Genomic DNA, 288,358 nt, shown 5'->3' on the forward strand with positions numbered 1-288,358 from the left:
AAGGCCGGCCTGTGGGCAAAATCAAGGCCCATCATCCTGATGTCGCATGCTCTGACTGTGCCCCTGGGGCATCATGATGTGCACCTCTGGCACTGCATCCAGATAATGCAGCAGCGAAGAGGCACCATACAACCATACTGCCGTGGCTATGGTATCCTTTGAAGGGTCCAAAAAGGAATTGCTTTTTGTGGCCCCTTTTTGCACTCTCCAAAGGCCAGATTGGGGCCATGGCATGAGGTTGCTGTGGCCCCCGATTAATGGATTGTTGTAGAAGGATTAAATGCCCTCAAGTTGACTTTGACTTTGACGTGGGCCCAAAACAGATGGGCCAAAAGGACCACAATTAGGCTGCATTGGGGGCATGGCATTTACATGATGCACAACCCGAGTGCAGCCAAAAGCTGCCCCAATGCAACGGAAAAGAGTCAGCCTGAAAAAAAGCAGAAATAAACTGCTCCTTTTCAGTGGTTGGTTTAAAACAGCAGCGATGAGCTGGATTGGGACCGCATGCATGTGGTTGCTACTGTCAATGGGTGGGTTTTTTTTCACCCCATGGTGACCTTGTGGATGAGGAACCTCCAAGACCCCCTTTCCTGTACCTCTCTGCTCAGGTCCTGCAAACCCAGGTCCACATCCTCCCTGACTGAGGCCTGTTACAGACTGCCAAAATAAAGCTGCTTCGGGTCTCTTTAGAGGTATGCTATTTAAATGATGCATGGGTCCTAAGAGTCCGGAGGTTGCCCCAAAGCCACACTCCATTCCTAAGCACTGGAGTGCAGCTTTGGTGCAGCTTCCGGATTCTTAGGATGCATGCATCATTTAAATAGCATACCTCCAAAGAGACCTGAACCAGCTTTATTTTGGCAGTCTGTAACAGAGTCTAACCATCCAGCATATGGTTTTCTTTTTCCACTGCCTTCCCCCTTTCCTAGCATCATTGACTTTTCTAATGATTCGTGCTTTCTCATGTTGTGGCCAAAATACAACAGCCTTAACTTAGTCATTTTGGCTTCCAGAAAGAGTTCAGACTTGATCTGTTCTAGAACCCATTTGTTTGTTGACTTGTCCATCCATGGTATCCTCAGCACTTTTCTTCAGCACCACATCTCAAATGAGTTTATTTTTGTCCTATCAGCTGTTTTTACTGCCCAGCTCTCACATTTGTACATGGTGATGGAGAATACAATGGCTTGGACAATCTTCACTTTAGTTTTCAATATCTTTACATTTTCTGATCTTGTCCAGTTGCTTCATAGCTGCCCTTCCCATTCCTAGTCTTCTTTGATTTCTTGAATGCAGTCTGTTCTGATCACTATTTAAAGCAATGTATAGGAACTTTTTGAATATTTCAATGTTCTCATTGTATAGGATGAATTCTTGTAGATCTTTTGTGCTCATTATTATTATTATTATTTTATGATTCAGCATCAATTCAACTTTGGCACTTTCTTTCTTGACCTTCTTCAGTAATTGATCTGGGTCTTTGTTTGTGTAACATTGTGTAATCTGCATATCTTAGGTTGTTAATGTTTTCTGATGTTATATCCAATTTAGGAAACTGTGATTCAGTTATATTCTCAAGGCTGGCCTTTACAACATACAAAAACAAATTATCTTTCAGTAGCAAGCTTATCACACAGGCAGGCTCCCACCCAGGTTTTGAACTGAAGATGTTTAATACTCTTATAACAAGATAAGCATCATTCATTTTTGTTCTTTTTTCATAATCTCTTTCCACCTTGTCTGTATGGGTTATCAGCCATTGCCTTCACATAATACCACACCTTCAGTATGTTTAGTTCACTTCAGTTACATCCTATGATGTTTACTTAGATATAAGTTCCATTTAGGTCAATGGTGGTTGCTGCCACATAAGCATGCATAGAATTGCAGCATCTCAGTAAAACTAGATGTGACATTAACTGCATGAATTCAGTGAACATGATTGGTTTTAAGTGGAAACCACTGGGAAGCCTGAGTAGTCTTGTAACCATAGGAGTGGGTAGGTAGCAATGGGAAATTCAGCTACTTCATACCTGTCCTGATAAAACAAATCTCTCTAGAGTTCTTACTTGGATAGCAGTGGAATTTTCCACTGTCTCCAGTGTAGTTCTAGTAAACAATGAACAGCCATTTCTGAAGCTATTTTTGTTAAGGCCCTGAAAGGAACAGAAAAAGTGAAGCATTCCTTTCACTGTCCATTGCCATGGTAAAATATACATGCTGCCTCCATTCACACATTTAATGTTGCACAAGCTATGGCAATTTTCCTGTAATGTCCTACTAAGTTGATTTTAAAAATACTTTTTGCAGCCTGGGATGAAAAAACATTCCCCACACATGAGCCAACTGAATTGGCCATTGTAGCTTACTTCAATACTGGTGACAGGATAATGTCCTCCATCAGATCTGAGGGCAGCAAGTTAAGTGAAGGGAGCACAGAGCATGCTGTGTGGTGATGACATAACTGTCCCTCAACAGAAAGGAATGGATGGAGAGGCTTCAGGAGGAATAGGTGACACTATTTACGCCTCACAGCTCACTGTAATGGCAGGGCCAGCACTGTAGAGAAGGCAAAAACATATAATACCTACCAATGAATGGTACCGGATGGTTTTCATCCTCCTCTTGTGTCATTAGGTACAGATGTTAAATTATAACTGGACTGTCTTGAGTGTCAAATATTTCCCAAGGGAGTTGTCTCCCCAGAGAACTCCCCAATACTATCCTAATCCATTATCACTCCATTTATCATTGACTGATGCCAGATTACCAGGTGAGACCAAGTAAACAGCACTGAGAATAGTTTACCACTGAATTTAGACTGTCTTGAAGATTACAGCATGGGACTGATTTTTTTGCAGCTAAATTTTGGACCACTTCAAAGAAGTACTGGATGGCACTGAACTATCTACAATATCTCCCAAAGGTAAATGTCAGTGGCATGTGGAATTAGCACTCATAGACTTAAAGGCTTGGACGGAGGTGATATTATAGTCTAGGCTGGTTTTTGATAAGCCTACACACACACACAAGTGGTATCACTTGCAGCTGGCAGCTGCTAGTTGTGCTCTCCCAAAATAGTACAGAAGAAGTAATTCTTTAATTTGAAATGTGGGAAGTGGTGATTAACAGATGTGATTCTCTCCTCCCCCCCAACACACACATACACATTTTATGTATTTGAAGAGGTTGGCCCTGAATGTCAAAGGCGAATCTGGAAATTTCATTAAAGCTGTGCATGCTTATTTGAAAGTAAGCCCCACTGAAATCAGTGAAATGTCTGAGAAAACATACCCAGGATTGAACAATTCATCACTAACATATTTTGTAAGAAAAAAGCAAAAGCCTTTGATAGGATGCTTTACATTCAAAAGATCTTTTAAATAAAGTGTACATTTGGGGCAGGGACATGTTTGGAAGCTCATGTTGGCTCTATATCAGTGCAAATTAAAAAGAAAATCAAAAGTACACAGAGATTTAGAAGATCACCAAACCCAGCAAACCTGACCAACAGATTAACATTTTAGGGTGGAATCAATCCCAGTCCTTCTGTGAGAATGTCACAATACAATAGCAATAGGAAGTACACTTCTATACTGCTTATCAGTGAACTGGCACTCCCTAATTACAATGTGTAAGTCAATTGCTCCCAACAAGCTGGGTACTCATTTTACCCACCTACAAAAAGATGGAAGGCTGAGTGCACCTTGGAGTCCTTCTCTAGGATCAAATTTCCAGCGTTGTGGTTGCAGTACAGGCATTTCATCTCTGCCACCAGGGCTCCATACATGTAGAACAGAACTACAGATTATGAATTTATGGAGGAAAAGTGGTAGGAAAAGGTCTGTTTAAAGGCAGCTAATTTAACCCATTTGGTAACCATTGAAAAGAAAGCAAAATATGACAACATTTCAGCTTGTTGTTCAGCATAAACTATAGGATTTATGTCACATTTCCATTTAATTCTCCACAACAATAATTCCCACAAAGTCCCACAAAGATTTTGGACATTAAATTTCAGAAAAATCAGCCAGCATAGTAACACATTTGGAAAGGTGATATTCAAATATCTAAAGTGCCTAAAGTTGCAAGCCACTGTAGGAAGAAATGTTTCGCCCATGCTGGGACCTCAGAGCCACATGCCATTGTAGGACAACTGGTGGCATGCACTTGTCCCCATATTTTCATATATACACACACATTCACATACACATCATTCACAGACACATATATTCCATTTGCACATACACCTACTTACCACCACCACACACATATGAAGCACACTCTCACCATTCATAAACATATGTGCATGCACATATGTACATAGTCAAACATACCCTTCCCATCCCCAATTGATTTATGAAGATCAGTTGAGTGAGTGAAGAGACATTTTCCTCTGCCCAGCACTTACAGAGGCTCCCTTTCTAAGCACTCATTAAAAAGACTTGGCTTTCTCCCATGTTTACCTTTAATCTCAAATTATTCCTTCAATTAATAAAGATATTTATTAAAATTCAAATAAAAGATGAATAGAACAAAATTCTTAGCTGCCTACACTGGCCCAATATAGTTAAGTACATCTTTCCCTGTATGGCCATGGCCATGTTTAATTGCTATGTAGCTGTTAAAGATGAGGAGCCTCTTAGAAAGAGAGAGGTGGCAACGGTCCTAATTCAGCATTACAGCAATGGGACACACAGTGACCCAAAGGCTTTTAAGAGCTAAGCATTCAAAGTCCCCAATCTAAACAGAAAAACTCTACTAGTTGTGCTTTCTCCCACATTTAAATGTTTTAGACATCAGCTTCTATTAAATTTACAAATAAGTGTGTACATTTTGGAAAGTTCTTATCAAAAAATGAACCAAACTAAATTTTCTAATTGGTATGAACATGCTTTCTCGTTCTCCCTCACATTTTATTGCAATATATGAACAGTACCATGTGATATCTGTATTGGTGCTCTGATATGTTTTCAGGTGTAAACAGTGAAACTGCAATGCTGCACTGACCCACAGTGGACTAGTGGAGTAAATAAATTCTTCAGTTTGAAAGGCTTGGGTCAGATTAAGAACTGACCTGTGAAAAATACTGTGTTTCTGCAAAATAAACATGTCTACACTTTAAATACTGACACACAAGAGACAGGAAGGATTCTCCTTTATCTATTGGCAGAAACTATATCCAGCTGGGAAATAACCAAGACCACTCACTATTGGCATATCAATCTAAGATCATTTCCAGGCATCAAGAGCTGGCATAGTTTGATACTTGTCAAGAACCACATCCTTGAAGTGCACTCACCACCGTCGATCCTGCTATTCATCCTCCTTGCTAAGTTTTCACCTGCCCTGCCTAAAAAAAGAATGAGAAGATGGCAACAAAAGAAGAGAAATCGTGAAATACTCATTGTTTTATATGTTTTACTTTGCAGAGAAAACCTAATGGAAGTCACACAAAAAAAGAAAATAGCAAAAAATAGTTATACAATTAAGATATACTGTCAATATTAATATCCAAGGTAAAAGGTACTTTGAAAAAACTATGTAGAATGGTTGACATATTTTGGTAAAAGGCATGGATATTATGTCAATAATATGTATAATGAATTCTGAAAATAAAAAATAATGAGATGAAGAAGATGAAGCAGCAGGTTTTCTTTTCTTTGTCTCTCCTTCCTGGCAGTTGGGGGGATTGGGCCCAGGGGGAGAGGACAACTGAGTGGTCAGCAGTTGTAGTGGTGAAGAGGAAAGAAGCATACTTGAGAGGGGAGCGAGAGGGAGGGCATTTTAATTGGGTGACTACATGATTTATTTTTCAAATATCAGTCCTTTGTTCAAAAGACTATGAAAGGACAGTCTGTTGGCTCTCCTCTGTGTCCAAAAGAAACGAAAAACTAGGTCCAAACAGAGGTGCCAATGTTCAGCACTGTCTGAGGTGCTTGATCTCAACAGTAGCTCACAGCAGTATGCAGAAGCCCGACCCAGTATACAGTATTTGGCAATAAAGCACTGATCAACCTGAAGTAAGGCACAGATACAATTGACTTCTTCAAAAGTCTTTAGAGGCTTTTATCTTCTGTTGCAAAATATATACAAAGTATTTACAATAGAAACTCTGACTTCTGTCAACATATAGTGTCTGCTACAATCCACTTCTCCAACAAACACACTCTATAAACCCTCCAAAACACCCCACTAACTCCTTTCTTCAACTGACACCTGTCCTGGGTTCCAGAGCCCTTATATGCAATGGTGATACCATTAGAGTTGACACCTAGTGTTTCTTAACATTTACAGCCATCTAAAATATTTTACCACTTCTTAAAGGGTCATTTTACCCAACACAGTCTTCTTCTTGAAGGTGCTCTTGTTACTCCAAGGTCTAGCCTCCCTGCACCCCTCCTCTTTTTCAATGTCAAATTGATATCAAAAGAGATATTTTAGGTATGTAGCCAAGAAGGTACCCCCAATGTAGAAAACTAGCCATGCCATATAAGGGCATCCATAGCCATATAAGAAGATCTGACTGGCTCAGCATGTGGGAAGCTCAAGAGCACATGGCCAGGATAGATCAGTCAAGGTCTGCATAATCCCTTCACTGATAAGAGTGATGATGGGATATAGACTGGGTGTTTGCAAAAGAACGAAAGTCTGAGTGTACTTCTCTCTGGAGGAGATACTCCATTGTCCAGAGACATTTTCCCTCATTGTCCAGTCATTTACAAGTTTCCTTCTCATTCTTCTCTCCTGGAAACTTCATTTTAATACCCAAATCTTCCCTGGTATACATTTTGCCTTATAAATATGCCTGCCAGGGCACCTCCAGTTTGGTCTCACATGAGATTCAGACACTCTCTCAATATCTTGCTTAGCTCCTCATGGCAGCTGCTGAGCCATTTCACTTCACAGAATTACTGATTGGAACCTCTGTCTGTGGAAGTGGTACAGTATTACCCTCTGCAATCCCTGAAGTTGCTACCACCTTTTATATCATTAATTCTTGTGAGTGTGTGTGTGATCATGCTTTTATGTCAGGGGTTTACCGCATTGCTAAAAAAACCCCTGCCACGCTGAAGTCTCTTTCAGGATATAGTTGGGTATTATCATATGCAAAATGCCGCCAATGCCACCAGCTGAGTGAAGCCCAGCTAACGTCCATCTAGAAGCTGTGCTCAGCCAGCCTTTTTTCAAAACTGGGAAGCTCCCGACTTTGCAAATTGGCCGGCTGAGCATCGCTTCTAGCCGGAAGTTAGCCCAGCTGCACTCAGCCAGTGGCATCAGCGGCATTTTGTGTATGATAATACCTGACTTCATTCCAAAAGAGACTTCAGTGCGGCAGGGGTAAGTTGGGTTTTTCAAGCAATGCGGTAAACTAAATGGTGATTCCCTTTTACCAATAAAACAACATTTGGACTTTGCATTCTGGAGTTCTGTTTCTCAGAACCAGTATACACAGGCCTGATCTCTGCTTTCAGTTGCCCTCTCAGCTGCTGCAACTGAGCTAATATAATTCTCCTATTAAATATTGATTGTGGGTCCCTACTGATACCCTTGCAATTTGGGTGACACCTTCCATTTGAAGGGCTGTCAAATTCAAATCCACCCTAAAGGTCAAGATAAGCAGAAGACAGAGCAGAAGCCCTGAAGTTGGCTGTCAAGGGTTAATTTCATGGCAGCAGCCTGAACCAACACATAGGTTCCTGGTTCACAGTGATTCCCACTATAGTAAGAGCTACTGCATTTCTATTTAATATCAAGCTATTTCCCCCTAAATTTACATACCTACATATCAATTAGCTTGTGCAAATCTGTCCTTTAGGTAACTCTTTACAGGCATCATTTTGGTTCCATCTTTTTGGTATTGCATCTTTTCTTTTATGAGCAGCAATGCATAAATGATAACCTTACCTTTTGTAGCACACACTCCATACCATGGTGCCAGAATTGATGGTTCTAATCCAGGCACTTGATGGTCTTTGGTATGAATCTGGAGGTGTATCAAATACCTCCATTTTGGGATAGGGTGCCTTTCCTGATCAGCTGTCCCTTAATTCAGGAGTGGGGAGAATTTGCCATCCACATATTATGTCCTGTATTTTTCTCCAGCTCCATTCAGAATGGTCAATAGTGAGAGACTGTGGGAACTGTAGGTGAAAACATCTGAAAGGGCAAAGCTTCTCCACCCTTGCTCTGTTCTGCTTACATTGGCCACGTTAGTTTAGATAATGCTGGTGCATGTTAAATCTACATAAGCCTGCATTCCCAACCTAACACTAAGCCTGTTTCTTATGTTATGAAAGAATGAATATCATGTATATAAATGCATGGTATTTATTCCCGTCCATCAAATAGTTACAATAAGAACAACTCTCCCCTGTTCACCACATCTTTTAGTGCAGCTTCCTCCAACTCTGTGCCCTCCAGATGTGCAGGCTATAGTGCCCACCATTCCCAGCCAGCACTGCCTCATAGTTCAACACAAGTGGTCACTTGATTAGAAAAGACTGCACATTTTATTTTCACTATGAGAAACCTACAACTCTGGCTATTGTCATGGTTATGTTATGGCTACAGGGATCTGATAACAGAAAACAAAGCAAATTCCATGTTCTATTAAGTAGCATGCTGAAAATATCACATTTTCTGCACAGCGTTTTTATTTTTAAATAACTTGGGTTGGAACCATTTTGGTTTTTGTAAATCTGTGCCACTGGCATGATACAAATCCCCTGGAATTCTGAGATTTACTTCTGAGCAACAAATATAGAATCAGTTGGCTTCTGAGTTTCCAGTTGTGGTGTTATTAAAATAGGACTGAATTTTCCCAAACCTGCTTGGAAAAGAAAGATAATAGGTCTTTGATTGCATCAGTACTGAAGCTCTTTGCACTTACATTCATATTTCATGAATGGTACTGACTGCAATGGAAGTAAGTGAATGGTGAATCAGAGTGTGCAGGATGTATTATGAATATATTGGCTAACCCTTCTGTTGATGCAAACCATGTTATTGTTCAAAGTAATTACAACGTATTTAATGCAGTTCAAGTGTAAAGTATTTCATGCTATTTCTCCATTTTATTTGCAAAGTAGAGCTGGCCACCAACTCAGAAGTGACAAGGTGTTTTAGGACAGAGCGTGTGGGCCATGTAGCTTGACCTGAGCTCCAGAACATAACTTTCTGTATACAGGTATCATAGAGGATGTTGTCCAGTATACATCAGTAAGAATCAGGTAGCTTTTTTATTAAATGGAGAAGAGTACCACTACCTTGTTTGCCAAGCAAAATGTCTGAGTTAGTTCTAAGTAGGTTTGAGCTCTTTCACTGAGAATTCTAAATAACCCTCCCTAAACTGCCAATCCTAGGATTCCTAAGATGGAACCATGTTGTTGATGCTGCTGCTGCTATGTGCCTTCAAGTTGTTTCTGACTTATGGTGACACTAAGTCTAATCTATCATGGGGTTTTCTTGGCACGTTTCTTGAGAGGGGGTTTCCCACTGCCATCCTCTGAGGCTGAGAGTGTGTGACATGCCCAAGGTCACCAAGTGGGTTTACATGGCCAAGCTGGAATTTGAACCCTGGTCTCCAGAGTTCCTGATGTTTATCACACTATACTCTTATAGTGCTACTATTCCACTTTGACTGCTCTAGCTGCCTCCTGTTGCATTCTGGGATTGGTAGTTTTAAGGAGGGGTATTTAGAATTCTCAGGCAGAGAATTCTCTGCCTGAGAATTCTAAATACCCCTCCTTAAAACTGCCAATCCCAGAATGCAACAGGAGGCAGCTAGAGCAGTCAAAGTGGAATAGTAGCACTATAAGAGTATAGTGTGATAAACATCCTAGTCCAAAGCTCTTACTGGATAGTTCTATCATTCTGTAGTGGGAATGGGCCCCAAGTTAATATTGCCTTTTCATGACAACATCCTCGAAACAACAGTCTTCTAGCATAGATGAATAGGAGCTGGAGTGGATTACTTATGATGGAAAGACACTTGTTGGAATCCTGTATTATCTTTTACTCAATGTAACTTTGTGTATACTTAGCTAAGTAGCAGAAGAACTACAAAACCCTATTAGTAATTTGTGAAGATGCATATCATGGCACCAACAAGAGTATCTGATTGCATTGGGATTGATGTACATTGGTGTGTGATACACTTTGCTTCATGATGTTCATTGTGCACTTTGCTGACTGTGCTATGTAGTAATGTAACAACAATTCTCAATTGGTTACAGGCATTATGAAACTGACTAATTCTAATTCCCACATATGTAAATGCACTTACAAAAACATAGCTCCCATATAAGCTTCTGGCCACTATAAATATCCACAGTTACACATTCCTTCATAGCATCCATCCGAGATAGCATCTATCTGGGACAGCAGGCATATAAAAGTGTTTGCCAAAGGGCTGGCACGCAGCTCAAATGGTGTGTTGTCTCAGCCATCCTCACTGAGCATTCAGCCTGCCTGGATAAGACAGGCAGCCAATACTCATCAGCTACTGGAGGCAATGTTTATCACTTACTGTGGAAAGACATCAAGTCAGCTTCGAGACTCTGCCCTGCTTTCTAGACCTCTGACTGTTTTGTTTGCATCTCCCTAAGACCTATCTTGGTATTCCTGGCTACTGACAGATTACTCAACTTCTTGATATTTGGATTGCTAATGGTCCACGTGACTCTTCTTCCTCTCCCAGTGGATTACAACACATTATCTGTTCTTTATCAAAACCCTATTATCATAAGTTGGGAACAACTTGAAGGCACTGGCGTCACTAGGCTTGGCATCACCCGGCGAGGTAATTCATGGTGCTATCCTCCCTTGACCTCCTCCAATACTACACCATACAGAATCCTTAGCAATGCTTTTTGTACTAATGTTACCCATAAATTGTAATTCCCATATATCACAGAACATAATGGCAATAGTTGTGACATAACAACTAGCAAAATTAAAATTATATCTTTAAAATACATATGCACAGCCTGAATGTATTTGTCTGTACATAGTTTCATGTGGTTAGCCTGGGGTCTCTCCTTTCTCTTCCCATTGAGCCTTGCCCCACTCACACCATCTCTTCAGCATTTTAAAGGGATGCAGGCAAATGTCACAGTCCATTTTTGTCAAAAAGCAGACATTTGGTGATCAATGGTGTCAGCTGGTATGATTCACACACCCCACACCCCATAGTGACAACCTTGCTTGAAGGCAAACAACAACAACAACAACAACAACAACAACCCTTTAAGCATACATGACATAATTCAGGAACTATTCCTCACTTTAAAAAACAACAAAAATGGCTGGACTACTGTTAGTATTTTATACTTCTGTAAGCTCCCCTACAGAAGCTTTGGACATTTTCCTCCTAAACTGAACATCCCTATTCAGTTCAAGTTTGTGGCAGTAGATTTGCCCATGTGGTGCCATTGGAGATGATCACACTGAGGGTAAGGGCAGGAGGATTGCTCCTGCCCTTATCCTGTCCCATTCGTGTGATCGGGGCAAAAATTATCACACCCCACACGCTTCTCCCAATCTTCTCCCATCAGTGAAGTGTAATGGATTCATCATTTGGTATCAATAGAAACTCCCGTTAATACCAAATGATGGGCCCATTACACTTCAGCGACAGGAGGAGAATGGGAAAAGCATGCGAGGTGTGATAAGCTTTGCCCCGATCACGTGAATGGGACGGGATAAGAACGGGAGCAATCTGCTTTACTCCAGTCCTTACCCTCAGTGTGATAATCTCCATTGTGTGAGCACATGCACTAATGGGTTCAGCAACATATGATTCACATATGCAGTGAACATGCACATTCAGTTGGGCATTTAGTCATACAATTCTACAATTCAGTTTAAGGATTGAGTCACACAGTCAATGCACAATTAAAAGTAAGCATGCAAAGATTTACACTAAGCACCTCTCACATAGGATCTTGACCTTTCATTTTCAAAGGCAAAACCCAGTGCATGTGCTCAGCCTATAGTAAAGAAGCACTCATTGTAAACCTTACATTTTTGGCTGGTTCCAGAATGCATTGCTGTATTTTTCTAGCTATGTTCTGCTACCAGTCACCTGGATCCAGGATTTATTTCTCTGAAAATACACCACACAGGTAGTTTGCTTATTACTTATCTCTTTAATAAGAAGGAAAGGGATCAGATAGCAAAGCAATGTGCTGTTATCATCAGATCATTTCAGGCAGGAAATTCTAACAGAGAATGAAAACAGTCCTTGTTGTTATCTTGTGCATTTTTATAAAAAGCAATCTAAGCAAAATTCACTGGCTGCCTTCCATAAAGTAGCTATGCAGATGTCCCTGCATTTCAGATGATACAGTTGCACAGACAACCACACTTTCTATATTAGGATTCCAGGATCTTTAATAATTGATTACTATGGGCCTGAACAGACAGGCCAAAATAAAGCTGCTTTGGGTCTCTTTGGAGGTATGCTGTTTAAATGATGCATGTGTCCTAAGAGGCCGGAAGCCGCGCTAAAGCCATGCTCCAGTCCTAAGAACTGGAACACAGCTTTGGCGTAGCTTCTGGCCTCTTAAGATGAGTATGTCATTAAAACAGCATACCTCCAGAGAGACTTGAAGCAGCTTTATTTTGGCCTGTCTGTTCAGGTCCTTAGTTTATTTTTCCAAGGAGTCAAGCTTAGCTCTCTGCTGTCTTAACCCCACAACAGCCCCGTGATGTGAACCCTTTGAGAGACAGTTACTGTATGTTATGATCTGGGTCTACATTTCCCAGGTCTGATGCTGACTAGGAATTATCTGAATAGATTTCAACAAATACAGCCTTTCAAAATTCCTCCTTCTATGCAATATTTATGGTATAGGCAACAGACTAGTAGGGTGTGGTGAGTTTGGTGTTGCCCTAGGACTCTAGAAGACCAGGGTTTAAATCCCTGTTCAGCCATTGAAACCCACCAGGTGACCTTGGATTTCAGCCAAGAAAACCCTATGATGGGGTCTCCATAAGCTGCATCAATAGAACTATAGTGTTTAGATCAAGGAAAGTAATAGTGCCACTCTATTCTGCTTTGGTCAGGCCCCACCTGGAATATTGTGTCCAGTTCTGGGTGCCACAATTTAAAAAAGACATTGAGAAACTGGAGCATATCTAAAGGAGGGCGACTAAAATGGTGAAGGGTCTGGAAACCATGCCCTATGAGGAATGACTTAGGGAGCTCGGGATGTTGTCTGGAGAAGAGAAGGTTAAGAGGTGATATGATATCCCTGTTTAAATATTTGAAGGGATGTCATACTGAGGAGGGAGGAAGCTTGTTTTCTGCTGCTCCAGAGACTAGGACCCGGAGCAATGGACACAAGCTACAAGAAATAAGATTCCACCTCAACATTAGGAGGAACCTCCTGACAGTAAGGGCAGTTCGACAGTGGAACAAACTCCCTCGGAGAGTAGTGGTGTCTCCTTCCTTAGAAGTCTTTAAACAGAGGCTAGATGGCCATCTGTTGGGGATGCTTTGATTTAGATTTCCTGCATGGCAGGGGGTTGGACTGAATGGCCCTTGTGGTCTCTTCCAACTCTATGATTGTATGATTCTATGATAAGACAGAGTCAAATAGAATGTAGTCCAAAGTTGTAGTCCATTGCTCAAACTACTGCACCACACTGGCTCTCTGTTTCATCCATGCTGATTCATATACATACTTCTTTGGAACATTTTCAAACCATGTATGCTTGAATCCGTGTATAACAAATCCGTGTATAAGAAGGGCTGACTGTATATTGTTTTGCCTTGTAGATTGTTGACCTCATATGATGGGTGTTTCCACAGCAAATATTACACATCATACTTTACAAAGTAGTTTAAAGGAGCATACCTTTCTGTTTAGCCTCTGAGGACCTACACATGTAAAAAGAATATATTTGTCAATGTTTGCATTTAGTTGGAATTGACACAGTATCCGTTGCTGCTATTAGCCACAGCAATCAAGTTTAGCTGTTCCCATAATGCTTGAAATACTTCCAATGGATAGCTACCAAACTTATGGGCACACACACATCTTTATTATCAGTCAGAGGGGAATTGTACTCCAATATATTTTTATTGCACATAAAAGCAAAGAAATGAAAACCGCAAACTGGACAATATACCATTCTGTACCTAAACTGTCAGTGGTGAGACCACATACAAGCATTTGTGCACTGTAAAAACTTGCCCAGAACAATAACAGTTGTGTACCTCCTGTAACAAGAGACCACTCTCTGGATAGCAGACCATTATATCCTCTTAATCCCCCTCCCCTTCCAATCTGTAATGCCCAACTTCCCCATTCCAATTGTCACTATTAGAAACAGACAGTCTCAGATGTTTCTTACCACTGTGTTGTCATTATTGCATTAGCTAGTACCTTGTCCATTGGGAAGAAGACATGACACAAAAGGAGAAGGGAATGGTGGTGGTGGGGGGGGAATCAAGTCCAGTCGTTCACCCACGACCATAATTAAAACTGGACTTGCCACTTCATTTCCATACACAAAGGATTTTGAATTTGAATTGACATTCCCACATACCAATGGCATATATACGCCTGTCCCTGGTTTTCACTCCACCAAATGCATCTGAGGAAGTAGACTTAAATCTATGAAAGCTCATGCAGCCAATTTCTTTCATTCATTTACTCTCAAAGGTGCTATAAGATCTCTCTACATACCAAATCAGAACAGCTAGAGGATATGTGGAGGGGATGCATAAAAAGTATTTATTGAGGGAATTGCTGGATTTGTCATAAACATAAAGGTGAGCAGTGAAAAAAATTTCTTTATGGCAAAATATTTGCTGAGGCCTTATTATAGTGCAAAATAAATGCATGTCTTTTCCTATCTCTATGCTCTTCTTTACATCAAAATTTGTTGCATTCTTGAATTTATGTTTAATTTTTTAAAAAATGTAAGTCACTGTGATAGCCTTTTGGCTGAAGTATGTATGTATGTATGTATGTATGTATGTATAAATAAATAAATAAATAAATAAATAAATAAATAAAATGCCAATAAATCCATTAACATGTTTAGTCCAGAAACTATGGATGTCACATTATTAGAGTTTATATGATGAACGAAATTATAAAATTATAACATCCATGGACTTTCTTTCTGAGACCCAAGAAAGAAAGAAAAAAGGATAAAGATGCAAAACATCCCAGCCAATTGAAAAGTATGCATTGTTCAGACTTGTACTTCCAATTGATAACACTGTAGACCAGGGTCTGCAATAAAGGAGAAGAGAGATAGACTATAAATTAAGTATATTATAGCTTGGAGAAAGTATGAGTAGGGCAAGAGGAAAATCCATTGGCTGAATGGTAAGTCGTGTTTTTCTTTTAACCTCTGTTACTTTACAGTTTTTATGAGTTGGGATAATGAGGCCCTGATCTGCTGGTGCTGTTTAAAGAAAGTTTTATGAGAAATATAGCAATCATTTCCTGTTATGTAATTCAAAATAAGATGGTATAAAATAACCTGAACTTTTCTGGGAGTAAGCTCTGGTTAACTGGCTGTCTGAGTCAATGTACATAGGACTGTGTTGTCAAATCACATTTGGGGGGGGAGGACAAATCACATTTTGGGGGGCAAATACCTAATGAAACTGCCTGGAAATGGCGATGAAGTAGAAATGAATGCTGAGAAAACTGACCCCATATTACTTAAATAATGTTGTCTTGGAGGAGCCATGAGAAGAGCTGCCAGACTGAAAATTGAACAGGGCTCCTGTACCTCTAATGGTTGTGTAGAAGAGGGAATTTAGAAGGTGTTGCTTGTTCATCTGGTTGCATGACAAGCAACACCTGCTGGAATTCCCTCTTTTACACCACTGTTAAAGGCACAGGAGGCTTCCCCAGTTATCCATCTGGCAAACCCTGTCCTGAGACTCTTCCCTGTTACACATACACACCAGATAATTGAACATATATAAGTAATATGTCTTCCAGACTCATAATACCAACAAGCTGCCTGGAAGATTCAGCTGAGTTGTTTTTCTGGCAAAGTGTGATTCAGTTGGAAAGAATATGTTGAATAATTCACCCTTTATTGGGGCCAAGTAATTGTTTTCTGTCAGACAATATACAGACTCTAAATGTTTAAATGTTTTAAAGTAAATTGATTTATTAGCTTTTAGAAAAGATTCTCACCATTCACATTTTAACAGTCCTTGCTCCAAAGGGAAACTATTTCTCATGACAGTCATTTACAAGAGTCTCATCTTGAATAAATGGAAGACATGTTGATTTCCCAATTCCAATGCTGTATTGCTTCATTATCCATCTACATATCAATTATGATTTAACCAGTTAGTGAAACCCTGTATTACAATTCCATGAATGTTAGTCCCACTGAATACAATGCCATTTATTTTGGAGTAGACCAGCATAGGAATACATTTGAAGACCATTTCTGTGGTCACTAAATGTTCATAAATTATCTATCTTTATTATTAATACAATAAGTTATATGGCATATGTAATCTAAAATTCCTAGCTTTGTATTATGAATGTTATATGTAAAATTTTCCACAAATATTTTAATATGTTTATAATTCAGCATCAAGGAGTCAAACACGGGGAGGCATTACAAACCTCCGCTTTGCGGCGGTCTCCCGGCGCTGCTGTTTGCGCGGCTCCCTTACGGAGCAAAAAAGAAGCTCCAAAATGGAGCTTCTTCTGGTGTCGCTCTCATGACGCCGCGAGGCGCCAATGGCGCACTCGTGGCATCATTAGCGCTGCGCGATGTGCGGACGCACAGCGTCCATTACATCAAGATGACGGTGGTTGTGTGGAACGGCTGCCACCATTTGTTACGGACAGAGTCCGTAACAGGAAGAGGGGCGTCTGGAAGAGATGCCCCTTTTTTAAACTGGGACGTCCTGAGGACGTCCCAAGTGGTGATTTGTAACCCGCCAATGTCTCCTTGTCAAATCTGTCAAGTCTTACTGAGGTCAAATACTAGCTTCCCTTAACTTTAAACATAAAGGTGGGGAAATGGAATCAGATTTTTCTTTAAAATACATTTCAATAAAATATTTCATTCCAACTCTATTGGCACTCTTTCATCTGTGAGAAAGGACAGATGGTCTCCAGGAGGAAAATTTCTGAATCATAACATTCTCTGTAATAGAGAATGCAGCTGGTAAGTGTCAGCAGAATTGTAGCCAAGGGGGGTTCACTTGAAAACCAAAAAAGAGAGAGATGTCAGCAAATCTGAAGGAACCTCAAGCTTTTGCAGAAGTCCAGAAACCTTTTAGTGGAAACCCAACAAGGATTAGCCAATGCCTCAATAAGTACTGAGCACGTTCACTCGCTACAGAATCCTTAGGGAGTGGGTGGGAAAACCAAGAGAAAATAGAGTATACAAGCTCTAATCTGCACTGCAGAAATAATGGAGTTTAATACCACTTTAACTGCCATGGCTCAGTGCTATGGAATCCTGAAATTTGTAGTATTATCTGATCCAAATCTTGTTTAAAGATAAAGAAATATAAGAAGGGAAAGCAAGTGCCTTAAAGTTGCTCATCTCCTTTACTGAACAGACCCTCAGGTTATTTGGTCACAATCTCTCCCACTATAGCAAGATGTACTATATATATATTTTTCTCCTATACCAGTTATTTACACCAAGAAACCTAAGGAATTTTGTTTGCCCACATTATCATTGTTATGGGTCAGAAACCCCAGAAGTTGAAGTGTATGGAACATGTATGCATATATATTTTAGATGAAGCTCATAGGTCTACTAAAATTGCTACTGTGGATACAACTGGATCCACCCCCTGGTATTTCAAATGCTTTATTGTATACACTATTTTCATACTACTCGTGATTTATATTTATGACTTTAGTTATGGTTTTATAACCAAGAGTATACGATAAGATAACATGTTATTTTTCTCAACTGGAATTGCTTGAAGCAATCAATCTTTAATTAACATTGCTAAGAACCTTTTACCTTTCTGGTAAATGGGGCAAGTGAAAAGAAAATACATTTTTTTCATTGCTTGAAAAGAACATAACCCACACAAACTTCAAAAACCACATGCTTGCCTTTAAAATATGGATAGGCTTATTAAAGATGTAGAGATGGATAGAGGGAAGAAAGAGGCACAGAGGTATAAGTTGGTCCCCAGCTAGTGTGGTCTGAGTATAATATACTGTGTGTACACTGAATATGTGTGTGTTTCATTATATTTAAAAACTGAACACTTCAAATGGAAAAAATACCTATTTACCTATTACATTTTGTTCAGTAAGATACTTTACCATCCAAGGCTTAGCATGGTTTGCACCTCTAAAAATAGTTTCGCTTGTACATGATTCACTTGTACATGAAGATCATTTTAATATGCCAGCATGGCTTCCAAATAGAGTCACGAAGTCTTTGGTTCTAAGCCAGTGCATAATCAAATTGGCCTTTTTCTAGCCCATCAAGTCCATCAGCCCAAGTGGAAGTTGGCATACTCCTGTAGGGGTCTAGAAGGATGCGGAAACATCGGACAATGAGAATGCCAAGGAAAATTATTAATAAAATCACAAATACAAAGGTTGTTTTCTGTTCCAGGGTAATGCCAGTTTCTGCGGGAATACCCCCGGAAGAGAAGAGGTTGGACGTGAAGGGCTCCCCATCCATTCTCCAGGATTGTTGAAAAAAGTAATTCCACAGTCTTCTTTTTTTCATCATCAGTGCATGAACGTCATAATAGGCATCACTTCGAAGTTAATTGTTACCTGAAATGGAAATGGTGAAAAATAGATGTTATAGGTGGGAACACCCAAAACATTTGTGGTATGGCATGCTTATATCTTCTATTTTGCACACACAGACCCCAGTCTATATTCTATTATCATTATTACATTGTTGTTGTTTAAATAATGTTGTGGTCTGATGATAAATTGGGATTTGTTTGTTTTTGCTTTTTCTTTTTGTAAACTAGGTCTGCTGAACAACATTTTCCCATGATGTGTACTAAAGCCTGCCAAGTGTTTCAGGAAATCTAAAACAGGGGTGGCATTATCGAGTTTTACTTTATACCCCCACTCTTCAGCCATAAAGGCAGACAGAGTATTTTACAGATTGCTAATTTGACAGTTTCCTGCCCTTAGGTTTACAATCTAAAATGAATGACACAAAAGGAGAAAGGAATGGCAGTGGGGAAAGGAGATCAGGTCCAGCAAATACTGCCAGTTCTTCTCTCCCTCCATGGCCAGGGTGGTGGCAGTTGGAATGGAAGGAAGCTCCTCCATCTGCTTCCTTTTGAGTAAAGTCTTTGCTATTTTATGGCATGGTACTGACCGCCCCAAAGGGTTGGCCTGCACCCACCCCTTTTATCGCTGGATTGGGCCCAAAATGCCACTTCTCCGTGGTCTGCAAAAGGGGTGTCCTTGAGGCTTCATGCCCCCAGACACCCCAGGAGCCACAGCCATGGGAAAAAGGGGCCACCCGGCCCCTTTATCCTCGGCATTGTTCCCATGGCCGTTTGGTTGCCACGGGAATGATGCATGCGATGAAAAAGAGCGCTGTTTCAGAGCTCCTTCCCACACTGCAGCCAGGCCGCCATAGCGGCCTAGAGCGGCGCAGAGATGTCACGCAAATGCCGCACCATTTGGACATGGCATGTTTGTTACGTCATCATCACATAATGACAGCGCCGTCCACACGAACTAGGGTTATGGAGCTTGCAGTTGGTGGGCACTCCCTAAACCTGGAATTGGCACGAGTACATCACTTTAAGGTGGTCTGTACCTCGCCATAATCAGACAAATGTGGTTTTGCCCCACATCTTAACAGAAAGTTGTGTATGAGGCATTACAGTGGGTTCCAGTCATTTGCCTATTAGTGTCTGTTGTCCCCATTAATGATTATGAACTCATGCCACACTTACAAGGTGAGCTATTTCTCAGCTTTGCACAGCAGAACAGCATGGCTCACATCTCTGTCTAATGTAATGAAGTGACTTATTTATACTTCATCTTATTAATATTACAAGATGCTTGAAAGGAGGACAGCAAAGGTAAATCAGCTGATGTAACAAATGTTTTGGAAAGGGCAAGTGGAAATTGAGAAAAGTGAAATTCAGCATACTGACAGATACAATACTGATTAATACTAATCTTGAAAAATGATTAGAGGCAAAATGTATATCCATTATATTCCCTGCTTTGAACTTTGAGTTTAAAGCCAAACTCTTCTTTGGCCATCACTCCAGAGAATCCCTTGAAGAGAATTGTGGAGACCACTAGGAACTGTCTGCCACATATTTGTCACTGTGCAGTTAGACAGAAAATGTACAGTTGGAGAACTGATAGCATAGGTTTGGAAAAATGAGAGAGAAATTAGTCACATTAGGTTTCAGTCCTTATTAAGAATTTAAATAGCAGGTTGTGCACACAGAAATTAGCACTCAACTTCAAAACAAAATGCCCAAACCAAATTAAAAAAAACCTTCTTCTTTTTGGAAAGAGCTTTCTCCTTTTAGCCTTCAGTACTGGCTGACCAATCAACCAGAGTGCAATGGAGTAGTTTTAAGATATCAGTTGAGTTATGCCATTGAGCAATCTGGGAGGAGCCCAGTACCAATTTCAGCAGCACAAAGCTGATGAAGCAGCCACTGCATCGGTGTGAGTGTCACTGAGCTGTAACCTGCATCAGAGCAAAAAACACTGGATTGTCCAGTTAATGAACTAAGGCCATATCTGCACTACAGAAATAATCCAGTTTTAAAACACTCTGAATGCTTTGGCTTAATGCTATGGATTTCTGAGAATTGTAGTTTTGTGAAACATTTAGCTTTCTCTGTCAGATAGTTTTGGTGCCACAATAAACTACAGTTACCAGAATTCCACAGCAGTAAGTCATGGCAGTTTAAGTGATGTCAGACCGGATTATTTCTGCAGTGTGGATGCAGCCAAAGGCAGATTTGTCATTGCTGTATATAGGAAAGAACTAATGACTCCTATGGAGAATTTGTGGGCCCCTTTACACTATACAGTTAGAGTGCTTTCATTCTACTTTAACTGCCATGGCTGTATCCTTTGGGATCTTGATGTTTGTTTTCTGTTCAGGACCTAGAGTTGTTTGGCTAAAAATTCCAGTTTTATTGTTCTGTGCCTTCAAATCATTTCTGACGTATAGTGACCCAATCACGGGGTTTTCTGGCTGAATTTTTCAGAAGGGGTTTGCCTTGGGTCTTCCTCTGAAGTTGAAATAGCTTGACTTGCCCAAGGTCACCCAGTGTTTTTCCGTAGCCAAATGAGAATTCGAACCTAGTTCAACACTCAAACCATGACACCCCTCCCTAAACTGTAAATCCTAGGATTCCATAAGATTTAATGGAAGACATTGCCATAGCAGTTAAAATATAATCATAACGTTATAACTGTGGACGTTATTGCACACGGAGGCTTCCATCCTCCTCCCACGATTAATTTGAATGTAAAGTGTCCAAATAGCGCAATCAGGGTTCACACCCTCACACTTTTTTCCTGTCCTCCTTCCATCAGTAAATTGCAACAAGCAAACTTGTCCCATCAGTAAAGCGTCATGGAGCTGCAATTTGGCAATAATGGAAGATCCAGATTAGACACGTGCGCTGGTAAGGAGATTATCACATGGGGAGGCTGACAGGAGAAACGTGTGGGGGTGTGAACCCCAATTTGGACGCTTTACATTCAAATTAATCATGGGAGGAAGATGGAAGCCTCCCCATGTGATAACATTTTGTGTACTGTGAATGGGCCTTGGCACCGATACATGATGTAAGCAAGGATCAGGGAAACTTTTGTGTTTATTTTTATTTTATTTATTTTTCTACTGTGAGATGTGCAGTGGGGAATTTGTGTCACTGGAATATTTGCTTTCCAAAAAACATTTGTATGTGCTTTTCACTTTAAAAACTCCAAAGTGAAATGGCTACCTGAGAGTGCACAGACCTGTGAAGTGTAGGCACAGGTTATCTGAGAGACTGGGGTGAAGAAAGAGAAAATAGTATACTACACAATGTATAGAAAGTATAGTAAATGTAGGGAGATAAAAGCAGCATGCAGTAGAAAAAATATGAGTACAGAAAATGATTGTTGTTGTTAGTGAATTCAAGTCAACTCTATGATGGCTTATGGTGATTTTGTGTTAAGTTTTTCTTTGCAAGATTATTGAGAGGAAGTTTGCCATTGCCCTTCTCTGAGGCCAAGAGAGTATAACTTCACCAAGGCCACCCAATGGGTATCCATGGCCAAGTTGGGATTTGAACCCTGGCTTCCAGAGTCATAGTCCAACACTCAAACCACTACACCATGGTTTGTAAAACAGTTTTTTGAGTTAATAAAAAATGTAAAAACAAAATAGAGTCCTCCGTTATTACAACTATACACTCTTGTATTGCTCTTTGCTGTGTGTAAGCATTTAGATTTGTAACCCACCCTTTTAAAAAAATGCTCCCATACAATTACTTACAATGAGAAATCCTTCAAGCACTGTATTTTACCATGCAGTAAAACTGAACTGCCAATTGAAAAAAGATTAATATATTTTGAGGTCCTTCGCTCCAATGATGTGGTACAAACTTAAAAAGTCCCATAATTTAGATTTACCATATGCATTACATCATACCATTACAGCCATAAAGAGGGTAACAAACTGAACTGAAATTTGGCTCTTTTTCTTTTATACTTCTAACTGAAATTAAAAATGTATATTTTGTAAGAGACCTCTTATTTTCTGTTTAAAAGAACTAAGCCAAAGTACTATGGTAACAGAATAATATTCTGAGCCACAGGGTGCATTAAACATCATTCTAAACTTAGTGGTTGGATTAGTTTGTGGATGTTCTGAAGTCTTCTGGGTGACTTTGGCCAACCCCCCTCCCTCTCTCTCTAAATACAACCTGCTTCTCAGGTTTGTTGTGCAAATAATTGGACATCAATAAAACAGCTCCATGTGAGAAGTCCAGCTGCCACTGCCACAACTAAAGTCATTAGCGGGGAAGCAAAAGCCCCTCCATTCTGTTCGAATCAATGTCCATGGACCCCCTGAATACAGACCAGAAGGGATTTGGAGAAATGCTACACAAAATGTGGTCTGCAGACTGGTGTCCATTCACAAGTAATTGGTTGCCAAACTGAATCATGTGAATACATTAATAAACATGGCACAAATATGGTACTGATCCCTGGCATTTTTGTGGGAAAATGCCAATCCACCACATGAGATAGTCTGATAAGCATTTCTTTTAAAGAATGGAAAGTAAAGCAAGCCTTAACCTGAGCAGCAATCCATATGGTTTTATGTACGAGTAGGCTCAATATACAAGATGTAGAACTTCGAAATAGCTGGGGAAATCATAAAGAGAGTGAGCAAGTCCTGTGTAGGTAAACTGCATGAAACACATTTTGGAAAAGTAATACAGTCAACCCTCCATATCCATAGATTCTGCACCCACAGATTCAACTATCCATGAGTTGAAAATATGCTCTCCCCCAATTTATTTATTGCAAAATAAATAAATGAAAAAGCAAACCTTGATTATATAAGAGACATCTTTTTACTGCCTTATTGTACATAATGGGATTTGAGCATCCACGGATTTTAGTATCCATCGTGATTCTAGAACGAAAGCCAAACAGATACTACTGGCCCACTTTATATGCAAATTTTAATGTGCTGCTGTCACTAATAGCACCATTGTGATAAATATATTATTTGATTAGCTGCTATATGCTTTCTTGAGTATGTGAAAACAGTGGTCATTATAAAAGGTAATAAATGAATAAAATTTTCTAATATGACACTCCATCTGTTGATCTACATTCAGTTGTATTTGTAATAAGGCCACTGAAACCATTGGGATTTAAATTAATGCTGAATAAGACAGGAGACTTCAGGAACTTAGTTCTTAAGAAGAATTAATATAATGATGTTGAAATCATCCATAAATAGGTAGAGCATCATCCTAGAACTGATCACTTGAGACTGGCTTTCAGTATGCCCCTGTATGCATTCTTCTTAAAAGTAACTTTCCCAAGTTCTGTACAAGGGGGTTTCTCTCAGCATGACTAAATCTGGATCCAATCAACTATGTAACTTCACATAACAAAGTCCAGGTTTGTCACTCCAGTCAGTTGGGAAAGAAGTAAATTTTGTTTGTGTGTAGGCATCTTCAAGTTGCCTGTTGACTTACGGTGACCCCATAAATTTCATAGGGTTTTCTTAGACAATGAATACTCAGAGGTGGTTTTCCCAGTTTCTTCCTCTGAAATATAGCTTTCAGCACCTGGTACTCTTTGGTGGTCTTCCACCCAAGTACAAACCAGGGCTGACCCTGCTTAGGGGATAGGAGCAGGCACCTTTTGGGTATTTAAGCTCTTCAACACAAATCAACTGTATAATACCATAAACAAACCATGAAGCTTGGTCAGCCTCTCCTGTTGCAAGTAAAAAGAGATTGGGAACCATGTACCCTGCATGTCCATAACAAGGGAAGCTTCCTGGCTTTTTACACCAAGCAAATTCACACCCACATCAATTTTGGGGGTCTGAGTCTGATCAAGAACACCTGTAACCATTTGCACACTTTTTTGCTGTCATGCTTGGTTAATTCCTATGCTTGTTAATTCTTAAAGGACAATTTATTCGCTTTTATTTTGTTGAGGGTTAACTGCAACCAACATGAAATGATACATTAGCGTCATTCTTATCACATCAAAAAAGCACTCTGAAAAACAAATCCCTTAGTTTAATTTTTCATTTCAGCACTTGGTTCTATGTATTCTAACAGGTAAACTACATAGTGTGTAACACTCTTTAGCCTAATGGCACAGTTCTGCCCTGTGAGTATAGACATCTGTCAAGACAAAATAGAGGAACCCAAAGTCACCATATACCAGTGAAGATAACATCCCCACATACATAAACAACAATCAGTGCAAAAACAACAAGCCATTTCTGCCTCTAAGTATTAACTATATCCATGGTGGCATTTATACATGACCCAGGGGCTTTGCATGAAGAAAAATAAGCTTAAAACTCTGTACCTGAGCTTTTAGGTAAAGATGTCTGAACACCGGACTACAACTCTGGGTTCGACTCCCCGCTTGGCCATAGAAACCTACTGGATGACCTTGGGCGATTCACACAATCTCAGCTTCAGAAAACCCTGTGGCAGGTTTTCCTTAGGGTCCCCATAAATTGGAAATCACTTGAAGGCAGACAACCACCACCACCACCACCTGAGCTCTCAGAGTTAGGCTCTGTAAAACAAACCCGTAAATTGTACCATTTACCTTTGTGATTCTAAAAAATTAATCTCAAATCTCATCCAATTAGTCCTAGAGTAGTAAATGTGGAATTTGTTATACGTATCTATACACTTTTTTCTTTTCAACTCCTGTTTATAAAGCACAGGGAATCAAACCTAGAGAACCTGAGATCAGTAATGTGGGTAATAACATTTAAAATAAATAAGTGTGGATACTCCTCATGAAAGCATGCTTGTGAACAAAAGTTAGCAAAATCTCATTAGTAAAATCAGGACTTTTTTTTTTTACCTAGGATTAAAAGATGGTAAAGATTTTTAGGAAATAAATAATAATCCCAATATGATACTCAACTTTTTAAGAAATATCTTACAAAGCACTTTGTTTTTCTGTATCATGCAATTAGTTGTTACTGTAATACATTCCAGAAGGAGTGTACTTCAACTATATTTTTGTCAAAAGATGTTCCATTACATTTCAAAGTCAACTGTTTTATTAAGCTAAGCAAGTGTATTATATGATTTTATACAAGCAGCATGCAATTTGATTTTTATCTTCCACCTGTTACATATTGTATGTTTACTCAGATGTAAGTTTCTTCACAAATAAACATACTTCAGCTTGCAGCCACAGTTTCACTAACATAATGAACATCAGAGCTTCTGAAGTGAGACAACTTTTTCTAAGGGTTGATTTTCCTGACACTAATGGATTACATAAAGACAAACAAGAACCATAAAGGCGACAACCCTGCACCTTTTCAAACTTTGTATATAACCAATAGCTTGAAAATATACTTTAAAATCTCACTTCATCATATTAGGTTCAATATAGATTTGTTTTCAATAAATCTGATCTGCTGATTTTTTTAAAAAAATAATCCCTCTCTCTAATACTTAGCAAATCCAGACACTATTAATTCAAATATATACATATAGGTGACCAAATGTAAATTATACACATATGTGAAAGAAGTAACAGGGAAGCTCAGTGATTAGCATGAAAATACCTGCATCTGGTCCAGAGAAAACTTTGCCCACATCCTACTGCAGCAGTTACAGGTAGTTTAATTTCCGTTGTTTGGAACATCACATTTCCATGTCACACAGAAAGTAGGCAAAACCCCTCAAGCTCTGTAGTAAGCATCAAGTCTTTACAGGAATTTTGTTTGTGTTTTTCAGGGCATGAGAGGCATCTTGCTGCTTGTTCTTTTAAGGCAATTAGCTGAAAACTCTTGTCATTCCTTTTGAGTTAAACCATTTCAGTTCTGCCTCAGCAACTCCTCAGCAGCTTCTGCTTCAGTGAGTAGTAGCAACCCAGCTAGCAGCCTACAGCGACCATCCTCACAAATCATTAACATTCAAAAGGAGTACCAAAAAAGAAAGAAAGAAAAAGGGGAAAAAGGGAGGAAAATCACAGGGCATTCCCTGTATATCTTTGTAAAAGAATCAAAGCAATACATTTTGCAATGTTATTCCCTTTATGCTATATTGATTGTTGTCAGTAATCTGCCTTTTTGATGCCAATTAGTATTTTTGCATTTGCCAATTGCAATTTTCATTATAGTCAGTGACCTTCAGGCTACACCCATTCATTAGAGGACTTGTATGGACAAAAAACATAAAGGCTAATAATTCAGGGATATGGCTAATAGAAAATAAATAATCCTGGTGACAAAAACTGGCACGTTACTCACCAATTTTCTCATTCCCCACACATGCACCTTTCCATCCTAGGCACTTTCTTTGGCTGTATTTTTGCTGCTTGTTCCACAAGGGAAAACCACATTGGCTATGCACCCACCCAGTTTTCATCAGTCCAGTGATATCATGTTGAGGCAGCTTTAGTTTGGAGACATTCATGGGACTGACCATAGTGTTCCAGACGAGACTGATCTGTATATTCTATAGAACAAGTGAGACTTGTAACAAAATTCTGCTGTACATTGTGCTCCTTTTCACAGATGCAGCCAGCCATGATCTCTTTCAGAAGACTCCATTCCTGATCCTCCGTATTTTTCCATTTTACTTCACTTATAGCCAGTCTGTATTCTGTGACCACTGTACACCCACTGTCCTCACTTAAGGAGGTTTTTCCTCTGCCCCCAGGAGACATTGGCGGGATATAAACCGCCATATAGTACGTATTGTATACGTACTAGGGTTAGGAAGGGGCGGTGCTTCCGCACCCCCCTAACCCTAGTACGTATACAATACGTACAAGATGGCGGCGCCCCTTCCACATGGGCGCTGCCATCTTTACGTACTGGACGCATAGCGTCCAGACGTGTCGCGGCGCCTATGACGTCGCGAATGCACCAGCGGCGCCTCGCGACATCATCAGTGCGCCGCAAAAAGAAGCTCCGAAATGGAGCTTCTTTTTTGCTCCGCGCGGGAGCCGCGCGGTTTGGCTGCTGCAGCTCCCGCGCGGAGCAAATGGTGCCGGCGGGGGAACGCCGCAAAGCGGCGGTTTGTATCCCGCCCTTGTCAGATATTAGGATCTGACAGCGTTTCCCTCCCCTAAAGTTATCCTGTGTGTCTGTAAACCTGATACTATATGGTTTTTATATAGCTCCACGCTCAGAGAATACATTATTAAACTGGAAAGAGGAAGCTGCATAGAGAGAAAGAAATAGTTATACAACTGTTTAACTGTTTTATTATTTACAACAAATTGTTGCTGCCTTCAAGGGCAGTGATTTTGCTTAAAATGGGGTTTGGAACTCATCTAGGGGCCTTTCACAATGCACAGTTTTAACACTATGATTTCACTTTAGCTGCCATGGTTCCTTCTTTTGGAATCTTGAGATCTGTAGTTTGGTTAGGCACACTAGAGGAGTGCTCTGGCTGAGAAATTCCTCTTCCTAAACTGGAAACTCCAAGATTCCACACAGTAACAGTAGTGTCCTTTCCTAATGTGTCACCTGGAGCAAGGAGGTGGGGCTTCCTGAGGGTGGGGTTTCTGGGAGTGGGGCCAAAGGGGTGCTCCCCCTTACTGCCACAGCATGTAGAATGGCACCACAGCAGCAAGGTGAGGGTGCGTTCAGCCCTCTCAGCACCCCTTCCATGGCCTTCTGAGGAGATTATCACATTAGAAATGGGGCATCATTGTCCCATCCCTATCCCATCCTTCCCACACGATCACAGGAAAGACTTTCACACATGGCCTGGCATTGACCTGTCAGAGAAGTGGGAGTGAAAGTGACTGTGCAAATTATTTTCACTCACAAGCATGCTGAACCTGTCATTCAGCCACCATTCACCTTCACATTAAAGTGGGCTCAAAAGCGCTTTCAGCTGTTAGCTGAAAGCACTTTCTACTGTCATTTCCAGTCTTTTATAACAGAAGAACCCATTATTACCATAATGACTGAAAGCGCTTTTCAGCCCACTTTCATGAGAAAGTGATTTACTCTATCACTTTCACTTGGGTCACAGACAGGATAACGATGGGGGAGCGATCCCATCCCTATCCTGCCCCTGTGTGAAAATCTCCTGGGTTCCATGTGGCCATGGCCACGCAGGACCCAGAAGGTACCTGCCCACTCCCCCTGGGGTTTATTATCCCACTGGATGGCACCCTCCTCTGGAATGTCACCCAGTGCAGTCTGTACCACTGCACCCCCCTAGTGATGCCACTGATTCCATAGGTTCTTAAAGTTAAGGCAGTTAAAGTAAAATTGTGGTGCTATAATTGTATGGTGTGAAAGTGTCTTCGGGGTTTTTTTTTTTTTTGTAAAATCTAAAGTGGACCTTTGGTCATTTCTGGATTTGCTTTGGGGAATTGGTTTTGGAAGAGGGAGGGTAATAATGCCAAAAGAGACTTAAAAGTCCTCAGAATTCTCCCTGCATTACAGACTGTTAAATCACTTCCTGGATTGTAGACTGTTAGGAACTTATCGCTTCACTTAAATAACCCAGTTTACCTCATCTGAATTCAAGACTAAATCAGGAGCCAGCCAGGTCCTACCACAAGGTAGCTGCTTTTTGCAGCTCCTTTTTATGCCCCCAAAAGACCGGATCAGGGATGTGGCATGAGGTTGTCTCCTTCTTTGGAGCTTTCTAAAAAGAGGCTGGATGGCCATAGGCTTTCTCTGTGATTTAGTCATGTTCCCTACATAGCCGCTAGTAGGGGCTACATAGGGACCATGAATAACCTCCACACTGGCTGCCATTCTCATCCCACCCCTACTGCCCATACAAGTGAAGTCCAGTGTGAGGGAGATTTGTGTCAGGGACCCTGCTTTTGCCTGTCACAATGGAGATTGCTCATGGGAACATCAGCCAGCCTCTTCCTGAGAGACAGAGGAATGGGCCCCCATCAGTTGCAGTGGCGACTGCCCAGTAAGTAGGGATTGGGGGTTGGGCCAGGATTCACTGCACAGCACTATAACTACAATGCTTACTCATCTGTGTTTCTCATACAGGATTCAGACTAGTAATGATAGTCTAGGTTATTGAACAATGAATCAAATGAAATATAATAGTTCCAGTACATAGGCAGAGAAGCGTGCAAAAAGAGAATGTTTAAAGTTCATTTTGGTGTTGCAGTTCAGAGACTACATTTACATATATTTCCCTTACCAATTAATGCATGTTCAGCTTGTTTTCTAATGTTTGTTTACCCCATCACTATATTAAAATAAATGTGTCAAGAGAAACATTTCAGAACTGTCACGGTCCTCTTTTCATTTCCCCCTTCATTCTTCACTTTCACTGCAACCAAGGAAGAAAGTCTTAAAGAAGATGACAAGATTGCAAAACAGATGACATCTGCTGAAAGAAATCAGGGATGATGGAGGATAAACAGTACAAAATCCTTTTCTCCCTTCACCCACAAGTTACTCACACAAATGTTTTAAGATTATTTTGAAAGCAGTAAGACAGCAACTTATTCATGCAAGTTCTTGCAGCTGTAAATAGGACAGACAATCCATAACAATCAGTTGTAGAAGGAAAAACAACCACTTAGGGTTGCAGATCAAGCAGGCTCATTAGAATAAAAGCTAAGGTTAACTTTTGTTTTTTGTCAATTAATTTCACATGCTGATGAATTCATAATGTTCCAACCAACCCTCTTTGGCTAGAAAATGAATACCTTCACAAAGATGTGTTTTGAAAAAATTCTGCAGAGTGGAAAGATATAGTTGAAATAATGCAATTCAGCTACTAAACCATACTGTTCTCTTCTCAGGACAAAATGAAATAGTATGAATGCAAGTGCATAAAATATATATTATACAACTGGAAACCCACATGAAATATTACCTGCATTCCTCTTTCCTACAAAACCCTAGCCTAGAGGCTTCTGTCCTATCCACAGGACTTTGCCAGCAACAGAAGAGAATTTACTAGTTAGTAAGTTGGGCAATCTGTTTCACCAGTTCCTAATTTCATGCAGGTTGCCATTAACTTTTAAAGGGCACTTCAAGAGATTCATTCAAATTGTTTCCTAGAAGAAAACAAGAGTGAAAAAGACAAAAAGAACAGAGAAAGACGAAAGAGAAGGTTGTGTGCAAGAAATAGCATAGACAATGGCAAAAAAAAAAAAAAAATAGAGGAAAAGTGCATGTTCCACTTTTTACTCTGGCCCTGCCACCACTGGCTTTGGTTCCAGATAGTCCCACATAAAGCCTCCACCATATTACCAGATATGATTGCTGGCTTCCCTGTCAATGACTGGTGAATACACTCAATGCGGGGGGGGGGGGGGGGGGAGGAGGTTAAACTTTAAAAGGAAATATCTAAGATTTGTTTGGAGAATAGGGCTCTGCACTAAGACAGCTTCTTTAGTGTTCAGATTAGTATAAAGTGCATCCACCATCTACCAGATATGGAAGCCATAAATTGCGCTCCATATTGCCTCCAAGGGACAGTGGTCCTTAACACAGAAAAGATTCCCTTACCCTTGCTTTAGCCAAAATGAGATTCCCCTTCTGGAATGTTAGCTGAAATGAAATCCAGATGTTACACAGAAATTAAAAATTTTAATATGCAGGTCTCACCATTGCACCACCATGATGGTGGGATTGCATGCTCAAATGAGGCAAGAAGTTATGATGCTGGTAGCAGTGATGCTGGTAGGATTTCCCATATCATACAGGCTTTTGCTGGGGAGACAAACAGCCACAGGGCAACAGCAGTAATAGTAGGGGGTGACAGTGGTGGAGGATCCCTTGTTAGTACTGCTCAAAAGGGGGCACTGATAAACAACACTTGAATGTATTTTACCATGAAAACTCTATGATGAGACAATACAAAAAGAAATAAGAGATTGTGCCAGAAGATGGGACTTTCAAGTCAGAAGGCACTACTGGGAAGAGCAGAAGACAAATACGAGTAGCTCTGTGCCCAGTGACACAACCAGACTCAAGCTGAAAGATATTCAGCTACATATGTGACACAACATTGTAGCCATTCTTCAAATATACAAGATTTGGGGTTTTCTCAATGCTTGGAGACTTCATTTGAACTGTGCTGCTGAAGAAGAGATCTGCAGGTACCATGAACTGCCAGAAAAATAAACCCAAATAAAATAAAATAAGTCCAACAAATGAACTCTTCCTAGAAGCCAAGATGACTAAACTGAGACTGTCATACTTTGGACATGTCATGCGAAGACATGCCTCACTAAAAAGACAATAATGTTTGGTAAGTAGAAGGCAGTAGGAGAAGATGAAGACAGTGTCACCGGTGGATAGATTGAATTAAGGCAGCCAAAACCCTGAGTCTGAAACAGCAGGGCTGTTGATAACAGAGCAACTTGATTGTCCCTCATTCATACATAAATTGAAATTGACTCAGTGACAATTAACAATAGTAACCATATGGAGGTCAGTCATACATTTGAATCCCCACATCAGCCAAAGTATGGAAGCCAGATGTCATTTCAAATTTCATCTTGTTAGCATACACAGGTTGTCATTTCCATTTGATAGTGGTTGATACAAGAAAGGCTTTTCTCCTTCAGTTTAAAACATTAGTTTTTTGCAATGAGTTCATGAGAAATGCAATAAGGTACAGAGTCAACTTACTGACACAAACCAAGTCAGCTTATTGACACAGAGTTTAATCCATAGTTGCTTTATAATTTAAAGAACTGTTAACATTAAACCCAGATGTCTCCCTGAGACTTTTTCTTCCATTGTAATTGGAATGAATTAAAGAGAAGGCAAAATCATGCAGCAGTTTAAAAATGTTTAACTTTCAATAAGAATAATTTGAGATAATATGTCAGATTTGTGAAAATGACTACTGTACTTTTTAATGAAGTGCTGTTTGTTTAATCTTAAAAATCATTTTTGTCTAATTATCTGCAAAATGAGTGAGAGCGAACAACCTTTACCAAAATCGCTCAGAAAAGATACATAATTTATTCATGATATTTGAGCAAAGTAATATAATATTGTAAACACATGATTTATGATCAATCTTGTGCTCTTTAGGATTTAGTTTCTTGAGCTTTACAAAATGTTGCCCAGAATCTAGTTAGGTGGTTAGGAATGTGAAAGCACCATAGTTATGGTGCCACACAATGACTCCTAACCCAAACCTCCCAATCAACAGAGGGACAGACCCTTATTGATCATAGCAACTGCTGCCCAATGAATTGAGATTGGGGGACTTTCCCTATGTACCCCCTAAACTCGGGGTTATGTAGGAACCGTGACTACAAAACAGTCACAAGTGCATAATTCTAGGTTATGAACTAGTAACTGCTCAAAAGGATTCCAGACGTTAACATTAGCTAAACAGACTGATACACATTAATAATCTTATGAAGGCAGAATCCCGTATTATTAATTAGTTTCTATAAGGTTAAAGGGCAACAATAGTATTTGTAGTTAAATACCTGATTGACAGCAGAATCAAATCATCTAAGAAAATTTCAGTATGAATTTATCCATATTTACTCAAAAGCAAGATCTCCCTCACTTCACTGGTATTTATTACCTAACAGATATGCCATGAAAATTACCATTATCTCATCTGAACTTGTGTGTGTGTGTATTTAATGTTTCTTGTAGTATTGGAAATATGGCCTCATTCCCACTACCTTTAAAACTGGATTGCAATTTGGTTTGAACAAGTTCAAACGACCCTGGTCCCACTTAAATCGATTCGCTGAAGCATTTCAGTGAGGGCGGCCATGCACCAGACCCATTTAATCCATGGGAACCACGCTCTGATGTTGAATTGATCCATCGATTCTGATTGCACACCAATTTATCTGTTCGTAGGAGTGAGGCTGCAGACATCACTGAAAATGGGACATATAAACAGTGACACAGGATCTTTATCTATTTACAGTAATTTGATTTGTAATTAAGTTGAATACAACTATCACGGAGCACCCAGTACCCTAAGGCACAATTATTGAAACTTCTTGGAAATGACCATTCAAATGAAAAGGGTTATCTGGGACTTTTGAGACTCAGCCGTAGAGTTTCAAAGTAAATCATCCATCATTAACCCAAGTATACCTAAATATTTATAGTTGTATCACACTGAACTGCCAGCATGAAACCTTTTGTTTCATAAACATTTCTATTTTGAGTCATCTGAGCACTCATTTCTGGACAGGACCCATGTTTCTACTCCCTTAATCCTAGAGAATTTAAATTCCATCTTAGTCTGTGTCTGTTTTTACCACATCACACATATGGCAAAACACAATCAGAATTTTAAAAAACTTAATCCTGTTCAGTTTGCAAAAGCAGCAACTGAGGAAATGTTGGTTTAAACTCTCACAATGACCGTTTAGAACCTTCCCATATAATCCATACCTTCCCACATTTTACAGATGAAAATAGGGATGTGTGGCCAAGCAATATTAGAGTGTGCTCAATGGCAAAATTTATTCATGAGGAAGAGCACAGGCTTAGAGAAGCTATAGCAGTTTGCTTTTGCCTGAACCTATCGAGAAGGGCCAGATTCTGGAGAGTATCACACAGTTCTTAAATAGTAGGATAGAGGTAGAGATGTGAAGGCCTGTGGGAAAAAAAAGGGGGGGGGAACCATTTTTTTTCACGTTGTTCCTGAATCATGCTAAAATAAAATATTCCACAATTGATTTTCTTCCTTTCCCCCCCATTTTTTCTGGGGTTTTTTTCCTGGAAAAAATGGGGGGAAACTGGAAAAAACCAAGACAAATTGGAAAAAAGGAGGAAAATTAATTATGGAATATTTTATTTTAGCATGAATCTGGAAAAGCATGAACAAAAATGGTTGTTTGTTTTTTTCCATTTTTTTCCACTGGCCTTCAGATCTCTAGATAGAAGCGAAATTGAAATTGTAACTGTAGGATTTTATTGCACCACATCATGGCTAGGCAGTAGGCATCCTGTAGTCAATCCATGCTTCTGTTGCTGCTTTTAATGAACGGGAAAATCCCATGAACCGTCAATCCCACAGTTAGCCGTTATTGAAGTATGTGCCATAGGTCATTCAAGAGTAATTCGAGAAGGGGATTTAAACTGGTTTCACTGCATCCCTTCCCAGTCCTAATGAAGGCAGGACTTCTTACTGCTGAGGAGACAATCTGTTTAGAGCAGAAGAAAGGAGGGTTTAAAGGGGTTTCACTGCACCCCATCCCCATTCCAAATGAAAGCAAGGCTTCTTAGTGCTGAGGAGGCAACCATTTCATCTGGGACAGGAAAAATGGGGTTTAAAGAGATTTCAATGCACACACACTACTACCAATGAAAGCAAGACTTTTTACTTATTAATCTCAGATAGCTGATGAGTAAACAGAATGGTAGTGTGATAAAATACATGGGTAACCTGTTATCATTTCACAGTTGAGTGGTAATGTGAAAAGAATAGTTGCTGTTTCAGGTGTTTAAAAAACTGCAAGGAAGGGAAGCTTCCTGTGATAATCTCCTCTGTTTCTTCTCTCCTCCATGCTTAGTTAACTAATTAATTTAGAGAAAACTACCTTTTCACTTTGAAATTAGTTTACAACAATTAAAGTAAGATTAGAAGAAAGTGGGGAAATGGGAGAAGGAGAGAGAAAATGAGAGATTTTGAAGCAGCTGAAAAAGTGATACAACACAGAATTAACCTGGACTTTTGCTGCCACATCAGGACAATTGTGTGTGTGTGTGTGTGCGCGCACGCGTGCGCACGCCTATTAATTTATGACAACCCCATGAATTTCATAGTGTATTCTTATACAAGGAATACTAAGAGAGGAGTTGCCAGATCTTTCCCCTGAAATAAAGTCTACAGATATTCAAAGGAGAAACCCAGTTTAAAAAAAACAAACCAAATTTCACTTTTAAAAAAAACATTTTTAAAACAATTTTAAATTTTTGAAAAATATTTAAGTGTTTATTCATTTGAAATTTTCTTTAAAAACACCACATCTTACCAAATGTTTACTTTAACCACATGGAACTATGTATATGTAAATACACTTTGGCTGTGCATATGAAACTGTAATTTAAAGGTATAATTTTAATTTACTAGTTGTTTATGTCACAACTACAACAACCACACTCAGTAATTTATGGGAATTACAATTTATGAGAAACATTAGGACAAAAACATAACTGAAGATACTGTATGGTCTGGTACAGAAGCAGGTGAATGCAGGGTGTGTGTGTGTTACACCATGAGCTACTGCACCTGGTGACAGCACTGGCCTACAGTACCCAGTATTCATTGATGGTATCTCATCCAAGTACTAACCAGGGCTGACCCTAGCTTCCACGTTTGGACTGATGATATGCTGACACAAGTGTCATATTGGAGATCAGGAAAGGATCTTTCACACAAACCTTGCTATCCCTGCCCATCTCCATTTCAGATTGCATACCTCTGGAAAACTGAATGGACATTTCTGGGAGTCATAGTAAGTGACAGTTCTCAAGAACAAGAATGAAGCAGAGTGCTCAGACATGCTGCCCCAGATCTTCCAATTAGACGTGAGAGTTGCTACAGGACAAACTGGAAAGAGCTAGCTTCAGATTTCATAATAAGCAAACCATCAACTAAAGATTCATATAGACACCCTACTTGGAGCAAACTCTGGCCTACCATGATCTGTAAAGCCATCCAAAGAGTAGTATTTGATGCATGCGGTTCAATCATCTATATTCACCAACTGCACAAACACATTTGTGTCAAAAAAAGGGTGATTATTACATAATAGCAGCACTGGTGGTTTTCCTATAGGTGTTGAGACACATTAAAAAGTAATGTAAACAAATCAGTTCATAATGTACTGACTAATTAATTTGTTGGGTTTACAATATAATAGGTCTTGAAAACCTGTTGAGAATTCCTCATACTGGCCCTCCCTTGGATCCCCAAAGCAAAGTCATAGCTGATTTTGAATCACAGAAAGTGCATGTGGAAGAACAGAGCTCAGAAAAGTTGGTTTGGGGAGTACAATTCCAAGAATTCCTCAGTTGGTACCACTGGTGAAAGAACAGGAGGGAGACTTGCCTAGGGATCCTTGGACTCTTTCACACTACACAATTATAGAACTATGATTCTACTTTAACTGCCATGGCTGCATCCTATGGATTCCGGGGTTTATAATTTGGTGAGAACAACAGAGCTCTCTGGTTGAGAATTCTACAGATCTTTCCCTAAACTGCAAATTCCAGAGGAAGGAATCATGATAAAAAAGTAGAATCATAGTGCAATAATTACTTAGTGTGAAAGGGTCACCAGTCTGGTTTTTGGAATCTCAGAGGGTGCCTTTTTGTTCAGTGGCTGCCATTACACTGTTTTGACATGTGCCTTTTCTTCTAATCTAGAAATATAATCTCAGTGTATAATCAGTTTTAGAGCAATTAGGTATAATCCTAACTACACAAGGAAACTAAGAATATGTTATCTTGCTAGCTTGCAATTTAGATTGCTTTAGTGTGAATCTTCACTCCTAGGTAAACTGCAAAAATAACTTGGGTATCTTCGGCAGTGTACAGACCTCCCCTTTGACGTGGCCTGCACCCGCCCCTTTCCCTGACGGATCAGGGCCTCAGCTGCCACAGCGGCAGCCCTGAGGCCGCAATCCGCTGTTTTTCCAGGCCGCTTCCCCACGACCTGGAAAGGGGTGTCCTTTGGGCTTCGTGCCCCAAGGACACCCCGACAGCGGCGGGGAACAAGAGAAAGGGGCCGCTCGGGCCCTTTCTCCTTTGTGTCGCTGGCGCAGCCGTGTAAAGGCTGCACCAGCAACACAAACAAAGGAAGGAGCTCCGTTTTGGAGCTCCTTCTGGCGCCGCTGTAAGGGCGCCATAAGCGCCCTTCAGCATCACCAAAACATCACATCCACGCCGCCCCATTTAAAGATGGCATGGCCATGATGTCGTAATGGCGGCGCCATCTAGAAAGGGCACCGTCATTACAACGTAGTAGGGTTGCGGGGCATCTAGAAAGGACGCCCCGAGGCAACTTTAGTACGTGTGCAGGCCGGCACAAAGCGCCAGTCTGTACAGCGCCTTCCTCTTTACTTCACTGCAGAATTATTTATTGCTTTTGTGTAAAAGCATGATCGTTGGCAAGAGATGGCTGAATCCTTTTGCCTAAGTACTTCCCAGCAGCCTGTTTACTAACTGTTTTACAAAACATTCCATTTCATCTTACGTATTACTTCTAATAAGATTAAGAGAAACCACAGTCACTGCCTTTTATAACTAATTCTACCATTTTAAGCTCAAAGAGCCAATACTCAAGCAATCTATTTTATGTAACCAAATTAATAAAACATATTGTATTCCTACTGTTCTTGTTTGTGCTTTAACTTCAAACTTCAAACATAAGAGCAAAGTCACTATGATTATTTACAAAAAATTGCATCTGGAAATCTCTGTTAAACAAATATTTTTTGTAATGAAATTCTTGGCACAATTTCCAGTTACTGTTGCCCTTATAAATGTATGATAAGATTACATGTCTAGGGCCCAGTACAAACGGGTGGGAAGCACCATCCTGGTACTGATTCTAGGGTTCAGGAGCGTGCAGCATCCGCAAGCTCTCAAACCCTAGTACGCAGCAGCAGCGCCATCATGGCGGCCTCTGGTCCATAGGGGAGCCACCATGATGACGGAAGCGCGGCGCAGCATCCACACGTCATGGCTCCATGCTTGCATCATCAACATGTCACAGTGCACCAATGGCACATTCATGGCGGTAGCCATACGCCACAAAAAGAACCTGCTTTCAACAGATTATTTTTGCAGTGGAGGGAGCCTGTGCTGTTGGACTGCTGCGGGCTCCCTGAGGAGCAAAAACGGGCGGCTCCAGCCCACCCTTTTAGGGTGGTCTGTCAAGCCACTAGTAATGTTATCACACAGGAGGAATGTCTCTCAATTTTGAAAGAAAAAAAGTAGGGCCAATTTGAAAATGAACACAAGTATGTGAATGGTTATCACACCACAGAAGAACACAGTGCCCATCCAAAAGCCAAAGTAGTGTGAATGCAAAAGAAATTATCATATGAGTACGTACCCTTCATAGTCTAGAATTTGAATTAGCATCCCTGCACATGCGCAGTGAGGGCAGAATTGGATCATGACCTTTTTACACTTCCAGCGGGGCTTGCCTCTGGTTCCCATGGTTTTGCTTTGTTTCACATTATTTGTTCATTCATTACCCTTTATTTCATGTTATTTAGGCAATTCACATTATTTGTTCATTCATTACCCTCTATTTCACATTATTTATGAAATTCATTTTATTTGTGCATTCATTACCCCTTATTTCACGTTATTTAGGCAATTCACCGATTCAAAACCCGTCCAAAGCAACCTTGCACTTGGTTTGAGCATTGGACTATGACTCTAGAAGGCAGGGATCGAATCCCACTGGGTGACCTGGTGCAAGTCACACGCTCTCAGCCTCCTCAGAAAATGACAATGGCAAACCCCATTTGAATAAACCTGCCATGAAAACCCTGTGACAAGTTTGCAAGAGAAAAAGAGAGAGTCAATCCCATCCCTCCAGTTGGAGAGGATGATTTTGCAAAGGGAAAGAGCCAGAAAGGGCTAAGAGGAGGGAGGCAGTGTGTGTGTCTCTGTGAAGAGGGCTGCTTGGGGGATGCCCCAAACAAGTCCAGAAGTACTCCGAGAGGAGAGAAAAACCCCTCACACCGGGAGGGAGGGAGGGAGGGAGGGAGGGAGGGAGGGAGGAAAAAAATGCTGCTAGCAAAGGAGCTTGGGAATTGTTGTCTGATTCGAAGGCATTCCAAGGGTGACCAAGACATGCGTTCTATACCTGCCAAATTCAAATTGAATGCAACTTTGGAATGGAACAGGATTTGTAAATTATGGCCGGTTATAGACCGCCATTTCGGACGTCCTCAGGACGTCCCATTTTAAAAAGGGGGCGTCTCTTCTAGATGCCCCTTTCCCTATCACGGACTCAGTCTGTGACAAATGGTAGCGGCCGTTCCACATGGCCGCCGCCATGTTTACGTCTTGGACGCATAGCGTCCAGACAGGTCACGGCAGTTATGACGTCGCGGGTGCACCATGGGCGCCTCGCGACGTCATAACGGCGCCTCAGGAAGAAGCTCCATTTTGGAGCTTCTTTTTTGCTCAGCGAGGGAGTCGCGCGGTTTGTATGCTGCGACTCCCTCGCGGAGCAAAGAGCAGCGCCGGCAGACCTCCGCAAAGCGGCAGTTTGTAACACCTCTATGTATTTCCCTGAATGTGCACACCTCTTGGTTGACCCTGGATTGAGTTTGAACTGACCTAGCATTGACTTCGATTATGTGTGATAACCTCTCCCACTATAACAGGAATCTTCATGATTGCATCTGGGATCACACTGCATTGACCTTCCAATTTCCCCCGTGTGATAACGACCTAGGTTACCCATGAAAGCCCCTCCAGGGAATAACATGAATTTGTCAGTATGCGCTAAGTTCAGTGCTATTACCATTTTTGTTCATTTGTTTAGATCTCCAAAGCATTTTAGCCCTGCCCCAAAGTAACAAGAACAATGCATAAACTTCACCAGTTATATTAAAAATAACATATTAGTATGAAGTTACTTCCAAAGTCTGCTTTCCTCATGCCTGAATTTCAGGAAGGGGTACAGAATTGTTGCTTGTATTTGCTGTGTTGCAAAGATTCCTGTACCACTTAGTAAAATGACACTGAAGGCTTAGCTGACCTGAAACAATTTGATTATCTTGACCATCTCTCTCTCTCTCTCTCTCTCTCTCTCTCTCTCTCTCTCTCTCTCTAGTTCAGCATGTCCTAAAAGTGATCAGAACCTGTTTTGAAGATATATGGTGACCCCTTTACTTTGAAGCTTGTCCTTTAAACCATTTGATAACAAATTCATGAAAGGGCAATTCCACTGTAAACTGTCAAAAGGAATAGACCTCAGTTATATCTTAAAATTGGATGAGATGGCAACTCAGCACACACTGAAAATGCTGTGTTGGGCAAGGACTTCAGAGAGCCAGTTTTGAACAAAGGACATTTGAGCAAAGGATATGTAGCACATCTTTATTCTGGCTTTCACTGGAGAAAGAACACCGGTGAGCTGTTCATCATAGCAAAACTCAGGAAAGCATTTAAAGAAAGCTCTACAAAGTAAGTGGTTAAATGCAACACCACTTTCTCATCCTCATTTGATGGGAACGATGGAGATAGCCTTCTTGGTGGCTGGTTCCAGACTTTGGAACTTCCTCATTAGGGAGAACAGGATGGCCCCTCCTTGTTTTTCTTCCATCACCAAATCAAAACATTTTCATGCCATTAAGCTTTTAAAAACTGACTGGGGTGGGGGTTTAATACTGTGTGGTTCTGTTTTTAAGGTTTGTATATCGTTTTTAATGAATTTTAATGTTTTTAATGTTTAATGTTTTAACTTTATAAATTGTTCAATATCTAAAGTAACTCTTATATTTATATTTTATTAATGTCTTTAGTTTTAATCTGTATTGTTTTTAAATATGTTCTTAGGAGCCTTGAGTCCCATTATTGGGAGAAAGGCAATATACAATGGGACCACAGTATATGCAAAGGATCTGTTCTGCACTCCCCCGCAGATACCAAAATCTGCGGATGCTCAAGTCTTGATGCCCCCAATGGTGGTGCATGCACCTGGCCATGCCACCATTAGGGACAGCTCCCGTTGTCCCCAGTGGTGGCACGTGCACACAACCATGCAGTTATTAGGGACAACGAGACTTCAGCTAAGGTTCTGCTGTCCCCAATGGCAATGTGTGCATGTAGCTATGCCACCACTGGGGACAACAGGAGTTCAGGTAAACCCCTCTCCCATTGGCCCTAATGGTGGTGCAGCTGTGTGCACGCACCAGCATTGGTGACAATGTGGGCTTGCTGTCTATGGATGCTCAGATCCATGGATGGCAAGTCCACAGATACTGAATAAAGTTAACAAAGAAATAATGTCTTCTTGTCACTTGGAGAACCGTACTCTTTGGAATCACAATGGAATTTAGGTCTAAGAATGAATTAAATGAAGAGCCAGTGTGGTTTGAGTGCTGGACTAGGACTCTGGAGACCAGGGTGCAATTTTCAGCTCAGCTATGAAACCCACTGAGTGACCTTGGCCAAGTTACATGCTCTCAGCCTCAGGGAAAAGCAATGGCAAACCTCATCTGAATAAATCTTGCCATGAAAACCCCTTGATAGTTTTGCCTTAAAGCCACTGTAAGTTGAAAGCAACTTGAAGGCACATAACAATATAAGTTAAACATCCTCCGTTTGAAAGTCCTTAAAAATCTCACTACTTGTTATTTGGAATTAGCTGCATCTAATATCTGGAAGGAAACAATGAGGATTGTGATTATTGGGGTATCAGCATTTCTGAAAGCTGTGTGTTTTAATTTCAGGTCTCAGAATCCCCCAGCCAACATCATAATGTCCAACATTTCACAAATGAAAATGGATGCATATGGCCAAGCAAGTGTCTGGTCATGATGGCAAAAGGTATTGATGAGGAAGAACACACACGCTAGGAGGTGTTGCAGCAGTTTGCTTTTGTCTGAGCCTACTGGGAAGGGCAAGATTCTTCCCTCTTTCCCCCTCCCCCCCACTGCTGAGTTAACTGATTGCAAATTGCTTTTGCACTTTGAACTCAGTGTGCCACGGGGGGGGGGGGGGTGTAAGCGGAAGACAAAGGAGGAAAATGGCAGGACAAGAAAGCAATTGGGATATTTTACAATCAGCTGAAAAAGTGGGTGGACAGAGGATTCACTGGGACTGCCCCTATCCAATTGGGACATTTGGAGAGATATTCAACATGGCAAGTTGAATAGCTGGGTGATTTTGAAAAATACAGTCCAAAAAGTATTGTTAGCTGGGTGATTCTGAAAAATACAGTCCAAAAAGTAATGTTACCAAACTCTGAATGGTCTTATGCAATTTGGAACCATTTCAAAAGAATTTATTCAAGGAAGGTTAATTGTATGTAAAACAATCTGTTCTGCCTTTTGATTAAAAAAACCCCTACCTTTTGCTAAAGGGTTTCGCCTCCATTGTCAAACACTAGGCTGTTGCTATTCCCAGTGCAAATCAGAACCTTTTAATTAGATCAATAATTCACAGGTGTAACTCAAAGTAGGTCACAACAATGGAGAAATAGCATTTTTATATATGCTATGCCAAACACAAAGCCCTCACAATAAAATCTAGTTGTACTTTATATTGACAGCTAAGTTCAGTACAATAAGATAATAAACCTTGGCATTTCAGCTGTAAATTATGGGCTGGGAGAGAAGGTGTTTTTCAGGCTGGAATTATGAAATTGCACTTCTTAGCAATTCACTTGTACCTCAATTGGAGAGTGTCTGAGAGCAGAAACATTTCTCCTCCAGCATTAGGCCATATGTATTTGGTTTACTTTCTGTGGACTTATTATTCAGTTATTCAGCAAACAAAAATTAGTAACAGTAATGTATTAGTAACAGTGATGACTAGCTTATGTGATAGAAATCAGGAAATGAGTTTAGATCCCTTGCTGTGCTCTCATCTTTAAAAACCAATTGGTGCTTGCTTTCCTTCCTCTGTTACTAGGCAATTAGCCCCCTGTTTTGAGAAGTGAGCAACACAGAAAGGTTTTTTAAAAAGTATCTGTGATATAGTGGCTTATTGGCTTTAAGAGGAATGCATTGTTAAATTTCATTTGAAAAAAAGTTTATTTTAATCATTTTATAACTGTATGTATATAGCTATTCAGTGGTTCACATGCAAACACTGCATTGGCTCACAAGCAAATACAACAATGGCAATACAGTAAAAAATGTTTTAAAACTATTAAAAACTAGAATCCACAAGATATGGAATTCTATACCAAGAGAACTATGTTAAGAAAAGTAAAAGTCCTGGATGAATAAAAAGCCCTTTATTTGCTGAGAAAACAAATACAGAGTTGACACAAGATGAGACCATTTAATCACCAGAATGACACTCAAAGAAATCTTCTTTCTGGTAGTAGCATTACTTACATCAGTGCTTCCCAATCTCTCTGATAGGAAGGACCAGCAATATTTTTCCCCAGTGTGCTAGGGACCATATTTGTGCCTATTGGCCCGTTACAGACGGGCCTTAAAGTACGTGCTGAGCACGTACAGTGGAGCCTCGGGTTACGAAAATAATTCGTTCCGCGGCCGCTTTCGTAACCCGAACGGCTTTCGCAAGCCGAATCCCCATAGCCGCTAATGGGGAAAAGCCGCGATTTGGTGTAAAATCGCGGCAAAAAGCACCAAAAGTTTTTTCAGGACCCGAAAAAACGTTCGTAACCCGGAACAATTATTTCCAATTGGATTTTTTCGGGTCCCGAAAAATTCGTAACCCGGGTATTTCGTATCCCGAGGTTCCACTGTACTAGGGTTAGAAAGCGGCAGCACTTCCGCACCCCCCCCAACCCTAGTACGTGCTCAGCACGTACAAAATGGTGGTGGCCATTCCACATGGCCGCCACCATGGCTACGTCACGACCGCACCACCTCCAAACGAGGCGGTGCGGTTGTGACGTAGTGGGGCCGCGTGAGGGCACATAGAGCGCCCTTTCTGAGGCCCCGGAAGGAGCTCCGTTTCGGAGCTCCTTCCAGGTTTGCGTCGCTGGGCACAGCCTTTAGATGGCTGCGCCCAGCGACGCAGAGGAGAAATAATAATAATAATAGTTTATTCTTATATACCGCTATTCCTTATACAAGATCATAGCGGTGTACAGTTAAAAACAACATTACAACAAGAAGAATAACGATAAAAAGATCAATATCAACATCTAAGACCATATAAAAACATCAATTCCCGCAAAATACTAAATCAATAAAACAACAGAATAATACAACTCAAGCTCATTGGGGGAAAGCTTGGCGGAAGAGGAAAGTTTTTAACATCCTCTTAAATCCCTCAAGGGAGGTGACGGTGCGGAGCTCGACGGGCAGGGTATTCCATAGTCTAGGGGCTGAGGTAGAAAATGCCCTCTGTGTTTCACTATAATGTGCACTTGGAATAGACAGAAGATGTTTCCCGCCCGACCTGAGAGTGCAGGGCAGATTATATGGGGAGAGGTGGTCCTCCAAGTACCCTGGGCCCAAGCCATTTAGGGCTTTATAGGTAATAACCAACACCTTGTATTGCGCTCGGTAGCGAATGGGCAGCCAATGGAGGTCTTTCAACACAGGTGTTATATGACTGGCCCTGGGGCATCCAGTGACCAGTCTAGCAGCCATATTCTGCACCAATTGTAGCTTCCGAGTTTGGTACAAGGGTTGCCCCATGTAGAGCGCATTACAGAAATCCAAATGAGAGGTTACCAGAGCATGTACCACGGTTTCAAGGTCAGCCCGGCCCAGGTAGGGACGCAGCTGGTGTATCAGCCAAAGCTGATAACAGGAGCTCCTGACCGTCGCGTCCAAGCAGCCCCTTTCTCCTCCTCCCCGCCGCCGCCAGGTGTCCTTGGTGAAGCCCCAAGGACACCCCTTTCCAGGCCGCAGGGAATTGGCCTTTTGCTGCTTACCCGCAGCCTGAAAAGCGGCGGATCGGGGCCTCGGAGACTGCCGGTCTGGCAGCTGAGGCCCCGATACACCGGGGAAAGGAGCGCCTACAGGCCGCCCCAAAGGGGCGGTCTGTAACACGCCCCTGTCTACAACTGTTTCTTTCCTTCTTGGAAACTCACCAGGCATTCATCAGTCCTGTAGCTAGGCCTTTAGAGGCCCTGGGACAGAAAGTTGGGCTCAGTAGGGTGGAGCGCTCACATGCTCCCGAGTCCTTCTGCGTGCCATGGGCGCCATCTTGGGCACTGCCCTGGTTGCCCCAACCTAGCTACAGGCCTAGCATTCATCCAGGAACTTTGAACAGTATTGCCTTGCCTCACTTACAAGTTTGCCTGGTGTGTTTTAAGCTTTGGAGTAAAGAATTTTGGATTTTAGATCTGGCTTGTGGGTTTTAGGTTGTATTTTGCTGCATGGCCAACACAGCTATCCCTGAATGTGTTCCATTTGATTAGGGAGCCCAGATCAAGGCCTTTGATGAAAGTTCAAGGCAGGCACATATGGAGCAAGGCTGCCTTTCAGATAATCTAGTTTAGTCAGTCAGTCAAGAGAGAGTATCATAACCTTTCTATCATTTTACTGGGACATACAATGGATTATACAGTGTAATGTTATTTGGGAGAACATGTTTTTGTTTCTCTCATTTTTCAAACAACATACTAATATAAAATTGCTGGACAGTCTGAGAAGCTACACCCACGCGTGTTGGCTTTATCTTGGCCTAATGTCAAAAGCTGTCAGTTTAGGCTCCTGAGAAGAACATCCTATCCCTTCCTTAGCAGTTTGCTGGATGTTGAAGAAGAGAGAGAAAAAGAGAGAAGATGGCCGAGAGAGAGAAAAAAAGTGGATAAAAAAGTTAGATTGATTTAAAGAAAGAAGAAGATAGCAGTAAGATACAATTTTAGCTTTGATGCTATTCACCACCACCGGGTTCAGGCAGTGGTCCCATATTATCCAGCATTTCATACTGAAAAACCAGAATATATGAGGCCAAGTGGCATCATAGTCTGGTCAAGATGACTAAACTTATTAATGATGAAGAAAGGACAAGTTAGGAGAGGCTGCAGCAGTTTGTTTTTGCCTGAACCTATTTGGAAGAGTTTCCTTCTCTCCTTCCTGCTGAGTTAATTGAGTACAAAATTCAGTAGTCCCTTCCCTTACACAGGGGATCCCTTTCTGACCCCGCCGAATAACGAAAATACCACATAAGCTCAAGCCCCATTAAAGCCAATATTTCTGGTGCACACTGCCATTTCGTCCAGCGTGGCTTCCAGCATATGCTGGAAACCACATAAGGCACACCCACATATAACACGGGCGTACTGTACAGTGCTCCTGCATCATACGTGGACACGATATACACGGCTCTCAGCATATGCTGAAAGCTGTGCCGGAAGAAGCTTTGGCGTGCCCACAAGCATATATGGAATTCCCCTTATGTGGGGGGGGGGGGTCCAAAATGGATCCCCCTGCATAAAAAAAGGGTCCACTGTACTTTTGAACTCAGTTTGGAAGCAATTGAAGTAAGCCAAGGAAAAAGAGGGAAAGAGGAGAGAGAAACTGGGGGGCAATTGGGAGCTGCCCTTTCCTGCCCTGAGTCGGTGCTGCAGAAGCCACTCCATAGATATCACCATGGCATGAGCTGTGTGGGCAGGACATATAGATGGGTGCGCGCCATGATGGCGGTGGGGTGGTGAAACTAGGACTGGGGGCATGTGGACACACAGCCCTAGCTCGCATACATACTGACACCAAATTAGGAGGGATAGCTAATACTCCAGAGGACAGGATCTGTCAAGAAATGCAACATGGGATATGCAGTTATAGAAATAAAATATGTATGTGAGAAGCAAAATGACTAAGCATGTATAGACAGAGAAATCACACAGGTGTAAAAGGTGATCTAATTTGGAAGTCTTGGGAGCCAAGGTCAAATTTTGGAATGAATATTGGCAACACCTGAGACTTGTTTGATGGACAAGATAATCAGATCATATTCATGGGTTGGACTTGAGTCTGGGGTGAACAAAGTCAACCAATCATGTGAACGTACACACCCAGTGGGTGGCACCTAACAATAGCTATAATAATTGCCAGTTTTGTTAATGTGATGCTGGTTGTTGTGGATTGTTGTGGTTGATTGGTAGAATTGTGGTAGGATAGTTGGGCATATTCTGAGAGCAAGAATTGTAACTGTTTATAGTGTATAGTAGAATAAAATAGTACTTTTGTTTAAGACTACAAAGTCGTTTGGTGTCTTGAGTGAAAACAACAAGAGTCAGCAAATCCTGATGGTGTTGAAGACATCAGAGGAAGAAGAGTGAGAAAGCCTGAAGAGGTTTGTCAGGTTCTTCAGCTTATTCTCAGAAACTCTGCTGCTTTGGAAGAAAGCAATAACCACTGGCCAAAACTGGTCAGCTCAGCTTCATTAACTTGGTGGTGAGTTACAGCCTGAGGTGAAGTGCAACAACTCCCATCATCCCTGACAGGATCAACATTCAAAATGATCTGAATAGACTAGAAAGCTGGGCCAAAGCTAACAAAATGAAATTCAACACAGAGAAATGTAAGGTACTGCACTTAGGGCAGAAAAATGAAATGCACAGATATAGGATGGGGGACACCTGGCTGAATGAAACTACATGTGAAAGGGATCTGGGAGTCCAAGTAGACCACAAGTTGAACATGAGTGAACAGTGTGATGCGGCAGCTAAAAAGGCCAATGCAATTTTAGGCTGCATCAATAAAAGTATAGTGTCTAGATCAAGAGAAGTAATAGTGCCACTGTATTCTGCTTTGGTCAGGCCCCCACCTGGAATATTGTGTCCAGTTCTGGGCACCACAATTCAAAAAGGACATTGTGAAACTGGAGCGTGTCCAGAGGAGGGCGACTAAAATGGTGAAAGGTCTGGAAACCTTGCCCTATGAGGAACGACTCAGGAAGCTGGGGATGTTTAGTCTGGAGAAGAGAAGGTTAAGAGGTGATATGATAGCCCTGTTTAAATATTTGAAGGGATGTCATGTTGAGGAGGGAGCAAGCTTGTTTTTTGCTGCTCCAGAGAACAGGACCCAGAACAATGGATGCAACCTACAGGAAAAGAGATTCCACCTCAACTTTAGGAAGAACTTCCTGACAGTAAGGGCTGTTCGCCAGTGGAACACACTCCCTCGGAGTGTAGTGGAGTCTCCTTCCTTGGAGGTCTTTAAGCAGAGGCTAGATGGCCATCTATTGAGGATGCTTTGATTGGATTTCCTGCATGGCAGGGGGTTGGACTGGATGGCCCGTGCAGTCTCTTCCAACTCTCTGGTTCTATGATTCTATGATAAACTGCCGGTCTGTACTGCCTCTGGAGAAGCTTAAAAACAGCAGAAAAGTTGGATGAAAGAGAATTAATCATTACTGTCCCTGACAAATCAGCAAAGTTGAAGAACATATGGTCTGTCTCTGATCAGTCTAGTTATTATGCTCCTCAACAGAAAAATTGCTAGCCACCCCTATGATGGAATAATGTTTTGGGATAACTGCCCCTGCTACATATCATATTAAACCAGCAGAGTAATAAATCAAATAGATGAATATTTGGTGTCTTTTCATGGAGATTTATACACACGGGAGCCCAGCCAGTGCCTTTAAAATATGGTCATTTACATTGAGAATGTTTAGAGGCAGGGAATGACATTCTTATGTTTATTTATTATTTATTTATTTAGGTATTTATATCCTGCCCTTCAGCCCTAATGGCTCTAGGATGGGATGGAATGGGATGGGATGAGTAAAATGTTGATGTGGTTACAATTACATCAATTTTAATTATAGCTTAGGAAAGTTACTTATTTAAACCAAATTCTCACAAGCCACCATTGCCAGTTGTAGTTGGTGGTGTATCTTTTTTGAAATGATGTATTCAGGTCTTTTACTCCAAGTATCAAGTCAAGTCTTTAGTCCCTACCTTCAAGTCTCAAGTCCTTGCAAGTTACTTTCAAGTTGAATCTCAAGTCTGGAAGTCAACTTTAACAGAAATTTAGGTAAATAACTGAACATCCTGGTTGATTATTGGGGAGTCAGGTGGGGAAAGCCTTGGAGATCCAAGAAGGCAACTGGTGAAGAATCAGCAAGGCAAAAGAAAGGATGAAGATACTTCCATAAGGTTGCAGACTTGCTACAGAGACATTAACTTGAGCAGCATATTCCTAGCATATCAGGATAAGAGAAGGGGTGAGAAGGCTGTCATGGAATTGTGGTTGTTTGTGTTTGCATGCACACATGTTTCTGATAGAGGTGAGGGAAGGAAAGAAGGGATTCAGGTTGTTGAAGTAGATCAGCAGCATTGAGGGGACTAGAGGGGCACAATAGTGTGTGACTATTTAATCTGGCTTGGGTCCACACAGAAGGGACATGAGAGCAAATGGAAAAACTAGAGACTGGGTGGGGGTTTAGGTCTGCTTAGCAGCCTGTGAGAAATGCTTCCCATGCATTGGGGACAAGTCTTGCTGCTGCTTAGGATAAGCTTTATCCTTCCACCTCAAGCCTATTGCCAAACTCATTTGCTGTGTTCCTCTCTAAGAAAAGCTTTGCACACTCTCAGGGGTGAGTCTTGCCTGTTGCTAGGAATTGTTTTAAAAGACTCCTTCTCTTTGATGGCCACCAAGTCAGTAGCTAAAAATTTGCAAGTCTTAAGTCAAGTCAGCACACCATGCCCCTCTCCCAGCTGGTACCCTCACCTGCCTGTGCCTCCAGTGCCTGGCAAAGTCTCCATCGGCCTGGGACTGCCTGCGGGTCCTTGTCCTCCTTCTCTCACAGCTCCTCCCAGGGGTACGACCACAAATTGAGTCCCTAATGGTACTGTGCACACACCACCATTAATTATAATTACTAACAGGGAGCTTGCTATCCACAGATGTTGGAATCCATGGATGACAAGCCCACAGATAAGGAGGGCCCACTATATACTAGTCTTTCTAATGCAATGGAACCTTTCTTTGTCAACTGAACTTTCTATCTGTAGGATGGAGGCCCCCATCCTTCCAAATCACCCCTTAACAATTTTGAGCAAGTAACAGAGATACTATTCTGAAATATATTTTTTTCTTTTAAAAATAGCCATTTTGAGTTGCTGATGTAAGGGCCATCCCCATTTATATAATCTGGGCTGTGCACTTTTCCAACTTTGATTGTCTACTAAAAGCCCTCACTTTGTCCAATATGAAATGTGGCTTTCAGTTGTTGTGTGCTTTGCCATCTATGGCAAATGATTACCCACTTCCATCCAGTATAAGCAAAAATAATCCTGTTAAGGTGGAGAGCATTGAATAGATGTCAGACCGTGTTGCATTACTCACCTTGATGCATTGGTGACTTTATGCTACAAATAATGTGTTTTTACATTCAGATTCATGAGAGATAGGGAAGCTACTGTAGACAGTGTGTCTTTCCCCAGCCTCTGAAGAAATCAAGAAAACAATATCCTGTTGGCTCAAATGCACTGCTTCTCCTGATATTTGAGTTTTATATTGAAAAAAAAATCTTCAAAAATGATGGATGCAGTTATATCTGCCCTTATTGCAATGCAGCACTATTTGGATAACTTTGCATGAAGATAAATTCAAAATGCAAACATTTAGCATTTACTGAATTTCTCAGTCATATAACACCTTAGATTCTTTTTCTCTGGACAAACCAACTATTCCCAAGAAAGAGAATTCTAAGTGCACAGACTCATACTGAGAGCCTGAGTGGCATAATAGTTTGAACATTGGACTATGACTCAAGACCAGGGTACAAATCCCGACTCAGCCTCTTCTATTCCACGTACAGAGGTCTACTGAATCAGCAGCTGAATCTTAGGCCTGATACAGACAGCCAAAATAAAGCTGCTTCGAGTCACTTTGGAGGTATGGTGTTTCAATGATACATGTATCCTAAGAGTCCAGAAGCCACACCAAAGCCATGCTCTAGTCCTAAGGAGTGGAGTGCAGCTTTGGTGCAGCTTCCACACTCTTAGGACACATGCATCATTGAAATACCATACCTCCAAAGTGACTCGAAGCAGCTTTATTTTGGCTGTCTGTATAGGGTCTCACTTCAACCCTGACAATTAGGTAACATCCTGCAGACTAATTTAAAGGCTCAAGCTTGGCTGTGTAGCACACACAGCTCTGTTTTCCAAGGAAAAAATGGCTATCAGGGTAAGGTGGAACACTCAGAGGACTACCACCATTACTCCCTTACCATCTGGCACATGAGGTAGTTGATTCACTCTGGGTTTTGGGAGGATCAGCTCTGGAAGTTAGCAACCAAAGTATTGGTTGTTTGTATACATTTGGTTGTTGTTAGACTGAAAGTCCCACCACCAGTCATTGGTGGTTATGTTGGCTAGGGCTTAACAGCATTGCAGTCCAACACCATGGGAGCCACAAGTTAGTTACACCTACTTTTACATGAATATGTGAAATTCACCTTCTTCCCTATGCATAAAGCATCTTGCCTTAATTGGCAACAATTAAAAAAACTGGGGGCACGTTCTTCTTTTTAAAAAATTCTTAGAACTATACTGTTATAATGCAAAAGTGTCATTTCACTGATGCATTGATGCTCTACAGCTCTAAGAGCTGAGGAAATTAAAAATAAAGTAGAAGAGACGGAGACTTTGGGCCCGAACAGACAGGCCAAAATAAAACTGCTTCAGGTCACTTTGAAGGTATGCTGTTTAAATGATGCATGCATCTTAAGAGGCCGGAAGCCGCGCCAAAGCCATGCTGCAGTACTAAGGACTGGAGCGCAGCTTTGGCATGGCTTCTGGCCTCTTAAGATGCACGTGTCATTTAAACAGCATACCTCCAAAGTGACCCGAAGCAGTTTTATTTTGGCCTGTCTTTCAGGCCCTATGTCTTATAACATCTCAGATTTAAAAAGAAACTCCCTCAAGTGTGAAATAAAATGTTGCAGTTAGTGCCAGGTACTGCAATAAAATACTCCAGGAGAATAGAAACATAATTTTGATATTTTGTTTAAAAAAAACCCAAAAAACTAAAACAAAACTTAGAGTTGCAGCAACAAATACTACAACCTTCCAACACATTTTCTAGCCTGTAAAATGATAGTGCATGGACATCCCAACCAATTAAATAGGGTTATATATAGTAAAATGGACTATAAAGGGACTGTGCAACAGACCATGATACACACACACACAAACAAATTAATACAGCCAAATCAGGATGCATTTGTATTTCTTTACTGAACTAGCTGAGTGTAATTCCACTTCTACACATTTTAAACCAAATGTATGATAGGGTAAAGGTGGTGCTTGAGACCTGGTGAGTGTAATAGAAGTTGGGGAAACTATGTTAAAAAAATAGTCAAAGATCAACCAGGTGAGATGAGTAAACCGAGCCTTTACTGTATGGAACCAAAATACTTGGGCTGTATTTGGCAGGCAGAGTCAAAAGCTTGTGGAAAAAATGGATGAAAGAAATGGGGTGATGGGTTTAGGTCTGGTATGGATGAGTGCAAAGTGGCAGACCAGTGGAGAGAAGGAGAGAGAAAGTGCAGATAAGTTGCCAAAAATGAGAGCAGAGAAAGGGCTTCACAGTCTCAGCCTGGACTGAAGGAGGGGAAGTTGTGACAAGAAAGCAGAGCCTTAAAAGAGACATGGAAGGACAATGGAAGGAGAGCACACTTTGCCTCAGCATGACAACATGTGTTATCCAAACACAAAAACACAGTCATAAAGAAAGCATGCTTACGTGGTCCAAATGTGACAAGTCACCTCTACAAGAAAGAGCGAAGAAACAGGAGGAGGAGATCAAGGCATATTGTTCAGTAGACTTGATCCTGGTGTAGTGGCCTTCTTGAAGTTCCAGCCTATCTGAGGTCCTCCTTATATTTGCTGCAGCTCCTCTAACATCATTAGTTTGGTTAATCAATCAATTGCAGCCAGGATGTTCTGGTTTCTTTGCTCTTGTGGCTCAGGAAATGAATTCCAAGTGCTTACCTGAGTCCTAAGTTACTGTTCAGCACACTCTCTCTGAAGAGTGTTTGAGACACATGACAGTTTTGGAATAGGGGTCTTTGGAGATGAAAATCTGTTAATAATTGTCTTTCATAGTAGTCAACTTTTTTCTCCTTTAGATTGGCTACATCTGTCTCTCTGGGCCTCCAGGCCATCCATCCATTTCTCACGTATTGACACATACCCTCATTCAATCCCAGAGATCTAAATCAGCATTTCAAAGACATTGTTTCACCCTTAACCTTCTGCTAATTCAAGCAGCTTACCTGTTGTTAGAACACTGGCCTATATCATAAGGCATGAGCTAGCTTCAAAAATACCACAACACATCACAAGTAAAAATATTGAAATCAAGGACCAGAATCACAGAAGTATAGCACAGTACATTCCTACTAATATACAGTACAATGTCTGTTTCTTTGGGGGGAAAGAAGCCACAAGAGATCAGTGTTGTCAGGTTGCACAGTTCAAATTTCAGGAGAACTCCAAGAAAGTCGCAAAGATTTCAGGGATTTTTAATAAGTAAATATTATGAATATAGTGGAAAGCAAATGAGAATGGTCCTCCCACCTCCCTCCTGGCAATCATGTTTATGGTCCATTGGTCGATGTTAATTGCAGTTTACCTGATGTCACTTTTTGGGATCTTGTTCTCAAGAATATACTGCCAGCTCACCTGATTTAAATCCAACTAGGCTGATGGCCTAATCATTTGAGCAATACTATCCCCACCCCCATACCACCAGTATTATCAACCAAAAATGTTTGTCTGTTCACAATCAATTTCAAAATGGCCAACCTATTACAACTGGCAACATGCAACTTGCAACTATCTTACTTTTAAACAAGCACCCATGAAACAGATCTTTTTTCTCACACTTCTCATTATATTTCTGCACATATTTAGGTTCTGTCCCCCTCCTTCTTGGATCTAATCCACATTGCAGAAATAACACTGCTTTAACTGCCATAGCTCAATACTATGGAATTCTGGGATTTGTAGTTTTGTGACATAATTAGCCTTTTCTGTTAGAGAACTTTGGTGTCACAACAAGCTACAAATTCCAGAATTCCAAAGCATTAGCTCTGGCCATTAAAGTGGTGTCAAACTGCATTATTTCTACAGTGCAGAATACACCTTGGAGGTGTGCTCATGCCATCTTCTTTCTAACCCTGTATCACACACACATGCACATACTCACATGCTTTGTATGTATGAAGGAGGGGGATAGTTTGGGGCAAGAATTGTGCAGCCCTCCAAGTGTTGGTAGACTGCAACTTTCAGCAATCAGCATAGCCGTTGGTAAGGGATAATTGGAACTGTAGTTCAGCAATAACCAGAGGGCCACATAAAATCCTAAAGTCATTAGACAAGACCACAAGGGGCATCCAGTCTAACCACCTGTCATGTAGCAATACACAGCCAGTACTTGGGCTGCAGTCTTCCAGGGCCTTGGGTTACCATTAAGCAGAGTGAGGCAATTGCTTCATTTACTAGATTGTGAAGAAAGAGTAATAATATTCTCCTGACTGTTTCACGTGACCTGGCTAGTAGTTTCCTTCTCTTGTAAAAGAAAGCTGTGTGCCATGTTACTCAGCCTGCAACCATTATTGCAGCATGCAACCCGTATGCAACCCAGATTTCTCCGGGCTTGTCCCACATAATTTCAAGAATGAGAAAATCTCATTCTTGAAAAGCTGCGAGATAAGCCCAGGTTGCATATGGGCTGCATGATGTCCGGCAATTGATGAATGTGTTAAGATCCACATTAAGAGAGTTACATCCTGGGTCTATCCTGGTACCAAAGCTAATGCAATAATCTCCCTAGTCTGCTTCTCTTACAGAGCACCACCCCATTGCCAGTGCTAAAGTAAAATTAAACTGCCAGTCCAATTGACTTCTGTATCAGTTTCTCTTTGACTCAAACAGCAAAATGTGTTGGACCTGCACTACAGTCTTCTAGTATTTATTTCAAATTGATCTTTTCACCACAACCTTGTTGATGTTGCTATTGTTTGGTGGTGGTGATTCCACATTGGATTTACCACTGTTCCTCGTATGGAATTTAGTAGGAGCTTTGCCAGTTCCAGATTTTAGTTCAGCATTGCTAGAGTTCCTGGTCAACTCAGAACAGATCATTCAACTCAGGCCAGTTCATTGGCTGCCCCTGCCTGATGGGAATTTGAATCCAGTATTTGAAGAGCCACAGGTTTCCCATCTTTGTTCTAGAGAGACAACTTTTGCCAACTTGGGTTCCAATCTCACATACTACAGCCTTACAAATGTCACTTCCCTTCAAGCACAAATTAGCTCCTCTTGTCCTTAGTCCCCATGGCAGGACTTCTTTTATGTGAGGACTAGTCAACAAATATTAGTTATAGCTGGACAAACTACTATGTAGAGAGACCTTGTAGTATCTTTGAGACTAACTGAAAGAAAGAAGTTGGCAGCATGAGATTTTGTTGACTTCAGTCTATTTCCTCAGATGCATTCCTGGACTAACTAAGGGTCTAAACAGACCAGTGTTTGTTGGTCAGAGTGGGGGCATGGCATCTGCATGCCACCCGCCTTGATGCTGATGTCATGCTGCACACCTGATTGCATGGTAGGGATATCATGGCACTCCTTTGGCACTGTGTTTAGGCATGCTGTGCCAAAGGAGCACCAAAAAGCCACCACTGTGGTGGCAAGGGCACCTTTTTGCTGGTGCTAAAAGGAGTGTCATGTTGCTGTTCTTTTTAGCACCAGCAAAGTGCCAGATCGGGGCTGTGACATGTGGTTGCTGTGGCACCAATCCAGCGCAGAAAGGGGTGGTGGGAAACTGCTTCTTTGGGGCTTCTGTTAAACTTAGCTGTTATTGAAATCAATGGCAAAAATCAGTCATAAGTGAAGCTGCACTGCTTTCAAAGAGAACAAAGTTCAACTCATGTAGCCAAGATCCAGCTGCCTGCAGCTCATTATTCACTCAGGCCTCTCTCTTTCATCTCACAGAACCAATCTGCACTGCAGAAATAATGCAGTTTGACACTGCTTTAACTAGCCTGGCTCAATACTATGGAATTCTGGGATATGTAGTTTTATGATATATTTATCCTTCTGTGTCAGAGAGCTCTGGTACTACAAAAACTTCAAATCCCAGATATCCATAGCAATGAGCTATGGGAGTGAAAATGGTGTCAAACTGCATTATTTCTGCAGTGCAGATGCAACCACAGACTATTTTGTCCTGCTTCATTTTGCCAGTCTTATCTTTTGACAACACACAGTGCCTCTTGACCTTATGCACACTGAAGTTTCTTGAAAGCCCATTTTGCCCCCTCTTCCCTTCTTCTGCTCTTTTCCTCAAATTTCCTTAATCTGTCCTCTCATCAAGTACTTTTTATCAGTTTATAACCTATTTGACACTTTTAATTCAATCATGTTTAGCTCTTGCACTCAGCATTCACTGTATTCTGCCCAGTCCTGAGCCTGCCTTCTCCTCAAACAATTCCTCACCCTCAAGGCTTGTAAAAGTTCCATTGCTGATATACCAATAGTTTCTTTATCTCACGCTGTTGGACTGAAAACTTTCTGATAGCTTTGTTTCCTGAACAACTGGATGTTTGTAAATAGTCCTGGCTACCACACCAGCCTTCATAGAAATGCAGTACAATACAGATTGTGAAACTGATAGTCAGTCTTAAGGAAATCAATCTTTGATGATATTCAAAACAGTTAAAAATATGGAAGAAAATATTAAGAGACCATGGATAGATATTCAGTTATCTGCAATTCTTTATTCTTAAAAAGAAGGCTGCTTATTTTTAAAATAAAATAAAGAAACATTTAATATTTATATTAAAGGTATATGAAGCAGAAATATATTGTGCTTACCAGAAGCAAATGAGTTATTAAATTCAGAGTCCCAGAGCTTTCTCTCCTAGAAGTAGGTGCAATGAGCCATTCTTGAAGCACTACTTCCCTTGTGTTTCAACTCCTCCACTAGAATCCTGATGTCTCATTCAGTGCACTCATACATTAAAATTCCCACCCACTGCATGCACTTGGCATCCTATCCTTCTTGGCAACTATGGTAGCATGGGCACCTTCTGTTTAATTTGGAGGTTTCCTTCTCTGTGTCTGTCTTCACTTTCATCCTTCTCATAGTAATATCTTCATCCTCTGTGGAAATAAAAAGAAAACCCACACCAGAAACTTGCCAAAAGAAGGAATCTTTTCCCCCTTTTTTTAAAATGTTAATCAGGATTGGTCCAAGATACTTTGTTGCCTGAGGCAGAGCAGTACATGAGACACCCAGCATCCCTCAAGCCAATATGCATCATATCCCAAATCAGCCAAGATATTTTGTCACCTTCAAGAAGAAAGTCTCATATCTTCCACTTTCTTTAATATTCAACAATAACATTATATCACATAACTTACAAATTCACTGCCCTTTTATGACACTCCCTATCAGTTGGTTGAGAGCCAGCGTGGCATAGTGGTTTGAGTGTTGGACTAGGACTCTGGAGACCAGGTTCAATTCCCAGTTCAGCCATGAAAATCCAGTGGGTGACCTGGGGCATGTCACATGCACTCAGCTTTAGGGAAGGCAATGACAAATCTTCTCTGAACAAATCCTGCCAAGAAAATCCAGTAAGGCATTTGACGGGGTTCCCCATGACATTCTTGCAAACAAGCTTGTAAAATGTGGGCTAGACAAGGCAACTGTTACGTGGATTTGTAATTGGTTGACCGGCTGAACCCAAAGGGTGCTCCACAATGGCACCATTTCATCCTGGAGAGAAGTAACCAGTGGTGTTCCACAGGGCTCTGTCCTGGGCCCAGTACTGTTCAACATCTTTATCAATGACTTGGAGGAAAAAAATGGGGGAATACTTATCAAATTTGCAGATGACACCAAATTAGGAGGAATAGCTAATACTCCAGTGGACAGGATCAAAATTCAAAATGACCTGAATAGACTAGAAAGCTGGGCCACAGCTAACAAAATGAACTTCAACAGGGAGAAATGTAAGGTACTGCACTTAGGGCGAAAAAATGAAATGCACAGATATAGGATGGGGACACCTGGCTTAAGGAGACAACATGTGAAAGGGATCTAGGAGTCCAAGTAGACCACAAGTTGAACATGAGTCAACAGTGCGATGCGGCAGCTAACAAGGCCAATGCGATTTTAGGCTGCATCAATAGAAGTATAGTGTCTAGATCAAGGGAAGTAATAGTGCCACTCTATTCTGCTCTGGTCAGGCTCCACCTGGAATATTGTGTCCAGTTCTGGGCGCCACAATTCAAAAAGGACATTGAGAAACTGGAGCGTGTCCAAAGGAGGGCGACTAAAATGGTGAAGGGTCTGGAAACCTTGCCCTATGAGGAACGCCTTAGGGAGCTGGATGTTTAGCCTGGAGAAGAGAAGGTTAAGAGGTGATATGATAGCTCTGTTTAAATATTTGAAGGGATGTCATATTGAGGAGGGAGCAAGCTTGTTTTCTACTGCTCCAGAGACTAGGACCCGGAGCAATGGATGCAAGCTGCAGGAAAAGAGATTCCACCTCAACATTAGGAGGAACTTCCTGACAGTAAGGGCTGTTCGACAGTGGAACACACTCCCTCGGAGTGTAGTGGAGTCTCCTTCCTTGGAGGTCTTCAAACGGAGGCTGGATGACCATCTGTCGGGGATGCTTTGATTTGGATTTCCTGCATGGCAGGGGGTTGGACTGGATGGCCCTTGTGGTCTCTTCCAACTCTATGATTCTATGATCTATGGAGGAGGGGGGAGGCACACAACAACAACAACAAGTCAGTTGGTTGAGATGACTGTCTTATTCCACCTAGATGTAGGTAAGTGAAGGGTGTTCTTAGTGTGTGTGTGTTGAGTCTCTTTTCATATGGAGAAGCTGGGATTAGCCTGGAGCAGCAAGGATAATAGGCCTGTCCTCCTCCATGAAAACAGAGAGAGAGAACACAAGGCAGAGGCCAGAAACAAAAGGGCCACCCTCAGGTTACTTCATTTGGTACAATAAAGGGCAATGATTTGAGTAATCCTGGCTGAACCACATGGTGTATTCTGCCCATAATGGGATAGGTGGCGCTCAGAGGAAGCAAGCAGGCAGAAAAGGAAAGGAAAGGTCAAGGGCCTGATCTTTCTCTATCTAAGCCATTTTATCCCTAGTGGATAAAAGAATAGTAAGAAAAGGTACAGAAGTTTCTGTATCTTCCAACATTCATATGGCTGGCTGGATAGCACTTAAGTCTTTCACTAGAAACCTTACCTGCTGAAGAATAGGGCATTGCTTAGGCTTAACATTAAGTATTATTATTATTTTCAACCCTCAAGTGGCATTATAGTGGATGGCTGTTGCCTGCCATTTGAACTACATAGTACTTGAACTGTATAGCAACACACACCAGGTACAACTGAGTTCCATCAAAACCATTTGTGCATTGCTATTCATTTCAATTCACTCCTCTTTCAGTTATGCTGATGGTGTTTTTACACAATTATCATGGTTTTATATTGCAGACACATTGGTAGAAGAGAACAACATGTCAATCACAGTAATCAGGTAGAGTTTGCCTTCCTACGCAAATCTTTTGATAACTAATGCATATACAATTGCTCATTTTTGACTAATATAATTATCCTTCTCTTTGAAATATTGCAGAGGAAAATTGGAATCAAGTTAGAATCAGGCAGTAAATTAAGTGGGAATTGTTTCTCCATCAACAGGGCAATGTTGTATGCATGAATTACACAGTCCCCCCAGAAATGTACTTATTTAAGATATGAAGCCCACCCTATGCTGAAGACTTGGCTTTGGGAATACTTTTTCTCAAATGCAAAATTCAGCCTTGGAACATTTTAATATGGAGCAGGCAGAAAGATTATACTTTCCTCTGACCATGTGTAGAGATTTTATCTTCTTTTCAATTAAATAACTATTCCCTGTCCATCAAACATCTTTAGAAAGTGTATGGTTCTAGTAAAATTGGTGATTAGAATTAATAACATCATAAAACCTCAGAAATTCATAACTCCATAAAATGTATGAAATACACCATGTCACAAAAACATCCTGGTTTCTGTTCCTACAACAGGTTACAGTGAAACCCATATCATTCTACTTAGCACTTCTAACAAATGCCTGGGTCAAAGCCAATGTCAGGTCAGTATCATCAAGCATCTTCCAAGGCCACAGCCTCTAAAGAGGGTGGTTACCAAATTCTAGAGCTTATTCTTCCTCATCCATCTCTGGCTGGCTGTTCACTTTCCCTCCCAGAGTGAGCAAATAGGGGAAGGAGTGAGGAAAAGAAACAGGAGATGCAGATTTGCCCATGAAAGAGGCTAGGGAATATACAAACACAAGAATGGAGAGGCAGAGGAGGAGGAGGACTAGGAACAGTCAGGGATATATCCTCTGGATTTTCAAAGATCAAACCAGAACATGTATAGTGAAACAGCATCAAAGTGTGGTCAAGTTGGCAAAGGGTATTAATGAGCAAAAACACATGGACTAGGACAAACTGCATTATTTATTTATTCATTTATGGGAAAATCCTGTCTATGAAAATCTGCCAGAAAAGCCCAAGTTGTATATGGGCTTCATATGGGCTGCATATGTCCAGCCATGGCTGAATGTGATAAGACCCATCTTTGACACTTAATCATGCATCCATCCCTTCGGAAAAAAGGTGGGATACATCGTGTGTGATAATCTCCAGAGTTGGGAGTCATCCATATAAGGATGACACTGTTCCCCAAAACTCACCAGAGGTATACAGTTCCTTGATGCTGTGGCACTGTCCACAAGATTGCTTCTACAGGTGCTCTTACCCTATCAATATAGATGGCATATGGGGGCAAGAGTTTACAAACAACAATAAGACATAGAAAAAGAGGACGCCTAAACTATGACACTGTGTACACCTTTTTAAACAATAGAGATGAAAATGACTCCAGAAACAAAAACAAACCATCAGGTATTTCAAACTGTACTAGCAGTGCTCTGGTCAGTTAATGAATCAAATCTTGATACTTATCAGTCAGCCTGATTTGATACTCAAGTGTTTTGAACAACTCTGCTAATTCAGTGATGATAACAAAATTCTCACTTCCCAAAATCACTAAGGGCAAAATCTCTAATGCTCACATTATGAGGTAACTACAGCAGGTGGGGTTTTTACAATAGTAACATGTGATGACAGTTATTATCTCTCAGCTGGTGTTCTTGTGAAGTCACTTTTTTTAAATAAAAAGGTGCCATAAAACTGACAAGTGAAGGGATTTTGCTGAAAGCATTTTGCTGTTTGTGGAGGGGATGGATTATGCAACCACATTTTAGTCTGGGTTCAGGTATGGTGTGGTATCAAAACAGTCTTAGCTGTCCTGATTGATAACCTACTCTAGATAAGAGACAGGGGAAATGCTACCCTGATGATCTTCCTGGATCTCTCAGCAGCTTTAGATACATGGTGCCTGGAATTGGCTCTGTCAGATGGGAGTGTGGCACACTTTGTTATGGTATTTCTACCCCTATATACAGGGGAAGTTGCAGAGGGTGGCATTGACAGACTCCTGTTCAATCCTATAGCCATTAAGTTGTGGGATACCCTAGGGGGCTATCTTGTTTACCGTGTTGTTCAATACCTACACGAAACTAGATATTGGGAGAGGTCACTAGTTGTTTTGAGTTGGGTGCCATTAGTATACTGATGACATTCAGTTCCATGTCTCTTAGTCATTAGGGCTAGTTGAGGCCTGGATGCTATAATGGGCAGGATGAATGCCAATAAACTGAAGTTGAATCCCAGTATGATAGAGACTCTGTCTGGGAATTGGTAAATCACCTGCCCTGGATGGGGTTTCACTCCCCCTGAGGGAGCAGGTGCATAACTCAGTAATACTCTGAGATCCATCTTTGTTACTGGAGGAGGTCTGGGGGGAGGGGGAGTTTTGACAGGTTCACCAGCTACCATCTTTCCTGGACCTATATAACTTGCACTGATAACTTCCCGGTTAGATTATTATAGTGTTCTCTATGTGGGGCTGCCTTTAAAGATGTTGTGAAAGCTACAGCTGATGCAAAATGTAGCAGCTGGATCAGAATTACTGACCAAAACATCATGCCAAAACCACATAACACCAGTTTTATAGAAGCTCTATTGACTGCCAGTATGCTTCTGGTCTGAACTGAAGGTGGTGGTAATACATTTAAAGCCCTAAACAGATTGAGACCTTGATACCTGAAGGAATATCAAACAAACAAAACAAACAAGCTTCCTTTATATACCACTTCATACCGCCTAAGCAGTGTCTAAGCGGTTTACAACTGTAAGCTAATTTGTCCCCAACTCATTTTAGCGACCTCGGAAGGATGCAAGCCTGAGTCAAGCTTGAGCCCTTTTGCTGGTCTTGAACTTGCAACCTTATGGTTTTGAGTGAGTGGCTGCAGTACAGGCATTTAACCACTGCACCACCAGGGTTCCTTATCAGGCTGCCCAACAATGGAGGGCAGTTGGGGAATGGGGCTTCCTCTGTGTCCCAATAAATTGTAGGAGGGGAGAGAGGGCCTTCCCTTACTATCACACTCCAGTTATGGACTACTCTCTCCTTAGAGACTGAATTAGTGCCAACACTGCTGTCATTGTGGCATGAAGTGCAAATAAGGCTATTTAATAAAGCTTTGGGACACAACGTATTTTCCTCCCAAGTTTGCACATGGAGATGGTTTTAAATTGCTTTAAACTGTGCAAATTGATTTTATTTCACACTGCCCTAAGGTTCTTCGATACAAAGTAGGCTATAGATATTTTAGTAAATAATAAAGAAATAAATACTACAAAAACAAATATTATAACATACTCTGAACTACAATCATATTTAGCATTCATATTTATCAACCATTTATCATTATAATACATGTTTCATATATACAAAATGTGTGTATCTGCTTAGGCCACATTAATCTCCATTACAGTCAATATTCTTCCCTTTTCTTTATGATTCTGCACTCAAACAAAATATGCATATACAGTAAAATACAGATTGGAGCAAATTTACACTACAGCTTAATATGCCTTGTGTGTATGTGTCTTTAAGTTGCCTGTCAGCTTATGGAGACTCCATGTATTTCATAGGATTTTCTAAGGCAAGAAACACTCAGAGGCGGTTTTGCCAGCTCCTTCCTCTGAAACATAGCCTAGTAGTCATTGGCAGTTTCCCATACAAGTATAACCAGAGCTGACCCGGATTAGGTTCCAAGATCAGGTATGTTATGGCGCCTTTAAACTATTTAGGCAGTTGCCCTATAATTGAACATATTCAGAATCAACTCTCATAGATATGCTTCCTGAGAAGAAAATTATTCTATCTCACTGCTGCACAATATAACTTAATCCTAAAATTGTTCTAATTGAGGGTTAAAAACACATTGAAACTAAGAACCTTATCGCACACATTATTTTCCCCATTATGGGAATGGGAAGGGGACTCTCAGGGCTGTGTGCGATCAGGAAAAAACGGATTTTACCGCACAGCAAATCATCCACAAAATTACCCCATTCTGTTCCCCGGCTCCAAGCCATCGCCATTCAGTGCTGAGGGGTGCCATTTTGCTTGGTCAGAAAACTTCCAACCTGAACATGCAATGCTCCTCAGCACTGAATGGGGACAGCTTGGTGCTGGAAAACATAGATGGCTGAATGGAGAATACTTTTTAAACAGAAGCAGCAGATAGTTTGGTCTGTCCTGGAGTCTGTTTTCTCAGCTCAAAACCTCTACATGTTCAATATTTGGCGTTTGTGTGTGTAGAGGATCCTACTTATGAGCAAGCGTAGGAGGAAAGAATGTGGGTGTAAATGGATTCACATGTGCAAAGGAAGGGAGAGATCAAGAATAAAGTTGCTTGGTGGTTCTCTTTATTCAGAGAGAGAGGCGCGTTACCGACCGCCCAAAACGGACGGTCTCGCGCCGCTGCTGGTTGCTCCGCGAGGGAGCCGCAGCAGCCAAACCGCACAGCTCCCTCGCAGAGCAAAAAGAAGGCATAAATGGCGCTTCTTTCCGCGGCATGGATATGATGCTGCAAGGTGCCAATGGCACTCTCGCAGCATCATATGCGCCGCGTGATGTGCGGACACAGCCATCCATTACGTAAAAATGGCGCCCCCATGTGGAATGGGAGCCACCATTTTGTGCGCGCTCTGCGCGTATTAGGGTTAGGGGCGTCAGGAAGTGATGCCCCTTTCTAACCCTAGTATGCGCAGAGCGCATACTTTATGCCAGTGTGTAACAGGCCAGAGCCCCCAAAGAGGAGAAGAAACAGGGTTAGTGCAAGGAATAGGAATGCAAAATGTAAGCCACTATCTTGTCATAGAACTTGTGTCTCCACTATTCAGGTTCTAACTGCAACCAAAACTGGAAAGATGGCCAGTTTGGTGAAGCATAATGCTCTACCAATCTACCTGGTTTATTAGTTATACTTATATTTCACATTTTTTCCCCAAAGAGCTCAAGACAGTGTGCATTGTCCTCTTTTCCTCCATTTTATCTTAGCATCAACCCTGTTAAGTGGCCATTGTATGGAGTTAATCAAACGGGAGGAATTTCTCTTAAATTTGAATGAAAAGAAAGTGGGGCCAGAACACATTCACTTAAAGTCCCTAGTTTAGCACAATCACGTGAATGTGCATTGCGTTCAAACTGGCTTCTCATTGCCCAAAAATAGCAAGCCATTGCCTGAATTTGCGTGTGGCAGTCTGTCACACAATAACATGAAACCACATGATTGCGTTCAGACTGACTTCCCATTGCCCAAATTTGCGTGTAGTGGGTTATCACGCAATAATGTTAAACCCCTTGTTTGCATTCAGATTGCCATTGGATTATACAATTTCCCTTGTCTGATAAACTCCTATGAGAGAATAACAGCTCCAGAGTCACTTCATAAATTTCATGGTTCAGTGGGGATTTGGACCGGGATATCCCAACTCTTCAGTTTAACACTAAACATAAATACTTTTAGCCACATTCGGGTTGTCAAATCTCAGGGCCTCATTCTCAGGATCTGGATCATCTCCTCCAGTCCACTGAGCAAGGAGGAGGTATTCCGCAGTGAGAACACATACCCTCTAATGGTCCACACTTGAAAACTGGGACATACATGGCCAGGTAACATCAGAGTGTGGTTAAGATGGCAAAAGTTATTAATGAGGTAGAAGATGCAAGCTAGGAGAGGCTGCAGCAGTTTGCTTTTTCCTGTGGCTACTGGGAAGGGCTGTTCCACTTCCTCTCCTCCCCCTGCTGAGTTAATTGAGTACAAATTACTTTTGCAATTAGATCTCAGTTTGCAGCAATTGACGTAAGTGGAAGACAAAAGGGGAAAGGGAGAAGAGGAGAGAGAAACGGGGGTATTCTAAAAGGAGTTGAAAAGGTGGGATAATAGAAGATTTATTGGGTCCATCTCTACCAAATGGTGACAGCTGGTGGGTATTTGAAAACTGCTTTGAAAACTGTGTGCCCCCTTTAAAATCCTCATTTATTAGATCTGGTGTTTTGTTTTGTTTTGTTTTATATAGATAGGACAGTGTTTGATGTTTAAGAAACTATACTTAATGACATTGGCAAGGGCTGACCCTTTTAACAGCCACTTTATAAAACCATCAGACACCACTCCCTATGACATCGCAAGGAGTCATTCCTGTGCCTCAGGTTTTGATACCAAAATTTCAGGGTCCAGAATAGTTCTAATCCAGTGATACTTGACTACATGGCTCTCAGTTCCTGAAATCTTTAGCATTACTATTATTTTTGTTTCTCATACAGCAGATATGAAAAATAGCAAATTGATTGAGATTGCCAAAATTTCCTTCATATTCTCAATTAAACTGAAAAGTATCCTAAAGAAAGATCATTTCTGCAATGGATATATTTGCATTTAGCAATGTTTATTGCAATAATACTGCCCTCTTGTGGATCAAAGAACCGATGGCAGAGACCTACTTAATTCAACTGGTGCTGAAACCAGTTGCGTGCACATATGATTTTGGGAAATTGGGATTTTGGGATTATGCTGGGCGTACATATGATTTTGGGGAAATTGCGAACTGTTGAAAGAATTTCTGTAAAGCAATTCCACTTTTGTTCAAGTCATTCCAAAGAGTATGGGAATTAATTCTACTTGGTGGATTTTCATCGTTCCGGTGAATTATGTTCTGCTCACCAAAAGTAAAAATATGGCTGTAAAGAAAGTGTCAAGAAACCACTGGGAGGAGAGAGTTGTTTTCATCCTGAATTGAAAGTGAATGCTTTTGGACATTTTAATGCTGTGAGTATCAATCAAGGGCTGGATCCGTAGCCTACATTTTTCCTTCTCTTGGTGAGGCCCATATGTTGTGTCTGAAAGGAGCTTTGTTTCCAAGAAATGGTAACAATTACTGAGCTCATGGAACACAGTCCTTTGAAGAACATGCTTTTGTATGCTGGCTCTTCTCTTTTTCTAAGAGTGAAAAATGGGCTTTTGTGCGCCTACAGTGAAAGACTGAGCATGAATGAGTAACTGGTATTTTAAAGGTGGGAATATGTTAATCTAACACTTTCATACACTGGCCACAATCTGAACTTTTGTAAGGATTTTCAGATGAATGTTTGTTTTTAAAAGTTTAAGATGAGTTCAGAAGTACAAAATCTAGATTTGAATGCAAGATCTTTTTGTTATTTTTCAAAACAAAGAGTATTAAAGCTAACAGATTTATTGCGGCATAAATTTTCACAGTTCAGAGTTCACTTCATTAAAGATGGAGCACTACTCTGCCAAATTACTATGCCAAATCTGGATTGTTATTTTTAGGGTGGAAGATGGTCGCTTTTCATAAATGTGTTTGTAACTCTCTGTACACACCTCATTTCATTTCTCTCTCAGTTCAGTGTTTCCATAGAGCAGGGGTGAAGTATGCTTTATATATGAAAGTGCATTTCACTTCAGATTTACCAAGAAAGATGTACTATCAGACTGAAAAATCTTCAAAGTGGAAGCATAACTGTACTATTGGAGACCTAACAGAACCAGTGTGGTGTAGTGGTTTGAGTGTTAGACTACAACTCTGGAGTCCAGGGTTCAATTCCATGCTTGATCATGAAATCTACTGGCTGACCTTGGACAAGACACATACTCTCAGCCTAAGGCAAATCTCCTCTGAACAAATCCTGCCTAAAAAACCCCATGATAGGTTCGCCTGAGGGTTGTCATAGATCAGAAATGACTTGAAAGTATGCCACAACAACAAACTGGAAACCTCAAGAAGTACAATACTTTAAAACAACATATACAACCCCCCCCCCCCCCCGTAACTTCCCAAAAAAGGTTTCTAGGAATTATCAGTAGCTTTCAAGGCAACTTCCATGTGGGGAGGTGGCCTGTAGCAGGTTCCAGCCAGCCCCTAGATCCATTGAACATGCCCAGTTTGCCTCTCCAGCTTTTAGAATGCCACAAATGACCACCCAAAAGGAGCACTGGTAAATGTAAGAAAGAAATCTACTTTCTTTCTTTCTTTCTTTTTTTACTAAAGGGAATCACAGAGCAAGGAAGAGACCCCATCCAACATAAATTTTGGACCCATTTTTATTTCATTTATTAAAATAAGCATAGTCTGCACACACTACATACATGCTATCACTGAATGAATATGCTTGACAACCACCACTCTTCTACACACCCAAAAGATACCCTCCATCTGTTCTGATTTGCCAGGGACAATCCCAAATAATCCTCTGTCATTCCACTCTTTCAGATGCTTTTACAGCATCCCACTTTCTCTCTCATCTTTCCACTTTGAACTCAGTTTGCACCAATGGAAATAAACTGAGGACAAAGGGCCAAAGTAGTTTGTACTCAGTATACTGAGTCAGCAGGGAAGAGGGGAGAGAAGGAGTGGAATCTTGCCCTTCCCTGTAGACTCAAGCAAAAGCAAACTGATGATGCTTCTCCTAACTTGCCTCTTCTTCCTCATTAGTAACTTTTGCTGTGTTGTTCAAACTCTGATGTTGCTTGGCCACATGTGTCCCAGTTTTCATCTATGAAATTTTGGAACTACACTAAAAGCCTCTGTCTCAACTAGAGGACTGTTTGTCTCTGGAATACTGTTGGTATCAGTTGTGGGTAGTATCAATAAATATATCAGGGTGCATACAATAATGTTAGTTCAATCATTTTAAAACAACATAAAACAGTAATAATTAATTTAAACAAATTAAAATTATAACAAATAAATTGATAGGTTAAAACAAGGTCTAATCTGCATTGCAGAAATAATGCAGTTTGACACAACTTTAACTGCCATGGCTCCATCCTCCTGGATCCTTAGATTTATAGTCTATTGTGGAACCAGAACTCTTTGGCAGAGGAGGCTAATCATCACAGAAAACTACAGGTCCATGAACTTCAAAGCATTGAGCCATGGTAGTTAGCGTGGTGTCAAAGTACATAATTTCTGCAGTGCATTTTAAAACCAAAACAGCTTAAAATGAATTAAAACTAATATAAAAATAGATTAACTCCAGTATCAGAGGAGATATTCCTATGCACACCAGTAACTCTGAAATATGGGCACACTGTACAATTATAGCACTCTGAAATGGGGTTTTCCATTTGCATCTGCTTGATCACTGTGGAAACAGAATGCCCAGTTAGAAAGGGCTTTCATCCAACTAGACTTCTGCTTTTATGACACTTACAATATGTGGTTTTCTTGAGCTTTGTAGACCCGGACTTAACATTTGACCAACCATCTTCAAAAGATAAAAGGAAATTAAGATGAACATGTTCACAATGGCTATAAATCAACACAATGATCCTGACGTCAGCTCAGTAATGCGATCTCAAAAACAAGATAGATATTAGGAAGAAAAATGGATGGGTATTTTTCAGATACCTTTTAAAAAATGACAAATGGTTTGCCCTCCTACATAATTCCACATTAAAAAAAATTCAGATGGGCTTAAAAGGATCATGGGGAAGGCTGTGAGGGAAAACAACATAAAAATATACTCTAGAGAATATAAAAAGGCCACTTTAGAATTGTAGTTTTAAAAGTCTGTCTATCCATTCTCAGAAAGTATTAATATAAAACAAACAAAAACTTTTGTGATAGAAAAGGCTTGGGTTAACTCCTTATACCTGACAATAAATTAAGACACTTAAACCTTGTAGAATAAATCCTACTGCTACTCTCTACTAGAAGAGACCCATTGGATCAATAGGATTTACCCATGTATTGATTCATCACTCAACACGGGATTCAATGGAGCTATTCTAGGTGGGATTAACCAATCGAATTTAGATCACATTCTTTCCTTGCAGTGGGTAAATACAGCTAGGAAACAATGTCTCCACAAGCAGTGTGGACTTCTTCCATTTCATTGACAAATAGCAATCCGACTGTTGGACATATGAAGTCATAGCTACTAAGAATAACTTGGTTCCAAATTCAGATGCCCTTTCACACTACAGAATTATTTATTTTATCATTTATTTATCAAAATATTTATACCCTTACCTACATCAGAAGATTTCAGGGCAGCTTATAAATGTCATAATATAATCAATTAAAAAAACAGATTTAAAGATTTAAAAGGTTTTAAAACTATGTACCTGTATACCAGTATTTATTCCAAGATCCTGGCAATAACACTTAAAGCTCTAAACAGCTTGGGACCTTGATACTTGAGGGAGTGCTTTTCTATATATAAGCCTGAGGAAGAATTGAGGTCTATTAGAGGGGCCCTCCTTTGTATCCCATCAGTGCATTGTGGAAGAACATGAGACAGGGACCTTTCTGCAGTGGCACCCTGGTTGTGGAATTCCATCCCCACTGAGGTCTGATTGGCACCAGTGTTGGAATCATTTCAGCTTTTTATTAAAGCTTTTAGACCAAATTGATTTTATCCAGGCTGCACGTGTTTTACAGCTATATTATTCAAGACTGTTTTAACTAATCTTTAACTGGTCTGTTTTTAATTAAGACACTGTTTAATATCATTTTTATTATTTTAAACTCTTGCAATTATTTATTGTTTTATTGTAAGCTTCTTGAGGTCTTCGGATAAAGGATTTGATGTAAATATTTAAATAACAGGAAAAGAGGAAGACTACGTTCCAGATGGATAGATTGCGAATGATAGGGTGACTTGGATATCTCTCATTTATAAGGTTGCCATAGGTCAAAGTCAACTTGATGGTGGTTAACAGCAACATTTTGAATTCTCAGCCACAAAATTCTAGTGGCCTGATCAAACTATGAAGCTCTGAATTGTATAAGATGTAGGCATGAGAGTTAAAGTGGAATCATAGCATTAATCTTGTGTACTGTGACTGGACCTAGATCTTTGTATTGATTGAACTTTATTCTGCAGCTGGATTGCATATTGCTGTGCAATAGATGTAGAGCTGATCTGAGCACAGTAGGAATAAAGTTTGTCTTTTCACACAACTGCAGGAAGGGAAATAGCCAGAGTGTATAGAGAAGAAGATCTACAATATCCTCCTATCTCTGGCATGCTGTCCTAAGTGTTTTCATTCTTTATGTGAAGATAGACAATTACCGCAGTTTCGATGTGATCAGTCCAAAAGCTCTAGATTATTTGACTAGAGACACCAGAGTGTCTGTTGTTAAAGAACTGTGTTTTGCATTTCAGGGATAATTTAACCCCTTCTCTCTCTCATTCAAAAAAATTATATTTTCTTTCTCTGCCATCAGAACTCCAATGGAGGAGAGTTCAAAAGGGTGGAACAATGAAATATTATTTCAACGAATTAGAAAAGAAGAAAAGATAGAAAATGAGGAAACAAGGAAAAAAGGGTAAAAATAGAAGAGAAAAATTACTCTAAAGGGCAAGAAGATGTGTGGCATCAAAACAAAAACTACCAAGTAACTGCAATTGGGCAATGAAATGCTCCCCAACCCCATGTAGAATGCTGTACAATATCAACATTGTATGAGCCCTGTGGATGCAATACAGAATGGACCTTTATTCTGAGCAATACATTAAAGTGTCTTGCTTCATAGGAAGCAATCTTGTAATAAAATTTTCAACAGAACAGCAGGCTGTTTCTTGTGCATTGTAACTGTCCCTTACAAGCTGTTATTCCTTTCCTGGAGTCCCTAAATGACAATGAACGAATTGGTCAATAGGGAACTGTTAGGAACAGCATAGCACCCAAATGCTGAATTGCTTAAGCAGACCCCCCTTCTCTCTCTCTCACACACACAAAAGAATTAAATAAAATCAATAATTTGAAACAGAGCAACAAAAAACATTCAGGTTTTTTTTCTTGTTATGTATTGTCAAACCAGCTTCAACTTATGGTGACCCCATGAATGACAGACATCAAAGAATCCCTGTCCACCAACAGCTCAGGTGTGGGTCATGACTTCCTTGATTGAGTCAGTTCACCTGCAATGTGGTCTTCCTTTTTTCATTAACCATCTTTTCCCATGTGTCATATCATTTCATGAAATATTCCGCTTTCTCTCCCCAAAAATCCAAACTTGATTTTGCCATTTTATATAAGGAACATCATTTTACTGTGCCATTAAGTATAATGGGACTTGAGCATACATGGATTTTGGTTCTGGGACCAAAGAGGGATCCAGGAACTGAGCCACAGTGGATACCAAGGAGTCATTGTACAATAGTCCATATGGTGTGTTTGTGTCTGTGTACATGCACTGTGTTTTCATGAAGCAAGATGACCCACAAATACATGCAAGGAAATGGATGAACCAAAATAAATGCACTAAGTCCTATCTGTTGGAATTCGTCTTTCCGATCTTTCTGAAAGGATCTTTCAGAAGTTTAAGATAGCAATAGCAAGTACATTTCTATACCGCTTATCAGTGCACTTAAGCACTCCCTAAGCGGTTTACAAAGTGTAAGCTAATTGACCCCAACAATCTGGGTACTGATTTTAGAAGGATGCAAGCCTGAGTTGAGCTTCAGACATTTTGCTGGTATTGAACTTGCAACCTTTATGGTTTGTGAATGAGTCGCTACAGTACAGGCATTTAACAACTGCACCCCCAGGGCTCCTAGATACACAACTAGAAGCCCATTTTGTTATGAACTCTGTAACAACAAAACATGCCCTATTACAAGCCAAAAGGATGGTGCAGATGCAATGCCTGAAGTGGTTGAACACCGGGTGTAAATAAGTGCTCAGTTTTAGGCTTGGCTGAGAACCTGTTCAACAGTGGTACAATTGGAAGCAGTGACAGTGTTCCAGTTCTGAGTGGGTTCATTTGTTTCTGAATCTGGCTGTGGACTATGCTTGTGCATTTTGTAACGTTTAAGCCTGTACATTGCACAATAGGGAAAAGGGGAACTGCTTGCACAAGGGGGTACTGTTTACACAAGGGTGTACCTCCTTACGTAAGCATGTTTAAAAATGCAATTGTCTAGTGGCCCAACAGGGCCCAACAGGATTTTTGCCTTGAAAAGATATATGGTTGAGGCAAAATTAGAACAAAAATTGCATGATACATTCTAAAGATGTGCCTAGTATAGAAAAATAATACTGAAACCCACACATGTGTATTGGGAGGGGGTTGTGTATAGTGGGCGTAAGTGGAATTGTTGTAGACAGGCTTTTCTGGGTTGTACTTTATGTAAGTAATGTAAGTCTAATGATGCATCTACACAGTAGAAATACAGTCGCCCATCCTAACTCATGGATCTGAGATCCCGAGTGTCTCCATAAACCAGTTTCAATATTTTTCGGTAGTGTGTATGTTCTTCTTTACAGTTTATAGTAATCACTCCTCCAGTCAGAGTCAACCACTTTAAAACAAACTAACTTTTATTGAGAAACATACAGGAAAAAAGTGTTTTGTGTGAGTTAACTTCAAGCTTATTTTGGTTACATTAACATCAAACATTTGGCAGGCTTTTAATCACTCTATACCCTACTTTTTCTCTCTCTAAGTAGAACCACCAATGAGATCTGACTAAACTAGACTAGACCAACTGAATTAATGGACAAAACTGACTCTGTTTCTTTTAAATTCCCCCTCTTGCCAGGAGGCCTTTCCCACCAAACACATCTGGGCTGGGTTTTGCTTCTCCTATGCTGTTCATTATGCTATCAAGCTGCTCTTCACTGACCAAACTTTAGCCAGCTTATAAATGTACTTTGTCACAGAGGTCTTTCACACAAATCCAGGAGTCCACAAATGTGTAGATACACAGCTTATCGAGTGGTGCGTTAACTAGCTGATGGCTCTCTTGCCGATGGAATGGTGACTCTATTCCATGCGCCATTCTGAACTTTCAGGAGCTCTCCAAGGTGCTGAAACTGCTTTGAGATGCACAGCTCTTTGATTTTCATAAATGTTCCTGGCCATTTTATTTTCACAAATGGTACCTCAGCACCAGCATCATTACGGGGGGGGGGGGGGGGGGGTATAGAAACAGAAAGAGAAGAAAAAGGCAACACAATACAGTGGGCCCTTGGTATTGCCTGGAGTTTGGTCCCATTCTCCCCTGTGGATACCAAAATCTGTTGATGCTCAAGTCCTGTTAAATATCATGATGTAGTAAAATGGTGTCCTTTATGTAAAATGGAAAATCAAGGTTTGTTTTTTGGAATATATATATATATATATATATATATATATATATATATATATATTCAAATTGTGGATGGTTGAATCTGTGGATAATGAATCTGTGGATATGGAGGGCCAAGTGTATAATAGAATGAAACTGCTGCAGGAGAACATCTCGACAAAGACCTGTGTGGGGTTCAAGCCAGTTCTTAAACACCAGAACTAGAGCTGGCGAATGGATCATTTTTGTTGCCAAAACTGGGATTATGCCAGGAGGAACATGGAAAAGCAGCAACATAATGCAAAGAGGCTCCCTACTTGCCAGTGCTAACTGATATCTGTTTTGAGAAAATGACTGAGGTATCTAAGATCTTCAGTGAAATGCATATGCTCTTTAACTGAACAAAATCCTGTTTTGACGCTAGGAATAGAGCTAGCATTTCTGAACTGATAATACAGGTATACTTCAATCAGGGCATTACTTCTTTAAAAGAAAATTTGGTAGCAGAGGAAGAAATAACATGGAAAGAATATGGATGTTCTTGTTGTTGTTGTTTCCCACTTTCCCATCCAAAATTGGGACTCAAAATAGCTTACAATTTAAAAGAAGAATACAATTTAAAACATATAAAAGTGAACATTAAAATAGAATCAAACTAATTACCTTATTAAAACTCTTCCTACACTACAAAAAAGAAGAGCTATTGAATATGTTCCAGCAAACTGTTTATTCAGAACTAACAATCTGCATAAGTGAGATGAAACAACCAGATCAGATGAGGTGTCTTTAAGTGTACAAAGATATTTTGAAACTTGTGGAGACCACTTGAAGGCTTCTTCCAGAATACATTCAGAGATTACCTTTCCCCTCACCATCCTCTATTTTTCTTGTGATTTCCTTTTCAAACTATAGACCCACTTTAAAAAATATTCTGAGGGCAGCTAGTGGGGCTGGTTAATATGCTTTCCTCCCTGTTTTGCTGTTTGTAAGGGTTTCTGGAGGCAGCTGGTGTGTAGCTTGCTTGTTGTAGGCAGGCATACCCGGTTACAAAATAATTGGAAGAAGCCTTCAAGCAGTCCCCACAAGTTTCAAAACAGAGTACAATCCCATTCTTTCCCAGTTCAATCTATGTTGCATTGTCTTTTACAATACTAACACACTGCTGTAAATCAGTGCTTAAAGTCTTTTTAAAAAGCTGGCTATTTCAACCAAATAATAGCAATGCAATTGAGATCGTGAAATATGGTATGGACATGTTCTTATCTAGATGTGTTACAATATACTAATTTTGTATTCAATTTTTTTTGTATTTATTGATTTTTTTTAATTACATTTCTGTGATGTGGAAATTAACGTTTTTCGGTGGTGCTTGCCTTTAAGTTATTTTATAGCTGCTCTGATAGCCTTTTGGCTGAAGAGTGGGGTATAAATAAATAAATATTATGAATATTATATTATATATTGCACTTGCTTTTACTGTTGCAAAAAACTTATACTCCCAAGTTGTAATGATAAACATTCACCATCCACTGTTCAATAGTGAAACAATCTTATGCTTAGCTATACATGGATGTATATTTTACAGGCCCAAATTTCAAGAAAATCTATTTTTGGAAATATGGTCAGCTTATATTAACATATATGCCTAGCCTTTGTTCATATCCTATAATTTTCCCATCCTCTCTTTTTTCTTTTTTCTGTTTTTTGTGGGAGGGTATGCCTACTTTAAAAATCTAGTAATTTTTTTAAATGTTTACTTACTTGGAAGTAGGCCACACATATGTGAATGGGGCTCCCTTCTGAGTAGACATGTATAGAATTGTACTGTCCTGTTTAGAGTAGACCTGTTGAAATCAATGGGATAAACTAGTCATGATGACATAAATCCAATTTATTTTAATATGTTTACCCAAAGCATAATTAAGTCTGGATCCAAATCAGGGAGTGTTAATTAATTTGTAACTTACATGACACATTTTCTACAGAACCTCATATTATATGCACTGCATGCAATAATTCAAGAGATTTCTAGCAGCAAACACAAACATGTTTTTTGGGGGGGAACTAATATTTGGATTTTCTTCTGTAGCCTTCATTACGTTAATGTGCAAATGTATTTGGTGATACATGAGATTATGACAGGTAATACAATCTCGGGTAGTATTTTGATGTTAAAAAAGAAATCTGCTCATCTATAGTGAAATGCAAAAGGTCTTTGAGGAATTAAGTATGTCAGTCACACAACTTACACACTTGCCTCAAATTGATTTAAAAACTATTTTGGGCACTTCCACATATATGTTTAAATGAACTGTATTAATATTAAATTATTTATGTGAATCATCACCCGGAGCAGTGGCATCACTAGGAGGGTAGGTTGTGCAGTCTGCACCAGATGACATCCCGGAAGAGGGGGTGATCAGGCCATCCTCCCTCGGGAGGAAAGGGGTGAGCATGTCTGGCCCTGCTTCTCCATGGAGGCAGCAATGATTTCCTCACAGGAGGCTACTGCCACCATGAGGAAGAAGGCTGAGTGCACCTGGCCCCAGTCCCCTACAGTGGGGTTGATTTCCTCATGAGGAAGCTGCTGCCACTGTGAGAAGGGAGAATGCTGAGCACATCCAGCCCTGATTTCCAGAGGTGATGGCAGTTTCCTCACGAGGAGGCCGCAGCCACGAGAAGAAGGCTGAGTGCACCCAGCTGTGGTTCACCACAGCGGTAGCAGTTTCCTCATGAGGAGGCCCCAATCCGACCTTCCGAGGGTGCCACAGTTGTGGCAACATGGCTATATGGTGCCCCTTCAGCACTGCATCATATGGACACAGCGACAGTGGTGCATCAGGATGATGCACACTGTCTGGATGCTACGCCCCAACTCTGCCCCCAGACCAGCCCTTCAGGCCAATCTGTACAGGGCCTAAGATTCTGGAGAACAGATTTCAAATCTCCACTCAGCCATGGAAACCAACTGGGTGACCTTGGGCAGGTCACATTCTCTCAACCTTGGAAGAAAGCAAAGGCAAACCCACAAATCTTACAAAATAACCCTGTGATAGGTTTGCCTTAAGCTTGCCATAATTCAGAAACAACTTGAAGGCACACAACAATAACAACAAATCCAAAGGAGGACACTAAGCTGGGAAGGCGAGGTTATATAATATGCAATTTACATGGCTTTTCAGCTCAGAGGATTCAGTGAGCCGGCATTTCTGCTGACTTTGCTGGTGTATTATGTCTATCCTTCATAATAGTTTCCACCCCATTCATTCTTTGGTATACTCAATTTTAAAAAGAGAGAAGAGCGGGTAATGTCATAGGTCAGTTGCTAATCCTAAGTAAACCCTTTGAAACAATTAAAGAGAGATATGTATTGAGTCACCATTCACCAAATCATTAAGTGGGCCAAATGTAGTTGGGACAAGGGAGTACTAGGTGGCTTCTTGTGATGTGTATTATACTATATTTCTGTATCAAATATTCTTTTTTCCTTTGGACTGAGTTGAACTAAGGTGTTTACAAGCATATTTAGAAAGTCTTCAACAAAGTGATGCTCTCCACACAAGCCAATTCTTATATACTGAAAGGAAATTACTACTGTAATCACAATTCCAAAAAAAGATAGGCTTTATTTGTGAGTTGTATCACACATAATACAAAAGAGTGAAAAGCTATTCCAAACACCATAGCAAAACTATTCTATGGCAAGGTATCTGTGCTGCTTAACACCCCAAACTCCATGGGTTTTTTTTTTTTTACTTTTCTGTTTTTATGTACCAAGAATACAGAGTCTTTAGCATATAAAAGGCTAAAAGATGCAAAGGGCTGATTCAAACTATGGGAATGTTTTTGAATGAAAAATGGCATAAAAGACACAGAATAAAACAAAGCAGGCCATATTTTTAATCCAGTCCCAGTGTCCTAGTCTCAAGTACCTCAATGAGTTTATTTTCCACCATTATCAGCAGCTGTTTTCAACTCCACTTGATGCATCATAGTCACAATACTTCAAATGTAAGAGCCCTAGCTAATGGAAAACATGTATCCTGGGTTTATACTGGAGTTTGGAGTGTAATCATACGAAACAATAACTGTAGAAAGGTTCAGCATGGCAATAGAGCATTTTGGTAACATGCTCAACTGTGATAGTCTCTTGACTTACCAGTTTTAAGATTTGTATGTAACATGAAAGTTAAATGGGAGATGGCAAACTAAAAAGAACGTAATAATTATACATAATAAATTGTTTAAGGAATGTGATGTTACTCTTAGGGCAAGAAATAATCTAATAATGGATAAATTGTTTAGAACAATTCTACACTGAGAGATGGATTACTTGCCAATCTTTATCTTTTATATAATTATTCAACTATAAATTAACTCATTAGAACACACAGAAAATGTCTTTGGAACAGAGAGATGACACTTCTAGATTAAAAAAAGGTTGAAGCTAATCATCAGATTTATTTTCTATTTAATAGTTTTTCTTGTCTCTTTCTGCCTTTGTCTTTTGTATGACCATTAAACCAGGGCCTGTGTGTTTTAATTGACTAATTCTGTCAATTTATATGCATTAAGGATCATAGACTCATAGAGTTGGAAGAGATCACAAGGGCCACCCAGTCCAACCCCCTGCCATGCAGGATGATCTTTCTAGCCTATCTCTCAGGGGAAATTTTACATTATCTAAATATTCATTTTTCATTTTAAAAAACAATGCTCTTATATCAGACAAAACTGAGGGGTGCAGGGAGCTGGCAAAAATACAGGGGACATAAAATATAATATTTCTGCACTGTTACCCTAAAGCACTAAAACATAGCTACATTATTTTCAAAATAGAAATACAAGTTAATGAAATGCGGAATATATGAGCCAGGTTAGCAATGCAAAAGACCAGCTTAAGCATATTTTTCCTAAATCAATTATAAAAAGAAAATGTGGATTTTTTTTGTAAAGCAAGTATGTACAAAAATTGATCAGTTGATTCCAGACAAAGAGTAAATCAAAAATGTTCCATTCTTATGTCATCTTACAATAACAGTACTACTTGCTTATAAAACTTATACCTTTTCTTGTATTTAAAATGTACAGCATACACTGTTTGTCCTTTTTTACTCACTCATTCAAACCATTTTGACAAAAATAAACCACTTAACTTGCATGTTTATGAAACAATTACTGATATGTTACGAACTATTACTTGCATTTAGCAAATACCGTAATCAGAATTACTAACTGTGAGCCTCAGTTGTGTCCATAGCTTGGTGAAAACCATTGCTGATTCCCATTTCACAAAACCCCTCTTCAGACATATTCTTACAAGGTTCTGTTGATTTCAAAACAACTCTCATAGTGTGTATCCATTACCAGCAATGGAGTAAGTATCTTGGCTTGGCTTTCTCAGCTCAATCAAGCACTGTAGATCATTATGCTCCAACAGACTGTATTTCCTTACATTTCTTGGCCAATGGAGTATATAACAACATGAAAAAAATAATAGATTGGTTTCTCTCCCCTCCCCAAAGTAACTACTAATTTGGATGGCTTTGTTAATGTTGTATTTGGTAGGTTGTATAGAGTCTTGGCACCATGTCAACTATGCAAGCTGAGCTAGTGACAAAATAGCCATCCATCATAAGTAACAGCTATACAGCTGGCACAAGAACTGTTCTGCAAGGTCATACTTCTGAACCAACACATTACAGTGTAAAAGTCTGGCATTTGTTTCTCTGAAAAAAACTGAATTGCAATGGAAATCTGTCAGTCTTCCAAGCTTGGCATCTCTTCATCTGCCATGAGTGTGTTCAAACTGTTGTTTGTTTCTCCTGGTAAATGTGCAGCAAATGTTTACTGAGATAGCAAAACAAAGGAGGAGAAATATCCTGGGTCTCCATGAAGTAAGCTCCATTATGCTCCAGAATCCTCAATGAGATGTCATTCACTGTTGTCATCCTTCTCTGAAGATGGAGGGCTATCCCGAACAGGCAGCAGGTCATAATGGCAGGGGATGTGGCTGTTTTTTGGTAGATCATAAAGATCTTGGCTGAAAGGTCCATTATTATTCAGGTTTCCTTGAATAACACTAACTGTAGGCTCTGAAATTACAAATATACATATACTGGTGACCCATTACTGGCAAATGGAAAAGAATCACAACAGTTAATAAACTAGTTAACAAACTTGTACTGGGGTCCTTTCACAGTAAACAATGGTAGCACTAAGGTTCCACTTTCACTGTCATGGCTCTATCCTAGGGAATCCTGGGATTTGCAAGTATTTAGAATTCTCAGCCAAAAAGCCCTAGCGTCTCATTAAACTACAAACCATAGTACTCTATAGGATACAGCCATGGTACTTAAGGTGGGAACAAAGTACTATAATTTTGTAGTGTGAAAGAGTCCCTGCTCTGGTCTCCTGTGCTTTAAAATCAAGGCTTTCCTCTCACCACAGGTAGTCCTGATATGGTACAGTATTGTAAAAATCTGCAGTTATGTTAAAGCAGGCAGATTACACCATTAATATTGCTAAATATATATTCATAGTGACCCAGAGTGGTGTAGTGGTTTGAGTGTTGATCAGTGACCCTGGAGATCAGGGCTTGAATCCCAAATCAGTCATGGGTGACCATGAGCTGGTGACACTCTCTCAGCCTCAAGGGTAACCCCCCTCCTGAACACGTCTTGCCAAGAAACTCCTGTAATAGGTTTGCCTTAGTGTTGCCATAAGATGAAAACTCGAAGACACAGAACAACAACAACAACAACAACAGACTTATAAGAGTGCAAGATAATGACATAGTAAAGCAAAACTGGAAGTCTTTTCACTGTGATAACAAGGGGTGCTTGGCTTGAGGAAAGTAAATATCATGACAATGGTCACAAATATTTAAATGACTTCAATCATGCTTTCTATTAACACCTGGAGGGTAGCTGTGCTTTAAACTGATTCTTTCTTAATCCCTTTCCTTCCATGTAGGGAAAAAAGCACAGTGATCAATCCAAGGGTTCCTCCTACAGCTAATGATCCCAGTAAATGTCAAGCTATTCTGTCCCTTGATTGTATGCCTCATAGTGGTTGTCCCCACTTCTGCATCCAGATATTATTTAAATATACTAGGGTTTCATCCGTCTTCTACTTATGGTGTGGTGTGGACAGGCTTTCCTTTCCTCCCTGTCCTCCCCCATGACATATGTCACCATAGGGACTCACCTGACCACCCAGAAATACAGAAGGAACCAAAACAATGGAAACTGATATGGGAAATTAACCACTGTCTGAGTAACTCCCAGGCCAGGAAAAACAAAACAAAACAAAAACCTTGCCCTGGTTGGAAAAGCAGTGACTGATGCTAGAAATTATTGGGGAATAAACTGGAACAGGAGCTGCATTGTTTGGATACTGTTTGTTTGTTTTTTAAATGTTCAAATCTGGTACAACACATTTCAAATCCCAAGACTTTTTGCCAGTCTGGATGAGCCTTACAATGGCACATCCCAAAAGGTACAGGGCATGTCTACATGGGCCAAATGAAGTGGTTTCCCTCATCCTCACCACAACCTGTCTTCATCATGCAGGACCAAACACCGATTCAAGTTCAGACTGTGTTTACGACATAATGTCAGTTCCACACTGAATCCACTCTTTCTTTCCCTTAAACTGGCTTAGAATATTTTACCTTCTGCTCCAGATTTTTCAGGAAAATCCAGAACACTGGACTGCATACATCACTCCCTCTGACACTATAATGAGGTGCCCAGCCATGTGGTCAACACTGGGCACTTTGTTTCTGGCCTCAGAGGAAACAACATGTGCCACTAGCAGCAATTCTGGGTACCACAGCAGGGATGCATGGGTAGATAACCACCCAGTGTATCTATGAGGTGCAAAAGTAACAGGGGGAACCTGGGACAGCTCTGGGACCAAAATATTCCGGAACATAATTATTCTGAAAGTCTCTAGCTGCAGCAATGATTTACTTATACTGATTTTTCCACACTTATGCATCCTAGGTTTTTGTTGGGTATTCAGTTCAGCCTCCCTTATGAATACTTTTTAAGCTTGAGAGTGTGTGTTCAGGTGCATAATGTGGTGGATATGAATGGACAGGTGAAGTGAAAGTAAAACAACAGCAACACATTTCCAGAGCAGTCTTGGAAGCTGTGCCCAAGATCTCTGACATACATGAGGTAAAGCACTAATCTGAGACTTACCAACTTCATATACATTCTTGTTGGTTGAAGCAGAGTTACTAATTTCTGCATAAGCAGAGTCCCTGCGTGCTGGTGACTTCATTTCAACGTATCCACATTCTGAATTTTTTGGTGTGAGTGCTGGTGGATCTTTAATAGTAGCATATGGATTTTCAGTACTACTTAGGGAACAGTTACTTAAATTGCATTCAGAATTCTTTACTAGATCTGTGAGAACACATAAAATGATATTTTAATGACCTTTCCTATATTACAACAATCATCTACAATTAATACTACTTTAATCTAAAAATAGAGAAACAGAAGGAAAAAGTATCAAAAAAGAGGAAAACAAAACAAAACAAAAAACCCATGAAACTCCAATTGCATTTTGTACTTAATCACTTCTGTCCACTAAATTTTCCTTGTGAATTATTTCTACTCTTTTTAAGTTTCCTATAATTTTGAACAGTTCAAAATTTAACCTATAAAATAGTATACTTGTTTAGTGAAACAACAAACAATATTTACAACTCTGCTATCATTAATATCTTCTATATCTGTACCATAACGTCCTGAAAATGGTTGAACACTTAATACACAGAAACACATGCACATCTTTTCATAGTCCTTTTAATAGAACAAATCATTCAAATGTGGCTTTTACTGCAGCTCTGTTTTCTGTTGATGTTGTCACCACAAAAAAATATTTATATTTCATTATGATTTCTGTTACATTTTCCAGAATAACATGATTGAAAATGATGAAATGAAACATAAATCCAACCACATGGGGGAAGCTTCACAAATTAAATTGACTTCAGGAGAGTTGAGAACATAGAAAAATTATGTACATGGTGATTTCTTTTTCCTGTCAAACACTATCATGACCTAAACTCCAATTTAATCCAGTGGTACTTATGTTTCTTAGCAATGGCACGCTACAGACAGGCGGTGCCATTTGTGCCGCTGGCAAGCCGCAGCGGATATACTACACGGCTTGGCAGCAGCAAGAAAAAGAAGCCACAAAAAGCGGCTTCTTTTTGTGGTGCACAAGTGATGCCGCAGTGCGCCATTGGCGCACTTGCAATGTCACCTGGGCACCACTACGTGCGGACACTAGGCGCCTGTTATGTCAAAATGGCGGTGTCCATGTGAACAGGGTGCCACCATTTTGTACGTACTCCGTATGTACTAGGGTTGCAGGCGTCTAAAAGAGACACCCCCAGGCAACCCTAGTACGTATGGAGTACGTACAAAATGGCCCGTCTGGAGAGGGCCCTTGTTTCTTGCAGACACATGACTTGATGGTGGAATGCAATGCACATATAATGTGCTTGAGTATTTTACAGGGAAATTCATTTTCCTTTCAATATGTGAAATTGTCCAGTAATTTCCCTCTCTTTGAAACTACTAACAGAGGTGCTAGACTACTATTATCCACAAGGAATCCAGAACTACTAATTCAGAGCAGTTATTAAGTGAAGCAAAAAAGGCATCATCTTTGTCCTCCTGTTCTGCTAGGTCAGTGATACAATGGAGAGCAAAAGTGATTTGTAGACAGAACATATTTGAACTGTAATTTAATCTGATGTATACATTTCTTTTAATTCATTCTGTCACAGGGTTTCTACTCCTGTGGAAGCGATCAGACTTTCCCCTGATTAAATTCAGTAGGCTACACAATCAACTGCTCCAAGATAAACCACCCAGCTCCAATATGTTTACATTTGTGAGCAAAAAGAAACTCACCTTTTAGAGATTTCCCCATGCAACCTCTATCAATTCCAAAAGCCCCTGTAAAAATGGAGAGAAACAAAATAATTAAATCCAGAATTTGGAACATTCCTTTTTATAAAATAATTAATTACAGTTGTAATTGCAAGACCAAAAGTAATTACTTTTGTTATAGTTATAGTTGCATTTTTTTTTAAAAAGTAACTCTATTTTTGGTTTGTTCAAAATTAACTAAAACCTTTTAGTTATGCTTTTATAAACTTATCAAAATACTATAAACCTGTTGTACAAAGCACACCTAGGTAGTGATGTCACATACTTTGTAATTGTGAAAATAACTAGAAAGTATTATACTGCAAAAGAAGTGACATTATCCATCTTTATGTTAAACTCACAGTGTAATTTAATTACGCCTTAGTTATTGAAAAAGGGAATTGCAAGGAACTTGTCATTTGTAACAAGTTATTTCCAGGCTCTAAAAAATCCTTAGAACAGCAATTTTAACAATTTATTAACTACATGTATATAACTGGCTAGATACTCTAAAAGCACCAGATCTTGTCTGATCTTGGAAGCTTAGCAAAGGCGGCCCTGGTTAGTACTTAAATGGGGGACTGCTAATGAATATCAGGTGCTTCAGGCTATATTTCAAAGAAGGAACTGTCAAAACCACCTCTGAGTATTCCCTGCCTAAGAAAACCCTATGAAATTTATGGGGTCACCATACGTCAAGACAACTTGAAGGTGTGTGTATATACACACATATGTACATTCACACATACAGTAGCAGCAAAAACCCACAAAAACCCCCCTAAGTTAATATTAAATAAAGTGTCCCATTTTGCAACCCAGCTCCTTGTGTCTGTCTCTTTATTTCCCAAACAGGACATCAAACACACACATACATTTTAACACCATGTCTGCATTTACTGCTGATTTTAACCACACTGATGTATAACTACACAAATGAAAAAAATGTGTCCTTTAAATCAGATTCTCAGAATCTATATTCTTGGGAGAAAGCAGAGAAAGAGCACCGTTCCTCTGGTAAAGAAGGTGGGACACATGTCTCTCTTCCCTAAAATCTACAATATCATATTCAAAACTAGTAATTTTTAGCTCTATACCAAGCTCATTGAGATAGCCTCCATGCTTCCAGTCTGCAGGCAACGTTCCTGTGTAATCCATGACGGGGCCTCGCTTAGCAGGATCACCATTCTTAAGATTCACAAAATGCTGGTTGTTGTTCATCTGTTTCAAATAAAGACAAGATGACACTCAATAAAGCTAGTAATGGAGCAACATTATTTGTCAAAGAGAATAACTGTATAGCAGATATAGAAAATGTGATACACTTGCAAAATACAAAAAAAGAGAGCAAAAACAGGAAATGTAATGTATATCAAATAAATATTATTTTTAAAAAATTAACCTTTGCTAGAGTCATCCTGTCTGTGTTGTTTGCACACTGTGTAAGAGTGTGATAGCTTGGGTTTGAGAAGTAGTGACTATTAGCATTTCCACCATTACTGTGAGGAATGGTTTCTGGGGATGAAAAAAGAGAATGAAAAGTAAGTGCTATATCATTAATCATCCTTATACTGTTTCACTGACCTAAAATTAAAAAAATAGCCAGGATCTCCACCAACACACACACACACGGAGGGAGGGAGGGAGGGAGGGAGGGAGAGAGAGAGAGAGAAGGACTTTCTGTTTCTAAAATGCATCTCTTTATTCTGGTCTCCTTCTCTATGAAATAGAAACACATTGTCTTTCTTTTTAAAACTGCCTAATTCTACCGCAGTTCATCTTTTAATAGAGATTATTCTTTTTCTTCCTTCATTTCTGTATCTTCTTTTGTCAAAGTGGGGAACATGTGATCCTCTAGATTTTGTTGGACTACATTTTTCATCATGTGGGTTGGGGTCTGGCTATGTGGGTTGGGGCCAATGGGTGTTGGAGACCAACTACATTTGGACATCTCTGCGCCTTCGGTTTCTCATTCAATTTTATTAGTATTATTCGTAGTCAGTCTCACAGCATTTCTTTTTGGATGTGCCATCAACATCTTCAACTCAGTATAGGCAGAGACAGATATATTCTGTTCTCTCCTCAAACTTTTTCTGTGGGACAAACCAGGTATAACACTGGTTCCATTCTAACCTTATAATTTCCCCCATAATTAGCAAATTGGGACATCCCCTCCTTTAGCACATTTCTCCCTCCTCCTTCAACAATCCTGAAGTTATGCAGGGGTAGCTGTGTTGGCCATTTAACAAATGCAAACACAAATCCATCAGTGATACCTTTATTGGCCAACTGAAATGCACAATATACTTGTTGCGAGCTTTCGAAGCTCCATGGATGAAGAAGCCCATGGAGTTTTGAAAGCTTGCAACAAGTATATTGTGCATTTCAGTTGGCCAATAAAGGTATCACTGTTGGATTTTTGTTTGCAATCCTGAAGATGTTTATAGATAGGAATATCAATTGTGGCTGGGCTAACCTGGGCTTGTCTTACACGAGAATCTAAAATAGCAGTCTGAAGTGAGCCTCTGTAAGTCATCCTGATAACTGTATTTGCTTAAATATTCACATTAGATGGCTGCTATGGGAAAAGTCAATGATCCATAAGTATAGTCTGTTGCTCGTGGAGAGATTTTAGCTACAAAATGCTATATTGGAGAACAGGGCAGATAGTAAGTCCAATTTTTTTTTATCTTCAAAAGCCACTCTGTCACCTGATAAATCTAACAGAGAATAAATAGCTGTAAAAGTCAGAGAAAGCAAAATGTGCATTTTACAAAATGTGCATTTAACTTTAGCATTGTGCTAAAGTTGTTTGCAAAAGGCTGCACACCACTGTGTACCTACCCGTAATGCTGTAATCTGCATTGGTGACCCTCCAGGCAGGGGTATAGGTAACTGCTGGCATATTTGTTTCTTTGCCCTTCTGTTTTTGTCTATAAATGATGAATAGTGCTAGCAGGAAGAGGACAACAAGGACAAGAATAATGATACCAGCAATGGCCCCAATCTGGTAGGAATCAGCAGGGATGGCAGCACTGGTACGGCTTAAGCTGTTCAAATTTCCCACTATAATTACCCCAGCTGGAAAACAAGAAAGATGAAAATCCAGTCCATGGATGCACATAAAAATATATTATGCATGTAAGACACAGTTTGAAGAACAGTTTTCAAAACTTGGATATAGGTGTCAATTTGTGTACAGTTCAGATTCATTTGAAAGACATACAAGAAGAACAGATAACAGACACTCTGAAGTTCTTGAAATCTATGCTTTAAAATATCAATTAGAATAAATTATACCAGTGAGTATATTTGATGTGTGAATAAGTGTATAAGTTATATTTGCATTAAATTGTTTTAAGCTGAAGGGTTTTTAACCACTTGTAATGCTTTCTAATAATATGAAATTACAGATCTTTCATTTGGAGAGTTTTCCTAGAAGATGATTTTGGAGTTTTTTTCATGTTTTGATGCAGCACTGGGAAGTAAAACATGAAGACATATTTTTCCATACAAGTGACCAACAACCTGCTTTTAAAATAAATATTCAGATGAGTTCTTAGCTGTCTTGACTTCTTAAAATGATATCAGCACTCCCACCATCTTTGCCATACAGTGTTTCAAAATCAGTACCATAGATATAGTATTATTCCTTTAAATATTAAATATTTATTATTATTTCTTTAAAAGTACTATTCCTTTTAGAAATGTAAAATATGTTGTAAAACTGAATGTTATCTTTTCTGCAAAAATTGATGTGAAATAAATATTTTCAAACAATTAATGACAAATGTTATGATGGAGAACATTAGGCAAAATATAGAGTACTGGATGGGGTACTGGAGACTTAAGAATCATGTCTTTCCCCCTAAATGAAGCTCCCAGAACCCATAATGCCACCTCTATCCAAGATGACAATGAGACCTAGCATTTAGTTCAAGGATACTCAGGGCAACTGAAGACAGGTACACAGGAGCCAGCAAGTAAGGAGAGATTAGCATTAGGTTACTTTTGAATGAACACACATATGATTGCACTGTTACACTAATCATATTTAGAAAGACAATGAACACAATGTCAATTATCTCAGAGAAAGCATACATAGGATTGCACTGTAAAATCACTAATGGCTGTTCCCAGCATCCCATATGAGCATGTACCCGATTAGAGGACTGCAGATGCAAAGATATTCTATTTGGATTTGTGGTCTTCTGCATTTGTTTCTGATTTCAGTTATATTGGACATCTTTTTCTTTCATCCTCTGCTTTGGGATGCTTGCTATGTCACTGTCTCTATATCCAGCATTTGAACAGACCATTTGAGAAGAAAATATTACCTTGGTCACACCTTGCCCCTTTCCAGCCAGGGCTGCAATAACAGGTTCCAGTGATGTGATCACAAGTTGAGTTATTCAGACAGTCACATATTTGCCGGCAGCCATAGCCATATGTACCTGCAGGGCACTCTGTACAAAATGACAAATATGAGCTGCAAATTTTGCCTTTTAACCTAGTCAGGTTTGTATGCCTTTTTATATGCATTCTCACTGATGGTGATCATAATCTAGTAAATCAGCAGTGTGTGCAGCTGGGACTGTCAAACTGTCATCTATGGGAAATGAAGACATACCACACCATATGGTTACATAGCCTTTTGGTTCCATACCTAACAGTGGGAGTTCCAAGTGCTCTGTAGTCTTTTGAATCAAAGCCAAAGAATAAGATTTTTGGTGTTCTCATGTTAGAGTGAAATACAGATATGGAGTCTGGCAGCACAACCCATTACAAACAACTTTGAGATTAATAATATGTAGAGGGGTGTGTGTGTGTGTGTGTGTGTGTGTGTGTGTGTGTGTGTGCTGGGTATTAAAAATTCTATAATTTGCCATAATTGAATCTTGCACACTGCAAGTTTTATTTGTCACCACCAGGTGGCAATGTTTAATCATTGCAGGTCTACAAGAAATCAGCCAAAATCTGATATATTTAATATGGACAAATCAAGTATGATTTAAATATAAAGGCTTGCTGCAATGTGGAGAGACAATACTCTTCTCAGAAAATTCTAAAACTGAGGATGCTAGCTGGTTAGAAAACTACATGTAGGATTGATAGTAAACTCATACAGCAATGACATACTAACCTCATGCTTCAACCATGTGAGAGTGTAAATAAATAATAATAAATAATAATTAATCAAAACTTTTATTTGAATCCCGCTTTTCTGTGACGAGACAATCAAAGCGGCTCACAACACATTAAAATCCACATTTACAACATCGTGTCCCAAATTCCTCCCCTTAAAACAGGATTAAACATGTTACAATTAAAATATCTATTAAAACAGAAATATATATATATATATATATAAAAAAAAAACAAGGACAGAGCGGTGGGCTAATACATGATGTGGGGGGCAGTCATTCTGTGGTCGGGCACTTTTTATTCAGGAAAGGCCTGCCGGAAAAGATCTATCTTTTCTTCCAGCTTCTTCCAGACTTTTTTAAAGCTGTCTAAGCTGGCAATTTGACGGATCTTGTCCGGCAGGCCGTTCCATAGTTTGGGAGCAAGAGAAGGCCCTCTGGGAGGTAGCAGTTAGTCTGGTTTTTAAAGGCTGCAATAGATTCCTCCCAGAGGACCTGAGGGTGTGGGGCAGATTATGTGGGAGCAGGCAATCCCTCAAATAGGTTGGGGCTATGTGTGTGTGTAGACTTACCATTCATTAAAGTTAAACTAGTTGAGACTACAAACTACACTTAGGCTCTAGTCTTTAATCATAAACACAATTACAATGTATTCATTTCCCCTGAATTCAGTATGCACAGGACTGAGCTGAACATATATTCAATGGCTCAGAGAAAACCCACTCACTGAAATATGGAACTCAACTTTTATAAGTACGAAAAACAGCTTGTTGTTTTTAATTGCTGTCAAATCAGCTTTTATTTATGACAACTCTAAGAATGAGATCCTTTAAAGACATGCTATTATTAATAGCCTCACTAAACTATGTTAACGCAAAGCTGTAGCTTCCTTGAGTCCATCCACCTGTAATGCACTCTTTCTCTTTTCCTACTGCCTTCAACTTTAACAAGGATGCTGAATCATGTTGTCTCATGATATACTCAAAGTATGATAGGCTCATTTTAGTCATTTTAGTCATACTGATTCGCTATTCAACCCTTTTAGTTGTCTTTTTAGAAGTTCGTAGTATCTATTGAATTCTCCTCCTGCATGACATTTCAAATGAGTTGATTCTCCTGGTAGCTTTCTTTCTTGTTCAGCTTCCACAACCATACATAGAAATCATAAATATTATGGCATGGATTATCCTGACTTTGGTATTCAAAACATATTAGGAAGATACAATCCACATAATTGTATCTGAGAAACTAGTTTTCATTCCCAACTTACTCTGTTCACAATGCTTCCCCATGAACCCTGTGCGGCATGTACACTGCCCTGAGATGTGATCACAGTCAGCTCCATTCTGACACTGGCAGATTAATGCACAGTCTTTTCCATAAAATCCCAAAGGACATCCTACAAGGGAAGAAAACAAAGCAAACAAGGTTGTTTCTAATAACGTACTGAATGTTAATAGAAATAAAGAATGTATATTTTTCACTATACAAATTTTTTAATCCACCCAAGATATGAAACGTGGTATTATTTGAAGCTGATTATGTGGAGAATATAAATCACATTGTTTAGCAAGTCTAATGTAAGCAGTGGTATCTACAGTACAATCCCATGCATATTTATTCAGAAAATGGTATTTAATGGTTTACAAAGCAGAAGTTATGTTAACAATGCACTTTCTGTGTTAATTGGCTTCCCTAGTGCCAGGATGTTTGGTTATCAGCAATTATTTTGTGACTGGCTAGTCATCATCATCATCATCAACAACAACAACAACTATTATTGTTGTTGTTGTTGTTTCTTATCTGCCTCTCCCCAAAGCTCAAATGCAAGTGTCATCATAATTACTTTCTGTATTTTATTTTTCTCTGATCCCACTATCATCCTAGCAACAAACGTGTAAGCTGTTTATATTTTTTGAATTTTGGATAATGCTCTATGCATCCAATGAAACAGGTTGATGTCCAGTAAAAGTTTCATTGTAATAAATTTGTTAATCTTTGCAGTTCTTCCTAATATTGTGAAACAGGACAGTTATTTCTGTTATTCTAACAATGGATGAAGGGCTAACATCATTCAGAAGATAAGAAAACCTGCAGAACATTTTCATTCTCAGTGCTTCATAGTGTCTTTTCTATAACCAATAGTTGGCACAAAGGCAACACAGCTCTTCCTGAGAGATTGAGAGTGAGTGTATACATTACTTGCTGTCTTGTCCTCCTGTTCTTGTTCCCTAAGGAATGCACGAGACACACCAAAAACTAAGGCAGTTATAACTTTCCACACAGTGGAGGGCACTAGCTTGGGGAAGACTGGCCTATACTATTTACTGATAAATATTGGGAATAACTCACTTTGTGTACAGTAGAGACCTGTCCACCCTGGTGTGCATTTACACTCCCCATCATAGGCACTACAGCGAGCTCCATTATGGCAATTGCAGGTATGGATGCAGTTTGGACCCCAGTGAGAAGGAGGACAAGCTGAAACAATCCAAATAAGTCAGTTAGTCTTTTTGACAAAAACAGTGGTGCTCCCAGTTGGACAGTATGATGGCATGGGCTTAGTTACAGCATGGAGATTAGTAAGAGAAATTGATGGTCTAGTGACAAGAGTCATGATTAAGAGTCAGTCAGGTTTAGGAATAAACAAGTAGTATTTCAAGCATGGCAGCAAGCATGATATATTGGTTTCAATGCTGGACTAGGACTTTGAAGATCAGAGTTCAAATCCCTGCTTGGCCATGGAAACTCGCTGGTTGATTCTGGGCAAATCACACTCTCTCAGCTTCAGAGGAAGGCAAAGACAAAACTCCCTCTCAACAAATCTTGCCAAGAAAACCCCATAATAGGTTCATTTTAGGATCGCCTAAGTTGGAAAAAAAACTTCAGAAGAAGAAAACATGGAAGATCACAAAGGAAGATGATGGTGCCTGGATCCCTGACCCAGTAATATTCTCTGTTTGAGCCAAGATAACTGCACAGTAAAACACTTGTTTGGCAGCACCAATGGTCACTCCAAAGTTTGCAAAATGTCATCATATGAATAAAAACATAAAATATTATTTCTGAGTTAAACAGGGATTTGAGTTATCTTACAATATCCATGCATCAGCTTCTTGTGTAGATTTTGGTAATGGGACAGTCTGGAGAAGAGGAAATGGGCATACACCACCACTGCTGCTCTCATTTGGCCATTGGTCAAGTAAATAAAAGGAAATGGAGCATGTGTATTTTGAAAAGCTGATGGACAAAGGTGTATATGCATATCATCCACAGATGCCTGGGAAATGAGCCCAGTTCTTTCTGAAAGAACTCAATATATATCTAACTCAGACTGAGAAAAGAAAGGAAAGGGTTGCCCATATCGAGGTGGAGGACCAATGCAGATTAAACAGAGAGGATGTGTGAACTTCAGCTGTCAAACACACACAGGATACACAGCCAGTCCCTGAAAAACTGTCCAAACCAGCTTCCTCTAGGATAAATACTGGGGTGAATGTAGAATCATTTTTCACTGTTCTGCAGTGTAGGACAATCCGAAACACATTTTAAAATTCCCAGACAGTGTGGACTGTGATCATTTTCCAAACTCAATTATCTACAGTGGCTCACTGGACAGTACACTCTGTGGTCACCATACTGTCTAAAGCCATGGTGATTGTTATGACCATGGAAACCACTGTGCACTGGACCATGTGAGACAAATTATACTAAGTTTTATGACACAAAACTGTAGACACTGCAACACCATGTGCAAGAGTTTTTTTATCTGAAACTTCAATTACACTAAATCATTCTACCAAGATACATTTTCAGTAAACAGAATAGCCTTCATTAGAATTTGCTAATAAGGTTAGGATTACAGATCTTGCCTGAGGACTAATTTTTGTTTTGATCACTCTACTAATCAATAACTCTTTCCATGTCATATTGCATTATTTGTAGCACAATAAAGTAACTAACCCATGCTTTCAGATTTGTTTGGGGCTACTGAAAAATGTATTAATTTGGGTTTGATATTTCCCCTTTAATTATTCATTTTCAGTTATTCAGTTATTAAGATTATAAGGTACTGGATGGAGGCATTTACAAATAAGGATTGTGAAGTCATAAACACAGAAATCCTTTCGGAGTCTTCATGAGCATTACACTGAAGTAATTTTAAAGTAAAGTGATCACTAATTTCTACAATAACAAAGGCCTCTGCAAAAGTAAATCTCCTCTTTTTTGATCTAAAGGTCAAGTTTAGTAGGCATCCCCTTTCATTCTACTGTCATTTTTATTTCACAATGCAATGGAGTCTTACTGTTTGCAGATGCTGAATCCGTGGATGGCAAGCCCATGGATATAGAGAGTCCACTGTAATTTCATTTTATATGGGTAGTTTCAAATAAATAAATAACCCCAAAAAATCTTACATTGCTAAGGTGATACATAAATATTATTAATAAATATAATTGATAGTTCCAGTAGAATCAATGTGACTTATTTACAGTAAGTATTGTTTTACCAAGCTCCCATTAATTCAGTGAGTCTATTCTAGCTGGGTCTAAACATAGATTCTTGTCTTATATATCATCTACAGCCTCTAACTATAATGAAACAGCCAAAATGCAACATGTAAAGCTTCAAGATGAATTTAAAACCTATCAAATTTAAAGTTTACTGAACGCACCAGATGTTGCACAACAGTAGGACACAGTCATTCAGTCTGTGTTAATCAAACAGAACCATGATGTGAACCAATGAGGCACATTAGAAGGAGTGCCTCTGCTTTTCTGCACTTTTTGTTCTTACATACCACTGACACTCATGCAATTTTTGCTTAAATTGTTCATGTAAAACCTAATACAGACTGAACTATCAAAAGCTTGTAGGTTCTGCTATACATAATATTTGTCAACTACTTATTTAATTTCTTGGGTACTGATTCAAGCAGAGTTAATTAAACCACAGTTGGAAGTCCATACTCATTGTGCAATGATTGTGTACAGAGCACAGCCATATTGCCATTTAATTTCTTCCATGAAGCAAGTCTGGAATCTTTTACATAACCTTTCTCATAATAATGAAGCAGAATGGAAAGAAGACAAGAGAGAACCAGAAGAATGTATTAACAAAAGAGAGAGCTTGAAAAAGCTACAATCTGCAACTTCAAAAAGCAGCCATTCTGGTTGGAGAATTTTGAAAATTATAGTTCAAAAAAGTAACTTCTGCAAGTCCTTTTAAAAGCATTATTCTCACCCTGAAAGAAGTCTATGACACCATTTTCATCAAGATAACTGGAGCCATTAAGCCTACCTGTTTCAGTAGTTTCCACATCACCACCTTTCTGAGAATAGACTGATACATGCAGCCAGTTGGACTAAGATTCCACATTGCACATATTCAGTAGACAGTGAAGCTATTTAGCATAACCAAAATGTATATTAAAACTGTAATGGCCAGTGCAAACATATTTTGCGTGGATTGTTTTTAATGCAAACTGATGTAAAAAAAAAAAAAAAGACAAAATCAATTTAAAATTGGGGAAAATGGGAAGCAGAGAGAAACCAAAACTGACAGGTTCATCTACTCTTCCCTCAGAAGTTCTTCACTTGACATAACTAAGGTGGATCATTAGTTACTGCAAGTGTTGAAGTGATCATGTATACTTTTAAATTATGTAGAATAGTTTCAGGATAAACATTAACAAAGTTTTTTTTTTGCTCTCTCTCTTTTTCTCTAGCTCTATCTATAGAGAAAGACAACTGATGACCATCTATGAAATAATGAGACCAGACACAGAGAACTGGGTTAAAACAAGAGCCATTTTATTTGATCTAGAACCTGTTATTCTGCATTGAACCTAGAAAGGAGCAAGAAGGGGGAGCAATCTGATGCATGTTCAGCTGAGACCATGTGTCACCCCTTGACCATCTCCCCAGCTTTCCTTTGGGTGAAACATTTAAGTCCCAAGGGCAATTCAGTAATTGGATTGTTCCCTTCCCAGCCAACTACTGGAAGGTAGACCCGAGGGATTCCTCCTCAAGTCACAGGACAAGGCAGTTCCAGAGCCCTACCCTTCACCAAAAGGGTGCCATGGTGTACACCAAAACTCCTGTATTCTCCCCTCACTACCTGCCAAGGGACAGCTTAATAATACCTAGAGCCAATCGTCACAAAAAAGGCCCCAACAATCCCGCTACTGGCCTAACCTGCCTTTTTCCACGGCACAATGGGAATAGCTCAACAGGCTGCCAATCCAAGACTCAGGGGCATGCAGACACTGGACCACCCTGCCAAGACCTCAAGACATCCTGAACAAGTTAAACTCCTTAACAACCCCACCACTACCAAAGGCCTAATTCTCCCAGGGAGTGAGAAACCCAACAGAGAATGAGTACAAAGGAAAGCTCTCCACTCAACCCTCTGTCCAGTCTCCTACCCCCACTAACAAACCAAATCCAACACCATTCTCATTGTTGGCACTACCAGCCGCTGCTTGGTCAATGCTGCCACTGCTCAGAGAGAACAACTGTGCTCTCCGAAATCACAAACAAATGAGGCTGCAGAAGAGGGTGGTAAGGTCCTGAACAGCCTCTGGTCTTTCCCTCCTGTGCACCGCATCATGGCACCTTGTGCCAGACACCATTATTCTTGGCTATCTGCCATGGAGGCCATCAAAGTTGCTCCTTCCCTACAGCACTGTTTGCCATATGGGTGTGGGGCTGTAATACTCCTACTGCAGATAACTGTGGATTTGATGAAGCAAGCTTTAATTTTTAGAAGTATATGACACTATCAATCTGTTACACAAGCTTTTTGTACCATAAGTACAGTCAGCCCTCCTTATCCACAGATTTTTTAGCTACAGATTCAAGCATCCACAGTTTGAAAATGTTTAAAAAATATATAAATTCCAGAAAGCAAACTTTGATTTTGCCATTTTAAATATTTTCTATGGCACTGTACTGAATGGGACTTGAGTATCCACAGATTTTGTTATCTACAGGGGATCCTAGAACGGATAACAAGGGCCAACTGTAACTCTTCATAAAATTTAGTAAAACATATAATTGTCTATACATCCAAAACGATTAATGCTGATAATTCAATATTCTGTTTACAGAAACTACAGGTAAGACTACATTTAAAAGTGAATTGGCTCTCTCTCTCTCAGTCTCTCTGTATGTGTATGTTTGTGTGCCTCTTCAAAGTGACCTGTCAAATTTACAGTATGCTGACTCCATGAATTTCATAGTTTTCTTAGGCAAGGAATATTCAGAAGCAGTTTTGCCAATTTCTTCCTCTGAAATATAGCCTGCAGCACCTGGTACTCTTGGCAGTCTCCCATCCAAGTGCTAATCAGAGCTGACCCTGCTTAGCTTCCAAGATCAGATAGGATCTGGTACCTTTAGAGTATTTAGGCTATGTAAATCCATAATTGAAATATTCTGAAACATGTTACCTATGTACTCCTGGGTACTTTTCCAATAGTTAAAAAGTGGTCTCCTGTATCTATAAGAAAATTAAACAGAACCAAACTGTTATCTATTATTTGAACAAAACCTATGAATGAAGAGAATACTTTTACTTACGCTGCGAACAGTCACTACCAATCCAGCCAGGGTAGCACTGACAAGATCTGTCGATTGGATTACAAGTCCCATTGTTGGTACATGTGCAAACTCCTGCACAGTTCTTCCCAAACCTCCCACTGGGACACACTGGAAAGAAACAATTGCAGAATTCAAGAAAAATCTACACACTTACAGCTTGTTTTGCTCCTTCTTATTTTGTCCTTATATGCTGTTGTACTAGTATGCGTCTGTAAATTCTAGGAACTAAAGAGATGCCCACAAAATGATGAAAAAATGGTCATCACTGGGGAGCAAACAAACTTTGGCGGGATACAAACCGCCGCTTTGCGGCGCTTCCCCGCCGCCGCCGTTTGCTCCGTGCGGGAGCTGCAGCAGCCAAACCGCGCGGCTCCCGCGCGGAGCAAAAAAGAAGCTCCAAAATGGAGCTTCTTTTGGAGTCGCGTTTGCGACGTAGCGAGGCGCCAGGGGCGCACTCACTACGTCACAAAGGACACGACACGTCTGGACGCTATGCGTCCAGTACGTAAAGATGGCGGTGCCCATGTGGAAGGGGCGCCGCCATCTTGTACGTATAGGATACGTACTAGGGTTAGGGGGGTGCGGAAGCACGGCCCCTTCCTAACCCTAGTACGTATCCTATACGTACTATATGGCGGTTTGTATCCCGCCTTTGTTCCACTTTTCCTTCCAATGTCCTTCTCTTCTCCCATCCATACTTCTCTTTCACATTACTTCAGTTGAAATGCTTCTACCATTTATCTTTCATTGCTTGCTTTCTGCTTCATTCTCCTTTCCTAGGAGTTTATCATACCAGGGAGATCCCAAAGAAAAACATCTGAAAAACATCCCGCATTTGCCCCACAACCCTACTACGTGGCAGCGCTGTAATCATGGCAGCCTCCCGCCCACATGGGGGCCGCCATGATGATGTCACGCATGCGCTGCATCCAAATGGCATGGTCTTCACGCCTCCCAAGGCTGCTTATGGCGGCCTGGCTGCAGCACAAGGAGCTCCATTTTGGCTGCAGGAACAATGCCAGGGAGAAAGGGGCCAAGTCATCCCTTTCTCACATTGCTCTGGCTCCCGGGTTGTCCAGGGTCATGAAGCCCCAAGGAAACCCCTTTTCCGCGCCATGGAGAAGCAGCATTTTGCCATTTCTCTGTGATCTGGAAAAACTCCGGGGTTGCAGGGCTGCCGGTGAGGCTGTCCTGCCCCCAACCTGGAAAGAAAAGGGGCAGGTGCAGGCTGCCCCAAAAGGGGGGGGGGGGTGTCTGTACTGGGCCTAAGTTTCTGTTCACATTTTTACTAGCCATGGGGTAGGTGAATCCTTGAATAAGAAGTACACTGTTTTTGACAAGATTTCATTTCTTTTATTTTGTTTGACAAAACTTCCATGCTTTCTGCTGCACTTCATTTGTGAGTTAGGTACAAAAATGAATAATTGTAGTTTATTACAGAACAGACTTCATGCATAGGAAAAGATATTTAAAGATGCATAGCAAAGATGTTTAAAATAACAAAATAATCTTCTGGATTTGGAAGAAAAAGGAAAAAACCACTGAATTTGGTATGGGATTATATTATGATTTATACCTTCATTGCAGAGAGCACCTGTGAAACCAGGTAAACAGTCACACAGTCCAGTTACATGATGACATGGACCACTGCTATGTACACATTGAGGGCATGCTTGGCTACAGCGATGACCATAAAATCCTGGAGAGCAAACTGAAAGAAAAAAAATATCATTAGATTCATCCTCCATTAATACACAACAAAGACAAATTCAGAACTGCTGCTTCAGATTTACTTGTGTAGACTTTGAATTGTGCAGGGTTTTTGCCCCCCCAAAACAGATGCATCACTGAGGCATAAACAAATAGATTTACTACTTGGCTAAAATTTTAAAACAACAGTTTTCAATGTACTGAAGTTTATCTAAAACAGTGGTGCTTTACAGACTGCTCAAAAAGGGTGGCCTGCCGGCACCGCTGGTTGCTGCATCCGGGAACCGCAGCAGCCAAACCGCGCGATTCCCAGACGCAACAAAAAGAACCTGAAAAAAGCGGCTTCTTTTTGTGGCACGGAAATGGTGCCCCAAAGCTCCAATGGCGCACTGGTGGCGTCATTTCTGCCATGTGACGTGTGGACGCTAGGCGTACGTGACGTCAAGATGGCAGCGTGTAGAACAAGCACCACCATTTTGTACATGCCGAGTGTATACTAGGGTTAGGGGCGTCCGGAAAGGACGTCCCTTTCTAACTCTAGTACGTGCTCGGCATGTACTTTTTGCCCATTTGTAATGGGCCTACGATTCCAAATGTGGGTGATATGCCCCTCTGGGGGTGGTGGAAAGATCCAGAGGGACAGTGAAAGAAAAGGGGGCAGTGGGGGGATGGGGAGGAAAAGGGGGGCAGCAGAGGGCCTTCAATCAAAGTACTGGCACACAAGAAACACAAGTGGAACCAGCAGCCTTTAAGATCATAGTGGAGATAAGAGGTTAGAACATGTGATAACTGAGTAGAAGTGGCAGCAAAAAGGAGTTTTTCATATTTGGGACCCTGTTTAAGTTTTGTGAGCTTTGCCAGGACTTGGCTGGCAGGTTGGAGTTTCTGTTGGTGCTCCTGCTCATCAGACAGACTGAGAGAAGAGCCATCAGAAGAAATAATGTGTGTGTGGGGGGGGTGACTTAAAGCTGTGGGGGGAAGGCACATCTCTGGGGAAGGAGGAGTACCATCAGGGTCAGTTCTTCAAAAGAGTCATTCACTTCCCTTGCATTGGGAATCCTTCCTCACCAGGGAGTAAAGTGAAAAACTGGCTATGCCCCTCTCTTCCCTGGAGAAGAAGGACTGAGAGTTCTTCCTTGCTGGAGAGACGTTTTTCCCTTTGAATCTGGTTTCCTTGGGAGCAGTAACTGAACAAACAAGAAAGACCAGTGGTACCAGCTGCCTTTAGAATCATGCATCCGAGAAGCCTCTTGCCCTTGCCATGAGCAGTGACTGGCTGTCCAACCACTGTTCCCTTTGCCTTGGGAGCAGCAACCAATCAGCTGGCAGCAGCAACCTTGGGAGCAGCAACCAAGAAGCCTCTCACCCACATTGATCTTTGCTGCAACCCCTGCATAGGCAAGAGGCTTGCACCCAGTCACTTTAGGAGCAGCAATCAAGCAGCCAGCCAGCCAGCCAGCCAGACTTCCTTTGCTGCAAGACAGGCACTAGCAAGAGGGAGGAGCAGGCCTGGGCCACTTCTGCTACTGTATTTGCACCTGAGAGGTTGACGTGAAGGAGGAAGCACTGGCAAGCTGGGCATGAATGAGGTAGACACTACTGGCCAGTTGGCTGCTGCATAAACAGCAGACTTAATATCAACAAGTTGGCACTGGGGGAGCACTAGTACTGTCAACCAAGAGGAAAGGGAGCAGTAGCCTGAAAAAGCTTGAAAACCACTAATCTAAAATAAAGATTGTTACTAATGGTGGTGCCCATGGCAGCTGTTGTTATGCCATCATTGTACCCTGAATTATCATCATCATTACTGTTGTGGTATTGTTACAGTATATTTTCCTCCGCCTAAGTCATCAGCAGGGTAATATTTTGTTTGTTTGTCTGTCTGCACAGGGATGAATCACTGTAACTGCAGTTCCCAAAAGAATACAAGTATAAAGTGGTTTCTCAACATAAGGGCAATCAAAGGGCAAATGGCTACATACTTCTGCTTGTTTTTATTCAACCTATGGCTTTAAAAACAAAAGCAATCCAAATCATTTTTATGCCAAATTCACTAACCCCTTCTTCTTCACAGATACATCACTATTTAGATTGACAGAAAAAGAAAGAGACTTGTTCAGTAGAATTTCTTTCTTTGTAGCTCTAACTTCTTCTAGCATTTCTTTCATGACAAATTAGTGCATTAAACAACACTTCAAGTTAAGTGCCTGTTAAGCAGCAATTAACATTTACAAAGCTAACTTTTGCCTTTAAATTATTTGAGCCATGAAGAAGTCAGACAGCTTGACTGCATGTTTAAAACAGGTTGCCAGATCAAAAAGTTTTTGAGAGAGCCTTGTGACTTTTAAGTAAAGCTGTAGATCAGTCACATTTTCCTCCCCCTCTCTTATTGTTCAAGCTGTTTGTACTCTCACTGACTACTGTAACTCATTGGATGTTATCAGACAAGGGAAAATGGAAGTATAATCCAATGGCAATCCGAACGCAATCATGGGGTTTAACATTGTGTGATAGACTACCACACGCAATTTCGGGCAATGGGAAGTCAGTCTGAACGCAATCATGGGGTTTCACATTATTGCGTGAGAGGTGATCATACGCAATTTTGGGCAATGACAAGCTATTTTCGGGCAATGAGAAGTCAGTTGAAACACAATTTGAATTCACGTTAATGCGTTCTGGCCCCACTTTTGTTTCATTCGAAATTAAGAGAATTTCCTCCCATGTGATAAGCTCCATTGTCTTTTTAGATGCTGCACTGTCTTAAACACCATGCCTGCATGGATATCCCTCCATACCATCTTAAATGAGAACCAAAACACTAGAAACAACAACATCTTGACAAAATGCAGGTCTTTGACTAACCATCATAATATTTTTCTTTCCCCTGTATGATTTTTAACACCTTTGCCTGATGAAGAAGTCAGTGGAGCTTCAAAAGCTTGTAAAAGGTATTTTGTGCATTTTCGTTGGCCCAATAAAGTATCACTGTTTTGTGGATTTTTGATGTTACTGTACTTTGCTACATAGCCTACATGGGTACCCTGGGAATGATTTTTGAACACTCTAGTTCTTCTATGTGTCATTTTCCATGCTTTAATGGGGAGAGCTACTGCTTTAACACTATGTTTTTGTCAGCACATTGCATCATCCTATTAACAGTCCCTCTACATTAATGAAATGATTAACTCTAAATTCATTATAGATTGTTGCCAGCCTTGGAAAAAATCCATCAAGGACTGCTGCTGACTGAGTAGCTTCAATTCATTTTAATAAGAGTTTTGAGCGTAGGGGTGGGGAGTAATGGTTGTTGAAGTCCATATAACTAGCTGATTTATCCTGAGAAACCCACACAACTGAGTGAGTATTGTTGTTAAATTAAGACCTTTATATACAAGAGAAATGGACATTTTACCATGTCAGTTCCTGTGATGTGGGTCAAGTTCCCATCAACAATAAATACCATGCAATACTTAAAGTGTGTGAGCAACTGCTTGCGGTGAGAACTCTGTAGAAAACTAGAAGGCTGCATTCTCTGCCTCAAACCTGAAACAAATTATTTTTACCCCCAATGTTGGGGGCATGGGGCACATTTCCACTGGTTTTGGTGCTCTCTGGGTCATATAAGGTCAATTCAAGGGCTTTTCCCCAACAAGAAGTGACACAAACATAAACTTGGGGATCAGTTACTTCATGAGGGAAATCCTCCATTGGTCCTAAAATAGCCTACAGGGCCCAAAAAGTGCAAAAATGTCTTCCCATAACTACTTATGGGTTTGGGGGGTTCCCCCCCCCCCCCAGAAACAGGATTCATTAAAATCAATTGTTGGGTTTAAGCAGAACCAAACAGAACGCCACAAAGGTTTTGAAGTCATCAGTGGTCTAGATGGTACAACATGTATGGTTTGAAGGGGAAAAAACAAGAAAAGTCTAAAAAAGCTGGTTATATTGGACATGACATCCACAGCTAAATGTCTTTCCGAGACACAGATTGCAGGCTGCTAGGTACATGCATCAAGTTAAATCTAACAATGCACAGGGTGAAGATAATATCCTCTGGGATAAAAAACAGAAGAATGTTTCCATTCTTTAAAGCACAAAGATTGGTTACAACTTTGTAGAGGGCTTCTAAACATGTTAGATTACAGTCAATAACTGGCTGTTCATTCTCTTTAGCCTGAACACAAACCCGAAGACATAGAGATTGAAATGGAGACAGGAGGCAGATTTAAAAGCATAAACTACTACCTCAGAATGATAAAGATAGTGTATGGGTGAAGGAAACAATCTGGAAGCACAAAGAGAGAGCAGACTGGATGAAAGGGTTATATTAGAGAGTTAACTGGAAAGCTCTCTGCTTTTCTAGAGGAAGAGAAAAGTAAATATCATCAAATTACAAGGAAGCACAAAGAATACTCTGAAAAAGCCACATTTAAATAGACAACAAAACACAGAAGGATGCAGAAGAACTTCCTATCACTCATGTAGCTTCACTTCATCTTTAGGTTGATTACAAACCCAAATGAGCAATAGGTAAAGAGGACAACCATTCTGTTTAGATCATTCAGACACTAGCAAGGGAGCAAGGCACCCGCTATGATGAGATCTCCTGAGGCACCAACATAATCCCTTTTGTCCTTAGAGGGTGACCATAGGTTATGGCCAAAGAAGGTGACTGGTTGTGTACACACAGGATAGGGACATTCTGGCAAGGTATGCAAATCCCTTTGTTTGAGATATTCACAGCAGTCACCTGAACCATTTTTTTCCTCCTTGGAAACCATTTAGCAAAAATCAAATCCTTTCATTCCTTGGTTTCTGCCCCCAAGACAAGGTTGTGGGTATAAATACTAGTGCTAAAACAACAGTTCCTTAGTCTAGCAGACAAGAATGCTGTTGGTTTGCTAGACTATACTCCTCAATACACCTGCTGCCAACATCCTTGCTGTGGCAGCTATTGAGCCTTCTACGTTCTGGACTCCCATCGATTTGAACCATGATCCATGATTTGTAATATATCACTGTTAACAAGGCCCCAACTATTCCACTTCTCCCACCTTTGCTTCTTAGTTCTTGTGTGTGTGTTATGTGGGTGTGTTGATTATTTCCTTAATAAAAATACAAAATCATATTTGGATTTGACTCTGGAGTTCTGTGATTTGGAACCAGCATAAACAGGTGTTGCCTTGGCCAAATTATTATTTTATTTGAGCTATTAAAATTCCCATAAAATATTAATTTGTGGGTGCCCTCTTAGGACCCCAAGCATTTTGGATAACAGTATTATTGGATTTAAATTATGTTTCCTGTTGAGCTTGCATTACAAACATTACAGCTCCACATGAAAGTTGCCCAAAACGATTTACACAAAGATCAGCCAAGATGTTATGCCAGATCTAGCAGCTGCCAGGAATTTACAATCTGGATGGGATTACTTGTGTTTAGGACTATGACTGGTCCATATGGTAAATAATTTAGAAATGCTACAACCCCAGCAGGGAGCTTTGATCAAACAGAAGCCTTTTAATGTTAAACTTCCATGAGGGCACTGCAATATTCAAATCAGTCCTAACATGTTGTCCTATCCAGTTTAACTGGGACAGATGAAATATTTTTGACAAGACTATGCTTTTGCTAATACAGTGAAACTCTAGTCTTATTGAAATAGTCAAAATAATAGCCAACTTATACATAAGGCACACATGATGTATATCAAATGTATAAATTGAACAATAGAAAAAATGTCATTATAAAACCTACACTCTCAGTATAAATTTCATTTGTCATGGGAAATACAAACATTGTAAAAAAAAATTCAACATGAAAAAATAAAAATCAAAGGTACTAAATACACTGAAGTCAACAGCTCTTGTCTGATCTTGGAAGCTAAACAGGGTCAGCTCTGGTTAGTATTTGAATGGGAGATGATAACAAATACTAGGTGCTGTAGGTTATATTTTAGAGGAAGGAATTGGCAAAACCATTTTTGAGAATTCCATGTCTAAGAAAACACTATGAAATTCATGAGGTTGCCATAAGTCAACAGGCAACATAAAGAGTTTATCATATTGCCTTTACTTCCTTGATAGGTGGCAGATCTTATTGCATTTCCCCATTGCTGGGAGGTACGCAGCCCATTTGCAACCTGGGCTTCTGCCACATCTTTTCAAGAATGGGAAAATCTCATTCTTGAAAAGATGCAGAAGGAGCCTGGCAAAGCCTGGGTTGCAAACGGGCTACGTACTCACCAGCAACAGGGAAATGCGATAAGATCTGTGTTCGTAAAGTTACATCCCACATCTATCATGAGAACAAAGCCAATGGGATAAATTCCAAAGACACATACACACAAACACACACTATCTGCATTTACTTTATTGTAAAGGTTGAGTCTTGAGACCAGAAGTATTTTTGATTTTTGATTTTTTTTGGAACTGGGAATATTTGCATATACATAATGACATTTTGGAGATGGGACCCAAGTCTAAACATGAAATTCATTTATGTTTCATATATGCCTTACACACATAGCATGAAGGTAATTTTATACACAATATTTGTAATCATTTTGTGCATGAAGCAAAGTTTGCGTATGTGGAACTATCAGAAAACAAACATATCACTATCTCAGCCACCCATGAGGACAAATTTTGGATTTTGGAATATTTTCGACTTCAAAATTCTGGAGAAGGGTCACCCAACCTGCATTATCATTTTGTATTATAAGATACAAAGTCACCATTTGAATGACCATTTCCATTCTTGAAAATGCCTAATCTGGCCAGGGTGGCACATGCCTTGGTTACATTGTGTTTGTATTACTGTGATTCACTGAACATAGAACTGCCTTTCTGTACATAGAGCTGAAGTTTCTGATCACTTTTCAGTCAGCTCAAAAAGCAGCAGCCAGATTGTTAAATGGAGCTCGCTCTAGGGAACACAACAGCTCCAGTGGCTGTTGGTGCATTTCCAGACACAATTCAGAGGGCAGATGATGACCTATAAAGCTTGGGTTTAAGCTATTTGAAAGTCTGTATCTCCATATATGAGCTTGGTTGAGCTCTATTCTACTAGGTAGAGGCACTTTTCTCTGCCCAGTACCTTTTCAGGCTCATTTGTTTGGGACAAAGGAGAAGGCTTTCTCAGTGGTTGCTCCCAGACTTTGAGACACCTTCCTAGAGAGCCTAGGATGGCTCCACCCTTGATCTTCTTCCACTGACAAGTGAAAACTTTTCTAATCTGTCAGGCTTTTAGGAAATAACTGTGGTGGGCTTTTAATGATGGTTTTTTTTTGTTTGTTTTTTAAATATTGTCTTTGAATGGATTTTAAATGGTTCTAGCTCTGTGGACTTTTTTTTAAAACAGACAACACAGATATTTTTGTGTTTGTTTTAAATCTGTACTGATTTTAAGAACTTGTAAGCCATCTTGATTCCCATTATTAGAAAAAAGGAGAAATATAAATTATGATGTGAACAACTACAACAATATCATACTAAAGAAAGGAAAAGGATATTTTAACACTTACTTCTTTGGCAGGTAGTGCCTCTGTAGCCAGGTGCACATTCACAGATTCCTTCATCTGGAGAACATGATGCTCCATTTTTGCAATAACAGGACAATGAACAGTTTGGCCCCCAGTGTCCTTCAGTGCAGACGCTGTCACAACGCATACCTGAAAATGAGGTTAATGTACACCACCATAATTAGTAACACTGGAGGAACCTGAAATTTGAGAAATCACATGAGAATGCTTACTAGGAAGCCAACACCGTACATCTGTCAGAGGCTCTATTTTTCATACATGAAGCCATGTTCCACAGTCTTTTGCCTAGAGTAATTTAGATCCAAACTAGATTTGGCAATGACAAACCTCTTTGCTAAGTCTGAAAAGGGCAAAAAGGTTACCTAAGGAAGGCTTTGCACCCTTTACCTATCTGGCCCATTTCCACTGAAATCTGGAATACTTGTCCCATACTTTATGTAACTGGATCAGACTCTATTTCAAATAAACAGAAGTTCTAGTTTAGATCTATGGAAAGCCTATCCAGACAACAATGGGGCCCAAAGGCAATAGCATCAAAGTTTATCAGGTGAGTTACAAGTAAATAGATTCAGGATAATTATTTTTATGAGACCAAAATTCAAACAAACTAAAGTTGAGAAGTATGAAGTAATCAAGCAGTGTTATCTACAGTTTAATCTTTCAAAGGAAAAAAGATTGAATTTTCACAAATGGGGCACTGCTTTATGAACTCACTAATTTATAATGCAACAATTGGTCACAAGAATTAACTGACTAATCTTCTCTGTTTTGTCTGTTTTTCTTTGATAACTAGCCAAAATGTTTCTACTCAGAGCCTTAATTGAATAAATATTCTTGTTTGGCTTATAAATTCTAGAGACAGGCAATTCAGTCAAAAAGATTTAGGACTTTAATGGCTTCTTTTATAGCTGCTGGACAGAATGCTCAGTTCTTACTCTCCTGTTATTCCAAAGGATCTGGGTATCTTCCCTGACATTAACAAAGTCAGGTCATATCCAGATTTTTTTTACATCATGCTATAAAATAGGTTTATCATATTTTAAAGAGCCATAAAAGTAGATGTTGGCTGACTGACTACTTCAAACCACTGATCACTATGTTGGCTATAAACTGTGCCACTACAAATACTCCAGTCCTAACCTTCATTGTATGTAAATAACAACAAAATTGACATTCCTTTCTCCTTTCCTTGCCTCTTCTGGCAGCCACCTCACCTGCCCCACCAAGCTGCCCTGTTCCATCCCCCTCATGGGGCCAGAGGGACCCTCACCTGCCTTGCTCTTCTATCACACCTTTCCCCCAGGTATGTCTCCCTTCTCCCCTCATCCAAGAGTCTCTGTCTCCCCCTCTCACTTATGTTTTACTAGGCCAGTCTCTATCCCTTCTCAAAGCTCTCAATGGACCCAGCATGAAGGTGATGATGAGGCAGAAGCAGCAGCCAGGAGACAAAACAGCAGCAGACCTTTTAGAAGTCCCCAAACCTTCCTCTGAAATACAGCCTACAGCACTGGTATTCGTTGGTGGTTGCTCATCCAAGTACTAACCAGGGCTGGACCTGCTTAGCTTCCAACATCAGACAGGATCTGGTACCTTTAGGGCATTGAGGTCATTATATATATATCCTCACTCCTGTATTGTGTACAGTTTTAGTTGCTGCATCTCAAAAACAATATTATAGAGCTGAAAAGAGTGAAGGAAAAGAAACCAAATTATCTGGGGGCTGCAGATAATGACGAAAGATTATATCATGTGGATCTCTTTTTTAAAAAAAAGTTCAGAAAGATGGTGACTGATGGGGGGTCATGACAAATGCTCATAGAATTATAGTGGGGAGGAAGAGTTTAGAAAGAAGTCTTTCTCCATCCCTCAAAACTCAGGTATACCCAATGGACATTGAGGTGAAAAGGGAATTGGCTGGATACAATTCTCTGATATACAAATTAGAGAAGAAATGAAAAGGAAGGAAGGAAGGGAGCATTTTAATGGTACTCTTACAAATCTATGTTACAACAACCTTTGTTAGTATACAGTGGGCCCTTGGTATCTGCTGGGGTTTGGTTCCAGCCCCACCCCACCCCCCACAGACACCAAAATCAATTTATGTTCAAGTCCCTTTATATGCAGTGGAATAGTAAAATTATTCTCCTTATATAAAATGGCAAAATTGGGGTTTGCTTTTTTGGAGAAAAAAATGGAATATTTTGAAGCCGTTCGTGGTGGAATCTGTGGATGCAGAGTCCATGGATATGGAGGGCCAACTGTAGTTGGCATAGTTTTGATCATTTCAAAATGACTGTCACGGCAAGTATCAGATACTTGCTGTGCTCACATTCACTTGGTAATTCTGCCCGTATTTTATCTTTGGCCCAAAATGCATGGGTCAAATAAGGCAGCTTCTGGCCTCTGGGGGGGAGGGTGAAGTGTTTACATGATGCACACCCCCAAAGAGGCTAGAAGCTGCTCTGAGGCTGCACTAAGCAGGGAAAGCTGGCCCGAAAAAGGAGTGGATACAATTCTTTCCTGCCGCCAGCCAGCTTGAGACTGTGGCAGTGGCCCACTTTTGAAGCGGGACATGTGGTCACCGCAGTCCTGACTCAGTTGTGGCCAATGCAGCTTCTGGCTACTCCTTTCAAGCCATGTGCTTTGGCCCTTTGTTTGCCTAAACTATATTTCCAAATATTAAACAGAAATTTTAAGTTAGGGCAGCACTAGAAATCTGGTGACTGAAGGAAAATTTCACATGGCGGTGTGTGTGTGCAGAATTCTTTCTTGGGAAGGCAATGGCCTCATCTCCCCCATAGTTACATCTCTGGGATGAGGATAATACTGGATCCAAGTTTTATTTTTGTTTTTTCGGGGGGGGGGGGGGACATAGTTGCCCTCAGTAAGCAACCACTGCCTACTCACTTGCACTTTGCCTCTGTGTCCAACCTGCACAAAAAAGTTAAGAAGGAGCACAAAGAAAATACAGAATTATGCTTCATCATCTTACTGCTTGTATGCCCTGAAAGAGCAAGTGAAAAAGAACAAACAACAAGGAACCCTTCTCTACTGAGATACAGAGTTTAGAAGCTGCAGCATCTAATAGCTTCCATGTCAACTAGGGCAGTCAATCCATGTTAGATTTTACTCTGAATTTTAAAGAGCTATTTCCCCCTTCAAAGATAGTTTCTTTTGAAGTTCAGACTAAAATCCAGAGGGGATTCACTACAGCTTGGAAAGTGCCTGTTATTTATTTATTCAATCTACATGACACCTTTCCTCCCAGAACTGGGACATAAATTAGCTTATAATATTTTAAAAAATGTAAAATAGATTTTTAAAAAAATCCTTACAAAATATTATTTTAAAAATGAACTGTCTATTACATTAAAAACTCTCCAAAATATCAAATTAAAAATTAAAAAAGATAAAACACATTAACAGCAGTACATCACACTATTAAAAGCCCTTTCTTTAAAAAAAAACCAGTTCACAAAAACTTGTTGGACTTTTTTTTGTAAGGCTTTGACTGCTGGTGGAAGGACAAAGGCGGCTGGTGGCGGGAAGCAGTCTAGCCTTCCTAGAAAGACTCCTAGTACAGTAGTGTAATAGTAATAGGAGAATGCTGAATTAGATGGGATTCTGTCGTGCATTCAGAAAGACAGTGGTTTTGCTCTTATGGTTCTCTCTTTTTTTTAAAAAAATGATTTGTCTTGAATTAGGAAAATGTGTTACGCAATTTATGCACAACATGTCATAGCGGTCCGAGCATTGGACTAGGACTCTGGAGTTGCCACAGCCCCAATCTGGCTGTCAAAGGGTTGGCTGGAAGAGTTGGGGCATGCTATGCCCTGACTCCACTCCCCAGCCAGCCTTAATGGCCGGTCTGCACAGGGCCTAAAAATATTGTGGTCATCCCCCCCCCCCCCTACAGATTCCCTGTTTGTTGCAGAAGTACACGACAGGCACAAAAATGACAGCTACTTATTGAAATCATAGGATTCTTTTTCTTCTAAAGTTAACAAAACTCAGTTGCTGTGTGTGTACACACATGTATGTGTGTTTCATTTCCTTCTAAAAGGTCTCATTTACATGTCAAATGTCAGTAGGCATCCACTGTAGCTCTCAGACTTTATTGTCTCTCTACAGTGCTTTCTATTATCAATTGACTAATATTCAAGTACAGCTACTGAATGAATCATAATGGCTAAAGAAAAGGGAAGAGAGATCCAGAAGAATGATTGGCTTTGTAAATATTCCATGGGCAATATGTATAAGGTCCACTTCCTAGTAGATTTTTTTGAAGGAGGAATTCAGCAAAAATTGACTTGGGATATTTGGGGGAGGGGTAGGATTCTTAAAACATCCCTACATGAATATTTTCTCCCATAAGCAGAAGAAGTGGAACAGATTGTCAACAGAGAAAATTAACTCCTCTCCCTATGCACACAAGAAGCAGTCCTACCCAATCACTCTACAGAGGGTGAATCATGTCTAGGAAATCCTTCTTAATGCAAGAAAGACTGAAGATGAAAGTTCAAAACGTTATATTTTAGGCCTTTCTACTGACTTGAAGACTGTCAGAGAAATTACTGTAGTGGAAAATGTTTTACACTAAAATTTGACAAGCTCTCAGCAACTAATTTTAGGCAGGATACTGAACAACCATAAAGGGTCTGCTTTTCCTGTGTGAATGTGAATTGGAATGGAATGTAACTGATTGCCAAGAATGGGGGGAAGGGACTTGTTATACCATCACAACATATTACAAGCTGATTTTTGTCTGCCTAGCTGAATTTTCTGAATCAAGGGACTAAGTAACTTATTTCTCAACAGCTTGGTACAGTCTTTTTTAAACTTGAAACCTAAACAGAGTAGCCTAAATTTGCATCTGAATTGGGTTCCAGAGCGAGAGACACTGAGCCCTCTTAAAGGAATCTGTGTGAATATCACACTTTAAAATATGTGACCAGGCTGCTAAATATAGGCCTAGATATGTATATGTCTGAAAGAAACGTTTTTGAAGAGGATTCTAATAAAAATAGCTGGGTAACCATTTTGGTTCATGTGGAACGCCAAAAGGGCAAACTGAGAATAACATAAGACATTGCTTTTTCTCTTACTGTTTTTCACGTGATGTCTTATTAAACAAAAGCACACATAATAAATTCAAAACAAACTTATTAAAGTTGAAAATTGAAATGTTTCCAGAGATCCAGTATGATACATTTTTAATATTTTTAAGTGAATATGGTTTAATGGCTTTATATTTAACATTCTAATGAAATATAACTTTATATATATATATATTCATGAGTCATTAAGTAAAAATTACATTTGTGTGACCCTCACATGCCTACCATACCCACTTCATCCAATTTCATTGGGATTCAATTAATTTTATCCAAATCTATACATTTGCATGGTTTAAACAGACTTCAGTTGTTTCAACTGGTTTTAGTTTTAATTTATTAAACTGATGTGTATTCAGTCTGTTTAAATTATCTTTATTGTCTTATTGTCAAGTGAAGACATTTTATTTAAACATGCATTTTAAGATGCTGCAGCTTGGTTTTATTGGGAGATGAGGTGGTTAGTTTTAGATTATTATTTTTAACTTTGTATGTTTGAAAAAAATTATATTTGTAATTTTTATATTTTTTATTTAATTGAATGATTTTAATTGTTGTTTTAATGCATTTTATATATGTTGTTAGCCACCTTGAGTCCCACTTTGAGCCAAAGGCAGGATGAAAATAAATAAATAAATAAATAAATAAATAAAATTAGTCTTAAACATTTCAACTGATATTACTGTATGCTGTTCTGAATTCCATGAATACAGGATGGGATATAAACACTTGCGCCATTGGATTTCTGATTTTAATGTATGGTCTTGAAAGGCAGACAGTGAAGAAAATTGACAGGAAAAGAATCAACTCATTTGAAATGTGAAGCTGGAGGAGAATTCTGTGGACTGCCAAAATAACCAATAAATAGGTCCTAAAGCAAATCAAGTCTGAATTATCCCTTGAAGCCAAAATAACCATCTCAGGCTATTGTACTTTGGACATATCATGAGACAATGTGACAAAAGATTATAGTGCTTGGTAAACTGGGAGGAAGCAGAAAAAAAGATCCTATTACAAGTGGATAGACCCATTCAAGGAAGCCACCACAGTTTGCAAGACTGGTGATGACATGGTATTTTGGAGGTTTCTTATTTGTAGGATTTCCACAAGTCAAAGCTGACTTAATGGCAATTAACAGTAACAATAAATATTAGAATTAATAATAAATTCCCCCATGCCAAAGAGATAGCAGAAAATAGCAAGATACATGTGCCTGATCGAGAAAGTAAAAGTCAAAAACCTTGTTTATATTTGCATGCACGTGTGGCAAATAAAGTATAAATAGTTAATATTTACCACTGGATAACTCATTTCTAAAAGAATTTGTAATAGAAACAGTTTGGTCGGCCGAGGTCATAGATACAGACAACCTGACAAAATTGCTTAAAGAAGAAGTATATGAGGAAGATAACTTAAGTTGGAAATCCTTTATTGAATTTTGTGAAAAGAGATGGAAAGCATAAATATAAGCAAAACTACAGTTAAAAATTAAATTAAAAATAGGATAGTGAAAGAGATATAAGGCAACTAGTATAAAGAGAAAATATAGATATAAGGTTGACGTATGTATGTTATTATGTTAGAAAACGTAAATGGAAAGATATGTTTAGGGGAGGGGAAAAAATTAATTAGATGTACACTCTCAAAGATGAAATATTTCTCAGCATATGATAAGAAATAGAAAGACCGAGATGGTTCTAGGGAATAGATAACTAAGGAGGAACAAAGAAGAGAGCTGAATAAGTTATGTGAGAAGATGTGTGTAAGAGACATCTAGATGGTAAAGAATGATATGTGAGGGAAGGGGGGGGGGTGGAAGTGAAGTAATGTGATAATATTGCAATGTGGGAAAAAAAGAAACAGTTTGGTGCATGCTCAGATTCAGAGTAATAAAAGTTAGCAAACAGCTCTGCTTTATTTGGTGAATGATTTAAGCCTACCAACAATAATACTGCACAGGTAATTTGTATGGAGGCCTTTGACATAATTTTACCTCATATCAACATGACTAAAACAACTGCATGTAAATTCTGAATATTGAAAATGTATCATACAAAATAAAAGAATTATTTATGTTTGTACATTAATTTCATTCTTGATAAGCAGACTGGTAAAGAAATGTTTTTGCCAAGAAAATGGACAAAGGACTCTTTGATGACATTTACAAGTTGCTAGGCAATAGCTAAATGGCCATGATAAACTTCAGCTAAGCAGCTCTGAAGAAATCCTCATGCATTTAATGCTCAAAGAATGACGCCAAGAGCTTCACATCTAAATTAGCATTCCTGCAGCAACTGTAATTGTGTGAATGAAGTAAACAGTCCCTTGAATAATATCGTCTATACTGTTATTGTGGCACATTTTTAATGTAATAGTTTTAGTGTTTTAACAGACTAATACTTTAGTATTTTCCAGATGTTTTTCTAAACATGTGAAGTGCTAAAACTGGGGACATGGATGAAGGTTCACATAAGCTCTCCTCCCAGAAATGATCCAGAGGACCTGGATGTAAGTCCTACCTTCACATGTTTGTGAAAAAGTCTGTAGAAGGCTTTGTAACCACATTTGGCTGAATGTAATAACAAATTCCATTAACAGGAATCCACCCTTATCAGGGCTTCTGGGCAGAGCAGCTTTATAACTGCCTTCAGCTGAATGTGATTCCCTGTCATGTTATTTCTATGGAAAAACCCACATGGCTGTTGTTGTGAAGTGCAAAGAAAACTGATTGTATTGTTAAGTCTTGTCTATTAGAATGAAATTAATGAAACAAATTAAACATTCAACAGTGCTACATTCACCTCCTCACTGTGCAATGACCTCTGTTCCCCATGTCAGATTTACAGGAAGCAGATGTTGGAAGCAGACCCAGAATAAAAGTTGGGTAATATGTAGTGAAAGTGTGCAGTAAAAGTTCTATCTGTGTGCTACTTTCACTCTTTGGAATACCAGTCCTTCATCTGGGCGTAACTGCCTGGGCTAGCTAGGGGTTAAAATAATAATAATAATAGCATCCAATAATATGTATCACATTTTAAGAAGGATATAGACAAGCTGGAGTGAATTCAGAGAAGAGCAAGAAAAAAGATAAGAGGTAGGGAACAAAACATATGAGGAAAGGTTGAGGGAGCTGGGCATATTTAGCCTAGTAAAGAGAAGACTTGATGGTGACAATGAGAGGTATACTCCTTAAATATCTAATCATCTGTCACAGAGAGAAAGGAAGGTACAGATTTGTTCTCACATGCCACAGAATAGGAGCAGATGGTATATGAGGCCCCTTCCTATACTGTCATTCTATAAGTCTACTTTTGTAAGGAATAACAACAGAATTTAAGTAATAGTCAAATTTGTTATTTCCTCCCTAACATGGGAAGGACACTGACAGTTTGGTGAGGCATAGAGGAGCTCTCTGGCTAAGAATTCGAAGGCGCGTTACAGACGGGCGCAAGAGGCGCCGTCATCGCGCCGTGATTATGCGTGAGGGGCGGTGCTTCCGGACGCGCCTTGCCCCTCGCGCGTAATCGATACGTCAAAATGGCGGCGCCCTATACAGATGGGCGCCGCCATCTTGACGTAGCGGACGCTCTGCGTCCACACATCCCAACCCAGAATAGACGTCGCGAGTGCACGCTTTGGCACTTGCGCCGTCTCTTCCGGGTTGCCGGAAGGAGTGTGATTTCCACGCTCCTTTTTTGCAGCGCAGAGGAGTCACGCGGTTTGGCTGCTGCGGCTCCTCCGTGCTGCAACCAGCAGCGGCCCAAGACCGCGCCTTTTGGGCGGTCTGTAACGGGCCCAAGTAACCCTCTCGAAACTACAAATCTCAGGATTCCATAAGATGGAACCATGGCAGATGAAGTAGAAACATAATACTATAATTGTGTGGTATGAAAGGACTCTCTTGCACAACAGTTTTTAATTATTTCTTTAGTTAAATAAATTAAGCATTCAAATCTAATAATGCTATATTACTACACTGCTTTGTTGATAATATATCTGTTGCAATGCACAAAAACATGGTGTAATTTCTAGATTTAAATACATTAAACAAAAACTTCCCACAGTTGACAGTTTATAGTGCCATAAACAATTCAAAGCTACGCAAATTCTATATGATTTATAAAAACATACAGGGCCAATCCATAAACCAGCATTACAGTGTGCTATGTACTTGTGCTTATAGCACTCCATAATGCATTAGGTGTTCTTCATAACTGTAGACCTAATGTAAGTTCCTAACTGCTTTTCTGACTGCTCTGAAGTTATCAGTAAGTTCTGACATTTTCCACAAAATGTCACAGCACAGCAATGAAAAAAATGTGCTATGACCTGTAAAATTCTTCAGATCATTCTGCAAAAATCTGTGTTTTTCTTTAAAGGTTTAATGGAAAATTCTTGTCAAAGACATCTTAGCTGATCTTAAGAGACATACTTCTAAGCACAAAATTAACATGGTTGCTTGGGAATAAGGAGGATGTTCACTAAGTACATAAAATTTCAATTCTCATTAATCTTCAGCCAGTGTAGTGTCATAGCTCTCAGACTAGGACTAGAGATACTAAAGATGAATTCATATTTTTCTTTTAACTCAATTAAGATGAATCTACTCCCACCCCGATCTTTCTATTTACTTCATTATGCCTACCTCCAGTAGGAGAGGATGTCTGGGAGCAATTGTGCCAATGATCAAAGAAATCTCTACATCCCACAGAGTAATTAGATCATCATAAGAAGAACTGGTCATGCCAAAGCAAAACTCTCTAAACTGTCTCAGAAACTCCAATCAGATTCGATCAACCTGAAGAGCTGTGATGGTAAAATGTAGTCCTCTAGGTGATGTAAGACTGCGACTCCCAGCACTCTTCATCACTAGCTGTGCTGAGTAGGGCTGATGGGTAGTGCAGTGCTACAAAATCTGGAGGGCCATACTGACCATCCCTGCTGCAGAGGAACAATTTACTTCCTTGACTTCATACCAGGAAGTGATCTGACCGTAATATTTATGTGCTACAATAATAGAGACTATCTTTTGTTACTGAAAAGGAGGAGTAATCTGATATGCCATTAAGACTACAGCACGCCTACTTACTCTGAAAGCCACACACCGGTAGTGGCAATGGCACGCATGCCACACCACACCACACTCCGTGCACGAGCCCCATTGTTTTTAATGGGGCTCAAGCATTTGTGGTATTTCCCTTACACGGTGGGGGGGGTCCGTAACAAATCCCCCACATCAGCAAAGGGACCACTGTATTTATTTATTTATTTATTTATTTATTTAAATTTTGCACCTGTGAAAGTATCTGTTAGAACAGCCTTCATTTTCATGCACCTAAACCTTCAAGCAAAGTTATACAGCTGTCAGAGATGGATATAATGTGCCAGTCTTGCCTGCATGAAGCCAAGATCACTGGGATGCCTGCTGTTGTGTTGCATCCCTACAGTCCCATGAAGGAGGGGTCTACCTACTTTGTTTCTGTGAGAAAGGCCTTTCCCATGGCTAGGATAAAGAACAGTCTTGTAACTCGGCTCTCCTACTTTGTTCCTTGAACCGACCCCAAATCTCCCTACTGTCTTTGATTCTGCTCTGCTTCCTACTTTGGCATTCCAGTGACTTATTATCAAGCAATCCTGTTATGGCATACTGCCAAATTTCTTCCTGAACTCCATATAGAAATTCTCAGTTTCTACTTTCTCTGCCTCTGTGGTTGGTGCATACACTTGAATTATGGTGATATTTATTGCTTTTATACCTTTATTGGTTCATACATAAACATATTTCATCCCATTTCAGCATTAATCCGTAGCTTTTCTTTTTAAAACACTTAAGAAAACATTTTATTATATATATTTAAACCTATAATAAAACATGTATTTCTCATGTGCTTTTTCTCAAAGCATGTGCTTTGAGGCAATAACTCTGAACACAGTTTTCTGAATTCAAGTCAGAAATGTTTAGGATTGCATTGTTGCTGTTGTGTGCTTTAATATTATTATTATTATTTATTTATATAGCGCTATAGATTTGTACAGCGCTGTACATAAAAACAAGTTGTTTATATCTCATCATGACCTTAAGAGGTTTTCTTGGCAAGATTTTTTCAGAGGAGGTTTGGCACTGTCTTCACTACAGGCTGAGAGACTGTGACTTGCCCAGTGTCATCCAGTGGGTTTTCATGGCCAACTGGGGATTCGAACCCTGGTCTCCATAGCTGTAGTCATAACTCAAACCACTACACCACTCTGGCTCTCAGAATTGCATTGTACATTGTATTCATTTTTTAGGGCTGAAAGGCAGGGTATAAATACCGTAAATAAATAAATAAATACATACATACATACATACATACATACATTCTTAAGTGTGAAATTATCTGAAATTATCGAAAGATAATTACATGCCTATCCTTACATTAGTCTGGAGAAAAGAGATCTGATCAGTTTGCTTCAAATTGCAACCAAGCTAAATACTCAAGAATATCTACCATGAAACTGGAAGGTGCCAAAAGACCATCTGTTCCTGTCCTTTGGCCCTTGTCTAGATAATCAGATCACATTGTGACACAAGCAGAAAGCTTCTTGAAAAGTAACTATGATATTTTTTTACTGGTCTGGTATTTTTATCTGTTCTTAAACTATTAGATAGGAACATTTATTGTACATGGCCATAGGTCATCACAAAAAGACATAGGCTAATACAAAAACAATAAATAAATAAGACATTAAAATAACACACTGAATGTACTTTACAATCCAGACTAAATCCCAAAACCTTCTTAAGTTTCAGTGATACAGAGATACCAGTCATTATGGAAGTCCATAAATAATTCTGTGTCATTTAAGGCAATTTCACAACAGGTTCTTAAACTACTGGTATTATTGTTATATTCCAATAGTTTTCATCATTTTCATAAGCCTCCCTTAGGAGTGGCAGCACACACAATAGTGGGATAGACATTCCAATAAATAAATTAATAATTTTTTACCCTATTTGACTCCAGTATTGAAAATACAGAGATATGTCGATGATGTCTAGACATACCACTTGATATAAAAAAGTGAGTGTTCTGGTATTTGGTTTCTCAAAAAAAAAAATTCCCCACCCGCAGACAAGTGGTTGTATTGTCAGCAATAATACACACACTGGAATTTGCAAATGTGAACTGTGAAATAGGATAACATGTGAAGACAGACTTTAATATTTTTGGAGCATAGCTTTGCCATTTTAAAATGTTCTTTGGAGTTAAGAATTAGTCAAATGAAGGTAGTGTACATATTCACTGAATCAGAAAAGCAAAAAACAGGAACAAATGTGGGTAAATGAGTGCAATGCAAAATTCAAATTAATTCAAATGGCCAATAAATGGACAGCAGACTATTTTAAAAGCTCCTAAATGTATTTGCAGAACAAAGAATTGCTGAGATTAACATTTCATTTATCATAATAGTAATCTCTCCTGCCAGCACCAATGAGTGAAATACAGTACTTATAATTAACTTCACATATTTATAGAGCCTTCATAAATACTTGGGGCAGGGAATCAAGACATGCAACTCGAGCAAGGAGAAACTCTATGTTAAGGGGTTGAATGGTGGTGATGCTCGTTTAAGTAACTACACATGGGATAAGTTGAAACATGTCAGCCATCATAGATATTATTCCAAATGGTACTGCAGCACATCTATAACCAAGAAACAGATCAGTAAATAGTGCTAATCACATATCATAAAATACATATATTGCAAAAGGATACTATAATACTAAGAAGAATACCAAAAATACACAAAAAATTGCTGACTTGTGACTATGGTTCTTCGTATGGTCATCTGTGAATTCAAACATTTGGGGTTCTCTGCATCTGCACAGACCAGAAACCTCTAGATCTAGATCTCTTCACTTGAAGGCTCACCCTCCTCTATACTGCACATGCTTGTACAGCTCAAACTCCTTAGTTCCATGTTCATTGGAGTGGCCAGCATCCTTGGAAGCAATAGCGAGGAGGTGCATTGCTTGTGTTTCACAGATGCCCAATCAAAGAATCACAACTACAGGTAAGCCATCTGCTTTTCTTCTTTGTGGTCACTGTGACTCATGGATATAGGGGCTTGCCAAACTATGACAAAACTGGATGGAGGGTGACTATGTTCACAACAAGTGAAGCAAAGACAAGTCGAAAGAAGTAGAATTTCTGGCCTGAACCTGCAGTGGTTTACAAAGGTATGTCGCTGTGCACAAGTAGCTGCTTAACAGATAGTCTCAATGGACACACCAGCTAAGAAAGCAGATAAAGCAGAGACAGCCCTTATGAAATGAGAATGGATAGAGGAAGGCTCTGGTTTTCTAGCAGACTGTTAGGTTAGTGAGATGGTAGTAGCCACACACTTGTAAATGCACTGCAAGGAAGCTTGACAACCTTGCTAATGAGTTCCAAGCAGACAAAAGTCTAGGGGATTTTCTGAAGTGTTTTGTCTGATCAAAACAGGCAAGGGCATACCTGACATCTAGCACGTGCCAGGAAATTTTGTCATCTGTTGGCAGGCTTGGGAAGAAGGTTGGAAGCAAGAGCTGCTGAGACAAATGAAAGGAGGAAACCACTTTAGGAAGGAAAGTAGCAAGTAGGAATAGGAGCATCTTGTCTTTGTGGAACTGAAGGAACAGTGGACCCACCCTCAAAGAGGCCAGCCCACTTGCCTTGTGACAGAGGTGATAACCACAAGGAACATGGTTTTATGTATGAGGAGCTGAAAGTCACATGAGGCAAGGGATTCAAAAGGACAGCTCATTAACTGGGAGAGGACCAACCACAAGTCCCAGTAGAGAACAATGGGAGTTTGAGAAGGAAAAGTATTAATTAAATCCTTGAAGATAAGCTTAACCAGGGGCACACAAACAAAGAAGGAAACTCTTGAGATTGAATAATGGCCAAAAGAGCTACCATATACACTCTTATCGAGGAGATGAAGAGGACTTGTGATGGAAACTCAGTGCCAGTCCACATGAATGTCACAGACAAAAGAGAGGAAGCAACCTCACTTATAGCAGTGCAACTTCCTGGTAAATTATCTATACACAGAATGAAGTATGGCTAATGTCTCAGAGGGAAATATCCACCAAGCTGTGAGATGAAGGCTGTGAAAATCCAGGTATCAAATCCAACCATCAGCTTGTGAGAGGGGATCATGGCAAAATGGAAGTTTGCAAAAGCAACAATGAAAAAGATTTCAGAGCATGGTGAAGCATGGCTGTTGAAGCCACCAAGGTGTCACAGTCCACAACATCATCTCTGACCTTCAGAGGACCTTGGCAATGAGTGAAAAGGGAAGGAAGGTGTAGAGTAGAGGATCATCCCATTCAAAAAGAAATGCATCTCCTAATGTGGCCAACCATGAGCTCCCTGGGCACAGTTGCAAGACCACTGATGGTTGTCTGTGTTGGCAAACAGGTCCATTTTTGGATGGCCCCAATGGTCAAATATATCATGGAGGACAAGGGGAAAAAGTTTCAACTTATGAGACTGGTTTTGTGATCTGCAGAGAACATTGGCCATAAAGTCTTCTCTCCCTGGAAGGTAAACTCTAATTTCATTATGTGATGGTGAGCCCAAGAAGAATTCAAGTGAGTGTCTCCTTGCTTGTTCAAATAAGAAACCACCATTGTGTTGCTTATGATCTGAACATGGCAGTTGACAAGAAAGGATTCAAAGGCTCTGAAAGCTTTGACCACAGCAAGTAGCTCAAGAAAGTTGATGTGGTTCATCTTCTCTTGAGCAGACCAAGTACCTCTGACAGAGACACCATGTAAGCTCCCCAACTAGGAGTGGACACATCCGTCATGACTATTCCCTTGTGCTTGGGAATGGAGAACAGAATGACTTTGGGCAGGCTTGACAGCAATGTCCACCAGTGTAGCAACCAACAAACTGAGGTTGGGGGCAGATACTCATAAGAGGTTCATCCACTTCCAGAACAAACCTTTGGTAAAAAAAAAAAAAAATGAGTGGTGCTGTTGAAAGGTGAAGGTGAGGACATGAAAATGGAAGAAAGATGGTCATGTAGTGCAAAATACAGGAAGCAGTGAGGAATAGGGAGGATGCACATGCTGGACATCACAAACCAATCTCCATGGTGCATCACCATTCTGAACATCTTGGAGTTGATGTTCCTAAGATCCAAGATGGACTCAGTTCTTTGTCTTTTTTGAGTACTGACCTTCTTTTCCCAAAGTCAAACCCAATGGATGTCCAATGTCTGAGGTCACATTCAGTGAGTGAAGTACTCAATCAATCCTCCATCCTCATCTTAGTGAGAGGTCAATCTACCACTTCCAGCCATCTCATCATTACATTATAGAGGTCCAGGTGACCGGTTTATCAGCACTCGCTTAGCACAACTGCATGAACTATCTCGTCTTTTTCTTCAGGAGCCTCCTTGCCATTGTTCTCCTATCCTACCTCCTCTAGTAGAGCAGTACTACAATGATCCTCTCCCACAAGCTGATGGTCAGATTCGATACCTGGATCTTCACAGCCTTCATCTCACAGCTTAGTGGATATTTCCCTCTGATATGTTAGCTATACATCATTCTGTGCATAGAGGAGGAGCCTCCTTGCCATTGTTCTCCTATCTTACATCCACTAGTTGAGCAGTACTACGATGACTATTGGATGGATCCTCTCCCAGGCTGGAACAGTATCTGATTTGGGATAGACTTGATTAATTGCTGGCAGATGAAAGCCATGAGCTAACATACTGATTCAACCACCAGTTACTCTGTCAGTGATTAATCAAATCTGCTCACTTAAGAATAATGGAAAAAATACTGTTTAAATTCTAAGACTCTTTTCTGTTTACCTTTCCAGACGTGTGTGTGTGTGTGTGTGTGTGTGTGTGTGCATGAAAGAGAGTGAGATGGAAATGGGGGAGGGGAGGAGCGAATGAATGAATGAATGAATTAGAGACAGAGAGAGAGAGAGAGTCTTGGGAACTGACTTATTCCACTGGAAAAGGAGACAGGGTGGGGAGCAGCAGCTTTTTTCTCAGCTTCCATTCCATCTCCTTCTCCCCCAATCACTGGCAAACAAAGGACACCTAAGCTAGACCCACAGCATGCCCACTGACCACCCAAAATCAGCATAAAAGTGCACCTCAACCTTCACACAAAAAATCATAGCAAAACAGAAGCAGTAAAGGAGATCATTAATGGATTTTTTGTGTTAATCAAAAGAAACAGTTTCTGAATGATCTCCTATAGGAGAACAAAAAAAGTGCAATAGTGTCATGTGATAAAACTAAGTTAATAATGGGACTGAGTCTCTATGACATTATAATGCCTTGGTGCAATAAGACTCTTAATTGACTTACAAAGACAGCATTCTCAACAACAGTTTAAATTAATAATGTAATCTACACGTTCAGTACTTTCTGTATTTAATCTCCTTCTAATCTCACTGTTCTATAGTCCCTGCTCCTACTCCAATCACATGTACTATATTTCTATATACAGAAATATTGACATATCTGAAATTATGGATAATACATACTTTATGCATGTGATAAAAGGGTTATAGTCCATAATAGCACATTTACTAGTTTTTAATGTGCCACAGGAAGAGAGCAATGTTTAGGATTACAATCCAAGAAAAACAATTTAGAGAAACTGGTAATGGAATGAATTGCAAGAAACTAGACAATAAAGAGATTAAGGAGAACTGCACTATAAAAGACCACAAAGGCTCTTAGTAGCTTTCTTTGCAAACTACCATGTTTTTTAATGGACTTTTTAGTTTGCTAATGGAACATGCAACCAAAATCCCATTGTGAAAAAGTCAGTGTCAGAATGTTGGCAAGACCACCAATATATAGTAATAATTTTTAGTTGGCAAAAGGCATATGTCCTAACCATCCAGCCTCAACATTAGGAGGTGGAAACATCCCTAACAGCCAGCCACTGCTACTTCTTTAACAAAGCCTCTGATAAAGAAGCTCCTTTCTATAAAGTCTTTTCTATGCCTGTCTAGCCCCCTGTTTCCTCCTTGTCTTCTGTCCAGCTAGAAGGGTTTTTTGTTTTCTTTTGTTTTATGTTTAGCAGCATAGGCATTGGGAGGATGGTGTAGGAGGGCTGCAGAATCACAGACCTTCGGTGTCAGGATGCAACAGTGTGTACAGTAAACTACGTAATAAAGCTTAAGCTACAAAAATAATGTTACACACACTGTTGATGTGTGTGCCTGCTTTCAATGGACAAAGTAAACAAAGGCTGCCTGTAGAATGCCTTACTGAGCATACAAGGAGGTGTCGTAAAATTTTAATTATCACCTTTTAAAAAATTGATGGAAAATTTGTTTTGATTTGTAGTTGTTAATTTATTTCTATGTAGTCACCATCCAGATTTACACATTTTCCCCAGCATTTCTTGACCCTCCAAATACTGATATTGTAGAAGTCTGCAGATTGCACCTTACGAGGGGGTATTGTAAAGTAATAAGTATCACCCAGAAGTTATTACAGTATATTGATGAAATTTTGACAGTGTCATCATTGGTCCCTTAGGGCATATTGTTGAGAAAATCAGCACATTGTGTCCTTTATTTTTGTGACAGGTTGTGCCAGAAATGATTAAGTGTAAAATCATCGTAAGGTGCAATCTGCAGACTTCTACAATAATGGTATTTGGAGGATCAAGAAATGCTGGTGAAAAATGTGAAAATCTGGATGGTGACTACATAGAGGTAAGTTAACAACTACAAATCAGAAAAGAAACTTTCTGTCACATTCTATTGAAGGTGATAATTAAAACTTTACAATACCCCCTCGAACATGAACAATAAAAAAAGAGAGAAGGGAGGATGCAGATTAGCCTGTCTTACTAGTTCTCTCCACAATGTTCAAAAATATCTCTAGACCAAAAAGAGAATCATAAGAAAAGTGGAGGCTGGTGAAAGAATAAAGGTGAACCCTAGATACATTTAGGAAGAAGCTTTCAAGTGTTCTCTAGAATATTCAAAATGTTTTTGTTTACTTATGTAGGACTTATTTTACCTGGTTCTCCCCCCTCCACCCACATTTCATATGTGCATATTGTTAGTTTTGAAAAGCTTGCAGAAACTGGAGAAATACAGAAGTGCTTTAAAAAATTATCCCTATTTCTGCCTTTGTTACCAAACTTGCTATTAAAGAAATTTACTGCTCACGATACATTAACTTTAAGGTAGGTGTACTTGTACTTTTATTTGGGGTAGGGGAAAGCAGTCATGTATGATACAGATTGGATCACCCCATCATGGCTGTTTTTTCTCAGTGAAAACAGTATTTCCTGCAAACAGAACCTTTAGGGGCAAACACGAGCTAGGTTTTAGATGCTGTGTTTTCAGGAGAACACTGGAATGGACCACATTCTGGAACAACGCCATGCAAAATTGTTGGGCTAAACGTAGTCATTTAAATACATGACTATGGGGCTCGACAGACCGGCCATTAAGGCCAGCCTGAGGGTGGAGTTGAAGCATGGCTCCACTCCCAGGTCAGTGTGATGCTGTGCACCACTCCACATGGTGCGTGACATCACGGCGCTCCTGCGTCTACATGATGCAACACCAAAGGAGCGTGGAAAAACATGTGCTGGTGGCTATGGTGCCCCTTCCAGAAAGGAGAGATCGGGGCTGCAGCATGTGGTCCCTTAGGGTCAGTCTGTACAACCCCTAACACCACAAAGTTTGATTATATAATGGGAATACTTGTTAATAAACTGATCAAAGTATTATCCATTGAGAGAAGAGTTAAGAGCTGCTCCCTTAATGCCCTACTGATTTCAAATTTACCTGACCATCCTGGGAGACAGCGACAGTAGCCAGTAGTTGGGTGACAGCCATCTGCATGGCTGCAGTCACAGCGCTCTGCACAATCCAACCCGTATGTGCCATCCTACCAAGGGAAGAAGAAATGATAGCGAATATTATTTTAGGTGCTGCAGCTCACACATGGGTAGTTAAAGCCTCATTTCTTTACTTCATGGGGTAAATAGGAATCAGCTGTGCTCACTGAAAGTGGTAATTATACATTCACATGAGTAAGCTGATCTACCACACTGACCAATGTATACACATCCTAGAAAAACAATAAGAAGAGGGAAAGTTATTACAATTACCATGTATGAACCCCATGTCTGCTTACCCAATAGAAGAGAACACAGAATAACCACCTGCCTTTTCATTACTAAAGACCAAAAGTTATTTACTTCCTACTGAAGAGGCAATGTGCAAGTGTTTTAAAACATGCATTAAACCCACCTCCTACCTCTTGTAATTTATAGTTCTCAAATGTCTGTATGTTTTTCCTAACAGACTAAACATGCATCTGCTTTTAACAGATATTACAAGAAACTGGAGATTGGTGGTTTAACTGACTTGATATGGGTCTTGATCTTTGGCATCAAATACTACCTTCTGTTGAGGAAAAAATGCAAGGATAATTCACACCCAGGAAAGGCATTCAGTGACCATAGAGAAATATGACAGAAGATGTTTACCTCTTCTACTTCTAGATCTATTGGGGTGGGGATACTTATGAGGCAGGGAGAATGGGGGAAACTGACTTCTAGTGCTAAAAATGCTCACATTGAAAATGGAATCTGAAATATAGAGCAAAATACAATTTATTTGCTACTATCTGACATTCACACCACTATTTTTATAGCACAGCTTAGGGATTAGTGATTCAGTTCTATTATTCATTTATAAGATAGAGCAATATGGCATGTTACTAAAGAATAGCAGTCTCCAGTTTATCTTTGTAATCCATTTTCACATAAAGAAGGATAGACTAAAAGAAGCACTTCCTTTGCATGGAATCAGATTTGAGAGGAAATACTTTCAATATATTCTAGTAAAGGTAGTTTGAATACAGTTTGTGTTCATACTTTTTTTATTTTACGCAGGGTAATACTGATATCTTACTTACTCTATACAATATAGAGTAAGAGCCAGAACAGACCTGCAAGTTAAGCTGCCTTCCAGGCGACTTGGAGCATGGCGTTTACATGCCACATGCTCCCATGCTGCCTGGAAGCCACCCGGCCATTTATAATAAATAATAATAATAGAAATAAATAAATAAATAAATAAATAAATGACGAGATAATCAAAGCATCTCACAACACGTTAAAATATCCACATTCAATATTATGTCTCAAATTCCCACCTTAAAACAGGATTAAACATGATACAATTAAAATTTGAGGTTAAAATATGTGTTAATAACACAATAAAAATATAACGAGGACAGAGTGATGGGCTCTATCAAAGATAATCAAAGCGGCTTACATATTAAAATTCCATATAAAATCTCAATATCCCCTTCCTTCTCTCCTCTAAAACAGAATTTAACAATGAAATATTACAATAATCTAAAAATAGAATAGTCCAATTAAAATAATAACAATAAATAGTATTTATTTACACAGGGGCAGCTTCATGACACTCCAGTGATGCAGCGTTTACATGCCATGCCGCACACCACTGGAACACCATGAGGCTGGTTTCTGGGCATGGCATGAGTGCAAAGCCAGCTTTTTGATGCCCAAAAAAGGAGCAGATCTTTGCCACTTCTTCTTCGGGCAGCTTCAAGGTGGATTGGGGCCACAATGTGCAGTTGTCATGGCCCAAATTTGCCTTCAAGTCGCCCCTTTTACCAGTCTATTTCAGCCCTTTGTGAAGTAAGAAAGCAAGTATTATTAAAACAACTTCTTTTCTTCAATATTTTCCCCCATTTCAACTACGTATAACCCTTTCACTCATCCTTGAGTGGAGTTTGTTTGCTTACCTGACAAGGATGTTCACATTTTTCCCCATTCCATCCAGGAGCACAGGTACAAGATCCATCCAGAGTATTGCATGCCCCTCCATTAAGGCACTGACAGGTTAAATTACAGCCAAGACCCCATGTCCCACTCGGGCAATTTATAGAGCAGTCTACTCCATGCCAACCTGCAACAATTAAAGCAAAGTGCATCTCTTAAGCAATTAATTCAAATTCTGAAATCCTGTTTGGATGTAAAACAGTAGGTGTAGTTCATCTACTCTTAAGAGTTGATCTGGAAATAGCTCAGGGAACCCCATCCCATCCATATTATTTGTATTATGTAATATATTCACATGCACATTATTCTCAGACTGAAGGACTGTTCATGACCGAAATGAAATTAATTCCACAGGACTCTACTATGTCTCTGATGCTACTTAGCCTCTACATGAGAACACTGGGAACAGTTATCCAGAGATGTAGATGAGATGTCTCCAGTATTATTTGTTTGTTTGTTTGTTTCATTTTTATGTCGCTTTTTTTTTTCAGAAAGGGACTTAAGGTAGCTCACAAATAAAAAACATTTAAAAACATATTACAATAAAAATAATTAAAAACATCAAATAAAAATAATATGATCTGCAAACCGAACCAATTGCTGAGCCACAAAGTATACAGAAAACCTACATACATGGACAAATACCTACACAAGAACTCCAACCATCACCCAGGACAAAAAAGAAGAACAATAAAAACACTTGTAGACTGGGCAAAAAGGATCTCTGAACCCCAGTTCCTGAAAGATGAATTGAAGCACCAAAACTGGGTTCTACAGGCTAATGATTACTCCAGCTCAGACATCAGAAGGGTGACCAGACCCAGAAAAACCCATAGGTGTGAAGACAAACAACAACCCAAAGGGAAGTCACAGACAGAATAGGGAAACCTCCACATGGTCTACAAACCAACCAAGAAGATCCAGCAAATGCTGTGCTCAACAAAGGACAGGAGAGACCCACTCACTGCTGCAGGAGTTTACCGCATACCGTGCAGCTGTGGACATGTCTACACAGGGACTACCAAACACAGTGTTCAAACATAAATCAAGGAATATGAGAGACATTGCAGACTAGGTCAGGCAGAAAATTCAGCAGTAGCAGAAAACATTATAAACCAGGGGTCGGCAACCTACGGCCCGCGGGTCGGATGCGGCCCGTGAGCACTGTAGGACCGTCCCCTGGCTGACCCTGCCGCCGATTGCCGCCGCTGGAGCGCTCCTTTTCCCCGCGCCTCTGGCCTCCCAGGGGGTGGGGTCAAGCGCTGGGGCCGCCAAGTGCTCCGTTTCCCCGCCCCCTGGGATGGCCTCTGGGCTCCCAGGGGGCAGGGTCAAGCGCTGGGGCCGCCGAGCGCTCCGTTTCCCTGCCCCCTGGGATGGCCTCTGGGCTCCCAGGGGGCGGGGGCAAGCGCTGGGGCCGCCGAGCGCTCCTTCCCCCCGCTCCCTGGGATGGCCTCTGGCCTCCCAGGGGGCGGGGGCAAGCGCTGGGGAAGAAGGAGGAATGGAGGAGGAGGAGGGAGGAAGGGAAGAGGAAGGATGAAGAAGAGGAAGAAGAAGGAGGAAGGAAGGAAGGAGCAAGAGGAGGAGGGTGGGAGGGAGGATGAAGAAGAGGAGGAAGAGGAAGGAAGGAAGGAGCAGGAGGAGGAGGGAGGGAGGGAGGGAGGATGAAGAAGAGGAGGAAGAAGGAGGAAGGAAGGAGGGAAGGAGCAAGAAGGAGGGAGGGAGGGAGGATGAAGAAGAGGAGGAAGGAAGGAAGGAAGGAAGGAAGGAAGGAAGGAGCAAGAGGAGGAGGGAGGGAGGGAGGATGAAGAAGAGGAGGAAGAAGGAAGAAGGAGGGAAGGAGCAAGAGGAGGAAGGAGGGAGGGAGGATGAAGAAGAGGAGGAAGAAGGAGGAAGGAAGGAAGGAGCAGGAGGAGGAGGGAGAGAGGGAGGAGGAGGAGGAGGAGGAAGATGAAGACATGCAGTCTTTCTGAAGGTAAGACAGTGTGACTTTCCAAAGTGCATTTCTACGTATTTTCAGTGCTTTCAATGCTGAAAGGTGTGCTTTTACAAGGAGAGTGGTAGTGATGGTGATATGTCAGTTTGTGGGACATGCAGTCTTTCTGAAGGTGAGACAGTGTGACTTTCCAAAGTGCATTTCTATGTATTTTCAGTGCTTTCAATGCTGAAAGGTGTGCTTTTACAAGGAGAGTGGTAGTGATGGTGATATGTCAGTTTGTGGGACATGCAGTCTTTCTGAAGGTGAGACAGTGTGACTTTCCAAAGTGCATTTCTGTGTATTTTCAGTGCTTTCAATGCTAAAAGGCCTGCTTTAACAGTGAGAGTGGTTTCGGCCTTCCCCTTCGGCTGAAAGGGCCCCTTGGAGCCCTTTCGGCTAAAAGAAGGGGCGAAGGAGGAGAGGGCAGGCACACGCCTCCTCCTCCCCGCGGGGCTTTGGCAGCCCTGAGGTGTCTTTCGGAGGACACTTCAGGCCTGGCAAAGCCCCGAGGACAGGAGCTGGGGCCGCGCGCCTGTTGCTCCTGCCCCTCACGGGCCCTTACTGCTTCTCTGAGAGGCAGCTGGGGGCCACGGAAGGGCAGGAGGAGCAGGCGCACGCCTGTCACCCCCTCTCCCAATCCACCCCTTCTAGCTGTCTCTCAGACAGCGGGAGGTTGGGAAAGGGAGCAGAGAAAGCCCCGCCCCCAGAGGGTGGAAGCTCCGCCCCTGGCACGCAGCCCCACCCCCAGAGGGTGGAAGCTCCACCCCCGGCACACAGTCCTGCCCCCCGGAGGGTGGAAGCTCCGCCCCCGGCACGCGGCCCCGCCCCCGGAGGGTGGAAGCTCCCCCCCCTTTCGGCCCCCCAGTTGTCTCAGGGACAGCAACCCGGCCCCCGGCTCAAAAAGGTTGCCTACCCCTGTTATAAACCATCCTAGGCATAAAATGCTGTTTGAAAACACTGACAGTCTGACCATGCCAACAACTATCAGGTCAGGGAAGCCATGGAAATCCATATACACCTGGTCAACTTCATCAGGAAAGAAGAAACCCTGAAAGTAAACAAAGCTGAACTACCAAAATCAAGACTCTGCACATGCAAATGAACATCACCCAGGGTCAGGGGGTTTCCCAGCAGACAATGGATCATTAATTAAATAGACACCATGAGGCCTTGCCATTCAACAACAGAACAATACACAGATTAACATGTAAATCACTTCCTCTCAGTCGACAGTTATATATAGCCCGCTCTCTTCCATGCCAGCATTCTCTGAAGATGGCTGCCCCAGCTGCTGATGAAACAGGAATAAACTGTTGTAGAACATGGCCTCATAACCCAAAAAATCCACAAAAAAATATAAAATTACATGCATTACAACCACAATACCCAATCCATATAACAAATATGCAGAGTACTCCAACTATTCCAACTACTAATATGAAATCCAGGTGAAGCAACTGATTATCTTAAACAGTGGCTAGGTGTAATAGTGGACTGGATGAAACGCAACAAACTGAGACTCAACCCAGATAAAATGGAGATACCATTAATGAGTCTGTACATCTGTACATCTGAGAAGTATTTTGGAAGGGACTGCATTTCACTTAGGTATTAGATTTAGCATCTGGGGCTGTTCTTGGATCTATTACTGACATTAAAGGCAAATGTGACTGTGGCAGTTTGGTTACTGAACAGTATATAAATATTGTAAATAAATTAAATTATCCCTCACTCACTCTCCAAATGAAAAGACAGTATGTTTAACCTGTGCAGTTTGCTCTATTGGTGCTGAGCAGGTTAAGCAGTAAAGATCAAGTCTTATAGTTGAGAGAGAGAAATAATTGTGTTGTATTCATAGTTGTATTCATAGTTCTGTCATATTCTCTGTGTTAGGAACTGTCTAAAATGTGTTTTCCATTATTGTGGGTATTTGTGTGAATGATACCAATAAAGAACAACCAACTTTACAGCTGAAAAGGTAACAAAAGGATCTTGAATCACAACAGGATCAGATTATTTTTTAAAACAAGAAACAAGCTTGATTTAGCAATAATTCTTATATAATACAAGAGCTTGGACAACAAAATTCTGTACTTCGGCATTTATTCAGGTGGGGTTTTAATTGATTTTTCCTCAGACATAGAAGGGATTGAGGCTGTTGTACTTCGGCCATATCATGAGAAGGCACAACTCATTAGAAAAGACAATGATGCTGGGAATGGTAGAGGACAGTAGAAAGAGAGAAAGACTAGATGCTAAATGGAAAGACTCAATCAAGACCACAGACTTAGCCTACAGGATCTGAGCAGAGATGTAGAGGATGGGGGTCTCTTTCACAGGGTCACCATGAGTTGAGGCAACTTCCAACAATATTGTTACAATTGTTGTTACAATATGTAACAACAATTACTTATTAATTCATTCCCTCACATACTTGATTTCCTTCCTTCCTTCTATTCTTATTTCTTATATTTTGGAGATTATTTTCAGATTGCATTTAACAGCCCTAATAGAAAGCGGCAGTTTAGACTGAAAATTCTAGCATAACACATAGATCAACCATAGGAATTATTGTTGAATAGATGTAAATGCCTATTAGAAATTATTAGTCCCTTTTCCTGAATATTGTGTATGGAAATGAGATTAGTATATGTAAAACACTGAAAAAAATGCTCTAGGATTAAATAGGGTATGAAATGTCAAAGAGAAGTTGGAAATAATTCAGATTAAAGATTTACTTTAATCGAGTAAAGATTAAAAGCTAAAAGCAATCCTATGTGATCAGTACTAGCACAAACTGTATTTTTGAATTTTATAAAAGAGAAGAAATTATTATTATTATTATTATTATTATTATTATTATTACTATTTATATCTCGTCTTCCTCCCAGTACAGGGACTCAAAGCATCTTACAAATCTAAAACAGTCCAAGTTAAAACACTATACAAAATACAAGTTTAAAAAACAAACAATTCAAACAATTAAAAACATTACATTATTGTAATATGTAAAAACTACACCTATTTCACCTGAACAGCCCTGCTGCAGATCAGAATTAAACAATTAATAAAGTAGCCCTTAATTTATTTATAGATTTTGTATGTCTCTTTATTCTGACTGGGTAGGCAAACTGTATTTTTGAATTTTATACTTTGTTTACAGGAAAGAGAAGAAAAATAAGTATGTTGAATATAACAGATAACATATACAAAATACCCATGTTCTAAAGAATCTATATCATTACCAGAGTCTTTAACTACAAAATTAAGTGCTTTAGGGGGATACAGACAGCCCAAAAGGGGCAGCTTAGAGCCGCCCCTTTTAGGCTGGATCGGGACCAGGGCAAACAGATGCCCAGCCCCAATCCAGCTATCTTCTGCCCCCAAAAAGAGCAGATAAGATAAGCTCCTTTTTGGGGCTGAAAGAAGGCATCACGCTCCCAAGTGGAAGAGAAGCTGGCTGGCATGTAATCGCCGGTCTGGCTTCTCTCATGCTTGGAGGCATGGTGCGTCTAAATGTCACACCCCCAAGTGAGCTCAAATGGGCCATTTGTTTCAGCCCTTAGATGCATTTTTTAAGCATATCAATATGAACTTCCATAACAAATTTAAAAAGCATTTTGTAAACCTAGCTATCTTACTATCTTTTCCATTTGCCTATTTGTTTCTTTGGAATTGTAAGTGTCTGCTGAGATCAAGAAAATATTTGAGTCCACAACCATTTCAAAGAAATTCTGTTATCTATTTGTGCTTCCTTCTGGGTATCTTACTTTAATAAATAATAATAAATAAAAAGTTTATTTATATACAGCCCTTCATACATCAGGGCGGTTGACAACATATATCAAAATACAATAAAAACATTCCACTAAAACCAACAATTACACAGAAAAAGAATTAAAAAACACTCATGCCAGTGGCCATGCTGACATAGAGGAAGAGGTCAGGAAGCGGTCAGGGGCTAAGAGTCAGGGGTAGGCCTGCTCGAATAATAAGGTTTTTAACCCCTTCCTGAACTGGGCTAAGGAGGTGGCAGAGCGGATCTCGGTGGGCAGCGAGTTCCAGAGGTTCGGGGCCAAGATGGTAAAGGCCCTCCTCGAAGTAGATGTCAGCCTAGCCTCTGGAACTCTTAGAAGTTGCTGCCCAGAAGATCTGAGTGTGCGGGGCGAATTGTATGGAGACAGGCGGTCCTCTAGATACCCTGGGCCCAAGCCATTTAGGGCTTTATAGGTCATAACCAACACCTTGTATTGCGCCCGGAAGCGAATAGGCAGCCAATGGAGATCTTTTAGCACCGGTGTTATATGGCTGGTCCTGGACGTACCAGTGACCAGACGTGCTGCCATGTTCTGCACTAATTGTAGCTTCCGGATATGGTACAAGGGTTGCCCCATGTAGAGCGCATTGCAGAAGTCCAAACGAGAGGTTACCAGAGCGTGTACCACAGTTTCAAGGTCCCTCCGGTCCAGGTAGGGACGCAGCTGGCGTATCTGCCGAAGCTGATAACAGGCGCTCCTGACCGTCGCATCCACCTGAGAAGTAAGATGGAGCGACGAGTCAAGGAGCACCCCCAGACTGCGTACTGAGTCCTTCACAGGGAGCGTGACCCCGTTCAGAACAGGTGGAACCACCGCCATCCCTGGGCCGGGTGAACCTATCACAAGTACTTCCGTTTTCTCTGGATTCAGGCTGAGTCTGTTTTCCCTCATCCAACCCATTACCGACTCCAGGCAGGCCACGAGAGGAGAGATGCCATCCCCGGTCACTGCATCAGTCGGAGACATAGAGAAGACTATTTGAGTGTCATCAGTGTACTGATAACCCCGCGCCCCATGTCTCTGGATGATCTCTCCCAGCGGTTTCATGTAAATGTTAAAGAGCATGGGAGACAGAATGGCCCCTTGAGGGACCCCCGATGTTAGGGGCCTCTCATCGGAGCACATGTCTCCCAGCTGCACCATCTGGGACCTCCCAGAGAGGTAGGACCGGAACCACTGGAGCGCAGTGCCCCCGATTCCCACCTCTGCCAGGCGTCCCAGAAGGATACCATGGTCTATGGTATCAAAAGCCGCTGAGATGTCCAAGAGCACTAACAGGGACACGCTACCCCTGTCCATGCCCAGACGGAGATCATCGACCAAGGCGACCATGGCAGTCTCAACCCCGTAGCCTGTCCGAAAGCCGGTTTGAAATGGATCAAGATAATCCGTTTCCTCCAGGATTGATTGAAGCTGGATTGCAACCGCCCTCTCGATCACCTTCCCCAACAATGGCAATAGCGATACAGGCTGATAATTATTATGCATCAGGGGTCGAGGGAAGGCTTTTTCAGCAAAGGTTTTACTACGGCCAATTTTAAGCTGGATGGAAATTGTCCTTCCCTCAAAGATGTGTTAATAATCCGGTGTAACAATGAAGTTACTGCCGGTCCCCCCTGAGCCCTTAGCCATGAGGGACAGGGATCGAGAGAGCAGGTTGTCTTCCGAACACTTCTAAGGATCCTGTCCACATCATCAGTACTCACAGACTCAAACTGATCCAGTATAACCGAGTTCACGGAAGCTCTGGAGGCCTCTGATCTAGGATCTGCTCTAATGCTGGCTTCAAGACCTTCGCTTATCCGAGAGATTTTATCCGTGAAGAAGTTGTTAAATTGGTCACAGCAGGCCTTAGTAGGTTCAAGGATCTGGTTCGGGGCGGGGGGGAGCTGAGTTAGCTCCCTCACAACCCTGAACAACTCTGCCGGACGCGACTCCACGGACGCAACACGTGCACCATAGAACGAGTTCTTAGCTGCACGTATCGCCTCTCCGTAGTCATCCAAAAGATGATCTAGGAGAGTCTGGTCGGATAAGCGCTGGTGTTTCCGCCAGCGGTGCTCTATCCGTCTCAGTACCCGCTTCCTTGCCCGGAGATCTTCCGTATACCAGGGCTTCCTTTGGTTTACTGCAGAACAGTAAGATCAAAATTGCTGGGGTTTGAGAAGAACTGGATTGCAAGAATGGTGCTTATATGTCACAGAGAAAGAAAGACAGAACAAGGAAGGTGTCCCTATTTTGGGGATAGGTGTATTTTTACTTATATTTAACAACTTAACAATAATTGGAAAGGACCAGCAGCTTTCTATCTTAAATATTCATGATTATCTTAAATTGGTCTTCCCTTTTTGTTTGTTTCAATGGTCCATTCCAATTTTTTTTAATATTTCATATGAATTCCATATTACAAGAGGTAAATTATTTACCTTACCTGCTTTACAGGTACAAGAACCATCCACGGGAGAACAGATGGCTTCATTTTTGCAGTTGCATGTGGATGAACAATTTACTCCATATGTTCCAAGAGCGCAAGGAATAGAACAATCAGAACCCTAAAACAGAGAAAATATGCCAAAGGGGCAATGATAAGGAAAGGAATGTAATTTGATTAAGTCTTTTTCTCCCCTTTTCAACTACAATAATTAAACCAGCAATCTTTGAATAATTGTTTCCATTTAATTTCAAAGAAGAACACATATTTAAGGACTGCTTCATATGTTACTTTATTTCTGCATCAAAATAATCTCTTTGCAGAAAATTATCTGTACATACAAGCTTCTTTACCACAGCATAGCAAACAAGCAAAACAAAGAAATACCCCCCCCCAAAAAAAAACCACACTGTAGTGAATACAGTAATTAACTTAAAGAAACAAAAAGGGGGAAATGTAACATATGTAAAATCCCTTAGACCAGTGATGGCTAAACTTTTTGGGGCCGTGTGCCTGAAATAATTTTTTTTCTGGCAGGTGCTTCTGCTCTCTGGAGTGGGGTTTCCGCCCTCCAGATGCATGGTTTCTGGTGTGGCACTTCTCTCCCCACCCTTTCCCCAGCCTCCAGTTGTCTCTAGACCTTATTGCATAGTCCCTGAAATGGCCCTGTCGCATTACAAATGGAGGCGTGATGGAAACGGGAGGCGGAATAGAACGCTGTTTACCGCACAGGAGAATGCCACCGCTGGACGTTCCCTTCATGTTCCAGATACGTCCCAGAGGGGGAGATTTTCAGGAAAGCTTCTAAACTGTTCCTGAAAATCGCTTCTTCTGGGATGCATCCAGAATGCGATGGGAACTTCTGGCAGCGGTGACATTCTCATGTGCGGTAAACAGCATTCTATGCTGCCGCCCGTTCCCATCACGCCTCCTTTTGTGACGCAACAGGCCTGTTCCAGGGCCTGTGCGATAAGCTATTCTGAGAGAAAGCTAGAAGCTAGGGAGAGACGCACCAGTTGCTCCTCCTCCCCCTGCCCTTCTCCCTGCCCGTAGCTGTCCCTCCAGAGGCAGCTGGAAACCGGGAAAGGTCCCTGGGACTGGCACATGCTGGTCGTTCCTACTCTCCCCCACCCTTTTCCCACCTCCCAGCTGCCTCTCTGTCAGAAGTTGAAGGCTGGGCAAAGTACAGAGGAGGAGCCAGTGGCATTCACCTCTGGCTCCTTCTCCCTGCCTCCACCTGTTTCTGAGAGACAGCCGAAGGCCAGAAGGAAGCAGGGAAGAGGAGCCAAAGGTGTGTGCCTGTTGCTCCTTCTCCCCAGCACCATTTTCTGGCTTCCAGCTGTCTCAGAAAATCAGCTGAAGGCCAGGAAATGGCAGGGAGGAAGAGCAATGGGTGCGCGCATGCCTGTTCCTCCTTCTCCCTGACCCCTGCTGGGCGAAATGGCATTGCATGCCACCCGTGGCACGCGTACCACAGGTTTGCCATCACAGCCTTAAACCATTCTAGATTTTCATTAGCTCACTTTGGAATTATGCAAATACTGACAAGATCTAATAGCCTATAGACACACACACACACACACACACACAGAGAAAATAAAGTGGGATGTGTGAAATCTGTCTGCTTCATTTCCACCGAGTTTTGTAACGTTCTGACTTAGACATCCAAAGAAACACTTCAGAGTGTCTCAAATAACCTTGTTTGTTAAAATTGCAAGTTTAAATTTGAAGCATAGAATAATAGGCATTCAAATGCAGATGATGTCCACTGCTTTTAACAGGGTGAATATTTGAACACATATCCCAATGCTTTTTCTTAAGCCCTTAAGCCCAAACAGCTGATCAGGGGGCTGGAGGAGCACCAGTTCAACACTGGCTAGCATATTTTGACGGCAGCAGGAGGGCACCTGTGGGCCACATGCCCACGTGTGCTTTATTTATAGTGAGTATTATGCAACCTCATCATTTAAATCCCTGGATAAGAAATGTATCTGCTATTCTTCAAGCCTTTTCTCCACTGTGGTTAATATTTATACTTCATTAGAAATTTTCCACTCTTTCAATCTAATATATATGGCAAATGACTCTAGCAGAACCATTTATTAAATTCCATGATCTCTAGATGTGAGATTAAAACTTCCTCTTGCTTTTAATTTCTCTGAAAGTTTCCAAGTATTTGCTCCTTATCAGTTCTCACTAGAATCAGGGGACTGTGTCCAAAGGGTAACTGCTGAAACAGCTGGTGATGTGAATCAGGACTACTTACCTTAAATCCTGGAGCACAAATGCATTTTCCTTTCACACTGTCACAGTCAGCACCATTTTGACAACTGCAGATCTGTTGACATGATTTGCCATAGAATCCTGGCGAACATGTCTCATTACAGTAGAGTCCAGACCAACCAGGCTTGCAGGAGCATTCTCCAGACATGGGGTGACAGCTGCCACAAAAGGATGAAAGGAATAAAGCATTTGGAGCTAAATGTGACACCAGCAACCCAAGGCAGCAAAATATTGTTATATACACATTATAAAAGGATTTAACATAGAAGACTGCTTGAAAAGAACTATTTAATAATAACAGTAACGGCAACAACAATTTCTAGACACTCTCCTCCACACTGTAAATAGTTTAAAACATCTCTTTTTCCTTGATTTGAATTTTAATCCAAAATAACCATTATTAATAATATCATTTCAAATCACTTTAAAACCCTCATTAACTGCCACTGAGATCATACTCACAATTTGCATTCTTTTTTGAAATACAGTACACACTTATGAAACATCCACGACCTTCTTTGACAATATGATCAAGATCAAATTAAAAATTATGCAAAATAGTTCTTTGTACTTCATGTACACTCCCAGCAAATGCCAGCTTAAGAGGAGGTGATTTTACTTAGAACTGCAGCAGAGAAAGTAAGGGTAAAATTCTACCCACCATGTCTATTGTAGTCTTCATAACCACCAAGCCACTAGAACAAATGTTGTTTGCATTTTCAAAATATTATGCAAATATTTATTACATTTTAAACTTTAGTACATTTAAACTTTCCCCTAACCAAAGTTTTCTGGTGGTATATAAAGATGTATTTAACTCACAGGTAGTTTGACCTGAAGTAAGAAACATCTTTAAGGTCTTCACTTAAAATGATGCTCTAGTCTGAAACTGTTTTCTTTCCCAGAAGTGATGTCAAATCACTTTTACAGGGGAACGGTCAGGGGCACCCTTATAACCTTGAGGAATGCAGATGGTCGGTCCTTTCCATACCTGGTGACAACCCAGCTGTCCCTACCTGAAAACAGCAGCTTCATTCAATGGGTAGCTACACAGCTGTTATCTTGTAGCAAATGGACACCATCAGCTGTGGTAAGATATATGGGCTAGGAAATCAGACACAATGGAGTGCTCTGTGGTAGTCTGGCAGACAAAGCACTTAGCTTAACACTCACGCAAAGGAAGCCCTTAATATACAGATCAATTAAGTTTACAATAAGCAGCCTGTTTAAACATGGACTCCAATCACTGATTGAAGTAATATTCCCTAAGGCATCACTTAGGGGGAGAAGGGGGGACGTACCCAAGTCCAGACACAGCACATGAACTGAGAGAATACTCTCTTCCTTCCCTGATTTAAAAATAACAGCAATTTTTTCTTCAAGACTTCTTGCTCCTTTGTGTCAATTTAATTCCCTACTGTTTTTTGTTATTCAGTATGACTACCATTCTTTTATATTACTGTTAGTGAAATGCAGTCACTCCCCCAAAGTGCATTGCTTTTCCTATTACTATTTAAACAACAACAACACATATACACAATAAGATTGTTTTCAAATAAATTTTAATTTGTGCAAACCAGGAAGGGCAGGGATTTCTCTAACATATTCTTGCTTCACATTTCTGATATGTTTCAGAAATGATAGGTGGATTAAAACTATTATCTGTTATAATTATTTTATGATTTAAAATATTTTATACCTCCTTTCTTGGAAATATCAATCGTTATAAGAAAGATTGGTTACTAGTTATAAATTATCTTTCTTTTAAAAAAAAGGAGAAAAAAGCATAATTGCTTTTCAGGATTAGAAATCTACCTCCAAGAGATTTTTGTGAGAAACGAAAGGGAAAGAATATGAATGTTGTACAGTTGATCTAAGAATAGGGGTAGGATAACCATGAATGTACTTAAGATCTATCCAGTCTATCACAACCTATCACAGGGTTTTCTTGGCAAGATTTGTTCAGAGGGGTTTGCCTTTGCCTCAGAGGCTGAGAGAGCATCACGTGCCCAAGGTCACCCAATGGGTTTACATGGCCATATAAATCCTGATCTCCAGAGTTGTAGTCCAATGCTCTAATCACTACACCATGCTGTCTGTCTTTGAAAATCTATATGTAATTATTTTAACATCTATATAGAACTGCTGGGAGAAGTTGTGCAGCAACCTGGAGTACCATGTTATTAGTAAGCATATTTCTATAAAGAAAAATACATACATTTCTATGCAGGTGAATATTTCTGAAGGAAAAAGAATCTTATAATAGCTTTGTGACTGCCTGTATTCTTTATAATGGAGTTTCCAAAACAACAGGTAAGCCCTTTTTCACCTGAGAAACAAACAGAAAACAAATATTCTTGTCCTCTCAAGTTATCATCATGCTGATGATCAGCTCTCTACCTTGCCTTGCCAGAGCAGGAAGAAATAGGCAGCCATATATGTAAAAGATGGGTAAACCACACTATTAGAGAAACTAAGACCAGTGTGAAGGGGACAGTTCTAACCGTTCTCTATGAGATACCCAGGAAACTGACACCAACAGCCAAATGGACAGGTTACATACCTTGCACTACAGCTCTTCATTGGTCATCTGTGAAGTCATACAACTATGTTATCCTGTACCAGAGCAGTGCCTCTTTTGGAGTGTTCTACAGTGCTCTGAAGAATGTGGTGGTAGCCCCACCCACCTCTGGCAGCCCTATATAAGGGGCTTCCCACCAAAACCCTCTAAATGGCGTCGATGCAGCCATCCTTGAGAACCAGCAAGACATGATGAGGTGAGGATTGGCAGGGTAGTGTGACGTCACAGATGACCACTCAAAGAACTACAAGTACAGGTATGTAACCTCTTCTTCTTCTTCATAGTCTCTGTGAATCACACAACTGGGAAACTAGCAAGCTACAAAAAGTAGGAAGTGGGAGTGTCAGTGCAAACAATAAATTTTTACTGAAAAATATGTATATAGTCAGCAAACATAAGCACAACAACCCCCTGCCCCAACATGCCATGCAACAATAATGACAAAATTAACATAGTTTTGAAGGAAGAGAACATCCTCAAAATATCTTTCCCATAGGATCAAGCTTCTTGCCTCCTTGTCTGCTGGTGTAGAATACAGATAGCGCAAAGCTCTTAACCGAGCAGCATAGACAATAATAGAATTAGGTTTCAGATGCTGTCCAAGAGGAGGAATGGGTGAATCATCCGCCTTGTAGAGTGTCTATAACTTACTGGAAGTGGATGGAATGGATGACTGTGTCAACTTCTGGATAACTTGCATAAGGTATGAAAATATTGGTAGAGCTACAGGAGTGGTGGCTTGAGACTGGATTCACTGGAAAACTGGATTCTCAATTGAGCTGAGTTGTTGCAGGACCATAATGTTGAGAGATTTGGCCATATGGAGCATCTGATCAACAAACACCTTGACATCATCAGTTGGGGAAGAAGGGTACGTGGCACCTAACTTCATTGGACAAAACTTCCCAGTAGGCACGATCACCAAATCAGAATCAGATCCAAAAGTACCAGATATCATAGAAAGATAGATGGTTTGACTAGCACTGGCAACAGTGGAGGCAGAAGGAGCAGACTTTTTCTTCATACCATTCATGGTATGTTCAGTTTGAGCTGGCCAAGATATGGTCTGATTTTGAGACGCATTGATCTTAGTATGATTTGAGTCAACCGATGCTGGACCTTGCTGAACTAAAGCCAAGACAGCCAAGTGTGCACAGTGTGATAACTGCATCAGAACCGACTGTATGACCATCTCAAGTAGTGTTCATACTTGTGGCCTCCATACAGAAACTAAGAAGAAGACTGGACAAGAGGATTGAAGCCGAACTTCCTCACGGTGGACCTGCAACTCTTGCATCACAAGGGTCATGTTAAAGATGTTCCTATAGTGGCAAGTATAATGCCCAGTATGGCTCTCACTGGCTGAAGAGACAACATCAGAATAGCAGGATTACCAAGAAGCGGACCGGTATAGCTGAATCCAGAGAAAACGGACGTACTCCTGATAGTTTCCCCAAGTCCAGTGATGGAGATTTTCCAAGCTATCCTGGACAGGGTCACACTTCCCCTAAAGGACAAAGTTCGCAGTTTGGGAATACTCCTGGACTCACTTCTACAGTTATCATCTTAAGTGGATGCTATGACCAGGAGTGCTTGGTACCAGCTTCGGCTGATACGCCAACTGCACCCTTACTTGGATCGAAAGGACCTTGAAACAGTGATACACACACTGGTAATCTCTCGACTAGATTTCTGCAATGCGCTCTACATGGTACCTTTGTACCAAGTTCAGAAGCTTCAGCTAGTTCAAAATGCAGCAGCCAGACTGATCACTGGAACATCCAGGTCAGATCGTATAACACCAGTTTTAAAATCTCTACACTGGCTGCCAATCAGCTTTTGAGCGCAATACAAAATGTTATCACCTTTAAAGCCCTACATGGCTTGGGCCCGAATTACTTGAGGGAACGCCTCTCCCTACATAATCTGCCCTGAACTTTCAGAACATCCGGGAAGAATCTTTTAGAATATTCTAATTCTAATATCAACTTCCCATAGAACATTCACTGCCATGGCCCCCACGTTATGGAACAACTTACAGGAGGAGATCCGTCTTATCACCACTTTAGATGCCTTCAAGAAGGCACTAAAGACGGATCTCTTCAGGCGGGCATACCCACCTGACCTTCTGTAAAGAAATAGAAGAAATCCCACTTCTGATCAGAATAGCACATTGTAACTGATATTTTTATTAGTATTGTTGATTCAAGTTTTAGCTGATTATTGTTTATAATACGTATTTTACATACCATTGTATTGTATGTGGTTTTATGGTTGTAATACAGCCTCGATCCACTGGGAGAGGTGGGAAAATATAAATAAAATTATTATTATTATTATTATTATTATTATTATTATTATTATTATTATTATTTGTAATGGCCATAATGTCGTTGGCCATGGAAAGCTCGTGGGTGCAACCAATAGTGTGGTCTGCTCTGGTAATACCGATACAAAGAAACAGAATTAGTGTTCAAACAGGAATAAGTGTGTGACTTAGAACAGCACCAATGTCATTGTTGATATGATGGAATCATCAGAAGAGGCTTCTCTCGAACCAAAACTGGAGCCAGAGAAAGAAAAACCGTATCTAAGAATAGAATGCTCCTTTATTTGTCTTTATGACACATGGTCATCCAACTTTCTGTCCTGGATGGAAATGGGATCCGTCACCATGATACACTTTTTTGGAGAAGCCAGCAAGGGGGACAAGATTGTTTCATTAAAAGCTGTCTCCAAAGCAACTCCCTAGAGAATGGATGGTCCAGTAACAGTCATATCTTCAATCAAATGCAGAGAAGATGGCTGAGGTGAAAAGTGATGCCTCTTTCTCTTCTTTTTATGTGCATGCTTTAGACCATTCTGCAATCCAGCCTCAAGAGATCTGCCAAAGTTCAATGGACAAGAAAGATGGATGAGAAGACTCATCTCCAATATCATCCCTGATCTTCTTAGTGGGTGTACAGATAGTCTCCAACAAAGTACTTGTGGCCTTCTGTTTAGAGGAACCAACATCCATTGGAACTGAGGCTGCCTTCTTTATAGTCGACACTGACTTCTTCAAAGCTGAGGATTGATGCTGAGTGGCCACTTAGAAAGTTGTGGGGTTCTAAAAGAATGTTTTGGTATCTATGTGAACTATCAAACCGACAGCAACAAAACCAAAAAAGTGACAGGTCCCACTCCCACCAGTTTTGTTTTTCATAATAGGAGATCTTGCTCTCTTGCTCCACCTTCAAAAGGAGCATTTTCTTAAATATTCACTTGTACTGAGGCAACAAAATTAAAATATGCTTCAGTCTGTCACTGATTTATACAATCAGGAAGTTAGCCAGAAATCTACACTCCTAGTTGTTACACATACACTGTACTAATAGGATAGGGAATATACAATTTCAGATTTTTCAGTTTATAATTATTCTCTACCCCCCCCCCCCACAAAGCCTTTTAAAATCCCTACTATAATTTAATCAGAACAGAAGCAGAACCATTCTTTCTATTTGTAACCACTGTTTATTTTGCCTTTGAAATAGTTAAATTTCATCCTCATTATCTTCTGCAATGAAAAGGGCTTCTGTGACAGCTGACAGCACATTAGAAATAAATATTAACAGATCATGACAGCCCAGAAAGACAGTTCAAATCTATCAATAGGTATCATTACAAAAACAAAGCCAATGCAAAGTGTAAAAATGAAAAAAACTCTTTATTGAATAATCTTTTATCTCAATCTCTTCCCCCTCTCCTTCCATGTATATGTGTGTTTGTGTGTCTGAAACCAAGAAAATATGGGCACAATGAAGTACAAACCAAACTGTGAGATTTGACCAACCAGGCAGGTGGAGGGTATGTAAATAGCTAAACCGTTGAGAAAGACATAGAATTCAATTCAAAAATTCTGAATGTTGTTCATATTTCTGTTGGTGTGGCCACAGCACATTTGTAGTGAGTGCATTTTTAAAAAATCAAGGTTTGGCATGGCTTCACTTGGCAGAATGTTGAAGGGAAGTATTTGTCTACTTGCCCCAGAGTTGTTATTTCTGTTCCACTAATTTACAAGGGGAAAATATGTTTGTTAGTTGCATTGGAGGGGGGGTACAGTATTGCAACTTAAATCATGACTTCACAGTTAATTGTTATCATGACTTTAACTATTATAATTCCCTTTTACACTTTTTTCACTCTTTTCAGTGCAAACTACTAAACCCAGGTGTTACTTCCAAATAGAGTAAATACAATGGAATCAATGGGAACTTGGTAAGTCAAAGCTTACATAGGTTATATTTATTGGAGGGATCTAATTAGTTTGTATTAACAGCTGGAATTATGCTGTATTCATTGAGAGAGTTGGCTTATGGAAAAGAGGAAGAATTGCATCAATAAATAAAAGTTAGCTGGCAGGATAGCACACAGCTAACACAGTTGCAGAAGACAGATGTGAATGTATTCTGGTTGTAGGAGACAGGTATGAATACATTTTAGATATGTCCAGGCATGCCTTGTTTTGTTTTGCTTCTGGCCTACCAATTAAATAGTTTGCTTTTCTCAACCAAGTTATAAAATGAACAACAGATGCTCCCACGCCTACGTGGTGGCTAAGTCCATTCAATTTGTCACAGGGAGGATGAAATGTCAAAACATATTCAAAGATAGTCATATGCTTCTGTTTACATCTGAACATTTGTAGTTTGACTTGATCACAAGCTGCCTTCCTGGCATATAAATGAAGCAACAGCTGTACTGAACATGAATCAAGCATAATCCTTGAAATATCAGAAATGCTATATGGTACTGTGTCATACATTCTTGTCAAAGTAAAATGTTTACAATCATTTTAGTTAATTTTCTGAGAGCTTAACTAATCATAGCTCTTATATACAAATTTTAATAGAAGTAGGGTGGAAAGGACTGATATAACATCCCAACTCCAAACCACTGCTTAATGTTTTACCTACTGCCCACAGTATTTTTCAGCTACATCACAAGAGAATGCACACATGAACAGTCTTGCTAATGAAATAGGAAAAGACATGTAGCCATCTCCCAGGTCAATTACTGAGCTAACCAAGCAATTGGAACTTTTAAATATATAAGTGTTGCTGCTAATGATGCTACAGAATGGTAGAGATATTTCTATCACAGTTTTCCCATCATTTGTCCCACAACAAGATTGAAAACAAAACAAAACAACTATACTAAGTTAGTAGAAGGACAAACTGATTAAAGTGAGACTATTCCATTTAAGAATAAACAAGCTATCTAGATAGTTGCCATAGCAATCTCACTCAAAAATGTTTCTATAAAAGGGGCAGGCAAAGTGCACCCACAAGGGGAGGCAGGCCATTTCCACCATGTTTGGGGTCCTTCTCTAAGAGAGGCCCTTTTTTAACACAAGAAAGACAGGAAAATATTTCCATTCACTTATGACTGTTTATTTAAAAGGTCTCTTCTGGTTCTAAAATGGCATGGGAAGGCCCCAACACATGGCAAAAATGTTCACCTCATCTCCGAGGGGGCACCTGTGGGCTAAACAAGATTTATTTACTTTTTGTGGGAGCAAGTGTGCCGGATGGTGCAGCCTTTCAAGGTCTCCTGGGGGGCTAAGCTGGCTCACTACCATTCCATAGATGCCCAATCCTGTTCTACCATATGACTCACATATCCACTTCCGCCTAGGAAGCTCTGTTGCATGACTGCACAGGCTTGTGCACCCACAGTGATTTTTTCTTTTTTCTTTTAGCGCCCATAGTTTACTTATTCTCTCAAAAAGAGTATGACGAAATCATTTCATCCATTCCCACCTCCATCCAAAGCACACCACTTTTCTAATTTTCCTTATTCCCCTACTACCCATAACTGATAGAACTGCTGCATGCAGCACAAAAGCATTGGAGTTCAGAAAAGAATATAAAGGTTTCCACGCTCCTTTGCTAAATTTAAACTCTTAGACTTTCTTCCACCATAAGGAATGTATTGTAAAAACAATATACCTGCTGGTACTCACCCTTAGAACCAGAACCTAAGAACTTCTGACCCATGCTTAACTGCTATTACAACTATCACCCCTGAGTCATGACATCAGAAACAACAGTATCAGAATATTAGAAATAGTCTTCCATATAGTCTTATTAATCCTCAGAATGCTTCTTCTGATGGGATTGTTTGGCTATTTTACATTCCCCCAAAACTGGTGATGAAACAGGCTACAACATGCATGTCAAAAGTTAATGAAATTTACCTGTGTGTATTTTGCAAATGACAGGGGCATTTTTTGTCACATTTCATTCCATAGACACCTTCTGAACACAGTCTTGTTTCACAGTGTTCTCCTGTATATCCTGGCTCACAAAGACAGGCACCACTTATGTGATAGCACTTTCCACCATTCATACATTGACATGTTTCTGCACATTGTACTCCAAAGGTTCCCACTGAACATTCGTCTTGACACCTGTTGGGAAAGTCAAGAAGCAGAAGAGATTTACTCACTGCCTATTAAAGCACTTTAAAATCCAGTTTGAAACAACCATCGTTAATACATTCTATACAAGGTCTTGCTTTCAGGTTCTTTTGAAATGCTCCAGCATTTAGGAGACTTTGGGCCAGAACAGATGGCCAGGAAGGGGCGACTTGAGGCCACCCCCATAAAAGACGCATTGGAACTGTGGCAAACATGCACTGTGGCCACAGTCTGCCCTGAACCTGGTCCAAATAGGAGCAAAACAGATCCGCTCCTATTTGGGCTGGGAAAGAGCCACCTTTTTCGGTCCCACTGCAGCCTCGGGACAGCTTCAAGATCCTCTGGCAGTGTGCAGCATGTAAACACCACACTGCCAGACCATCTTGAATCCACTCATGTCTGGGCAGCCAGCTGGCTTCCAGCTGCCTTTGAAGCATGTAGTGTCTAAATGTCATGTTCCCAAGACACCAGGAAGTGGATTTTAATGGGCTGTTTTGGCCCTAAGTTATACTAGGCCTATCTGACATGCGTTTGAATTTTAATGGTCCTACCCCTACAACCAGTATTTATTGACATTTCCTGAACTCTTCAACAAAGGTGTACGCTGAAAGTAAACTGTTAAGATCTCTGGACTGGAACACTGTCATAACTGTGCTAAATATAATGTTAAGTAGCAGAGCTGGGAGCATTGGAGATAGCTTCTTATAGTTGTTAATGAAGCTGTTTTTGTTGTTGAGATGCAGGAAGTTGATGGCTGTGAATGATGCTGTATCTTAATTATTAATTCCCTGACAATGAAAAGAAAAAACACACAGTAGCACAGACTAAACACTTAGTATAAGATTAGTTATTCTTAAGATGTCCTATAAGGGCAAACATGAAAGAGCAAAGACATACTCTTAATGTAAAACTTATGAAACTGAATAGTTTCTGGGATGAGACAGGTTATGTTTTTGTGGATTTTTCGGGCTAAGGTTATGCCTTTATAGTATGACCGAATTCATTTGTCATATGAACTGCTCTCTGAATCCTACAGTGTAAAGCAGTGATTCCAAAACTGGGTGGTACTGCCCCCCTGGGAATGGTGGAAAGATCCAGAGGGGCAGTGAGGAAAAAGGGGGCAGCAGGGGAGCAATGAGGCAAAAAGGGTCAGCAGGAGCAAATTTGCATGCAAGACAGATAAGAGGAACCACCAGTCTTTCACAACATGGTGGGGGTGAGGGTTGACTGAAACTTCATTTTCAGAGCCCTTTTAAACCACTGCACAGCTTTGTTGAATACTTCATGTATTGATGTCTCCGATTCTTCACCTGAACACATGAGCTCATTCCTGCAGTGCCAATTTGGGACAGAATGACTGACTGGAACAATAAGTCAGAGAATGTGGTGGCAGGGGAGAACCAGCATCAGCAAAAAGGAGCTTTCACATTTGGGACCCTGCCTAAGTTTTCTGAACTTTGCCAGGACGTAACTGGCAGGTTGGAACTGCAGAAAAAAAGCAGGAACTCTGCTATTTTTCATCACACAGGTTGAGAGACAGGAGCAGAGGAAACAATGTATGTGGGGAGGGGGCAACTTGAAGATGTGTGAGAAAGTCACATCTTTGGGGAAGGAAAGGGAGCAGTCGATTATCCAGATGTTTGTGAATTTCAATGGATACATTGGATAATTTCAACCGGAAAGAAGAAACCCTTAAAGTGAACAAAATTTGGCTACCAGTCCTGAGGAATAGCAAAATAAGGACTCAGCAAAGGCAAATGGGAAAACACTCAGAGTCAGGGGCTTTCCCAGCAAATAATGATCACCAGTTAGCAGACACTAATCCTCTTTTACATTAGCCTCCCAGCCTGAGGCCTGCCATCAGCACAGAACAATACACATGCAAATCACTCCTGCATTCCCAGGCTCACACTGTGTGTGTGTGTGTGTGTGTGTGTGTGTGTGTGTGTATATACACACACACACACACACACACTTTTTCCAAGCAAGCATTCTCTGAAGATGCCAGCCACAGATGCTGGCAAAACTTCAGGAAGAAACTCTTCTAGAACATGGCCACATAGCCCGAAAACGCCACAAAAAAACTATGGATGCCGGCCATGAAAGCCTTCGACTTCAGATTCAGGGTTTGTTTGCCGAAAGAGTCCTTCACCTCCACCTCTTGGACTGAGAATCCTTTCTCACCAGGGAAAAGCTTCTCCCTTTGCACCCAGCCACCTTAGGATCAATAACTGAGCCATTCAAGCTGTTTAAGGCTTTGAGTGGGGGGGGGGGGCACTAGAGTTGTCACCCAAGAAGAAAGAGGGTAGTAGCCAGAAAAAGTTTGGAAACCACTAGCGTAAAGGATCAATCCACTGCCTAGTGTGGTTTGAGCCACCATAAAAATATTCAAAGAAAGCTTTATGAAACTAAGTAGGCTTTCACTCTGAAGAACCCAAGGAAGAGACATCTAGAAGCACAAGGTCTTCTCTAGAAAAGTCTTGACCTCATCAGATCTTTTTCTCCCCCTCGTTGTCTGTAGAGGAAGACTTTAGAGGCCAACCATGTTCTGCAATAATGGACTGCCAAAATGACAAATACATTGGTTCTAAAGTAAATCAAGCCTGAACTCCAGAGATATTTTGGCCCATACAGATACCACCCAGGTATCCATGACAAGAGGCAGAATGTGCTCATTATATTCTGAATCCTGCAGAGGACCCTGAAAGGTCTCAACAATGATGCAATCATTCTGTGTCTGTCTGCAGGAGTACAGCCAGATGCTTCTATAATTCCTCCCACTCTGGCTAAACAGTATGTCCAGGGCATGTTGAGTGGACAGATGTAACACAGTTCTACCTGTGGAACTGTTATGATACACTGTGCCATGCAAGATTTTGGCCAGTGAGTGCAATCCGTTCAGAAAGTAGGATGAGGGTACAGGGTAAGTGTAGAGAAGCAACAGGCCCTGAGTAAGAGAAAAAACAGACACAAAAGAGTGTGTGTGAAAAAATTGTATGGTTTTATCCTTTTTTAAAAAAAATTATTTTTATGTAACCTAAGTGACATAATAATGAAAGCAAGAGGGCACAAATCTTACTGTCCTAATTTTTACTGGGAATAAGATGGTTATGGACTACTTTAGTAACAGTTGCTAAGGGGGGAGATTTCAAGATGACAGTTTTAAAAAGTACTAATGTAGAAAGCTGCCTTTGTTTTTATACAGTGAAAATAAAATACAAATTTTGATTGGACAAAGGATCAAACAATTTGATGGGTAATGAGACCATTTTATGGAACTACTGATTGGTCAGTAGAAGAAAACCAAAAGATAAGGGTCCTCATTGAAGATATAACATAATACTAATATAAACGTAATTTTAATTATGACTCATAACCAAATACTTCTCCCACTGTGTGCCATACAATCTGTTTTGGGACAGAAAATTAGAACTCTGTTAACAGAAGTGCCTGCATTTCAGCATTACACTGACAATGTATACACTCACATAATGTGATATTTCCTGTGACAGTCTGACTAAGAAAATGCATAAAAGACTATTCCAATAGTCTTTGTTCTTTGTAACATAAAAATGGTTATGCAGAGATAATTGAGGGTTTGGGAAAGAGGCCAGGGTTATGGCCAGCTGCTACACATTCTTTTCAAACAACACAGACAGCATGCAAGACTTGACAAAATATAAATAGAGAGTACAGAGAGTTCTTACTACTCAGTTGCTAAGGAAGAGTCCACTAGGAAGTTCTCCTGCTCAATCCCTATTAACATGAAAGGGAGCAAGGCACAAATTCCATTTCTGGCCAGCATACAATGAAAGCCACTTTAAACACTGGGGAAACTGCTGTCAGAAATTATTCCTGATAAAGTATCAGGAAGAAAGGAAGACACTGAGAGAAAAAGGCTGAGCAAGCCAATGTGGCATAACTGTTTGATTAGAATTGGGGAGACCCAGTTTCACACTCTTACTCAAGCCATGAAGCTGACTGGGAGACCTTAGACTAGTCGGTATCTCTCAGTCTAAACCTGCCACACACAGCATTGCTGTGGGAGTAAAACAGTGTGGGACAGAAGCTGTTAAAGAAACTCAGATGCAAAGGAGAGACAGAAAAGCAGAAGGGAGGAGACATGCTATGAGTGGTCATGGCAGAACCCTGGCAGGAACTACTTGTAAAAGCACAACACAAAGCTCTACATGAAAAAGTATCTCAGGGCTGAGAGAGACCACCTGAAAATGGCGGTCTGCAGGTGCCCTTTTAACTCCGGAGGGACATCACAGCCGCCAAACCATGTGACGTCCAACCAGAGTAAAAAGAACCTGGTTCTTCCGGGTTCTTTTTGCGGCACCTGGGTTACGTCGTGATGTAAGCAATGCACAGCGACATGAGGATGCTGCACATTGCTAACATAAAGATGGCGGCCCCAGTGTGGACGGGAGGCCACCTGCACGTACTAGGGTTCTGGAGCGTGTGGTTGCTGAGCGCTCCGGAACTCTAGTTTCGGCGGCAAGACAGTGCTTTTGACCCATCTGTCTCAAGCCTCGGTTTTACTTCATAGTTGAGGCCCTGACTCTTGGAGAGTATTTTTGTTCTTCTGAGGTCAAGTAGCTAACCTGGAAAAACTGAGACAAACAGAGATAAGGTCTTGGGGCAAATGACAGAGGAATGAGAGAGTTTTACTGTTTCCCATTCTTTTTCACTCTGCATCAGCAACTTGAAAAATGTATGGCTTCTGATGGCAAACTTTTCTGGTTTGTATTTAGGTTTGGGAATGTTAAGTTTGTTAAGCACTCACAGAAAGGAGTACAGCGCACCCGCATCATACGCAGGTGCGCTTTACGCGGCTTGAGCATACGCGCTCAAGCCACGGGGCGCGCGTGGGGCAAAAGGGGCGGCGCGTCCCATTCAATTGAATGGGCGCGCGCGCCCGTTGCGCCCTGCGCGCTGCTGCACCGCCGTGCACGAACCCCATTATTTACAATGGGGCTTGAGCATAGGCGGAATTCGCCTTATGCGGAGGGATCCGGAACGGATCCCCGCATAAGGCGAGGGCCCACTGTACTCTATTTCTAGGTGCACATCAGCGCCAAAGGCAAGGTGAAATCTAGTTTTTCTGTCCTGGGAACTAAATTTAGAACCTTATATAGGAAGCTAAAATCCAGGATTTCTAAGGGAGCTTTTTCTGAAATACTGTACTCCTTGTTCTACACACACAAGGCCATGTTAATAACCAGACATGAGGGATCTCAGTGTGCAGATTGAGAAAAGGGATTTGAATATTAAGGAATGTTTCAGGACAGGTCTAGACTGTAAAAGAGGGGATGGGCTGTTGTTATGTGTCTTCAAGTAGAGAGACCAGTTCAGAGATCCTTGGCCTTGAGCTGAACATGAGTTACAATGGGGGTGCAAGTAGTTAATTCTCATGGTGGCAGCAAGTCAGTGCAGAGTGAGGAAGAGAGAGAGAGAATCCAGAGCCTGGTGAGCACAGAAGTGACTGTGGGAGGTTGGTGACTAATTCAAGGACTCAACCTCAGGGCTTTTCATCTACTTTCTGTTGTCACCCCGACTCCCTACACCACCACAAAGAAGCTCCCTCCCCAAGTATAACAAATCAAATACAGATACAGCACAACAATGGTGACTTTTGGGGAGTGCAGGTCCCAGCCTAGCCTGGAGATGATACTGGGACAGTCCAGCAACAATTGGGTTGATCCAGCTAAACTTCATGGGAATGATGTAGCTGCCATGGAAGAAAGTTTCAAGGGATACAGGGAAAACCAAGAAGCAATGCAACTCTGTGCAGAAGGGAGGAAGCAGAGGGAAATAACGACAGAGCTGGAGGCAGAAGGATCCATAGTAAGTGGAAAGGGACACCTTGGACACAAAAATGGTACAAAAAACAATCTACACTGAAACTAGTATTGTTGGTACAAGCCACAGCTGATGTCAGAGGGGAGCAATGCAGAGTGGCACTGGTGGCTGCCAACAGCAGCAGCAGACAATATAGCAGTGCCAGAGAAGGGGGAGAGAGAGGCAAGCCCTGGCCCTACAAACATAATACCAGCATGACCTCTGCCACCATTACTGCAATAGAGACTGTAGGGAAGCTCAGGTCCCTGCCTAGCCCACAGGCATGTGGGGACAATCCTGATGTTGCGAAATTTCAGAGGAATAGCAGAGTTGCCTCAGAAGGAAGTTTCAAGGAATATGGGGAAAAACCAAGAAGCAATGAAACTTTGTAGAGAAGGGAGCAAGAAGTGAGAAATAACTGCAGAGATAGAGGAAGAAGGATCCACAATTGTCCGCTGTAATGTATGCTGCAATGGTTGTCTTCCTGTCAGAATACACCACCAACTACAGCTGCAAAAAGTGCAAATTGGTGGCCCTCTTGGAAGAGAAGATCAGTGCACTACAGCTACATGTTGTGTCTCTTCAATGCATAAGAGAACAGGAGGACTTCCTGGATAGAATACAGGGAGAATTGGTCATACAAAACTAACAGAAAGAAACCAGCAAAGAAAATGAGGAGACCTGTAACAATGAGGAAACACCATGGAGTAAAGTCATTGGCAAGAACTGACTGTACAAAAGGGATTCAGAACCTCTCCAACTCAACGATTGATTCCTACATCTTGAGGAGGATGGATAGCAGTAGTGAAGATGCTCCAACAGAAAGCCAGCAGTAAAGGATACTGCATGTCAAGAAATCAGGGTAATCAACAACCTCAACAAGAAGAAAAGAAAGGTCCTGATGGTTGCATTTTCTTTGCTCATGAGTATAGAGGCACATGTGTGCCAGCCTGAATCAGGAACTGTGTTGTTTTTTCTGGTACACACATTTGGGATGCTGACAACTTGTCAAAACACATCAAGAACGCAGATCAATACATGTTTCTCCTTATTCATGGGAGTACCAGTGACATAGCCAAGAACGCCTTTTAGCAGATCACCTCTGACTATGAAGCTTTGGGCAGAAAGCTGAAGGGGTCTGGGCCACGGGTATTATCGTCAATTCTACCAGTGAAGGTAGAGGACTACACAGGGACAGGAAGATATTAAAAATAAATGACTGACTGTGTACATGGTGTAGATTGGAGAAGTGTGGCTTCTGGGACAACAGTTTTCAGATCTTACACAGTGAACTACTGGCTACAGATGGGCTGCACTTCACAAAGATTGGGAGGAAAGTCTTTGGTAGTAGCGTGACAAGTCTAATCAAGAGGGCTTTAAACTAAATCATTGTAGGGGAAGTTTGAAGGTGATAGCTCACAGTCAGTCTAAAGACAAGGATGTGAATTCTAGAGAAGAAGCTGAGGGAGAAAATGGGATCCAGAGAAAAGCTGACAGTAAATTAATAGGTGAAAACAAACAAAGCTTCAAATGTCTATACATCAGTGCACAGAGTTTGGAGACAAACAAAATGAAGTCCTACTGCAGAAATGTAAATATGCCTTTATAGGCATAATGGAGACCTGGTGGGATTACAACCATGGCCGGAATACAACTGAAGAGTGTAACCTATTTAAAAAGAGTAGTTGTTGTAGAAAAGATGGGGAAGTGGTATTATATGTTAAAGACAGACTCAATTGACAGAAATCAATGAGAGTGACCAGAGTGGATCAGTTGAGAGCATTTGGGTAAAAATAAATAGAGAAATAATGCAGTCCTTTTGTTGGCAGCTTTGGACCACCTTTGCTGATCTCAGAGCGGCTTCCAGCTATCAGAACAGAATGCACAGATAAGCCATTGAAATCCACAAACACCTGAACAACTTCAACAGGAAAGAAGAAACCCTTAAAGTGAACAAAATTTGGCTACCAGTCCTCAAAAACAGCAAAATCAGGACTCAGCAAATGCAAATGGAAAACCACCCAGGGGTTTTCCTAGCAGACAATGATCACTAATTAAACAGACACTAATCCTCTTTGCATATCCTCCCATCCTGAGGCCTTGCCATCAACAACAGAACAATACACAGATTAACATGGAAATCACTCCTCCCTACTCAGGGTCACACAGTGTGTGTGTGTATGCCCAACTCTCTTCTATGCCAGCATTCTCTGAAAATGCCAGCCACAGATGCAGGCAAAACATCATGAATAAACTCTTCTAGAATATGGCCACATAGCCTGAAAAACCCATAAAAACTATGGCTTCTGGCTGCTTTTGGGGCATGCATTGTATAAATGCCACACGCCCATAGCTGCTGGAAGCTGCTTTATTTGGCCTGTCTGTTTGAGGCTGTACTCTATGAACCCCTTGCCATCATTTTTTGAGAAATCTTTGAAAACAGGTGAGGTGTCAAAAGACTGGAGAAGAGCAATGTTCCAAACATTGTCTCTCTCTTCAAAAAAGTCAAAAAGAAAAAGAAAAAAGATCCAGGATACTACAGAGGAGTGAAACATCTGCTTCAACTGCTAAAACTTAGACACATAGAAATACAAGTCCTGATAAAGAAGAATCAACTTGGCTTCTCCAAAATGAAGTTTATGGATAGAGGAAAACCAGCAGTCATGAATCTGAATAATTTCCTTGTAGGTTTACATTTCTCTTTACAACTTGCTTTATTCTTGATTTTCTATAATAACTGAGGCAGAATTTAATGAAGTGGTATCTTCTTACCGTTCCCCTGTGTAACCTGGGCTGCAGTGGCATTGACCTGTCACTGAGTCACATGTCCCTCCATTGTGGCACTGGCATTCTTGAGAGCAATTCTTTCCATAGCGTCCTTCAGGACAAGGCTGGCCACACACTGTGCCCTGTTTGGAAACACAATTTCTGTTTTATGCATGGGAGTGCAGCTGTGAGTGAGAAAGATGAAGTGGATTTGATGGAAGCAAGGAGATTAACATGCTTTTATACCAAACAGCATATCTTCAAAATGACAGATTTTTTTTAGCTTGCAGAACAATGCACATTTTGCCCTAAGTACCAGACTGTTAATTGAAAAGAATTTTGATCCTGTAAGATAGTAAATCTAATTCTGTATTTCATTTCTAAACAACAGTAAACATTTAGATGTTTAAACAAAGCTTTTCCTTATTTCTAAATAGAAATATTTTAGGATAAACAAATGTTTTAGAATTTAAATGTTTTAGAGTTTGTATATGCAAACATATACAAATGCATTATACTAATTGTGTGTGCTTATTTAACCCTTTTAAGATTGCATTTAAAATAGAAATACAGATGCTACTTGGAGGCCTCTAGCTTAAGAAAATGCCTGTTAGAGAAAATGCTGACAGCTATGAAATCTAGATGATTCAGGTAGTTACAAACAGCTGAAGCCATGTATCACCAGTTGCTACTGACCCAGACTGAAGAATCTGGGTCTGGAAGACTACCTGCTAACCTCGGCTCAAGTACCATCTTCCTTGCAGTTATACATCAAATATAAATCAGAAGGTTAAAAAAGGATATTTCAAGATGTTTCCTAGATATGAAACAAGCTCCTCCAAAAATCCACTAAAAATGATAGCCAGTTGCTCTCCATGGCTGGCTATTTTAAAATGTGTTTGTAGAACATTTAAGGGAGATTTTTGGGTTTTTATCTTTTTTTAAAAAAAATGTAAAATTTTGCTATTAAATGTTACAATGTCGGTGTATAAATCTAATGCATACCTGAACCACTACATGGCTAGATGTATTAAATAAACACCAGTCTGTGACTTGTGGAATTTTAACTTATTCATCCTGTGGGAGACAAAAAGCATAAATTTTCCTTTCCTGTTCACTGAAAGGCTGTCTGAATTACTGGATGCCGAATACCATATGTTTTTGTGATGGTTTGGTTTTGATCCCTTGTGGTGATACTGTATGCAAACACATTTCCTCTTTTCATGCCTAATGTCAAGCTGTATCAAATTAAATTCTCAACAGACGCCTGTACTAAGTAGAAGTGCATACTATTTTAGAAGGTGTATTTACCATCCATCCAGGAGGACAGGCACATTCCCCAGTTACATGATGACAAACTCCTCCATTCTGACATGGACACCTTTCTTCACATTGTGGCCCATGCTTGCCAGGGGGACAGAGATCTTCACAACTAAAAAATACAATAAAATTTAATGACAGTGATTACTTATAAATATTATAGCATCACTCTTTTAAATATGTGACCCCAAAGATGCGTTTGTCCCAGTCTGATTTATAACTGAGTAAAACAGCTGTAAAATCTAACATGTGTTACTTTTTCAACTCTCTTTATCCACTTTTGGAAATATTTGCAGAATTTCAACATTATTTTAACAAAAATAATAAGACCCGGTACAGAAACCTGGGGGTTCCTTGTGCCATAGGAGTCCTGGCTTTCTAGCACTTGACCAAGCAATATGTATACAGGAAAAGAAGGTATATGTCTGAGACAATTCTCTTATTCATCTGGATGGTTGAGATTCAACTGAAGATAAGAAACTAATAAGTATATGTTTCAACTATCCTTTATTATAATGGGCCTACCCTGTTATCTGATCACTGCCCTGTCTTTCCTTTGGGGAAAAAGCTTCGATAAAAATGATTAGCATGAGTTACCAGTATAGTCATTCTAGTTCCTAGCATAGTCATTTGCACAGTCAGAAAAAAAAATCCATTATGAATTTCTGCTCTGACACCAACCTGCCAATTGTAATATCAGTTTCAATAAGGACTGGCATACCAGCAGCCTGTAGATACATATTTTTATCCCATGCTTGCTCTTAAGAAACTCAGCACAGATCTTCCCACTAACAGGTTATGAGGTAAATTATGCTGAAAAGACAGGGGTTAGTCCAGCGATATAATGAAACTGATCACTGACCAGGGATTAGAATCTATGGCGAGGTACAGACCGCCCAAATGCAGCGTACTCCGGTGATACTAGGATTAGGGACTGTGCAGCAACTGCGTACATGGGTGCCGCGACTGTGACATAAGCACCATGTGGCGTCCACATGGCGCCATGCGTCGCTTATGTCGCGAGTGCGCCATTGGTGCACCCGGTTTTTCCAGGTTCCTTTTACTCCGGAGGAAAGCCACGCGGTTGGGTGGCAGCGGCTGCTTTCTTCTAGAGGGAATTAGGACGCCAACAGGCCGCCCCTTTGGAGTGGTCTGTACCGCGCCGCAATTTCCCTGGTCCCAGTCCAACTATTACAGCACAATGGAGCAACATCTTACAGCATGGGTGTAACATGGAGTGCTGAAGGTATCTCATTCACACTGTCCTATTATTTCTATGACAATCTGTGCAAACAATGTCCTGCAGAAAAGATTTATTCTGGAATAAACTTTCAGAAGCTAGGGCACACTTTTTCAGTCGTAACCTCTGAAAATCTGACAAAAAATGAAATTTGATTTAATTTCAACTAGAGAATCCTCACTGAAATCAATGGAACCCATCATAGTGTTGACTAGAAGTCCTAATTATTGCAAAGGGTTTGCTCTAGTTAAAACTAAAATAGTATTTATCCCATAGTGAACCTCATAGAAGTATGTACATACTATAATACATTGGTTAGTTTTTTTAAATACCATTTATACTCTTTTGTAACATCCCTGTTGCTTTTCGATGCATGACAGAGCATGTTGAGATAGACTTGGGAAATAATCTCAAATCCAAGCAAAGCAATTAATAGTGTATTGTGCTGTAGTCCCGGCAGTGAACACATGGTAAGTTGCTGTAGTAATCAGCAAGAAAGGGAAAATCATATCACCCACTCTCAAGCCTTTGGAAAAGTAAAGACAAATGTGAAATCTGCAGCTATTCCACGTGTAATAAATACAATTGTTGCATACAAAGCTCCAGAGTATCCAGGAGGACATCTGCATTCTCCAGTCACATGATCACAAGTGGCTCCATTCTGACACTGGCATTTTTGGTGACAATCATTTCCATAAGTCCCTTGGTCACAATGTTCTTCACAGCGCCATCCCTTGAATCCAGCAGCACAATGGCAGGCTCCAGTGATGGGGTTACACAAGGCTCCATTTTTGCACTGGCAGCGACTACTGCAGTGGGGTCCCCAGTGGTAGCTGTCACATGCTGATTGGAAAGCAGAAAGCAAGTGTTACATGTGCTTCCCTAACCACTTATCCTGTAATGTCATTATTATAATTTAACAAAATAAAACTGACAAAGGAGTTTATCACATGGGGGAATCCCGCACAAAAACCGAATTTAAAAGCTGGAAAAAACCTGCAAAAGTGGGATGATTTTCACACACGTCATTTTAAACTGGTGTTAAATTGAACGGAAAATATCCAAAAGCCAATCCTTTTTGCTTTCAGGATTTTCCAAAAGTAAAAAGGAGTGGCTTTTTTCTACTTTCCATCTACTTTCTGTTCAGGTTATTTACTCTCACTTTCCCTTCATCAGAGAGCAAGGATTTGATCATGCTGCTATAGGCAAGGAAAGGCCTCATATTCCTTGACCAAACAAAGTGAATGGAGTGAATGCAAATATGGGAGGCATGCAAAGGTCAGTAATGGCCTCATGGAGTGCCTGACCCCCCCCCCCCCATACACACATATACACAGGTGGAAGTACAGAGGACCACTATTGCCTAGATCAGGTAGGTCACTGCATGAACACTGTTACCATGGTGGATGCATCACCATTATTTCATATGTGCAGCAATACATATATGTATATGAATAAGCACTAAGAAAAACCTTATAAATATGTTATTTCCAAAATCTCCTACCTCCCCACACATGAGACAAATATTGAGAGGATTTTTTTAATGGAATTCATATAAATAACATATAGAAAGTTCAAAAGTTCACTGAGAATTAGCTAAACATATGCTCAGAGCATCTGCTTTTTATTTTCATATTATATTGATAACAATAGTGCTGCAGCAAAATTCCAGTGTAACTGACTGCTGATCATATACACTAAATTGCCTTAATGACTGACAGCTATTGTTCTCATAGCTTTCTCCTGAGGCAGAGCAGTCAGGCAGAGAACAGACCTACTTTCTTATAGAAGACAAAAAGAACTCAAGCCATCTCCTCCGGGTGAATATTTCTCTGCCACAAACTAAAACATTCAGGTTACACAAATAGAAAGGACTAGGGCTCTTTGGAGGATTATTTCCATTTAACGTAGTTGGTAACCTAGATATTTCTAAATTATCTTTTTTTAAAAAAAAAATCTATTCCTTGACATAGATTATTTAAGACAATTTCTTATTCAATAAGATTCCCTTCTGATGTCATTATAATCTGTAATGTACAGGAAAAAATATCCCTGTGTGTATTAACATGGCAAAAAAAAGTTCCTTCATTAGATAGGATCTTATTTCACACAATTTTTGCAGTGTTTCTTTCCTAGTCTTCAGCCAAACTGTACAGCCATACAGTATTTACATTCTACATTATAGATAAATGCACAAGTTTAATATTGCATTGCTATCATAAACTGTGGCAAATCTTATGGCTAATCATATTATCTTCAAGACTGACAGAAATAAATAGTTTTGGATGCACTGGTTGAATTAGAAAATGTCATGCTTATTCTTGATCTGTCCTTACATTCATCTCAGCAACCAACAAGTTCTGAGCCATATATAAGTTTGTATTAAATTGGTTAGACAGACTTATATTCCCCAAAGACTTAACAAAAATCACCAGACTAGGTCTGCTTAACACCTCCTAGCATATTCAGATTACAACCCCCTTTAAAGTGGAACAAGACTCCTTCAGCCAATCCCCAAGGAAAGATTTAAAAATGAACTTGTATGTCTTGGAATGTCTCAACAAACCACCACTGGGAATTGAAGAATTTAAAATTTGACCATAAGACAGCTATGAGAATAAAGTGGACCATATTTATCTCTGGGGAAGATCTGTCCGAGATATGAACTCAGTCCAATATTTCTAACTAAAGTCAGCATACTGTTGCTCAGAAAAACAATTCTCTTGGCTCACAGAATCCTGCTCATATTATTTTACCAATGGCTGGAAGTGGGATATTTGATGCAACCCACCAATGGTCAGGCAGATGTTTGGAGAGACAGCTTAATCATTCTCAGAACCACCACAGCAAGTTTATGCTACTCCACATTTGACATGATATTAATATAGACCAGACATCACACAGACTGGCTTACATAAACTCTGTTTTACCTATATATAAAAGTGTTGTAGCTCTTGATGTGACTTTTAAAAAAAGTTTTGGATATACTGTACTGCTCTTTACCACTTGTGTTAAAGTGAGCTGTATATTACATCACACTGTGCATCTGAATTTAAACTATATCATTTGTAAGATATAAATACTGAAGGAAAAATGTGATTTATTGGTTCTCTAGTGTACCTAGCTCAGCTGAATGTACTGAGGAACTATATTCAATATTGCTTGAAAGATGCAGCATGGATCTTAATTTTGCAATGCATACATAAATGAGGTTCTGCATTCATTGCAATATTAAAAAGTATCCTTATTATTTATGTAGCACTTTTAAGTATACAATACACTTTACATCAGGGATGTAAAGAGACTTTGTGAATTTTCTGGTCTTTTTCACCCTGTGTCACATTAAAAAGACCAGCACATTTGGGGGGAAAGGGGTGCAGAAGCAACAGCAAAAAAATAAAAATAAAAATGTGTTCCCTCTGCATGCATTTACTCTTTAGTACAAAACACTGTATTGTGTGCAAACTCAACTTTTTGTGTGTGGAAGGAAAACCTTCATCAAATTTTTGCATAAAAATTGTCTAAAAATGTGAAAAATATTGAAAAATGTACAAAACATATTGTATCTTGCTTAATTGGGCCAAAACATTTGAAATTTTTCATTCTGATTTACAAAATAAATGAAGATTTCCAGCCCTACTTCATAAACATTATCTTAGATCTTTTGAAACACAACAATCCTGTTGTTTTGGGCAGAATAGTGAATTACTTCTACTTAAAAACTTCTCAGATGGGAAACTGAAGAAATCTGTCAATACATATCGAGTCATCCTTGTCCTTTGGATTTCAGATTTTTTTGGATTTTGGAATATTTTCATATACATAATGAGAGATAGGACTCCAGACTAAACACAAAATTCATTTATGTTTCATATCTATAACTCATGAACCAGGGTTTGAGCATTGGAGTAGGACTCTAGAGATCAGGGTTCAATTCTCTGGTTATGGAAATCAGCTGGGTGACCTTGGACAAGTGACACACTCTCAGCCACAGAAAAACCCATGATAGGTTCATCTTAGGGTTGTCAAATGTTGGAAAACAACTTGAAGGTACACAAGAGCAGAACCAATACATCTTATAAACATACACTGTAGGTAATATTGTACATATTTTTAATAATTTTGTGCATGAAACAATGTTTGTGTATGCTGACTCATCTGAATGCAAAGTTGTCCCTATATGAGCCACCCATGTGGGCGATTTTGAATTTTGGAGTATTTATGATTTTGGAATTCTGGATAATGGATTTGTTGTTAACTGCCCTCAATTCAATCTGGACCCATGGTGACCCTGCTGATGAGACATCTCCAAGAGCCTTTGTCTTCCACTGCTCTGCTCAATTCCTGCAAACTCATACTCGTGAGCTCTTTAATAGGGTCCATACATCTTGCATGCAGCCTTCCTCTCTTTCTACTTCCCTCTACTTTTCCCAGCATTACTGTTTTTTCCAATGATTCATGCCTTCTCATGATGTGTCCAAAGTATTACACCCTGAGTTTTGTCAACTTAGATCTAGGGAGATTTCTGGCTTGGTTCGCTCCTGGACTCATTTGTTTGTCTTTTTGGTTGTCCATGGAATCCTTAGCACTCTTCTACAGCACCATATTTCGAAGGAGTTGATGTTCCTCCCATCCTCTTTCTTAACTGTCCAGCTCTCACATCCATACATGGCAATAGGGAATACAATGGCTTGTATGATTCTAACTTTTGTACTCAGTTGTATATTATGCATTTTAGGATCTTCTCTGGTTCTTTCATAGCTGTCCTTCCTATTCTTAATCTTCTTCTGATTTCCTAGCTGCAGTCTCCATTTCTATCAATGTTTGATCCCAGGTATGAGATTTCTTTTACTATTTCTATTTCTTCATTGTCTAATTCAAATTTGTATAGTTTCTCTGGGGTCATTATTTTTGTGTTGGAGCTCTATATACCACCCCAAAAGGGCAGACTGGAGCCTCTCATTTTTGCTCCTGAGGGAGACCGCAGCACCCAAACCGTGCAGCCTCCCTCCGCACCAAAAAGAACATGTTAAAAGCAGGTTCTTTTTGGTGCACACGGCAGACACCATGAGTGCACCATTGGTGCACTGTCACACATCGATGATGCAAGCATGGCGCCGCAACATGTGGATGCTGCGCCGTGCTTGCGTCATGATGGCGGGGCTGTTATGTACTAGGGGTCGAGTGCGTGCGATTGCTTTGCTCTTCCGAACCCTAGTTTTGGCCCCAGGGCGCCACAAAGTGCCCGTTTGCACCAGGCCTTTATGTTCAACAATAGGCCTGCCTTTGCACTTTCTTCCTTGATTTTTCTTAGTAGTTGTTCCAGGTCTTTGAAGTTTTCTGCTAGTATTATGGTGTCATCTGAGTATCTCAGATTGTTAATATTCTTTCTTCCTATTTTCACTCCTCCTTCTTCTGTGTCCAAGCCTGCTTTTCTGCATATAAGTTGAACAAGTAGGGTAATAAGATGCCGCCTTGTCTGACTCCTTTGCCAATTGGGAACTATCTGTTTCTCCATGTTCTGTTCTGTTCTGACAGCAACTTCTTGTCCTGAGTACAGATTCCTCATCAATACTATCAGATGTGTTTGCACGCCCATGTCTTTAAGGGCATTCCATAGCCTTTCATGATCTATGCAGTCAAAGGCTTTCCTATAGTCTATCAGCACTTGCTGATTTTCTTTTGGAATTCTATCGTATGTTTGCAGTGTGGTCCCTAGTGCCTCTTCCTTTCCTGAACCCCACTTGGACATCTGGGATTTTTCTCTCCGTGTATGATTGGAGTCTATGTTGTAGAAATTTGAGCATAATTTTTGCTTGCATGGGTTATTACTAGTGCTGTGGTTCTATAGTTGCTGCAATCTTTTTTGTCTCCTTTTTTGTGGATGGGGATGTATATTGATTGTTTCCAGTATGTTGGCCATCGTTTTGTTTTCCATATATGGTGACATATGTTAGCACTATAGTTGACTCTGTGAATGTGGATTGCAGCAGCTCAATTGGAACATCATCTGTTCCTAGTGACTTGTTTTTCACCATTTCTCTTGTTGCAGCTTCTCCCTTGTTTTTTAGAATTTGGGGTTCATCTTCATGTGGCTCTTCGTTCCATGTGTCCTTAATTCTGTCATCTTTTTAAAATAGCTATTCTATGCATTGCATCAATTGTCTTTTTATTCCTTCCTGGTTTTGAATTATATTATTTTTGTTTTAATAGAGTATCTCAGTCCTTGGTTTGAACTTTCCTTTGATTACACTAAACAAACTTGTAGAATAGGGCTCTTATTCTCCTCTTTTTGTTATTGTCTTGCATTTCTCTGTACTGCTCATTGTACAGAGGACCATCGATATATGGGGGGATCCGTCCCCCCATGGATACCAAAATCTATGTATGCTCAAGTCCTATAGAACTCAATGGTGGCGCAACCACGTGGCCACACCACCATTGAGGACAATAGCACTTTGCCCCCTCCCCGATGTCAGCCTCGCCGTTCTCACAGTGGTAGGCAGCAGGGAGATACCTCTTTTTCCCCTTCTCCTCCTCCTCCTGTTCTTCCCCGTCACTGCTGCTGCGGCTGTTCCTCCTCCTCCTCTTCCCTCGTCTTCTCTGCCTTCCTCCTCTTGCTCTTCCCCCTCCATCATGGCTGCTGCCGCTCCTCCTCCTTTTCCTTCCTCCTCCTCTTCCCCACATCCTATACATTCTCCTCTTCCTCTTAACCCCCTCTCATCCTCCTGCTGCTGCTCATCCTCCTTTTCCTTCCTTCCCTCCTCCTCCTCTTCTCTGCTCTTCCTCCTCCCCCTCTTTCCCCTCCATCACCCTGCTGCTGCTCACCCTCCTTTTTTCTTCTTCTTCTTCCTCCTCCTCTTCCTATCTCTTCCTCCTCCTTTTTCTTTGTCCTCTTCCTCCTCTCCCCAGCTTCCTCCACACCTGCAGCTGAAGAGGAGGGAGAGCAGATAAGAGGAGGAGGATGAGGAAGAAAAAGGAGAATGAGTGGCGGCAGTGCGACGGAGGGAGAAGAGGAGCAGGAAGCAGAGGAGGCAGGGTGGGCTGGGAGTGACCTCTGGGAGCCAAGGGCAGCAGGTGCAGGGGGCTTCAGGAGGCCAGCAGTCGCACAGGGACCAGGATGCAGGCACCTCCCTCTTCCACGCCTGTTCTTCCCAAAGGCTCCTTTCTCCTTGTGTGGATGAGGCTGCAGCTGTTCCAGCAGAGTTGCCCGTTGGAGGAAAAAAGAGCCTTTGGAAAGAACAGGCATGGTGGGGGGAAGTGCCTGGATCCTGGTCCCTGTGCTTCTGCTGGCCTCCCAAAGCCCCCTGCACCTGCTGCCCTTAGCTCCCGGGGGTCACTCCCAGCCCACCCCACCTTCTCTGCCTTCCTCCTGCTCCTCTTCCCCCTCCATTGCACTGCCGCCGCTTGTCCTCCTTTTTCATCCTCCTCCTCTTCTCTGCTCTTCCTCCTCCTTTTCCTTCCTTACTCCTACTCCTCTTCTTCTCTGCTCTTCTTCATTCTCCTTCTCCCTCCTCCTCCTCATCCCTGCCACTTCCTCCTCCTCTGCCAATGCCACCCATCCGTGTGGGCTTGCCATCCACATATGCTTAAATCTGTGGATGGCAAGTCCGCGTATATGGAGGGCGGACTGTAGTAGTTTTCTTTACCTTTACATACTAGCAATTGCACTGTTGCATTCATGGTTCTTAGCTTGTTCCTATCTCCTTTTTGTTTTGCTTCTCATCTTTCCTGTATTGCTTGTAACATTTTATCTGTCATTCATGGTTTCTTCTCCATCTTTTTGCCCATTGAAAGTGTCAGTCTGCATTCTTTTATTATGTCCTTGGCTGCAGACCAAAGCTCTTCCGGTTCTTGGTCAATTATGCTTAGTAGTGCAGATCTGTTCCTTACATTGTTGATGAATTTGGTGGAGAGATTGTTTAGATCATATTTTGAATAATGACTGGTTTTGTTTTCTTCTTCAGTATTACTCTTATTTTTGATATGAGTAATTCATGATCTGTACCATAATCGGCGTCTGGTCTTATCTTGGCCATCAGTATGGAGTTTTGCCATTTTTTGCTTCCAATTATATAATCTATTTAGATAAGGGATACTCGACCTGTAATACTTAACTGAAACTACATAAGCATGGTATGAACAAAACTGCAGAAAGTGTGTGCGTGCGTGTATGCATGCATGCGTAAAATTCGTCTTCATAACAAGTGTACTTAGAAATTTTCATGAATTAACATTTTAAAATCTCATGGCTTCATCTCACAGTATTGATGGCAATATAAGCATATGGAAACAACACAGCTGTTAATCTGTTGAAAATAGGCAGTCTTTCCATTAATGAGTATCTTCAGGCTATAAATTACCAGGCAGGGGGTTAATCAGTATATATACCATAACAACTGCCTTGGTTGTTCCAAGGTCAGAGATAAGGAAGGGAGAAGCCAATAAATTAACTTTAGCTAAGCCAACAGTAGTAAATTATAGCTCAGATCTAAAAATTCAAAGAATGTAAAGGAGAACTGTAAAAAATTAAGTTATTTTGGTTTGAAGACAAATAAATAAAATATAAATGGATAAACAGATAATAACAACATTTTAAAAATTTCTAGTAAAGCAAAACAAGTTACTAGTTTTTAAAATCTTGTGGGAAATATCTGAATCCTGAATAGAAGCAAAACAGAAGTTTAATTTATACTTTGGCTCTAAGATTTCTTGGCATAGATACAGAGGAGGCCTTGGTATGCCTACTGTCCCCTAGCGTTCTCACCTCCCACTAAAAACTAATTTAATTAAACTAATTTTAATTTCAAACTCAGGGATATCCTGGTTCAAATAATCCTTTCAAGTTTACTAATTCTCCTTTTATTTGCATAGAGGGAGGAACTCTAGAAGTTTGATCCCTGCTCCCAGTCTCTCATTATGAAGTCAAGGCCAAAACATACTGAAGAAATAATCCATTTTGAGACCACTTTAACTGTCCTGGCTCAATGCTAGGGAATTCTGGGAACTGTAGTTTTGTGAGATATTTAGCCTTCTCTGTCTTAGAGCTCTGGTGCCACAATAAACTACAACTCCCAGGATTCCTTAGCACTGAGCCGGGGCAGTTAAAGCAGTCTCAAACTGGATTATTTCTGCAGTGTGTTTTGGCTTTCAGTGGACTTGAGCTGTGTGAATCTACCTTCCATGGGGTCAATCACACGTTTTTTGCACAGAGAGATTCACATCTGTGAATCAATTCTGAATCGATTCACCATTCCCACTAGGTTTTAAGGCAGGGTGGCAGTTAGCTGCTACAATTTATCCTTCTCCAAAACCACTGTGGAGATGCACATTGTAGTCTCCCTCCCTCCCCACACTCGGCATTATACTTCTTCAGTTTCTGGCTTATACAAATGTTATATCTGCATAGATAAACCCAACCCTCATTGGTGTTCCTTGTTTCCTCCAGGACAGAAAAGGCTTGGGAAGAGGAGGAGGAGGCATCAGGACCTTCCAAGTCTCATGCCCCCACCCCCAGGTCTGCCTCTCCATTTAAAAGGCAGCATTATTTTATCAAAAATATTATCTGTGTGCTTGAAAAACATGATATAGGGTGCTGGAGTTTCTCATTGAATAATATAACAACAACAACAACAACACAGTTATGCTTAAGGAATATGAACCACTTGCCTAGTTTCTGATATTCTGTGAAACATTCATTGTCACTTTATTTACAACATTGCTCAACCAAAAATGTGGAAACCTTGGTCTGAGACAGGTATTTCTTGAAACTGATTACTTAGATCCTTTTGAATCTGGGATCATGAATGATTATGGGACAGAGACAGCATTGGTCATCTTGGTGGATAATTTAAACCAAGACTTAAACAGGAAAATTCATCTCTGCCAGTTCATCTAGACATATCAGCAGCATTTGATACCATGGTCTAAGATATTCTTCTGGAACATTTTGTGTGTGTGCGTGTGTGATTTACTTTAGTAGATTATCTACAAAAATGATTTGTAACTTTTAAAAGAAGTCCTATTAAAATATAAACATAAATTATTCCTTATTTTTCAAATAGATTTACCAATTAAAAATATTACACATAAAATATCCACATTTTATAAATTCTTCATAATACATAACAGTCACAAAACTTTATTTACAGAAATAAAGTCCCAGGTGTTTTGCACTAGTCTCAGTTGTATTTGATTTAGTGATTCCAGAAGAAAATATTGGGTGACTGCTGCTTGCTGTTAACCTTAGTTGTTAATTGTGATCAAGTCAGCTTCAACTTATGGCAACCGTATGAATGAGAAATCTCCAAAACACCTATCAGCCCAACTCAGATCCATTAAATGCAGTACTGCGTCTTCTGTGATTGAGTTTATCCATCTGTAATGCAGTCTTCTTCTTCCTATTGGCTCCCATTTTAACATGTCATCTCATCTTATGGTCAAAGTATGGGCCAAAACAGATGGCCCTAAAGGGGTGCCGTCATACCACCCTTTGAGAGCTGGATCGCCTCAATCCAGCATTTTTCCAGCCCCAAAAAAGTGGCAAAATGCCACTCCATTTGGGGATAGGAAAAGGGCGCCTTGCCGCCGCTGCTTCTTGCCGGCTCACTGTATGTAAATGCTGCACTGCCAGAACACCATGAAGCCACCGCATGCATGATCAGCCGTGCAGCTTCCCAGTGGCATGGAGGCAGCATCAGAGTGTGCGGCATCTAAATGCCGCACTCACACACCGCACCCAACCCAATGCTTACTACCAGTCTGTTTTGCCCCTATGATAGCCTTAGTTTGGTCATTTTGGCTTCTAGGGAATGTTTGAGGTTGATTTGCTCTAGGAACTGTTTATCAGTCATTTTAGCAGTCCCTGGACTTAATAGAATTCTTCCCCAACACTACACAGATTCCCTTCCTATCTAGGGTTGCCATATCCCGTTTTCTCCTGGGACAATCCCAGATTGGACGGTCTAAAAAATGTCCTGTCCCTGCTGGGCATTTTAGTCCCCCCAGTCCCAGATTCTTGCCTTGTCCAGGCCACATTTTGTCAGTCTCCAGTCAGACTGGAGACCGACAAAATGAGCCCAGAACAAGGCAAGAATAGTTGTCTGAGCTAGTCCTCAGCTCTGCCTCCTTCCCTCCTGAGTCACTTCACCTTGGTGTATGGGCTGGCAGCCAAGATGGCAGCTGCTGCCAGCCCCAAGCACTCCAACACACTCTGTGCACAGCCAAATCCAGGCGTCAGGGACTAGGGGATACAGAGAAGGGAAAGCTCAGGGAGGGAGGGGTGCAGCGCTGTGGGCTGGGACCAGCAAGGCCTCCTCCGCACCCTGGCCCTGGTGCACCTGATGCCGTGCAAGGACTCAGACACTTGGCTGAGTCCCAGGTCATCCAGCACCGCTTCCAGGGCTCCTACATTTTGTCCTGGTTTTGTGATAGAGAATTATGCAACCCTACTCCTATCAGCATTCTTCAATGCTCAGCTGTCCCAATTATAAACAGAAATTTGAAATAATACCCTATAGCAGGGGTCAGCAACCTACGGCCCGTGGGCTGCATCCAGCCCAGCGAGGCCTTGGCACCGGCCCCAGCCCAGTCGTGCCACCGATTGCCGCCAATTGGCAGTCCACCATCCTGGCCTCCCTCACGGCCTTTCCTCCACCAGACTTCTCTCTCTGGAGGGAGGTCTGGTGAAGGAAGGGCCCCTGACGGAGCCCAGGGCCCGGCAGGCTGCCCCCCTGGCCTTCCTGGCAGCCTTTCCTCTGCCAGACCTCTCTCTCCGGAGGGAGGTCTGGTGGAGGAAGGGCCCCTGACGGAGCCCAGGGCCCGGCGAGCCGCCCCCCGGCCTTCGGAGGACACCTCAGGCCTGGCGAAGCCCCGAGGAAAGGAGCAGGGGCCACGGGCCTCATCCTCCTCCCTGTGGGGCTTCAGCAGACCTGAGGTGTCCTTTGGAGGACACCTCAGGCCTGGTGAAGCCTTGAGGAAAGGAGCAGGGGCCGCCAGCCTCGTCCTCCTCCTCCCCACGGGGCTTCGGCAGACCTGAGGTGTCCTTCGGAGGACACCTCAGGCCTGGAAAAGCCCTGAGGAAAGGAGCAGGGGCCGCGCGCCTGTTGCTCTTGCCCCTCACGGGCCCTTACTAGTCCCCAGCTGTCTCTGAGAGGCAGCTGGGGGCCAAGGAAGGGCAGGAGGAGCAGGCGCGTGCCTCTCACCCCCTCTCCCAATCCCCCCCCACTTCTAGCTGTCTCTCAGACAGCTGGAGGTCGGGAAAAGGAGCAGAGAAAGCCCCGGTCCCCGGAGGGTGGAAGCTCCGCCCCCGGCATACGGCTCCACTCCGGAGGGTGGAAGCTCCACCCCCGGCACACAGCCCTGCCCCCAGATGGTTGAAGCTCCCCCCCCGGCTTCAGCCCCCCCAGTTGTCTGAGGGACAGCAACCCGGCCCCCGGCTCAAAAAGGTTGCCTACCCCTGCCCTATAGCACTCCTCAATACTGTTCCCTATCCTTTTTAACAGTTACATGAAGCCACTTCGAATCATCATCTAGACCTTGAGGTATGTTTTAGAGCTATCTCTCCTTTATAACATAAGAAAGTGATAGGGACCCTGAATTGCTGTGGTGCAGTTGGTGGGTGAACATACTGAAGCTGAGTCCAGACAAGATAGATATACTGTTGTTCTGAAGGAAAGTTAATCTTCGTTGGAATTACAACCAGTTCTGGATGGAGCAGAACTCCCTCTAAGATCCTATGTACACGACAGTAATAACAGAGTTAGACACTGCTTTCACTGCCATGGCTCAATGCTATGGAATTCTGGTTTGTAGTTTTGTGAGTTATTTAGCCTTCTATGTCAGAAAAGTCTGGTGCCATAACAAACTACAAATCCCAGGAAAACCAAACAACTAAATTTGCAAGGTGAGGGCTCTCTTTCTACCTTTGCCCCACCTTGCACCACTTTGTCTGGTGCACCAACTGTATAATTTTTTAGGGAAGCCACATTTGCCCACATGAATTAGGGTGCATGTTTTCATTATCTCCCTGTAGTGAGCTGCATGAGTCTGCCCCTGAAAACTGTTTGGAAGCTACAGGTAGAACAAGAAGTGGCATGCAGTATACAACACTGTCCAGTATACAGTTTATAGATCACATACCCAGAAAAACTCATGATAGGTTCTCCTTAGGGTCGCCGTAAGTTGGAAACAACTTGAAGGCACACAACAACAACAAATCTGGTCTTATACCAGCAACAGCAACAGCATTGGCTCCCACACAGCTCCCACACCCAATTTAAGATGTTGATATTGACCTACAAACAGGATGACCAGACACCCTCCTTTTCCAGGACTTTTTGGTCTAGGAAGAATTCCAAAATGTCCTCCATTTTAAGCATGAAGGAGAAGCCAGTTGATTAACATCACATTTGCTATTCCTCTTCAATAAATTAGTCTATTTGGCAGCCTGTTCTCCTGCAAATAGGGGTGTAGGATGGATCCTTCTAAAGATCTTTTTCCTAGGAGCAGCAGCAGCAGACAAGACTTGCCCCCAGAGCTCAGGGCTGCTTGAGGACACAATGCAAATGATTAAATGTTTTCCCCCCTTAATTTGAGCACAATAGAAAATTAAAGGAATGATTTAAATGCAGATTCAGTCATCCATTTCTTGCTAGTAAAGTGCAAGACATTTGTCTTGCTCAGGTTTCTATAAGTATTGCAAGCCAAAAAGGCATTTTAGCAAAAATAAGTATATCAGAAAAATACAGCTGAGCACATAATAAAATACAGTAAATGTAATATTGCTATAAATGAACTATATGAATTGAATTTATATTTATATTATTTTAGTGTTTTTCATTTTTCATTTATAATGACCTACATTTTTCTTGAATGTCCTGTGTTTTGTGGTGCCTTGTCTTACTTTGCGACATAACATCTGTTAACCCCGCCACGGCAACCGCACACCCTGGCCCCAACCTGCCTTTTTGCTAGCCCACCATGGCTGGAAGCCGGCCTTAAGGCGTTCTGGTGGTGTGCGCCGTATAAATGCCACACCACTGGAGTGCCTGGAAGCCAGCCCCAGTGTAAATGGCCAGGGGGCTTTTGGGTAACTTCTGGTCAGCTTGGGAGCATGCAGCATGTAAACGCCGCACTCCCAAGCTGCCCGGAAGGTGGTGCAAAAGAGCCGTCTGTTTCAGCTCTAAGTTCTCCTTGTGGGAAGGAACATAAAAAAATCCTCAAACAAATATCAGCTTGTGAATTTTCTAGAGAATATACCATCTGAACAAGGCATTTGTTTGCCATGTTATATTTTCTGCCCTTCATCTCTTTGAAGAAGACATTATTCTTTCACACCTCAACAATTAATACATTTTCCCTTCTACTTATGAGAATTAAAGAAAACAAGATCACTTTTGCTTTAAAAAAAAACCCCAAGATTTTAAGGTTCTTTTTTTCATTTAAAGAAGGTAAAATACATTAGAACCATTGTTTTTACAGTGTACAGTACATTCTAAGAAGATCAAACTATTTAATTCAATTATTTGAATTTAACTTTCGGCTTATTTGGGAGCAATACTGCTTTAGTACTCTGTAGTTCATATTTAACAAATCATGCAAAATATGAAAGAGTACACATTTACTTCCAGCATCTCAAACAGAATACCTTTGGGATTATTATGTTATATAAACACTATTAAAATGCATGGTGTTCTAAAACAATACAAGTTTACTTCCAAAAGGAACAAAAGCAAATTATAAATGCTCTCTGAAGTTCTCTGACAAGTGACAACTTTATACAAAGAAATAATCCCAGGTTACAAAATATTCTTCAAGGGACAAGCATGGTTATAATGAACATGAGTCATTCTTGGGGCTCTGGGGGCAAAAGAGACTGGCTGGAAATGCTGACATCGGGGTGGCGTGGGGATGTGGCATGCCCCCAATGCCGCCCCCATGTTGGCATCATATTGTGGGTGGGAAGATTGGGAGGTTTTGGGATACAATGGACAATGAGAAATTTATTGTATGTTTATTTGTATTTTGTGGATATTTTATTGTTAGCCACTTTGATTTTTTTGGCAAAGTGGGATAGAAATTTATTATTATTATTATTATTATTATTATGCCGATCACCCATGCTGTCGTCATGGCGCTCCTTTGGCACAGTGTTCAGATGATGCACGCCAAAAGGAGCGCCGGAAAGTGCCACCACAGCAGCAAAGACACCTTTTTGCCAGCTCTAAAAGTAGCTGTATTTTGTCCTTTCTTTGAGAGCAGGCAAAGCGCCGGATCAGGCCCACAGCGTGCGGTTCCTGCGGCCCTGATACAACGCTGAAAGGGGCAGTGGGACACTCTATCAGAACAGTCTGTTTTGCCCCATTCTTGGGATTTTTGTATATTTGAAGAAGACAGTGCATTTCACAGATCAGGTGCACACTATTGTGACATACTTAAATATTTAGCTACACAATCTGAGAAGTAAGGAATCGACAAAATTGAAACCAAGTCATATTTTAAGACTATCTGCTTAGGTTTGAGATAGTTTTAAACATTTTTCTTGACAGTACTGTAGACAGTGTCTCATTCCAGTACTGTGTAAGCATGATGTGATCCCTGAAGGGTTTCCCCCAGCCCCTCACCACTTCTACTTTCCTTTCTTCTCTTTTGACAAAATAAAATTGAAACATAAATGAATTTTAAAATATTCCTGCAGATTTAATCATTGCTGCATACAGCTTTCCATTCTTCCAATGAATAAAGAGAACCATATAAGGCTATCCAATGAAGTCAGAGAACAAATAAGAGGAAAATGCATGGGAAATGTCATGTATTTGTAGCAATCCTTCTAGTTCCTTTTCCCACACATTGGCCCAGTACATACCAGGCTTTGTTGTGCCCTCATCACATGCGAGGGTTGCCTGGGAGGCGGAGTGACCACACGCCCTGCATCCCTGACACATGATGAGGGCGTAACAATGGCAGCACCCTGTTTACATGGGTGTCGCCATTGTTACGTAAGTGCAATGCGGCGTCCGCACTGTGTCACACAGCACTTACATAACAAGTACACCAGTAGTGCACTCGTTACGCCACCACCATGGAAGGAAAGGAACCCGCTTTTTGCAGGTTCTTTATCCACCGGCGGGAAGCCTCGCCATTTGGCGCCTGAGGTTTCCCGCCGGATGAAAAATAGGCACTGGTAGGCCACCCTTTTTGGGCAGTCTGTACCGTGCCACAGTTTGTGATTAATCATTGAGGTCTTTTAGAGATTATCCATAAAAAGACATGTATGCTCCCAACTGCATATTTTTCTTTGCACTGTAGTGATTGTCCCATAGTGCATTCAAGGCTTTCTACCAGGTAACAATACCATCCTAATCTAAATGTGTGCCTTAGAGGAGAAACAGACCCCCCCCACAGGGGCGGCTTCAAGCCACCCCTGAGAGAGACAGGTTGGGGTCACGACAACTGCATGCCCCAGCCCCAATCCAGCCAGAATCTGGCTCAAATAAGAGTGGCACAAAGCCGCTTCTATTTGGGGCGGATTGAAGCTGACCCATTGGCTTGGGAGCATGTGGCATTTAAATGCCATGCTCCCAAGTCTCTTCAAAGCAGCCCGGCGTGTAGTCACTGGTGCGACCTCTGGGCGATTTGGGGCCATGGCACATGTAAATGCCATGCTTCCATGATGGCTTGAAGCTAGCTGAAGCTGCTGGTCTATTCTGGCCCTTAGTTGGGGAAAAGAATTCCTGCTCAGCTACAAAGTGTACTATTAACTTTCAGCCAATCATTGGGTTAGAACCAGACAGAGGCTGCATCTGCACTGTAGAAATAATGCACTTTGACATCACTATAACTGCCTTGGCTCAATGCTATGGAATGTTGCAAATTGTAGTTTGTTGTGCCACCAGAGCTCTCTGACAGAGAAGGCTAAATATCTCACAAAACTACAATTCCCAACATCCTATAGCATTGAAGCATGCCAGTTAAAGTTGTGTCAAATTGGATTATTTCTGCAGTGCAGACGCAGCATTTGTCATCCTTTGGCCCCATTCAATTCCTGGAAATGTGAGGCAGATTTGGCTGAAAAATAATGGGTGGGATCCAGGTTAAGTTTGAACACTTCAGGACCATTATTGCTAACGTGTCCCTGACTTCAGTGGAACTAAAGCATAACTTAACTTGGCTTTATTCACTATCAATCCATGATCTCACAACCTACTTTGTCTCATTATTATTATTATTATTATTAACCTTTATTTATGAAGCGCTGTAAATTTACACAGCACTGTACATGCAATCTTTTTAGTTAGACGGATCCCTGCCCTCGGGCTTACAATCTAAAAAGACAAGACACAGAAGGAGAAGGGAGTGGTGGAGGGAAAGGGTAAGAGGTCCAGCAGTTCCTCTCTACCTCCGAGGCCTGGACCAAGGCAGATGGACTGGAGGGAGGGCTTGGCTTCATAATTCTTTTGTGAAGATAAGGCATGTCTACTAAGATGTTTGAAGGGAAAATGTGATAGAAATGTAATAGAAATGTAACAGATAGGCCCAAATGGAAGACAATAGTTCAAATACAAAAAGAAGGTATTTTTTTTCTTTGTGCACACGTCCAATTCAATCTCATTGGGATTTATATTTAACTATGCTACACAAAACCTGCTTCTAAAACTCATCTCAATTTCAAAAAGAATTTTTCAGGTGGAAAGTACATTGCTTGTGAAACAAAAGTTACATGGGCACAAAAAATACACAACCTTTGTAATCTGACCAGTAGCTATAAAAAAGTTCAATGACTATTGGTTAGAAAGGAGAAGATAATAGCTTTGATGAAGGACATGATATGCTATTCATATCTTTAAGATTATCGTATCAGCTTTACAGTCTAAACAAACTAAATGTTACAAAAGTTGGCAAGGAATGGTAAAGCATATTGCATGGGAGCAGCTTTGCTTATTCATGCTTTAGTCCTTGTATTTACAAATTTAAAAAGAAAAAGAAAAAAGATGCTAGAGTGTATAATTATGTTAGTTTTGACAATAATAATTTTGTGTGGCAACATTATTTTCATGTTAGACTAATCCCAGACAAGGCTGCTATTGTGCTATCATTTTGCCTCAAACATGGAATTTATAGGTACTGCAGACAATATCTGCTTCCATTTATAATCTTCCTATGTTTTTCCTCCAATTTCTTTAGACTTTTTCTTTCCATAAAACAAATCTGTCAAGAAGAAAAAGAAAAGAAAATAGGTGCACAATGCCTTTTGATTGGTAACAGAAAGAGTCATCCATCCGGAATGACCCACTGAAAAGTATATAAACCAGACTAAGTCTTGTAGCAGCTTAAAGACTAAAAAAAAAAAAAAAATGGCACAAGACTTTGTGATATTTTATCTACAAACCAAAATTTTAGTCTTTAAAAGTACCATAAGACTTTTTATTACTGTTGCTATTGTTGTTATATTATTTACAATTATTTCTATTGATTCTCCTCCTCCCCACCCCCCATTTGTTCCAGAAAGACATGACACTAGGTGCACTTTCTTTCACCTCTGGGTTTTTATCTGAATCTTTTGTTTCTGTACAATTTGATTTGTTATACTATAGGTTTTCTGCCCTCTGGCATATTCATCATCCCTACTTATTGTGTGCAAAGAAAGGATTTCATTTAAGAACCAATGCTTCTTCTTCTTTTTTGTTAAAGCTTTCTGAACCGTGAGGAAGATAAGTGAAAATGTGAGCTCAGAAATATAAAAGAAAAAAAGAGTTGTATGTCTTACACACAGTGTACAATGTACAAGATATCTGATTGTATTTGTGACTGCAGAATAGAATATTGAAAGACTGTTTAGGAAAAGAAGAGATGTGGTTGGTTTCTTGTTTGTTTTTTTGCTAATTATATACTGAAAAGCAGGAAACATGGGAGGACTATGATGATAGGAAGCATCAAAATATAAATATGAGTGTGGTTTATCATCGGTATGCAATCTGTGGTGAACTTTCCTCAGCTTAAATTTTGAACATCTCACTACTGTTAAGGTCATCTCATGAAGTTCTCATGTCACACTAACCACTGGTATAGAAATATAATAACAGTAAAAGAGGTTTATCTTAACGGCAGAGCATGAGTTTTTGTCCAACACACACTCAAAAAAGAGAGCTCCCTGAATTCCTTATTAGTTTTTATGTCATCTACTAGTTTTGCAATGAACTAGGTGGACCAGAGTAAAGAGTATGAAACTGATTAACCCATTTACCTTCTGATAGAAATTAAAGGAGAAAAATGGGTTCTGTGTAATATGAATAAGGACTGAACAACTAAAAAAAATATTCTTATTGAATTGGAAGCATGAAAGTTGTAACATATGATAGCATGTTTTCTCACAATCAAGGACAATGTGAGTGTTATTATATTTTGAAGTGATGCTTTCCATCTTAAACATACTCATGGGTATAGATGTTGCTTTCCACTGAGCAGGCCAAATAATGTTTAAATGAGAGTTGTAGGAAAATAGCTTCTTGTAAGTTTCCACCTTATTTGTGCACAGAAATAAATTTCATTGCTTCTCAGGTGTAGGACTCACAATTAGTCATTACAGTAGCACAGTGCCTTCCTTTTTAGCACCTGAGGGTTTTCTTTTCTGCTGGTACAACTGGCAAAACCAGCAACTGGGCTGGTAGACTGACCAGAATTTTGCACCCCACATTAAATCTGAAACATACAGTGGTTTTAGGGAAAGAGGGAAGAATAGAGACTACTGCATATAAGTGAATGAGTAAATGAAAATTTCAGGAAGAAAATCTACCAAGTAGTCTTTTCTTTGCGGAAAGGAAAGAAGAAAAAAGAAAGTATTATTCTCAGAAAAATAGGGGAAATATGGAAAATTTAAACTCAGCTTTAGAAAAATGTACAAAATTACATCTGTTCTATCCAAAGACTGTTAGGCTTTCTTTTTCTAGACATTTGAAATTTTTACTACTGGGATAAGGTCATTTTTAGCATCTAAACATGATGCTATGTTGGTGAGGCTGACCACTCGAGCAACCACACTCTCCTCATTTTCAGGAGTTTATCAGACAAGGGAAATTGGAAGTATAATCCAATGGCAATATGAATGCAATCATGGGGTTTAATGCTATTGCGTGATAGACTACCACATGCAATTTCAAGCAATGGGAAGTCAGTCCGAACACAATCATGGGGTTTCACGTTATTGCGTGATAGACTACCATATGCAATTTCGGGCAATGGCAAGCTATTTTCGGGCAATGAAAAGTCAGTTTGAACAAAATTCGAGTACACGTAAATTCACTGAACTAGCAAATTCAGGTGAATGCATTCTGGCCCCACTTTCTTTTCATTCGAAATTAAGAGAAATTCCTCCCGTGTGATAAACTCCTCAGAGAAGATAATCTGATGAGGTGACTAAGGTTTCTCAAGGCATGTCTACATGAGCCATTAAAAATGGTCCCCACTCCTCATGCCACCCTGTCTAGAAAATGCAGGACCAAACGTGCAATCCACATGAGGACAGTCTTAAAATGAGAAGGAAAATTCCACACTGAATCCAGACCATTTCTGTTTTAAACTGGTGTTTTAAAAATTACTTTTGCTCTGAATTTTCCGGGAAATTCTTGAGCACTTTGGAATGACACTGGGTGGATGTTTACACAGCATCCATCTGTGCTGTTGCTAATGTGAGGTCACAACTATGTGATCGATGCTGGGCAACTTGTTTCTGATCTCAGAGGCAGTGACCCACACTAGCAGTGCTGATTCTGGGTGGCACAGCTGGATTCTGTGTAAACAGCCGCCTGTCTTCACTCCAGAATGCTCAGGTAATGGGGAAGAATTGGGGGCAGCTGTGGGGCGAGAATAAATCTTGGAACAGCCCAGAGTATTCTGGACAGTGTAGCCCCACCCTCAGGACCTTATCACATGGGGTTGAAAAAGCGGCTTACCTTTCCCGGATTCAGTGTTAATTCAGGAGGCCGCCAGTTCCTATCACACATAAATTGCTGCCCAGGTCCATCCTGGATGCAGCCAAGGTTGTCCAAGCCACTTCCGTGGCCATGTTTATAAGTCAGAATTAGCACGGAATTCAGGAAAGGTAAACCGCTCTTTTAACCCCATGCGATAGGGTACTCAATCAAATTGCCAGGTTTTAAATCAGATTGAAATGGGTCTAAACATTAAATGGGCAGTCCCAACTATAGTTCAGGTTCTTTGTTGATCCACTTATAAACAAGAGCCAACTTCAGGTTCAGTTTGAGATCCTGATTATTATTCTTCTGGGTTGACTGAGAGCATTTGTCTCCTTAGATCTGTCAATTCATTCAGTCTTTCAAGGGTTGATTAAAAACTAAATGCCTCTCTGAGAATCTGGCAGTGTTTGTACCTTGTGTTCATATCCCACAGAAACTGAGCCAAGGGATCCTGTTTCTGCTCTCATCTGCATCTGCCAGACCCTGTGAGAAAAATAAATGGGAGCAGAGAACTTGCAAAATTTACAGACATTCCTGATACTAAATGGCACTGCAGGATAGTATGATTATTGTGTCTGAAAACGTACCTAACTGTACAAGTAAAAAGTAAAAAGATGTGTGCTACTTAATTTTTGTTGTTGTTGTTTCTTGAGATCTGTCAAATCCAGAAACATTACAACAAATACCAGACCCAACATATTTTCTTGTTTATCAAACACTTCAATTAATAATTAAAAGGGAAGTAAAGTTATGCCTTTAATGACATCTGTATTCTTTAACGTCTTCCCACTGAAATTTAATTGCTGTTATCTACTGCAATAAATTCCACACAACCCAAATTGGTTTCATAGTTTAAGAGAAATTTAAGAAGCATCTTCTCCCATCCAGCTAACAGTTTAGAAAGCAGTTCCACCTGTTTAAAAAGGGTTAAACATGTTTGCATGCAATACCTATTTTTATTCTAAAATTTTGAAATAGTGACTTAGGCTGCATCTGCATTGCGGAAATAATGCAGTTTGGCACAACTATAACTGCCATAGCTCAATGCTATGGGATCCTGGGATCTGTAATTGTGGCACCATAACTTTCTGACAGAAAAGGCTAAATATTTCACAAAAGTACAAATCCCAGAATTTCATGGCATTCAGCCACTGCAGCTGAGGTGATGTCAAAATGTATTATTTCCGCAGTGTAGATGCCACCTACATCACAAAGTTAAGAGACAATAGTTACACTGGGCCTTTTCAAGTTATCAGATTTTAGTGAAATATTCTTAATCTGTCAAACATTTGGAACTGGAAACACTTCAGTATTCTTTCATTTCTGTTTGGGGGAGATGTCTATGTAGGTTTAATATTAACCCTGTAACACGATCAAAAGCAAAATGCTTTGAGATGCACAGAACCTTTTATTTTCTTAGAATTTTGTTTACTGGAGAAGAAAGTTTTTTATTGTTACTGTAACCAACTTACTTTTCTTCATAAATATTGTCACCAACATCAATCAATATTATTACAGCTTTGTGAACATTTTTTTTCAACAGAATTCTGAAAATATGCTGTCCTGATTCCCTAACTAGAAGAAAAAACTTCAGTTTGCTTTGTTTGTGGTAAGTTTTCAAAAAAAAAAAAAAAGAGAAAAGAAGAAAAGAAAAGAAATCAGATAGAAACAGAAACTTGTTTTGGGCAACAAGATAAGGTATGTCAAATTCAGATGCTTTTGCTAAATCATCCACTGAAAGCAGAATTTCCATGGTATGCCTACAGAGTTGTCTGCACAGACAAAAAAAGCAGTTTTATCCTGTTTCAAGCTTCAGCTGTTTACGCAAGGCACAAAGCCAAAATGGGATGAAACTACAACAAAGTCGCACTCTGGAGCAAAATCTGGACCAAAATGATGCCATTTTCCTTTGCTCTAAAGCAGAAAAGTGCACATTATTGCAGAAGCATATAAACAGCACTATACGAGCACAAGAAAGAGGGAAGGCCCAGACAGCCTATGAAAGTGGTCTGAAGCATGCACCTTGGGCCTGGTGAGATGCAGATGCCAACACCATTGCTCAACACACCTTTTTTTTTTTTTTTTTTTTTGCTTTTGTGCAAGTGTCCAGCTGCACCATCGACCTGTCACACACCCCAAGAAGTGAAATTACGACAAACATGGGAGGTTGCCAATAATGCAGTGGGTGTAATAAAAACATACACAAACTAGCTAGTCTAATATGGGGCCACGGGGTCAAGGAGGGGAAAGGGGGCATGTATGGGGGGGGGGGGGGGCTCTGTGGATGTGCTTTATCAATGTGTCACTGGGCATACTGATGCACTGTACAGGTGTGTGGCCAGTCATATGGCTGGTCCTGCAGGACATCCTATGGGATGGCACCTGTGTGGGAGGTAAGTGGCAGTCACAAGTGGTGTGTTAATGTGATCATGTGCATGGGGGGAAAGAACTGAGTGGTGCAACTTAATGTTGTGTGGTACAGGCTGGCCATGGATGTTCAGGCCATTGTGGAGGTGGGCTGTGTGGACAGTGGGGTTCCACCCTGTTCAGGAAAACCCAGGAGCAACCTGGTTTTTCCTGTCCATCTGTTCAGTACCTATCTGATGAAAACAACACTTCAATGCTTTTTAGCATATCTAGGAGGACTTTGAAAACTTACTTTGTTGCACCAGAGTTTTGCAAATTCTCCCACTAAGCATAGCCATTGGCTATTTTATGAAGTCGATAGTCCAAAGAGAGTAATTTTGCCAAGCTCTAATTACAACAAAAAGAAGACACATAAGCAAACTTCATACTTAAAAGCTGATCAGGAGCAGGGATCCAGTGTGGCCCAGCTGAAATTACAAAATGGTCAATATTTGAAAACAGCAAGTAGGCTGCAATTAAGCCAAAATACATACCATATAATGGTTTTCATGATGTGTAAAGCAGATAAAAGACTAGAAATCATCTGATAATGATAGCTAGAGAGGTGAAGCACATCAGCTGGGTTTGTTATGGCTTAAAGAAGAGAAGGCTCCAACACTGTTATAAAGTGAGGCTGAAGCCACTACTGGGAATATGCTCAATGGGAAAACAGGGATAATTTACCGCATGTACTCAACTATATGTCAACCTCATGTACAAGTTGAGGGCAGGTTTTGGCGTCAAAATCATAGATTTTGATATGAACAATGGATAAGTAAAATTAGGGACATGTAACAAAGGATGTAAAAGATGAAACAAAGGAAAACAATGTCAGCAGTTATAACTGTTTGTGGTGACATTAAAGGCTGGATGGATGACAGAGAGTAGAGGGTGGTCAGTGCTTCCATGACATATATTTTTGCCTTTCACCAGGGGGTGGTTCTTTTTTTGATTAGAGTTAAAGTGCAGTACAGAACTTACATTGACGCATACATAAGTCAAGTCAGGTTTTTTGGGTCAATTTTTTGACTAAAATTTCTAAACTTATACATGAGTATATAAAGTAATTACATAATAGGTAATTTATTACTATAAACAATGTCATTACTACAACTCAGAACTACAGCTAGCTCTTTCCACACTTGAACTGGCCTCATTTTTTAAAACACAAGAAAGTTTTCCAGAGTTTTTTGTATACTATGCCTATGCTCTCTATGCAGCTGCAACCTGAGTGCAGAGCCTTTGCTGCTCAGTTCTAATTACACTAATGCTATCTGATAGTCTCTAAGGTGCCACTGCTCATTTGTCTCATAATTATTTTAGTGGGCTAGTTGAATTTGCATGGTTGCAGACCATGACATTATAGAACAGAAATTTTCAGGATGCGAAGGACACATGTAACTCCTCTGAGCAGACTTATTTTACCTAGAAAAGGCAATCTATTTGCTCATGAATCAGGATTTTATGAGTCAACATGGGATAGCAGTTTGAACTACTGTGGGTCCTCAGGGGGTTGGTTCCACAATCCCCCAAGGATAAAAAAGAAAGTGGATGCTCAAATCAGTATTTAAATTTTACATGTACCTCTGATTGACCTCAGCCAGGCTGAGAAGCAGTCTCAGGGCAACAAGGGAGGCTTGGTGGGTGGCTCCAGGTACCAAGAAGGCATTCTTATTGCTTTCACTGCAGGAAGAACATAGGCTTGCCTCCCCCTCCCTCCTCCCTGGGCCCATTCACATTACAAAAAAAATCGGTTCTGAAACCGATTCAATCACGTGAAGTTCCTACTCACCCCGAATCTCACACAAGTGAATCCGGGGCTTGCACACCCGTTCCGTGTTAAATGGCCCCTAGCGCGGTGTTTTTGAAATCGGCGCAAATACCGTTTCTTTTGGAAAACCCCGGGTCCTGGGAATGAGAACTTGGCCTCGATCACGATCGAGGCAAATTGAGGGAGGGATTTAGGTCAGAGGGTGGGCAAAGGGCAAGGCATTTCCTCCCCTCATCGGAGGGGAGGGGGAGGAGGAAAGAGCCCTGGGAAGAAGGGAGCAAGGGAAGGCATTCTTATCCCTGCATCCCCTGCCCAAAGCCCTCTGTCACTGGGCATTCCTTCCCTTGCAGGAGGAAAAAATTCAGGTCACGAATGGAGCTCATGTCAGGCAAACCCCCCCCCCCCCTTTTCAAATTAAAACAATTTTTTTGGAGCAAATATGTGCATTGAATACATTGTGTTTGTATTCCAGAGGCAGATGGAGCTGGGCTTGCACTTTATATCCTTGGATCTCCTTGCCTTCTGCAGAGGGGGAAGCTACAAATGTTGCAAACAATCAATGTTACATTTTTAACAATTTTTTTGGAGCAAATATGCGCATGGTTTGTCTTCTTGAGCAGATACAGCAAGGGAAGCAAAGGGAAAGCTAATGTTGCTTTTAAAAGCATAAAAAAATGCATGGCAATCCCATCCTTTGCCTGGGACAGGGGCAGATCTGACCCAAAAGCCCACAGGTTTATAAAAAAAGAGAGAGAGAGAGAGGCATCTCTCTCCCTGCTTCAGCCGCTGAAACCCCTGTGCCTGGCTCTTTAAAAAGGGAGGACACTTTCCCCGATGCCCTGCAAACGTCACCATGACGATAGCTTGATTGGCAGCAGCCACCTCGCCAGCAGACACAGAATGCATTCGATTTCTAATTTGCAGGTCAAAATGCATTCGATTTCAAATTTGTAGTGGGCACTTGCTAACGGAGCGAATCGGGGGAGGGGCATCCGGATCAGCCCAGTTCCTTCCAGGTCTTTTAGACCAGTATGAATGGGGCCCCTGATTGAAATCCATCCTGTGAAGGAGTTAACTAAGGCAAGAAGGAGCAGCAAGTGCAAGAATCTCAAAGGCTGAGTTTGCTGATGCTGCCTCCCATTCCCCCACTCTTCTACCTTATGTCTCATTGAAATCCATTTCAGGCAGGAGTTAACTAAGGCAGGCAGAAGCAGTGGGGGAGTATAAGGCAGCATCAGCAAACCCAGTCTCCAAGATTCTGGCACTTGCTACTTCTGCCTGCTTTAGTTAACTCCTGCCTGAGACTGATTTCAATGAGACACAGGGTAAAAGAGTGGGGAATGGGAGACAGCATCAGCAAACTCAATCTCTGAGATTCAGGCACTTGCTGCTCCTCCCTTCCTGTTAACTCCTTCCTAGGCTGGATTTCAATCAGTGAGGAGGGACAGGGAGGCAAGACCTCCCCCAGCACTATGCCTACATTTTTCCTGCAGCAAAAGAAGGAAGAATGTCTCCCTGCTGCCTGGAGCTTCTTGCCAAAGCCTTCCTTACAGCCCTGTGACTGCATCTCAGCCTGGCTGCTGTCAATCACAGGTTTAAAAAAATTAAATGTTTCTTCATTTCAGTCTGTGGATGCTGAAATGCACCAGTACCAAATCTGGGGATAGCAAGGGCCAAACATATGACTCTAAAGACCAGAGTTATAATTCCTATTCACCCTTGGAAATGCATTGGGCAGGCTTGGGCATGTCACACTCCCTCTGCCTCAAGGAAAGGCAAAGGCAAACCCCTCTGAATCAATCTTGTCAATCCCATTATAGGTTCATCTTGGTGCAATCATAAATCAGAAATGACTTGAAGGCAGAGAACTACAACCAGATTATAAACTAAAACACATACCCTTCAAAATTTCACAGACAAAAAGTGGGATATGTGTGGCCAAGCAACATCAGAATGTGGTCAAGATAGCAAAAGTTGTTAATGTGGAAGAAACACACAAGCATAAAGAGGCTGCAGCAGTTCATGTTTGCCTGCACCTACTGGGAAGGGGAAGATTCTACACCTCTTCTCTTCCTTGCTAAGTTAACTGAATACTTTTGCACTTTGGACACAATTTTTGTCAATAGAAGTAAGCTGAGAATAAACAGGGAACATGGCAAGAGGAGGAAGAAATTGGAAAATTTTAAAAACAGCTGAAAAAATGAGAACAAAGGAGGGTTAACTGGAACTTTTCCTGCTAACAGCTGGTGGGTATGAAACCATAAGTTGGAAACCATAGTCTGCAAATAATCAGAAGTAGAAATAAGAGAAGTAGTGGTATTATGGGTTACTTGTGTGTGGGGAAATGGGATGGTGGAAAGTTTATTGGTCCAAAAGACATCTAAAAACTTTATTGCTTTCTATGCGGCAACAAGACACAAGACATAAGAACAGTAAGGCCAATTAAAGAGAATCGCTGCCTTAATTTTATATTGTTCATGCCATGTATTCACACTTACATACATTAGTAATTTAAGAGAGAGAGAGAAAGTTACCAACAGATTAGTACAATGTGAAGTCGAAGGCTTTCATGCCGGCGTCCATAGTTTTTTGTGGGGTTTTCAGGCTATGTGGTCATGTTCTAGAACATGGCCACATAGCCCGAAAACCCCACAAAAAACTATGGATCCGTACAATATTTTTAGGCATGTGAGTTAGCAATTCAGAGTCAAACTATAAAATGTGAAAGAACTTCATAATTAGATTTCCCACCTTTTTTTCTTTTAAAAATGATGATAATCTATTGCCAGTTTGTTAGAGGAACTTTCCTATTGCAACATGTTCCCAATCAAAATCTCTTCCCCAAGTTATCAGGGGTGGAGATTTTGGTCAAAAGATGTGGTGGAGGGGAAAAGAAGTAGACATCTGCAGCAGCCTAGAGCAACCTGGCATCCAGTGATGGCCCCAATGGCAGTAGGGCAATGATGTTGGGTTAGTCCAAACTTAAAAGAAACTACCTAAGATGATGAACCGATCTGGGGAGAAGGGGCAACCCCTCGGATAGCTCCTTTAATGTCTAGGCTGGAATCTGGAGCAAATTCATTGCTCCACTGCCATCAGAGCTACCAGCCTCCACTGGCACTGCAGTTTTGTTTTTTTTAAAGTTGGGAAACTGCTGTCTCTCTTCTTCTTCTTCTTCTTCTTCTACTTCTTCACAGTGCTTAAATTCAGAATCCAGCCATGCTTTCACTAGATATTTAATCACATCAAGCTACTGACTCCTTACCCTTCTTCTCATCCTTTGCTCGCTTCCTTCTGCTCTGTTTGAAATGCTCGCAGCATCTTTGTTTACTACTAACTCCAAAATTTGGAGTCACCTCTAAACCTGTGCCAAAGGTTTGCAACTGTTTTCCAGTGTTTTGCAACAAAACCCCTACATTTTTGAGATACAGACATCTCAACTCAAGAGCCTAAGGAAACCACCTCCCCCTGCTCCCAATGCAGTATTTTGGCACACATGTGGAAGTGTTTCCAGATTTGTTGAGCCTCTAATGCAGCTATCAGCTTTTGCTGCTATAGCATGCGAGAATGCCTTACAATACCACAGAAGAAATCTAAGAAAACTGTATATATCAGCTTCTTTATTTATAATGGAACTTTCATATATTACAAAATTTGACATAAGCAATTGCCCCAGCAGTTCCTGCATATTTTAAATCAGTGTGGTCAATTGAATGAAACTAGTATGCCCAGAGAGGCAGCATGGTTTGAGTGTTGGACTAGGACACTGGGAGACCAAGGTTTGAATCCCTGCTCAGCCATGGAAGCCCTCTGGATGACTCACACACTCTCAGCCAATGACAAGCTCCTCTGAACAAATCTTGCTAAAAAAAATATTCAGCTTTGCTCTGTCTGCACTGTTCAGAATAAACTTTCCCCACTATTTTTAAAATCAAAACAGTGGACTGAATAGGATGCTCATGATATGGTCAGAAAATACTCCCAAACACCAGTTCTTTCTCCCCCCCCCCCCCTCTTTTTCCCTTTTTTTAATTTGGAAATTCTATTGCCACATTGCAGTGAAAACCTCTTGTTTGTCAACACAGTTAAAAAAATCATGCATGTCTTAAAGCACAGACAGTGACAAATGGCATTTCTCAAACTATGGAAGCTAAAAATGTTCTTTCATTTTGGGAAAGGCTATGGAGAATTTGATTTGCAGCAGGACAATCCAATAAAAGCAGCATTTGATTTCTCTTTTGTCTGGTTGTGGAACATGGATCCCTGCCAGACAACCCAAGCCTCCTTTCCCCAATCTTCCATCAACAGTATGTGAACAAAATGCCCTTTTCGGCCCTAATTTACACATGGAGTATTTTTTTTAAGAAATAATTTTTGAACACTTCACATCAGTTGCAATTGTTATGCAAAATCTTTTTTTTCCAGAGGATCCCTAACATCCCAGGGGGTCTTTCAGTTCAAGGTAAAGCAACAAGGGCTCTTTCACAAGACTTCTTTTATGCACTGACAATCACACAAGTCTTTGCATTGTTGAACCTGATGACACTAGGAGTGAGAGGTGAATGAACAGAGGAAAGGCAGGAACAGAAAAAGGACATTTTAACGCAAACACAACTGAAAGGAAGAGGGAAATTGTTGTGGAGAATATGGCAAAAGATGTCAGGCTCCCAATACAATCAGTGGCTACTTGAATTCAGTTAATATCTTGTAAAACTAAAAAGAATGAAATTCCTGTTTAACAGGCCTACATAGCCATACCTCAGGATATGTTAATGGTCTGTGCCCAATTCATTTAACTTCTGTGGGCTAAATCCAATTTTAGTCCCAAAAAGAGCAGACATATCAAAGCCAATGCGACTGATATAAACAGGGATTAATTTTCACTCACAGAGGTAATGGGTCTCTTGTAGTTCAGACTAAAATTGGATTTAGCCCTAAATATAAAATATAGCTAGAATTTCCTGTGTCTTGAGGAACAGTAAGGATGAGTTTAGCAAAATTGTTATCATGAATCTTGAAGCAATGTTGCATCACTTATAGGAGGCATACCATGATTAAGTGATGACTTTTCATGTCTTTCCAGGTGACATCTTAAGAAAATCACCTTGGGTCCCACTCATGTGATATGATAAGATGAAATGAACTGCATAAGAGTCAATTAAATAACAACAGGTTCTGGCAGTTTCTTGAAATTATGTCTATCAAATATCAGGCATAAAGATTCATATAAATGAGCAGTGGGAATCATATGGCTCTCCAGATATTGTAGGACTGCAAACCCCAGCATTCTGCATTAATGGCTATGATGATGAGGGCTGCTGGAAGTTGTAGTATAGCAGTATTGGGAGGGTTGTATAATTCCAACCCCTTATATAATAATCTTCAAACAAATGTGTATAATGATACTCCACTGACAGTAAAGCAACAGTGGGGTAAACTATTTCTGTTTAGTATACCAGAAACATAAATATGGGAAGGACACAGACTTAATTATCTGTGTTGCTCAGTAATTTCAGTATAATACTCAGTGGGGAGAAATGCATTTTTAAAATACTTGTCAAGCCAATTTCAAACAGTGTGAAAGTTAGGAGTTTATCACACAGGTAAAATCAGGGGTTTCAATAGGTACATTCCAGGGACAGTCGAACTGCAGCCAATATTTTCACATGATGTCGCACTTAGAGAGGACTTATTCCAGGAAGAACCAGCAATGTCCTAGCAACAAATCATTCAGAGGGAAATCTCGTGAATGATTTGTTCCTGGAGCATTCCTAGTTCGTCCCAGGATAAGTCCTTTCTAGGCACGGTGTGTGTGAAAATCTGATCTGGAAAATGTCTGTTTAAACCTCTGATTTTCACCCATGTGATAAAGTCCCTAGACAAAATTTGTAACATTTCTGTAATTAGAAGCATCTCATTCCATTTTGTTGTGCAAATCATTGCAAACAGTCTGTTTGCATAAAGGAGCCAAAATCATAAGTCTTCCAATATAGGCATGGCAGTAGCAGCTTGCTATTACATGTAGCAATACCATATGTGTTTTGGTATGTACTTGGTATTAACTACACGTTATATTTTGGAATGCCCAAAACAGCTACACTTTTAAATTACTGGCTGCAAACCAATACTGGCTTATGTGTACTTAAATTTATTGATTTCAAAAGTACGGAGAGTTAGCACATGGGAGGACGAAGAACACCGTCCCTCTATTACACCAGAAGAGAGAGAGAGAGAGAGAGAGAGAGAGGCCTGATGCCTGCTTGCCACCTTGCTTGCTGCTTCCTGCTGCATCTTTTCCAGTGGACTGCTACAAGCTCAGAGTCTTAAAATGCACAAAGGAGGACTTTCTCTGGTTCTGCCACAATCACAGGGTTGCTTGGTGAGGATATGAGAGAGAATCTTCTCAGTGGTTGCTCCTACCTTTTGGAAATAGCTCCTGTGAGAGGCTTAGCTGGCCCCCTCACTACTCTCCTTTTTGTTTAAGGGGGCTTTTAATGTGAAATTTTTAACTTTAGTATGCTTTATTTTTAGCTTTTGTTATGTCTTTTAAATAATTTTATACTGTTTCAGTTGACTTTAAAATGTTATTGTTAGGTTTTCTTTTTGTAAACTGGCCTGAATCCCATTCTGAGAGAAAGTAAATGAAATAAATAAAATGAATGATAAAAAAATCACTTTGAAAACTCTTTAGCAAAGAAGAAAATAACTAAAATAGATCATCTGTATCTAACCCTCTAAACAGATAACTGAAATATACTCTCAAAAAGCTTATAGTAATAAATCCTATGATAAATTAGCTTTAGGATCGTCATAAGTCAGAATGGCTTGGAGGCACAGAACGACAACAAACTTACATATTTCTCATAGTGTGATGCAGAAGCCACTTGAAAGCAGCGTCTAGATACACTGATTTACTAGAAAAGTCTGAAAAAATGAGTGCTTTCATGTCTCTTTAATACAAATGAGGAAACTGATTTTAAGTCTAATGCCTAACTCATGTCTTTATTTTCAGGTTATTTTTATCACACAGTTTTAGAAGGTGGAATTTCCAGAGGTATCCAAGAATGAATCACAATTGCATAATTCAAATTAATCTCTCTCTCTTACTGCATGTGTGTTTTGCCTGCTAAAAACTAGGTCCCATGTGTCAGGAAACAAATGATGTCTTGTATTTTAAGAAAGAAAAGTGAGAAACTGTATCACACAGACAGAGTTGCTACACTTTCATGTACCCCCATGTAAATCAGAATTGATTTCTAAGACAAGCACCAGTGAATCCTGGGGGAAAAAATTTAAAAAAAATATCTCATCACTAAGAAGGATAACAGAATAGACAACATGAGACCGACAGCAGCAGATGTAGACTTACCACTGGAGCAGTTGGGTCCACCCCAGCCAGGCTCACACTGACAGGTGTTTGGAGCAATACAGCGGCCATGGATACATTTATCAGAACAGTGAGCTGTCAGAGAAAGAAAGCAATCAGTAAGAATAAAAATGCTGTATTAGAGGAAAAAATAACTGCCTATGTTTTCCACAATCCAGCTGTTTCCTAATGTCTTCTGTTCCCCTTAAGAACAAGGAAAGTGCTAGCATATTTAAAGTTCTTTATAACTTCCTTCCAGTAATGACATATTTAATAACCACAGATTGTCCTCTCTAGTTTCAAAATTTCAGCAACAATCCTAACATTGCATTATATACATATCCAGTTAGGAAAAAGAATACTGTATTTTCAAAGTCTATATAGAAATCAGTCTTGCCTTTTCTTCTTTCCTGTTTCTTTCTCTCCTTCTTTCTTTCTTTTTTGGTTATACAATAAACTCAACAATAACACATTCTTATTTTACCATTTGCTTTATCCTTTATTATCTCATTGTTCTTTTCTTTTTTCTTCAGTTTTCAACACATTATTTGATGTCATGGAGAACCACTATAACCTATGCATTCAGAGGTTAAAACACTGAAGAGCCCATCTGTGGTGATCAAAGTATTGGACTGAGACCTGGGAGATCCAGCTCCTAAAGTAGATTGAGGAATTAAACTCATTAGATGACCAGTAACTCTCTGATCTGCCCTACCTCACAGGGCTGTTGAGAGGTCAAATGGAGGAGGAGGAGGAGGAGGAGCAGGAGGAGCAGGAGGAGCTGTTGTGTATGCTTACTTGAGTTTATTAGAGGAAAGACTGAATATAAATGTCACTAGGCCTAAACAACATGAAGGCCAGATCTCATCTGATCTTGGAATCAAAGTAAGGACAAACCTAGTAAGTACTTGAATGGGGGCCCACCAAAGAATGCAAAGTACTGTAGGCTATATTTTGGAGGAAGGCAATTGAAAACCACCTCTGAATACTCCTTGCCTTATGGGGTCACTGCAATTTGGCAGGCAACTTGGAGGCACATGCACACACAAACGCACAATAAATAACAACAGTCCAAAGGAGGGGGGGATATGGATAGGAAAACTTTTCTTTCCATGCTATACACCTAAAGATTAGAATTGCATATGTGTAGGTGCATTCAACTCATCTTCCTGGATTTTCACATTTAGAGAAATGAATGTCATTAGTGTGCACCTTTGCATTTACTCCCTGGTTAAAAAATAAAAAAATAAAAATCATAAGAAGAATCATATGGGGTGGATTAAAGTCCAGCATTTTCTTCCCAGAATGCTTATGGTAAATTGAGAAGTAGACTATGGTCCAAAACACACTGCAGAAACAATCCAGTTTGAGACTGCTTTAGGTGTCCTGGCTCAATGCTATTGAATTCCGGGAACTGTAGTTTTGTGAGACATTTTGCCTTCTCTGCCAGAGATCTCTGGTGCCACAATAAACTACAATTCCAAGGATTCCCTTGCATTGAGCGAGGGCAGTTAAGACAATCTCAAACTGGATTATTTCTGCAGTGTGTTTAGCACCAATGTGAACTGTTCATTTTCCACAGCAAAAGATATATAAAGGCAATAAAGCCTCTGGTGCTAAAGGCAATAAATTGCTATCATAACTGATAGTCAGAGATAGCCTTATACTCCATGAATTTTTCTAAACCCTTTTTAAAGTTGTCCAAGTTTGTGGCCCTCACTGCACTACATCATGCCATTACAAATTCCATGGTTTTAGTATATACTGCATGAAAAAGATTTTTCTGACATCTACAGTTTCATTCACTATACCTTTCCTGGTTCTGAACTCAGAATCACTACTACTATCATTCATAAAATACCCAATATCAAAATATATCAAATTGATAGAAAATTACCTTCTACCTACTAAATCCATGCAATATAATATGGGTTCTGTAAAGTGTTTAAATGACAGTTCCTGTAAATTATAGAGTTATAGAAAATGGAAACCAAGTCCTTTGAGAAATAATTTAGGGAACAGTGTATGTTTAGCTTGGAGAAATTAAGATGGATGAATCAACACTAGTGATGCCACGTCCTATCTGAGCCCCTTGCCAATTGTAAACCATTCTGTTTCTCTGTATCCAATCCTTACAGTGGCCTTTTGTCCTGGGTGCAGGTTACATAGCAGGACAACCAAATGTTGTGACACACCAATTTATTTAAGAATGAGCCATTGGCCCTATACAGTCCTTAGGACTGGACCACGGCTTTGGTGCGGCTTCTGGACTCTTACAACGCATGTATCACTGAAACACCATACCTCCAAAGTGACTCGAAGCAGCTTTATTTTGGCTGTCTGTATCAGGCCATAGTTTTTCATTATCTATATAATCAGGAGTTTTGCTGTAAACTATAAAACACAGGCCAACTTTTTTCTCAAATTCTTGGTGCACTCCATTATTGAAAGCATGTGTACATCATGATCTCTGGTTTCTTGTTCTTTTCTGAGCCCACCTTATACATTTGGCATTTCTAATTCCATATAAGGTAAAAGTCTTTATTGTTGAGATTCATATTGCTTAGACTGGAGATTAATACAATGTCCCAATGCTTACTGCAATCCCTGGTGTCCCTTTCTTTAAATATTTGAAGTTACGTCATGTGTAGGCTTGCCATATCTCGCCTGGGGGCGGAATTTTCCTGGTTTGGGGTGGGTCTGCACGGTCCCGCCCCGGTTTGGCCCCACTCCCCGGGATTCCCCCTCCCAGCGAGGCCCTGGAGGCGGATGTGTGCCACCCTCCCCACCTCCCTGCATGGCGTAGCCTAGAGAGCAGGTCTTCAGGACACCTGTCACTCAGAGCTTTTGCCCACCCACGTTGGTATATGTGCCCTGCAAGAGGCATTACTTTCCAGGTTACAGTGAGAAAAGATAAAAAAGGCCATAAATCATTCATGTTTTACTGGGAGTCTAAACGCCTCATCTTTTAAATGTATACTGCGTCAGGATTCTTGTAATTCTTTATCACAGGATCGTTTTGAGGCTCTAAACACCTTTACTTGGAATATGCAAATTTCTCCCGAAGCTGACCAATGGGAAAAAAGCAATCAGCCCTCCATTTGGGTTGGTTTTCAATGGCTTGGTGAAGGAAGAGATTTTGCCTTGCTTGTAAATAGGAAGGGCTTTGGGGTAGCAAATGGCTGCAGAAATAGATTGACCCCCCCCCCTTAAACATCCATGGCTCAGTGCAATGGGATTCTGGGAATTGTAGTTTCTTGTGGCACCAGAGCTCTCTTGACAAAAGGAGGCTGAATGGTCCACAGAGCTACAGTTCCCAGGATTCCATAGCCTTGAGGAGGAGGAGGAGGGGGGAGCAGAAGGAAGAGGAGGAGGAGGTGGTGGTGGTAAGTGGCCAGAGGCCTCAAGGTTTTTTAAATTTTATTTTACGTGCTTTTAATGTTAACAAGTCTCCCTTGCTTTGACAATGATAGTGTGGTGATGATGATGAGTGAGCTTGAGAGGCAGGCAACTACTGTTTCTGAAGCTGAGAAAGTGTCACCTTCCAAAGTGTGTTTTGTGTGCTTTTAATGCTAACAAGTCTCCCTTGCTTTGACAATGATAGTGTGGTGATGGTGGTGGTGGTGATGATGATGATGATGATGATGATGATGATGATGATGATATGAGTCAGCTTCAGAGGCATGGACGCACTGTTTCAGAAGCCGAGAGAGTGTCACCTTCCAAAGTGCCTTTTCTGTATGTTTTTGGTTCTTTAATGGTGATATTGATATCAGCAAGCCTCTGAGGCTTGGCCAATGTAAGTTGCTGTGATTTTTACAATCTCATGCGCAGTGAAGAAAAACCACAGTCCCTTGACCAAGTACACACTTCTGAGAAGTACACTTGGGGCAAGAAACCTGAAATGGCAAATCCACTTTTTGTGAAACCACGTTAACATGTTCAATATGCATAGCCATGTTAAACCATGCTAAGCGTTAAACCCAACAAGGGGTTTGGTTATGGAATAAGACTCTGAAATATGCAAGAGATTGCCATGTTAAGTAAAGCCATGTTCAATGCCCCAATGTGCTGTTTGGAATGGAGGGGGGAGGTGGCCAGAAAGGGAAGTACATTTCTGCCATCTGTCTAGGAATAATGCCAAAATGCCTTCCATTTTGATCATGCCTAAGAAACATGCATTTAGATTAACATTTTTAAAAAATCACCAATTTTTTTCGCATGTCCTCCATTTTTTAGAAATGTTGTCCTACATTTGAAAATGTTGTCCTACACTTGTCCCGGTTTTGAGGTCCTGACTTATGGCAACCCTAGTCATGTGTAAGATGGAGCAAGTTTATTTTCTGCTTCTCCAAGTCCAGGACACAAACCAGTGGATTCAAATTATAAGTAAAAAGCTTCCACCTAAACATTAGGAAGAACTTCCTGATGGTACAAGTTGTTCAACAGTGCAATAAAATTGACTTGAACATGGTGGACTCTCCTTTTTGGTGATCTTTGTAGGTTGAACAGCCATCTTCTGGGGGTGCTTTAATTGTGTATTCCTGCATGTCAGGGGGTTTGACTAGGTGGGTCTTGCAAGTCCTTCCAAATCTATAATTCTTTGATTCTATGAAATAATCATCAATTCAAAATTTTAAAAACTGAAGCATACTTGGTCAAACTATAGTATGGTCAAAGATAAAATCTGCTTTCCCCCAGTTCTTCTTTTCTCGCTCCTTACAACAGAATTCCTTTACAATTTTGGTGTAAGGACACAAATATATATAGACTGAAATCTATGTATTAATAATATTCAGGCTACATTAATAACAATAAGTCATGATAATAAGAAGCTGTTCTGGTCTTCAAATGTTACAAACATTAAAAAAGCAGCACAGCTGCTAGAGAAATATGTCACACACTAGTAGCAGCTGCCAGAATATTTACATTTGGGATAGGTTCAAAGACTTGGAGAATTTTATTAAGGTATAAGGGGATGTGTTTGTGTCATGATTTGCCAAGAAATTTTAAGACCAAATGTAGGAAGATGTTTAAAGAACAGAATCTCTTTCATGGTGCAATCCTACACATGACCCCTACCCCGAGGTAGGCCCCACTGTGTTCAATGTAGCTTACGCATAGATACTTGCAATCATAAAGTATAGCTTCTTTTGAAGGATGTCACAAGGTGTAACATCAGACAGCTGGGCTGTCTGGAATCACTTAATTTTCTACAGCATTCTAATAAAATGTAACGACTTTCTCAAAAGCAACAGATAGATTAATGCTGGGCATAAAATGACATGGTAAGCGGTATAACAATTCTTGACTATCAACTAAAAAAATAACAATTTGTTATTCTGAGCTATTCCATTGGGCCACCTATCCCAATATCATTTACTAAGACTAGAGAGGACTCTCTCAGATTTGGCGTGCAAGTTTCTTCCCATAGCTGCTACTGATCATTTAACTAGATACAAGTGATTGAACTTGAAACTCTCTACATGAAAAGCATTTACTTTATGACTGAGCTATGGCTCTTTTTCCATTTAGTGTCTCATACATTGTCAGATATTTCCTGTTCACAGGAACTCATATCAAGAGGATAAAATATTTAATGCTAAAGTGGAAAATTTAATTTATTTCCAGTTCAACTTCATCTGCAGGTGCTAGTACTTTTAAGTTTCACTGTGTGGAGAGCCATCTTTCTTTTTGTTGGTACTGTTTCATGACATTTGGTGACATTTGAACAAAGGAGTACAATCTGAATCTTGATATATTCATACACTTCTGTTTATCACAGGTACTATAAACATAAGTTTGCATTTAATTTTCTGTTCAAATTAAAGCACTTGAATGGTGGAATGCAATGTTGTTTTGAAACTGGATTTTTACTTATATATGTTGACCTTGTAACTGAATATGTTTCATTGATGTTCTGAAAACCATTTGGTAAATCTGCACTCCTAATTTTGAAGAGATAGGCAAAAATTTTTAAAAACTTGCATGCCATCATGGAAATTATTTTTTATTCTTTTATGAAACAGATTTAAAAAAACAACAAGAAGAAGACTTTATACATAATTTGGAGCATCGTATTATTCTTTGCTAAGTTTTAAATTGCATTTTGTGTGTATGTGTGTGTGCAGCTCAAACTGACTCTCTTATTTAGTTTTTGCCCAAGAGAGATACTGAAGTCAAACAGTATGTATCATAATGTTGTTTTTAATTGGTTTTATTGAGATGTTTTATACTCCACTTGTATGCCGCTTTGATCAAATTTTGGAAAAGCAGATTATAAATAAACCATATTATTATTATTATTATTATTATTATTATTATTTTATGATCTGTGAAATACTGTTTAAGGTCTTCTTCCTTGTTATAGGGCACTATTTTGTAGAGCAGGGAAGGAGATAGTGCAGCTCTCCGGATGTTGTTGGATGGTGACTCCCAGCATTCTTCACCAGGGCCTATGATGCAGTCAAACAATATCTGGGGAGCTGCACAATTCCCACCCCTTTTCTAGACAGTATTGATATAAAAGGAGTCACATATGTGTGGATAGAGTGTTAATGTAGAGTGAACATTAATATAAAATGAGATTGAGTATTAATGTGAATATTAATGTATTAGAGAGTGAGTATTAATGTGAAAGGAACCACATATGCGTGGAGTAAATGTGGACTGTTCCTTCTGTAAACCCTGAGTGATGAGTAAGAGAAATGAAAAGCAGTAGCAGTCAGGCAGTGGCTTCAACTGGATGTTATAGTTTCTGACCCAAATGTTCTGTGTACTGATGGCTTGTGGCTGGACAAGGGGGAAATTCATCTTTTGACTCAGGCATTATCTGTACAGGCCAAAAGGCCTGCTTCCCCTTATTTTGGTGTCATCCTGTTTGGATAACACACAGTCCAAACCCCCGTTCTGGTGCAAACAGTACAGATGACGTCTGGCATGCTCTGCACCAGAGAAGGGTAAAATGAAACAAAGTCCACATGCTATGTGATGGTTCAAAAAATTTATTATCTTAAAAAGCCCAACACATTTTACTCTTGTTGCCAATTGGCCTTCTTCAAGGGCTATTATAAAATAAATAAAAGTACATTTACAGCGTGCCCACGCTATAGGCGGGCATCCCAATGCAGCTTCCTGCTTACGCAGAAGCCGCACAATGGGAAAGTGAATGGTGCGCACGCTCTCCCGCACCGCAAGCACGAGCCCCATTCAATCGAATGGGACTCAAGCTTACGCGTTTTTTAGCTTATGCGTGGGGGTCCGGAACGGATCCCCCACATAAGCCAAGGGACCACTGTACTATAATTGTGGTATTGGGACAACACATAAACCACCTCTAAAATCATAATTTCTTAAAAATCATATAGCAGCTATTATCTCAAATACACCTCGTCCCTCCCTCCCTCCCTCCCTCCCTCCCTCCCTCTCTCTCTCTCTCTCTCTCTCTCTCTCACACACACACACACACACACACACACATTTGTCAATGGGAGACAAGGCCAAAACACATTGGGCTTTTTAAGATAATGAAGTTTTTGGACCATCACACAGCACGTGGTACTTCCTTTCCTTTTACTCTTCTACTGTGAATATGTGCTTTCAAATTGTTTGTTATGTTCTACACCAGAATCAAGGTACAGCATCCTTAAAATATTGTGTGTGTGTGTGTGTGTGTGTGTGTGTGTGTGTGTGTGTGTGTATTACTCCACATCTTCCAGAAATATCCAGAGCTCTCCGTTTCAGTGTCATAGCAGCTTTCTGCATGGGTGTTCCATTGAGCTGCAGGTTATTACAGGCTTCCTCTAGTATCCTGGCCTGTGCAAACACAGCCTGAAAGAACCAGAGCAGCTCATAGTTTTGTGAATCAGAGGAGACCATCAATTGCAATAGGGAAGGGAATCATTAGTCCTCTGGATATTTTAAACTACACCCCTCACAGACTCCTCAACATATACCTAAAGTCAACTTTTAGTCGAGTAAATACGGTACTCTACTTGTATATACCAGGACAAAATTAAGGAGGGGTTTTTAGGAGAAATGTAGAACTAAAATAATTGTATTATTCATGGGGCTGTACAGATGGGCAGCGGAACACCACCCCTTTTCACCTCAGATTTGGGACATGGCAACCACGTGCCATGGCCTCCTCAGGGAGCAAAAAAGAAGCCACAAAAAGCAGCTTATTCTTGCTCCCTGGAAGGGCATCATAGGCGCACCAGTGTGCCATGATGATGCCCTTTCCGTGCTGCGCTGTTTTGGTGTTGCACCAGAGATGCATCATCATGGCGTGCGCCATGTAAATGGGCATGCGCCAAAATGGCACCCTGTTGGTGGCTTGGAGTCTGTGGACGCTCAGCCCTCACCCTATGCACACAGCACAAAGTGCTGGTCTGTATTTCCCCTATGTTTTCTATCTTCTTGTTTTATGTTTCTTTCATTCCTATCTTAGCAGCTCCCTTACTACCAGTGATATATGGCCATGAAGATAGGTAAGGACAGCAATAGCATTTTTCTCCCCTAGGGAACTCGTTATTATTTCTGGTTCCTTTCTACCTAACACAGTAAAAACTGTAGCAAACCAGTTCCACCATCTCAGTGCATCTCAGAGAGTGGGAGAGAAAGAGAAGCTGAAGCTAATAACCAAAGTACATCAAGGAAATAAAGTGAGTTTTGTTTCATTTTCTAAAAATGACCAGCAGGTGGGAGTGTTAGGGAGGCTGAGCTTTGTGAACAATAATAAACTTGTTTTGTTTAGGCCATTGTTCATGGAATCTAAGAAATTCATCTTCATCCTCTCCTTGGCAGTAAAGAGACCACAGTTTTTGTTCCTCATTGTCTAAGAAAGCCACTGTCCACTTTTAATCTCATGCACTAGGACCTTCCTGGTTGACCCACAAAGAAATGATCAGTGTTTTTTCTAATCCTGGCACCAGAGATACCAGACAGGAACTTACAACTGTCAACTGGAGCTGTCTATCAGAAACACTGTGCATCTTGTCAGCACTAATATTTCCAAGAAAAAGGAAATGAGAGAAGGGGCTCAGCTGTAGCCAAGCAAAACTAAGAGTCCCCCCTCTCCTCTTTATAGGAGCCTGCCAGCCTGCTCCCATTCCAAAGCCTAAGTAGCACTGATCAGTGGTGATGGGAAATCACTCTGCATGTGCTCAGGAACACACTTATGAAGCCCATACTGAGAAACATGCTTCAAGATTAAGTCCTGTTTCAGCATTACCTCTAAAACACTGCCACACTACATCAAGTCATTCCCTCCACTGCTACCCCAATCCAGTATTTTATTTCTGATATGGGATGACATCCATGGGATAACATCATGAGTTACTGCACTGGGTGACACCAACCTTTTTGGGGATTGAGGTGGGAAGGAATAGTAGAGGCAGAAAAAGAGGATATCTCATCCAGTAGCACCTCATATGCTTGTAGTTACTCAGTGACTAGCAGCTTCACTTGATATCATTAGACAACGCAAGCAGGAATGTTGAGCACCCTGCCCACTCAAATGGTTCTGACTGAGACAGCTGCCTCCCAACAACTACCAGTAAAGGTGAATACTGTCTTCCTTTCCCCACAGCAACAGACTTTGGGACTTACATGCAAAAAAACAAAATCCTGAAAGCAAGCTAGCATCTAATGTAACTTCAGATCCAGGAAGCATATTCAGGGGTTGCTGTATTGACCATGCAGCAAAAGAAGAAAACCCCAAATCCACAAAAGAGCAATACATTTATTGGTCAACCATATGGTCAAGAAGGCGAGTGGCCTCTGCCTGCACTGAGATCCCTCCAGACTATCTTAACTAACAACAGAAATAATATCTGAGGCAAGATGTAGGTCTGTGACCTAACATTGGGGTCATGCAGATGGGACAAAAGGAGCAGCCAGAGGGCGCTCCCACCCTGATCAGTGCAGGACCACAGCGACCACACAGGACTGGTCCCTATCCGGGCTGCCACCGCAGTCCCAAATGGGACTTTAGCAAAGAGCGGACTTTCCCTGCTCCTTTTACAGCTGGCTTTTCCAGCCACGGTCAGGGCATGCGTTACCTAAATGCCACACCCCAATGTGGCCTGAAGCCAGCACTTTTGACCCGTCTGCTTCTGGCCATTGATACTCTTATACCCCTGTATTATTTTTAACATCTTTGCCTGATGAAGAAGCCAGTGAGACTTCAAAAGCTTGTATAATTTACTTTGTGCTTTTTGGTTGGCCAATAAAGGTATCAATTTTGTCGATTTGGGATTTTATCATGTTTAGCATCTAATGTGATCACAGTGAAAATAAATGTACTTACGGATGCACATTTCCCGACTTTCATAAAATCCAGGGCAACACTGAGATTTTCGTCTGTACATAGTTTTTTCTCCATGCCTGTAGGCAGTCCGATAACTGATTCTATTAGATAACACATACATTTTTAAAAAAATTAACAAGTGTTTGAAATAACCAAAAGGCCATCTGGAGATATCCCCTCCTGCATTCCATATTTATATTAGTGATTATATCGGAGTATTTAAATATTTCCAAAACTGTTTAATAATTTGACAGGTAAACAGGAACAAACTGAGAATGGTTTATAAATAAATGCAGCACTACTACTTCCAAATGTGAGACATAGAGTAGATTTCAAGATCCAGCAGCAGGACTAGTGTATTCAATTGACTTCCACATAATTGTGCATGCATCTTTTAATAAGCCAATGAAATGACAGAATTTCAAACTGGCAATTAGCTTTTACCACATACAGCAACACTCAAGCAAGGATAAGACAGAACAAAACCCTGAGGAGCAAATTTACAACAAGGTAGTATTTGGGGTAGCCTCTACACTCAGTACAAAGCATACAGAAATATTTTTTCTAGAAAAAATCAACAAGAAAAGCACTTCAGACCCTATAAAGACAATTACCTTTACTGTACCATAAGCTTTCATGAAGCATAGCTGCCTTCATCAGATACCTTGGGTATTTTCCTTTAAATTGTATGTACTTGATCAACTGGACTTAAGACATTTATGATAGCTTTTAAGGTGTCTTAAGATCCTACGCTGTATTTGCTGAAACATAGAGGCTCGACAGACCGCCCCAAAATGGTGGCCTGTAGCCGCACATTGTTATGCTGCAAGGAGGCCACGCCACGCAAATGGCATGGCCTCCGTCAGGATTAAAAGAACCCACTAAAAGTGGGTTCTTTTTAGTCCATGTGCCAGGTGCCATTGTTGCACCATTGGTGACCTCACACGCACCGATGACACACGCATAGTGCTGTGACGTAGTGCTGTGTCACCATGGCGGCCCCCATGTGGACGAGGCTGCACCATGATGGCGCCAGCAGTGCGCGGTAGGGCTCAGAAGCGTGTGGATGCTCCGCACTCCCGAGCCCTAAAATTGGCCACAGACCACCATTTTCTGGCAGTCTGTACCAGACCATAGTTACCATTATATACCTTGCCATTCCAGACATTTCCTAAAGAAACTCTTTTGATGAAGGCTGTGATCCCTGTGCTCCGCATTACATGGCCTAGCAAAATATATGACAATTATGATATAGAACACTTTTAATAATTCTTTTCTTAGATTATTCAAAACTCAGAAAGCCAGTACATCAGCCTTACACCTTTTCTTTGTAATTTCTCTTTAGATAAAGGTGATTTCATTTCACACTGATGTATAACACAATCTTCTGTAACCGAATAATCCTTTGGAAAATCCATACAAAATATTTGAGGCTTATATATCGTCTTAGTGAGAATAACCTGTATACATATGTGCTCACATAGAAACTATAGTGGCGCACCCATGATTTGATTTGTAGGTGCTATCAGTATGTTATTGTATTTAAATATATTCCACATTCTTTTTAAACATAAAGCAACTATAAATGAACTAGAAAGGATTACTTTGACAAAGCAATAATAAAACAAAGATTATTTTTAAATCACCTGTGGCGTGTGCATTTAAACCAGTTGAGTATGTCTGTACAGCTGGTGTAGTAAACTTGATCAAAAGGATGAGGATAAGATTCTTGTACTGTAACAGAGTAACTACACAGAAATAAAATAAAACCATTAAGAATTTACATAATTGGGTTTATTGTTTAACTGAAAAACTTTAATAGGAAGGAAGTAAAAGATGAATTTTACAAAAAGGTTCAGAAATATTATTCAGCCTTAGAATGTTTTTAACTAAAAACATGTATGTATTTGATTGCATAAAACTATTGTAAACTGTGAAAATGGATGGCATACTTTTTGTTTTTGGTTTTTTTTAGCAAAAATGGAATACATGTCTATTTCAAGTGTCAGAAACCCAATAGTCTTGATATATCAATCCCTGTTTTCAGCTATCATGTGCAGAAGATTTTTCCACTTTTTAGGTTATATGTTCTCTTACACATCTCTCCCTTTCTGTTCAGCCACCTTCCAATAAATTTCATCCAGCATATGCAACTTCAGCAAAATTTTAACACATCAAAGTCAGAAGGCCACAAATATTTGCAGTCTCAGGGAACAATGTTTCGATTTAATTACTGCAGTATATGAAAGTCTACTGTTCTATATAAACACATTTAAATATTGTTATTATGAAAACAATGCCTTCCAAAAATGCCTTCTAAAAGTGGTGAGCCATTTTAGGTCCAGGAGAGGCATTATTAACAACAGGAACTGAACTTCCTGTTCAATCCCTGTTTCAAAAAAAAAGGCCTCGCCTGGATCTACATTTTTCTGGGGGCAAAAAAAAAGTGGTGGAAATGTCCCCCACTCCCTTGAGGGCATTTCGGGGTAATTCTTTACCCTCTGGGACCACAGAAAAAAGCTCTAGGGGGTGCATGTAACCCAGGAGCCACACTTTGCCCATCCCTGGATACAAATGTGTTATTTTACCCTTAGCCTGGCACACTTATTCTTTATTCACCGAGAGGCAAGACGATAATTTTTCTCCTGTGATCAAAATTCAGTTGTAATTATTCTATGTTTGCCAAAGATACAAGCAGTAATAAATTGGTGGGTGGCAGTTTACTTGTGTTGCCAACCATCTGTTTCAGCAGAACTGCTAATGTTATGGTAACTTTCCATATTTTGGTTTGATTTTTTTTTAATGTTTTCCCATCTTACCACACCCATGAACATGGGAAGATAGCTGAAACATTACTATGCCTAGAAATAACCACAAGTCAGACCTTTTTATGTATATTTTGCTTCTTCTCCCACCGACAGATCATGTTACTGTCTGGATTTTTTGTTCCAAAAAAGAACACTCTGTGTGCATCAAGTGACCTATTTTTTTTTACAAAACAAATAATAGGCAGAAGGCTAAAAATTCCTAAGGGCTAAAATAAAAAGATATATAGCATGAAAATTATGCACTAGTAATAAAACCATCTGTTTACTTTGGAAGTGGCAGGTTGACTACTAAAGAATCAGTCATTTGTAGACATAGTCATTATGATATATATACAGCACACCTGCACATTTCAGTCCTTCATTTGCTGAAGAAAAGGAGGCTACTTGGTTCACATGTCTTCATCAATTAAAATAAAAAACACATTGCACTGAAATTACTGCTAAACATCACATATGTGATGTCCTTGGCCGTGTCTGCATGGGCCAAAAACTACTACCACCCCCACTGTAGCATCATCCTGTCTGTATTGTGTACCTGAGTTCTAGTGTGGACAATCCAGACAATGGCCAGCATGTCCTGCACCAAACCAGGACATAACAAGGTTAATAGGAGCTGGGGGGAAAACCTTTACCTGATGTTCCAGACCTTCTAAGATCCCTTTGTTTCCATGCAGCAGCAGCTGTCTGCATGATTCTCCTGCTGGGCCACCCAGTGCACTTGCTTCCACCACAGGGTTGCTCATTCTGATCTCAAAATGAAGTAGCCACCATGTGTCCATTGCTGGACATCTCAGTCTGATGTCAGAAGTGAATGAGTTGCCACCACAGTGGATGCACCAGACAACCCAGTAGGATGCCTATGCAGACAGCCACCACAGTGCAGAAACAGAGGCCAAGGTAACGGGGACAGACCAGGATAGTCTGGGCTGCCCCCATATATCCTGGCTTGTGCAGACAAGGCCATTGAATCTATTGTGAAAGGAAAATAGGAAAGGAATCTTGAACTCCTACTCCACAGATTTCCTGTTACATTTTTAAATGCTTTTAGATGTGTTTTAATTCAGTGTTTTGTTAACATATATAATTGTTTTAATTGTACTTTCATGTTATAATTGATTTGGTTTTAGCTGTATTTTGTCTAAATGCATGCTGTAATTACCCTTACAGCTTGTGCTGAGAGAACAGTCATGAGATATATATGTATGTATGTGTCTATGGTTGTATGTGTATGTGTGTGTGTATATATATCCTGACTCAGATATATATCTGAATTTCCTGTTTTTCTCAAATAAGGAAATAATTAACCCAACAAGTTTCATATAGAATTTAAAAGCTTCATAATTATATCTGGATGGCTTCCAATAGGGTTAATTATACTCTGAATATGCAGATTCTCCTACTGAGTTAATTGGATTAAAGGAATCAATTTATAGTGTGTCTGTTATTTATAATAGCTTCTACTTTCCAATCCACACATGGATATATTTTAATGTAAAATCAAATATGCATATATATTGGCACAGTGTTACAGGTTTTTTTCTATACAGTGACTGAAAGATATGTTCCATATCTTGTTATCATACATGCAATATTCACGTTGATAAAAAATGAACTAAAATATACATTAAAATACTAGGAAAATAATACAACCTTCCTATTACGAGAAATTTTACCTCTCCCAGTGGCTGCACACATTTGGATCCTCAAGATTTAGGGATAATGTTGTTACCATCCAATGGTACAAAAGTATGAGTGGGAAATGAACAAACCAGTCCAAGTAAAGAACCATCTTTTCTACAGAAAAGTCCTGTAAGGAGAAAGAGAAAACATGCTAATGTTGTCATTAAGCACTGTATAAGTATACAGAAGCATAAAAACATGCTTGATATAACATTGAAGGGGAACAACCTAAAACATGTGACTGATGGAGAAAGGAACTGCAGTCCAAAATATGTAGTATGACATTTTTTTTCTTTAGTACTGTAGTTTTATTAAAATAATTTTGTGTACAGGTACGATAAGACTAAATATAATGGAGATACAAAGTACAAAAAACCCCAAAAACATAAAAAACATGTAGAATCATAGAATCTTAAGAGGTGGAAAAGGCTGCAACAGCCACCTAGTCAAACCCCTGCCATTCAGGAATACACAATTTCAGCACTCCTGAAAGATGCCCATCCAATCTGTTTAAAGGTCCCCAAAAAAGGAGCATCCACCACCCTTTGAGATAGTCTATTCAACTGGCAAGCAGCTCTTATGGTAAAGAAGTTTTTCTTACTATTTAGGTGAAATCTCTTTTCTTGTAATTTAAATCAACTGGTTCCTTTTCTAGTCTCTGCAAGAGAAGAAAGTGAACTCCATCTTCTACATGACATGCCTTCAGATATTTTAAAATATCACCTCTTCATCTTCTCTTCAAGCTAAATATACACAGCTCCCTTAGTCATCCCTCATAAGGGTTGGTTTGCAACCTTTGAACATCTGGAGCTGCACTGCAGAAATAATCCCATTTGGAATTTTGGGAATTGTAATTTTGTGAAATGTTTAGCTTTAGTCAGAGGGCTCTAGTGCCACAACAAACTACAGTTTCCAAAATTCTATAGCATTCGGCCATGGCATTTAAATTGGCTTCAGAGTAGATTATTTCTGCAGTGCTGATCCATTCTGGGTCAGCCTTCTCTGGACATGTTCAGAGTTTTGCAATATCCTCCTGAACTGTTGATACCCATAACTTGACACAGTAATCCATCTGAAGTCTAACCAAAGCAAAATACAGTGACATTACAACTTCCTTTGATCTATGCTACTATTGAGGCAGCCTAGAATTGCATTGGCTTTTAAACCATCATATGATACTGTTCACTTATGTTTACTGGTGCATTTCATTTTTCTTGCCTTGATGTACTGTATATACTCGTGTATAAGTCTAGAATTTTTTTAAAAAAAGTGACCCCCAAAAAAACTGGGTCGACTTATCCACAGGTCAATGTAAGTAATGTATTTTAACTCTCCTCCTCCTCTGAGTACCAACCTCCTCTACTCTTTCCACCATGATGCTGCTTTTGGCCTTTTTGAATTCCTGGGTGGGAAAATGGCAGTGCTGGCACCTTTTTGGTGCTTTCTCTCAAAAGAGTGCCAAGAGGAATTTGGTTTAGAAGGATCTGAATGAGACATTTCTGTATGAAGACAGTAAACATCATCCTTTACATCTTTTGTTGCATGCTCCTATGTTTTATCCTCAATTTATCCATGAGTCATATCAAAATCCATAATTTTGGCCTCAAAATTTGCCCTCGACTTATACATAAGGTCGACTTTGCCATAGTCTTTCACAACCACACAACTGCAGCCCACAACTTTGCAAGGTTTTCCTTCTCTGTCGATCTTGCAGAGACCTACCCACTCACCCAGCTTCTTGTTTGCTCTGATAAAATTAATATTGTTAGTTATGGCCCAACTCTCCTATCTGCCAAGGTGCTTTTGAGTTCTGATCTTCTGTGATATTTACTACCACAACCTCCAAGTTGGTGTCAGCTGCAAATTTCATAAACGTGTCTTTTATTCCATCACCCAAGTCATAAAGCAGTTGAACAACATCATGCCAAGAGAGAAGGCACCCCACTTCTTTCTACTGATGAACACTCTCTGGATTTGGTCAGTCAACTCATTATAAATCCATGGCGCGGTACAGAGCACCTAAAAATGGCACCCTGCCTGTGCCTGTTTTCTCTCTGCAGGGAAGCCGCAGCCGCCAAACTACGTGCTTCCCTGTGGAGTAAAAAGAACCCGCAAAAAGTGTGCCACTTGCGCATTCATTACGCAAGCACCACGCAATGCTTGCGTAACAATGGCGGCACCCATGTGTACATGGTGCCACCATTTTTATGCTCTTATCACATGCTAGGGTTGAGGGGCATCTGGAAGCCCCACCCCAAGGCAACCCTAGCACATGACAAGGGTGTCTTAAAGGTCCCCATGTAACCGTCAGTATCAGTAACCCATATTTCACCAACTTGTCTGCAAGAATATAATGGGGGACTTTGTCAAATATGTTACTGAAATCACGATATATTACATCCACAGCATTCCCCTGATATACCAAGCTTAATTCTGTCAAAAAAAAAAAAAGAAAGAAAGAAAGAAAGAGGTGAGATTAGTATGGCATAGCTTGTTTTTTTTAAAAAAAACATGCTGGCTCATAGTAATCACATTAGTCCTTTTTTAGTGTGCACAGACTGACTGACTGATAAACTCTCCTAGACTCTTTCCTGGTATCTCTGGGGTAAAGCAGATCAGTAGCTTGGAGTGGCCTCTGGCCACTCCAGACCTAGTTGCTCTCCATTCAGCAGAGGACCACAGCAACCAAACACCATTGTCCTGAGGCCATTTGCCACTGTGGTTACAAACAGGATGCCAGCAAGGAGCGCTCTTTTCCGTTCCTTATGCAAGCAGCTCTGGGCCACCTTAGGCAGCTGCAACACAGCTTTGGCCCAATCCAGGAGCATGTGTCCTCTGTACACCACAACCCCAGATTGTCCCGAAGCTGGCACTTTGGCCTGTGTGTTTCAGGCCTCTGTCAAGTTGACTAATCAGTAATTGCTTAAACCTTCTTTTGTGCCCTTTTGGAGATGGGGACATTCCCCCTCCATCTGCTTGTCTCTCTCCTGTCCTCCAAGAATTCTCAAAAATTATCGACAGTGGCTCTGACATTACATGCAAGGTCCAAGTGTCTTATTGTGAAAGTGAGAAAAAGCTTTCATTTTCATGTGTACCAGCTCCTTAAAATGCAGCAATTACTGAAAATGTAGCTTGACAGTCAATATACACTGTGGTTTGCAAAACACCTTTATACTGTTCCAGCCTAGCCTAGCTAGTTTCAGCCTAGCCCAGCAGCTCCTCAGAAACCATGATTTGTAAACTGGTATAGGTTTGTATATAATGCCAATGGCATAGTCTGAAGCTATTGTAATACATCCAGTAATCTAGGACTAAATGAGACAGTGTGATGGCAGAGGCATGAGTTTAAACCTACGTTTGTTGCAATGACACAAAGACCAAAGGTTGGTGGTTCAATTTAAGGAGCAAAAAAAATGGTGCAAAAAATGGTGAGAACTCTCATCCATCCAGGTTTTACCTCCAGGCCAGGATGACTTTCAGTATGAATTCAGGTGAAGGGAAATAAACATAAAAGAAGAAACTAGGCCAAGATAGGTCACATGCGAAGTCATAAGTTATATGAGTTTTAGCATCACAATTCCTTTCCTCTGAGCATTTCCAGATTTTGTAATGTCTTGATCAGCATCAGATCACTTCATCAGCATGTAATATTGTAGTAGCTGTTAAGTTATATTGAAGAGGAATTACAAAGGGCGATTTCCTTTATTAAAACATATAATGAAGGCAAAATGTATTTCCTTTTTAAAAATGTCAATAAATTTCATTCTGAATATATTTAACCAAGAAAATCACTGTAAAAAATAGATTCGGCAATTTGCATGAACCCCCCAGTGCACAACTTGATTGCATCCTAGTTATTTTGCTTAATTATTAAGAAAAAAATGAAAACACAAAATCAGTACAACTGATTAGCATTGCTAAAGTGTTTATACTAGCAATAAAGATGTAGAAGCAGTATTTAACTCTTGCTATCTACAATATCAAAGGCCCGGTACATACCTCTTGGAAAATCCGGGCTGGTGGCGGCCTGTTTTCCTGTGAACGGACACCGCAGCAGCCAAACTGTCCAGTGTCCCTCTGCCCCAAAAAAGAACCCGGAAAAAGCGTGTTCTTTTTAGGTCACCAGGCGGACGTCATGAGTGTGCTAATGGCCAATGGCACACTCGTGACGTAAACGTGTATATGCTGCGCGTCACTTATGTCAAGATGGCGATGCCCTTGTAGACAGGACGCTGCCATTAGGCCGCCACAGTGCCATGCTAGGGTTAAGGACCATGCAGTTGGTGCATGGTCTCTAACCCTAGTATCGCTAGCAGCATGGCGCTTCCGGACCATCTGTCCCGGACCACATATACATTTTAAGATCATACTTAATATGTATCAAGTATTGCTCACACCTGAATGAACAATGTATATTATGAAAATATGGTACATTTCATACTTTGATTACAGCATTCCCCTTGCCTTACTCTCCCGGGAGCTGCTCCAGCACCCATGAAAATGTTCCACCATGCCAAATGAGATTTTGCAGAGTTGGGTAAATGGTGGAGTTGGGAAGAATCAGGCAGAAAGGTATCCTCTTTTGCCCATGAAATGCAGATCCTTGATCCAACCCTCTATACAAATGATAAAATCTTTACTCTTTTCTTAAATTTAAAATTCCTAGTGACCTCTTCAGGCTCTGAGCCCTCTTAAAAACAAAGGTTTGTGGGATCCTGGATGCTCCACGTTGTCAAGTCATATGTTGTTGTTAACTGCCCTTGCGTTAACCCCAACTCATGGCCACCCTATGGATGAGACATCTCCAAGACTCTCTATCCTCCACTGTTCTTAGGTCCTATAAATTCAGGCCTGTGACCTCCTTGATTGAGTCTATCCCTCTAATGTATAGTCTTCCTCTCTTTCTACCTGTTCTAGCATTATTGTCTTTTCTAATATGTCATGGCTTCTCACAATATGGCCAAAGTACAACAGCCTCAATTTGATCATGTCGGCTTCCAGAGAGACTTCAGGTCTGATCTCTTCAAGGACCCATTTCTTTGTCTTTTTGCGTGTCCACAGTATCCTCAGCACTCTTCTCTGAAATGAGCTAATTATGTTACAAAGTACAATAATTTCAGCCAAACCAATAAATTAAATAAAACATCCTAACACCACTGATTAGTACATGTTCCTAATCTTACTCACAGCTCAGATGGGAATTGTAGTCCTTGGTATTTCTAGATAGCTGAGAGCCTGGACTCCATTGTCCAACTCCACTAGCTTCCCCATGACCCCACTTGCCCCTCCTTGTGCTTTATGACTTGTTTGCATGTGTGTGTGTGTGCACACGCACACGCATGTATGTGTGCAATAATGCTATTATGGCATGGTATCATTACAGCGTATGCATCATTGCCCATATCCTTTATTGTGAGAATACACTAGTCAGTTGTTTCAGGTTGTCTTGTTCAAAAAAACCCACTTCATTTGTACTCATTTAGCCATTATAATACTTTTACAACATAACATCATAGCATTATAACACTCCTACCTTAAAAAATTACAAATACTTTTTTTAAAAAAAGGTAACGTTATGGTGGTGACATTGTGATGTGTCGTACCACATGAAAGCAGTAGAGAAATCTTTGGAAAACACCCCCATTCAGTTAGGCTATCAGAATAGTGACTTTCGGTGCTTGGTCAGGATTGCACTATAACAGTAAATCATTTATATAAATAAATAGGGGGAAATCTGAAAATGGTTTCAAGATGTAGACCAAAGTAAACATAGCTATTTTCTTGGGAAGTCTTGTCCTCTCTGCCCTAGCACCAGAAGCAGGGTGAGGTTTCCCTGCTGAAGATTTCCTTGGGAATCCTTAGGGGAGGGACAACTAGACCATGCCCACACCCTTTAACCAGTCATTCTCACTATGAAGTGGAATGAGACATCTGCGCTCAAACTAGCTACTGAATCATAGTGAGAAAATGGGTCATTAATAGATTATTTCTAGCAAGAAAAAAATTACATTTTCAGCAACTGTACAGCACAACAGCACCAGAAGGATCATGACATCATGTGATAAGGCTGAGACAAAAGGGGAACCAAACCACTGCCATGATGGTGTAACAGCATATTGTGATAAGGACTAAAACTCTATATATGAGTGAACTACAGTCCATAAATGTTTATGCCATAATAACATCTATTAGTCTTTATGGTGCCACAAGACTCTCTGATGCTTTAGTCACCAGTAAAATCAATCGATTGGGATGCGGTGGTTCAAGTGGTTAAGACGCTGACTCTGTTGACTGCAAGATCAGCAGGTTGGCAGTTCAAGGCTCGGGTGCTGCATGATGGGATGAGCTCCCATCACTAGTCCCAGCTTCTGCCAACCTAGCAGTTCAATAGCATGCAAATGCAAATACATAAATAGGTACCACTCCGGTGGGAAGGTAAACAGTGTTCTGTGCAATCATGCTGGCCACATGATCACAGAATAGTCTCTGATAACTCTGGCTCTTTGGCTTAAGAACAGAGATGAGCACCGCCCCCTATGGTCAGACACAACTTGACAACCTTGTCAACGGGAATACCTTTACTTTTTAAAATCAATATCACCCAGGGAAAGTCATAATTAACTTTTACATGACTATTCTTAAATAGTAAAACACACTACAGAGAATGTTTCCATGATGAAAGGAAGCCCAGGACAATTATATATGATTTAGCTGATCTATCTTTCAGATTGCCAAAGTCTTGTCCTTTGCAAAGTTTTTATTACCAACTGTATTAGCAATTCTTTGCATTCACATCTATTCTATCTTTTTCAATCAAATACAGTTATACACCTTTCTACCATACTAATTTTCTTCTTATCAGCAATAATCATAGAACAAACTGTTTTTTGGCAGAAGTGGTGTTCTTTTCCCAAAAACACTATGAAGAAGTTGAAATCCCAGAGGTATGTTGAAGTATTTAATAAATGGAAGTGTATTTCTATTATTCTTGGAGCCCAACTATCATCTAAACAGCTGCACATTACATGACAGCTGTAAAAGCAGTATACTTTTACATGTTCCTCCATTTAGTAAGATGATTATTCTGTTCACATAAAAGACCACCAAATCAATGGCACTAAGTTAGCTTACAAAACCAATAATGTTGGGGGAGGGAATATTTTTTCATAATCACTACATGTCACCTCATTACTGAGTGAAAATATATTGTTGGTTTCTCATATGCTCTCATACACCTAAGGATGTAGGATAAAATCAGTTAACTTTAAAACACTTTTATATCACAAGTATATTTCAAGTCCTACTCAGCCATTTAGGGTCTGCTGGCACTCAACTCATGAAAAGATGTAGCGGATGAGATCTACTCCCTCAATGACAGCACACAGGTTAGTCATGTCCTCTCAATGTGAATGTGGAGATATATACTCACCGCTACAATGTTTCATCCACAGGAACAGAAATCCTAGTCAATTAGCATTTTCATCACTCAGGAGAAGGTCCAGAATCCACACTCAAAAAAATGATTCAACATGGTCTGGTCTCCGTTTGGAAAGTATGGCCAAGACATGCATCAGCAACCAAAAGGAAAGACCTCACCTCACAAATACCAAGCATCTGAAAATTGCTATTTACAGTATACATTATCTACACAAGAAATAAGTTCTTAAGGCAAAAAGTGACGAATATATACCAACAGTAAGTGGGTTTGGACATAACAGTGTTCTTTCTTGCAGAGATACAAACAAAACATTAATTAAAGCAACCAATGCTGATCTTATCAAAACATGTATCTAATCCAATCTTGTCGGCCTTGATTAGTCTCATGTTAACTTGTGGCTATGAATTCAGTTGATTGCTTTTATTGATTGTGCTTTCAGTGTTAATAGATAAAGAGTATGAAATGCAATCAATGTTAACATCAGATTAAAAAATAATTTCCACACGTTTCATCACAGGAACAGACATCTTGCTAGTATATGAATATATTTTCATGTTCTATGTCATAACGTATAAATTGACCCATGACATATAAATAAAAATAACCTAAATATTAAATAAATTAGTAATTCATTTGACATAGTGTACTGCTATATTCTATCCCATATTCCTGTCCTAGGAATTTTACTAAGGACCTTAGATCACTAAGGAGGAAAGGCATATAGTCTGCCCTTTCTTTACGCGGGGGATCCATTCCAGACTCCCCCACATAAAACGAATTCCGCCTATGTTCGAGCCCCATTATTTCCTATGGGACGCGCTGCCCCTTCTCCCAGCGCAGCTTTCAGCACAGTCGGCTCTCCATTACCACAGGTTTTTTTATCCACAGATTCAACCATCCACAGCTTGAAAATATTAAAAAATATATAAATTTCAGAAAGCAAACCTTGATTTTGCCATTTTATATATGGGATACCATTTTAATATGCTATTGTATTTAATGGGGCTTTAGGACCCACAGCTTTTGGTATCCACAGGGGATCCTGGAACCAAACCCTAGTGGATACCAAAGGCCCAATGTACATCTTCAAGGATTTACAATGTTTTAACTTATTTTATATTGTTTAATGTACTTCTTCTTTTTGTGTGCCTTCAAGTTCGTTCCAACTTACAGAAACCCTAAAGCAAACCTATCATGGGGTTTTCGGGGGCTAAGAGTATGTGACTCATTCAAGGTCATGCAGTGGGCTTCCATGGCCAAACAGGAAATCAAAACCTAGTCTCCAGAGCCATAATCCAATGCTAAAACCACTACACCACCCTGGTTCCAGGAAATTTAAATTATTCCTCATTGTTTTAAATTGTTCTAAATGTGCATACCATCATAAGATCCTGTGATGTAGGCCACCATATAAATATTTAAATAAATAAATACCCAAGGACATGACCTGGGTGTAGACATGAAAAACAGGACTTTCTTAGCTCCCAAGCTATTGGATTCTCAGAGGCTAAGCTGACTCAACTCCCTGCTATCTTTCTTCAAGAATTTCTGGTTTCTCCTAGTTGACCATGAAAAAGCAGCATGATGATGTATGCAGCCCGTCACTGCTGCTTCACTGTTCCCTATGCAAAAGGCAGGTAAAATTAATATGAAAAGGATAGTTTGTTATGAGATCCAAACCTGGGATCATGTTTTGTTTCTCCCAAAGAACCAAGGATGTTTAAACAAGCTTGTTTTGTTATTTGCTTTGAGTGCTGGTTTGTTTGGAAGCAATAAACCAGGAATAAACTACTTCCAAGAGTATGAAAGGAACTGGCAAATGTAATATCGGAGCCATTGGCAATAATCTTTGAGAACTCCTGGGGAACAGGAGAAGTCCCAGCAGACTGGAGGAGGGCAAACGTTGTCCCCATCTTCAAAAAGGGGGGGAAAGAGGATCCAAACAATCATCATCCAGTTAGTCTGACATCAATACCAGGAAAGATTTTGAAGCAGATCATTAAACAAAGAGTCTGTGAACATCTAGAAGGCAATTCCATTATCACAAAAAGTCAACATGGGTTTCAGAGAAACAAGTCTTGCCAGACAAATCTAATCTCTCTCATATATATATATATATATATATATATATATATATATAAATTACCAGCTTGGTAGATGAAGGGAATACTGTGGATATAGTATATCTTGATTTCAGTAGGGCCTTTGACAAAGTTCCCCATGACATTCTTGCAAACAAGCTTGTAAAATATGGGCTAGACAAGGCAACTGCTACATGGATTTGTAACTGGTTGACCGGCGGAACCCAAAGGGTGCTCAAAAATGGCTCCTTTTCATCCTGGAGAGAAGTGACCAGTGGGGTCCCACAGGGCTCTGTCCTGGGCCCAGTGCTATTCAACATCTTTATCAATGACTTGGAGGACAAAATTGGGGGCATAATTATCAAATTTGCAGATGACACCAAATTAATTTTACAGGAGGAGTAGCAAATACCCCAGAGGACAGGATCAAAATTCAAAATGAGCTGGGCCAAAGCTAACAAAATGAATTTAAACACAGAGAATTGTAAAGTACTGCACTTAGGGTGGAAAAATGAAATGCACAGATATAGGATGGGGGACACCTGGCTGAATGAAACCATGTGTGAAAGAGATCTATGAGTCCAAGTAGTCCACAAGTTGAACATGAGTCAGCAGTGCAATGTGGCAGCTAAAAAGGCCAATGCAATTTTAGGTTGCATCAATAAAAGTATAGTGTATAGATCAAGGGAAGTAATAGTGCCACTGTATTCTGCTTTGGTCAGGCCCCACCTGGAATACTTTATCCAGTTCTGGGCACCACAATTCAAAAAGGACATTGAGAAACTGGAGCGTATCCAAAGGAGGGCAACTAAAATGGTGAAGGGTCTGGAAACCATGTCCTATGAGGAACGACTTAGGGAGCTGGGGATGTTTAGCCTGGAGAAGAGAAGGTTAAGAGGTGATATGATAGTCCTGTTTAAATATTTGAAGGGATGTCATATTGAGGAGGGAGCATGCTTGTTTTCTGCTGCTCCAGAAACTAGGACCCGGAGCAATAGATGCAAGCTACAGGAAAAGAGATTCCACTTCAACATTAGGAGGAACTTCTTGACAGTAAGGGCTGTTGGACAGTGGAACACACTCCCTCAAAGAGTGGTGGAGTCTCCCTCCTTGGAGGTCTTTAAGCAGAGGCTGGATGGCCAGCTATCGGGGATGCTTTGAGATTTCCTGCATGGCACTGGATGGCCCTTGTGGTCTCTTCCAACTCTAGTATTCTATGATTCAAGGATTCCAGATTCAGACACCATAAAAAACTATTTCAGGATAGTTTTACTGCTCACACAAAGCATGGAACCACTGGATTCCTGTCAGTGTGGCCTACCCCTGATATAGACCTGCTGCTCTTATTGCCTGTAGTGATCTGTCACCTTTTATTCTTTTTTAACATTTCACTTCTTGGTTTTATTTCAGGCATTGCCTTCATAGTATTTAGGCCAGGTGATCAAGGAGGCATAACAACAAAGGAACAGAAATAAAATACTGATATCTGAGAAGCTAAAAAAAAAAGCATGAATTTTGAAAACATGCTGTTTTCCAAGAAAGGGTGTCCTACTGATTCTCGTTGTCACCATCTGCTTCTTTCATAAAATCCTGAAGACTTGGGAGCATTTCTAAGTTCTGATGGTTAGAGATTCTTTATGTATTCAATGAGCATACAGAGAACAGGAGAATGGCATCATCGCTGTAACTTCTGCCTGCCGAACTCATTTCTTTACACATCTGGAAAACACCTTCCTATTTTTCTACTCTGCTTTTGATTTCTTAGTGCATCAGTCCTGTGGTCTTTGTGAAGACATTCCTTGGCATCCCTTTATCATCCCAACTGTTGAAAAGAATGTATTTTCAATATTTGTTTTAATGTATTTGCTTTACTTGTTTATTTCCTAACTCTTACATTTGTATGACTACAACAGTTACAATAAGGAATACTGATGGTGCAGTGGTTAAATGCTGGTACTGCAGCCACAAAACTGTACGTTTGATCCTAGATGAGGGCTCCAGGGTCCTCTCAGCCTTCCATCCCTTCGTAGGTTGGCAAAATGAGTATCCAGCTTGTTGAGGGCAATTGGCTCACACATTGTAAACCGCTTAGAGAATACAAGTTCACTAATAAGTGGTATAGAAATGTACTTGCTATTGCTATTACTAATAACCAGTAAATCTGAACCAATTTGTCATTATCTTATGTAAGTAAGGATTTTGAGGACAATGTAGGTTAACCATTTGTTTATGTTTTGCTTTTTTACAACTGGCTATACATTAGAAATAAATTCAGACCTATTTCTAAGGCACAGAACAAGCCAATGAATGAATTGCATTACTAGAAAAACAGACAACAATATTAGGTATTGGAAATAATAAATAATCTATATATGCTTGCTTACTGGTTTAAAAAACTGTATATATTATGCTTAGAAACACTTTGATACCAGTTTGATATCAAAATTCTGTAATGCTATTCATAACATTGCAGTATATCTTAATACTTTAAAAAAAATAAAAATAAAAAGATGTCCCATGTCATTAAACCTTCAGATTCATTTCCTTTAATGTGGTACAAAATCTGCTTCACAGTCAGCCTGCAGCATCATTAAGGACAGCTAACAAAGGCACTGCCTTAGAAACTCTAACAATCAAAGACACTTTTAGCTGTAATTAATATTTTTCCAAGATAATTTCTCCTATTAAAATATGTTAATTGACTCTAGTTTCAGGTTATCTGAAATCTTCTGAAAGTAAATGTAGAAGCAAATTCCTCACTGTGGGCAGTAATCTGAAGTCAAATGAATGGCTGTATTTTTATGAACATAAGGAGGAAAAATAATCAAACCCCAAAGTCTATCTTATAGTAGTATTTTTATTAGACCAAATAAAAATACACAAAAAGATCTATGCACATTTTTGAAACCACAAGTTTCTGCATCAGGCAAAGATGTTTGAGAATAACAAACAAATCATAGAATAATAGAGCTGGAAAAGACCACAAGGGCCATCCAGTCCAACCCCCTGCCATACAGGAATTCTCAATCAAAGCATACCAGACAGCTGGCCATCCAGCCTTTGTTTGAAAACGTCCAAAGAAGGAGACAGAGAGGCTGTACAGACCAGCATCAAAGGCCACCATGTGGGTGGAGTTAGAAGCATCTATATATTGCATGCAGTAATGCATATTTTGAAGACATCTAAATGCCCATTCCATATGTACACACCACACAGTAAAAATTCAGAGAGAGGGAGAGAGATGGTTCCACAGCTTAATAGTAACATGTTACAAAATATTGGCATGGGACAGACCGCAATTTAGTGGTGTACCAGTGCCAATTCTAGGATTAGGGAGCGCGCAGCAACCATACACTCCCTAACCCTAATTCATGTGGACAGCACCGTCATTATGTGGTGCCCTCCACACGGGGCGCATGACGAGGACGTCATGCACGCACCACGTCCAAACAGCACAGCGCATGCGTGGTGTCTCTGCACCGCCCCAGGCCGCTTGTGGCGGCCTGACTACAATGCAAGAAGAGGCTCCAAAACAGAGCTCCTTTTCGCCACACATATCATTCCTGCGGCAACCAAACGGCCGCAGGAACAATGCCAAGGAGAATGGGGCTGGGTAGCCCCTTTCTCCCATGGCTCTGATTATTGGGGTGTCCGGGGGCATGAAGCTTCAAGGACACCCCTTTTCTGCATTTTGCCGCTTCTCCATGGCCCCAAAACACTCCGGATTGGGGGTGCAGGGCTGCCGGTGAAGCTGCCCTGGCCCCAATCCAGAGTGAAAAGGGGCGGGTCCAGGCCACTCCAAAGAGGCGGTGTGTACTGCACCAGTGATTGACTAGACAGTAAGTCAAACCCTGTGACAAAAGAGGAGGGGCATAATACATAGACTTTACAGTATATGCCAATTAGTATTAATGGTTCTTTCTTCACAACATCCACTGCCAGTCATTTAAAAGCCACTGAGCTATTATGTGTGGATTCTGTCTCAAAAGACTTTCATGCCCTGATAGCTGGGTAAGCTTTTGTTGCTGATTAACCTAATTTATTACTTTTAGAAACCATTAGTAATGTTCCTTGCTACTTTAAAGTCCATAACGTTTAAAATATAGGATGGAAAACAGAGAATATAACTTCAGAATATAATTACATGGCTGAATTCCACCCTTCTTTTAAAAAGTCCACTGTCTTATTCTTAACTAAGGCTCTGTCTGTATGGACCAAAAGGCCTGTTTCCCCCTCCCCACCCTGGTTCTGGTGTCATCCTGTTCAGATTACACACATCCCAAACCTCTGTTCTGGTGCAAGTAGTCTGGGTGATATCCAGCATGTTCCACACACCAGAACCAAAGTGTAACACTCTTCAAGCAGTTTTCAAAAACTTAACTATACTCCAGATCTTATAGGAATATCTAGAGCCTTCTGTTTCCAGTGGCTGTCTGCACAGGTATCCCACTGAGATGCCCAGCACATCCAATGCCACCATGGATCACTTGCCATGTGATCATCGCTGGGCTCAGAAGTGAGCAACCCGTGGCAGCAGCAGATATGTCAGGTGGTCAGCGTAACACTCATGAAGACAGCCACCATGGAACAGAAACAGAGGACCAGGCAGCAGAGGGAGGTTGAAGCAGTTATGAGGTAAGTACAGTGTACTCTGGACTGCCCTCAGAATATCCTGGCCCATGCAGTCAGAGCCTAAGTTTGTTAATTTATACATCTCCACCAAATCACTCAGTTTTAAAAACCAATCTTGTGTGGGCACAGCCATAGCCTTCCATTTTTGTGCATACAACAATTTAGATGCTGTTATCATATACTGTATGATTCTTTCACATTCCTTCTCCATCTGCTATTCCAGTACACCAAGTAGAAAAGTTCTGCTTTTAACTGAAATGTAAATTTTAAAATATCTTCCACCATGAGATGTTTATGAATCCATTACCTTTTAGCCTTATCACATGTCCCTCACACATGATAAAATGTCCCTTCTTTTTATTACATTTCCAGCATAAATTGGTATAACCTTTATACGTCTTAGAAATGCTTTCTGGCACCAATATCATTGGTACATCATCTTATAGAAACCTTCTTTAAGATCATAATATAGACTTAATTTTAAAATCTTCCACATCTTTTCCCATTGTTCCAACTGCATGTTTGACCTGCTCTTCTAGTTCCACCTTCAAAAGTGACTTATACAGTTTAGTAATTACTTGATTATCAATTGACAATTGTAATTCCAACTCTGATTTTGCCATTTCTCAACCATATAATCTCTTAACTATTTTAAACCTCTTAAACAGTTGTCTGTAAAAATACTATTGAATATCATAACCTTCTAACTCCACATCTTCCAATGTTTTCATTCTACAGTATACTGACCATCTTTCCATTTTAGAATATCTTGATATGCAAGCAAATTATATTTTAGGTTTTTTTCTCTCTTACAAGAAGAGCTTCATGAGGCGAAACCCATAATGGCATTTTGGAACATAGGAGTTTATCACACACCTTCAGTTCCACTCTGCCCCCGTCACCCCAGCATCATCGATTTGATCTGTTAATAAAAAGGGCTCCTTTTTAAACACTTACGAGAACACTTCCATGACGAAAACGGAAGTGTTCCCATTTAATAGCGCCATCTGCGTTCCCATCAGGAGGCTCCCATCACAGATCGATGACGCTGGGGCAACGGGAGCAGAGCAGAACTGAAGGTGTGTGATAAACTCCATAGGCCTTGTCAGCACTGGGCAGGATGCTCCAGGGACAGCCCAGAGTATCCTGCGCTCAGAGCTACCCCGACCTCACTATTACCTGGCCTCTGTTCTGATGCCAGCCAGCTGTTTGAAATCTGTCTTGCTGAGCCACCCAGTGCATCCACTATTGCTGCAGGTCACTTTGCTCTGAGGTCTGAGTGGCAGCAGCTGAAGACACACTAGGTGGCTCAGTGGGATGTGTTTGAAATAGTCGCCCTGTGCTGGAACAGATACCTTTTTACAATTCATTTTAAGGGGCGTATAGCCTCATTCTGGTGCAGACATGATGTCAGACATTGGATTTGGGCCATGTATCATCCAGTCTCTCCTTAGAGGGAATGGGGGGAGGTCCATTCAATTAAAGCCATAATCTTACTTTATATTTATTCCATATTCTAATCAATGCTCTTCTAACAAAGGGCCTCAATAGATCAGCATAAAGAGCTGACCTCGGGGCGGAGTGGGGGTGTGATGTCCACATGCCAGCCACCCGGGTACCAATTCCACACTGACCACCAAACCAGATGGCAGGTGGCGTCATGCCATGTCTTCGGTGCATCGCTTACCTGTGCTGTGCTGAGGTAGCAGCGAAAATGTGCCACAGCGGCAGCTAAATGTGGTCCTTTTTGCACTGCAGAAAGGGCACTCTAGCTGCTGCTATGGCACCTTTTCACTGCTTCCTCGACACTGCGCATGTAAGCGCTGCACCGAAGACACAGCTTTTTGCACTGTGGAAAGGCCAGATTGGGGCCATAGTGTATGGTTGCCACAGCAAGGGCAATCCAGCAAGGGAAGGGACCATCTGTATAGCCCAAAAATGTTTATTAAAATCCACATTCACTTTGATCTTATGCCATAAAAACCATGCCAAACAACTCAAATCCTTCCAATTTTATAATCCTTCCAATTGCAATAGTTTCTTATTTTTCAGATATCCAATATTTCAGCCAAATTCAACAATTGGCAGAAAAATAGAGTTTTAAATGGAGAAATCCCAGACTCCTCCTTTGTTTTTCATCTTGTAAAATTTAAAATCTAACAAAGGGGCTCGACAGATAGGCAGCCTGCAGCCACCCCTTTTTGCTCCAGATCATTGCTGCAGCAACGATCCACTCCCTCTCGGGAGCAAAAAGAAACTGCCAAAAGCAGCTTCTTGGAAGGGGCGCCATTACGGTGCTTGTGCACCATGATGATGTTGTTTGGGTGTTCCGACACCCATGCATCATCATGGCGCATGCGATGTGGATGGGCGTGTGCCAACATGGAGCACCGGTGGCGAAAGTAGGGCTGGGCGCATGTGGACATTCAGCCCTACCGAGCCCTACTTTCAGTTCCAGGCCGACACAAAGTGCCAGTCTGTTTAGGGCCTAAGTTTAAGATAAACTGTGAAATATATTTCTGCCATTGTTTAAATGGCAATAATGGCAATGTTAATGTATTCCAGCTTTGTAAATCTGGCTTAATATGATTCCAGATTTTGACATAGTTATGAAATCATTTTGAGTTACTGGTCGAGATAGTAATATCTAAATATTTAACTATTTTCTCATTTCTAAACCCAGTTTTCCCAATTGAAGATATCTGATCTTCTTTTCCCATATTTTTCAACATGACCATCTTAGCTTTATCAATTAAGAGTATCAGTAAGAAATGGGGATAAATACTAGTTCTATGATTTTAGAAATATTAGGTATAAGTAACAAACAGATGTATCTTTCTTTTTAGTAGTTACTTTAATAATACATCTGAAATGCTTTATATTTGACTTGGAAGAAATAGAACTATTGATCAATTATAACCATAAACTGGTAAATTAGGAGTCATATGTATCCCCTTTGTCTATGTTAATTAGTGTTTTAGTAGTAGTTGTGTTGTTGTGTGCCTTCAAGTCATTTTCCACTTATGGCAACCCTAAGGTGATCCTATCAAGGAGTTTTCTTGGCAAGATTTGTTTAGAGGAGGTTTCGGTAAAACTTGTAAAAATCCTGCAGCATTAAATATCAATATAACAGACATTTCACTAAAGTTAGACAACATTCAAAGAAATCTAAAGCTCAAAGAATAAAATAAATAACACAGAGGTTTGTTGTTGTTGTGTTGTTGTTGTTGTGTGCCTTCAAGTCATTTCTCTCTTATGGGAACCCCAATTTAAACTATCACAGCGTTTTCTAGACAAGATTTGTTCAAGGAAGGTTTGCCTTCACCTCCTTCTAAGGCTGAAAGAGTGTGACTTGCCTATGGTCACCCAGTGGGTTTCTATGGCCAAGAAGGGATTTGAACCCTAGTCTCCTGAGTTGCACTCCAGTGCTCAAACCACTACACCACCCTCTCATTTTAGTAGTAGTTTGTGGTTAACTGATTAGGTTAGTATTGGGGGGGGGGGGGCTGTTGATAATTTACCCATATGTTGTTTTCTATTATGAAAATGTTGTGTTAATTTTAAAAAAAAAATTAATAATATAATTACACGAGAAGATTCTGCTCATTTCAATTGCTTAATTTTCTGGATTGTTTCCCAATATTCATGTATTGGTGCAGACAAATAAAATGGTTGAATTTTTTTAAAAAACGCACTGGAAAAAGAACTGCTTTTCCTTTTCATGCTCCTTTTCTATCTATCTTTCTAAACACCCACAGACTGCATATAGACAAATCCAGATCTCTATTCAAACTTTGTATTCAGTCTAACTGACAGGTACTCTTCAGAAACAGTTGTTATTTACAGTATCTGTCTGGTGAAAAAAAGATTAAAAGATCAAGTTTCCCTTGACTTCCAAACTAGTCAAGCCACAGCTGGTGCATCAGATTTTGAGCAACTGTTCCACATCCACACAACAAGGCTTCTGTCTTCCCATAGGGTTTGCTCAGGTCATCTGCATGTGGCATGGATTAAAGTAGCAATAAAGCTCTATGTTTTTTAAGCAGGCTAAACAGTGCTTTTATACAACAAACCTCTGTGACAGTGGTAGATTCTGCCATCTGACATTCTCTTCAGAAGGGTTTCCGTATCTTGCACACACAGAGCACTGTCTAAAGGTTCTCTTTTAATCACTGTGAAAAACAGTCCCCCCCCCCAAAAAAAAAAAATATGATGATTTGGCCTATATATTATCAGGCAATGTGTTAAGAATTTAATGAGGGGTAAAAAAAATAATAAAAGTAATCTTTGTGGAATCAGTGTTTTGATTTATTCAATTTGAATACTGAACAGATTTCTAATATTACAGGTACTTAACTAAGAATAGCACCTATTTGATTAGCAACATAATCATCTTTCTGCTGTGGGAATAGCTTTGCTGGTGTGTACAGAAATTTTTGACCAATTCAGTACATTGAGAATGAAATGTGTACTACAGCAAAAATGTCCAGCTTTATGACATCCAAATATGAACATGCAGGAAAAATCAGATGTTGAAAGAGGTACACTCTTGCACTGTGAACTTTCATTCACTTAATGGATTCAAGCTTCCTGCATCATATGTAAGTTGCATCATATGTAAGCCACTGAAACGCAAAGAACTTATTGCCTTTTTCACAGCTCTTGCCAGACTGGAAATTGCCAGGAACTGGAAGACAGGTGATTTTACTTTAGAAAATTGGTGGAGGAAGCTATGGGATACACAGCTGATGGGAAAGCTTGCTGACAATGGCAGACAATCAGAGGGATGTTGGAATCAATTGTTGTTTCACAAGAAATTGTTCCCCTTATTTGAATACAACAATAACAACTCACAATGTATAAAACTTCCATTGCAGCAGTTGGGATTTTGGAAAGATGTCTTGACAGATATCCCAATAATCACAACAACACAATAACTTTAGATGCCTTGTTGTTTATTTATCAATATGTGTACTGTTTCCATAATAATGCTTTATTTTTCTTTTGTTAACCCTATTGTTTAGCATTGTTTGAAAATCTTTAATTAAAAAAAAACTAAATAAAGCAGAGGTGCCACTAGGGGGTGCAGGGAGTGCATGCTACACTGGGTGACACCCTAAGTAGGGGAACAGCACTGCTCCCCAGACTTTAGTCTGCCTTTTGGCATACACTGAGCATCTAAGGCATGGAGTGAGGCTTAAGGGTGGAGAAAGCAAAGGCTTCGCTCACACCATGAGTGAGTGACACCTCTCCTTTCTTCAACCACAAAGCCTCCAAGACGTGGGGTGAAAGAGGCTCAAAAGAGAAAACAGAGGCCTCGCTCACATTGTGTGAGGGAAGAAGAAGGGAGGAACACCATGAGTTTCTGTACTGAGTTGCACCAATCATTATGACACCACTAGTTGAAGGATTTATAGTAGTCAATGTTTTCAGAGATTGACAGAATTACATGGAACAACCTCAGTCACTACTGATGTGTTTCACCACATTTTGTAATTTCTATAGAGCTATAATGTTAGATAGTTCCCTTTCTAGCTGCAAACCATAACAATACAGCGTATGAGGATCGTATGCTTGCTTTAGTTAAGTCTGGAATATTTAATTAATAATGACATCAAAACAGATGCCATGGATCCTGCACAAGGAAAAAGCCAGGATATAAATAAAATAAATACATATGAGTGAAGGAGACATAAATATAAATTAGGGCCGCAATGAATTCAAAACATACCTATTAGGGAATAAGTTCATGGGGTTCAGTACAATTTACATCTGAGCCCTCCAAGTCCTTGGGGAACTTGGTGGTATGGGGGAAGGGAGGAGAGAGGCTACCCTGCAAATCCTTCATGAATTTGGAAGGCTTAGGCAGAGGCTGCCCTTTTGGCCCTACCTCCATAACACACACACCCCTCCGGCACCGGGGGACACCCGAGCTTGAAACACCACTGCTTGGTAGGAATACAAAAGGTGGTGCTTGAATAATTCATGCTCAACCCCCTGGCCTGTGGGGTCCTTTTAGGTTTGATTCCCCCACCCCTTGCTATTCAACACATAGGTGAAACTACTTGGAGAGATTATCCGAGGTTTGAGAATTTGATGACACCAAACTCTCTCTCTCCTTCCCATTTAACTCTAAGGAAACATGGAGTTAGTAAACTAGTGTCAGCTGTCAGTAATGGATGAGAATAACACAAATAAATTTAAACTTCATTCAGAACAAGATAGAGATGCTCCTGGTCAATCAAAAGGCAGATCTGGGAACAGGAATTCGCTGGATAGGATTACACTCCCACTGAGATCTCAGGTTGGCAGATCAAATGTATTCCTGGACTCTGTTCTGAGCCTGGATGCCCAAGTTTTGGCATGAAAATAAGTACTGTATATATTTCATATTTTCCCCAAATTCCCATTTATTTTAGATTTAAAAATAAACAGGGGAAAGGATAGTTTGTTATTGTTTATGGTTTCACATCTATAATTAGCATCATATATATATATATATATATATATATATATATATATGCTCTGAGAAACTCTTTTGTTAAATAGTGTGTAGACTACAAATGTAAACAATTAATAATATTTAACTAAATGATGCAAAGTAGAAAAGAGATGCAAAACCATTTTCTATTTTTATGGTCAGATTAATAAAAACACAATTTAAAATAATATTAACCTGTGCTATATGATGAACTCATCAAATTCACACTTCTTTCTGGGATCATGTTTTGCTCTATTAACTTACAGCAGAAACCAGCCATATACCATACTGATCAGCTGGACAGTTTGATGGGTATCCAATTTTTGAAATTGAGTTTTTAATACCACTGAAATTCAGTTTTAAATGGATAGACATACATATACAGTACTAATTTTAAAAATTAAAATAGGCCAGCAATCTATCTTAAGTAGCACTGGGCTAATAATCTGTACTGCCTGACACAAAACTCACTTGGGTTTTAGCATGCCTCTTGAAAACATGAAGGGCCTAATGGATGCCAGCTTGCCAGATTCCACCACAATACATCCTCCACTGGAGGAAGGGAATGTCACTGTGGTGAAGGGAGGTAATGTATCAGGCAGAAGGAGACTCCAAAGATGATGGAAGACAATAGCAAGTAGCAAGTACATTCCTATACCACTTATCAGTGCAAGTAAGCATTTCCTAAGAGATTTACAACTATAAGCTAATTACCCCCAACATGTTGGGTATTCATTTTAGCGAGCTTGGTAGGATGCCAGGCTACGTTGACCCTAAGCCCTTGGCTGGTATTGAACAACCTTGTGGTTTTTGAATGAGTGGCTGCAGTATAGGCATTTAACCACTGCATCACCAGGGCTCTTTCAATAAGTGAGCTGTCCCCAGTCAGGCAAATTATGCTGGTAGTATATATTGCTAGTTGAAATTTGAGGTTTCAAGTTCCACATGATCCCCACTGTAAAAGATATGGACAGCAGCACTTACTTGAAATTACAGGATCCCACCATTTTTTTCTAACTAGCCTAAACTTGTCTATAGTGATTTCTTTAACCATCTGAGATGAGAAAATGATACTAGCCAGGAGAAGGATTAGAAGTGTAAGGAGAATCAAGGTGGAGGAGACGGGGCTGCTCAGAGTGGGCTGAATTCTTCTCACACAAAGTTAGGAAGGAATGTTCCCACACCACTGAGTATCCTTGTTCCATGGCCTTGCTGGGATTCTGGAAGGTGGGAATCTTACAGGATCTACCATTGTCTGAATTATTGCATATGCTCCAACATTTCACAGGTGAAAACCTGGGCATGTCTTATGATGCAACAACAACAGTGGTGTTAAGATGATAACAACTATTAATGATGAAGAGCACACAAGCTAGGAAAGACTACAGCAGTAGCTTTTGCCTGAGTTTACAAGAAAGGGCAATATTCTGCATCCCCTCCTCTCTTTTCCTCTACATTGCTACTTAGTTAATTGAGTAAAGACTGTTTTTGCCCTTTGAACTCAGTTTGTACAGTGGGTATCTGCTGGGGTTTGGTTCTAGGACTCCTGTGGATACCAAAATCCGTGGATGCGTAAGTCCCATTAAATACAACAGCATATTAATATGGTATCCCATATATAAAATGGCAAAATCAAGGTTTGCTTTCAGAAATTTATATTTTTTGGGAATATTTTCAAGCCCTAGAATGAAGCCAACATAAGCACAAATCGTACTTCCAAGGGGAAGACATTCCACACCTAGGTTGCTAAAGCAGAGAAGGCTCTCTTCTATGTCTTCACACACTTTATTGCTCCCTCTAACAGGACTGGAATTTAGATTTTTTTTTTTTGGGGGGGGGGGGATATTTTCAAGCCATGTATGGTTGAATCCTTGGATAAAAAAATCATGGATATGGAGGACCAAGTGTACTAATAAATGTGAGCCAAGGACAAAGGGAGAAAGTGGAAGGAAAAGAGAGGAATTAGGGCATTTTAAAAGCACCTGAAACAGTGGGAGAAAGGTTGATTAACCAGGCCTGCCCCTGTCAAATTAGGACCAGTGAAGGGTCTGTATGTTATTGTACCATCCTATCTTTAAGCCTAGGAGGGGTCCAAACTGGATTAATTCAGTGTCCAGTTGGCAACCAAATATGTCTCCCATTTCTACTGTGAATGTGGAAGGAAATCTAGTGTACCCTCAAGAAGTAAAAAATAATGCCAGCTCCTACTCTTAGACTGAAAAAGAACTATACACTTATAGTTTCATATACGATATAGATTACAGATACCTACACCTATAGATAGGTAGAATATATATATTACCGTATTTTCCGGCATATTAGACAACTGGGCGTATAAGACGACCCCCAACTTTTCAAGTTAAAAAATAGAGTTTGGGATATACCCCTCTTCCAATGCACACCAAATAAAAATTAAAAAACTATCAGATTTTATTTCAATATGGTAATTTTAATTCAAATGCTTATGGCATGCAGGTACTTAGCAGGAAAATTTGTTGTATACAAAGCGTGCTTGGATTAGACAGCTCTCCCTGCCTGCCCAGCCCTCCCTGTCTCCAAGATTTTCTTCTACCGTACTTGTACAGTGCCACCCTTGCTGCTTTCATACGGTCACCACATACGGAGGGTATGCGGCCGCGGTCGTTTTTGAGCTCCCCCCACCATACGCGGCGACCACAGATTCTCCAGTCCGGCTCAGAAGTTTCAGCCCTATAAGACGACATCCGACGTATAAGACAACCCCTGACTTTTGAGAAAATTTTCCTGGGTTAAAAAGTAGTCTTAAAAGCCAGAAAATACAGTATTTTTATCTGATTTAAATACCATATATTCTAGTACTGCTTTATAAAACAGAATATTGCTGAAAGAAAAAAAAGGAGTACTGGGGTTTTAAAGCATGTATTTCTTTATCTATTCCATATCATCTTAAAAACATTAAAACGTTGGCTTTACAATATTGTCATTTCTTATTTAAAAAGATATTAATAGTGATGGTTTTAATGAAGGTGACTTCTGCCCACAGAAGAAAAATTAAATGGATAATTAAAACCCATTAAAGTAATAAATGATACTCTGTAGCCTGAGAATATTCCTTAACTACAGCTCATGCAGTGCTCCCAGGCATCATTTACAAAGTACTTTGCTAACAGCATACAAAGGTTTTTACTTCCCCAGCTCCAACCACCATGTCTAGAATGACTGAAAAACATGAGAGATTTTTTTAATTGTTAAATAAAGCCCTTTCTCGTCAAAGTTGCTTAGTACAGAATAGAAACAGGCTGTCTAGCTCAGCCCTATACTTGTGAAGCCTTTATTCGCCTAACCCATTCAGCTGTGTTGTCACAGTGATCACTTTTCCTAGGAGGCTTGGTTGAGTCAATGGAAAGAATGTCTGATGCCGATAGGCTAGACAAGGCTCTGTTTCGGGGCCAGTCTTAGTGATATGTCAACTGCCTCCTGGACTTATTTGTTAAATAGAGCAAGGAATAACCAGAAATTCATGCTCAGACTTGTAAAATGTATTGCATATGTTTTACTATTTCTCTAGTTAGACTCACTTCCCTAAAAGAGTATATCAATTTCAGGCAAAGGGGGGCAGGGGAGAGAAAATATTTCAGTTCTCAAGATTTCCCTGTATGAGTAGTCTGGGGTCTAATCTGCACTGTCATGGCTTCATATTCTGGAATCTTGGAATATGTAGTTTGTTGTAGCACCAGAGCTCTCTGAGTCTACAAGAAAGGTAAAACTCACAAAACTGCAAATCCCAGAATTCTATAGCATTGAGCCATGGCAGTTAAAGAGGTTATCAAACTGCATTATTTCTGCAATGCAGATTGGCTGTAAGAGGCTTGTGTGGACAAACACACTCCTGCCCTCTCATTTCCACACATAAAATATTTCATTTTGCTCATTTAGTGACTCCATGAATCCCCTAGCATACCGTTCCTGCTATTTTTGTCTGAGAGTTTGCCCCTTAAGATTTTTTTTTAATGGCTTGTTTTACTGCAGAGTTTGGTGTAGTCATGTTGGTCATATGACCACCAGAGCAGTCCTTGGACAATGCTGGCTCTTCGGCTCAGTAACAGAAATGAGGACCACCCGCTACAGTCAGTTATGACTAGATATTCGTGTCAAGGGGAAACTTTACCTTTACCTTTTACTGTATGGTATGCCTAAACAAACTGACCACTTCTTTTTCTTTATCAAGTGATTCCAGTTGTCTTGTTACTAAATCATCTGACATAGTTATTAAAGGCAATTATGTGGTGAATTGTAGAGCTATAAGAGCAGAGAAAATTTGTTTTAAAGCAAGCTTTCTTTCATCCTGTGGTTTTTCCCCACTTCTTTTCTGTCCTTATAATATTTGTAAGGTCCTTAAAAATAAATCTGCTACTTATTATGAGCCTAAGATGCTATTGCAGTGATGGCGAACCTTTTTAGGCTCGCGTGCCAGGGGGTGGGGCTTTTGCCCCCTTGGGATGGGGCTGCGTGGTGGGGTGTGGATTCTGGCCCAGAGGGTGTGGCTTCTACCCTCCATGGGCAGAGCTTCCACCCTCTGGGCGGGGCTTCTCCCCTGCCTTTTTCCCAGCCCCCAGCTGTCTCTCAGAGACGGGGGGGGTCAGCAAAGGCCTTGGGGGGCAGAGCCATAGATACGGCCCCAGTCCTCCTCTTCCCAGACCTTTCTTTGCCCCGAAGGGCTCTCTAGAGCCTTTGGGGGCAAGGAAAGGCAAAAGAAGAAAAAGAGGAATGGGCAGGCCCCCTACCTCCTTCCCCACAGACCTTTCTCTGCCTTCCAGGTGCCCCGTTTGGAGCACTTGGAGGGCAGGAAGGGTAAGTGGGGAGGGAGGGAGATGGGCAGGCCCCCTGCCTCCTTCTCCACAGACCTTTCCCTGCTTCCAGCTGTCACTCCAGAGACAGCTGGAGGCCGGCAAAGCTCTCTGGGGAGGAGCAACTGGCACGCGCCAGTCGCTCCTCCTCTCCCTGCCCTTTTCCCAGCCTCTAGCTCTCTTAAAGAGGCAGCTGGAGGCTGGGAGAAGGCTGCGAGGAGGAGTCAGAGGAGCGTTCCTCTGGCTCCTTCTCCGGAGGGCCCTTTTCTGGTTTCCAGCTATCTCCAAGAGACAGCTGATGCCAGGAAAAGGCAGGGAGGGGAGGAACAGGGACGCACGTGCCTTTTCCATCTTCTCCCTTGCCCCGTGCCCGAGGAAATGGCCCAAAGTGCCACTTTCGGTACACATGGCATAGGTTCGCCATCACTGTGCTATTGTATCCAGCTAGTGCATGCAAGATCCTACTGACAAAGGAATCTCAAAGAATGGGATCTCATATCATAAAAACAAAATATCTCACCTGTATACTGCCTTGAACACACTTGATCTCATCTGATCAGTACTTGGATGAGAGACCACCAAATATTATCATGGATCACAACAGAAAGCTAGGAAATAATTCTGCTTGAAATTCTGAAGATTTGTTGCTTCCAGTCAGAACTGAAAATACTGGGCTAAATGGACCAAAGATCTAGCTCAGTGCAAGGCAGCATTTAGTGTTCTTATCAGATATATGTTGATGTCACAGAAATTCAGTTGCCCACATTCAGCATTCAGTAGTACAAAAAACACAAAATGTGCATTATTTTTTAAAGTTGTTTAAAAAATTACATTATGCAAGCTACTCTGAATGACATTACGTGACCCAATGAAGACAATGTCAAATTAAAGGGCCTAAAGTGGGTGCCATAACATCAATATTAAGTCACTGGCTAATTTACGATGACCCATGATCTGCACCTGTTATCTCACAATGAGCTGCACAATTAAAACTAATTTGGACTTGTTTATCTGCAGTTGATCTAATAATATTGTTATGAATTGGACTGGCTTGAGAAATCTGGTTAGTGAGAAAAGAACATTAAAAACTTTGTAATGATTGTGGATGAGCTCTATATTTCTATGATTCTATGATCCACATTCACCTGCATGGAAAGGTCTTAAAACAACATTCTTCTAGGGCGGCACATGTGTGTCTGAGAAACAATCATTTCAGTGTTTGACACTGAAAAGAGATGGAGATGATAAAGAGAAAGAAAGAAAGAGAGCTTCTAGCTGAGTCTGCTAGAATTGGAGGTGCAGCCTTGGGGGTGACCACACAAGTTGCTCTTGGCAGTCTGTTGCCAGTAGGACTCTGCTTGATTCCAAAAGGATCTACTTGTATTTTTGTGAATGAAGCAAATATTGCAAAGATATTATATGTGTCAAGTGTCTCCTATCCACAACGGAATGGAACCTAGTAGTACTTTCTACCTGATGAATTTACAGTGTGTAGTTTCTAACACTGATTTGCCCAAATATTGCCTGAATATGGAATTGAGAAGAATGCAACTCAAGCTAGCCGTGAATAATAACTTCTTTGTCCAGCTGTCACATGAAGAGTGTTGTGTTACCATTATTGTTACTTGAGGCTTAAAATGGAAGGCATGCTTTCATACAGACTACCTACTTTTGTGCTCCATTATTAATGCAGTTTTACTCCCCTTTTTAGTTAATCTGTTTAGCTGATTAATGCAGCTCTGGAGAGTTGTGGTTTAAAATGCTGTGCTAATTCAAAAAGTTTCAAATATAATTCTGCCATCTCACTGTTTGTTTTATCTATATTTTTATCCTGCCTTTCTAGTGCCCAGAAGGTAATGTGGGCATTTCACAACAGCCAATATCACAGTATCATAAAATAAAATAAAATAAAATAAAATAAAATAAAATAAAATAAAATGCATTAAAATACCACAAAAGCAGAGTTTAAATATGGAACAAGACCTTTAAAAGAAGCAGCCTCAAAGTCAAAATAGCAGGCATTAAGATAAAAATAATGGCAAAACTTGCTGCAGAGGAGCTATAGAATGAACTGACAGAATATTCAAAATGACAATCATTACTATAACTTCTTCATTTACATACTACAGCGACATACTACATAGAACAAACATACACCAATGAAACAAGGATTTCTCTATATAGATAAAATAACATTCATAAAATGGCACTACCAAGCTAGATGGTGAATGCTCTGATTTGGAATGAAGCAGTTTTTACGATAAGCCTTTATGATAATTTTTACTTTTGGTCAAACAAGCACAATATTTCATTCTGCGGCTTAAATTAAGTTTCTCTTTATGTTCATTCTCTTTTAATCCAATTTTCCTATAGTGAGTTTAGCATGCCACATCTCCTATCCAGTTTATGGTGACAATTTTTGACGTCACTCTTCCCATGACAAGTGTAACATCTGCCTCAGACCAGGTACTCATATGGATTTGTTTATGTAGCAAATTTTACAATGTTTGCAGAACTGTGGATTGGAATATCAACATATAACTTCACCTCCTTCTCATATTAAGGTAAAGAATGACATGGTAAAATTGGTTGAAAGATGGTTAACAGTTCTTTGACAGGCAGCCACCATGCATCATATGAACTATGGCATGATATGAAAAGCACTTGAATACCTGCTCATGCATTTCCCATTTTACATGTAGCATCTCACTATTTTGACAATAGCCACTAATAGATTTCAATATCAGTACTGTACCAGTGTTTAATGTCACTATGACAGGTGCCACAATGATCTGATTATTTGTAATGCTACATATTATGTGACCAGTTATGATAGCAGCAATGGACACAGGTTACATATGGAGGTTGTTTCCAGTTATCTTCATGTGTCATGCTCTGCTTCTCAGGTCTTTCATCCCAGTTGAGTAAAGTTCATGGCCAAAATTTAGTGGGGTTGTTCCACTGACAGAAATTCTCCATCAGCACAGCCATGAGGGAAATGATTCACCCTCCCCCTCTCCCCTGTAGCTTACCCATACACATCCAACACCAGCACTGGAGGGCTGAGAAACTCTTCAGAACCAGTTTTCAGGCAGTAAGGTATAAAACAGTGGAGCAGGAAGTAAAGAAAATTCTATGATGTTAGTGAATGCCTGCTGGAGCAGGGGAGCGCTGCCTCTGTCCCATTTCCAACTCCCCAAACAGTGGCAGGTGATGGTTCCCATGCCATTGGAGAAATCAATCTTCCCTGAATTTTAGACTAAAGGAGCTATCAAAAGTGCTGCTGCTATTTTGAGAGTAGGGTTTGACACTTTAGATAATTCTTTTAACATTCTGACTAAAACCCAGAGCAGATTTACTGTTCTGTTGGCACAGAAGCCACCAGCCAACATTGTCCCTAATTCCCACAAGTTGTTTTGTGAACAGTGGGACTGGGTTTAAAACAAGGTGCAGGGTATCTTGATTTATTTATTTGAGGAACTGTACCATGGAGGTTTCTGAAGGCACACGTCTTCGTTTTTTTAAGGGGTTTTTCTTCTTTCTTATTTTTCTTCTTCTTCTTCCCCCCACCCCTCTTTTGGTCATCAAAAAATGAGGTGTTACACAAAATGCTCCCAAAGTCACAAGTGGGCTGTGGATTGAAAAATTCCCAAAGCTGTGCTACAGTGATAATGGATATAGGCCAATATTTCTAGATAAACATTCATGTTAACTCATATAACTTCCACACTTTCGAGAAATTTTGTTCGTGAAGTGGGAGATGTTGCCTGGGAAAACTACCTCTTATATTTATTTTGTGTAGGAATCCCAGCTAAAATGTTTGGGGGATCAGACACTGCCCAATTTGACATGACTGAAGAATTCATACATCTATAAAATACCCTTAAAACAGAAGCCTTTTCCCCAAATAAAGTCATTCAATTTTTTATTGCTCAAGAAGCAATACCTGACCTTATAGTAGCATTCTAGATTCTGGAGAAATGACCTATGATTATTTTTGCTCTATGTTCTGTTTCCACTATATGCAGAAAATGTCCCATGTTTTCACTCTTACTGACTGTGTTAAAACAAATCAGCACCAAAATCAGTTCCTGTCATGTGATGCAGACATTCATTTAGTGAGAAAAAGTTTGAGATGAATTAGTCATATCACACTGAACAGTGAATAACAGCTGCTCATTTGGGACAAATACAGACATAATCCAGTGTACTAGAGATGAAATTTATTACTGGTCTATCTTTTCAGAGTTATCCACTAAGGAAATATCACTAACCAAGTTGTCTTTTTAGTCCATGATTTTATTACAAAGTGATATTGTTTAACAAGTAATAGAAATATGAAATACTAATTTTCATGAGCAAACTGAAATGTATGCTGAAGAGTATGCATACTTGCAGAATCAGCCTCATGAGAAATATGGTCCATAATGTATTCCGTATTCATTTATTAAATGTTTCAGTGCACAGTCGAGTAGTGTTCCCAGACGGTGCCTGAAAAATGTAAACAAACTATTCAGCAGTGCAAAAACACAGATGTGCTATCTATTCAGTTTGCTGTTTTGCTAATCCACCCATGTGCATCCATCCCATAGTGCATGCACATCATGAGGAGCACACATAGCTAATGTATATGTTCTCTTCCCGCACTGTGTTACTGGGCATTCAGGAGTATTTACAAGAACTCACCTTTTAAGCACAAGACTGTGGGGTTACCCAGTGAGAAAACACTATGGCTCTTATTTTTCCAGAATCTGTAAATAATCTTCCCAGGTTGATAAATAACAATATTTAATTTCAAAGTGCTACACTGGCTTTGTGGCTAATTCAACTCATTCTGAAGAATTAAGGATCCTACTCATTTTAAAAGAAACAGACCATTCTTTCATGCCATGCAAGGGGGGAAAATTTGAATGCTAATCTCTGTAATCCTATTCACTAATAAATACCATACTAGTGGAAATTGCACATACCTGAACACATCTGATGAAAAGGCTGCATCCCAAAAGAGACTCTCATCTATATATTTTTATTTACAAAAATTTAAACCATCCTATACAATCAGTCACATAATAACAAAAGACTGCAATAACACATTCAGTTACTTGTGTGCAGGGACAAGGAGAACTGCTAGAATCGCCAGTGCAGAGAAATAGATAACACCCAAAAAGGAAGAACAAGAGACCTCTTCCACAAGATTTGAGAAATCAAAGGGAAATTTAAACCTAGAATGGGGATGCTCTATAATAGCCGGGAAACACATTACATAACCAAAAAGAAATAAAAGGATGATGGAAACAATACCCTCAAGAATTATATGAAAGAGATTAAAGGATAACAGCTTCATTCAAGGAAAGAACCATTTTAACATAACCCTACAATTTGAGAAATTGAGGTGGAAGCTGCACTCAGAGCACTTGAGTGAAAAAAAAAATCACCAGGGAAAGATGGCTACACCAGTTCTAACTAAAATCTGTCAACAAATTGTTTTATTTTGTAAAATAAAACAATGACCTACAGATTGGAAATGCTCAATATACTGTACATTCCAGTCCCCAAGAAGGGGGACACCAGAGATTGTAGTAATCAAGAACCATTATATTAATTTCCATGCAAGAAACTGATGCTCAACATTCTACAACAAAGACTTTTATAGTGTGCCCGTGCCAAGCACAGTCTTGCCATCTGTTTGAGCTTCAGTGGAAAGCAAGCCCCAGCTTTCTGAATAGGTGCATGCATATGTGACGGCATGCACAGCAGCATGCACTCATTGCAAAGAACTGGAATTAAGGTCCCACATTTTTTACTATCCACTGGGGGATCTGTTCCAGATCCCCTACAGATAGCAAGGGCGCACTGTACCATTTAAAGTAAGTGAAATGCCAGATGTTCAAGGTGGGTTCTGGAAAGGAAGAGACACTAGGGATCATATTGCAAACATACATTGGATAATGGAATGCACCAAAGAATTTGAAAAGAAAATCAGCCTGTGCTTTATAGCAAACCCTTCTATTGTGTAAATCATGAAAAACTATCGATCACTCTTAAAGAAATGGGTGTGCCAGAACATTTGCTTGTCCTGCTGTGTAACCTGTACTCAGGAAAAGAGGCTACCATCATAACGAATACAGAGAAACAGAATGGTTTCCAATTGACAAGAGGTAAAGCAAGGCTGCATTTTATCACCTGTCTGTTTGACCTGTGTGCTGAACACATCATATGTAAAGCAGGATTGGACTTGGAGGACAAAGGAATGAAACTTGGAGGAAGAAACATCAACAATTTAAGTTATACAGATGACACTACAGTCCAGCCTTCACATTTGCTACAGCTGTCCCAGGCATTGGAGATGAAGGTGGGCAGAGCTTGCCTTAATCATGAATTTTCCACATGTGTGGGGATCTTGTGAATGTGGAGGGACAACTGTATACAACTAGCAGAAAAGAGCAAAGACTTGGAACAATTACTGAAGAAAGTCAAGGAAGAATGTACAAAGGCAGATTTACAGTTGAATATTAAGAAAACAAAAATAAAACCACAGATAATTTACTTAAATTTTAAGCAAATGATGTCAGAAGCATCAAGAGATGGAGCAAACCTAACTTCCACAAGCAGAGAGTTTCACAGTTGAGGTGCTGCTACAAAGAAAGCACTGCGATGTGTACTTGCCAACCTAACTTCATGATATGGAAGGCAGGAGTCTTTCAGATATCTTGGCCCCAAGTCATTTAGTGCTTTGTAAATCAACCCGAGCACGTTGAATTGAGCATGGAAGCAAACTGGAAGCCAGTGCATTTCCTCTAGGACTAGTGTTAAATGGTCTCGAAAAAGCACACCTGACACCAGTCTGGCTGCTGCATTTTGCACTACCTGCAGCTTCCAAACACTTTCCAAGGCCAGCCCGATGTAGAGCATATTACAGTAATCTAATCAAGAGATAACTAAGGCATGAAGCACTGTGGTTCTAGTTTCACCATAAGTAGGAATCACAGTGAAGCCTCATCAAAGTAGTGTATCTATTTTAAACAGATAGCAGGAGTTTCTCATATTCACGTGTTTAACTGGTATTACAAATTATTCACATAACAAAATGATATTGTAATTCAGTGGACCATGATCAAGTCTACATGTTGAAGTAACATACAGGGGGAGAGGGTATTTTCTTCTCAAAACAATGCTCTCATCCTGAGATTCTTCCCCTTGCTCTCTGGCCTAGGAGTGTGTACTATCTGTTTCTGTTTGATCATCAGAACTTTTCCCAGGCTATTTAGCAAATGTGCTTGTTCTTTGATATGGGGTATTTCACTGTCCCACAGAAAATAACTACGGAAAAACATGTTCTTCGTGTTACAGAGGTAACACTTCATATTTCTCAAGGATCAAGTACTGTCAGGTGTCCCACAGTCATCAGCAAAATTCTTTATTGAGCTTGTTCCTCACTGAGTGCTCTTCTTTGACAATGATGCAGTCAGTACATCATGAAGTACAATTATTCTCAGGTGCAATCTTCAGAGGAAGAAAATATGACTTTCTTACTATCTTCCTCTTTTCTTTTCTTTTCTTTTCTTTTCTTTTCTTTTAACCAAGAATTACCTTTGGATAATTATGTAGCATTGATAGTACTGAACCACTCTCAATGAGGAATGCTACAGAACTGCTCCTGCTTATTGTATTTCTGCCACTGCTTGAAGCTGCAGCAAAACTTCCCAACATTCCATCCCACTAGCAAGATCTGCTGGCTAGGACTAATGGGAGCTGCAGTTTTAAACCATCTGGAAAACCAGAAAATTCCCCATCTGTGAAATAAAAGAAAGGCCACAAAATATCCACCATTGTAGGCCACTGCCCAACATGGAAAAATATGTGAATTTTTCCCAGCCCATAAACATTCAGGACCTTGTTTGTCCCACCCAGAATGCTAAGGGGAAAGTCCGGGCAAAATACTACAACCCAGCACTAGTTTTACTCATTTTCTAGTTGAGTTTAAAATAGTTTTATTAAAGAGATATTTCAAAGATTATAGCGCAGTGGATCAGTAGTTAGGATGCCAACTCTGATGACTGAAAAGTTGGCAGATCAGCAGTTCAAGACCCAGTTTCTGCCAACCTAGCAGTTCAAAAGCATGTAAAATTGCAAGTAGATAAATAGATAACACTTTGGTGGGAAGGTAACAGCGTTCCATGCACCTCAGTATTTAGTTATGCTGGCCACATGACCATGGAGCCGTTTTTGACAATGCTAGCTCCCTACTGTTAGACACGACTAGACAAATGTGTCAAAGGGGAAGGCTTTACCTTTAGCTTTAACCTAGCTATTAACTGAAATTTTTATAGGTCTTCAAGTAAAATCAATACATATTATAAAAGGCAAGTTGTTTTTGGGATATTCATGTAAGTGCCATTTAGACTATTGCAATGTGCTACACATAAGGCTACCTTTTAAAAAGGTGCAGAAACTGCTGTTGATCCAAAGTAGGACAGTAAGATTATCAACTGAAACTAGGTCACTTGACCACTTTATGATGTTGTTCCATTTCTCTAAATGAGAATTCCTCTCAGAACCAACACTAAAATGAAATGCAGTGGACCCTTGTTATACGCTGGGGTTTGGTTCCAAGATCCCCCGTGTATAACAAAATCCGTGTATGCTCAATTCCCATTAAATATGACATAGCAAAATGGTGTCCCTTATAAAAAATGGAAAATCAAGGTTTGATATTTGAAATTTATGCTTTTTTTGAACATTTCCAAACCATGTATGCTTGAATCTGTGTATAAAAATCAGTGTATAAGAAGGGCCGACTGTACTCCACAAACATAGACGGGCAGGGAAAACTAGACTGAAAGATTTCTATAAATTCAGGCAACACTGTAGCAGTAACATATTATAAAAGAATCAATAGAAACAATGATTTGCTTCTGAACCTTAGAAGTATTAAGATTCTGTGTGACACACTGGGGCAGCAAATCCTCTACAGGCTCTGAAGTCCAGAGGAATATTTCCCTCCCATACACTAGAAATGGCCAATTAATTACCAATGGAAAATAGCAGTACGCAGTGTAGGTGGGCTCTGGCAGGACTCCACAACTGTGGAACTCCCTTCCTCTGGAAACCTTCCAAGGTTCCAACTAATTTCAGTGAGAGGAAAGCTGAAACAGAGTTCAACTTTTCTCCCTGATCCTTTCCACTGACCCAGATCAGCCACTAAACAAAAGGAGCACTGATTCAGTCTTTTAGGAATACTGTATAATGTGTAGTCAGCCATCAGGATAACCCTGCTTCATCCCTCAAAGAGCTAAAGGGGTAGATGGGGGAGAAGCCTCCTGATGTTGCTTCAATGTTGCAGCCTAGTGATGAAAGAAAAGCTTTCTCTTTACAGCTGGTCCCCAAATTTATTTTGTGTCTTGAGTAAGTGACTGAAGAACAAGGAAAGGTTTATTCCCTGTTGCAGTCCTCCAAGTGAACAGAGCCTGAAATGATTCAACATGCCTTTTCAGTACCTTGAAAACTGCATGATAACCTTTCTCTCCCCCCACTAAAAAGCAGGCTAGAAAAATGAGTACTACAGTCGTTTTCTTGCCAGATAATCCAATATTTGATTGTAGCAGACCCATGGGGGGAGGCAGATGAAGTGACTGTTCATATTAATGAGGAGTTATTGCTGTTGTCTCTGGAAAACAGATGACAACTGTGTCCTGGTCATGTGACTGCACACTACTTACAAATGGCCATAAAAACATTGGAAGAATTCTATTAACTCTTAACTTTCTACAGGATTCCCCAGAACCCAGCATATGATAAGATCTATGCGTTAAACATAGAGGTTATTACTGTTAGTGGCATGATACTGGTGGTAATAGAAGCATGCTGATTTTGTTACACAGCTGTTACAGTTACAGCAGAGCCAACAAAGCCACCAGCAGCTAGTAATAACTGGTACCTGCCACACACAAAAATGGATGTTATGTGCTCAGCCTTGGAACCAGCCAATTGCCTTTTTTCCAGTCTCTTTTTCTCTTACCCACCCTCAAAAACCATTACAATTCTCTACCATAATTGGGAAAGTTGTGTTTGGACTACAAATCCCATAATCCCCTGTAATTAGCCAATCTGGCTGCCGGGATTCCGACACTTGTAGTTCCAAAAGTAATTTTCCCAAGCACTCACTTCAACAGTTGTTGTGAGGCTTGGCTATGACAATCCTCTCTAGAAAAAAATCAACATTCATGAGAGTAGCTACTGTTATTAACTACCTGGGCCAAGGTGGACAACTGTGCAGAGGGACAGGTGCCATTTTCCTCCCTGTGTCTGCATTTCAAAACACCTAAAATGACAACCTCATTTCCAGGTGCCATTTTGGCCCACTTTTAGCCATTTTTAAAAATGTTTCTGAGAGGTTTGAGAAGCTTTGGAGGGTTAAGAAAAAGCAAACCGCTGCATTTTTACTTGGTTTTGGAAGTTGAGCGCTGGGTTTTGAATACTTTTTGCCAGTTTGAGGGGAGGAGAGTCCTGAAAGTTGGCCTGTTTTTAAAAATAATTGCAACATCAGAAGACAGGAAACAAGGTGCAATTGGCAGCTCCTCTTCAATAGCGGGGAAAGGGTAGGAAACTGGTTTAAACTGCCAAGGTTAGTGAGGAATAGTAATCAATTTCTAATTACTTGCTTTATTGATTTTGGGTGAGTTTGTGAGGGCCAGTGGGCACAAAAGGTCCTGCACTGATTTAGTGGATCAGACTACAAAATAAAGACAGGGCTTAATTTCTAAGCAGGGAAGGCCTGGGGCAGTTGTATTTGACAGGCTGTCATGACTTTAGAGAAGAGGGAAAACATTGTGCATATGTTGACAGCTCTTGCCTTTATCATAGCTTCCCATGTCCTGTGCCCTGGTGTTGGGACAGAAAACCATTTTTTCCAAAACTGATCTTCTTTCGGGACACTTTAAGGTAGAAAACGTATAAATTACATTGTGGCAAAAAATATTTTGAAATTACAGCCAAACATCTTTCTCTCTCTCTTGCTGTCCAGTTCCAGATCCCTGAAGGACCTGTACTATCCATAATGTTAAGTGAGTCAAGTATTCAAAACCCAGTGTGCAACTATGAACAAAGCATCCCAGAGTGACACTTCCACTCCTCTGAAAACAAGGAAAGATGCTAAGTGGAAGACATTCCTGCACGAACCTCTGAGGGGGAGGAGAAGGGAAGGGGACAAGCAGCTTTCTTTCTCAAAACAAGGCTTTGTTGGCAAGGGCTCCTGCTAAATAAAGGGGTCTGGATGGGAAAGAAGAGAACCAGGCAGGGAGAATATTGCCAAAGTGTAACCGTGACCGCCTGGAGAAGAAAAAAGACTGGGTCACCTTAGCAGCGGGGGGGGGGGGGGTCCTTACGAGGTGGAGGACCTTTCATGGAAGGAAAAGCATCACATTGACCCAATGGACTTTGCTTATGGATTTGTCCATGCTGCACGCCCCAGAATAACCAAGTACCCAAGATGCCTTCCCAATGTCACATCCAGGTAGGACCAGTGAACTGAACCCCAAACATAGATTGCATTCACACTGCAGAAATAACCCGGTTTGACATGGGTTTGACTGCCCAGGCTCAATGGTATGGCATTCTGGGAATTGAAGTTTGTGGTGGTCCCAGAGTGGAGTTCCATTCTGGGGCCACCACAAACTTCAATTCCCAGAATGCCATACCATTGAGCCCGGGCAGTCAAACCCATGTCAAACTGGATTATTTCTGCAGTGTGGATAGACTATCTGGTCCAAAACACACTGTAGAAACAATCCAGTTTGAGACTGCTTTAACTGCCCTGGCTCAGTGCTAGGGAAGCCTGGGGAATTGTAGTTGACCGTGGCCCCAGAGCTCTCTGACAGAGAAGCCTTAAAGACTCACAAAACACGACTCATCCCAACATTCCCTAGCATTCAGCCAGGACAGTTAAAGCGGTCTCAAAGTGGATTATTTCCGCAGTGTGTCTTTTGGACCTTTGATCCCAGCCAGGGCGGACCCATGAAAATCCAAGGGGCTCCTGGAAAATGGAGGCTGAAGACTCCCATTCCTTTTTTTCCTGGGTCTTTCTTGTAGTTGGATTTAAACCCCCTGCTTTCAAAAGACTGGCAGGCGTCTCTAATACCCCGTCCTCCGCCTTCTCCTACGGGCTACAGCTGCACTGCAAGAACAATTCCCAGAAGTCCATAGCAGGGACCCATGCCACTTCAAAGCGGTATCAAACCGGATTATTCCTGCGGTGCGGATGCCTCTGTGGCTCTCCGCTCACTTACCTGCCTTCCTTGCTAGGCTGGGGGAAGCCTCCGGAGCCCGCGCAGAGGAGGCGCCTTGCCTCTTCCTCCCAGGCAGCCAGCCGTGGAAAGGAAGGACCAAGGAAGGGACCCCCAAATGCCTCCAAACTTGGCGGAGGAAGCAAGGGGAGGCGCCCCTTTTGGGTGTTCCCTTTTCAGGACCCCTCTTCTGCCTCCTGCTCCTGCTCCTCCTGGGGCTGAGGTGGGGTTGGGGCAGCAGAGACCCAGGGCAGTGGCAAGCGCAGGTGCCTGGCAGCAAAGTTGGGACCCAGAGTTGCCTTGCAGGCGGAGGGAGGCTGAGGAGGGGGCCAGGCCAGGCAGGGCGCCTCCTCCTCCTCCTCCTCTTCAGGCGTCTCCTGCCTGCTGCCCAGCCCAGGGAACAGGTGCCACCGCCCCCGGAGAGCAAGCAGAGCCCCTGCCTCGCCCTCTCTTTTGCCCACAGACAGACAGACAGAGAGAGAGAGAGAGAGGAGGGACTCCCCTCAGGAGCTCAAGGGCAGCAGGGCAGGCTTTTGGGACAGCTTTGAGTTTTAAAAAGAAGGAAATGGGAATGGGACGTACTTCGGACCACGTTGTTTGTTGTGATTATTATTATTATTATTATTATTATTATTATTATTATTATTATTATTATTGTGTGCCTTCAAGCCCTCTCCCACTTGGGGAGTGGAAGGATTCATGGCCAGCCAGCAGCCATAGTTTTTATTATGATTATTATGTTTATGTTTATCGATGCCTCACCTTCTTCCCAGTTCAGGGACTCAAGGCAGCTTACGAATCTAAAACAGTCCACCTTAAAACGCTATAAAACACACAAAATATAAGTTGAAAAAACCAACAAACAACACAAACAGTTAAAAACATCACATGATTAAAAATTTAAACTTTACAACTCTTTAAAACAAAAAAACAAGACAAAACAGCATCCCTGTCATGCAAAAGGCTGGCGGCATAGAAACGTCTTCTTTACCTGCCGCTGGAAGGACAGCAGGGTTTTTTGTGGCTATGTGGCCATGTTCCAGAAGAGTTTCTTTCTGCCGTTTCCAACTTCTTCTTCTTCTTCTTCTTCTTCTTCTTCTTGGGCTCATTCAAACTACCAAATAAAACCAGGTTATTTTCCTGTCATTCAGACTCACACCGATTTTACTCGGTGCAGTTTGCTGGGGGGTCCACCAAAAAGCCCATTTAAACCAGTGCATTTAGCACCAGATCCCTTAGCAGTTCTTTTTTAAGAACCACAACGGTCCACATCATCAGACTGTCGGATCAATTCAGATCACGCAGCCACCCTTCAGGAAATGGTGCCTCCATTTTTATCCAGAGCAGAGGCGAATGGGAACTTCAAACCAGAGCCTCATTCCCACTACAAAATCAATTGTTTCTGGAGTTGAATCAATGACGCAATTTAGTGCCAAATAGACATCCACACTATTCAAACCTTTGATTTACCTACCCATTTTAGTTTAATCCACTTCGCTTTCACATTCAGCGATGAATCGGTTTAACATAGAGTCCCCTCATAGAGGCGACCGAGCCAAAGGAACCAATTCTGATCCGCAGCCCATTCACACTAGTGCTGATTTATCATAAAAGATGTAGGGAATTTAGCAGATCTGGAAGAAGTACTTTAAATAGGTCTAGTGACCCCCCCCCCCCCTGCCAACAAACCATGCCAGGGATTCAGCACATGTGTGAACAAGGGCCATTTAAACCACTTCAAATCAGTTTACAAACTGATTTACTATGTAGTGGGAATGACACCCGGATTTAAATGTGACAGAGAGATTCGCTGCCTTAAAACATAGTGGGAACAGTGAATCAATTTTGAATCGATTCACAGATGCAAATCTCTCTGTGCAAAAAAAAACATAAGTGTGACTGGCCCTCTTGTGTGCCTTCAAGTCGTTTCCCAGCTTATGGCGTGACCCTATCTCAGGGTTTTCTTGACAAGTTTCTTAGAGGGGGTTTGCCATTGCCATCCTCTGAGGCCAAGGTGAGGAGATGCCCTCACCACAAAGGAGGGCAAATCATCACAAATTGTAGTCCATTTAAGTGGGGGGAAAGTAAGACAGTACAAAATAAAAGCTAAAAACACAATTCTAAATGTAAATTCATGCATCTTTGTGCTTCTTGGAATGAAGGACATTTGGGGATTTCTCCTGGAGAGGAGGTTGACATGTAGGACATGTCCTGAAAAAAGGGGACATCTGGTCATCCTGTCCAGAAAGTGTGACTTGCCCAAGGTCACCCAATGGGTTTCATGCTGGAGCTGGGAATCAAACCCAGGTTTCCCTGTGTGCTCAAACCATTGCACCATGCTGGCTCTGTTTCCACTGGTGGCGCAGTGGTTAAATGCCTGTACTGCAGCCATTCACTCACAACCATAAGGTTGCGAGTTCAAGACCAGCAAAGGGCCCAAGCTCGACTCAGGCTTACATCCTTCTGAGGTCGCTAAAATGAGTACTCAGACTATTGGGGGCAAATTAGCTTACTTGCTAATTAGCTTACTTGCTGTTCACCGCTATGATCTTTGGAATAGTGGTATATAAATAAAACAAATTATTATTAATTATTATTATGGCAAACCTATCATGGGATTTTCTTTGCATGTGGCTTCAGAGGGGTTTTCCCTTGCCATCCTCTGAGGCTGAGAATGTGTGACTTGCCCAAGTTCACCCAGTGGGGTTTCCATGGCTGAGCTGGGATTCGAACCCAGAGACCTAGTTCAGCACTCAAACCACTACACGACACTGACTCTCATGTTAAGGAAAATGCAACATGGGATATACAGTGAATGAAATAAAACATGTATGTGAGAGTCAGGATGACTCAGCAGAAGCAATTAAGAGCCACACAGGTGTAAAAGGTAATGGAATTAACAAGTCCTAAATGCCAAGGACAGAAATGTAAAGTGGATAATTGAACACACCTGAGAATTGTTAAGTGGTCAAGGCTGAGATGATGAAATCATTAATTGTGGGTTGAAACAAGAGAACCAATGAGAATGGTGTACATGCCCACTGGGTGGAAACTGACAAGAGTGGGTGGTATTTTGCAATGACTATAATAATGGCTATGAATCCCAATGTATTTTGTGGGTAGTAGTAGTGGATAGTAGTGAGGAGTTGTATTGCATAGTTTTGGAGCTGTACATAGTAGAATAAAGTAGATCTTTTATATAAGACTACTGAGTTGTCTGGTGTCTTGAGTGAAGATACAAGAGCCAGCTGGATCCTGAAGAAGTGTGAAGACTTCTGTGGAAGCAAGAGTGAGAAGGCTTGGAGAGTTTGTCAGGGTCTTCAGCCTATTCTCTGTAACTCTGCTGCTTTAGAGCAAAGCTTTAACCACTGGCCAAAACTGGTCAGCGCCAGTGCGTAACAAGGTGGTGAATTCGAGCCAGAGGTGAAGAGCAACAACTCCCATCATCCCTGACATCTCAGAGCACATAAGTGCTGTGTATTCTAGATTCAAGGAGGCATCTTTGTATTGGCAAGCGCACAGTTCACAAAAGCCACTGTAGCATCTGAGCCTTCAGTGATGACAACCAAAATCATTAGCAGGAGTTGTTTTTTTTTCTAGAAGAAAATAGTGGTGGAGTCTTCAGTATCAAGGTGTACTATAAAATCTATATGTTAGATTTAATAACAACACTTGGGGCAAATCTCATTGTAGTCAACAGGGTCTACTTCTAAGCAAGCGTGTATAATATGGCCGAGGCCAAACCAAGACATTATGCTGCCTGTGGCAGAGTAAGGCACATAGTTGCCAAAGCACTCAAGTTCTTTTGTCATGTGCAGCCAGGTCAAATCAAATCAAATAAACCCAAAAGCATCTCCCTTCCATCTCTAGCAGTATAAATACAGTAATAACACCATAAATAAGTAACAAATTGTAGCTTGAGTGTTGGACTCAGATTCCAGAGATCAGGGTTCAGTTCTCCACTTAGCCATGGAAACCTGCTGCGTGACCTTGGGTGAGTCACACACTCTCAGTCACAGAAAACCCTGTGATAAGTTTGCATTAGGGACACCATAGATCAGAAATGAAGGCACACAACAACAACACCCCCACAATCAAGGCAAGATACATAATAGCCAAAGCAGCCAATTTCTTTTGACATGTACAACCAAACCAAATAAAATTTAGAAATCCCTGAGCATCTCCCTTCAATCTCTAACAGTAGGAAAACAGTAATAACACACTAAATAAGTAACAAATTGTTGCCCTGTCATGTTACTCAAAACTGCAGTCTGACTTCCCCACTATACTTCATAGTGAATTGGTTGCACTCACCGGAATAATGGCCATTGCTTTTAGTGCAACTTACTTCTGCATAAATATAGGAGTGAGTGACGTTGGGCAAGTCGCACTCTCTTAGCCTCAGGGGAAGACAATGGCAAACCTCCTCTGAAAAAAATCTTGACATGAAAAACGCACAATAGAATCACCTTGCAGTTGTCATAAGTCAGACACACAACAACATTTGGACAATGACTATAAAGGTCCTCAGATGCAGACATTGTCATTTGATGGAGAGCATATGGAAAAATAGCAGACTGGGGCATGGGTAACCCTACCATTGGGCAGAGTGAGGCACAACCATCTCAAGCAACAGTTTTGGAGCCTCATGAAAGGATAACAAATTATATGTTATGTCATTGGGGTGTGTGTGTGTGCAAAATGATGGCATCACCCCCAAACCAGAATTCTTGCCCCCAATGAAATTTTCTTTCCTGCCCCATATTTCTGTTACATTGCACTAAAGTAAAACTTCAGTTGAGCATTTAGAAAGACAGTTAGGCACCAAAAGCAAAAGGATAGGCAGAGTTAAGCGAATACAAACACAACTGGGTTTTTTTTTGTACTTTTACACCTTTGCATTTTTATCTTTCCACTAGTTTTAATTTGATTTCTCTTTGCCGCTAGTTTTATCTTTTATATTCTGCTTCTTTGGTCAATGTTTTATTGCCTTGTTTCATTTAGAAGTGTTTTGTATTTTTAATGATCATACAGATCAAGAGTTTGGGTTGATTTAAAATTGCATTAAATAATAGGTCTGTCACATTTTTTATTCCTTTATTAAAGTATTTGTTTATCCTTCTTGTCTGTCTGACCCCTAATGCAATGTACAGCAGATAAAAACATTAGGAAAAGGAAACAAAATCAAAAACCCAAGATAAGTACAGACACCATTCACAGCAGCATCAACTGGTAACCCACATACTGTACACATTCCTGAGACTCCCCATTGCGCCATGAAAATAGCTGGTGCCCTTCAAGTCATTCTCTCTGAGCCTAACCTAACACAGGGTTGTTGTGAGGATAAAATGTGAGACAGAAGGAAAATGTGCAGTGCCTTCATGTCTCTGTAAAAAGGGTTGGCTTTTTGATAAACTTCCCATCGAAGAGCACCTTCCATATAATCAAAATTGGATAATACAGGCATCAACCTCTTTCCAAAAGCAAGTTTTGGGATGTTCCATAGTTTCAACAGATCTAAATTATAGTCATGCTCTGCACTTTTCAATCCCTGATCTGCTCTTTCAACTATTTATGCTGCTTTTTTCCCCTCTCTCCATCGACTCAGCATCCCGTTTGTTGGTTTGTTTTTCTGTCGGCATGTTGTTTTTCTCTCAGTCAACTTGGCACCATCTAGTGTTCAGTCTTGCATTTGCAAACTAAACAAAGGCTGTTCCACTTTTCAACAAACTTAACTTTATGACAGGCCTCCAGTCACTAACCCATCAGATAAACAGAAACATCCTGTAGTGAACAACTTTTAACATAAATATATGCACTGGCAGCCTATGCATATGTTCACATGTCTTGTGTTCACACTACCAAAATGTATTGCCTTCAAACTAAGTGATTGTAGGTTGTTTCTCACACAATCAAAAGGGAATTTAAACCAAGCGTGAGGATGCCGTAAGACCAGCAGGGGAACACACTGAATGAACAAGAAGAAATAAAAAGATGATGGAACTAATACACTGAAGAACTATATAAAAGAGATGAAAGGATGAGAGATTAAATCAAGGAAGAACCATCTGAAGATGAACCCACTATTTTAGCAACCAAACCATCCGGCAACACTGTGGACTAAAAAAGTAGCCGCCTATGGACGCAGCCCTTACAACGTCTCTTTCTTTGGGCAGGGCAGCGTTGTAATGGTGCTGCCCACATGTAGTAGGGCTCGGGAACATGCAGTTGGTGTGCGGTCCTGAGCCCTACTATCGCCGCCAGGACATCACGTCCTGGCGGTGTGTACCAGGCCTATGGAAGGAAAACAGGACCCCCAAGGAAAGAAGTACATCCCAGCACATACCCTGTGCAAGTACTGCCAACAGCATATCCTTGACAATCATGGGCAAGAGTGCCTCATATGGACTTGACAAATATGGGAATCTGCAGCTCATTGCAGGCCAATTTAAGCAGTACCATGTCATATATAAACAAAGTCAGCAGAATGTCACAGCAAAATCAAGAAAACATGGCTAAACACAGGTATAACATGCAAACCTTGGTGAGCATCTTATGATGGGGAAATGATGGATGGCATGCCATGGCCATCACAACATGAGAAAACAGTGCATAATGAGCACACAAACCCAAACAGAGAAACATGGCAGACAAATGTAACAGTATAAACAAGAGTAGCAGCATAGTGTGGGCCAAGCACTATGATATGCACTCAGTCCCATAGGTTTGCTATCCATGGATTGGAGTATCCACAGATTGGCCACCTTGCAAATATTAAATGCTGTGCATCATGAACTCAAACAGACTTAAAGAAAAAGAGGAGGAGTATATTTTAGACAAAAAGACAATATGAACACACAAGGATTGTAGCAAGTTACAGGCAAACATTGCACTACTTCATGACCACAAGTGGGCAGACAAGGGTGACAGTACATAACTGATAAAGGAAATAACATGTTGTACATAAGCCGAATACAGATGAGGAAACATGACCAAACAGAAATTCCATGAGCAAACTTGGGTAGCCTCTTGTAATGGGACAACATAAAGCAGTACCACATAACTGAAAGATGGATAACAGTATGATAACTAAATATTAATTTCCAGTGCTACAAGGAAGCAATATACAGTGTGTAAGGGTAAGTAGCAGCACATAATGGGCACACATGATAAGAAAAGCAGTACCCAGTAGCAAATTTCATGAATCCTATTCAGGTATTATTCAAAGTTGTAAAACTTGTGACTCAAATATTAATAAGGCAAAGCTCTGGATGGTGTGAAAACCTCTGCATATACAGCAAAGGTCTCCCTGCTGGGAAGATTCACTTTGTACAGATGGAGCTATGTTGTAGCACAGTGTCAGAGTCTTGGCAGCCAAATGCATTCCTGTCCCTGTTTATTTGGTGAGTTTTGCGACTTTTAACAATGGCTGAATAGGACTATGTATGAGGAATACACATGAATACACTCAGCCTCCTTAGAGTGAGAAGCTTAGATACACACAACAGCTTCAGTACACTTTTCACTCTTTTTGCAATGTCAGTAAGGACAATTGCAAGAGAAATTCAAGCTGTACCCTTTGCAAATCTTAAGCATCAGCAGTGGCACTTTGTTTCAACACCACTTACTTCAGAGTAAGATCTATTGGACACAGTGTGCTGCCTTCTCTGTAAACATTGGACTTCACACAAAAAATGTATGCCTGCTTTTTGCTTCTATCTTTTTAAGACTAGGTTCTGGCTTCAGCTGCAATGGTCCAAATCACTGCCTTTCTGTAACAAATGGATCTATGTGCATACTTAGCCACTCTGCATTCTGCATACCGCTCTACAGAATGGGGGGCAATATCAAGGGAACAGATTTTCTAGCATGACATAATGAATTCTGTTATGTGCCTGTCGACATTTATTTGAAAACAGAGACATCTGCTGTTTGTAGTAGTCTTCTGCCAACTGTGGCCTTGTTTGATTGGCCATGGTATTAACAACTACAGTCTTTGATAGAACTGAAAATGCACAACTACTTCAAATGATGTTTTAAACTATGCAATGGAAAATATCATATTTCATTTTAAATGTTATTCATATGATATTTTGCCTATTTATCCAAGATATCTTACCAATGTGTTTTAATGCTGATATCTACTATCTACTATCTAAAGAGTTAAAGAGTAGTATGGATATGACTAAAAGCTTTGGTTGTGATGGCAACTTAATTCTCTCAGAGTTTGAAAGCAATTTCTGTTTCAGCACATGTATTTTAACATAAAATATAAAATTACTAATATATGTCTGTTGAAGACATAAAAAGTGTCATATAATCTCATTAATTCAGCACAAAAATCTGTTTACATCACTATGCTTGAAATAATTAAAACTATAATTTTTCTAACTCATTTTTTCTACTCCTTCTTGAATGTGCCCCATCACTGTTGCTTTTGTCTTTTTTTTTTTTTTTTTTTTTTTTTTTTTTTTTTTTTTTTGATAGGGAGACTATAACTTCCAGAACTGGTCATGGTGTCTGAAAGATTCTGGAAGTTATAGTCCAAAAAAGTAACTATTTCCAACGTTGGCCTGAGGCTTAACAATCTCTCTTTCTGAGTCCAGGTCAGTGAAATGAAGTGAAACACAACTAAGGTGCTGTACAGACCGGCGCAAAGCACCAGCCTGCACACATACTAGGGTTGCCTCGGGGCATCCTTTCCAGACGCCCTGCAACCCTAGTACGTTGCCACAGCATTGTAATGGCGGTGCCCTTTCTACATGGGTACTGCCATTATGACGTCACAGCCGCGCCGCCTCCAAATGGGGCGGCGCAGGCGTGACGTCTTGGTGCCGCTGAAGGGTGCTTGTGGTGCCCTTTAAGCAGCGCCAGAAGGACCTTCATTTTGGATCTCCTTTGGCTGTGCGTATCGCTGGCGAGGCCTTTAAATGGCCACGCCAACGATACAAAGAGAAAGGGGCCGAGCGGCTTCTTTCTCCCTTTCCCCGCCGCTGTCAGGGTGTCCTTGGGGCTTGAAGCCCCAGTGACACCCCTTTCCAGGCCACGGGGAAGTGGTCTTTTGCTGCTTCCCCATGGCCTGAAAAAGCGGCAGATCGGGGCCTCAGGACTGTCGCTGTGGCAGCTGAGATCCCGATCCATCAGGGAAAGGGGCGGTCTGTATCCCGCCCAAGTCAAATTGTGCCCTATTGCTATAGTACACAAGCATCAACATTTCACAGATAAAAACTGGGACACACATAGCCAAGCAACATCAGAACATGGTCAGGATGGCAAAAGTATTAATGAGGAAGGACATGCAAACAAGGAGAAACTGCAGCAGTTTGTTTTTGCCAGCGCCTACAGGGAAAAGAAAGATTCCACTCCTTCATGTCTGAGTTAATAAAATGCAAACTACTTTTGCGCTTTGAACTCAGTTTGCAGTAACTGAAGTAAGCTGAGGACAAAGGGATGAAGTGTGAGAAGAAGAAAGAAATTAAGACATTTTGAAAGCAGCTGAAAAACCAGGAGGACAGGATTAATCAGTACTGTCCCTGCCAAATCAGGACCACTGGAAGGTATGATGTTGAAGAGCTTGCTCACAATTTACTGATATTTGGGTTGATATGTATTCCCCTAAATTTAAATTTGAACATTTTACTATGTTAAAAATGAATGATATCCAGCAGAGGGCAGAATAACATAACTTTGCTTGCCAGATTTGCCTCCTTTATTATTTTTAAATTTGTTATTTAAAACGTCTTTATGAAATGACATGTCTCATATTTTTATGAAAAGCTCACAAGACAGACATTTAAACAAGTGATGATATATCAAAATCTCCTCCCTGCTCCCAAATTATCAGATTTAAACTGTAATGCAGCCTCATAGGAATCTTTGGATTCTTGTATGATGATCATGAAAAAGATTACAATTAGTGGATGTATTTCTTCACTTCAGATTTTATATTATGTGGGGAAAACCCAAGAGCAGCAGATAACAACATTGAATAAAGAAGTGCTTTAAGCCACAGATTATAATAACAATCACTTTAAATTACTAGTATGGAAAAGAGAAGCAAACCCTCAAGTAGAGAATTAATGTCCCTGTCCCATAAAATGATATCAATAATCCTGAAAATAAGCAAATGGAACTTCATTTATTATTTGAAAGGATAAATGGTATTATGTGGCATGACATATGGAAGAAAATAATAACAGGATTGTAGACAGAGTCATATTCACACGATGAACCGAATCCAAAACCAGATTGCTACAATAATTAAATAAGCCTGACTGGAGACCACAGAAAAGCTCAATATCAGGCAGTGGACTGAATGGGTAAGAAAGAGGCCATGATGGCATGTTGGACAGTGTATGAAGCAAATAAATAGAGCCAGAGTGAAACTAAAAATAGATTCAGGCCACTGCCATACTGCCGAATTACGGTAATGTAGTTTGACACTGCTTTAACTGTATTGTTTCCATTCTATGGAATCATGGAGTTTGTAGTTTGTTGTGACACCAGAGCTCTCTGACAGAAAATGCTAAATAGTTCTTTGTGGGGTTTTCGGGCTATGTGGCCATGTTCTAGAAGAGTTTCTTCCTGACGTTTCGCCAGCATCTGTGGCTGGCATCCAGCCACAGATGCTGGCGAAACGTCAGGAAGAAACTCTTCTAGAACATGGCCACATAGCCCGAAAAACTCACAAAAAACTATGGATGCCGGCCATGAAACCCTTCAACTTCAAATTGCTAAATACCTAGAATACTACAAATTCCAGAAGTAGCATTGAGCCATGGCAATTAAAGCTATATCAAACTGTATTAATTTTGCAGCCTAATGCAGGGTCAGTTCATAGGATTTATGAATATGAAAAAAAGAAAAGATGGAAGACAACAGTCATCTGAAGCTTGTGGGTTCTGGTGGAGCCAGTCATGCATCCCAAGGCACCATCCATTAGAAGTTTGGTGCACTAGGGACTTGGTAAACAACTTAATCTGATCTTGGAAGCTAAACAGGTCTTGGAAGCTAACAGCCCTGGTTAGTACTTGGATGGGATACTTCCAATTAATATCAAGTGCTGTAGGGTGTATTTCAGAAAAAGAAGCTAGCAAACCACCTCTGATGATTCCTGGCCTAAGAAAACCCTACAAAATTAATGGGGCCACTATATGGCAACAATCAACTTGAAGGTGCCCATACACACGCACAATTAATATCCCCGTTGAAAACTGTCATTTGTTGTCTTATTTTCTATTGTTTGTGTAGTCCTGATAAACCCTTGCCACCAAACATTATCAGAACTCAAGGCACAGTTTCAAGACTCCGGAAAGTTTCTCAAGGGCAAGTGAATATAAACATGAATTAAAATTTTAAAACCATTATGTAGGCAAAGATGGCACGTGGGAGACATTTTGAAGACAGTTATTGCTGTTGTTGAGTTTAAAATAGGCCATGCTGATGTTAATATTCTCTTCTGGTGTGGTACATCATCCAGAACATATTTCAACCCTCGATTTTGGGGATTTTCCTTACCCTGTTAGAGATTATTAACATCTCCTAGTCAACTATGTAGTGCTGTGGGAAAGGGGGGAATTCATCTCCTTTTGACCTGCAAATTAATAAGACACAACAAAAAGTTCTGTGAGGCAAGAAATTATTTCAAGGATCAATGAGTGTAATTCCACCTGGTGTGATTGTCTTTTAAATGTTTCTGAAAGTTTCAAATGTACAAAAGGGAAATGAAATGAAGAATCAAGTAAGGAAGGCTTTGCAAATTTCACTAGCATGAGTGCAAAAGCCAGCAAGCCATTGTAGAGATGGAGGAAACCATTTTTGTAGATCAGGGATAATTACAAATCTAGCACTGATGGTAAATCCTCCAATAAATCTCAATATAGGGTTGCCAGGTGAAAAAGAGGGGGGGGGGGCTCCTCTACCTTTAACAGTTGTTTAGGAGATCACATGGTAAAGACTGCTGATTGCCATGCAACTATTAAAAGTTCAAGAGCCCTGTCCCTTGTTTCTCCTTGCAGTCTGTGTCAGTGTCATGTTCGTTTTGTATCTCATTCTTTACCTTCCACTTCAGGCTTTGTGCCTTTCATATGAGATCATTTGATCCTCTTATTTCACAGCTCAGCGTAGAGCTACATAATATAAAATACAAAAAGCTGTCATTGAAAAAATGTCTGCCTCATTTATAGTGCTTATAATTTATAGCCTAACTGACCTCATGTCTTGACATAATTTTACTCTTTGGATGCAGTGCTGGAGTAGGGAAATGCACAGTGTAAAGATGCCAGGATATGAGGTAGGCTATTCCACTCATTATGGGGGTGGGAATGAAACTTAATATAGGAACCATATTTCATCTAAAGCAGAATAGTGTGTAATTGTGGGTGCCACAGTCCAAACATTGTTGAATCGCCACCACCTCTCACCATTGTCCCTTCAGGCTAAGGATGATGTGAGTTAACAACTGGAGGACCACCTCTTTCTCACCCCATCTAAAGAGTAAAAAGCTCTCTGAAACTGCTTGCTTTTTGCATTTTTAAAAGCACCTTGGACATCCTCAGACTCATCCTGAAGAATCACAATCATTAATGACATTGGTTCTGTAACTTCTTGCTGCATTCCAGGCATTTTATATACAAAGCAAGAACACTTCAGATACAAAAGCTTTTTCAAGTGCTAAGAGTCTTTTATGAAGGCAGTATCAATTTCATCTATGAAGTTGCTATAGGGACATGAATTTTAAACTACCATTATGTTGAATGCAACCTTATGCATTAACATCTGTGAACTATTAAGACTGCTTTGTATAGTGTGTGACTTAGATTTTCTTTGTTTATATTGTCTTTGACAAAAGAAAAAGAGGTGGGTTGCTTCCAGTTAAATATGTACAGGGTTGCAGATGAAATATCTGCAACAATTATCTTTCTTCTATTGTTATAAACAATAACTGAAAGTTTTACATAACCAAATTCATTCTCAGGTGTACTCAAGAATAGGGGAGAGGAACCCAATTTGGTCCAGGGCAGGGACCATATTTCAGTTTAGGAAGGGACTTGGGGCCTGTATATCCTGCAATAGGTAAAAGGCAGGGCCAAAACAAAGTGGGTGGGGCCAGGTATAAAATTTACCATTTTGGCCCAAAATCTTTCAGACATGCCATACTTTGCCAGATTTCAAATATCTGCAATATTTTCAAGCCATCGATGGTTAAATCAGTGGATGCAGAATTGGTGGATACAGAGGGCTGACTGTATGGGTCTGCAGTTTAGAGAGGGGCAGGTTGCTATTTTCCACTTACTCAAACCTGGACACCTAATCTGTATATACAAATTATTATCTTCATGCAAATTAGGCAAATTAATTGTTGCATATTTCTGCCATTACGTTTCAAACTTTATACCATTTGTTACAGTTACAGCTGATCTGAGAGAACCAGTATAATGTTTAAAGTACTGAGTTTGAAACAGGGATATCCAAGTTCAAATCTCTCCTTAATCGTGGGGTTGATCATGTGACTATGGGCCATCACTCCTCCTCAATAAACCTACTTTAAAGAATAGCTGTCGGGATTAACATGGAGAGAGAAACCACAAAAAGTTAACATGTAAAGATCGTCCATGCCTTGGCTCAGTCATTAATCAGAATGGAGACTGCAGTCAAAAAATCAGAAGAAGCTAAGGACTTGGAAGGGCAACTATGAAGGAACCAGATGAGAACCTGAAGTGTAAAGATATATAATTGCATATTAAAGTTTGGGTTGTCCATGTCATCATATTTTCATTTTCTTTGTATGGCTGAAACTGGACAGTGAAGAAAGCTGATAGGAAGAAAACTCATTTGAAATGTGGTGCTCAGAAATTGTTCTACAGATACCTTTGACTACTACAAACACAAATAAATGGGTCTTAGATAAATCAAACCTGAATTCTCCCTGGAAGCCAAGATGACTAAACTGAGACTGTCATACTTTGGCCATATCATTACAAAATGTGACACACTAGAAAACTGAACTATGCTTGGTAGGTAGAAGGCAGAAGGAATCCCCTCAAGTGCCTCACCAAACTACAAACCTCATGATTCCATAAGCTGGCACCATGGCAGTTAAAGTGGAAGCATTTTCAGTATCACAGAAAAATAGCAAATTATGAATTGTCTACATCACGAGATATTCTCAGAGAGAGGAATTTGTGTCATTTTCTGTCTCAGATGCCAAAGTAACTTGGCAGGCCATAGGTATTATGTGCTTTGAATTAGGGATGGACATACCATTTGCTGCTCCAACACAGCAAAATTGCCTTGAGCTGCCCCTGCTCTTCACACAGGACAATTGCCCTATACACAGTGTAATTGTGGTAAATAATGAAGAACAGTGGTAGTCTTGCTTCTTCTCCATCTGGTGTGAATAGTGTGCTGGCTTCTGCTTTGCCATGAGTTTAGGTATTCATAGGTTGCCAAGTCATGGAGACTTATAGAAATCTGCTATTAGAACTAGTTCACAACATCATTTGCTAGAAATCCTGTAGATGCTGAGAAAGATCCTGTGTTAAGATATCCAGCTGTGAATATTTATTTTAAAGTATTCTCATTTTATTTGCTAGGCCTCTCTGCCAGGTAGTTATTCTATGACAGTAGCCTTATGAAATTCATTTATTATTACTGTCAATAGCTCTGGGATTATTATGTTTAGAGTCTAAATTTTAGGCAACAACAATATTTTCACCTAGTTAGTTCCATTCTAATACTCTAGGGCACCATTCCCATTACATAATAAACCAGTTTCCAAACTTGTGCCAAATCCCTGGCATGGTTTGATGGGGGGTGGCGGCACTAGACCCATTTAAAGTGCTTCTTTCAGATCCACTAAATTCCCATGTCTTTTGCAACAGATTGATTCAGCGCTAGTGTGAACGGGCTGTGGATCGGAATTGGTTCCTGTGGTGTGGTCACCCCTATGAGGCTACTCCATGTTAAATAGATCCATCGCTGAATGTGAACACAAAGTGGATTAAACTGAAATGGGTACGGAAATCATAGGCTCAAATAGTGTAAACGTCTATTCAGCGCTAAATTGCGCCATCAATTTTACTCCAAAAATTATTTATTTGTAGTGTGAATGAGGCCTAGGGTTTTTTGTATTTTTGTGGGGAGGTTGGTTTTTCAAGGGGCAATGTTTGATAGGAGACAGTGGCATCACTAGGGGTGTGTGGACTGCACTGGGTGACATGCCAGAAGAGGGATGACATCCAGCTGAGTGCCCCAGCACTTCCCTGCCATGTGCCATAGTGCACAGCAGGGAGCAAGAGACCCAGAGCACCCCTTCTTTCCTGCCTGGCATTGGCATACTCACATGTAAAGCCATGCCAGGCAGGGAAAGAAAGGCCCAGGGCACCCCTTTCTACCTATCCAGAATGGCTTTACTCATGTGTAAACAAATTATGTGTAAAGCCGTGTCAGGCAGGGAGGTGAGGGCACGCCCTTTTGGTTCCATCCGCAAAGTCCCACCCTTTGCTCTAGGTGACACCCCGGTGTGGGACACCACTGGTCGGGGATTTAACTTTTTAAACTCTTACAATTCTGCCAATGTGTTCTGCCTTGACCATGACCTTCAGTAAACCATTCATGATGATCTTCAGTGATATTAAGAAACATTACTGAGTGGAAAACATTAATTGTAGTTACTAAAATAAAAAGGCACAATAAGAACACTAACAAAAACAGCCTCTCTTTTAAGACCATCTCATAAATATGAGATTCAGCTGAGGTAAGATCTCAGCATTGGGGATAATACACTATGTATCATAGGAAAAAAATTGCTCAGTATTTCTTCAGAAAGGAAAATGCTTGTGATGTTCCTTGCATTGATGTAGCCGGGGGGGGGGGGGGTTCTTGGGGTCTGGACCCCCCCTTCCATTAGAAAAATGAATGGTGTGTGCTGCTGTGCTGCCACACCCAAGCCCCATTATAATGGTGGCACTTAGTCTGGACCCCCCCTTCCTAAAATCCTAGCTACGTCCCTGTTTCTTGTATTTGAAGAAAATAAATATGTTACTTTATTGTGAAGTCAACACCTATCTACAAAATCATATTCTCAAAAATTAAAAGAATAGTTTGGTTTTGTTTATTAGCAAGTACCTCAGCTTATTGAAAATCATGTTAGATAAGGATAAACTGTATTTTAGCAGAATAACCCCCAATCAGCTCACAGTTCAGTGACTTAGGGGATGAACACACTTCCCCTAAAGGGTGGCCTACAGCCACCTCTTTCTTCACTGGGTCAGGGCTATGGCAACTCGTGCTGTGCCCCCAAACTGGCCTTTCCACGGCACAAAAAAAAGCCACAAAAAGCAGCTCCTTTTTGTGCTGTGGAAAGGGCACCATAGCCACTGGCGCCATGGCTTTTCAGTGCTCCTTTGGTACTGCATCATCTGGGTGCAGCACCAGAGGAGCTCCATGATGCTGCCCACCATGTGGTTGGGCGCACAGCATCATGGCAGCGTTGGGGTGTGCACTGTGTGGACGCCACGTCCCCACTCTGCTCTGAAGCCAGCATTTATTGCTGGTCTGTTGAGGTTGTTTGTTCAGAGGTGGGAATCATGTGATTCTCCAGATGTTGTTGGACTGCATCTGCATCTGGACTGTACTTAGCTAGGACAAACAATGGTAATTAACACTGGATTGTGCAGTTCAACTGAAAGGATGCATGATTCCCATCTCTATCCTAGTCTATACAGGCTTAGTGTATACTAGGAATGTGAATCATGAAATGTTGTTCAATGGCAACTGCCAGTATCCCCACTGTTGCTATCTGACCAGGGAAGCTGGCATTTGTAGTCCAACAATATCTGAATGGCTGCACAATAAACACCCTAGTGCAGAACTACTGAAACAAATGGGATGAACATCTTAATTCTCATTTATTTTTAATAATTCTACTCTCTGGACCCAACCAGACCTCAGAAGTCTTACTTATTCAAAGGGAGTGGTGCAAAAGACAGTGTCAGTAATATTACTCCTTTTTGAATCTGTCAGTGCTGCAGGAATGATAGGTGTGTGTGTGGTATGAAATCAGAATTATGTGGTTTAGGAGACAGAGACGATATAAAGTCCAAAAAAAATAGGTTTTATCCCCTGATTCTTATCATCTGTGCCAGCTAATCTAAATATCTATTCCTATAACCATTTTCAGGAACGTGGTGAAGAAAAACTCAGTACTAACTAGTTCTGGTGCCAGAACTGGGAAGTATTACTTTTTGAACACAGTCCCCTAGCTAAGATGACTATGGCATACTTGCTAGAAAAATCTGAGTTATAGTCTAAAACTTAACTTTTTCTGGCTTTCTGTTGGTCACAGCGGGCAAATCATCTCAAACTAAATTATAAATGCTATTTTCAGCTGTTAACACACACTGTCACTAATACAGACAGAGGGCAATTTGAATTGTGCAGTGATGAGAACTATCTAATTAAAATAAATTAATTTATGAATTAAAGTGGAAATTTGCTAATTAAAGGGACAACTTTTAACTAAAGTGACTGACTTCATTTGGAATTTCAGCATAGCATCTCTCCAGAGTTAAATTAATAATTAGGTTAATAATTAATTAAATGAGCCAAATTGCTAGAGGCAACAAATTTTACATCACCCAGTTGTTCCTTTATTCAAACTCTTGTTTAGGGCTTTTGCAAAACCACTGCCCCTCCCCCTTTTTTTTTGTCCCCCTGGGTTGTGGAATAAGCTTCAGGCAGAGATTCCTCATCCACACCAGAAAGCTGAATGTTGGTTTTTAACTCTGGAACATTTGCTGGGGGTCTGCATGGGCATCAGTAAACTAAAGAATAGTGGACAATAAAGTGATAAAGGAGGGGAAATGAAAGGCAAGAGAAAGATGGGGCAGGTAAGAAATGAAGTATTCAATGTCATGAGGGAGTACATCCCATTGTATTGTCATTTTCTGTCTTTAAGTCATTTCTGACCTAGAGTTACTCTAAACTGAACCTATCATAGGGTTTTCTTATCACAATTTGTTCAGAAGGGGTCCTTTGCCTTCTTTTAAAGGCTGAGAGACTGACCCAAGGTCAGACGGGAACAAACAAATGACTTGTTCCCGTCCTTAGGCCTGCTAATCGCACAATCGGGGGTGAAAATTATCACATTCCTGCATGCTTATCCTGCCCTTTTGCCATCCATAAAGAATAATGGGGCCGTCATTTGGTATTAGCGGGAGTTCCTGTTAATACCAAATGACAGCTCCATTACTCTTTATGGATGGCAGAAGGGTGGGATAAGTGTATGAGGGTGTGATAACCTTCGCCCCCTGATTGCGCAATTAGCATGGTTTATGGACAGGAGCAAGAATTTTTGCTCCCATCTGAAAATCTCCCATCAAGCCCAAGCAGGGATTCAAATCCTGGTCTACAAAGTTGCAGTCCATTGTTCAGACCACTTCTCCATGGTGGTTCTCAAACACTGACTTAACACACCAGTTAAACCTTTCCCTGCTTTCTGTGACAGCAAAGAACAAAGCTTTGCCCCTTTCTATGTGACAGACTTTTGGTTATTTGAAGGACATCTTCATATCCTTCTCTCAGTCATCTCCATGTAGGGTTGCCATATACCGGTTTTGTCCATTGTAAAATGTGCCTGGATCAAGGCAGAAAGCCACCTTCAGGCCCGGCTCCCCCTCCCCCTCCTCTTTCCTCCAGGATGGTCCTCCCCACCCCAGGACTGGAGGAGGCGGTGCCACCTAGCCGGCCACACTGGGGCTGGAGCTGAGGCCGTGAGCGCAGCACCACCTCTTGCAGGACCCGCAGCCGGCTAGGTTTCCCTGGGAGTCCAGGACTGGAGGAGGCGGCACTCTTCTCGGAACCTCGGCCTTCTCCAGGCCTGGCTGGAGAGGCCTATCTGGCCATGCTGGGGCCTGGGCTGAGGTCGTGAGCGCAGCGCCACCTCCTGCAGCCCCGACCAGCATCGCAGGCTAGGTCTCCCCGGGACTGGAGGAGGTGGCACACCGCTCGGAGCCTCGGCCTCCTTCAGCCACTGGGAGGCATACAAGGCAGTGCTGCGCTTGGGGCCTGGGCCGCCTCCAGCCCCGGGGAGGCTTAGGCGGCAGCGCCGCAATCAGGACCCTGGCCGTGGCCTCCTACAGACCCGGGTAGGCCTTGGAAGCGGTGGTGCAGTCGGGGCCCAGGCCGTGGCCTCCTCCAGCCCTGGGGGAGCTGCGGGGGCCTAGCCGGCTGGCTACATCCACAAAGAGGCCTTGCCGTGGCGAGGCTTCCTCCAGCGGCGAGGGAGTTGTGGGGCCTAGCCAGCCGGCTAGGCCCAGAAAGAGACTTTGCCACAGTGAGGCCTTGTCCAGCGGCAAAGGAGGCGTGAGACCTGGCCGGCCGGCTAGCCCCAGAAAGAGGCCTTGCCACGGCAAGGCCTCCTGTAGTGGCAAGGGAGCTGTAGGGCCTAGCCAGTCGGCTAGGCCTACAAAAATGCCTTGCCGTGGCGAGGCCTCCTCCAGCGGCGAGGGAGCCGTGGGGTGTAGCCGGCCAGCTAGGGTCAGAAAGAGGCATTGCCACAGCGAAGCCTCCTCCATCAGCGAAGGAGCCACGGGGCCTCCTGCGGCCCTGACCAGCGCGGCCAGCTAGCTCTCCCCGGGACTGGAGGAGGTGGCACTCCACTCGGAGCCTCAGCCTCCTCCAGCTGCTGGGAGGCCTATGAGGCGGCCCCACACTCGGCCTCCTCCAGCCCCAGGGAGGCCTAGGCGGCGCCTCATCCTCCTCCAGACCTGGGGAGGCCTTGGAGGGGGCATCGCAGTCAGGGCCCATGACCTCTCCATCCCCAAGGGAGCTGCAGGGGCCTAGCCGGCTGGATAGACCCATAAAGAGGCCTTGCTGCAGCAAGGCCTCCTCCAGCGGCGCTGTGGAGCCTCCTGCAGCCCCGACCAGTGCGGCCAGCTAGGTCTCCCTGGAACTGGAGGAGGGGGCACTCTGCTAGAAGCCTTGGCCTCCTTCGGCTGCTGGGAGGCCTACGAGGCAGCACCACACTCGGGGCCTGGGCCTGGGCCTCCTCCAGCCCCAGGAAGGCCTAGGCAGCAGCAGCGCTCCAATTAGGGCCCTGGCCGCGACCTCCTCCAGACCCGGGGAGGCCTTGGAGGCAGAGTCGCAGTCGGGGCCCAGGCCGCAGCCTCCTCCAGCCCCAGGGGAGGCCTCCTCCAGCTCCAGGGAAGCTGCAAGGGCCTAGCCAGATGGCTAGACCCATAAAGAGGCCTTACCGCAGCAAGGCCCTCTACAAAGAGGCTGCTGTGCCAAGGAGACCTCCAGCAGCGGCAGGTGCATTTAGTCTCACAGGTTGGTACAACATATCTTTATCTTATTGAATTCTACTACCTGAGATGTATTTTATTATGTCTGTTGCTGTGTGCCTTCTGTCTAAGTGAAATGTGAAAATCTCCACCATATTGATTTTTTTTTTAAAATAAGGATTTATATTAATTTTTTAAAAATTATTAATGTTTCTGGCTTGTAGTTGGTTGTGTCCTCCATTTTTCTTGAATGTCCCACATTTTTGTCCTACATTTCATCCTACATTGTGTCCTACATTTTTTCTACAGTTTGGTGGTAGCAAATTATGGCAACCCTATCTCTAAGGCGGGTTACACACCGCCATATAGTACCTATTGTATATGTACTAGGGTTAGGAAGGGGCGGTGCTTCCGCACCCCCCTAACCCTAGTACGTATACAATACGTACAAGATGGCGGCACCCCTTCCACATGGGCGCTGCCATCTTTACGTACTGGACGCATAGCGTCCAGACGTGTTGCGGCGCCTATGATGTCGCGAATGCGCCAGCGGCGCCTCGCGACATCATAGAGGCGCCGCAAAAAGAAGCTCCGAAATGGAGCTTCTTTTTTGCTCCGCGCGGGAGCCGCGCGGTTTAGCTGCTACGGCTCCCTCGCGGAGCAAATGGCGCCGGCGGCGCGGGGTATCCCGCCTATGCTAAACACATCTGAAGTCCTAGTACTCATTAAAGTCCATTAAAGATAAAGGGATGCATTTTTGAGTAAGCACACATAATATGGTACTGAATAGTTTCTTAATGAGAAATTAACCCAGACTGGTTAATTTATCTGGTGAAATGTCTAAACAGTGCACAGCAGGAATGAAGGTATACACGTGAAATAGTAGTTTGAAGTTTTAGACAGTGAGAGAGAGACTTGATTTTTCTTAGTATGAGCTGTTTGAAATCAAAGCATCAAAAGAACAAGCTGGGCAAAGTAATCAAATTAGCAACTGCTGGTGTGCATATGCTGGCTTTTATTAGGGGCATGGCATGGAGAGATGTATTATAGCACACACAGTCTACTTTGTTTCTTCTGTTTTCCTGCAGGAATGAACAGGCAGAAATGGATACGACAGCATTACATCCCAAGCCAGGATGTAGTTGATTTCTCCAAAATATACCAAGATTCGTAAGATAATAACAAGGCATGGTTTTAAACAGGTTTAGTTACTTTTAGAAACACAAGAAACCACAATTCAAGGCTAAGACCTAATGCTAATTTCTCTCTGTGTGTGTGCAATACTTACTCATGCACATGGGGGAGCAAAATAGGAAGGCGACCCAGCATGTATGTTGTCATTTTAGAAATGAAGATTCCTAGTTTATTGATATGTATGAACATGGCTACTGTCAACATACTATTTAGGGAGAATAGGGTGGGAATGGGAGTATTCAGATGTCAAATTCCAACTCTCAGCACTCATACTATTTGCTATGCTGGACAGGACTACTGGGAGCTCCAATTCAGCAACATCTGGAGGGTCAAACGTCCCATATCTGAGGAAGAAGACAGGAACACTAATTTATAGAGTTGCATTGTCCCAAAACACATCCTTTGGTTAACCAAATACAGCTGTATCTATCACTACTTTATCTCTGCTGAACACAACAGTGTTATGCTGGAAAGGAGTAGACTAGAATGCTGACCTATTAGAATTAAGGAGTTAGCTATAAATTCTTGAGTGCACAGCCCAGGGATTAACTAGAAACAGGTACTCTACTATTTAAACAGTCTAGAGGATTTAATTAATCCTGTTTAAAGATTTGGTGTCTTTTTCGTTACTTATTTTTTAAAAGAAACTGTGACTTGGGATTGTTCTCTTTGAACTCAAAAGTTAAACTAACCATGCAATTAATCCTCCTCATATGGAAAAAAAGTTTCTTTAAAACAAATGCACATTAGATATGCTGCAACATGTTCTCATTGTATTAGGAATCTGGAGGTTCCTAGCTGCATATGAAAAAGAATGTGTAAAATGTGCTGGGCTGCTCTTGGTGTGAGCTTGTTAACAGTTCTCTAATTATGTGAAATTATTTGTCACCATCGAACTATTTACACTCAAAGCCAGATGACTCATTATGGTCAGTGAAAATGTTGTTTAAATCTTGTATTAAAAATGGCTTCTGAAAGACAAACTCAAGTCAGATGCTGCTGCTCCAACCACTTTCCTCAGGTTTCTGTACCTATATGAAGCTCTTTCTACACAAATGTTGATCCATACATATAGTTGGGTTTTTCTTTTGAAGAAATTGCTGCATATTTGCTTCCCAGTTGTAACATACAATGCACTCACCTTTTGTCCAAGTAAACCCATTCTTTCCTATCACTTGGAAACATATTCAGGGCTAGCTAATATCCTGTCACTTTGTTCTTAGGCTTTTGTGCTTGCTTTAAGTTTGAACGAAAAGTTCTCTATTTTTTATTTGTAGTAATAGCTATAATCTAATCAGAGCCTAGACAGTTAACTTTGAAAAAGTAAATAATTTGCATTACACATTATTATACTTGGGGAGTAGTCCTGAATCATTATTCATCACAGCATTAGCAGAGTAGCTCATTGAATTTCTTCAGTCATTCCAACTTCCATCTGGGCTGCGGCCCAAGGGACTCCCTGCTGCCCCGGAGGACGCCGCTGCCTTTTTCCACCTGGCAGCGGCCCGGTGAGGACTCTTTGTTGCCGCCGCGGTGGCGTTTTTGAAAGGGGAGGGGCCAGGTGAGAGCGGCCCCTCATAAGCCGGCTTGCCGGCCTCCCCGGAGATGACGCCGCCCGCCCGCCCGCCCACTTCCATCTGGGCTGCAGCCCAAGGGACTCCCTGCTGCCCCGGAGGATGCCGCTGCCTTTTTCCACCTGGCAGTGGCCCGGTGAGGACTCTTTGTTGCCGCCGCCGTGGCGTTTTTGAAAGGGGAGGGGCTAGGTGAGAGTGGCCCCTCATAAGCCGGCTCACCGGCCTCCCCGGAGATGATGCCGCCCACTCGCCCGCTTCCATCTGGGCTGCGGCCCAAGGGACTCTCCTTTACCCCTATACCATTGGGGAGGAGCGCCAAGGACAATTGCCTGGTGCCACCGTTGCGGCCTTTTTGGAGGGAGGGAATTTGAGAGGGGGGGGGTGCAGGTTTTATTGTCAGGGGATTGTTTTTCTGCATTGTATTATATTGTTTTTTCTGCATTGTATTATGTACTGTAATTTTACATTGTTGGCATTGTATGGTATTGTGTACTGTTTTTTTCCTGTGCATTGTTTGCTTTGTATTCTGAGATTCTGTTGTAAGCCGCCTTGATCACGCTCCTGTGGAAAGGTGGGGTATAAATAAAACTAATAATAATAATAATAATAATGATTTTTTAAAAGAAACTTTTTAAAAATAAATCCCTTGGGATTGAAAAGGAAATGATATACAACTTGAAAAATTTCTGTTGACACCCTAAAGTCCCTTTAAAAGCAAATTTTAAAAGTAACTAGATGTAATTTGTTGCACTGATAAAATAATTTCACTACCACTCATTAAATTACTTTTGATGGGTGACTTTATTATGACCTTGTTTAAAAAATTGGCTGAGAATCTGCATCAGTCTACAATTTGTAACTTTGTGAATCCATAGCTACTTTGCAGGAAGACAATGAAAGCCTACTAGTAAATTGTGATGATGCACATCTGGGCACCAGAAAGAATATTCTGATGTGCATCAGGGGTTTCCAATGTGCATGCAGTATTCCCAATGAGCATCAGACACCTCATGAGGTACCTGAGACACATCTAATGACCACTGGGCATTTCTCCTGCTCATTGGCCACTTATGATGCACACTGATAACTTCTGATACACATTGGGCACTCCTGTAGTGCTCTGGAACTTCCTAGCCAGTGTATAGATGTGCATTGGTGCCCATTTTACACAGCTGAGGCCATGGCACATCAGTCATGCTTACTAGCTACCATTATGCAACAAATGCCCCTAGGCTGTAATATTACAGCAGACTCTAAGTGAATTGTGAAGCTATGCTGTTTGGTTTCCTGCACACTTAAGTCCACTTATGGAGAACTAAGTCCCATGCTGAATTCCAGACATAATTTGCTGCTGGTCATTACATTAGTTCCAAGCTCTAAATGTAACCTATGGGATAATGGCGAGATAGAATGGAGGAACTGATTAGTGTTAGCCATGAAAAACAGGTAATTTTTTTAATAAACAGTATATGGTTCTTAGGCACTTTACTTTTAAGTTAAAAAGAGCCCAGGTGGCGCAGTGGTTAAATGCCTGTACTGCAGCCACTCACTCATAAACCACAAGGTTGTAAGTTCAACACCAGCCAGGGGCTTGGGGTCAACTCAGCCTGGCATCCTTCCGAGGTCACTAAAATGAGTACCCAGCTAGTTGGGGAAAATGAGCTTACACATTGTAAACCACTTAGGGAATGCTTAAGCAGTATAAGCTGTATAGAAATGTACCTGCTATTATTCACCTGTGAGCATGGGCCATATGGTACAATACTCAGTAAAAGCAAAAGTATCCTGTGGCACTCAAAGACTAATATATTTATTACAGCATTAATTTTCCTGGATCACACTGGAACTTTAAAAGCCCCATAAGACATGGTATTGTTTTTGCTGCATGGCCACATGACTAACATGGAAAATAATCAATAAACTGCTTTCACTGCCCAGATTTATGAGGGCAAACCTTTATGAGACACATGTTCTACTCTGAGGCTGAATTGGGTCTTCTTTATATCCATGACTGCTCTGATGACAGGAATTGTAGGAGACTGCAAATAAACATATGGCAAAACAAACAGCTATTTAAAAAACTGTTTTATGCCCACCCACAACAAAAGCTATGTAATTGTATTTGCTACTGTAAAAACTACACTTTAATCATGTACTAACCCAAACATATGTACCCCTGTGATAAGTGGGATTTATTTTCCAGCAGGTATTCTTAAGATTGCAGCTATAGCCAAATACCAACACATTCAAGGATTGCAGAGCTTGAAAGATCCATGTTTGAGACTACAACTCCCAAACTCACCAATAAGCCTAAAATTCTGAGTGTCAAATTCCACTTTTAAAAAAGCTCTGGTGGTTTAATTGAACCAAGTGGAATTTCTTAGTAAATGTGTACAAATTGACAGCATTGTTAATACACAGTTCAGGCTAAAGTATTATTATATATTATAATTTTGAGAACATGAAAAGGTTACTTTTGGGGGGGGGGGATTTTGGGGTGGGTTTATAATCCAAAAAATATTTTTTCCCAAACTATGTTTTGCTTAGATTTAATCTGGTCTATTCAAGGATTCCTATCAGCGCAGTATAAGTGGGGAGGGCTTAGAAGAATAGGAGGAATAAAGTGAGAGATAGCATAGTGGTAAGGTTGGCGCATATTGACTCATGGACATGGAAAGACACCCTTCCCCCCTCCCCCGAGTGATGAACTGGAATATATCATTTATCTGTTTGATTTCACCTAAAATATACACATTTCCTGTAACATTATAATACAATACAATACAATACAATATTTATTATTGCAGTCCATAGACTCATCAATACAAACAACCAGAAATTATACAATACTAAGTAGGATACAGTTTAACATTCCATAATCACAATAAAATTGACATACTCAATAAAAACCTTTTAGATACTGTGTCCAATTATAGGAGTTTCCTTCTCTCTCATCTTAATTACTAAAGACAAGAACTTGGCAGCCAACAGGGATATATTATTAGAACATCTATCCTCTAATTGAACTTTGACATAAAACTTATCCAATCGGCCAGGTAGATGGCTTTAAAAAGGAGAAATCAACAGTTTACCACCCTGATTATAAAAAATGCATGATAGTAAGTTATTTAATGTAGTTTCAACCTCCTGCAAACCACAAGGGCAACATTTTGAAGAGAGGGGCAGCCCAGCATTCCTACCTTAAAGCAATTCTGAAGAGAAAGCATTACGCCTGGCCTTAGTAAATAATATGCAGTAATTAGGAATAGTTTGGTTCTTTACATAATCTGCTAGGAAAAAAAAGATCCCACATAATGGATATTCAAAGCACTAGGTTATAACATTGTATTTGGCAACTTGTATGCATACAGGTAATGCTAAATATTGTCCCGTTAAAATGGATGGAAATGTCATTATTTTTAATCTGCTGAGGGATATAAATAACCTCTAACCTCATGGCTATAAAGGCAATGGGCCATTGACAGTTACAGAATTACCAGCATCTGCATTTTTGTCATTCCTATAAGGAATGGATTGAACTCAATGAATTTGCTCAGGGACGTGATACAGAACTACACAATGGGGGAAAAAGACTTGTGGTTATGTTTTTTTAAGATTACATTAACTTCTGCTGTTCAAGGTGGCAGGAGGAATATACATTCCTTTGAGACACAAATATATTTTATAGAGTCTAAACTGCTGTTACATGTAGCTATGAGTGTTCCCAATCTACTTGAAGATGCTGAAAAGTATAAATTACAATGTACCATCATTTTCACAGGATTGGTGCTGTATTTGCATGCACAAGTATTCATAGTGACAGCACAGAATTTTCTGTCTCAGGCTAATAACCATACAGCATATAGCTGTCTTCTTCCTTTCTCTTTTTTTTAAAGGGGAGGATTTGCAGAAAAGAGCTGAGACATAAGTGGAGAGGAAATATGAGTTTTTGCCTGGGTGCAGCTCTCTTTTGCATACTCTTTGCAGGCACTGAACCCGTGGGCACTTTTTGACCATATCTCCAAATCATTCACATCTCCTTCCACTCACTGCTATTAATAGAGCTGAGTGGTCTATTCTCCTCCAGCCCTCTGTTAGCTTTAGAATTATCAGTGATCAAAAATGGAAAGCCGAACCTCTTTTTAAAAAAACATAATATCAAAATCTGGAAATCCTCATTAAAAGAAGGAGGAGGAATAAAATCTGGCTTGACTGTGCAACCCTTTACTTTCTGTATGCAATAAATTAAGGGAAGGCACAATTCATGTGAAGCTGATGCAATTTCTTATCTATGCAAGCAAACTTTAATTAAGCCTGCTATTAACCGTCAGTGCACTTTAAAAGTTATATATCTCTGTGAAGGCAATGCAAATGTTGGCACGTATTCTGCGGCTCATTAAGACCCATCCTTTCTTAATTAAAATGAAATATTAAGTCTCTAAAATGTGACTGCCACATCTTTCTTGAAGGGACAATTTCAGAAGCTGGTGCTGGCAGATTCTTGTACAATGCTGCGGCCAAGGGCCCATGGAGTCCTTCAGGGCTCTGTCTTGTTCCCCAGCCATTTAACATAAATATGAAATTACTGAGAAAGACTGCTTAGAGTTTTGGCATTTGGTGCCACAGTATGCTACTGCCAAAGAGCTCCTTCTTTCAATTTCATTTCAAGCCAAAAAAACAGTTCACATTCTAAACCAGTATCAGATATCATTAATAGAGTGGATGAGGATAGAAAAAAGTAGAAGGTAAAGTGTTCCTGATCAGTCAAAAGCTACAGGGAGTTAGATAGAATTTGCATACTCCTTGGAAGACTGATGTACACAATTTGGATGTCCTCCTTGATTCACTCCTGAACTTGAGTTTCCCAGGTTTGGTTGCATATTTGCACAACTAATGCAAGTGCACCAATTGTGCCTGTTCCTATACATTTGATCTAGTAATGGTGACACGACTTTCTGTAATACTGTAATCAGCTGGTGGGGCTGATTACAGGCAATCAGCTACTCTCTTATTGAGTCAAGCTCACTGACTAAAAGTTTTTATCAAGGCACAATTCAATATGCTGATCATGACGAGTACAGGCCAGTATGATTCAGGACAAGGCTGTTTAGAAAACAGTGTCATCCCATTTAATATTTTCAGGGAAACTCTTTCCTCATTCTCTTTCCTCACTTGAAAAAAATGTCTTACTGCTGCTGAATTCAAGCTTCATTTGGGATGTATTCTGGTGTTATTGCACAATTTTTCTTCCCAAAACCACGGTACAGCCTGACTTGAATGCAGGTCCCTGAACTCAGTTTGGTGGCCATTTTTCAAAGTCAGTCCTGATAACACCAGAGTACAGCCTGAATGAATCTTGAATTTAGCAGCAGTAAGACGCTTTTTCAGTAGTACGATAATATCCTTGCATTGGCATCATCTTTCTTATGTTTTTAATTGATATGCATTTGTGTGCTGTTTTAATCAAGATTTTCTTTTTTCTTGTGTTTTATATGAGAGCCAGCATGATGTTATGGTCTGAGTTCAATCTCCTGATCATTCACGGAAACCCATGGTTTAGGCTAGTCACACGCTTTAAGTTGGAAACAACTTGAAGGCACACAACAACAAAATATTTTTATATTGATTGCTACTCCAACTTTTACACAAACCTCAGAATCTAGAGAGGTATTCCAGGTGGGGCCTGACCAAAGCAGAATAGAGTGGCATTATTACTTTCCTTGATCTAGACACTATACTTTTATTGATGCAGCTTAAAATTGAATTGGCCTTTTTAGCTGCCGCATCACACTGTTGACTCATGTTCAACTTGTGATCCACTTGGACTCCTAGATCCCTTTCACATTTAGTCTCATTCAGCCAGGTGTCCCCCATCCTATAATTATGCATTTCATTTTTCCACCCTAAATGCAGTACCTTACATTTCTCTGTGTTGAATTTCATTTTGTTAGCTTTGGCCCAATTTTCTAGTCTATTCAGGTCATTTTGAATTTTGATCCTGTCCTCTGGGGTATTAGCTACTCCTAATTTGGTGTCATCTGCAAATTTGACAAGTATGCCCCCAATTCTGGCATCATTCTGTCACCATTCCATGGAATCAAGGCAAAATGTTAACTGAAACCTAGCCAAACTTGTACATTTTTGTTTAAGTTGGTATTCTTTAATTATTATTTGTCCATAAACATCTCTTTCTGAAACATAGAAATTGCCAAACTGAGGACTGTACTTTAAATGTCTAATATGCAGTGAAGTAAATGCCTGCGTGTGTCCTAAAGAATCGATTGTTGCCAAGTATCTGCTGTATTATTTAGAAGGCTGTGCAATTTGTAGTCATTTTCCAGCTGTGCTTCACAGTATCCTGAAGTACCCTGTGTTTGCCAACATTTTCTTTCCCAGCCCACAGATTGGCCTGCCAGCATGCTCCCTTCTGTGATTGCTCTTTGTTCAGTTGCAAGCACACAAAATATGCAGAACACCACAAAAGAAAAGAATGACAGCCAGTCCAGGGTACCAATATTTCCTAATGCGTTAGAAATCAAAAGTTAAATGTTTTCAGGGATCCAGCCATTGTCCTCTTCCATTTGTTTTCCTCTTGTATTTTCCATCTTCTTCCTTTATTATCCCCTACCACAGAAATCTGTTTAAAAAAAAAATGTGGAATAGCAGCACAATGTCTTTTGGCTAGTAACATTAGTAACAATCTTTGCAAGCACTCACAGTCTTGGTATAAGTATTAAATGGTGTTCATAATGAAAAATAAGGTACTGTATTTACCTTTTACTTTCTTTTGGTGGGGATGGTAATCACTATTCAACATAAGAGTATATCACATGGAGCTGTTTGGTGGTTTTGTGGCTCAGTTCCAGCTCACTTCCAAAGTGATTGCACTTCCAATGATGCGGTTTCATGTCATAAAGTGACTGTTTTATCAGACGCCATTGATTTCTATGGGAGCCCTTTGCAAATTGCTTCAGCAGTGTTTCTGAAGTCACCCCTCATTTTGGTAAAACCAGGGGGAAAGTGACTTCACAGAAATCGCTTCCAGGCTTCCTCCGATTGCACTGCAATTTGTTCTGGTGTGGAAAAGCACTCCAATGCCACCCCCCTTGGCCCCTGCGTCCTGCTCCATTATCCCCCTCCTCCTCCTTCATGCCATCTCCTCCTCTCTGCTAACCAGCCGATCCCATCATCCCCTGCCTTCTTCTAGACCCTGATCTGCTCCCCTCCTTCAGCCTCCCACCAATCCCATCATCCCCTGCCTTCTCCTAGACCCTGATCTGCTCCCCTCCTTCAGCCTCCTACCAATCCCATCATCCCCTGCCTTCTCCTGCATCCTGATTCTGGCCCCAGGGACCCCCAGCGAGCTATCCCAACATCCCGACTGCTCCTGCATCCCAATCCTGGCCCCAGGGACCCCCAGCGACCTATCCCATCATCCCCTGACTGCTCCTAGACCCCGATCTGCTCCTCTCCTTCAACCTGCCACCAATCCCATCATCCCCTGCCTCCTCCTTCACCTCGATGAAGGATGACAGCTAAGGAGGGGGCAGGGAAGGAGGACAGGGTCCAGAGCCCCACTGAGCATGCTCAAGGGTGCCAATTCGAATCATTGAACCCTCGAAGTATGCTCTGGTGTGGTAATACAATGTGCTCTCACTCCCCTTTGCTTGAGTCCGCATCACGTGACTTGCTTGGAATCGAACTGACTTCACTTGCCCCTCACTTCGGAAGGACAACAGAAAGGCAACCAAGTGTGGAAAAACATGACGTTTTAACCTCAATCCACATTGCTAGAGAGGAGTGACTCTGGATCTGATGTGAAAAAAATCACGCTTTTCATTGCCAGAACAGGAGTGACTGCGGATCTGAGCTGCAACCCCCCCCCCCCCCATGTGTGATAAGGTCCATAATCTACCTATGGGATAAAAGATTGGTTATAGAACTCACTGGGGTTGTCTCGTATTTATGTGATTGATTCAGATGTGTCATGCATTTTTCATAACACATGAACAGGGTTATGATTTCTCTTCACTCTATTCTTAACCACATCATTAGAGGTACAAAAATAGTAACCTTGATAGCCCCCAGTGACAAGAACCTATGTAAGCTTCTTCCATGGTTGTCATGGAAGACATGAAGTCCTGTGTTACTCCCAAAAGGGCAAATCTCAACATGGAACTCCAGAGGTTCCCAATCCTGAAAAGGAATGATCCAAAGGTCTTTTCATGAAGATGAAAATATCTCAGCTGGACCTCAGTATCAGGCCCTAGGAATACAAGAGTAGTACCAAGAGCTCATCAGTGAGTGGTAAGTATCTCTAATTCCTATAAAGAGTTGTCTTGCCACATTGCAACTGTGTGAGCCTAGAAGCAAATAATAGTAGTAGTAGTAGTAGTAGTAGATTTTATTTTTATCCCACTTTTCCACGATGATCAATGTGGCTTACAGATTAAAATTCAACATAAAAATACATACATATCAGTAAAAACAATGTAAAAAATATCATATTAAAAACTATTATACAGCCAGCTTGGTTGAATTGATCCAAAAACATTACGAAAATCGTTACACAATAGGGGGAGAGGGCATAATATCACATCTCATGGGGGGAAAGCTTGGTGAAAGAAAAAGGTCTTAAGGTTCTTTCTGAAAAGATCCAGGGAGGTGGTGGAACGGAACTTGTCGGGAAGGTTGTTCCACATTTTTGGGGCCGAGATGGAAAAGGCCCTTTGCGAGGTCACTGCATATTGCGCAGTTGGGACCTTCAGCAGATTCTTCCCGGCTGACCTGAGTGTGCGGGGCAGATTATATGGGGGGAGGTGGTCCTCCAAGTACCCTGGGCCCAAACCATTTAGGGCTTTATAGGTAATTACCAACATCTTGTATTGGGCCCGGAAGCGAATAGGCAACGAATGGAGATCTTTTAGGATAGGTGTTATATGGTCTGCCCTGGAACATCCAGCGACCAATGCTGTGTGAAAACAAGAAAATACTGGTGCTGTTTTAAGAATCACCAGGTCATGTATAAACTATAAGATGACAGCCAGTATTCCTATTGCCACATCAGCAGGAATTTAAGGACTAAACACAAAGAAGCTGTCACCTTTCAAACATAGTAGATAAAAGGCACACTGGGCACAATCAGTCATTTAAAATGGCATCCTGGCTCTGGAATACATTCCCCTGGGAGGCTTTTTCATTGGGTAGTTGAACAAGCAGTCTTCTCCTACAGTCCTTTGCAAGCTGCAGTCCTCGGAGATGAAATCAAATTCAGCTCCCTTGCCGATAGGCCTGTTACTCTTGGCACTATTATTACTACAGTGAGGAAATCTGCTTTAGTGTTCTGGTTACTGAAGTACAAGGTCTTTCTTGGTGCTTCTTGCATATTTTAGGCATGAATCTACAGAACAACTGAGTGAAGCAGACCCCAAATATCAGTTGTATCCTTTTATGATAATTCTGTTTGGGGAAAGTGGGAGGCATTTTTCTTCATGCATTGTGCTTAGGTGAAAAATATACTGGGGTGGGGGTGGGGGAAGATGCTGGTAGCTTTTAGAAATTCCTCCCTGCCTTTTACATGTGAATAGGCCAGTTCTATTGACAAACATTTGCTACTGCTCCATTTGGACCTTACTTTCTCATCTTTCAGCCAGCAGAACTCTGAGGCACTTTTCCTGTAAAAAGAAACACACACAGAGAGAAACCTAATGGCAATATAATGACACCATAAGTGCTCTGTTGACTGAATATATATTCCAAACTCTTATAATTTTAAACATCCTGATCTAAAGAATTAGGAATTCAGGAGCTTCATTTGTCACCTTCTCAGACATTCCCCTTTTAAAAGCTTGCACTAGATCTTCTCTTCAAGAGGGTCGATCTGACATTATGCTTGGAAAGGAGGGAGCCAACAAGTTTCAGTCCACACAGCAATCCTCCGGCAGACATCTCCCCTTCCTCTTTGATTAATGCTGCTTGCCATGGAGGCAGGATCTGAACAGATTTTTTCCCTGCAGGGCCTGCCTTGCTTGGAGGAGGATGAAAAGCAGTGAGAGCTAATTTGGAACCTGTACAACTCACGCTTCCACATAAGAGACAGCTGCAAAGGATGGAAAATGTCTGGGCAGGAAATCTGAAAAGAAAGAAAGAGAGAGATAAGAAAGAACAGGGCAAATGCCTACGGGAGAACACTCCGGGCAAGAAAAATGGCAAGCAATAGAAACCAATATATAAGAGAACACGGGATAACAGCTGAGAGACATTTAGAAAAGATCCTGCTGGGGTTCTCAACAGGTGTCTGCTAGACAAGCCTCATTGTTCTCTTGCCAGGTGTGATTCTGGCTCACACAGAGAACAGCACTAGCATGAGTGAGAGAAAGAGAATTAAGACTGACTGAAGAGATTAATGGAGCAATGCACTTTCATATGAAAAATCTCACAGCATAATATTCAAGTCTCTTCACTATCAAATGTGAAACAATCTGCAAAAATGTGCTAAAAGGGGGCATAAGAGATGCTTTCATGTCAAATTGTTCTGCATTTGCATGCTAACCATCTCACCCTCACTGATTCTGGACTTTGGTGGGAAGATCAAACAAGGAACTGGATGAAGCCTTGTGTCCCAATACAGGCATAGTAAATTAAGCAGATGAGAGGGTCAGAATATTTTTAAAGAGTTTTGTCTCTGAGAATAAACTTCTTAGCACTGGGGCAGGTTCTGGGTGCCTTCAGAATTTCTCCACAAATTATGATTGCAAGAACATTTGCCTCCTGTCCACCTCTTTAACTTCCTTAATAGTGCACCCAATGCTAGATGTATGTCCCTTAGACTGAGATGTCCTCTAGTGACCAACAAAAGTAGTGTATTGATGAGACCCTTCTCCCTTTCACCTCTGGCCTTTTTCGCCAACTACTGTCAGTGGGGTTACTGCTGAGAAGAAGTGAGACATTGATACAATGCTTCAGACAAACCTGTGCTAATCTTGTTGGCACTGAGTTGCACCAAACAAACCATGGGGCTGCCATGCAGTTGTTCACCTAATGATAAGGATTTCCCTCTCACCTTCAAAGCTCAAGACAATAGCCCATTCCATTTAGCAAGGTCCCCCATCCTCTGTGTAGCATTTTCAGATGTCTCTAGGAGTTGCTGGACACCTTAGCTCATGGTAACTCTTTTCTACCATTTTAATATTAGAGGTCACCCTACCTATCTGTATTTTCTCTTCCATAGCTAATAGCAGGTTGTTGTTGTCGTCATCGTTGTTGTTGTGTGCCTTCAAGTTCTTTCTGGCTTACAATGACCCTAATATCAGTACTTTATATATATATTCACAGTCCTGGGAAACTGGTGTAAGAGGCAAAGATTAAATCCCATATGCTATGTTTATTCCCCCCCCCACACACACACACACACTTTTTAGATGAAAAAGAACATATCAAAAGATCCATGTGTAGCTTGTCCTTTCATCTCTAAAAGGAAGTTAGAGTAGGTACAGAACAAACAACAGGAATGTCAGCTCACAGCATGAAGGTGACTGTTACAAACTACTATGACTGCCCTGGAGAACAAAAGATTACATATCAGGTTCCGGTATTGGGCAAGAATGGTTCTCTTCTAAAGTTAACTCTAAACAATACCATCGTCTATAGAACAATTTGCTCTCTGCCCCCTTCCCACATCAAATAAGGTTAGCATACTTCTTCATCTTCCAGTTTTTTTTGGGGGGGGAGGGGGGGCATGAAGTCAACAAGAATGACACATGCTAACACTAAACTATCACACCCAAAATCTCACACTCCTCATCATCTCATGATGGAGCAATTGTAGCCATTGTGATACAAGCAGTAGGGATTATGTACACAAGAGAAGGATCAGAAGGGCCTTTTCCACTGTTGCCCCCTTCCTCCTTTCCCTCTTTCTCACCCATCTCTTTCTTCTCCAAGACCTAACCTCCTTTTTCCTCTCCCTCCCTCTCCTCTTCCACTGTTTCTCCTTTTCTCCACCATCAGTCTCTTTCTGCCTTTCTCCATCTCCCACTCCCACTCCCTCCCCTTCTCTTCTGTACACAAGTCAAGAATCTATGTACACATGTGGACAGACTGTTCCTGTGATACACATAACATCTGAACACTCCTTCTCTCTCGCTCTCCATCTCTCTCTCTCTCTCTCACCATCTTCCTTCATACAGCACAACAACAGAGCAAACGTCAATACTGGAATCATGGCCTGAAGGTGGTTCAGAGGTCCAAACACAGGGTCATCATGAAAATATAGGTCTGAATGGAATCCAAATACATTGGGGCAGGGAGGGGACCTGAGTACTGCATGTGACTGGAAACTAGTGCAAAAAATTATACTGTTCTCCCTTCATATACACAGATTTTTTTATCCACAGATTCAAGCTTCCATGGATTGAAAATATTCCAAAACAATATACCATATGTACTCAAATATAAGTCAACCTCATATATAAGCCGAGGGCAGGTTTTGGGGCCAAAATTATAGATTTCGATATGACCTGTGGACAAGTCGAGGATAAAACGTATGGGCATTTAATGAAGGATGTAAAGGGTGAAGCAAAGGGAAACAATGCTAAAGAACTTACAAAATTCCAGCAGGCATAACTATTTGTGCTCATACTAAAGGCCGGATGGATGAGGGAGTAGGAGGAGGTCAGTGCTTCCAGGGCAGATTAAACTCTTGCCTTTCACCATATATATATATATATATATATATATATATATATATATATATGAGAGAGAGAGAGAGTTAAAATACAGTACATTGACCAGTGGATAAGTCAACTCAGGGTTTTTAGGTCAATTTTTTAACCTAAATTTCTAGATTTACACATGAGTATATACAGTAAATTCCAAAAGCAAACCTTGATTTTGCCATTTTATATAAGGGACACGATTTTACTATTCTATGTGTTTAATGGGACTTAAGCATCCACAGATTTTGATATCCATTGGGGGGGGGGGGGAGGTCCTGGAACCAAACCCTAGCAGATACCAAGGGTCCACTGTACATACTGACAACTGAAGGCCTTTTAAACCAGAGCCTTCAGAGGCCCCACTACGTACAGTGGACCCTTGGCACATCCTCAGGCAGACACTTGTCCATATCCAGTTGCTGATCTAGCTTGCATCTTAATGCCCCTGCTAGCCCCTGCTCAATGCGCTCCTTCAAAGGGTGACCAACATGGTGAAAAGTCTGGAAACCATGCCCTATGAGGAGAGACTTAGGCCTGAGACAGACGGACCGAAAGGGGCGTGGTGGTGGCAATACTAGGGTTCCTGACTGCACAGCAACCACACGGTCTGGAACCCTAGTATGTAATGACAGCGCCCTGATGGCAGTATTCCATCCACACGGGCAGCGCCACCTTGACATAAGGGACGCACAGCGGAGTTAAATGGGCACCTGTAGACTGCCGTTTTTGGGCAGTCTGTACTGCGCCTTTGAAAGCTGGGTATCTTTAGCCAGGGAAAGAGAAGGTTAGGAAGTGATATGATACCCCTGATTAAATACATGAAGGAATGCCAGGTTGAGGATGGAGCATGCTTGTTGTCTGCTACTCTAGGACCAGGACCCAGAGCAATGGATTCAAGGTACAGGAAAAGAGATTCCACCTAAACGTTAGCCACCTTGAGTCCCTGTACTGGGAGTAAGGCGGGATATAAATAAACAGATAATCTTCTTCTTGGCTTTACTTCGCGAACGAAGATTCACGAAGGACTCATCCGTGCTTTCTACAAACGCGTTGATGACGTTGGATGTATCCTTCGAGCCTGTGCAATGGATTTTTCTGGTGGAGCGCAGCGTGCACAGAACTGGCCTCACCCTTTAAACCAGATGTTCGACTGCTGAGGCCTTGACAAGCATGGACGGTGGCAGCGAGGTCCTTGGGTCGTAGGTTTGATTAGCGTTTCCTTCTCTTAGATGGCTGACCTTACAGAGTTAGATGAGCACCATCTGCCCGGGTTTGGAATTAGAGTTTTCCTTCTCCTAGGATGGTTGCCATAAGGCGAGAGAGCCCATCCTGCCCTTTGGAGCTCTTGGTCAGACCCTTCGGTTGTGACCTGTCTGGCATGGGAGGCCCTGCCGGTGACTATTATACCACTGCCAGCATAGCTCACAGCTTCATTAGGGTACGCAAGCCTCTCCCCCACACAGTCAGAGCATAGCTGGAGGGGAATAGGAGGCCGGAAGATGACAGTTAAGGAGGGAGGAGCCTCTTCCTTCAGGCTATCCCTGGTGGAGCTGGGTCTGCCTGATCACTCCCTCTCATTAACAAATTATATTAACTAATAATAATAATAATAATAATAATAATAATAAGGCAGAACTTTCTGATGGTAAGAGCTGGAACACATCCCCTTGGAGCATGGCAGAGTCTTCTTTGGGGGTTTTTAAACAGAGGCTGGATGACCATCTATTGGAAGTGCATTGATTGTATATTCCTACATGGCAGGGGGTTGGACTGGATGCCCCAAACCCTTTTTTAAAAGGCAAGTTAACATTATAGCCCACAACATTTAATATTTAATTTAATTTTTATTTGTATAACTTTGATTGCTTTTAGATCGTACGCTGTTTAGCAGGCTTTACTTTTACTTTTATTGTTGTTTACTATGTAAAGCGCTGGGCAAACTTTACAGCGCTGTATAAATAAACTTTGATAATAATAATAATAATAACAACATATACATTGAGAGCCAGCGTGGCGTAGTGGTTAAAGTGCTGGACTACAAGTCCCAGAATTCCATAGCATTGAGCCATGGCAATTAAAGCGGTGTCAAACAGCGCTAATTCTGCAGTGTAGATGCAGCCTCAGAGGCAGGCTCTGACCATGTCTTGCCAAGAAAACCCTGTGATAGGCTTCCTTTTAGTGTCACCATTAAGTGAGAAGTCACTTGAAGAAGGCACACAGCAATTATGTGTACAGCTCTGTGAAAAATGACAAGGCAGAATATAAATGTAAACAAAATAATACTAACAACAACAACATTTCCTCGCTCTTGGAACCTAAGGTATGAACTGTTTTATTTTTAAATTTAAACAAATAACTCCAGGGGGGAAAATCCACACAAGAGGGTAGAAGAAGAGCCACTTCCTCTGCACTTCAATGAGGCAGCCATCATGGCGTCATTCCAGGAACAGTGTTGCCAACAAGCCTCGAAGATAATTCCTCAAACGTTTGGCCCAAAACTCACCAAATCCCCCCTGTATCTCACCAAATATTCAGTCAAAATCCCTGAAAAGTTCCTGTAATGTTAATTTGGCAATAAAACGTAGCCCTAATTGAATAAAAATAATTGGAATGTATTTCAACTCTCAAAATTACCATTAAAACCAACTAAAGAATCTTCCAGTCCTTCTAATACTTTTAAGATGTTTATTTTGACATGAAGGGGGTCCAGGAAGCCTTGTGCCAAATAGAAACATGTTCGGCTGCAACCGCACTGCATAAATAATCCAGTTTGACACCCCTTTAACTGCCCTGGCTCAGTGCTATGGAATCCTGGGAATCCTAGTTTTCGGAGACATTTAACCTTCTCTCTCAGCAAACTCTGGTGTGACAACAAACTACAATTCCCAGGATTTCATAGCACTGGGCCATGGCAGTTAAAACGGTATGAAACTGGATTGTCTCTGGAGTGAAGATGCAGCCTGAGTTGGGTCCAAGACACGCTGCAGAAATAATCCAGTCCTGGGAATTGTAGTTTTGTGAGACATTGAGCCTTCTCTATGAGAAAGAGCTCTGGTGCCACAACAAACTACAATTCCCAGGATTCCCTAGCACTGAGCCAGGAGAGTTAAAGCGGTCACAAACTGGATTGTTTCTGCAGTGTGTTTTGGACCTTGGTTATTAAAAATGCTCAAGGTCTAATCCATACTGCAGAAATAATCCAGTTTGAGACCGCTTTAACTGCCCTGGCTCAGTGCTAGGGAACCCTGGGAATTGTAGTTTTGTGAGAAAGAGCTCTGGTGCCACAATGAACTACAATTCCCATGCACCTGAGGAAGTACGCTTAAGTCTAGGAAAGAGACTTAAGAGGGAGTCGGGGGCGGGGGGAGAGAGAGAGAGAGAGAGAGAGAGAGCACTTCCTGAGGGCGGGGGCGGCAACCACTCTCCAGTCCTCTCTCTGATTGGCTGAAAACTGTGAGTGTGTGACCCTCCAAAGGGTTGGTTGCTCTCTGGGTAGCCAGCCTCGCTCTCAGAGTCAGGTCTGGAGCTGAAATGGGCAAAAGTCACCAAAAGTGCACTGAAATAGAGCCAGGCACCAAAATCACACCAAAAGCTCTGAAAGTCACCACATTGGCACATTGGCCCAAGAACAAATCACTGGACCAGGAACAAATCCAGGAAGCGCTTGGAGCAAGCGTCTCTCTATGTTTTCCTAGATCTATGGCCTGAAAATTGTTTCGTAAGAAAAGCGCATAGACTCAAACAAAAATCGAAGAGTGACAACCGCATAGGCTTGGAGCGCTGACTTCGTGGTTCCTTTTGGCGGAAGTCGCTGTGGGATGTTCATATCAGTTATTATGTAGGCCCCACCGCATAAGAGAACACGCGTTTGTCCTTTACACACCCCACCACAAACTACAGTTCCCAGAATTCCATAGCCTTGAGCCAGAAAAGAGTTAAAGCGGTGCCAAACCGGGTTGTTTCCCCAGTGTGGATGCAGCCAGAGATTAAAACGGCTTATCTTTTGGGCTCCTGAAGGCTATCCGGGTAAAGAAAGAAGAGTGTGGCTCTAAAGTCCCTATCTCTAGGTGTATTCCAGGAAGCTGGGCAAAAGGCAGTGCGGACGCAGGCCAGGGATCGACCCGCTTTAGGCCAGCGGAGGAGGAAGCAAGAGCCGGAGGTAACACAATAGTTCTTCAGGACAGTCCCTTCTCCTCTGATGTTGGGGGCCTTCCAAGCCATTTTCGAGCCTAAGGCGAACCCAGCATAGGGTTTTCTTGGCAAGGTTTCTTCCACTTTCATTGGGCTGGCTTTCTTCTGTTGCATTCTGGGGTTTGCAGTTTAAGGAGCTGGCATTTGGAATTCTCAGCCAGAGATCTTTTAGGCCTCACTGGACTACAAACCCCAGAATGCAACAGGAGGCAGACAGAGCAGTAATAGTAGAATAGCAGAACTATAAGCGTGTAGTGCAGTAATGTGGCTTGTGCCATGGCCTTGCTGGATGAAAGATTCTGGGAGGTGGCAATCTTCCAAGATCTATCATTGTCTGAATCATAGAATCGTAGAGTTGGAAGAGACCAAGGGCCATCCAGCCCAACCCCATCCTGCCATGCAGGAACTCTCAATCCAAGCATCCCCATTGACAGATGGCCATCCAGTCTCTGCTTAAAGACCTCCAAGGGGGGAGACTCCACTACACTCCCAGGAAGGAGTGTGTTCCACTGTCAAACAGCCCTTACTCTCAGGAAGTTCTTCCTAATACTCAGGTGGAATCTCTTTCCCTGGAGCTTGCATCCCTTGTTCTGGGTCCTAGTCTCTGGAGCAGCAGAAAACAAGCTTGCTCCCTCCTCAATATGACATCCCTTCAAGTATTTAAATGGAGCTCACGGCTATCATAAACATGAACATGGCAAGATGATGTCTAATGGGTGCAAACCCATCCAGCCCAATTGTGGAAGAGTTACTGCTTGGATTACAACTCCCAGAATCTCTAGCCAGCATGGCTGAAGGATTCTGGGAGCTGTATTCCAGTAAAATAATTTCCATGTGCCCTGTTATCACTTCCTGTATTTCTTTACACGTGAAGAGAAAGGATTGTGCAAACTCCTCTAAGGCTATTTTCCTATACAGTCAGTGAGATTCTCACATAGTCATCACACAATGGCTATAGCAAAGGGGGCTACTATAGGGTATATGCTCTTGGGCAAGTCATCTTCTTCAAGGCTGTGGTGAGGCTAAGTGCATGAAGAACATCTGTGAAAAAATGTGCATATAAGATAAAGAGAACTCCAGTACATGAGTCAACCAGCTAAAGGTTGGGTGGATGCAGGCATCAAACCATCTCTCCAAGATTTAATTCATAAGAGCTATCAGATGAGAGAGAGGAAGCCCTGTCAGAAGGAGGTTGCACTGAATGTCCATGCCGGTTTATTCTATCCAACGTTCATACAAAGGCACATTCTCCAGTATAATTTATGCCAGTCTTCGCCAACCCACTGGCCCCAGATATATTGGACTGCAGGTCCCATCAATCCCAAGCAGCATGAGGCAGATGGTAAGAAGTTGGAAGGCAACTAGTTGGGGAAGTCTAGCCATGTCCAGATGGGTCAATCTCTGTGCAAGAGGATGAAGAAATGCATACTTGATATGAAACATGTCAGCACAAAGAAACCAGTGGCTGAACATTTCAGAGTTCCAAGCCATCAAACAAAACAACAACAACAAATTTTATTTCTTTCCCACCTCTTCACAAGACTGTTGATCTTTAAAGCCCTGCATGGGCTGGCCCCTCTTTATTTATCTGAACTTCTTTCTGTTTACACTCCCACCCGTACCCTCCGTTCTAGTAGTCAAGGTCTGCTGTCCCAGCCTTGGATCTCCACTTCCCCGTCCTTATTCATCCCTTCTCACTTGTTGCCCCTCACTCCTGGAACCTTCTTCCGCCACGAACACGGCTCACCACTTCTTTGACCACATTTAAATCTGAGCTGAAGACCACCCTGTTCAGGGAAACGTTCCCAGGCACTGTGTGATTATCTATCTGATATTTAATTGGATAGTTGATGTTGATGTTTTTAACTGTTGTTTGCTTATTTTAACCAATTCTATTCTGTTTTATATTATTACCTATTGTTTTATACGTATTTTTTAGATTGTCCACCACTGGCAGGTTTTATTTTTATTCATTTGATCATTTGTATGTACAGCACTGTGTACATTTACAATGCTTTAGAAATAAACTATAATAATAATAATAATAATAATAATAATAATAATATACTCATGTATAAGTCTAGAAAATGGGGTCAAAAATTGACCCAAAAAACCTGAGTTGACTTATTCATGGGTCAATGTAAGTACTGTATCTTAACTCTTATTTATAAGAAGGAACCATTCCCTGGTAAAAGCAAGAGTATAATCTGTCCTGGAAGCACTGACCCCCCTCTACTCTCTCATCCAGCCAGCCTTAAGAGTGAGCACAAAGAGTTATGTCTGCTGGGATTTTGAAAGTTCTTTGATATTGTTTTGCTTTGCTTCATCCTTCAGATCCTTTGCTACATGCCCCTAAATTTTACCCTCAACTTATCCATGGGTCATTGCAAACTCTCTAATTTTGGCCCGAAAACTTGCCCTCGACTTATACGTGAGGTTGACTTATAGTCGAGTATATATGGGTAATTACTAGCTCCTATTTCTGGAGCATGTGTACTTGGCAGGTCATGTCCTGCTATCCCATCCATAATGACCCCCTGTTTGGATGGTAACTCCAAAAGACAGGAGGTATTTATTAAGATGCCCTTAACCCCCACATTTCAGTAAACTAGCCTTCAGTATTTCAAGCAGCAAGAACTTTATTCCAGAATCTGTAAGTAGAATCAGAGAATTATAGACTTGGAAAAGACTCTAAGGGCCATGCAGTCCAATCCCCTTCAGTCATGCTGGAATATACAGTCCAAGCCCTCCCTGGGACAGGTGGCCATCCAGCCTCTGTTTAAAAACCTCCAAAGAAGGAGACTCCACCACCCTCTGAGGCAACAGCATCTTCTACTGTCAAACAGGTCTTCCTAATGTTGAGGTGGAATCTCTTTTCCTGTAGTTTGAATCCACTGCTCTGCATCCTATTCTCTGGAGCAGCAGAAAACAAGCTTGCTCTATCCTCAACATGACATCCCTTCAAATATTTAAATATGGTCCTCATGCCATCCCTTATAGGGCTTGGGGGTTTCCAGACCCTTCATAATTTTGGTTGTCCTCCTCTGGACAAGCTCCATTTTCTCAGCATCGTACCACTCTATTCTGCCTTGGTCAGGCCCCACCTGGAATACTGTGCCCAATTCTGGCCACCACAATTCAAAAAGGATGTTGAGAAACTGGAGCATGTCCAAAGGAGGGAGACTAAAATGGTGAAGGGTCTGGAAACCATGAAGCCATATGAGAAGAGACTTAGGGAGCTGAATATGTTCATCCTGGAGAAAAGAAGGCTAAGAGGTGATATAATAGCTCTATTTAAATATTTGAAGGGATGTCACATTGAGGATGGAGCAAGCTTGTTTTCTGCTGCTGCAGAGAATAGGACCCAGAATAATAGATGAAAGCTACAGGAAAAGAGATTCCACATTGGGAGGACCATCCTGACAGTAAGAGCTGTTTGACAGAGGAAGAAGCTGGCTTTGAGTCTCCCTCCTTGGAGATCTTTAAAGAGAGGCTGGATGGCCATCTACCAGGCTGCTATGATTGTGAGTTCCTGCATGGCAGAAGGGGTTTGGACTGGATGGCCCTTGGGGTTTCTTCCAAATCTATGATTCTATGAATAAAGCAAGACTTGCGACCAGTGCTGATTCTGAAAAACTCATGACAAAGCCTACAATAGTAGCTGGGCTACTTTTGTTCCCTGAAATTATATCACACACACACACACAGCTGTCATTAAGATCTTGGTGCACAAAGATTATGTATTCATTCAAATGGAAGTACAGTTAGCCCTCCATGTTTCCAGGTTTGACTTTTGTGGATTTCATTAATACGTTCTCTCTAGGGATCTCTAGGTCCTCCAGTGTGACTCTATGGGCAATTCTGAACAGATAGTGCATGAGAGGACCTAGAGATTCCTAGAGAGAACACTTCTCTTGCTATCTGTATGTCCTACAGCACGATACTATGGGTAATCTCCAGCAGATGTTGAACATAAGAGTTGTGCTGGAAGACCTAGAAATTCCTGGAAAGCTTTTATTTGCAGTTTTCCCACTATCTCAAGGGTCCTGTGTCCATAACCCCAGGGAATCTGGGTGTATGTGAAATAGGAAAAGGCAGAAAGGGGAGAGGAGAGGAGAGTGTTCTCTCAGGAAAAAAAACCTGACAGAATTAGAAGGACTGCCTTTAAGATACATCCTTCAGATTGGATTTGTTAGGGATCTGTTCCTAACACACTTTTGTATTTCAATAGCAAGTCTCAACAAATACCAACTACAGTGTCTAAACCTACCAGATCATCCAACCGCATTGCGAACGGGGATGGGATGATTTCGGACGAACGATTGTGTGGATTCTTCATAGGAACTGCTAGAACCCCTGAAAAGGAGAGAAACCCCGCATACAAACACCCCCAGAGATGCAATGTCGTTCTATTCATGATATGGAAAGAGAGAATAGACACCTCACCTGTTCCTTGGTCCATTATGTGCAAACTTCTTGCATCTGAGACACTGTCTCCTCCTCCTGATCTGTGAAAAGCAAACTTAAGATCTCGGTGCTCCCTAGTCTCTACCAAAGAAAGTGAGTGGAAAGGGGTTCTCAATGCACTGGTCTTACTGAAATAACTTCCATTCACTGATCTTGGAGAGATGGCTTTCTTTTGAGGTCAGTGTGCTCTTGGTTGCAACTGTTGAAAAACCAAGAAAAGGGGAAACCCACCACCACCACAAAAACTACAATACAAAAGCAATGCACTAAATAAGGTCAAACAGTGATCAAATGCTGGTTATTCTCCTTGAAAGTTTTCTTTCTTGTACATATGTGATCCCAAGAGGCATGTGGAACAACAGACAAAAGGTTTCAGTGCCCTCCACACACTATTGCCAAAGAGCATTTTACCAAAAACACAGCATTTCAAGTCACGCATTTCCCACAAAATTGTTGCTATGAAATCTCTGCAAAGGAAGGCACTAGAACAAAGTCCCCAAATACATTCAAAGCCCAATCGCAGCAAAGTCTCGGAGAGTCACTCACTGTCCAGTTGTCTTCGCCCACGAAAATCCAGAGGGGCACCCAGAATTTGGCACAGGGATTGGCATCGGTCCCAAAGAGGCAGCAGTTGCTCCACAGAAAGGACCCTGCAAGGCCAACAAAGGATACCCATCACTCTGGCGCTGCCAAGGAACCACAGGTCTCTCAGTCTTGGGGGGATGCAACACTGCAGTATTAATGTCACATGAAAGCCTGGGTTGTGTAGTTTGCTGTGGCAGAGTTATCTAGCAGAGAAAGCTATACCTCTCACAAAATGGCAGATACCAGAACTACATAGCCTTGAGGCATGGCAGTCAAAGCAGTGGCAAATTACATCAATTCTACAGTATAGATGCAGCCTTGGTCTCCTGGTCCCTCTCCCAAAGAAAGAGAGAGAAAATGGAGGGGGAGAAGTTGGTTCACTTACTTGCATTGAAGGAGAAAGGTGCTGCCTGGTAGCAAAAGCCTAGTGGTCACAGCATGGCGCAGCATCCTCAGAGACAATGTGAGCTTTTGAAAGAGCATTTCACTTGAAATTGGTTCTTCCCTCCATCTGAAATATTAGCAGAGCTTCATGTTAATACACTCATTCCTCAAAGAAAGAGAGAGAAAATGGAGGGGGACAATTTGCTGCACTTACTTGCATGGAAGGAGAAAGATGTTGGCCAGTAGCAAAAGCCTAGTGGTCACAGCCTGGAGCAATATCCCCAGGGACCATGTGGGCTTTTGCAAGAGCATTTCACTTGAAATTTGTTCTTCCCTCCATCTGAAATATAAGCAGAACTT

At 40.9% G+C, this 288,358-nt stretch overlaps 3 protein-coding genes across 5 annotated transcripts in view; all 3 read right to left on the minus strand.

Moving 5' to 3' along the window:
* Nucleotides 1-17,979: 17,979 nt before the first annotated feature.
* On the minus strand, nucleotides 17,980-57,245 carry CTXN3 (cortexin 3). Of its 2 annotated transcripts, none has more exons than XM_089512218.1 (2): nucleotides 57,164-57,245; nucleotides 17,980-18,767 (listed from the first exon to the last, which is right to left on the minus strand). In XM_089512218.1, exon 2 carries the CDS (start codon nucleotides 18,718-18,720, stop codon nucleotides 18,427-18,429), a length of 294 nt encoding a protein of 97 aa, XP_089368344.1. In that variant the 5' UTR covers nucleotides 18,721-18,767; nucleotides 57,164-57,245; the 3' UTR covers nucleotides 17,980-18,426. The 2 variants fall into 2 exon arrangements, with proteins under 2 accessions (XP_089368344.1, XP_089368335.1); XM_089512209.1 differs by lacking the exon at nucleotides 57,164-57,245 and adding an exon at nucleotides 25,065-25,135.
* Nucleotides 57,246-77,515: 20,270 nt separating this feature from the next.
* On the minus strand, nucleotides 77,516-242,671 carry MEGF10 (multiple EGF like domains 10). The gene is made up of 25 exons (XM_089491345.1): nucleotides 242,606-242,671; nucleotides 204,857-204,990; nucleotides 202,002-202,103; nucleotides 200,356-200,456; nucleotides 190,050-190,142; nucleotides 158,128-158,374; nucleotides 156,283-156,403; nucleotides 154,978-155,114; nucleotides 146,140-146,352; nucleotides 137,304-137,478; nucleotides 135,038-135,158; nucleotides 126,777-126,940; nucleotides 124,778-124,880; nucleotides 105,826-105,972; nucleotides 98,164-98,298; nucleotides 96,567-96,695; nucleotides 91,339-91,467; nucleotides 90,257-90,385; nucleotides 88,180-88,308; nucleotides 86,687-86,923; nucleotides 85,245-85,357; nucleotides 84,940-85,063; nucleotides 83,828-83,872; nucleotides 82,097-82,303; nucleotides 77,516-79,981 (listed from the first exon to the last, which is right to left on the minus strand). The coding sequence occupies exons 2-25, from the start codon at nucleotides 204,970-204,972 to the stop codon at nucleotides 79,821-79,823; spliced, it is 3,378 nt and encodes a 1,125-aa protein (XP_089347471.1). The 5' UTR covers nucleotides 204,973-204,990; nucleotides 242,606-242,671; the 3' UTR covers nucleotides 77,516-79,820.
* A 32,710-nt stretch (nucleotides 242,672-275,381) lies between these two features.
* The window catches only part of LOC149323725 (uncharacterized), a 16,849-nt gene continuing 3,872 nt past the window's right edge, over nucleotides 275,382-288,358 (minus strand). Inside the window, exons 6-10 of one of the 2 annotated variants that reach the window (XM_089491355.1) lie at nucleotides 288,000-288,125; nucleotides 287,576-287,679; nucleotides 287,159-287,228; nucleotides 287,009-287,070; nucleotides 275,382-275,787 (exon numbers count right to left, since the gene is read on the minus strand). In XM_089491355.1, the coding sequence (XP_089347481.1) occupies nucleotides 275,732-275,787; nucleotides 287,009-287,070; nucleotides 287,159-287,228; nucleotides 287,576-287,679; nucleotides 288,000-288,125 (418 nt within the window). In that variant the 3' untranslated portion in view covers nucleotides 275,382-275,731. Of the gene's footprint in view, nucleotides 275,788-282,748; nucleotides 283,964-287,008; nucleotides 287,071-287,158; nucleotides 287,229-287,575; nucleotides 287,680-287,999; nucleotides 288,126-288,358 lie in introns of those variants that run through there. The other variant, XM_089491364.1, reaches the window with a different exon arrangement.

Source organism: Sceloporus occidentalis, unplaced genomic scaffold (assembly GCF_023333645.1).
Source record: "Sceloporus occidentalis isolate IW3139 unplaced genomic scaffold, rSceOcc1.0.p SCAF_1, whole genome shotgun sequence".
In the NCBI taxonomy this organism is placed as follows: domain Eukaryota; kingdom Metazoa; phylum Chordata; class Lepidosauria; order Squamata; family Phrynosomatidae; genus Sceloporus; species Sceloporus occidentalis.

What these genes read in the sequence shown, in the direction of transcription:
- CTXN3 (XM_089512218.1), bottom strand. Translation starts at nt 18,720, where the DNA reads ATGATGAAAAAAAGAAGACTGTGGAATTACTTTTTTCAACAATCCTGG.
- MEGF10 (XM_089491345.1), bottom strand. Translation starts at nt 204,972, where the DNA reads ATGGTTCTTTACTTGGACTGGTTTGTTCATTTCCCACTCATACTTTTG. An exon ending in TGGACCCAACTGCTCCAGTG is followed by an intron (nt 158,375 to 190,049) that starts GTAAGTCTACAT and finishes CTTTCCAATCAG; the next exon opens with CATGTGACAGCTACCACTGG. An exon ending in TGGTAGTGACTGTTCGCAGC is followed by an intron (nt 91,468 to 96,566) that starts GTAAGTAAAAGT and finishes GGATTGTTTCAG; the next exon opens with CTTGTCCTCCTTCTCACTGG.